At 43.9% G+C, this 288358-nt stretch overlaps 2 protein-coding genes across 3 annotated transcripts in view; one reads left to right on the top strand and one right to left on the bottom strand.

The window, feature by feature from the left end:
- The window catches only part of RADIL (Rap associating with DIL domain), a 427719-nt gene extending 293196 nt beyond the window's left edge, over window positions 1-134523 (top strand). For both annotated transcript variants that reach the window (XM_069209977.1, XM_069209976.1), the window contains 9 exons: window positions 30142-30254; window positions 46193-46421; window positions 74818-74990; window positions 77202-77352; window positions 87247-87437; window positions 101504-101957; window positions 102564-102703; window positions 114595-114734; window positions 132428-134523. In XM_069209977.1, the coding sequence (XP_069066078.1) occupies window positions 30142-30254; window positions 46193-46421; window positions 74818-74990; window positions 77202-77352; window positions 87247-87437; window positions 101504-101957; window positions 102564-102703; window positions 114595-114734; window positions 132428-132530 (1694 nt within the window). In that variant the 3' untranslated portion in view covers window positions 132531-134523. The remainder of the gene's footprint in view (window positions 1-30141; window positions 30255-46192; window positions 46422-74817; window positions 74991-77201; window positions 77353-87246; window positions 87438-101503; window positions 101958-102563; window positions 102704-114594; window positions 114735-132427) is intronic.
- Window positions 134524-148227: 13704 nt separating this feature from the next.
- AP5Z1 (adaptor related protein complex 5 subunit zeta 1) lies at window positions 148228-269855 on the bottom strand. Its single transcript, XM_069209975.1, has 17 exons — window positions 269657-269855; window positions 250066-250203; window positions 235147-235333; window positions 234848-234992; window positions 231995-232107; window positions 231651-231819; window positions 231206-231346; window positions 230961-230998; window positions 230693-230855; window positions 228263-228441; window positions 203429-203571; window positions 201489-201632; window positions 199397-199508; window positions 185228-185325; window positions 160488-160620; window positions 150003-150217; window positions 148228-149230 (listed from the first exon to the last, which is right to left on the bottom strand). The coding sequence occupies exons 1-17, from the start codon at window positions 269695-269697 to the stop codon at window positions 148960-148962; spliced, it is 2430 nt and encodes an 809-aa protein (XP_069066076.1). The 5' UTR covers window positions 269698-269855; the 3' UTR covers window positions 148228-148959.
- Window positions 269856-288358: the final 18503 nt, after the last annotated feature.

Here is a 288358-nt window from a genome sequence, read left to right as displayed (position 1 = left end):
CACAATAGAGTCTCCCACAGGGGAATGTGCAAGGTGGCTCCAGCAGGAGAGTTGCCACTTGCAAACAGTGACTTGCTTTATCCCCCCCAACCACCTTCCTGATCACACATCACCTGTTGGTAGGAGGATACACTACTTACTTTGTCACTGGGAGGAAATCCCTAGCCATAATCCAAAACAGCTTTTGTCTCGAACCACATGCAGCTCCTCGCAACAAGCTTCCCAACACACACACTCAGCAGAGAACACCTTTCCTTCCTTAAGAAAGATGTGCCGGCCCTCATAGCAAAGGGCGTTACAGAGAGGGTGCTTCCCACAACAGCAAAAGAATGCCTTCTACTCTCTACTACTTCTTCATCCCCAAGAAGGTTTCCTCTCTCAGGCTCATCCTTGATCTGAGACCACTTGGTCCTGTCAGAACATTTTCACATGACTACTCTGCAAGATGTCATCCCTCAACTTCAAGAGGGTGGTTTCATGATGGTGCTCAATCCTAAGGACACCTATTTCTGCATCCCTATCCACCCTGCCCGCTGACGGTACCTTCACTTTGTTGTAAGTAGACAAAACTACCAGCTCAAAGTATTTCCTTTCACGATCATCACAGTCCCAGGGGTGTTAATGAAGCCCCGGGGAATGGTGACTGCACATTTTTAAATGTTGGGTATTCACGTATTCCCTTACATCGATGATTGGCTGATCAAGATAATGACTGAACTCTAGCGCCTAGTGCACATTGAAACAGTGGTGTCCCTGCTTTTCAGCCTAGGGATCATCACAAATGCCATCATGTCCCATTTGCAGCCCCTTCAAATCTAACTCTTTCCAAGGTCTGCATTAGACTTAGTCGCAGTGAACATTTACCACATCAACGGAAAGTCACAGCCTTTCAAGCACCATCATGCACCTGCTAGAAATGATGGCCTCCTCCATCTCTATTGTTCAGTATGCAAGGCTTCCCCTGTGCCCCCTTCGGGAATGCATCGTGGTTCAGTGGTCTCAAAGTGACCATTACCACAGATGCCTCTTTCACAGGCTAGGGGACACACCTCACCAACATGACTCTACAGGGAATAGGGCTCATCTCAACAACAGGGTTGCCACAACAAGTACTTGGAACTCGTAGGCATTCACGGAGCTCTGAAAGATTTCTTACATTCATTGGTCCTCATCAAGACAGGTGACATGACCACCATGTATTACGTGCACAAGCAGGGTGGCACACACTCCACTCTGCTCTCTCACCTAGCCCCTGGGATTTGGCATTGTTCCACAACATTCACCTCATGTCGGAGTATCTCCTGGGTGCAGATGACTTTGTGGACCTGCTCAGCAGGATACATCAGCAAGTCCACAAGAATGAACTTCACTCCCACATCCCTCATACATACTTCCAGCACCCCACATATAGACCTGTTTGCCACCCTAAAAAATACAAAATGCCCAAGCTTTGACACTAGGTAACCACGCCCATGCCCACAATCCATGGTCAATGTATTATGGATGAACTGACCAGGGATACTTGCCTACACTTTTTCACCTCCCCTCCTGCTTTCCTTCTTGGTGGGGCAACTCAGCGACTTCTGTAGCCTCATTCTGTTGGCACCATCCTGGGCTAGACATACCTGATACTCCCACACCCTCCCAGTGATGTATGTCAGCCCTCATGATGGGCTCCTCTTTGAGGTCAGAGATATTCTCATGCAGAGGAAGTGTTAGGTGAGGCCTCCAAATCCTGGACAGCTCAACCTTGCGATTTGGCACTTGAGGTTCTAGAATTCAGTCACCTGAACCTTTTGCAGGAATTTATGTTCACTCAAAGGAAGCCCACAGCATGAGACTGTTGTGAGGCAAAATAAAAATGGTTGGTTCAATACTTCATTTCCAAGGGCCTGAACATCTAACACACTGTTCAGGATATCATTGCCTACCTTTTGCACTTGCAGAAAGCAGGCCTTGCTTACACCTTTACGTACCTATGCTTAGCCGCAGCCTCAGCCTACATGCAGAATAGGGAATACTACTCCCTCATCAGAATTATAGTTATTAAGGTTATCATGGAGGGTCTCAAGAGGGTAATACCCTCTACATGGCCTCATGCTCCCATGTAGAATCTCAGTTTCGTCCTCAGCGGGTTCATTGGATCACTGTTTGAACCTATGCATTCCCGTTGCTTCAGTTCCTCTCCTGGAAAGTGGCCTTCATGGTGATCATTGCATTGCTTGGAAATATTAGCGAACTGCAGGCACTCACCCTACAAGAGCCCTTTATCAAGTTCCACAGGTTTGTTGTGAGAGCCAAACCTAAGTTCCTCCCTTATGTGTTATCACCCTTACACCTTAACCAGACCATGGAGATCCCAGTCTTCTTCCCACAACCAGAGTTCACTGCGTAGAGAGTACTCCACACATTAGATGTCAAAAGAGATCTTATGTACTATATCAACAGTACTAGTTTTGGATCTCCTTTTCAGAGTCTCTTGGAGGACATCCCATCTCCAAGCCTGGCATAGCTAGGTGGATAGTCAAATGTATTTAAACCTCCTGTCATAAAGTGAATAGGGTTCTACCTGTTCAGCCATGTGTGCACTCTATCCACAACAAAAGTGCAACCATGGCTTTCCTAAGAAACATCTCACTAGCAAATATAGGTAAGGCAGCCACCTAGTCAACTTTACACACCTTTACCAAGCACTTCTGTGTGGACATCTTAGCCTTCAACAGGCCATGGTGGGGCAGACCATGTTAAGAACCTTGTTTCAGATATCTGCATCATCCACACGTTGGCCACCTCCAACTTCTAGATAGCACTGCTTTACAGTCTATTCCAGAGGTTCCCAACCTTTTGACTTCTGTGGACCTCCACTTTATCATTACTGGAACCTGGGGACCCCCACTGAATCATTATTGGAATCCGGGGACCCCCCATTGAGTCATTATTGAAAGCTGGGAATGTAATCTATTACTATTATTTACTTTTCTAAGCAGTCGCGGACCCCCTGAAGAAACTGTGCGGACCCCCAGGGGTCCCCGGACCACAGGTTGGGAACCAGTTGTCTAGTCCAAGCATGAGTATCTACAGCCACACATGCCATAATCAGAAAATTCTTCTTAACCTGTAAGCATCTGTTTGAAACGTGTAGTGCTTTAGATTTACACTTGCCTTCTCTGCTCCACGGATGTCTGTATATTTTGCTGATCTCTTATTCTATAAATTTCACTGCATATTGCACTTCACGCACCTTAACTATTTGTTCACTCACCTTACATACTCTCACCCTCTCTATGAAAAACAATCTAACGTGGAGTTGGTTCCCATGTACACCAAGAGAAGAAGTCACACCATGTATTGTGACTCGAGGCTTCTTCAATCAAAAACAACTTGCAAATGTCCGAACACAACACAAGATGGTAGGAGTATGCTGAGCATATTAATATACTACAGTACACGCTACAAACAGATGCTTATAGGGTAAGTAAAATTTTCTTTTCTGTAGCCCCACCTTTTTGTGGTTATTCACACAAGTCGCACTGCGGGTTCTTGACCACTTGTTATACCCTCTCCTTTGTTCATGGTTACGTTTCTTAGAAGTCACATCCCTACAAACCTGCTCTTATAACAGTCCTTCATAAGTTATTCAATCTTAGTGCAAATTACACGTGTAATTAAGCTGCTTTGGTTTCCTACATGCTTATGTTATATATTTCTTTCTTTATTTCTTGACTCATAGTACCTTAATAGGGTTGTATATTACTATATGGAGGTCGACATCATCATCATCCAATAAAAATATCAAATACGCTACTTTGTCAAGATATAAGGGTATACTTACAATTCTTACCTACACGTCCATGTACCTAGAATTACGTTGCCATATAGTGGTTAGTTCAGCGTAGTGTATGTCATATTTTTGTCATGTGATATAGAGTTTGTAGGCGTCTGTTGATGGGTAAATCTTTCTGTCGGGTGTTAGTCATACTTGTTCTTTGGAAAACCTTTGTGATTCAGCCCACCTAGTGTGGCGCACTGCTTTCCTTTTGTCATATGTGATCGGTTTTGAAAAATAAGCTATTAGAAGGATAAATAGATAGCACCTTGTCTGAGCCAAGGGTGTTATTCTGACAGGACCCATCCTTGGAGAGGGGACAAAGACACGTGGAGCCCAGGATTGTGTTGATACCACTTGACTTCTCCCCTTCCTCCCTCCGTGTCCAGGGCTATCTGCTGCCAAAGAGATACGATAGTGAGAGTGAGAGGCAGAGGAGACATTCTTCCCCACTGCATTTCATTGGGAGAGGTTTCTCACAAGCTAAAAATATGTAAACCCTTCATAAATTCAAGAACTCTGGCAGCACGGGGATTAATGTCAAATACAGATGTTTATTATGCACAAGCTCGTCTCTGTCAGATAAGGTGATTTAAAGGGATACTGCGATGAGAACCAATATCTTCCATGGGCCTGAAAATCTTTGGATGATAACCTAGTGGTACTCTGGTCCCTATTGATATTCTCATGCTTGCCCCTGGACATCATATATTTTGTGTTTTAAGTGGGTACTTAAAAACACTGCATTAAAGAAGTGAAATAAAATCCTTAAGATATTCAATGATTAGTTCTAGTATCAGCAGCCACTCAAACCTTTTCTTTATCTTTGATATATTGGACCTGATAGTAAGTGGTGGAGATCCCCCTCTGCAAGGATAAGTGATTTACGCCTGCCTGGAATCCATCGTGAATTCCTCCTGATGTGAGGAAGTACATTTGTTCATACCATTACATTTTCAACTCAGTTTATCTTTGTAAATACTTCACTTATGCTCTACCACACACTGGCCCCAATTAACTAATCCTCGGGTTGCAAACAACTTTTTTGCACTGCAACTAGTTTGAAACGAGGGGCTTATTTTGTTCTGAGACAGATGTACTAATTTGTTACAACGGGAAATTCATTTTCTGTAGGATTCGCAAAAACATCCTTCATGCACATTATTCAGGTAAAATTCCTTTTGTAAATCTTTCTGAAAAGGTTGATGATATGCTGCTGGCGGCCTGGAGGGATAGCAGTCCTTCATCATTGCATTTGAATGTGCAAAATGGCAAACTTTCAGCCCCTGCCGCCCTGCCCCTTAAAGGGACAGAGGCTACCGTCTGAACACAATAGTTGCCATGACACAAATGACATTGTGAGAGCAAGTAGAACCTGGACATTTGTATTCTTTGCCTAGTCCCCACAGCCCAGATGCAAAATGTGGACGCTGCCCCTTTCGCTAGATTTGTACACTTTGCGAATAGATCTCTCCCCCCCCACCCCAATCAGGAGTCAATCAATGGTTCACCATTGATGCATCCCATTGTGAATTGCTCCGAAGGGGGAAATCTACTCCACAGATCCTTTTCCTAATGATTCGTTGATTCGCAATGTGTACATTGCAAGTTACAAAGTAATTTGGGGCCTTCCGGCACAGTTTCTTTGTTCCCCACGAGCCACCATGCAAGGAAGAGGGGTTTACGAACAAAACCTGATACCTGTGGCCTTGGTGTCAGTTCAACTGCTGTCCTCGTATCCTGTAACACTAAGGATCCAATTACAGCTCAGAAGGTAATCACTTTTTGGATGCATACTTCCATTACAAGCCAGGCTCAAATGCAGAAACCGGTTGCTGTTTGCTCTCCCCACTTTTCGGGAGGTAAAACCTGTCTAAAATTGAGAGGGTAAAATTGGCAAAATTTCACCTTACAACTGGGGCAAACGTGACCCACCAAATCGGCTGCAAATTGCGCAGCTGCTAATTATCACACTTTGCTCAACTGATAATTAGCAGTCCTATTTTGAGCTGCATTTTTCACCAAAGTTGTACTTGTTATGAAATTCATCTGAACATTTCTTACTTCGTGCACACACACATTAATGCTTGGTTCAGCCCCTGCACACTGCTAGTGACACCCCCAGGCCGCCTGCACATGATCCTACACTCTTGCAGCTGACTGCTCAACATAAGACCCGGTACCATATTGCAGAGTGCCTGGGGATGCACCAGTTCTATGCGCCTCCAGGGCACTTTGGTATTACAGAAGGGGCTCCAAACGCTTGTGCGGCCCCATCTGTAATACTGGTAGCGCTGAGGCACAAGTAGCCCCAGTGCTATCTCAAGAGAGCATTTTTTCATTTGCAAGGGGGCGTGACCTCTGCACCTGCGCCACATTATGGACGTGGGCACAGAGCCCAAAAAAGTCAGGAGGTGCACTGAAAGTACGCCACTAAGAGGTGGCGCACTGTCAGTGTGTCCCCTGATGGTCACTCTCTAAAGGGGGAAAGGCAGTCCCATGGACCCCCCCAAACATCCCTCTTCAAAGGGCAGGCAGTCTCCATAGTGAACCACTAGGCTGCATTAAAATAGCTTATTGTGTTCCACTTGATAGCGCTCCCCCAGGGCAGCACGAGTTTGTGACTGCCCTACTGGGCAGCACATTCTCTGTAGTAGAGCCCACGTTTCCTGTTTGTACGCGGCGCACCTATTTAAATGCGCGCCATGAGGCAAACAGGAAAAGTGCGTCCTACGTGTGATATGGGCGTTGGTTTCTCATCACCCTCTAGTATGTTCTTATTGGGACAGTGCGCCTGCAGTAGGGAGACTGTTGTCTGAGGGCTACAATGTATTGGCCCACATTCCTATTGAAAATAATGTGTGAAGCTATTTCAACAATAAGATTGTATGCCTTCTTCTGTCCCAAGGGAGGGTATTTAGATGCATTTTGCTCGGGCACCTAGCCTTTAGGGAGGAAGTGGTTGTCTAAGACCAATTCATCAATGTTTAGGTGAGGAAACCATCACATCTACATCCTGATGTACGCATGCAGTCCTAAAAAGCTTATTTATCTCGTCTGTTTTGATACAGGTGTGTTTCTAATACCTGTGAATTATCTTGAATAATATACATTTCTGTTGGAGGGTGAAGACGGTCTTGTAGTAGTCCTTCACTAGGCCCTGGGAATCTTTGCATAGATGTATGACGTTCAGATAGCCCAAGTCAGAGTGCATGTACACAGCAGCAGGAAGCCCTCTGTCAGTGCATTACTGTAGAATGACAGTGTTGCAAGCATATCTGTCTGTGGTGTATTTTGGAATGTGATACCGGAAACCACGCTCTTTATGGAAACACAACTTTTGTCAGGGACCACGGCTCTGTGTTTTCTTTCATGTACTGGTGGCTTGGAACCAAGATCCCACCAGCAAAGGGTATTCTTTTTGTTTTCTTTTGAAACTAGCACAGGCTCACTAGCCAGGTCATTTGTTTATGTTGGTCGACAACACGTGAAGACCCAGCATTCAGCAACAACTGTGTGCCAAGGAAATCAGGGGACACGCTGGTTATTTGGGTTTATTCAGAGGGTGGTTGCCACAACAGTGTGTGTAATAATGTATTATTTTGCAACCAGACCCTTTTATCTTTACACATTTCCTCCAGCTTTCTGATCCCATCCATCATAACCTGTAAACATTGCCTTCTCTAGAATTCAGGTTCTGCCACCCGAGCAGTGAGGCTAATCTATAGATCCACCATTACAGCAGTAGTGTTCTGCAGAGGGGCATTATAAACAGTCTGGACTTGTGAACAGCTTGTAATAAACTTAAAGTAGTTGTTTCTGTGTATTCCAGTGACTTTAAAAACCACAAGTACTGGACCACCCACGGTACACCTGCGTGACTAAAAGTAACTCAAGACAGCACAGCCTTGGATTACTTTTTTTTTTTTACAAAGCAACTCAATAACCATTTGTGTTGCTTTGTAAATACCACAAAGAATCTGCCTCAAAAAAGTGACTCAAACCCAACACAAAATCATAAAACACCTGGCCCCAAGTAATTTTCCTTTTTTTGTGTGTAATGCAGCAAATCGAGAGCACTTTCAGGCAATGTCTCCTGCACCTTCCTATTACATAGTCAGTATGGGACAGTGGGCACCCTGTTATTGGACTCTAACAACATCCTTTAGGCTCCTGTAGTTTTGATAGAAAGGTGCGGTTATTGGAAGTACCACTTCGATTCATGTGCATGTCATGCCAGGTTACCAGCAGTAAAACGGCTGATGGTAATAGAGTGAAAAGAACTGATAAAACATATGTACAGCATCCTGCATGCTTATCCCCATTAATTGTACTATCATTCTAAATACTGCAGTAGAGATGTAGGGTAATGGTGTAACTGAATCACTGTGGTATCCCAGCGTTCTGGATAATGCGCTTAAACTGTTACAATTCTACACAACTCAGTAGAATAATAGACTTTAAAATGTTTCTACACAGGCATAAATGAAACCAACATTTGATAAGATCTCTTTTTCAATGCTCATGCCTTATTGTAACAGATAATCTGAATGTGACTGATCATTTCTATTTGCTTCTCTCCTATTATTGCAGAAAGCTTGATAAAAGAAAGGGAAGGGCGGGATTGTCTTGTAGAATTTCTGGGGTCCACTGTAACATACCTGTATGTTCAGGAATTTAATTATAATCAAAATTGCTCAAGTCGTTAAAATGCTCGGACTACTTACCAGTAATCTTCATTACTCCGATTCTTCCTTCCTCGTCCCCTTCCGAACGCATGGAGTGAAGTGTCCTCTTCACTCCTCACGTCACGTTTTAGAAGCTACTTCTTTCCTTTCTATGAAAATGAGAAGGACCTGTGTATATAGCCCCTCCTCTCCCCTGGAACTACCTGTATATCAATTCCAAGCACCACCAGAACAGCTGATGAAAGAACAAGGAGGGAGGGAGGGACGTACGGAAGGGGACAAGGAGGGAAGAATCGGAGTAATGAAGATTATCGGTAAGTATTCCAAGCATTCCATCCTCATCGTCGTTCCTTGTCCCCTTCCAAACGCATGGAGGAATGCCCAAGCGAGACCACTTTCATCAGCCACACGAAAGAATCGAAAGAAAACACAATCATTGCAGTGCAAATTTTTAATGAGGCATAAAAAAAAATAATAGAGGAACACCACGGGTTACATGCCTGGAAACCCGAAGAGTCCAACCATAAGGAGCCAACCCAGGAGGAGGAAGCAGCTGCGACCAAAACCTCTGAGCCAAAAGACAATTCGGAACCCTGAGCAACGTGCAATCTGTAATGGTTATGAAAGTGGAAGGAGAAGACCAGGTAGCAGCATTACAAATATCCCAGAGCGAAACACCAGACCATTCAACCCAGGAAGCAGCCATCCTGCGAGTGGAATGAGCCTTTACTCCACCAGGAACGTCCCTGCCCAGGGCCTGGTAAGTGGAAATGATAACAGACTTAATCCAATGGGACAGGGTGGAAGAAGAAGGGCGGCCGCCCTTCCGTACAGGCCCAAAACTGACAAAACGGTTGTCAGGGAGACGAAACTCAGAAGACCTAGAGAGATAGATCTTCAATGCACGGACAACATCCAGAAGGGACAAGGAAGGGTCAGAGTCCAAAGCCGCCTTAGGGAGGACAGGTAGAACAATATCCTTGTCCCGGTGAAAAGAAGAGTTCACCTTAGGGAGGAACTTGGGATCCAAGGAAAGGATGACCCAGTCCTCAAAAATGCATAGGGACTGAGGGCAACAAACCAAGGGCCACATGTACGAAGATCCGGTTTTTCGACTTATGAACTGCGAGTCTTAACGACTTGCAATTTGCGAGTCGCAAAACCGAATGTACAACAGTGTCGATGACACTGTCTGCGATTCGCAATGGGGTTGCAAATGACCTACCTCATGAATATTCATGAGGCAGGTCGCAATTTGCGACCCCATTGGGAATGTGGCACTCACAGGGATGATGCCTGCTGGTGTCAGCAGACCACCATGTCTGTGACTGCTTTTAAATAAAGCAGTATCTTTTTTAAAAAATGCAGCCTGTTTTCCTTAATGGAAAGCGGAATGCATTTCGAAAGAAAAAAATGAAATGTTTTCTTTTAGTTTTTTCAGAGCAGGCAGTGGTCCGTGGGACAACTGCCTGCTCTGAAAAAAAAATTCTGCATGCATTCACAAAGGTGAATGGGTTAGCACCAATTTGAAATTGGTGCTAGCTGCGATTGTTTTGCGACCGCATTCACGATCACAAAACAATCATACATACCATTTAGATTCGGTATTAGGAAGGGACGCCCTTGACACGCCCCTTCCTAATACTGAATCGCAAAGATACCGAATCGCAGTTTGGGCTTTGTACATCCTAACAAGCATTTTTCTAGTCTCAAACGGGCCGATTCTGCAAATTGGCCCCATTGCAACTAAAAAAATGCTTCGTACATTTGGCCCCAAGTTATTAAGCTCCCCCAAATGCCAGGCAGTAGTAATGGCCACCATAAAAAAAAAACACTTAAAAGTCAGGAACTTAAGGGAAACAGATTCCAATGGTTCATACAGTGGGGGCTTCAGATGTGAAAGGTTGGATTAACATATAGTAGTTAAAATTACTTTCCGTTAAAAAAAACATAGCAATTCACTTAAAAAACCAAAGGTTACAGGGACATTATAGTTAGGGTCACATTTTAAACATACATAACCATAGAAAGTCAGCAGTTAGAGTTATTTCACTCCTGCCCTAAGGTAACTATAACTCACGCCCTCGCCATGCACTACTAATTACCCCAGATATTCCATCACTCATGACATATACTATAACATCATTGATAACATGAATGGAATATTTGCATTAAAACTATTGAGGAGGAAATGGTGGGGGCACGAGTTATCTTTACTTAAGGGCACAAGTTATGGTTACTTGAAATAACTCCAACTATATCTGCTGAATTTCTATGTTTTTTTACGTTTAAAATCTGAGTCTAACTATATTTTCGCTGTAACCCTTGGTTTTTTAATTGCCTGTTGACATTAGTCAAGCCGGGGCGAGAAAAAGGGGGGAAGAAGGAGCCCAAAACATGTTTTCCCCATGCAGTTTCCCATGGGGAATTTAGACAAGACTATAGCCTGAAACACTGAACGGAATTACACCAAATTTGGCAGAAAGCTAGGCCCTGAAAGGGTGCTTTTGTGATTTGGTGTAAATCTGTTCAGTGGCTGTGGAGTTATTAAAGAAAAAAGATTTATGTATATCTTAGGACGTAGATCCACCACGGGTTATCCATGGATCCACGAGCCAAAAGCAAGGTCCTTATTGGCTGGCCACAACCTGAGATCAAAGTTGCGGCTGCCATTTTGTTTATTAAAACTGGGTCCGGGGGGGGAAATACATTTGAAAACTGATATAAAGGATCAGGAAAAAGGTATCCTGACGCCATAGGACTGATGAAGGAGTCTTTTAGGGACCCTTCATGGGAAAGAAATTGCTCCCAATTTTGTTTTTGTGGGGACATGCGAGGATCCAATCATCCATTTCTGACCGCAAAAATGGTTTGTAAATATGGCCCTAAACGTCTGAAAAGCTCCCTGAAGTTCACTAGTGACAAAAGAGATGCACGTGTACCAGGACTCAAACCCAGCAGCTACAGAATACAAATAACTAATTCACCCCTGTCCATAAACCAGAATAGCATCACAGTGGCCAATTTGGACATACAGAGAGCGATACGACCCAGGAAATAGAAAGGCAAAGTCACATGTGTTCAGACAACATTGTTCTCTAGAACCAAGGCCTCTTATATTGAAGGGATCAAATACACCAAGCAACATGGATAGCTCTTGCTCAGGTTATCATGTCTGTCGGAGTAAAGGTTCACAGCTGCTTTTTTATGCCTTCTTGGTATCTGTCCAACCGTGATTCCACCTCATTTGCATCATCCACATATAGACCACCTATATTTCCAGGACAGTACTCTTGCGTTAATGCTGTACCTGTTAGAAATTTTCAAGAAGGTCAAATTTAATGTGTTTGCTTGTCTTTGGAGTGCCTTGTGACCTAATCAGAGGCTTAAAGAGACAAATCGATAGTGGCCAATAGGATTCAAGCACATTTTTGGAAAAATGTCAGCCATGGATGACATATTCACACAGGCTGGATTGTCATAATATCCACATAAGATACATTTGCGTAAATCATTAAATAGGAATTGTTTACATATTGAATGATTTATGGAAAATCTGGCAACATATATGACCCAGAATATCGATGCGCATGTCTTGTTCTTTTGAAGTGATTTACAATCGATTTGTCATAAGGTGTGAATCGTTATACTGCTAGCCCACTATAGGATAATCTTATGTTTTCAGTTCCTATTACAGAACCAAGATTCTCGCACTACAAAACTGCTCCATTGGAGCAAATGGTCTTTTTCAAGTCCCTACATCCAAGACTCATTCATCACAGTTGCACACACTGATTTAGCAGCCCCGCATCACCAGCTGCTCCTGCATTTAAAAATACACACATTGCATACAAACTGGAACCAGAAGGCATTTCAAGCAGATGCCAGCAGAATGCTTGTCCCTCGTGAAATAAATATTTATAGTGTTTTATAATTCTGTTTATGCATTACACTTGGGCATTGGCTTGTGCTTTATCTTATCTTCATGTCTAATGCTACTCCATAAGATTATTTCTTACTACATTAGATTGCAGAGAGTCCAGTGATCCATATGTGTATTATTGTTCCATATCCAATTTAAGGAACACACTATTGCCAGGCACAGCCTAATTTTCCTTGTTAGCCAGACAGTGTGTGCTGGAGAACTTTTGTTCTATATCTCATAAGTGTCTGAAATAAAAGATTCTTAACTTGACAGAATTACTTATACATGTATCATATTGGTGTCTCACAATAGCCTAATACCATAACTTTAAACATGCTCACATTTTTTGTATGGCCGAGACAATAAGGTAAAACCTTGTAGGTTGTATGAAAATCACAAACTAATGCTGTTTTTTTCTAGGTCTCGGCTATAGAGAGCTTTAGCTGACTGAAGGCACACCTATAGTTTCCAGTACATAACATATTTTTTAAATTGGGCTTTGGAACAGCCCTTGATCATGATTGGTTGGCCTTGTTGTCTGTCTTCATACTCTGTTCTTGATTCGATGGCTTTCCTCCCTACTCTTGCGTTTCTACTGCCAAGGAGTTATTCAAGTTCACAATGTTCTGATTGGATGAGTTGTATTCTTCCACTGCTGATTTGGGCACATTCTTGTTTTCTTTTGTATTCAGCACTCAAAATGACTGTGTGGGTTTCCTTGCTCACTGGGTGTGATCATGGAAAAGGAAAACGAAAAGGTGATTTGGATGGAAGCAGTGACAGGGATGTGAAAGGGCCATGGCAGATTTGTGGTGGCAAGTGTATGTATTACTTGATATTACTTGATATCTGTTAGAAAGCCTTGTCCTTGGTTGCGAAAAAAAGGTTAAGGAGACCAGGGCTATGTATGGAGGAAACTGGGACATATACTTTCTGTACTTCAGAGAATAATATACTTTTCAGACCGGTACACTTTCCAGAATGACATGTTCCAGAGCAGCTGACTTTCCAGAACAATGCACATTCCAGAACAAAATACTTTCACAACAATGCATTTCCAAAACATTATCCATTCTAGAATATTGAGCGTGGTGTAAGTCAAGAAGGAAGATTGGTGATGTTTTAATGAGGGTGAGATCAGAGGGTCTGCTGAAATGGTAGTAGAAAACTATTAGACGAGTTGTGGAAGCAGAGTGAAGAACTTAGGCTCTGCAGTTCATTCAAAAATGAATATTTATTCATATCTGATTATGTGGGAGAACTTGAAGGTATGTTTCAAATTTGTCGTAGCAATCTAAGTGAGAAATGTGCTTGGCCTGAAGTTTGAATGTTCGATGCAGTCTGGTGCCTTCTCTAAGTTTACTTTGCATCTCATAGAATTGTTTTCTAATCCCCACATTTCCAATTCACCAAAATTGGGTGATCCTGTGCTTAGCATTAGTATTAATTCTATTTCAGGACCGGAGGCTCCGATTATGCTATCTCTCTCTTTACTGTCCTAAAATAGCAGCCAATCATATAACAGATAAAAAACTACACATCCCATGATGCTTAGTATAATATCACATGGCCCAATGACCTCTGTCCATAAATACTATGACCCCAGATGTCACTTCCTCTTTAGCAGATAAGTACCATTTAGTTTTTACTATGCATGCTTTTCTTATGTGTTAATTGTTAATGTGTGTTTTCCTTATGGTGTTGTACTAGCGATGCAAATACGTTCGCTCAAGTTCTATTTTTACGCTTGACGTGCTGCAGAGATTTTCAGCTCCGTGCTGAATTTACATGCCCTTTTTTGTGGAGCGGGAGCAAGCTACACGCTGTGCGTGTAGTCTTTTCTTTATGTTTTTCATTCGTGTCTTCGCGTGCTGTGCACAAGCCGATCTCTTCAGGTTTATTGTTCTGGGAGATCGGCTCGTGTGACTGCTCGCGCTGCTGAAGAGGCCCGATTTGTGTGTCCCCCATTGGCTCCCTGACGCCCAGTTGGTGCTTTTAAAGACTTGGGCTGTAAAATATATGAGGCTTTGCCTAGAGTGCTAGACAGGCTGCTCCCCTCCACTCTTTATTGGGCTCTTCTTGCCTGTTAGGGGATTTTTGCACTCCCCATATCCATATTAATATTTAATATTAATATTATACAATCTTTTCATAATTCACATCAACACTATGGCTCAATGGAGTGAACATGAAGCAGGGTACTACCCTGAAGAGATTGGTAAACAGCTTGAGGTTAACCTAGTTGAAGCCCTTGATACTAGGGTTCAACAATCTGTTAATGATGCCCTAGTGAGAGCCTTGGGACCTTTTTCGAGTCAGCTTTTTGATTACACCCACTCCCAGGGTTGGCTTCAAGGGCAACAACCGCAACCTGAAGGGGCAAAATCAAAGTACAAGTCTAAATCAAAATATTTAGAAGGAACTGATGCGGCTTCTGGAGATTTACATGCTGACATTTTTGAAAAGCTGCATAAAAAATGAGTTGCTGAACATAACTATAGCTCTAAAAAGGATCCTCTTCTGATAAAGATTCCTCTTCTAATGACTCTGATGACTCGGATGCTCCGTGTCCCAGTAAAAAGCCTAAGAATAAGGCATCTCCTCTTCGAGTTCTGGATTTCGACCCTACTGAGATTGTGCACCCCAGAGCTTCCAATTGGGTCCCGTCCGCAGAAGTGGCACAATATGTCCAATCCAATATTAGATGGAGTTTTGATAAGGAGGCACGGTCACGACTTCGGGCGGAGTGTCCTAGACTGGATTTTGACAGGAAGGTATCCGACACCCTTGAAATTGACCCCACTATGGTCACGTTCATGAAAAAATTTGCAAAAGATCCTAAGAAGGGTTTGGATTGGTCTTGGCGTCTCTGCCAAGATAAGCTTCTTGACTTAACTGGTGCATTGATGAAGATTCTTGATATGGCTTTTCTTGCCAAAGAGTCAGAAACTCCTGTGGACACGGATGTGCTGATTGGTTGGGCCCAGAGAGCCATCTATCAACTGGGCAATGCTAATTGTGCAATTTCTTTGGAACGCAGGAAATCCATGCTCATGCGAATTGACCCTAAACTAACTGATTTAGCCTCTTCTGAGGCAAGTCCTCTGCGGATGGTCTTCTTTTTGGATCCTCTTTTATTAAAGAGCTGGCCAAGTTTTGTTCTACCTTTTCTTCCCTTGACAAGGTGCAAATATCCCTTAAAAAGGTGTTCAAACAAGGCCTTTTTGTCAGGTCCGGTCGTTATGGAGGATGCATGCCCGGCCGAGGAGCTGTCACAAGTCCTCAGAACTACTATCCCAGAGGGAGAGGAGGTTGGTATGGAGACTAATCTGACTCTACCTTCTACCTCACTTGCAACAGAGGAGGTCGCTCCAGGTTTCACAGAGGATCTCGTAGGGGACAACAAGGAGCAATCCAAGAAGCTGGTTACTTAGGTAAGCATTATACCGTACTCTCAAGTGCTTCTTGGGGGCAGAGTGGGATTGTTTCTAGAAAAATGGAAAAAGATTTCTGGGGATCCTTGGATTCTTCAGACAGTTTGGGGTTTTCATTTAGAGTTTGTCAGTACTCCGAAGCAACTAGCCCCGCTGCTTCAAATGTCTTTTTCCCTCGCAGATCAGACCTTTATAGACATAGAAGTTCAAGTCTTGTTGGACAATGGGGCAGTACGTTTTTTATCTCCTCACCCATCCGGGTTTCTCAGTCCCATCTTTGTGGTAGACAAAAAAGGCGGGGTCATTGTCTAGTATTGAATCTAAGGATTTCAACTATTGGACCTTGTACAGGCATTTCAAAATGGAAAGGGACTGGATGGTCCGCCTGGACCTAAGGATGCTTATCTTTCGATTCTCAGAAGACGGACTGCTGCATCTTGTTAAGGATGGACAATATCTCAGCAGTGAGGTATGTCAACAAGTTGGGGGGAACGAGGTCCAGGATCCTGGCATTGAGATTGCCAAGAATTTATGGCATTACTGTCTCAATCATCGCCTGATTATCCACCCAGAATATCTCCCGGGAGATCAGAACACAATAGCTTATTGGAATTCCAGGTTTCTGACAGATTCCAGCGACTGGAGACTGTATCCAGTGATTTTCTTTCAGATAATCAGAGAGTGGGGCCCCTGCGAAGTGGATCTCTTTGCATCTCCCCTCAACTCTCAGATTCTCAAATTCTTCAGCTGGCCTTCAGATCCTCTGGCACTGGCGACAGATGCTTTTCTTCAGGATTGGTCTCAGTGTCGGGGTATGCTTTTCCTCCTTTTTTGATGATTTCCAGGGTCCTGTCTCCGGTACAGAGACAGAAAGCAGAGATTATATTGGTGACTCCATTTTGGAGGGCTCAACCTTGGTTCCCAATTGCTCTGCAGTTAGCTTGTGCTTACCCGCTTCGCATTCCTCCTTGTCAGGATCTTCTCTTGAATCCGGAGGGCCTTCAACATCCATTGATCATATCAGAGAAACTGACATTGATGGCTTGGATGGTTTCAGGTCGAGATGGAATTCCCTAGGCCTTTCACAACAAGCTGCTGATTTCATCAAGCAGGCTTGGGCCTCAGGCACTTATAAAAGATATTCCTCAGCATGACGCAGATGGAATAGTTGGTGTGAGGGAAGGGGTATTGATCCCGTAGAGTCAGATGTTGAGCTGATTGTAAATTTTCTAGAGGAACTGGCAGGTTCAGGTTTGGCTTATAGAACTATTAATAATTTCAGATCAGCCATCTCAGCTGGCCATGTTCATATTGATGTTAAACCTGTAGGTGAACACCCTCTAGTCTGTATATTGTTGAGGGGTATCCGTTTATCAAATCCTCCTCAAGCCAGATATTCTGTTTTGTGGGATGTGAACATTATATTGAGATTTTTAGATTCTTGGCCTGCCAATAGGTACCTGTCTCGTAAACAGATTTCAGCAAATTTGACCATGTTATTATGTCTGATTTCATGTAAGAGGGTATCGGATGTCAAGGCTTTGGACTTGGCTGGTAGGGTGTATTCCCCTGAAGGTGTTTTTTTTTTACTATTACCAGAAGGACAAAAACTAATTGCAGGTCGATAACTTATCCATTGTTTCCGGATAAGTCAAAACTATGTGTAGTTCAATGTTTGAAGGACTATGAGGTGGTTACAGACAAATTTAGACTGGATGCTAATGGTCAGTTACTAATTTCTTTACAAAAACCTTTCAAACCAGTTACGTCAGCCACTTTATCAAGATGGATTAGATGGTTAATGAATGAAGCAGGTATAGATACCAATCAATTTGGAGCTCATTCTGTTAGTGGGGCTATGGCTTCCAAGACGTATGCTTTAGGATCTTGTTTGGAGGACATTATGAAGGCAGCTGATTGGTCTTCTGAGTCTACTTTTCGTAAATTTTATCATAAACCTGTGGTAGATGTTGCTACAGTGGTAATTGGACAGCTTTAAATGAGCATAATTGGAGCCTCCGGTCCTGAAATAGAATAATAAAAATTCTAGCTAACGCATCAAGAATTTTCAATTCTATTAAGGACACGGAGGCGAGGATTATCTCTCCCATCAAAAAAGTATTATGCCTTTATTCAAATATATTCATATTACATTGATTATGTATTGATATTCTATTTTTCCCACCCTTGTTATATATTAGATGGTTTACAGCAATATTGATTGTTTTAGTTAGCAAGATATTACCTTCCATTGTCTTATATTTCTTGGGTCTGATCAGAAGACTACCTGAATTTCTTCGTTTTGCGTGTTGATGAAGACATTTTTATTCAGATTTTTTTCCCTGAAGGTTGCTGCAAGATTTGGCTCCTGTGGAGCTCTGTTGGTGTTCCAAGTCTAGTTTTGAGGATCGATGGAACAACGCTTATGCAAGAAGTTTTGTTTCAGAAGTTTGAGGATTATCTGACTTTGACAAAGAAAGAGGAAGTGACATCTGGGGTCATAGTATTTATGAACAGAGGTCGTGGGAGGTGATTGGGCCATGTGATATTATACTAAGCATCATGGGATGTTTAGTTTTTTGTTTATCTGTTATATGATTGGCTGCTATTTTTGGACAGTAAAGAGAGAGATAGCAGAATCCTCACCTCCGTGTCCTTAATAGAATTGAAAATTCTTGACGCCTAAGCTAGACATTTTTTTATTGTGATTCATGTGATGTTCCCACTTTTGTTGATAACAAACTGGCTGAATCGGTACAACTGGAAATGCAGTAATCCCTCACTCCTTAAAAACTTCCAATGACAAGTTTCTTTAGGTAAAACCAATCAGGAAACTTCTGTGGAAAATGGCCAGAATGTGGAAAGGTATTGCAGACTGATATATTTCATTAGTGATGCTGTAGCCCTAAGGATCTGTCTCATAATGGTGAATGAATACCACACTTGGAAATTAGCACACGGTATTGACATTTTTAGTGTCAAGAGTCACATCATTAGTTGAGTGACTCTTATTCAGAGGTCCTAAAAGTTTCTGTGACTTAGTGCAATTAACTACTTAATAGCAGTGCCTCGAAGCAGACAGAACTCAAGCGTTGTTGCACCCGATGTTTTTACAGAGTTACCGTCCAATTCAGTACGGAAGCTCAAATAGGTCTTTTTTGTTTGTAGCTTGGGAGCTGTAAGTCTTCTCATTCAAACACTCATTTGCTCCAATTACATTTGTAATGAAAAGAACTAAAGCTTTCTGATGTTCAGTGAATTTTCACTAAAGCAGCTACTTTAAGGCATCATTTGTAAACAACATTGCATTGTCAAACTCAAGCTAGTATGCACTGCTTTCAGTGCAGTTCATAGATGGGAATATGCACGGGCATGCAATGTCAGTGCGGATCTTTAATTAATCTTATTTTTAGTCTCTCCATCCTTTTGGACGTAATGGGCTTCCGTAGTTTGACATATGATGACAGTGGATTGAATCACAGTTGGCCCTTTACAAGTGTAGTCTTTTACTGATTGCACTCCCTCCCCAACGTGCCTGTTTTCTTGTATTTACTCACTTTATTTGGATTCTACATTGTAACTAACTAGGTAATGGGAGACAAACCTTACCCTTCTCCATCCCCAACAAGAAGGTGCACAATAGCTAATGAATGAATGAATGAAGTCATTGTAAAGCGCAGCTGTGACCTCCATATGGTGTATCCTGATGCTACTTTTGTGATGTATCTCATTCTCATCCTTCTGCTCCTTAGATTGCAATATATGTCTCATTGTGAACTTTTCAAACAAAATCGGCACTTTTCTTATGTAGTTTCAGCCATTTCTGTTTTCTGTCTGCCAGGACTACCCAAGTAAACTGGAATATGAGCAAGGCTCCACCTGAAACTAATATCTGCCCTGAAAAACGGCTCTGCTTGTGAATTGTCCCTCCAAGAACGTAAACAAAATACTCCAAAAGATGCATTTTAGAACACAGTGTTTCAGATATGTCAGTGTAGAGGCCGTACGTTTGTAGTCGGGACGGAAGAGAAACTCATGAGATATTTAAACGCTTCCAGTACACTGGAGTATTTCTCCAGAGGAGTAACTCGTGTACGTAATTATAAGGAATAGTTCTCTGCTCCCCCAGGTCTTTTTCTAGGAGGGGCTGATAATCTCTCAAGTCACCCAGCCCTGGAATAAGTCCCCCTGTTTTCTGCCCCGAAGCACATATGGCTGGTTCCGACCAGACCCTAAACCTGCAGCAGGAGGCAGTAACATAGCCAGTGTTTCATGGCCCCAGTGCAGGGAAGGGAATGTGCCACCTAGCTGCTGTTTGAATTATGAAATACAGCAGTAGGGTTAAATGAGCCCCTCAGGCCTCTGGACCCCGGTGCCACTGTACCTGCTGCATCAAAAGAAGCTACACCTTTGGAGAGAAACCTTGCTCATCTTGGCAGATAAATAAGTAAGGTCGTGGGCTGGTTCCTTGTTTTTCAGAATTTCTGTTAGAGGGTATCTACAGTAAAATGGTTTCCAATATAAAAACAAAGTACCCTTTAAGCCATGATGGTTTAGCCCTTTCCTCGATTCAGCCTGCCAAGAACATATGGAAATAAAGTTTCCACCCAACTCCCAAAATAGAATTTCTTACAATTGCTTTTCTCTGTTTGATGGTCTTTTTTAAATTGGCCCCCATAATGTTGAATAGTTAGGAGGAGGCCTCCTGTTAGGGCAATGATGTTTTTTAAACAGATAAATACCAAGTCGTGTCTGGTTTGAAATATTGAAGATTTGATGGAAGAAGTGTGGAACTTGTCTCTTTCCAGCAGTTCGGCAAAAAGACGTAGGTCTGAAAAACGACAGAGAAATTTACAGAATAAAAAACGCATGTATGAAATAGTCTCTGGGGTACAGAAATTGCTCACACCCAAAAATGCGAACACTAGTTGCTAGGGCAACAGTGAATTATTCCTGGTTTTGGAAACCTTGACGTTTTTTGACAAGGCTTCTTTTCCTTCCCCAAACAAAAAAGGCTATACATTTCTGGATTTCTGAGGATGACTAATTTTAAATGTATGACGAATCCACACAGTGCTCTAACTTTGGAAGGCATGAGGGATGGAGCGCACAGTGGGCTGTCCAACTGTTCTCACACTTTTTTCAACGTTCCTGAGGTCTAGGAAGCTTATTAAGGGCCCCAAGCAAAGCCTACAGACCGGCACACATATTGTTTGCTTCAAATGTAGATATCTCTTCGATAAACTTGTGTAGTTTAATAAGGCGAGGAACTGGGTGAAAGGTACAGATTTATCCTCCAGTAAAACCACAACTGCATGTCGAAATGGTGGGTAAAAGCCGCCTCGAGATACAGCCAAAGAATGCTTTGGCTGTATCTCCCGCGATCAGTTGTTGCCACCGCAAACTTTTCTAGACTGTGAACGAACCTGCAAGTCCACTTTTTGGGACCAACCACTTAAATTCTGTACCGATGTGAAAACCAGAAGAATCCCATTCTTTGCAAGGTCTGTTGCTCACGTGACAGAGAATGGATGCACCGTCCTGCAAAGGGATGTCTGGGTCTATGACAAACCCTCTTTCTTCTATTTTAGAGGGCGCCATCGAGGGGTGCATTGACGGTGCACCACATCTTTAAGACACACAACTAGTGGGCCTCTTGACCGTCTCTTTGCTTTGGTGTCTGTATCTGTAGACAAAGGCAACGTGTTTCCCTCAGTATTATGGAGCCACACTTCAGTGGTAATGAGGGAATGTCTCCATAAGGTAGTGGCAGTCCAGTATGTGTGCCTGCACTGTCTGTATTACGTCTAAGACCCCTTTTGTAATACAGCAGAGTTCTAAGGGCACAGAAAATGGGCACGCGGGTCACTGTGTGATAGTTACAGATTTTGCAGACTTTTTTTCTGAATTCATGTAATAAGAAATGTAGGAAGGCATTTATCGGAATGTTGAGTGTGAGAAATGAGAGTAATCTGCCGACTTTTGGAACTAGAAAACTAGGTTTGATTCTCAGAGTCAGCTCAACACCCTGTGATTCTGGGGAAATCACTTAATCTCCCAGTGCCTATAAAAAATGAATGTGTTGTTGTGTAATGTAACTGGTGTTCGTGTAAACCGCTCCAATACCTTCAGGCCAAGTTCATGCTATATTAAACTGCAGATAAATAAATGCATTTGAGAACCGCTAGAGCAGGGATACTCAAAGTAGGGCCCGCGGGCCTCATGCGGCCCCTCTGACCTTTACATGCGGCCCCTGGAGCAACCGGAGCACTGGGCAGCTGTTTGCTCGACTCCGCACTAACAAAAATATTAAATACACACACAATCATTTATTTCAAACGTAATTGGTGTTAAAGATAGGAAGTAACTAGGGACTCCTGCACTTAACTTTAGAAACGCCTTCATTTTTAAAGACATCTTGCAGCATAAGTGTAAAACTAAGACAGTCTCTTCAAAATTAATTAAGTGTATTTATTTAACATGCAGAACCTTTTCGCCTTAGTACAATTCAGTTTATCAGTGCATTGAGATGTATTCATTTTAAAATGATAGTTTTCAAACATAAATTTAGAAACATTAATTATTTCCTTTACCCTGAGAACACTACCAATAGTAAATTAAAGAGGCAAGTCACTTGGTATGTGCACTTTATGGGTGGCCTGGGTTCCTATCATACATAAACAACATTATAGTTTATTAAATCAAACATAGAAGCAGGTTTTGTGCAGCACACACCATGAATCATGTATTTCGAGGTCATCTTAAATGTGATAATGCAGAAAAAGGCGGGAAAGTGACACTAAACAATTGCCTAGGATAACAAATTTTTCAAAAGTGGGTACGCCGGGATTAATTCCAGGTTTTCTGGTTTCCCATTGTTTATTTCACCCACTAGATGCATATCCTTTGCTACCCCTACACCTACCTTGCCACCAATCCCCCTAGTCACACCACCTGACCTCCACCACCCTGGCATCAATGCGGCCCCCAGGCACGTCACAGACCAAACTTTTTGGCCCCAGGGAAAATGTTTGCGGGTACCCATGCGCTAGAGGGTCGGAATGTGTGTTTATAATGGTCACTAGAAGTTATTTCAAACTTCATGTTGTTTTTTTAGGCCTGGCCATCTGCCTAGACCTTTTGATTGTAGTAAACATATATTTGTAATTAATATACTTTTATAGGTGATTTTAGGATGCTCCCTTCCTCCATTGAATTGCGCTCCCTTCCTCCATTGAATTGTGTCATTCACATTTTTCTTTCGCCAGCAATGGCATGGGGAAATAGGTGGTGATCTAAGCAACAACTCTTATGACAAAATTGAGAATATGGCATTGTGGCTACCCATAACTGCTAAAGACAAGCAAATATAATGCTGTCTACCTTCTTTTCTATGATGCCTTACAGGGACAGTGGACTTACCCCTTGTTATAATATGGCTGAAACAGTCAATACTCCCCCCACTATTCCTTGGGCTACCTTGACCCTCTAATTTATACTCTGTTCATGAAGCCTGTTATAGAGTTGAAAGAATCCGAAGATCTAAAAGAAGAAATTCTTATCCTTTTAATAAAATAATCTTATTTGGGATTTTTTATCAGATGAAACATCAGGCCAACCACATTATTACAGGTGCTGGCAAAAGTGTTGGGAGTTGGGAGAAGTGATGGTGAGGCTCATTTGCTGTGTATTTTTTGTAATTACAAACGTTCCTGTCTCTCCCAGTGCAGTCTGGACCTAGACTTGAATGTGGCAGACAAGCTGATTCATTTATTTTTTATTTTTTTTATATTGCTCCAGACCTCGTCGGCAAAGGAAAATGTGTCTTTAATTAGTTCTTGGGACTTTCAACATTGTTTGACACCCCGGACCAACATCTTTTAGTTAAGAGGTTGCCTATTGTGACAAAGACCATGGCTCACACGATGGAATGGTTGCATTTCTTTATACCCATTCAGTATCAGTGCATTAAATAAGGAACATTTATGTCTTAAAGAGAATTTCACTCTGTGGTGCAGCTCCTCAGACCTCTCCTTTTACTGTTAACTTCACTAAAATAACTAGTGCTGTAGATGATTGGCAGCTTAACAGTAACTTAACTAAGAATATTTTTTTGGGTCAGACATACAGGTCCTCTCTGAAGCATCTAGCTTCTGCTCAGTTACCAGGGCTGTCACTAAGAGCCAGATTTATCATCACGGCCCTTTGCGATTCGGAAATAGCGATTTTTAAGAAATCGCTATTTCCGACTCGCAAAGTGGCATGTATCACATTTGCGATTCGGTAATAGCGATTTCTTAAAAATCGCAAATGCTACTACCCAATCGCAAATTGCGATACCCGCCCCATTTTTTGCATTTCCAAAAATGCAATTTCTGAACCAGAAATCGCAATTTTGGAAATGCAAAACCCGAGGGTGCTGGGGGGCTAAGGCCCCCTTTGATGCACCCCAAAAAAAGGGCATGTGTGCCTTACATGTACAATTTAAAAATGCATTTTAAATGCATTTTTAAATTTTGCACATGGTTACCACCAAGCTCAACTTGGTGGTAATTAGCGATTCCTAAATGCCAAAATCTCATTTAGGAATTGCTTCATACATGTGCTAAGAAATCAAAAATAAGGAATCCTTATTTGCGATTTCTAATTTAGAGAGTCGCAATCTGCGACTCTCTAAACAGGGTCGCAATTTTAAGGAATCGCTATTTTAGCGATTCCTTAAAATTGCGTTCAGAATGTATTTCATACATTCTGAACTGGCATTTTGCATTCGCAAACGGGCATTCGCACCATTTGCGAATGCAAAATGCTTTCATACATCTGGCCCTAACTCTTTCCAGCAAGGTAAATAATCTTGGCGTTCCGGACACAGGCAGGGTCTTGTCCTCCCTTGTTAGGGCTTTCTTCATAACCTGCCTTTACCTCCGTCAATAAATGGTGGCTGCTGCTTAAGAACAGTAATACAGTATTAGTCTTAGTACTAACATATTGTGCAGAGATTACAATAAAGCACCTTCTGCAGATCTTCCATCTACCCTTACTTATGCAGTTCAAATTGCAGAGCATTATCTAATTTGCCATTCCAGTGTTCAAAAGAAAGAGGATACTATGGCCACCATTACAAGCGGCACCTAACCTTTAGTGGGTTCATTGGAATTAAAAGCCTTTGCTCTTCAGGCAAACTTTGGCTTTATTTGACCGTGGCAAAACATGCAGAAATCTGTTCAGAAACAATATTTCACTTGCAATTCCTGTTATTTGACCTCCCACAGATTCTACGGGTAATGGCAACTCGGGGTCTGGGAAATACGGAGGATTTTAACTGGCCACTTGTAATTTAGGCCTGTGTATTCAGCCAAAACCCGATGCACTAGCTTCCTTGATAAAGATTTTCTGCGAGCATATAATTTCATCCACAGTTTTGCTATCACTTATTCTTCCAGTACTATATGCTAATGTTGTCCCTTCCCTGGCCTCATGAGTTCGAGTTAAATTCCAAAATATATCTGTTTCTCAGGTGCTGCAGCTAGGGCCTGAAATCGTTTTCCTTGCAAGCTGATGATGGCAACTCAATAGGTAGCTTAAACAAATCTTCAAACGCCTGCATGTTTGCGACCCTTGCTACATACTTTTTCTTTTGATGCCCGTGCTGCTTCCTGTAGTTCAGTACCAGCAACTGGTAGGTGACGACACCTTTAGACCCTTCGCTACTAGACCTGTATAAGGAGTAATAGTGACAACCCACACGACTAATGGAATTATGTCGCAATTAAGGACCAAACTGTGCAACATGGTTGACTAAGTTCTGCGGCAAAAAAGGCAAATCATGCATCCCATTTGGTGACAGTATTGTTTCGCTTTTTTGTCATTTTTTAAATATAATGTTACTAAAGAGATCCTAAATGCAAAGTGTTCGTAAGAAAGGGAAGTACACACATTCACAGGACCCTATCCTATTAGTTTCTCACTTGTCTAATATATACAATACTCCACTCACCAGGAAGAAGCCGAAGTGTGCACACTTTTTGTGATAAAAGATGTGTCTCTTTTATTCTGCATATCTCTGTTATGTTTTAGAACTTGTCTTCAGTTTTAGGGTTACTCCTGTCCCCCACACTATCGGTCTCTAGAAGCACCTTTTCCACCAAGAACCTTCTTTTCAGAATAGGGCTGCATGTTACTTTCAGTGATGGGTAATAAGTGCAGTACAAATGACACTGTACAATGCACAAATTGTGTAAGGGTCTTGCTAGAAGACACTGCAGGACTGAAGACATTAGACCTTAAGAAGTATCATGTTTAGAATTTTTATATATTCTAAGTACCTTCTTGAAGTAGAAGTCTGTGGGGCAACATTAATTTGCATTAATAATAAAGCAAAACATTTGCTGACAAAAATAAATCATTGCTAACAACCTTTTTGAATTACATTTAAACATTCAAGTCTTGATTCATATTGCAGATGAAAGTACTTCCCTAGTTCATCAGTTATGGTCATTATTTCAGTTTGGGAAATTGTTTCCCCTCTTCAGTCCTAATTTAAACACAGCAATTACTGACTGGATGTTGACTAGTTAACCTTTAGAAAGCGCCTGTGACTGTTTGGCACCACATGCGCTTCGTTTTTTAAAGTTTTGATCTGTTTGAGGTAGGAATAAAAGCTTTCAATTTAAACTACAAATTGTGCAACAGATGGTAGAATGTGTGGCTAGGTCAGTAAATCTATAATGACACAGAAAAGGCCCCAGGCCTCCAATCACATAATACCAATGGCCCTCTTCATAGATAACAAACACTATCTCCCATTTAGAGTTATCAAGTCTAATCAACACCTCCTTAATGAGATGAGATGCTGAGTAGAAGCAATGTTGTTGAGCTTTTATGGTTGAAATAGGTCACATAGTATGTAACCTTCCAAATGTTTGAAGCTTGCTGTATCCGTGACACATATCCATCATTGAGGAGTGTACAAAATTGAGCTGTGTACCCAGGTTTTTTTCAGAAAAAAACAGCGGAGTCAGGAGGATATAAAGTAATATGGCCAATATTACACAGACTGGTCAAACGGGGAGGCCGATGATTAGACATTATCTTTACTCTTTCAATTACGACATCTTAACCGTTAGACAGCAGAAGTGTTTTGGTGCAACATTATCTAAATTGATTTAAAGGGATTTTTTTAGATCGTGAAGGTGGTCTCATTAAGAACTGCACCCAGTCAACAATTGAGAGCTAAGCACTGATGGGTTGTAATCTTTTGACCATTGGTTGTTTATAGAGAATCCTAGTTGTATGGACTCTAGAAGCAAAGGCAAAGTTTACTTGATAATCCACTTGGTCAAATGTAGAGGTGGATCACGCCTAGAACATACCTGAGTGAAATCTGAAGAACTTGGTTCTCACCCTACCATACTTACCATACTTGTGTAAGTGTAGTGTTGTCAAAGACTCCCTGTCATCTAAGGTCTCAACCGTTTTGTATTAAGCGTAATTTAAAGTGGCATTCGAGTAGTCTTCTTTGCTTCTTGGGAACCATCTGTTAAGACAAGAATAGCATATAACTTACCAGTCACCTTCTGTCATCTCCTTGAGATGCGAAACCTTTGCTGCAGTAAAACTAGTAAAATATATGTTGCCTATTTTTAATTATGAAATATATATGGTTATATTTAGTATCTTTTGATTTTACCTGATGTTTTTGTATCCCTCAACCCTTTGCCATACTGAAGAAATAGGTACCACCGTGAGGACAGTGCTAGAGGGGCATGTAACAAGGTATTGCACAGCTCCTGGCTGTGAAACCTCCAGCCCCCTTGTTTATTTTCTCTTTCAGGAGATTGCAACCGTTCACTTACCCTATGTATCCCTGAGTGGAGGTCATCCACTTGCAGGGTGCAAATTGATAAGGTCAACCCAAAGCCAACCAGCTTTTCTGACTTGCCTTTTGGGGTGGACAAACCCTGATTTGCATATTATTGGCACATATCTGCAATTACATAGATAATCTAAAAATGAAGGAATGGAATGCAATCAGAGTAACATGGCCCACTGTTTCCGAGCTGTGCGGCCTGCACTTTATACATTACCTGGAAAATTACAGGTGGAATGACTGTTTCTTAAAAGTGCAGTGTCATAAAAACAGACGCACCTCTGTGTCCCTCATGATATGGCCACAGTACTGTACGTGAACCAGCAGAATTACTTCTCCCATCACTGAATGTAGAATAGCGGACAAGAAAAGTGGGCAAAAGGAAAACAGAGCACCAGTCTATAATTGGTTGCACAGGCTTACAAGCAACACAAATAACAATAAGCATTTGCAATGCAATGGGTCTCGCATTTGCTCGACTTAGAGCTATTAGCGTTGTAAAGTCCTAACCGGTCTTTTATTGCCACATAAAATGAAAATGAAAAGTAATACAGTTTTACATAAGTGACCCGATTAAAAACCCCATGCCTTGAGCATGAAGGGGCACACAAAATGAAACAGAAGTTCGCTTGCAATCAAACGCATTGGCAAATGTATAACTAGATCGCGCTGAGTAGGAAATAAGAAGAAAGAGTAGTTCAGAAACCAAGCTGAAAACGTGGAGCCTCGTATGTTTTCAGTAGTGGGCCGGTGAGCTCCAGTAGGTCTAAACACCGGAAAAGGCATGACGTATGCATACCTTTTACAAATAAAATCAAGCGATTTTTAAAGGGCAAGCCCACAAACCAACTAAACTGATGGGCGTTGTTAAAAGCCCACAGCAGGCTAGAGCGCTGTGCGCTCAACCCTAAAGAAAAGACTGGTACCTGCTGTGTATCATTTCACGTGCTATATAAGCTGCTGATGGGGAAGAACTGATTATTTGAAGCTCAGTTCCAAAAGGTCAGCCATATTTTTCGGTAGCCAGAATTTATGTCAATTCATTTATTTTTAATGCACACCACCTCAAGGAGGAGGCACCCAAGCTTGCTGTAAAATATAACCTTACTGCCTTCTATAAGTGAAAATATGCTTTAAAGTAGATCATATCAAAATGTAGTTACTACCAGTGCTATCGTTCCTGTTAATAGTTCGTCAACCCTAAAATATGCACTAACAAGCTCTTTTGAAAGGAGCAGTATTCAGTATTCAGTTCTTGCACTCCATTCGTTGGGGGTCACACCACGTGTATCTGGTGTACACACCAAGTGGAATATTTAGTATTATTTCACACAACGTGACGCAGCCATAGAGCATGCTGTGCTGTGTGAAAAGGGAGAGAGTAGAAATGTTCTACATTTACAAAGATATGGAGCATTTATGCTCTCTCCTTGTACTGGCTCCCTTTGTGCTCTCTAGCGCCAACACAGGCTCTCTTGCACCATAGTGCAAGGAGCGTTTGTTACGTGCAGGAAGGATTGTTTTTTAATGGAGGAAGGGATATCTTCCAGCTCAAAACAATCCATAACAAATGTTTCTCCTCATTACACTATCTTCTGGGAGTTGTATCCCTCTGACGCAAGTCCAGATTTACAACGTTTTGTCAATCTGGCATTGCATTAAATCCATGGATAAATGGATGGGAACACCAATAGAACGCCTCCCAGCTTGGAATGTAACATAATGCAACACAAGCTGCTGCATGGCATTACATTGCTTTACAAAGCCACACCAGAAGCACAAATCACCCCTTGCGTGGCTGTGTAAATCTTAATGACGCCTTTGTATTGTCCTTGCCTCACCCTCTGCAATGGAAGGACAAAGCAAAGGCTCAGTAGATCTGGAGTATTGTATACAGAGCTGTCAAGTTTTCGAGGTCCATACATGATTAACTCATCCATTTTTGCATTCTGGGATTTGTATTCCTGATTTTATTATGAAATACTAAGAACTACAAATCCCAGAATGCAGACAATAAAAAACTGCACAAGTTAAGCTACTCATGCATGAACCTGGTAAAGAGCAGATACCACACATATCCCAAGGCCCTTCCTCAACATTTCACACATATGTGCTCAACTTCTATCTGTTAAGATGTACCACATTTGAGCAATAATGTAAATATCTGATGCATGTCCCTTAATAAAAGTTTTAATTACTGCTTGTGATACATGCTGCAATCTATAAAGCCCTCACCTATTATTGTTTCAGCTAAGGTGTTGGATAGCATTTTCAAACACTATCACACATCTCAATGTTCAGTGAGAAGTTTAAATTGGCCAAGAGTTCAGTCTGGCGTTTTGCATCTTTTAGTTTTATGTTCTTCACTAATTTTAGCTCTGATTTTCTGTCCCATCCAGGATCTAAGGAATCTATTTTTTCATCTACAATCACAGCTAGTGAGGAAGCCATGACTGTTTTAGAAGAAGTCATAATGTACACGTTTCAGCAGTGTGTGTATTACATCTCTAAGGTAGGTGGGTGCTAGCTTTATCCTTCTATCGCCTGCTTCTCAATACCTTATCAAACGAGTTGACCACAGCTGTGTTAATACATATTATATAGCAAATTTGGTGTAAGACCCAAACAAGCGATTCTACAACACACCCCTAACATGCACATAAGTGTTGCTTAAGTAGATAAATAGGAAGGAGTGCTGTTCTTAGTCTTTAGGCACTGAGGGCAGGTATTATAGAATACAATGGGGCAGAGTACAGTGGAGTGGAATGGAATGGAGTGGAGTGGTTGTCAAAGACGAGGTGATGGTTGATGGCAGAACGGTATTAATAAAACAGTTTGTGGCTCTCTTAGCTGCCATTTTGAAGCATAGGTCTGGGACTCTTTAGGAGAGCAGATCGTACTTGTATGACTAGCAGGTCAGCGGAGTCTATGCCCTGCTAACTGATGTAAATGCCTTCAATGATCTTGACTCTGTTGCGCCTCATGTTCCAGACCAAAAATCCATCTGACAATTGCAAGAAGGTTTGAGAGATGGGCAGTTTGCATGGGCCATACCTAACAGAAATTTCAAGTGTGTGTTATGATGATATACCGTAGTCATGCACAATCGCAAATATGCAGTTTTTCTTTCACTGATTTTGAGTAATGAAGAGTAGTTTGCCACTCATGGTAACCATGCCACCTTTGGCATAATAGGCCTTCAAGTACTATGAATTTAAGTCCTAAGTCCCACTGGTATACTACCAGGTTATGTCTTTGTTATCCACAGCTGTTGCATACTTTATGCCTTACTGGAATTCCAGGGGAGTGGGAGTACTTGTTTCACAGGCAGCTTTGTGTCCTTGATGGGAAATTTCTCACTGCCCTGGTTGGCTACAATATCATATTATATATTTTACACTGTGATGACTCGTTCTCAGTCTCATGCATATGAATTCTAAGCCACAAGTATGAATGTGAGTTCTGTGATGGTTTGTACAACATTGCACCACAGAGGTATCAATGATAGAGAAACTAAGCACTTAATAGCCCTTTATGGGGAGATGTAAGCAGTCCAAGAACTGACTTATAAGACTTTCGCTCATCATTCTAAGAAGTCCAGAAGAGTGAAGTATAAACAAGGCTGCCCCTCCCCATCTCCTAGCGCAGGACAGAAGATTAAACATGAGTGCATAGCATTGATCACTCCTGGGGTGGTAACTCTTTGTTAACATTTGGTGTTATATCTCAAAACTCTTAAGAGTGGGTAGTTTATCATCATTTTACTGTCCTAATAGGCCATAGGGTAAACATATCTGTTTTCTGAAATTGCTCTGCCATGGCTGGATATTATAGTTCTTTTAATTTACTTCATTATGTGGTACTGTAAGTGGTGTCCTAACCCATAACTTATCCCTGGAATAAGCCTTGTCTTCACGTCCTGCTGTCGCTACTCCAAGCAAACCGAGACCCTTATTGGAACCTTTGGCACGTTTGAATAGTGCACTAGTACGCATAGCCCTGGGATACCAGTGGTAAGTGACAGTATTTCCCATGAGTCCTTGCTCGTAACCACTGTCTGTACCAGGGCCTTTAAAAAATGCATGGCAAGAGGACAGAGTGGCGCAGCAGGAATGTGAACAGTGAAGTTTTTACACAATTATTTTTACTTGTCTGTACCCGACACCTCGATTTTTCTTTCCCAAAACCTCCACCTTCCCTAAAGAAATTATACCGAAATCATTGCTACATTCAAAAAAGTAGTATAAAGATTAGGCTTCTGATAAGGAAGATTTACAGCTGAAGGAACTTCATAGTAATAAAAAACAGATCTGTGTCGCAAACAAAAGCACGTTATTGGACGAAGATTAGAATCCACTAAATTAGACTAAGGAAAAGTTCCAAACTGTAAACTCACTAATCTGGAATACCTAAATGTAAGCATTCAGAATGAGCAAGGCACCTGCAATAATTTGGTGACATTCTTTTATCAAAATAATACTTAAGACCAGTGAGGCATTAACCAGTTCTGATGAAGGAGTAGTCCCAACATTTGGGGAGGCTACCACTGATTTCTGCTGAGTTTTAACATTTTGAGTCTCTCACTCCGTTGGCAACCCTGGACTTGTTTCTCTCAGTGAAATCAGAATCCCTGGAGGATCCCTGCCTTGTTAAGTTGTTACACATATGTGCAAGTTCTTTGTTACCAATTCTGACAAATGTGTGCAATACCTCTCTAAGATCGACTTCAGTTTTATAGAAGCAATCTGTCATCAGCACATCCTGAAAAAAACCAACAGCCGAATCTGCCATTCTTGCAAATTTCCAACCTGTATCCTTACTGACAGAACCAATTAAGATGTTGGAGAAACTTTTGAATGGCATTCCTTCCATATTCTTTCAATCCGATAATATATTGGAGGTCACTTAGTTTCGTTTCAGAGCTAGGCATAGCACTGGGTCAGCCTTGATGTCAGCGATGGACAAGATAAGGTAGATATTGGATAAAGAGGGTGACATAGCCCTCACACTGTTAGATCTTATGATTGCCTTTGTTTCCATCTCTCACATGATCCTACTTGATAGGTTCTCAAAAATAGGTGTCTGGGGGCTGTCCCTACTTTGGACTAGTGCTTATCTCCAAGGCAACGTGTATTGTCAAATTGGGTGTTGCCTGATCACTTCATCAGGGCTGCGGAAAGCATATACCAAAAATATAATCTGTTTTATATCGATGCAGTGCTCCATCATTTTGTGATCCTTCCACTGAAACAAATGTGAATCCAATATTTTTTTATGAAAGTGTTTTTAAAAGGTACTTTGAATTGTATGCATATTTCCCGGTATTAAAACACCAGCTGTCGCAAATGTTGTCTAGTGCAAAATCATATGGTAGGCAACATCATGCATAAAAAAGTGTGAGAACTTGTAACCCATGTGATTCAAATGAGCATTAGTAATGAATTCCTGTTAAAAGCTGAAATTTAAAAACAGGATGAAGTTTATTGGTGAACCATTGAAGTATGTGCATCTATGTAGAAATGCAGGGACTGGGGTAACCTCTAATTCTTAGTAATTTTTTTCATTTGTGTTAAGATCAAGCAATATTTTTGTATCAAAGTCTCACCTGCCAGAATAACATATTGGAACATAAGGTAACTTTGACCTTCCAGGAAGCCTTTTCAAATCAAAACTATATATGCTGGTGCTAATTCACAGTACCTTTTAACAAAAAGTTCAAGAAAATATGTTTGGGTTCTCCTGCATTTTGGTGGAAGAGTTGCATAATGACGGAACACTGCATTAATATTAGTCTGAACTATATTATCTGTAAATGCTTTCCCAAGCCATGAAAAAGTCAAAGGATAACACCTAATTCTCTTGTAGAGGATTTCCATTTATAGTCAAAGCACTGAATAGTCCCGCCACCGTGCGGGGACGGTGGAGCACTTTTTCATGTTACATCTTCGTATATGCAGTTGTTCGCCTTTCTTCAGGCAGGCCTGCAGAGTCACTTAAGAAAGAAACATTCTATGCAGCCTATAGGAAGAGGCTACAATGGCCCAATTGTTCATCTTGAAATGTAAAAAGGGGTCAGGAGATTACATATGTATATAATTTCATGATGTGCTTTGTAAAACAGCATAAAAGTTTTTCACAAACCCCTTTTTTAAAGGAGTAGAGAGATGAAGCAAGGCAGGTCAGTGTAGCCCAATAGGCTGCCTTTGTATAAGTTAAAATAGAGGCTGTGCCTTTAAGAACCTAGAGACCACCAGTATCCCATCATGCTGAGCAGGTACAGTTGCTTCAGTTCTTTTTTCCGGCTCCTGCTGACAGGACCTTGGAGCACTGAACTTGACCAAAATTTGGCTTTTTCCCTCAAAATTCTCTACTGAATTTGGGTGACAACTATTTTACTCGAAGTCCTTGGTCTTTACCAAGCTTTTTCTGACAGACCTTAGAGGTTTTTACACTGAAAATGCCTTCTCTTTGATAAATGTCCATCCTGTGGGAGGAAAAAGGCGAAGACAGATCCTCACGAGGTGTGCATTCTATGTCTCCCTGACACCCATATTCCTGCTTCACGTCAACATTGCAGGACCTTTTCAAGAGGCATCTTGAAGGACAGAGAGAAAATTCGCCTCCATGGAACAGAAGAATGGAGAAGGCTACAGGTGCAAAGCAGGGACTTCTAGCAGGGCTCTTTTATCTGTTTCTGGTGCGTGTTCCAAACCAGAAAACGGCAGAGAAACTACATAGGTCCATGTAGAGGGGTAGGACATCGATATCAAGGAGAGGTACAGCCCTCTACCGACAAGCCGGTCGAGACATAGAGAATGGTCGACTTTGAGGAGCTTCACAACCTCCTCAAGACTACAGGAAGCAAGAAAGAAGAGGCTGCACATATATACTTCACCAGAATTGGAGTATTTGAGAACATACCCCCTTCATGTGCTGCTCCTGTCTCTTCTTTGCTTGTGCCGTCTTCTGCTCCTCCGCCATCTCAATCGCTGCCTCTGCCACCGCCTCCTCCTCCTTCAACCCCAGTAGTGCCACAGGGGTCCACAACTCGTTCCAGATCACAGACTTCAACCCACCACACCGTACATCACCGGTGGATGGAATCACCACCATTCAGGAGGTCTTGGTGAGAGGAGCTGCAAAACTTAACATACCAATGTTGACTCCAACATCGTTGACTTCAGAATGTTTGAGACCCTACAACATAAGTCTGCGTTGAGGCCGTTAGTACCAGGCCTATTAGAAAAGGCTCAAGACTTATTCTTAACACCAGCCTCTGTCAAGCCAGCATCATACAGGCTTCAAAAAAAATACCTCCCTCTGGAACAGGATCCTGCTTTTATACGAACAGACCCATCACCAGACTCAGACATGGTAGTGGCAGCCAAAAAACATCATGCCACTACTCCCTCTTCCATGGTCCCTCCTGATAAAGAAAGTCAGAGGATTGACTCAGTGGGTCGAATAGTGCTGCATCCCTTCTAGGCAGATATGACAGTGCTTTATGGGACATTTTAGAGACCATCGCCCACAAAACAAGCAAGAAGATTTCCAAGAAATTCTCATTGAGGATTACTTGTCTCCAACCAAATTATCAGTGCCGCAGCTGAAATAACAAAGTGTGCATGGGTTATCTCAGGTTCACCAGTCCTCCGCCATCCATCTCTCTGAAGCCGTCCAGCTTTCAACTCCAGCTGTTACAGTTGGAAGTTAACATTCTGTACAGCAACAAGCGGTGGAACATGTTCCTCACCACCGAGAGACAGGAATTTATTCCAGGTACTTCCTAGTGAAAAAAAAAGACAGGAACGAATTCAGACCCATTCTCAACCTCAAATCAGCCAACAGGTGGATTCGGCGAGAAAAGTTCCAGATGCTGACTTCCTATCAAATTTACACCTAATTACACCAAAGGGATTGGCTCTGTTCCATCGACCTTCAAGATGCATACTTTAATATTCTGATGCCAGAAAGTATTGCAAGTTCTTGAGGTTTGTAGTGGGACAAGACCACTACCAGCACTACCAGTACAGAGTCCTTCCATTTGGTCTGAAGTCAGCACCCAGGACATTCTCAAAGTGCATGGCAGTGGTGGCTGCCCATCTGAGGAAGCACAAAATGTTTGTCGACCCCTACCTGGGCAACTGGCTGATCAAGACATCAACGTCTCAAGAAGTTCAGCTTCACTACAACTGGACTTTCAGTCTCCTCCAAAGACTAGGCATCCGGGTCAACCTCAGCAAGTCAACTTCTGCCCCAGTTCAAACCTTACACCACCTGGGAGCTACTATTGATACAACACAGGAAAGAGTGTTTCCTTCAGAGGAAAGACGTTTATCGATCCTTCGGAAATTTCACTCTCTCATGACACCTTGCCTTCTGACAGTGAGAACAATATCCGCTCTCCTCGGCTCGAATGCATCTTGCATCTTCATTGCACCAAATGCTGGTGTCCACATGCGACCTCTGCAGGAATGTCTTGAGGACCAGTGGGACCAACTGACAGGCAACTGGGAAGACCAACTGAAAGGTTTTACCTCCCATTAGTCTTCCTTCATCTCCCTGGGGGCTTAACCTTATGCAGGATCCATTTGAGCCTATTCACAAAGCCTCCTTGCAACATCTCTCTTGAAAGACAGCTTTCCTTGTAGCAATAACATCAGATCACAGGGTTAACGAGCTCCAAGCGCTTTGTTCTCACAGACCATACACAGTCTTCCATTTTAGCAAAGTGGTTATGAAAACTCACCCGAAATTTCTTCCTAAGGTTATTTCGGACTTTCACATTAACCAGGCCATATATTTTCCACTTTTCTTTCAGAGCCCCTCTACTCTAGTGGAAAGATCTCTCCATTCCCTTGATGTAAGGAGATTTCTGAAATTCTACCTAGACAGAACACATGACATCCGCAGGTCGAACCAACTGTTTGTTAACTATGGTCCAGTCTGTACGGGCTTGGCCACTTCTAAACAGTCAGTCTCCCGATGGACTAGTTTCCTGCATCCTATTGTGCTGTCTAAAAGTGAACAAGACACTATCAGCAAAACCAAAAGCACACTCCACTCGGGGTAAAGCGGCTACACCTGCTTTATTGAGAAATATCCCTATCCCAGATATTTGTAAAGCAGCAACCTGGAGCTCTGTACATACATTTACCAAGAATTACTGCCTGGATTCTTATGCCAGAGCAGAGGCTCAAGTAGGGCGAGCATTCCTTAGGAATCTGTTTGCTTGAAATTACACACTCTGTCCTCTCCACCGCCTCAAGTGAGGATGGGCTTGCTACTCTATTCAGTGCTTATGACTATAAATGGAAATCCCTTACGAGAGAGGGAATAGTTTCTTACCTGTAACTCCAGTTCTCTCGTAGGGGAATTTCCATTATGTCATAAGCAACCCTCCCTTCTCCCCGGTGGATTGGACTGACGTACCAGTATACTTGTATTTCATCTCCTCAAAAAGAACTGAAGCAACTGTCACCTGCTCAGCAGGATGGGATACTGGTGGTGTCTAGGTTCTTAAAGGCGCAGCCTCTATTTTAACTCATATAATGGCAGCCTATGGGGCTACGCTGCACTGCCTTACTTCATCTCTCTACTCTACCACAAAAAGGGTTTGTGAAAGACATTTATGCTGTTTTACAAAAAACATCATGAAATTATATACATGAATAATCTCTGAGCCACAACAATTGGGCCATTTTAGCCTCTTCCTATACGCTACATAATATGTTTCTTTCTTAAGTGGCTCTGCAGGCCTTCCCGAAGAAAGGCGAGCAACTGCATTTAAGAAGATGTACTGTGAAAATGTGCTTCGGGGTCCCCGCACGTGGGTGGGACTATTCTGTGCTTAGGAGTATAATGGAAATTCCGCTGCGAGAGAACTGGAGTTATAGGTAAGAAACTATTATTTGTCAAAATACGGTTTCTTCAGGTGCAACTGTACCGACCAGAAACATAGAAGAACTAAATCAAGGACTATTGAGAGGCATATTATTTATAGAATGGTGTGCTAGCAACATGTTCGAACAACATTACAAAAACTTTATTTTCAACCTGGTGAGCATGGGAGTGTCTGCTCTTTCTGCCTGCTGAGCACCATAGAAATTGTTACCTGAGTGGATATTTACTCATATTATATGGTTACATGCACACATTGGAGGTGTGAGCGGACTCTCCCCATACGAGCTCACTTTCATACTCCTAGCGTTATACTGTGGGAGGCTAGAATGTATGCCCTCAAAAATCTAGAAGAAACATGTAACCACTGTACAGATCTGCATTCTGTTGCTAGTGTTAGACTAGAATTAGGGAAAATGTATTAACATTTTGTACCGGATTTGCATCACAAAAGTGATGCCAGTGCATAGCGTTGTGTTGGGATTTATTCTCCAATGCAAATCATGACCTGAGTTTGAAAGTTGCCTAAGTATAATGAATATAGTGCATGAGCTACTTTGCTTCAAGGGAGTAATCCTTGGGTGATAGACGGGCAATCACATTCAGCCACCCACTAGTTTTGATGCAAATCCCTGTGTATCGACCTTTGTAAATATGTTTGTACTGAAAAATTATGGCCCTCATTAACTGGGATTTGGCATAGGGCAGCGTAGTAAGTAACCTTGCTGCCCTGCCCTGGGGCATCTTCCTGCACAAAAACAATCCTGAGAGACCTTATCCTCTTTCTGTGTGTGCGCCACAATGCAGCACACATGGAAAGAGGAAAAACCGAGGAGAAATAAAGTTATTTCTCATCGATATGCCTCACCTTGGGAGGCATAAGGTTTTCCATTTTTCATGGTTTTGTAAATCTGGAGAAGCGTCAAAATCCATGGGTGTTGCAAGGGAACACCCACTGCAACCCCATGGAACGCCTCCTGAGTGCAGAGTAAGGCAACACAACGATTTGTGCTGCCTTGTCTGACTCCATATCTATGAGCCAATTCAAAGCCACGTAAAGAGGCTTTGCGTGGCCTCATAGGTATGATTTATAGTATGGGCCATGGGAGCGTCACAAAAAGTGACGCTCGGGGGGCGCAAGGGGCTAATCAATATGCCCCTATGTCTCTTCGACGTAGGTGCAAAAATGCAAAAAATGCAACGAGTTTATTAAGTCTCCAGGCTTTTCCAACTCTGGATGTGTGCCACACTTGTACAGCAAACATACAGAGTAAGAAAAGTGTTAAACTTAAGTCAGTGCATAGTATTTTGTACTGGAAGCGTACCCTTACAATGCAATTACAATACTGATGCTTGACCGAAAGCCTTCACCCTTGTATAATGGTCGAAGGTTGTGTGCAGTTGCTATGTCAGCCTAAAGTGTGCCAGTGCCAGGGGCGCGAATAACTTTTTGGTTTCAGCACCAGTGTTTAATTCGAGCTCTAGATTGCAGGTGGGGCCCACCATCACTCATTTTTGGGGACCAGCGCTTATTTTTACTCAACTAACTTTGATCCAGAGCTAGACACATAAAAATGCAAGAGGGAGAAAGAAGGAGGAAGGTGAAGACTGACAAAGGGAGAAACAGGGAAGAAGCTCAAAAGTGAGTAAGCGAGAGTCTGGTGTAAGATGGCATGAGGTCGAATCACGACTACTTATGCAACCTAGGTATTCGGTATCCCACCTTAGATAGCGGGCTTCTGGGACAACTTTGGACACAAATTAATTTACATATTAACCACTGTGCAGCATGGCGTTGAACCAAAAGTTAGTAAATGTCCCCTTCATTCCCAGTGTTAGGCTACAGGGCCGGCTTTAATGCTGGTGGTGCCCAATGCAGCAGTCTTTTTTGGCGCCCCCACCTCATGACCACACCCTTCAATTCCCTCTCTACCACTAGGCAAAAGTGCCCCTCCTCTCCCCATAGCCTCTCTCTCACATGCATTTGTTTTAAAGCGCTTGTAAAGAATGGCTTTACCAAGCCACTCAGCTATCCACATAAAACCTAGTTCGTTCTTTGCAGCAGGCATATTAACCCTCTTTGCTACTTTATGGCGAGTCAAAACTCCCACTGGACAAAACGCCAATCTCTCTCCCTAGGAAGAACATTAATCACAAGAGTTATCATGCCATTCTAATTGCTTCGTGAAGGATGGAGGCACACGCAACTTTTCAGCAGGTGCTTTAAAATCGCAAGTTTCGTAAGTTATTGCTAAACACAGCGCACCAACTGAGGTTAACACCCCAAACCAGGTTAGCACCCGGTGCAGCCGCACCGGTCGCACCGCCTTAAAGCCGGCCAGCGCTGGCTACATTACACCGCATAGTTATGCTGATGGCAGTGTAGTCTGTGGAAAAACTCTCGCCAGACCCCCCCAGGCCCCGAGACGAGTCAATTCCATGCGGTGCCCAGGGTTTCACTGAGGGGACCGCCACGGGGAGGCTGGAAGTTCTGCGGTGGTTTTGGGGATTGTCAGGAATTTACTGCACAGTAAACTGCTGTCATCATAAATAATGAAACTATTCATGGCAAATGGCTGCGCACTTCCGGCTGAGGGGCGTCTAGGACACGTTGGCGCAGGTTAAACGTTTTTCCTCTCTAAACAGGCCGGATCGAGCGGTTCAACAGAGCTGGCAGTGTGCTTAAAGGAGAGTGGGCCTGTGTCTGCTGCAGGGTGTGGACATCTTTGGCCATTAAACGGGCGCACTCGTTTTCCACATACTTCTGTTCAAATCACAGACATCTACTGTGAAGTGTTCTTTCGCTAGAAAGAGCCTTTCAGTTTCCACGTCAGACCTGGCCCCTTGGCCCTTTATATTTGTTCCTTCTCTTTCTATAGGTGCTTCCTCATATCTCAGGCTCGTGCTATCAGGTGAGAGATTTCTCATTGGCTGGAATATCCCGCTCCACTAGTTTTGCACCTCGCCTTTTTTTCTGCAGTGTTTTTATATCCCGATCTTGGCCCAAGAGTATTAGAGCACTTTACATTAGCACCAGATGACATTACGCAAAGCCAGGTTCATTTTTTTATAGGTACAGAGAGATTAAATATTATGACAACGATCAGAGACGTTGAGACGTAGTCGGACTTCAACCTGGGCCCCGATTTACTAAGCTTTTGCGTTGTCCTTGCATTGCAGAAGATGACACAAGGCAGACGTAAGAAAGATTAATAAAACCAAGCAAGGGGAGATTTGCATCGCCTTGCGCGACTTTGTTAAATAATATAATGCACGCAGTACCTTGCACTGAATTGCATTACATTTCGTAGGGTATGGGGTTTTATAGGTGGAGAATGGCCTTGCATCCACCCATGGAATTTGTCATTTTTATAGGTGATGCATACTGCATCGCCCATATCAAGAGAAAATTGACGTTTAAGATTGTATTTGTGCAGGAAGGTATCCTCTTCTGCACAAAAACAATCCTGTACACAATGCAGGTATACTTGCACACAATTGCAAGGGTCCCTGTGTTGGGCGGCATTAAGTGCAGCAGTGCAGGGAAAAGAGCTGAAGAGCGTCATATATTAGTATGATATCTGAGCTGTTCTGCTCTCTCGTTTCATACAACACAGCACAGCAACTGTGTTGCTGCCTTTGCTGCATGAACTTTTAGTAAATATGCCTGCTGGTTCCCTAGTCCCAAAGTAGGCTGCTCTGGCCAGTAGGCTATGGGACATATTTATAAGCCCCTTGCGCCACTTAGCATCATTTTTTTTACGCTAAAGTGGCCCAATGAGGCCAAAATCCTCGTGCCATATTTACAAAGTGGTGCAATGCATGCATTTCACCACTTTGTAACCTTTTGCGCTATATCATGCTTGCGCCAGGCATAATGTATGCAAAGGGGGTGTTCTCCCATTAGGAGGGCCGAAAAAATGGCGCAAGGAAATCTAACAGAATTTCTTGGGTCATTATTTACAGCACTTTTAACACCTGCTCAGAGCGTTATTTATAATGGGCCCCTATGTACGCTGCAGGAGCAGCGCCAATATTTTGGCACTACTATTGCAGAGTACATCATTAGGGTCAATAAAAATTATGCCATCACCCCCTACCCTACCCTGCACCACGGTGCGCCATATCTTTGATACGGCGCACACATGCTGGCGGTAGTGGGGCGCTAGGAAAGTGGTGCTGCACTACGTGCTGCGCCACTTTACTTAAATATGCCCCTATATCTCCTCCATACTGCGATGCAACAGGGCCAATTCTTTACACTATTCTGTATGTACCAATCTGCCACAGTATAAGACTAGTTGCAGGGATTTGCACAAATCCCGCCTCATCATTCTTCACGAGGCATAGTTCCTTATCATCCTTAAGAATAGCAAGATGGAATGCGAGCGAGGGAGTTTAAACTGCATCATTCATAGAAAGAGGAAATGGCCAGTTAGGATTGTTTTAGTGCATTAAGGTATGCCTTTCAGCACAAATACAATCCGCTTGTAATGCAGACATTCTTGCACCACGGTGCAACGGTACATGCATTGTCTCTAGGCAGCCTCATGTGCGCCGATGCAGGTGGAACGCTGAAGAGCCTCATATCTCCTGTTGCTCACTGCGCTGTGTTGTATGAACGTTTAATAAATATCCCCCTAGGTGAGCAAAACCATTGTGAATTAGACCTCATGTTTCCAACCCCCTGCTTTCCTTCTACATGCCAGTGTTTTCAGCTATCTCAGACTTTTTGCATAAGTAGAAGCAAACGAAAACTGCAGTTTATAAAGCACATGAGGTTAGACAAAGGCCAGCATTGGAAACAGCTCATCTCCAAAAAGACACGTTTTGCATAGACTGCTGGAGTCTGTGAAGTTGTCACACAACTTAAACCTTTAGCCAGGCCTTACATTTATACCCAGTAACACTTCTGGGGCTGGTAGGCTCATACGTCTAGTAGGAAAGACAAAATAAAAACTCCTAAACTGTAGTTACTAAAATAGCTGAACTTGATGGCACTTTATAACCTGGCTTATTGGAAACCAGGATTATCAGCAACAGGCCGGGAACTCCGCACACGGGGAGACATGTGTCATGTGTCTTACTTGGCTTTTGCCTTGCCACTTCTTTTCTAGGGAAGTGACCTCTTCTGTCTTTCAGTCTAGGCCGGTCTATTTCTGGACCCTATTCCTGGACTACTGTTATGTAGTTGGAGAACATTGCTGTGTTCTACTATATTTGCGTTTGTGGTTTGTGGTAAACTTAGCTGAAAAAATACAACTTTAGGCTGGACAATATAAGCAGGCAGTAAAAAGTATAATGTAATGCAGTGTATTCACCAACTGTGCTGTGGTTATGAAAACTTTGTGACCGCATAGCCTTATTTTAAATCGGAAATTCTAAGCAGCAGCAGATGCTCCATCAGGCGTAACGCAAATACACCATTGATGTGGTCGAACTAAGTCCTGTGTGGAGCTGAGGAGCAGAAGGAAATGGTTACGAATGAAGAGTTGCAATTTATGGTATTGTACAACACGGAAAATACAGGATTAAAAGGCCTGTACTGTTCTTTGATGAAACCATGTGTACCGTGGTTGAGAGGACTTCTGGTTACAAGACACCACACAGAGACAATTGGACGAGGCAGATTGAGTTTTGGAGAATTCTATGTGTGCGAAACAGGCACCATTTCATGTGCCATATTGTGCTTGTTGGAATTGTGCAGACACAGGATAGCAGATACTAACTCTTGTATGAATGAGAGTGATGTAGGAAGTTATCATGAGCTTCTCCAAACTTAAGTAGGTGTTGTTCTAGGACAAGACGATACGAGACCACCTATAGCGCCATCATCATAATGACGTTGCCTCTACCTGTAGTAAAATTTGCTTAATGTCAGTTTGATTGCTGGAAAAATGCTTGCACTTAGCTTTGAGGGTACAGACTGTGCAAGGTCCATGTGAAACCTTAGGTTAAGGCTTTCCAATTCCAAATCCAGTTAATCTAAAAATGATGGAAATTGGTTTTCAGTGTAAACTAATTAAATGGTTTGCTGAACTCCAACATAGTTCTTGCTAAAAGAAGCTATTTTGAGAGCTTTATGTTCATTCATTGTGAAAGGAGCTAATCGTCGCTGTCACCTAGTTGGGGCGGTTAAGGCACAGATGGATCCTATATGCCATATGTGACTTAGAAGCCACTGGTGTACCTTGTATTGTTTGAAAGTGCGAAGTCGCTACGATCTGGACTCCACTGATCTGACCACCATGTTTCTGACACCCAGAAACGTGATGATCTGCATACTTAAAGCAATTTGGGAACAATGCTTAGATTGAAGCTCACAAACATTTATTTGGTGTTTATGATAGTGACAATTTTGCTTAATTTTGGTTTCCAGTTTTCAAAGAAATTAGATGTGTTTTGGCATTTGTCAACAAAGTTTATGATGCTTCAGCAATTATTTTGTATTTTTGGCTTTGCCAATCACAATGTTTCAACAGCTCATGTTATATTTCTCAAGAGGTAGTGGGCCACGTTCAACATACATCTGTAATGGAACACGAGAGGAATGTAAACTGAAAAGCCACTTTGAAATAGATAACTAGCTACAATCCAATTGCGCGGTGATTTGCGTAGACACAGGCCACTATTTCAATGGCCTGATTTCATAACGGTTTTTCTGTCAAAACAGAGCTTGTTTTTTAACAGCACCACTAACGAAGACATGATGTATCATATTGCCATGCTGCAATCACTAATCTCCTTTTCTGAAGCATAATGCTTGCATACCTCTCTTACTCAAAAACTGTACTGCTAACAATTTCTCACATCACACCTGTGTCTCATCTTGTATCTCCAAAAGATTTGGCTTGACGGACCCCTGCAAATTAATTCATTCACCCAGGTTTAAATAATGAACTACACCCCTCTTGGCGCAATTCATTTTTCAGATATGTTTAATGTTTTTCACAGTTCTAGAGTTACTCCATAATTGTGGACATAAATTATGATTTAATGCAGTGGTTCTTAACCTTCTGACTTCTGTGGACCCCCACTTAATGTGGAACCCACGGGTCCCTACTGAATCATTACTGGAATCCGGGGGCCCTGACTGAGTCATTATTGGAAGCCGGGAACACCACACTAAGCATGTTCGATGATTTCAACTTCAAAGCTATTCACAAAAAATAAAGAAACAAACAACCATTAAACAAATACACAAATGATTACAAATGTTATTTAATTACAAACAAATATATAAGGAAGCAAAATATTTTAATATTTTAATGAGAAGGTTGGAGCTTTTTCTTTCTATTGGATGCACTTACACTGCTCCCACAAATCAGTCTAAGGATACTAACTTAATTTTTGGACTCCAAATTTAAATGTCTTCACATATACAGAACGTTTGAAAATTGTCAGTTTTACATTTGCTTCTTTATTTATACACATTTCATTAATCTGTAACTATTATTTGATTTTCTAAGCAGTTGCGACTCTCTTAATAGGCTTCACGGGCCGCCAGCGGTTCACAGACCACAGGTTAAGAACCACTGATATAATGGGGGTACACCTGCAATTCCTTACACAGTCTCCACTGTCTCTTGGTATGTTAGTCATGTGATTCATTGAAATACCTTTGAGAAACTTGAAAGAAATATTAAAGTTTGCGTAAGAATTCAACGTGACACAAATACATGAGGTATTCATATAACTTGTGCGAGTCTAAACCTGGACTGGCCGAATGTGTTAGGTGAAAAAACACAGGGACGCTGGGCGCGGCGGCGTACTACTTTAAGGGTTGTGATGCCAGAGAGCTACATAGCCCACATAGCCTTAAAAGCAGCACAAAAACAACAATCCACCATCGTCCCATAGGCGCATGCATGCTTTTCCTCTTCTGAGTGAAAATGTTCCTTGGTACTGTGCCAGCCCAAGAAGTACTGGAATATTGGATGAGTGTGATTTAAAACTGCCTGTAAAATCGAGTGTTTTTTGTCAATATATTTGAAAAAATGTAGTTTAAACCAAATTGTTTGTCCCCATTTAAAAAAAATATTTGTAACTGAGATACTCCATTCTCCAAACTACCCTGTGACGGGTTTGTCTCATTTGCAATACTCTTTCGCTGATTCCAATATGGAAACATTTTTGAGGCACATCTTTTACATCTTGCGCCAGCTTTGGGCAGGTATCGAACATGATTTCCATAAGTGTGGTTTGGTAGCTCTCCATCTTTAAAGGTGATGCTGAGTGAAAAATAAATCTGCAACTGTGGAAAGCTCTTACGCTTATTGCACTAAGAGCTTTCGGGAAAAAGAATAGGGGAAAATATGTATGAATGCTTCTTCTAACGGTTAAAAATGGGTCGTATGTCAGGAATTGTAAAGTGCTGGGTAGGTACATCAATACTACGTCTTCCTGGTGGTGAAAATATTTTGAGTGTCTCCTTCGGCTGGCTCTATATACATATATATTTATAGATAGATAGATAGATAGATAGATATAGATATATATGATATTTTTTATATGATATGGGTCAGTAATGAACTCTGTGTTGTCTTTCAGGCCTTGTATGTGTCGTTGCCGGCTTTCCTCGAGGGCAGCCCATTGCCGAGCGAGGCCTGGAGGTTATCTGCTCAGGTGCCTGATGAAGTTCGGCGAGTCGTGCTGATTTATCAAGCCACGCTGGACCTTCTCCACCAGTATGAAGTCCACCCTGAGATCACCTCACAGATGTTTGCTTATCTCTTCTTCTTTTCCAACACCTTACTCTTCAACCAGCTGATGGAAAAGGGTGAGTCGTTCTGTGCCGATCAGGACTCAACAAGCCTTCATCAGCTTAGCTCTATAAACAAGATTTATCAATTATCCAAACGTCCTTCTGATGATTTTGCATAACTTCTCCATTAAAGAAAACTTCACAATCCATGCAGTGAGCTATTTGAACTTGTGCTGAACACAATCTGTATGCAAATAAGATATTTAGGGGGTCATTCTGACCCCGGCCGGCGGCGGAAGCCGCCGGCCTGGCTGGAACCGCCAGAATACCACTGCGCGGTCAAAAGACCGCCGCGGGTATTCTGGGTTTCCCGCTGGGCTGGCGGGCGACCGCCAGAAGGCCGCCCGCCAGCCCAGCGGGAAACACCCTTCCATGAGGATGCCGGCTCCGAATGGAGCCGGCGGAGTGGAAGGGGTGCGACGGGTGCAGTTGCACCCGTCGCGATTTTCAGTGTCTGCATGGACACTGAAAATCTTGGTGGGGCCCTGTTACGGTGGCCCCTGCAGTGCCCATGCCGTAGGCATGGGAACTGCAGGGGCCCCCAGGGGCCCCACAACACCCCATACCGCCATCCTGTGCCTGGCGGCCAAAACCACCAGGAACAGGATGGCGGTATGGGGGTCGGAATCCCCATGGCGGCGCAGCAAGCTGCGCCGCCATGGAGGATTCCCCAGGGCAGCGGAAAACCGGCGGTACACCGCCGGTTTTCCGTTTCTGACCGCGGCTGTACCGCCGCGGTCAGAATGCCCAAGGGAGCACCGCCAGCCTGTTGGCAGTGCTCCCGTGGTCGTTGGCCCTGGCGGATTTTACCGCCAGGGTCAGAATGACCCCCTTAATGTAGTTCTTCTTTTAAAATAATTAAGAACTCTCTTGCATAGGCATACTTTTAGGACTCAAGCATTTGGTGATCCTTGACCTATTGGTGAGTAAGGCTTCAGGCACAGGGTATGCACAAGTGTCTCATACAACATATATAAGAGGTGGAAGAAGTAGATGAATCCAAGACTCCTAGATTACACAAAAACCTACTGCAAGCTGGTTGAATATGTCCATTATGGAAGCTCTGCATAGCTGTTCCATGCAATTGTTGGGACACAAAAGTCTCTCACATGGTCATGGGCATGAACCCATGCCCTGAGTGCCCCAATTGTAATGATGTCTGGATCCCTGGTGCTGAATGTTGTTGTCCTGGGCAAACACAGATCATGCGTGTGCTCCATGACATAGGCCTGTGTCCCGGATTGCAGTTTGCTTTGACAGTTAGGGATGCCAAAGTGGTGGTGAAAGGCTGCTGCCTTTGCCAGGAGTTAAGCAGCACAAGCACAGTGGTGGAAGAATTCTGCATAGTGATCACTAGAAGTGTGTCATTGGAGTGAGGCCTACAGGCCCACTCATTTAAGGTTCCACTGCTGCGTGCATAACTCCCGGTTGGCCTGTATCAAATGGATATGTGGTGCTGCACAGTGCATGTTTGTGTTTTAAACACTTGTTGGTTTTATGTGTGCCTGATAATGATGCACTACCTGAAAGATGCAGTGTTGTACTATGCATGTCTGTTACATGCATGTGGTGCATGTATGTGTGCTTGTAAATGGCACAATACATGGAAGATGTAGTGTTGTGCAGTGGTTACAGGTTCTATGCATGTGCTGGGTGTAGGAGTGCCTCTGAACGGTACAATACATGGAATATTCTGGGTTCAATTTTGGGATACCCGGGGCTAACTAAAGGAGCATGAAGAGGTAGAAGAATTCCCCCAGACAAATGTGTTGCTTGCTGTACTCCTGTGAGCTGGGTGGGACACACTTATAGAACTTATAGAACATAGAGCCAGTCTCTATAGTAAATTTGAAATGCTGCTCTTTGATTCAGAGAGAGGTCACTGGAAAGGACCCTCAACACATCTCAGGAAGGAGATGGTGATAATAAAGGAAGCTTAAAGGGTACGCCTGATGCCCTGAGGTAAAGTTTTGATACACGTTTTACTGTGGCTGACATCCAGGTGTGAACCTCCAGTCACTCTCAGGGCCTGTGTTGTGGGACTATAACATTTGGAGACACCCCTGCTGTGAGAGACTGCTTTCTGGAGGAAGGGCAAGGCAGAGGAGAGGGCACTTTAAAAGGAAGCAGACCTCCAACATAAATTTGTGTGTAGCCATAATGAAAATTAAATTACTTCTATACTGATTGAACCGTAGCCGGTATGCAGAGTAAGGACGTTGGCCCTCATATATCATATGGGGGCACCCTTGAGAAAGGCAAGTAGTATGGAATCATCATCAAGAGGAAAATGCTGTCCTGGTAACCTGTGCGGACCAAATCCCAGACTGAGGCTGTCCACCAGGAGCATCATATTAACCAATGGGAAGGATCCAAGGAAACTTACTGGCATTGGAGGAGCATTGAGGACACTAGGGCTTCCCCTGCAGGACTGAGTGTGAAGAACTCAAGGACACTCGACTGCTGCCCCTGCAGGGCCACGTGTGTGGTATTTACACGAGACAGCCGCTGCAGCTTCAGCATCTGCAAAGGGGTGTGATTGGAGACTCCAGTCGTAAGGTCCTGCTGGAGCAGGTAAGACCAGAGGGCCCAGAGTGAACTTGCCTGCCATATAGCACTTCAGCCCTGCAGAATATTTGACTTTAAGATTAAATCTGTTTATATTGGTTTGCAACAAGTATGAGCCAACAATATAATTCACCATCACCTATATCCATAGGTTGGTGAGCTAGAACAAGAAGAGCACGTAAGCATATAGAAGAGGGTAGGGAGGAGGCAGTGGAAAGGGGGAGATAGAAACGTACGTTTTAACAGGGGAGGTACACTCGACTATTCTGAATATAAACAAGATACAGTGTAATCAGGGTATTGTGTATGAGGTCCTTAGGTGGCTGTCACTCCTCCAGGCCCATCCTGCTCCATTCAAGGTAAATGGAGTGCTCGTAGATAGTTTGGGCAGGTGAATTATCTAAATTCCTGAGTAAGGAAGCGTTGACATGGCTCCCATGTTCTGTCAAATTGGGGCAGTTTATTTTCCACCTCTGCCATTACTTTCTCCATGCCCAATAGACCCCAGAGTTTATGTTGCCAGTCTAGTTTGGTTGGTATAGTTTCAGTTCCCCATTTAGCCAGTGTGACTTGTGTCGCTGAGTGCAGGACAAGGGAGATGGCTCAGCCCCACAGCGAGCGTAGTGGGTGCATTAGGGCATTGGAAGACCTAGCAGTACGTACCTGGGGTATGTCAGTATCAATCATCTCCCTAACGTCTGTATTACAGCTGACCAATATTGTTGCAGTTTGGGACACTGCCAAAGGATATGAGTCAGTGTTCCCAGGTGTCCGCATTGCATCCAGCAACCACTCTCTTTGTCTGATTTCCATTTAGCTAATCGTGCAGGGGTGTAGTCCCAGTATATACGAGTTTCAATAACATTTCTTTAGCTTTGGGCACAGTAGGTGGATGTATGTGCTTGGTGTACAATATCTGCTCACTCTTCTGATGTGAACGGACGCTCACACTCCGGTTCCCATCGCCGTTTTGCTGAGGATTTGACATTAGGTGTTGAAGCATTGAGAAAGGCATAAATATCAGAGAGGAGACCCTTGTCCTTAGAGTGGGTGAGGAGCCACCTCCCGAAGAGTGTAAGTGCCGGCTAGCATGTGGTGTAATGTATGATTGTGTGACCTAATGACTAAATGCAAGGTATTGTTAGTGAGTGCTAGATGGGATGGCGTACTCTGACTGGATGTGCACAAAGTCTAAAAGGCCTGCCTGGTCGAATAGGTCTTCCACTCTCTTACTGTTGGCGTTCTGCCACAGTGAAAATGAAGTACCCTGTAGGGTCGACGGAAAATCATGATTTCCGATAATCGATGTTTGTGGTGAGAAAAGGGTGGAAAGGTTCTTCATCAATTGTACATTATCCAATGTACCCGCCGTGGCTTGAACAAGCAGGGAGACATAGACTCCCACGGGCCGGTGCTGTTTAATTAGCCTGGGTATCTATATTGATCCTGGTTATTGCTTGATCTATAAGGCACCAGTGCTTCTCAGTTTGGGTTCTAGACCACTCCACCACGTATCATAGTTGCGCTGCCTGGTATTAATGTGTTAGATGGGGGATTCCCTGGCCACTTTTCACTATAGACCAATAGGCCTGCTTCCGTGCTATACGTGGCCTCTTAGCCTCCCATATGAAGTCCTCAATTAAGTGTTGCAATTTCTCAAGTACTTGGGGGAGAGGTTTGAGCGGCAGTATCTGCATCACGTAAAGTATTTTAGGCAACAGGGTCATTTTTACCACTTCCAATCTTCACAGCCAAGACAAGGAGCCTCCCGCCCAGGATTGCAAGTCTGTTCTAGCTGTGGAATGGAGTGTGGAATAGTTACAGTCTGCTGTACCCCTAACGTAGAATTAATTTACAAACCTAAGTAGGGGACTCCTTAAGTAGCCTCCCATATGAGTTCCTCAATTAAATGTTGCAATTTCTCAATACTTGCGGGGAAGTTGGAGCAGCAGTGTCTGCATCACATAAAGTATTTTAGGCAACAGGGTCATTTTTACCACGGCCAATCTTCCCAGCTAAGACAAGGAGCATCCCGCCCGGAATGCAAGTCTATTTTTAACTGTGGAGTGGAGCGCAGCATCGTTGCGGGCTGCTGTACTCCCTAACGTAGAATGAATTTGCAAGCCTAAGTAGGGAACTCCTTGAGTAGCCCATGGGAAGGGGTGCTTGAGGCAGAGGTAGTCTGTCTGTGGTATATTAAGGATAGCACCTGTGACTTTTGGTAATTGACCTTAAAGCCTGAGTCTTTTCCAAACATCTCTAGTTCTAACAGCAGTGGAGGAAGGGATGCGAAGGGGTGTGTAACTGCTATCATTACATCATTGGCATACATAGCCAATTTATGTTACCCGCTGCCCATGGTGATGCCCACTATTTGGGGATTACTACGTATGCGTTCTGCTAGTGGCTCCATATGCAGAGCAAAGAGAAGAGGGGAACAGCCCTGTCTGGTGCCGCATTTTATGTTAAAAGGTTGAGACAGTGCCCCATTCACCCTAACCTGGGCCCCAGGGTTAGTATAGCTGCATCATACCCAGTGCCAAAACCAGGAACCAAGACCAATTTTGGCTGGTACGAATTGGAGAAAGGGCCAGTGTACGTGGTCAAACGTCTTCCCTGCGTCCACCGAAAGTAGTAATGCCGGTGTTTAGGCACGAGGGGTTTTGTCTATATGGTGACATAGGTGCTAGATGTTGTCACTGCAGCCTCTTTCCAAAATGAAGCCGGCCTGGTCAGAGTTGATCAATCCCTGTATGTACGGGGCAAGACAGGCTGCTAATATACTAGTGAAAATTTCGGCGTCCACATTCAGTAAAGATATGGGACAACAGGAAGCTCAATGCACTGGGTCTTTCCTCCGCTTTGGAATCACTGTAATAATAGTATCTTTCATTATGTCAGTGAAGGTTCCGGTGAAGCTAAAGGGATTATAGAGGCAAGTCAATAAAAAAGCTAGTAATGAATCAAATGTCTTATAACATTCAGATGTTTAGATGTCTTGGCCCGGGGCTTTGCCGGACTGTAAACGACCAATAGCCTCAAGCACTTCGTCAGGATGAATATCCCTGTCTAGGTGAGAGGCCTCATAAGGGGGAAAAGGTTCCTGGAGTACTGAAGCCAGGTATGCCCCGGCGTCCGCCGGTGTCAGTAGTTTAGCTGTATACAGTTTGGAATAAAAATGTTCAAACTCCAGTGCAGTTGGTGAGTCCTGATAGACTCTTTTTCCCTGTGGCCCTTCAAGTTTTGGCTGTCCTATGTTTGTGTGCATGGGCTTGGAATTTGTGTGCTAAAATACGCTCGCCTTGTTGCCTCCTGCATAGAACTTGTGTTTAGTATGCAGCAGTGTGTATTCTGCTTTATCTATATCTTGGGCCTTAAGCTCTTTGAGGGCTGCCATGAGCTGGCGCCACACCCGTTGTGAGCCTGATTGTTTATGGGCCTCTACAGGTTCCTTCACTCGACCCTCCAGTTGGAGCCTCTTGTCTTTTCTTTCTCTGTTGTACCTAGCTGCAGTTACTATAAAGGTGCCTCGTACAACAGTTTTTAGTGTTTCTCAGAGTAAGGCAATGGGAGCGGTCGGTGTATCATTAGTTGCAAGAAAGTTATTTATTATGTTTCTGATTTCAGCCGTGGTTGAGTCATATGTTAGCAATTTGGAGTTAAGATGCCAAATGCCCGTCCGAGGTGAATTGTGAGGAGTGCGTATTGTTAAGTGTGGGGGAGTGATCAGATAGGGCAGCGGCTCCTATCTCCATGTCTGTGGTTGCAGTGGTAAGGCGAGGAGAGGTGAGGAAGAGATCTTTTCTGGTATTTGATTGATGTTCTGCTGAGTAAAATGTGTAGTCCCTGACCGGGGTGGCATAGTTGCCAGACATCAACAAGGCCTATTTCCTTTAGCCACTGAAGGCCAGCTGCAGTAAATGTCCCTGTTTGTCCCATTCTCAGAACTGATCTGTCCATCAGAGTGTCTGGCATTAGATTAAAATCCCCTCCATCAATGTCAGGGGAAGCCAGGGCCTGACCCAGAACATCTATCTTAATGGTTTTTGGGTGCATAAATGGTGGCAAATGAAAAAGTGTGAGTATGTGTGGAAATGTGGAGTGACAGTAGCCTGCCTGCTGTCTCTGCCTGTGTTCAAAGGACTCAGCCTGGAAAGTGTGTAGCTAACAGAATTGCCACCCCTGCACGTTTCTGTTGGCCTGATGAAAAGTATTGGCGGCCAAACCAGTAAGAGCGCAGACAATGCCAGTCCTTCATAAGGCAGTGGGTCTCCTGGACAAGACAGATATCACATTTGGATTCCCTGAGCATGGAGAGGAGCTCTATGCTCTTCACCGGGGCATTAAGGCCTCAAGGTTAAGGCTTAGTGTTTTAACCAAAGGATTGGGTTAAATGTCAAGCTAGGCCTACTTAAAGAGCAGCTCAGATGTAGATCAGCAAGCTGGTCCTGCCACCTGTCAGTCTAGTCTGATCACATTAATGATAATCCATGCAACTGGGATGGAATTGTCGAGCTAGGGCAATGAGAAAATAAGAACAAACATCACAACTGAGGCAGTCCCTCTCCCAGTGACCAATTGATCCACTTTGATGGGGTCCATGGCGTGAAGATATCTCCACGGCCAGGTGTCTTGAAAGGCTAGAGCTCCGCCGCCTGCGGTTCAGAAGAACTCAGGATGGCAATGGTCCAGCCATGGCCGCTAAAATGTTGATTGTGGATCTTCCTCTACAGAGCAAGTACTTGGTTTTCAGAGGAGCATTGCTATGGCCAGAGTCAGTCATTTTCAGGCTCAGATGCACTCTCTTGCCATTGAAGTTGGCTCAACAGTGTCATTCGTTCCTTGTGACTTTCAGCATCAGTAGGTTTGGCCTTTAACTTTTTCACTGAGTGTGGCTGCCTTTGCGAATGGATGGGAGATGTAGGCAATCCGCGCGGTTTAGGCAGGTGAGGACTTTCTTCTAAGGATGTCTTGAAGCCCAGAATAGAGTGCGCCTCCTCGGGTGTATCTGACTCCTTTCTCCCACAAGAATGCCGTGGCCAGTCGCAGTGTTCTACATCTCTGCAACGTAAGTGAGGATAAGTCCTGGAATAGTCACATCTTTTCACCTTCAAAGGTGAAAGTAGGCTGATCATGTACCACCGCAATGATGATCTCCTTCTGCTTGTAGGCATGGAGGCATGTCAAAATATCCTGTGTAGTGATGGGGGCCTTGGCAGGCCTGCCTGCTCTGTGTGTACGTTCCAGTGAATATCCTTATCCTTCAGTTTTGGTGCTACCTGGCGGAACAGCCTTACCACACAGTCCTGTAGTTTCTCAGAGTCTGCCTGCAATAGGACTCCTTTGATGTGAATGTTAGAGTGTCTTGATCTAGTTTCAAGATTCTCCAAACAATACTGTAAGTCTTTTCTATCTCTTAATTCTTGCAACTCCCATTGATATTCGTTAAGTTCCTCTTCACAAGAGTTACTTGACAGCTCCACGGAGTCCAGCATCTGCCCCATGTCCCCAAATTCCTTTTTAAGATCTTTGACATCTGCTGCAATGTTCTTAAGAGCAGCAATATCATCTTTCGGGATCCCAGACGGTCTTTCCAGTAATGTGCAGGTTACCGATTCCTCAGCATCCAAGGTTTTGCAATCTTGGCAGCTCCCTGCGAGGGCATACCAGGTGGGGTATCCGGGCACTGTTCAGGCTTTTTACAGGGTGGCTTGCTTAGCATTTCTTTTAAGGTTGTCTTTTTTTTAGAGTGGTGCTATCTCATAGTGTTGGTGAGGGCTGCCCAGTTCTGCAGGTTCCAGGTCTCTGGTAAGCAAGTTGTTACTCGCTTATGAGACTTTTATACAGAGAAATGCACCATACGACTAGATGGCTCGGCAAGCAAGCAGATGTAGCAACTGGCCTGGCAGTGTCTCAGGGGCCCCTGGTATTACAGAGATCTTCTAAGCTCTAATGTAGTGCCACTTGTTGCCTTCTATGCTTTCATGCCGCAGGCGTCACCTGTATTGAGCTTATTGGCAAGAGTCTCGCAGGTGCTTCTTATAAGTCTGTGTACGGCTGGGTAGCAGCCTGCCCAGCCTGTGGGCCCACACAGGTACTTCACCACTGATCGTGCAAGCTTGTAGTGAAATGTCACATGAGGGTGAAGCGCTGATTACTATCAGGGCCTCAGGACTTCAGTATCTAATGTGAAGCCATCCCCTGTCCATATGGTCCCAATCTGCGTGCTCTGTACCTCAAGTGTTCCCCTGGCGGGCGAGTAAGCTATGTCTCTGGCCAAATCACTGCAGGAAGAGGGTAGTCTAAGCCCCGATAGGCCCCGCCAAAGGTCTTAGGTCTCGACTCCTTGCACAGAGCCCAGCCCATGCATCAATACCATTCGTAGACCTCTCCTTCAAGAGCTGGTAATTCCGCACTCTGTCTTACTGGTAGCTCCCCCTGGGCCTGGCAGCGCATAGCAGGAAGGGCGGCATACCAATCGCTATCAGGGTCACTCCTAAACCATTTGCAGGGCAGGGTCCATTTTTGGCATGTGAGACGGTAGCTCTGGAGTGGCCTGCTCTTGGCCGCTTCGGTCATGTTCTGTCGGGGAGAGAAAGACGGCACTGCTGTGACGAGGAGGCACTCCGAATCCACTGGGGGCTTGCCTTGGCCATGGCAAGGCGGCTGATGCTATATTACAGCCAGCATGTGGTGGAGCTCCATGAGGACACATCTACACGGGCTCCATCTTGGCCACGCATCCCCTCCCCAACTTTTGGCTTTGATTGGAGTTGGAGTGGGACTCCTGCGACTGTGACTACTAGTGGGGCTTAAACTGAATGTCACATATTATGAATGGGGAGAAAACCACTACTGCTAGCCAGAAGGGAGTGAAACTCAGGAACTGCCTATTGAAACACTAGATGTCTGATCTTAGGGCACTAGGTGCATTTTTTGAATGTCGTATTTTTCTTTGTGTTGGTATATAAATACTCCTTTTTACATAAGAGCAAGTTTTTGATAGGACACTCATGTACTGCTGCTGCTGAACGTATTTTGAATTTTGCACCTGTTCACTCCCGTGTGTCTATCTCCCATACCCGAGAGGCCTTGAACGTCTTAACTTGCACTGTCACGGAGAGTCAAGTGCTAAAGGGTTACATGGCCCAATTGCTCAGAATCCATAGTAGGTCGGGCCCTGGGACATCCTGAGAAAAAAGGCCTCAACCCCCACTGTTGAGCCCAGAAGCTCCTGTCTGCCCGTGGCCCTCTGACTGGGGTTCTAACAGTAGGTTCCCCAGCTGACTGTGGACACAACTCTTCAATTGGGTGTGTTCCATGCAAATTTGGTTCGGTCCTCTTCCATCCGTGCTGAAACATCAATTTGCTATTATAACATTAGTGGTACAGGACGATACACAGCGCCAAATAACATTAGTGGTACAGGACGATACACAGCGCCAAAAATGAATACAAGCATTCACTTTTTGGGCAGTATAAAGCACCAGTGCAGAGGAAAGGCAATTTAGCGACCTGCAAAGATAATGGCGGATGAAAGAGCAGGCTGCTTACCCTGTTTTCCTGACACACTCGACCAGAGCTGGATTACTTGTAATTCATCTTTGCTGTGGTTTTTCCATCTGGTGTATAAGTTAGCACCTATTGGAACAGTAAGAGCCATATGTTTATCTTTTTTTATAAATCGTTATATAGTGACGATTTTCCATTTCTATTTCATTAAATAGCAATGATACCTAAAGCGATTTGTCTAATAAGAGTATGAACTGTTTTAAAAATTAGAACTACTTTATTTTAAACTCATCTTGCCTCGGAGCATTGACGCTTTGAGATGTAATACACTAAGCAACATAGTCTTTTTTTAAAGATTAAAAATTCACCTTGTCAGTGGTCACTGAATTGGTGACAACGAATTATTTTATTTCTTACAGAATTCACAGACTGTGGCAGCAGATCAACCAACCCTTCTCATTATGTGGCTGTAGATGATTTGTAGTCATTATTAAGCTGTATAAATTAGCTTATTCTCCCTAACTATGAGTGTTTATCATTACACCACATCCTCTGTGCAGTACAGTGTTACACATTAGTCTGGGCAGTGGAAGAAGGGTGGTAAGCCAAAGACATACACACCTCACCAGAGAAGACCCACTGATAATTTGCTGAAAGTCTTGTTGAGGTCTTCCAAGTAGGTTCTGCGTCTAGTGAATGGCAGATGTCGCTGATTGAAAGCATAGTCACTGTTATCAGTGTTCCTACTAAATTGTAATATTTTTTTAATGATTTGTATGTATAGCCAGTTCGACTTCAACTCCATAGCGTCTTATATGAGCTTGGACCTGGATCAAGTAGAGGTAGCAAGGTGGAGTGTTTCAAATATGACCTCGATGAACCAAGTAACCTTAAATTATTTTTTAATTTCTTTATTGACATTTACTTGTAGATTGTCTCACATGTACAAAGGTACAATCCTGGATACGTGTATATACATAATGTGATAACAAAGGCTTTGCAATCTTCCAGCGATTATAACAGTTAAGAAGCATGACATACGTTAACATTTGGAATGTCGAGATACATTGAGGGGGGTGAGTTCAGTGCCATATCTGTGGGAATATGCTGTATCCAGATATCTTAAGGATGAGCCAATATACATATTATTCAACATAACAATTTAACATTGCAATAATATTAATTATGTTCCCAAGTGTGATCAATAACTCTCTGGGTGGTATGACTTTATAGGACGTTCCGTGCCTACATGGGGTTAGGGGATCAGGGAACTCCATCCGATAGCCAGCGGCACCTGCTAGTGGAGCACCCCATAGGGGGGAACGGGGCAAGTGGGTGGAAAGGGGAAAGTGGGGGGAAGGTCCGAGCGCCCATCTTTTCGCGTAACATGTGGGCGGAGGTTACATTCCTCCCTGGGGCTTCATGACTGAATTACCTATTGTGTGAGGAAGAGAATGATCTCCTATGATTGTATTGAACTGTTTAAGGACATATGTGTCCAACATTGTAACTACATCACCAGCTCCCCAGGACCTACGGTCATGCATCGTGGCATCTGCTTCTGCTAGGGCCCACTTATGAGTTACTCAAAGTCAAAACTCAATCGTGAGTGGTGAGGTGCTTTCCAGTTCATAGCGATCAGTCATTTGTAGAAGACAGTCACCAGGTCTACTGATTTCAGTCAGTGTTTGTTGTGTTTAGTTCATTTTGTGATCCCCAGCAAACACATGAGCGGATTTAAAGGCAACTGGACATCGATGACCGCTGATATCAGCTCCAATACCTGAGTCCAGATACAAAGCAATGGAGGGTACTCCTAGGCAATGTGGATGAATGTGGCGTCCACATGGTCACATCTTGAGCATGCAGCGAATGTTCCTGGAAACATTTTATGTAAGCGGTGCGGTGTAAGATAGATTTGATGTATATAATTGAATTGTGTGAACTTCAAGTGTGCGTTACGTGCAACTCATTTTACCTGTTCTAGAGCCATGATCCTTTGTTTAGGGGTTAGTTTTGGCCCAGGCAATCATCCCATTTAGGTTTGCTTGGGGTTAATAAAACTTGCAGTGTTGCACAGAGAACTGATACAGCTCGTCGGCCAACCCCATGCGTCTGGAAGCATTGCAGACCTAATTACACAAGCGGTTCGGTTGTTCCTGGGGGGCACAAGTCTGCAGTCGTTGCCTTGACAACAGTGTGGGAAAGGAAGAGGCCCACCCTAATGTCATAGAGTTCCGGCAGAATCAGAATAAAAAGTCACCTGATTGGGTAATTCCAGCAACACTCCACAGGGTGGGATCATGGACCCACAGCAGTCTCTTCATGGCCGGTAGGCTCCCTAGGGGTAGTTGGGTGTTCGTCTGGGTTGAATATACCAATTCCACGTGAGCTTGGCCATACGCATGAGTTTACCCATTCCCCTACTTGGTTTATCTGAGGAGAATAGCCATTCCAAGAGATCCACATCCCACAGGTCAACCTGGACCAAACCATCATTGTCAATTGTTTTATCTCCAGCTAGCCAGCACATGGGCCATTGCAACTGTGCTGCTGCGAAGTACAGCTCCAGATCCAGGACCCCAAGAACTCCCTCAAGGGAAGGGCATTGAAGAACTGGTAATGAGACCCACTTTCATGCCAGTCCCCACACCACTTCAGATTCTAGATTTTGAAGAATTCTGAAAAAATATTTGGCCGGTATCATTGGTAGAGCGACAAATAAATATAAGAGTCTTGGGAGGGCCATGATTTTAGCCACTGATGCTCTGCCCATAGGCAAAAGGGGCAATCGTAACCAGAAATGCATAGATTGGAAGAATTGAGGTTAAGGCTTTGTCCGTATGATAAATATTTTTACCCCAAGATATCAAAAAGTCTCGAGACACCAGGGGAGACTACCTTTGTCTAATGAATCCCGGCACGCCCTTGTTCTACCTGACGGAGTGGGAATATACACGATGAGTCCACCTTGAGTCTGGCTAATTTCCCAAACCGAGCAAGAAGGGCATAAAGGGCTGACATTCCAGAGATATGAACCCACAAGTATATGAGGACCTTGTCTGCATACAAAGACACAATATGGCAGTCCAATCCCACCTTAATGCCCAAATCCGGGCCCCTGTTGCAAAGCATGGCTGCCAATGGCTCTATGGAGAGGGCAAATACTACTGGGGATAAGGAGCAGCCTTGGCGAGTTCTCAGTTCTATGGGAAAGGAACGTGAAATCTGATGTCCAGTGCAGACTCGTGGTGCAGTGTATAGGAGCTTAACCCAACCTAAGAATTTGGAGCACATTCCAAATGCCCACAGCACACTTAGTAAATAGGACAAGCCTAATGTGTGGAACGCTTTCTCAAAGTGCAGAGAAACTGCCATCGGAAGGCCATTCAAAACTGCATATAGGAGGCCAACTATCAGTGTTACAGAAGAAGTAGTCTGATCTTGTGTGTACCTGATGTCCTGGTGCATAGTACAAATATTGCCTCTCCCCTGAGTGTCCCAGGCACCATACATTATGTAAATCAGATATCCTAGACTATTGCGGGAAGTGTTTCGTTATGTGTATGCCTGCTGTACCCGGTAGTGGGGGCAATGAACGATCTAAGTCAGTATTATGTATACAAATAAAATCACCTCCCATAGCCCGGGACTTTCAGGGCAAGTAACACAGTTGGTGAAAGGGTATCTAAGAAAGCACCTTGAGTGTTATTGGGTGCATAGAGGAATATTAAATAAAAGGGGCGTCCCATCTACGATGCCCTCCAATATTACATACCTTCCTTCTGTGTCGACTAAGACCCTGGATTTCACAAAGGGGAACTCTAAGGCAAACTAAATAAGGACTCCCCGAGCATAGGCCGAGTACCCTGTTCCATACACAAGCCCACTCTATTTTCTATTTACTTTGTCCAGCGCCCCTGTAGTGATATGGGTCTCCTGTAGATAAGCAAAATAAACATGATGTCGAAGAAAGGCATAGATCTTGTGTGTCCGTGCAGGGGTAGCTATACCATGGATATTTCACGTTTGCACATTAAAAGTAGTGGCCATGTGTTCAATTTATGCACTCTTGGGCTCCTGTATGCCCCACATCCCCACCACCCCACCCATCCCCCGCAACCTCTACCATACATCCAATCATCCAGACAATAAAAAAGAAATATTACACAATTGTAAAAAAAACAACACCCTATCCCTGGCCTGAGCGCCCAATGGCACCATGCCACAACCCCTCAAACAAATCAACTGGCATTCAACAACTGCCTGAAGTATAGTCATGTTATTGCTGCACAGTTTGGTGAGGGCAAGTTAAATGTAGTCTGGAAGCAGTCACGATGTGAGCTCTAGACGGATGGCATGGCATTGCCTCCGGATCTCTCTATTTAATGCGACTTACCTCTATCTGAGACAGTGGACTCCAGAGGATCCTTACCCCCTCGCAGCCCTCTCACCTCCTGTTAAGGGGGGGCACCCTTCCAGGGCGTATGTTGAGAGCGGGGTGACCATTGGGACCAGATGGGTACTGGTGGTGGAGAAAAGTGAACCACTGGAACCTGATCTGGATTCTGATAACTGCTCGGTGTGCAGTAGTGTGAAGGAGTTTGTGTTGTGAAGGGAGGCTTTTGAGACCTCCCTAGCTTGTTCAGCTGCCACCTGGGCCTTGGCCATGAGAGATCTCTTTTTACGTCACCTTGTTTTGGGTGTCATCCAGTTTTCAGTCTCCGAGGTCTCTGCCGGTACACCTGCTAGGTTCTTAGCATGAAGCCAGGTCTATACATCCTCCAGTGAGTGGAAGACATGCACCAGTTCCCCATCAGTTACTCACAGCTTTTCTGGGAACAGTAGGGCGTATTTCAGATTCAATTTGTGAAGATGTTGTTTGACTTTGACATAACAATTCCTTTGACGGTAAACCACCATTGTGCAGTTGGGATACTCTGTAATTGTTGCATTTTCATGTTGCCATGGACCTTTGGTGTGAAACCGCTGTAGGAGTAAGCCCCGGTCTCAGTAGTTAAGCAGACAAGCTATTATTGGACGCAGTGGAGTGCCTGGCAAGGGAGGCCAACACCTCGAAGCAATGGAAAGGAATTTCGGTACCTTGTCTTCCAGGACTATTTTTGATAGGCAATTATCAAGAAATAGTTCCACGCTGGGGCCTTCGACACTCTCTGAAGCTCAAAGGAAAATGTTGTTACGTCTGGAGCGTCCCTCTGCGACCCCCGCCGTGCGATGAAGAATAGCAACTTAGTCTTCCACTTGTTTAGGTCGGTCTTGTAAGTTCTGCACTATTGGTCTTACTGTGGTGAGAGTAGATTCTGTTTTCTCCACTTGGTCAACCAGTTTACAGTAGTCAGCTTGTAGTATATTCACAACTAAGGAAACTGTGTCAATTCGGGTCTCTAGAGAAGTTTTAGTGTACGTGATAGCTTGGAGGACCTTGTCAAATTGAGCGGAGTGCACCTGAAGAGTCACTTTGAGGTGTTGGAGGCTGTCGAGAGTCTTGTTAGCAGGTGTGGAGGGCGTTGGTGCCTCACTCACACCAGCAGTCAATGACTTTTTGATTTGGGGCTTCTCCATCATTTTAGGTGAGCACAGGTAGGCTGAGGGAGACGTGATAGGTACTGGGGTGAGCAAAGCTCCAGTGGTGGTGAGGATCAGGCTGCGTAATGTCGATGCAATCTCGTCTTACTTTGTGTATGATGTAGAGGTCAGTGCAAACAATGCGGGCCAGGGAGCATAGTCATCACATGAGAATAATGTGGACTGTGTGATATTAGCAAAATAAGGATGGATTGCGTCAGGTTATTCAGTACCACCGACACCTGGCACTGAATTAGCTATACGTAGAAATCAGCCCGTGTAGCACAGGAGGCATCAAAGGCCCAGTGAGCTACACTTTCCTCCTCTCAAGCAGCAGATCAAGCCTCTGATCCTCAACAGGAAGGTAGAAATACCCCCAAGGCTTTGTTTAATTAGCCAGATGTCGCTATCCGTCTGTAACATTATAAGTGGTAGTGGGGGCCAAATGGTGGATGCAATAGATTGCTTTTTTAGAAGGGCCTATCTCATAGCCTAATGGGGCCTGCTATTGTGAATATGGAGGGGAGAAAGGAAAAAGGAAGTCCCTCAGTGCGGAGCGTTTCTACCTGGAATTTCATGCGCCCAACATGCGCCTGCTGGGCTAACCGTTTTCCGATTTGTGGGGGCAGGTGCCACTCTGTGTGCCGCACAGGCCCTTGGGTGTCAAATCAGAGCTGTTGTGTTTTAAGTTTTTAGTGTCCCCATGCTTCCAGGTCCTCTTTCACTGACTGCGCGGCCCGGAGTCCCAGCGGTGGTTCCTGCCTCACGCCCGCACAGTGGATGGGAGAAACCAGGGATGACAGCCACTGCCTGCTAGCTCAGGAACGTCCCAGTGCACATGCAGAGGCCTTAAGGTGAGCACCGTGGGGCTGGGAGGGAGTTACGGGCACCTGCGCAGGACAAGCCTTCATGGCTTTTTGGGGCTGCCACGCTGTGTCCACAGTCTGTGTGAAGCCTTGACGGAAAGCTTAGAACCATACCTTGAGACCGACGCGGCCTAGTTGCTCGGTCGCCTTCCTTAGCTTCGGTCCACAGTGATCCGCCATTATCACGCTTCCACAGCTCTTTCGGTGTTTTAGCCCCACCGCATCTAGTACGGGCCAGAAATAAGCATTAATGGGCTGGATGCCACTAATTATAGCAGGATATTTGCTGGGGTCACACGAAGCATTGTTGTTAAGCATCTGGTGCAGCCGCCATCTTGGCCATGCCCCAACCAAGTAACCTTATTCACAAGCACATAACCAGATCACCGCTCCCTCATAAAATAGGCTACGGTTTGATGCAAAGACTAAAAGCAAATCAGCCAGAAACTAATTTGAGATGGTTACAATTACTAAGATTTTGGTATGTAACTAACTTGGCAGGGTGGTTAATTCCAGGTACCTTGCATACTCTGCGGAAAATATGCTTCTAACAGCTACGAAATTGTCACTTTCAGGAACCAGCTAAAAATGCTGGCCCTTGGATCAGAAAGGAATGGCCTTCTTTATTACATAATCCCAAAGTCTTGCACCTTACCAAGATGTCTACCTATGTGTCCTTCCACTGGGAGCTGGACTGCTGCATGCAGTCCCTGGATGTGTCTGCTCTGTGGAAGACTGATCGAATATGTTAACTTCTACCATGTTAAGACCTAATTTTATCAGGTTACTGAATTGCTTTGTCAGGGCCTGTAATCAGAGAGGCGTGCAAGAATAAGTCAGTGCATTAATAATACATAGCCCTGCTATTTTTACCACAGGCCAAGAGGTTCGGAAGAAAAGAGAAAGCGAGGCTGATTTCAATCTGCATTGAAGCAAGGCCCAATGGAACGGGGACAGGGGGTAGTGCACCAATAATTCACTTACAAGTCCTTACTTTAATTGCATCTATCTTCGCTCCTCATTGCGAGTGGCCCGCTGTCCTCAGACCCCTGTGCAGATCCCAGTTACAAGCTATACCTTGTTAAATTTTGGCAAGCTATATGTCCTGGAATATAACAATTGTTATATTTTGCCTGGCTATACGTACGGGAATTTAACAAGGAAAAAATCTCTGTAATTTCCTATAAAGGTGCAGATTTTGGTGTAGTAAGCACTAGAATCTACATGTTCTTCCTCATCGTCTACTAATAGGTGCTGTTTACCGTATCCAATTAATTCCATCTGTGACACATTTCAGTAAATATCCACCAGGCCACTCATAATGCCTTAAAGTATGCAGGCTTGTTTTATTTTAAATGTAGATAAGTTATGTGTTCTTATTAAGTGGAACATCCACCTCGGTATCTAATGTTGACCGGTGACTACAAAACTACATTCCATGACTGACCTCCTCGATTGCCTGAATGGAAGACACCTGTCTGCCGCTGCGGTGGCCACCCTAACACCACGTTGCATCAGCTGGTATGGGTGGTGAGTCACTTCACTAGGTCTCATCCTGTAGCTGTGGTTCTAACCCAATAGAACATCATTGTCTCTCACCTCCTCCAACAGAGAACAAGGTGTCACTCCAATAAGTTTGATGGGAACTGTCAAACTCTAAATAATGCCTTCAGTTTTTTAATATAACCCTTGACCTCCAACAGGAGTTGCTGAAGTGCTTTCAACATTGTTTTACATCATTGGGCTTTCAGATGTTAGGCATAGTCTGGAACCCTGATCTTATAGCCTTGCAGTCACCTGCCGAGCTTATTTGAGATCCTTATATAGTTTACACTAAGTTAGTATAGCTGTCAGAAAACATGGGCTCCACCAAATTACAGGAGGATTTCCTTGAGCCTTAGCATTTGTAGGCAAAACAACTGAAAGCTTGTCATGGGTTATATGTCAGAATATTATTTGCCAACTTATCGACTGACATGAATATTGTGTCCAAAATATTGTTTACAAAAGTATCCTCCCTTTTGGGTGTAGAGTTTACATTATTATCTCAGATGGGGTGGTATTTTGTAAACAATATTTAGGACACACATTCAGACTATATTCTGACAACAATATTCTGGTAGCAGACGTTGTCATGCTAGACCTGTCCCAGTAACGTGATCTCTCTTCTGATGAATACTTCTAACTGCAGGCTCCACACCTTTAGAATATTGCCCAATGCTAGTGTAGATCTAAATAGTTTGTCAGCAACACCAGTAGGTACTGACATATGGCCCTTTAAGTGGCAGAGAGCTGAGCTGCATAAAAGCGCCACTCCTAAATGCTGATGTCGGTTCCCTTCTTTCTGCCCTTTTCGATGCCGATCTAAAGCCCACTCCCGACGTTTTTGATTTTCCGATGACTCCAAAAATTATTCAGACAGTGCACAACGGAAGGCGTCTTCCCTCAAATCAACAGGATTGAAACTGTTCAGCAACTGCACAAAACAGATGTTGTCCAGAGAGTTTGTTTACTCCGACAGGGACAATACTCTTCCCAACTCATTCTCTTCTGTTCCAGAGGTCTCTAAGCCACTTTCATTTACCCCCTCCGGTACACGGATCAGTGAGCAAGAGGCAGGATACGGTATTTCCTCCGTGGCTGGCAATTTTTCATGTCAGCCCAATAGGTTTTGCAAATTGTCGAAAAAGATTATACTCCGACTTCCATTTGCCCTCGCTTCTGTTTATACTCACACCAAAGTCATTTTCAGTAGATCATGCCTCTGTTTGCAAACAGTCAAGCCCCAGCTGGGCAAAAACTGCAATTGAGCAGTTGCAATACTCTGACAGGTGTGAGGGATGCTTTTTGTGTTTACCTGCGGTTCACAGTGGGGTCAAAACACTTCCAATTTTCCATGTTGCCCTTTGGCTTATGTCAATCCCTTGGTGTTCACAAAAGTGATGTTGGTGGGGGGGACTCATCTTCGGAGGTCATGCATGCATATGTTCATGTACCTAAATGACAGGCTGCTAAATGAGGGCTTGCCACAGTCACATATACACTATCCCCAAACGAGAGGCTGGGCTCTTGATCTCCTTGTGGTTTTTCCATCAGTGAACTGACGTGCCAGTTAAGACCTGCACAGTGGTTTCTCTTCAAAAGGGCTATCCTGGACACAGTTGCATTCAACACCATTCCACCACTGTAGCACGTCGGGGCAATGAAGCAAATAATCCTGACAATCTGGGATCAGTCCTGGGTCTCATTGAAGATGATTGTGAGGGTTTTTTGGTCTCCTGGATATATGTACTCTCCTCATCTTATTTGACAGATGGCAAATGCTGACTCTGCAATGGTAACTAAGGTATCAATGGGCCCAGCATCTAGGTTTCCTGTCCAACGCTGTCCAGACTTCACAAGAGACAGTACAGGACTGCATGTGGTGGCAGGAAATCACCATCCTGACTTGCACCAAGCCACTTTATCTGCCACACCAGAGTTCATGAATTTAATGAACACATCACTGCTGGTTTCAGGGGTAATCAGTGGGAGAAAGAACTAAAAAGCCTCTGGTGTGTAGTGGTTAGATCCAGGCCCACATTAACCTTTTGGAGCATGCCCTGGTTAGATCTTTGGGGGTTCATTGAGACCAAGAAAGACAAGGCGGCGCAAAAGAGGACTCTGTCAAGATGGATAGTCCACTACCGTAAAATCTCTAGTGCTTTGGCTGGTCCCCCAGACAGCATGCAGATTCATTCCACTTCGGCCAAGGCCACCAGAAAGGCGTTCCATTTTACCCATTCTGTCCTATAACACCTAATCTGAGACCCCTCCTGAGACCCTGCACCTTTTAGAGGAACTGCTGTGGTATGTATTCTAAAGATGATGCATATACAGTTAGTAGCACCTATTACAAGAAGAAGTTACTTACCTTTGGTAACACTCTTTCTGGGCTATACTCTAACTGCAGACTTCTCACTACCCTCCCACATCCCCATTCTTTCAAGTGGACTCCTGAAAATCATTATAAGTTTCCAATTTATATTTTTGCCCGCTGTCATCTGCAGTTTGTTTAAAGTGTTCTGCGTCTGAAGGTGCAGAAGTAGAAGGATTAAGAAACTGATGTCAGTGTGCAGAAGTGGTGCGTATATATGGCACCATTCTTTTACTTTTCGTGCAATGTGAAGTCACCACAGAGCCATACATGCCTTCAACCTTCACACGAGGTCATCACTGAAAAAAGCTCTGGATCCAGTCTGGCACTTGGGAGTATTCTAAAATTGAGAAATCTGTGTTTACTGCACCTAAATTGCACGTCCAACAAGGAAATTCAACATAAACCAAAGCCAGACTGGTATCACTGTATGTGCAGTAGCTATGGATATGCCTGTCTAGTCATGGGAGCTGACCCATGAGAGGTGTAAGTAAAGATCACCACCAGCAAATTATGCAGTGAGGAATGGGGTGGGGTATAAATGTAGCATTGTCCTCCAGAATATGCCAGTGCCTCCTGATCTCCTGCATATTCTTGTGGCTGCGCCGGTTAGAGCATGCGAGATACATTCTCACTCTAGTGACTAAGGGCCATATGTATGAACACATTTTCCCATAGACATACAAAGGGTAAAAACCTTTGATACATCTGGCCCTATGTTTCTGGGCAGGGTGAGATATCAGTCCTTGAACCACGCTCGCAAACTGAGTAGTAAGTTTGTGTAAACTTTTCACTTCACCAATCTCTCTGGTTTTCCTTTAAAAAATATCCTGCATATGTTACAGTATGCTTTCTTTCACCAGATGCTTCTCCGGGTGCACTTTACTGCTGGGCTTGCAACTTATGAGTTCATTCTTTCGACAACTTATTCTGTTTCTTCCCTTTCTCACAGTTAATTTTTTATGATATTTGCTCTTGATAGATGCGTCCAAAGGGAATTTCCAGTCATCCTGGAATCACTGCCCCAGCGTACAGTAAGGTATTTAGGGATTTATGTGACCAACAAACTTGCGGACATTTTTAAGCTTAATTATACTGCAGTTGCGTTAGTTAAAATGTAAATTTTGCCCCTGCTATTATTCCTTTTTATCAACTTACCTTTGATAGGGCCTAGTGCATATTTTAGAGAACTTGCAAAGGTTTTTCGAAATGTTTATGTCGGAGTAAAAAACCCAAGGTAAAGATACAAATCTTAGAATTAGGGGTAGAAGAAGGTGGTCTGACTATGCCTCATATTAAGACCTACTATCAGGCTGCCCTCTTGGACAACCTCACTCAGCTCGCTGTATCAGTGTCCGGGTTTGATTGCTTTTTCTTGAATCTCATGGCTAAGGAGAGTGAGGTTCAACTCCCAGTGTTTTTGAAGGCGGCTAAATTGCCCAAAAACTCAAGGTATAAGTCCTTAGGGGACTTGGCACAATGTCTACAAGCCCTTTAAAAGCAATGGGAGATCCCCCCATGCCATCCTGGCACTCGATTAAAAGAGGCACGATTGTGGGCATTGACATCCTGGCATCCCATTCTATGACAGTAGGAAGAGAAGGGTTTTAGAGAACTGGGCGATTTTTCTTGTAGGCTCAATCTTAATATTGTGGGTATAGTACTACAGAGCTGCAGCTAAGTTTTAGACTAATAAAATGCTTTAAAAAAAATAACTGTAGGGAATTCGACGACTGAAACGCGCTTGCCGGTTGACATGTTTTTTGAGAATAAGCTTTTAGAGCTACGTAATTGGTATAGATTTCCCAGAAGAGATATAACCCAAACAGTAGTGCCGGCATTCTTAAAGAAAGTCAAGAGAATGACAACATTAGTAAGATGGGGTATACGTTGTTAGAGGGGCAAACTATAAAAGGATGGCATTTCTTGCAAGATGGCTGGTGTATTATACTCCATTGAGGATTAATAGAATGTATCCATCAAATCCAAATCAGTGTTTCTGCTGGAACGCAATGGATCGCAGCCACTTGAGTCATATCTTTTTCTGCTGCCCACGACTGCAGGTTTTCTATATGATGTGGTTGCTGAGATTCGTAGGGTAACCCGTGTTTTTATGTTACCTGAGGTTACATTGACCTTATTTGGCTCCTCCTCTGCAGTATACAAGGTCATTAGGTTTTCCTAATGGTTTATCTCATTTGCGACTGCAGTGGCCCGTTCTTTGATCTTGCAACTGTGGAAATCAGCAAATGTTCTTACTATTGACATATGGAGAGGAAAGACAGGAGAAGAACTAAAATCTTTGAAGAGGTTTATGCTAAAAGAGTGGGGGCAATCTCTAGGTTTTTTTAAATACGTGGGGGTTATGGGAGCCATAAGAGACAGTTTTATAATCATTAAGTGATGGGATGCTATTGTCGATCTGTTTTGCAGCGGTACCGTAGGCATATCGTCACTTTTTGTGGGTGGTGGTATTCCTGATATGCCTTAAATAATAGTACATACATGCAGACACCGTAGAGTAACGGAGAAGTATATGGTTTTCATACGGTCAATATGCTTTGAATATCTCTGTTATGCATATGTGCACTTTATTTCAAATGTTGATGGAATGTTGTGGAAAATGTGGATGTGGAAGCTTTCAAAATGTTTGCTGATTTTTTCACTTATCTGTGGGGGGTGTTGTGGGGTGATTTTATTAAGATATGCACTTTAACCATGGCTAGGTTTTAGAGTAATGGATTTGAGCGAAACTGTCTTGCTTGCTTTATTTTAATTTTACACTTTATATGAACTAAGCTGCTCGTTTTATTATTGGAGTTTTTTTAAAGTGTGTTTTACCCTGTCAATAAAAAAAGAAATTAAAAAAAAGATATTTGCTCTTGATAAATATCCCTCCGTCAATTCTCTTTCTCTTCCTTGCTTTGTGTCATGCTTTTGACCTCAACTTGGTCAGTGAAACAAGCCAGGTGAGTGAGAGGAATCAGAGGTCCAGGTGTACGAATGTTTATGTGGCACAAAGGTTTGCTACATCGCACAGTGTTGTGTTAAATGCACCTTCAATCAACTATAGCACGCAAAAGGATTTTGTGCCAAATGTAGATGGCAAGCGCCGCACTGTAGCAGCATTGCGTTGGGTAGAGCAATACACCTGATAATCTTTTTAAAGAGGCTGTGACAAATGCGAACATACCAGACATCCCTTGATTGGTTGATTGATTGATTGCATAACTTATAAAGCACATAGATACCAACAAGGTTTCCCAGTGCTAACCAGAATTACAGATAGCAGTGTACAAGCACCTTCAAGAACAGGGATTTATAAACCCGCATGTTGGAACAGCCAAGTTTTCAGCAATTTCCGGAATGCTAAAATAGAATTACATTCTTTCAAGGTTCGGTGGAGATCATTCCATAGTTTAGGTCCCAGAAAACTGAAGGACCGGCCTCCTTTAAGGACTTTCCTTACTCTAGGGATGACAGCTAAGTTCTGATGGCTTCACCTTAAAGTATGCCTCAGCAAATAATTGGTCACTAAAGATCTCAAATAAACAGGTGTAGTATGATAAAAGCATTTATGCATAGAGCAAAGAGCCTTAAAATGCACCCGACTTTCAATGGGCAGCTAATTGAGAGATTTTAACAGGCTGGTGCAGCTGGTGAACTGTTGAGGATGAAGCAACAGGCATGCAGCAGCATTCTGTACAATTTTAAGGCGTTTGAGTAAGGCTTTAGTCACTCCTAGATATAAAATATTCCCATGGTCCAGCCTCGATGTAACTAAGGCTTGTACTACGGTGCGCTGAGCTGCAAAAGGGATACAACAGAGGATTTTCTTAAGCCATTTCAATCGGCCAAAACAGGTGGCTGCCATCTTGGTGATCTGTTGCTTCATAGTCAGCTCTTGATCCAACAAAACTGCCACATTTTTTACAAAAGGGACAGGATGAGGAGTAGCGCCCATAAAATCAGGCCAGAAATGTGGGCCCCATGATATGGAAGAATTTCCCACTAATAGAACCTTTGTCTTATCTCCATTTAACTTCAAGGAGTTAGCACTCATCCAACTGGCACTTTCAGGAGTCAGGAGGGTAAGGCAGTAGCAGTCTGGTTGTCCTTCTATGACAAAGATACTAAAATTTGAGTATTGTACGCATATGAAAAAAGAGTAAGCCAAAGCTCTCAACAATATCAGCAAGTAGTCTCACACAAAGATTGAAAAGTACAGGGCTCGATATAGAACCCTGAGGCACACCTGATGTTAGAATGTGAAGTTTTTGACCTACATTGATTAGCATACACTTGAAAGGAGCAGCTCTCCAGGAAAGATTTAATACACACTAGTGCCTTGCCTTGCATACCAAATTCCTCAAGTCTCCTGAGAGACTATTATGATTAACGGTGTTGAATGCTGCACTCAGGTCTAATAAAGGAAGTGCAGCTGCCCCACCTTCATCCAATTTGTGTTTCAGGTATTCTGTAACCCCCAGAAGCGCTGATTCAGTGCTATGACCGGCAGGAAAGCCCGACTGAGAGGAATGGAGCCCTTGGATTCCACTGCTGAGCCAGAATCACTAAAGTCATGAAGAATAGGGTAATCTGGCTTTGGTAGAATCCTAGCACCAAATTAAACCAAGGGAACACAATGAACAGGAGAATTATATTTCCAAAGCAACATGTTACTTCTATATATTGCTCGTTGTTGTATTATAGGTTTATTAGGACCATTGGCAAGGCATTGAGGTACTTTGAGGATGGGTAGCACTCTACTCTGTGGTTCTATATTAAGCAATGTTATTTAAATTGTTTTTTTTAAAGCAGTTGCATCCAGTTTCTAGTCTATGGGAAATGTAGATAGATGTTCATTGTTATTGATGCAAATGCCTTAGTATTTATCGATTTACATTTCTAATTATGGTGCTGATTTCGAGTATGGCGGATGGGGTTACTCCATCACAGACATGACAGATATCCCGATCACCACACTATGATTCCATTATATCCTATGGAAATTGGAATATGGCGGAAGAGGTATCTGTCACATTTGTGATGGAGGAACCCGTCCGCCAAACTCTAAATCAGGCCCTATGTTTCAGATTAAAAGGAATGTATGAAAAGTGTATTAGTCTATCGTGTGGTTGTCCTAGTACACTGTATATTATTGTATTGCAGAAGTGTTGTTAGCTAATACAATCAGACGTATTTTGGTCCATGCTTATTTAGGTCAGCAAACCTCATGGGAAGATCTCTGTCAGATCTAGTTTGAAAAGTCAAGGATTATAGGACAGGAGGCATTAACTGACATTGGTTTAGTTAGTACAGGTATGAAATAAGCCTGTTATGTAAATCATGTGTATTTAGGGGATGGCTCGCATGCTGTGTCTTGCCAAGGAGTACAAGTAAAAGATTACATTTTAGCTGATGTTTCTTATTTGTAATCACAATGTTGTATAATAGTACTGAAAGTTGATGGAATTACATTGGTGCTGTTCGTGCTCCCGCAGATGTGTTTCATAAAAGCAGGACTTTGTCCTTGTTTCCAAATGTAATTGGGTATTCTAACATGTCAGTGATGTGTTGCCTGTGTTGTTGTTTATCAGGTTAATTTTAAAGATATGATGGAAGAGTATTCGATCCATGTAGTTAGTGGAATAGTTTCAGCATCCTTCTAACCTCCAGGCAATCAACAATAGCCCATATTTTTTTCTAGGAGTGGATTCCATAATTGGGCAGGTTTCACAGGGAAGGCTATACCACCTACAGTTTTCTTCTTATGTGTCAAGTACCCAGTTCACAAAAGACCTCACTCGCCAACCTTTGCATGGCGGCACAATGGTAAACCTTATTCACCCTCCTGCAGATGCGGAACTTAACGAGGGGCTCATTGTAGCATCAGTACAACGCTTAGTAGATACACCACTGCACAATATTAGACCATAAACCTAGATCTTCGCTCTATATTTCAACACTGCATTGCCTGATTTGAAGTAAATTTAGGCTCCTATATGATCAGATAGCCTGATCTAATTTTGTGTAGTCGGATGATGGCCGGTGGTCAGCAGGAAGTAATCTGTTTAAATGAATGAAAGATCAAACTTTCTATGTAAAAGACCTTGGGGCATATTTATTTTTACTTCATGTAGCAAGGCCCAGCAAGGAAACTTGCTGTGCTGCGTTGCGTGAAAGGGAGAGAGCAGAAATGCTCCATATTTACGAAGAGACCAGGCATTTCTGCGCTCTCCTTGAGCTGGTACACTTTGTGCCGCCTAGCGCCAATGCAGGCACCCTTCCACTGTGGTCAAGAGTGCCTGCATTATGGTCAGTATTGCTTTGGAGCAGGAAGGGTACCTTCCTGCACGAAACCAATTCAAAGAGGCATATTCTTCTTTCGATATGTGCTGCAGAATGCAGTACACATTTGAAAGAGGAAGTAACAAGAAGAAATAAAGATATTTCTCTTCTGTGTGCCTCTGTTAGATAGGCTTATCATTTTGCCACAAACCCAGGTTTACAAGTCTTTGTAAATCTGAGTTTGGCTCAAAATACATTGGTGGATCCATGGGAACACACTTGCTTCCACCCCTGTAATGCCTAACTGATGGAAAGTAACACAAGGCAGAGGTATGCGCTGCATTGCATTACTTACTAATACTAAGACTGTGCAAACTATGCTAGGTGGTTTTGCATGGCTTAATAAATGCTAAAATGATTTTGTGTCTGGGCTGCGCTACAAAAGCGAAGCAACCCCACTTAAAATCATAGTAAATCTGGGCCCTTGAATGAAGCATCTGTTTGGAAATAAAGTGGTACACATTTCAATAACTTACCTTTAAGTAGTATTCTGTTCCTTCTTCATCTCAAAGCAGCACTATGAGGAACAAAAGGATCCAGGCCTTGGAGGGTTCTCCAAAGAAGCCTAGGTAAAGACATAGATTATAACACATTCAAAAATATTTCACTCACACAAGGCGTTGTATGGATTACAAGGAAATATACACGATACTGATAGACTTTGGCAGAAATCATTTTTGTGTCAGATATTATATTGTGCTCAAAATCAGCAGTGATGGATCCAGTCGGTGCAGAGGACAAGGTAGCAGGTTCTGAGCTAGGTCTACAGCTGTAATTAAACCTCAGCTCTTTGCACAGGTGGATGGTGGAATTTCCTCGTTCACAGAACCATTAGAGAGCCCATTCCTCCTTCCCATATGATTCCAAAGCATCCATTACAGAGAAGTTGAAGCAGGACTGCAAACCCCCAGTCTAAAAACACTCAGGCTTGGCATAGTCCTACTTTTCTTTTGACTCATTTCGAATCTCGCTGTGGTGCACTGTGAATTTTGGCCAATGCTGGTTTAACTCTCCAGTCTTGGTCCATGAGTGATATGAATAATGAACTCCCCATCATGCTGACCCTAGGCCCCTAACTGGAGGCAAGCCCTATAGGCTTGGTTACAAATACATTTTCCTTTGGATTCATTGATGATCGTTTATTAAGGGCATTGCGAGTGATGATCCTCTGTTAAGCACATTGTGATGAAACCCAGGTTGCTCAGTACATGTAAACTCGACGTTTCCTTAGGAGTTAGAGTGCATTATTTTCAGTTGTTTGTTCCTTTCTCTGAAGCCTCTACTCTTTCCTCGGAAATCTTGTTCTAGACTTTACTTTTATGCAGAGGAAGTGAGGGAGTGCAAGAAACACCCCAGAGAATTATTGCATCTCTGGAATGTTGTGTTAACCATTGTCAAGAGCTGTCCCTGCAGTATCTCCTATTAAAACAAGATCATCACTGTACATTTTTTGCATTTTATTTCAGCGCTGGAGAGATGATGTTGGCTCAAGCTTTTGAACATATGTTTTCCAGAGCTCCCAGCTTTACTCTGTGTTACTGGGAACTCGTTTAGCTTAAGAAGAAGCTTGGCAGAAAGACAATAACTGCAATTCTGTCTTTCCTCTGCACAGGGCCTACATTGGGTTGCTTTCGGTGGTCAAAAGGTGTGAAGATCCGGGCCTGCTTGCGGCTGCTTTTGGAATGGATCCGCAATGTGGGCTTTGGCCACTTGGCTGAGCAGTTCTTCAGCAAACTTCATAACGCTGCACATTTGTTGGCCACGCCGAGTGCTCAGCTGTCACAGGTATATGGAGGAGGTTCCACAGTTAGATGATCGGTAATATGAAGATTTGTCCGGCTCCGTCAGTCAGCTCTAGCTCAGCCTGGCTCAATATTGCCGCTTCGTTCACAACATGCCTGATATAAATTATTTTGGCCTTACTTATGAGCGCCCCTGCAGAGTATGGGATATGTGCATCCAATGAAATCGGATTCCTCCAGACTGTTAATGCACTGGGTGCAAACATTACCCCCAATTATGTGTTTTGTCCTTCAAAATGGGGCGTTGCAGACAGATTTTTGTGACTTTGCATCAAAATGTATGTATTTATATCTTTAACAGGCTTTTTCCCGTGGTACATTTCAGTAGGGTTCAGCTGCAGAAATGTGCCCGGAGGACATTGAAGGGGTGCAGAATTTATCGAAGGTTAACTGTCCACAATTTATAATTCCTATCCCTGCATTCATAGAAGGGTTTCCCCAGGGATCCAGATTATCCGTCCCACTTGTAATCACGTTTACGGCCCAAATTCACAAAGGAGTTTTCCAGATTTACAAATGTTTTATGCCAATAAATAGAAGTAAACTACACGTGCGTGTACCGAGCAGTGTATTTCTGACAGTTCACGCACTGGTATTATCAGTAAACAAATAACTTGTAAACCACTTGTGTGTATAAATTGTGCCCTTGTGAGTTTTTCTCACTTTTCATTTGTAGCCGATTCCAGGCAGTAGGCTGAGAATATCGAATCTGGATTATCGCAGATCACAATATAGACATCAATTACAATTGTCAAAACTTTGACTGCTTTACTAAAGCTGGCCCTCATTTGTTTGTAATGGATTTTTTTAGGACCCAATTGATAGTTGTTTTCCCCTAGTAAAAGTGACTTACTCCTGGAAATACGGGGGTAAATCACACCTTAATTTTGGGAGTAAGATACAACTATTCGTAAAAAGATAATTGGATCCTTCAAGGGAAACAGACGATGGGCAACCACCCTTTACCACATCTGGAAAGTATTTTGAAACTGCAGTATTTACACTTTACCCTTTGGGCCATGGTAAATTCTTCGTTAAAATGACTGTTAATAAAATAGCTTTTAAAGTACAACATGTTAATTATGCTTGTCCTCGGAGTGTAGTGCGTTGGGAAGAACAAAGTGCCCGCGTTGGGAAGAACAAAGTGCCCGCTTCCCCCTGGAGTGCTGTCATTTAATCTTGACATCTGGCCGCTCAGTGCACGACCATGACGCAAGTAAATGGAAATGTCACCACATGCCCTGTGTGTAGCACCGATGGAAGAGATTGTAGCTGCTAGCACGCACACGTTGGCTGCTTATGGCCCATCTTTTTACCCTTTTTGGGAAGTACATTAGTAATGCATGTTTTTGTTGGTGGGATTTTATGAGGATTTGTTAGTTGTTCTATGTCTTGCCAGTAAGGTGACCAGATTTCGAGGAGCAAAAACCAGGGCAGGTCAGACATAAAAGAAGGTCTAAAAACTTTACTGTCACTTTCATGCCCGACCTGTCCCGATTTTTTGCGTAGCTTTGTAAATGCCTATACGTGTGTGTGTGTGTGTGTGTATATGTATGTATGTATATATATATATATATATATATATATATATATATATATTTTTTTTTTTTTTTTTCACAAAACGACTATATGTAATAATAAAATTAGCTATGGCTTGACCTCCCACACCCTGCGCCCCCAACCGGCCCCCACACCCTCTCTCTCCTCCCCAGTCTGTCTCTGTGCTGGGAGCAGACAGGGGACTGTGTTGCCTGACAGAAACAGATAAATTGCTTAAATTATATCAGACTATTTAGGCGCCTGTGAAAGGAGACCATAGCTTCCATAGATGATCCGACCTATATCCCAAAAACCAGGACTTTTATTTAAAATTAAGAGTCGGGACACCAGGACAGTTCTCTGAAAACCGGAACTGTCCGGGGAAATCCGGGAAGTCTGGTAACCCTGCTTGCATGGGACAATAAATCTGTCACATGTGCCGTGTGTGTCAAACCTGCGCGGTTTGTTAATCCATCAGGTACAGTTACAAGAGGTATTGTAAGAGGATACTGCAGATATGTACAGTAATGCCGATTTTGCAGATTTTCAGTATTACCTCATGATTGTAAATAATAACCCAGATTAACTCATTGTTTGCTGAATAACTGTACACCTTATTTTAATTTCATTTTCGGTATCTGACCTGCTTTTTCAGATGACATGGCAGACCCTGAAGGCTGAGTTCCCAGCGTTGAGCCTTTCACAGCTGCACAGCATCCTGACACACTACCAAATGGCAACAAGCATCGGGCCAGTCTCTGCCTGGCAGCCCACCGAGGAGGACAGCTCACAAGCCTTCAAGACAGGTGACTTCCTGGTTCACTTCCAAATTGTGTTTTTTTTTGTTTGTTTATGTTTTCAGTTTATTTTAATGCATATTTTTATTGATTTTCAAGTTTTAGCAACGCTATACGGGTGGGAGATCGCACCCAGATGCAAAAAGCCAACAAACTGAAAATACTGGAGGTTCAAACTCATGTCGGTAACCGTCAAATACAAAATGTCGGACTATTACATAGTGAAGACGAATGTCAACTGTGACACATTGGCACATAGAACAGAAATAGAGCATATCCATACAGTTTCACAATAACCCCAACAGGTCCACATAACGAGATACAATAGAGTCAATTATTGTGGTAACGTCCATGAGGGGAATCAGCATCCTCAGACCAAGCCTCAAAACCCCTGTGGGGCACTATGCGTCTGAAATACCACCACCCACATCATCATCTCAGGAGAATATAGCATGGCGGGTATTTTGTACAACTGCATCCACCAACGCCACCGCAGAGTGGCGCACATCCAGTATGATGTGCCCCTAGCAGTGAACCCCACAATCCCCTGTGGGTTTGAGATTCCCATGAAGGATGGGGGAGCCTAAGCCCCCTGGGAGACCGGCATGTAGATGTATGTGTGTCTTGAAGTCACTCGCCGCAGGTACCGTGCGCGCTGGTGCCTGCAGGGATCAAGGAGGCTGTGTGTCATTTTTAGCGTCGAGGTCCCTAATGGATACGTCCCATATCACCCTTCCTGTAGCCCCGCACCTCCAGGTATGTAAATGAGGCATGATGTCTAGTTCAGTTGTCGCCCACTTCAAGAGGATGGCAAGCCAACCCATTATGCTATGGGGGTGTACACGGCTTCCAGGACATTGCTGTGTTGCCTAGGAAAAGAACAAAGTCCTGGTCTATGAATCTGTGCAGGTATTTGTGCCCTTTAGCTTTAGGATGGAGGCCCAGTAGACAAGACTCAGGACTCGCTGGTATGGTATTGTCAATTCGGTGTAATGTAAGGCCTGCAAACTCTTCCCAGGCCTGTTGTATAACCGGTCAGCCCCATACCATGTGCAATAAATCTGCATCAGGCGCCCCTTACCTGGGACATGCAGACGCCACCCCATGGAGCATTCTGTGTATCTGCCTCAGTTAGAGGTAAGTCTGGTGTAAGTACTTAAATTGTGTAGAATGGAAACCGTGGGTTACGCAATTCCTCCTTCACATGCTGCACAATTCTAGTCCATTATTTGTTTGTGAGTTCCACCGCAGGTTCGCATCCCATCGGGCCCTAGACTTCGAAGCTGGTGTTTTGATAGTGTGTTGTAAGTGCAGTGTATAAGGCCGTGACTGATTTGCGCAGGTCACATGAGGGAGCATTGCATGGATCAGGGGTGATGTACTGGGTTCCGCATTGTCATGTTCCCATTGTGTAGTCAGGGTTCAGCATTATATGTGAGGAACTGTCCTACAGGCATCCCATACATATCTCTGACACCCTGGAAGGACCTCATCTCTCTATGCATATAAGTCTTTCACCGTTTCTGTCCCAGCATGCATGCACTGGAGAACAATCATACTGCTGGGCAACAGCTTGAAAGGATGCAGGCACCACCTCTAGTTTACCTCCCTGTACATACTTATGCCATCATAGGCAGGCTATTTTCATTTCATGAGTTACGGGTAACAGAGGTTCTCGAGCAGCAGTTAACCACTTATATATGTTCCCCATTTTGCAAACATAGAGCCTCAGCTCTCTCTTCACATGGGGCAGAGCTGAGCCATTGCAATGGCCTACCAAATAGTGTTAATACCAAACCTCTACTTAGATATCAGCATATCTGCAGGCTTCAGGTCAGCCATTCTTTAGGCATCATTCTTCTTATCCCAGTACCATAAACATACATAGATATCAGTTTTACGCTAAGCGATTATTGATGTCAGAGATCCTCAGTTGCTACATCAAGTCTCTATAGTGATACCTGCAGCTGTGCTGGATCCCTATCAGGCGCCCTACCTAGTCCAAAGTAGTTTGTCAATTACACAGTTGCTGGCCAGCCCCTCCCTTTGGCAGATCATCCTGAAAGAGCTGGTTCAAAACGTGCTTCCAGAGGGATACAATTGCAGCCTTTCGTAGTTACTCATAAGACTTCCACTCTGGAGAGTTCCTAAACAAATACGCTTCTCTTGTAAGTGGCATTTGAGTCCATCTGTTACCTGAGACTCCATGGTGCTTATTTCCTAGATATAAGTGTCAAGACATCACTACACCAGAGAGTCTCACTCTTTCCAAAATTAACTTCTAAAAAATAGTGGAAAATAGACTAAAGAGAATAATAAATCAGTGGCTATTCATACGCAGCACATAGTCCTTTGGGAAACCTTTAATCGTCTGTCATAGGTCATTGTATTTCTATAGCGCCTACTACCCCTGACTAGACGTCAAACCGCTTTTTAGCGAATAGCAGACTACTCCAGAACCCAAAAGGATTAGTGGTGAAATAGTATAGAGAAATATAAGTATAGTATAGTATTAGTATAGGGAGGTATGAGTTCATTTGAGCGGAGGACACGTGAGTCTGTTAGTTGTCTGAATAGAATGATAGAGGGATAAAAGAGGGAAGAATCCAGAAAGTGTTAACTGGGAGATCATATTAGAAAGATGAGGTTTGGGTTGAGTAACGGAGAGATGGAGGAGAGAGGAGTCTGTAGAAAGGGGTTAGGAAGATCCTAGTAGTAAAGTGAGGTTTGGGATGAGTCAAAGGAGAGATACGTGAGGGAGGATTTAGTAGAGTTGTTTGAGAGATCATAGTTGTAAACCGAGGTTTGGGGTGAGGCGGGAGTGGTAGAGGAGGGAAAAGTCTTGGAGAAGTTAGTTTGGAGATCATAGTAGTAGAATGATTCATAGAGGTATAGGTTGAGACAGAGTAATGCATTAGAGAGAGTGTTTTTCTTTAATTTTTAACCTCTTTTTTCTCTTGTACAATAGGACTAAAGTAATAAATATACATAGAGTTTACATAGAAAAGGAACATGTGTAAGGGAGATAATATATTACGATTTAATGTTGTATCATATGAACAAGGACTTTCAAGTGTTGCAGTATTTTAAGTTAATTTATGTGTGTACTTTTATAACATTATGTTTATCTTCCCTCAATATTTCAATAGTGAAACATTTGTAGATAAATAGTTAAGATATTTACTTATTGTCATAGATGAACAAAATGGAGACTCTTAAGCATCTAATCAAACAACTTGTAAAGAAACTATGAAATGACCTATGACATGTTAATGGTAGAAGAGAGAGAGAGAGAGAGAGAGAGAGTGAATATATATATATATATTTTAATTACCTACTGGTGGTTGCCAGTAGGTAGTTATAGTTAGGACCATGTTTCCATAAAAAAAGCATTTTTGACTTGCATATATCTTTGGCACCGTTTGAGGAATCTTCACAAAAGTTTCCCAAAAAGGTGTGCTGGTGATTCTTGTTGCGCGTGGGATGTTTCTGGGTCATCCGCCAAATGAAGGCAGGTAAAAAGAGAGGGTCAAACAAATGCATTTCCCCTCTTAATTCCTATAGGGTTTAGCACTGTTATGGGTCCATCCATGAGCACTTGTTAAAAACGAATAGTTCTAGATCAATATCTGTTCTTGCCGGAACTACACAGTATGGGGCATATTTATGAGAGGCTTGCTAAAAGTGATGCAGCGGTGGGGCAAACCTCTCAACCATATCTATGAGGCCATGCAAAGCCACTTTGTGAGGCTTTGAATGGCCTCATAGATACGGAGTAAGTCAAGGCAGTGCAAATCTCTGCTTTGCCAAGGAAGCATTCAACGGGTGTTGCGGTGGGTTTTCCCAGGCAACACTCATGGATTTTGATGCATCCCCAGATTTACAAGACCTTGTAAACCTGGGGATGCGCCAGAACCTTACGGCACCCCATTGGAAGGGCATTGAGGAGAAATATCTTTATTTCTCCTCGTGTTTTCCTCTCTCTATGTGTGCTACATTCTCCATGCAGCGCAGGCACCCTTGCATCATGGTGCAAGAGTGTCTGTGTTAGCGCTAGGCAGCCCATTGCGCACCAGCGCAGGAGGAAAGGACAGGAATGCTATGTATGCCATAGGTACGGCGCATTCCTGCCCTTTCCTTCGGTTGCAGAGCAGCGCAGCATATGTCTAGCCTTTGTAGGATTAGGAGTTTTCCCATTACTGTGGTTAAGTCTGTAATCATGGTTTCTTCAAAGGTAGTCAGATGAGGGATATGATAGTAGGTTTATTTTGCTATTTACCAGCACCATGGTTCTTCAGGCCATGATGCCAGCTGGTGTGTAGTGAAACGTAGGACACTTAGCTCGATGATTTATTGTTATTCTAACGTGTCATAAAGGCTTGACCCAACACAAGCAATAAAATGAAGCACAAGAATATTGTGCTCAACCCTAGCTTATTGCTTTTTGCTTTGGACATTAAATGACTGACCGCCAATTAGGGGGTGAAACTACTGGTTTTGTTCATTCATAACATTTGGAAAACAACTCTGGTTAAAAATGAAACCATGTCAACATCTGTCATTCCACGAGCTAAGAATTCTTTGGATTGCATAGGTCCCTTTTTCCATGCAGAAGGTTTTGCAAAGGTAGTGACTTGCAAGAACAATTGGCTCAATTGTTTTTCGTGGCAGAAACAGAATATGTTCGTAGGCCAGCTGTTCTTTCCACGGGTAAGCAGTGAAAAAAATGGGAAGTAAATAATATTGAATGTTAATGTTTACTTTTTGATATTGCTTTTGATACAATTTCCATAGTTCAAACGGGGGAAGAGGGTCCTGTTCCGGGTGCCCTTATGCATTGGACGTTGTGTCCATGATGTTCATATTCACATATTGTGCCACTCACAACTTTTGTTTACCTGTTTAATGTGCCTATTTCGGTTGCTCAGCTGTTGTAACTTAAAAATCATAAATATAGATGTTAAAAAAACTTTCATATTTCATAAGAATTAAAATTTTACAATTGTGGGGAAAGTCACCACATGCAGCACTGCCTTATAAATAGTGCATCAGTTCACTGGAGTGTTACACTCTTGCTTGGGCCAATAGGAACAGCGTCACACAGAGAAGAAATTCAAGTTAATATCCACTCTGCTTAAGGGCACTCACATGGATAGCCTCTCAAAAATGTCTTATTTAATATTATTATGGAACAATCTTCTTTAGCATACCTTATTACTGCTCCATATTTCAGTATTCCGTATCAAAACAAATTGGTCTTTTTCAGTCTTTATTGAATTAATGTCACTCTCGTGTGTCTCAGTCACTTCCTCGAGAGTGATAAGCAATGAAGTTGAAAACAAGCAATTTACTGCTCATGAATAACACTCTATAAATAATATCTTTTTAGATCCTTCTATCACACATTCAGTATGGTAAGCTATGGACACGGATAGGTAGTGTATGTTTCGATACTCCAACAAATAAAATCTTTGTTGTTAAAGAATAGCTCTCACTCACAATTTGGGGTATGCTTCATCATTGGGCTGTACATCCAAGCGTTCTTTCTGTCAGGATGTACTCAAACACATTAGTGGAAGCTCTTAGTTTGTTGTTTGTATTGGCTGGGGAAAAAACTAAATAATGTGTTGTGTTTTTAATTATTTTCAAAACAAGATTGAAATCATACAGTTGGATGGAATGGGGGGAAATTATCATCCCACCATCAAGTCGACATGTTTCAGCCTTCATAACCACCCACAGGGTCACAAGATTTTTATTGGGACTTGCGATCCCTGGTAGTTTACATGTGGCTTTTGGTTATCTTTGAGTTATATTCAACAGATATAGCACCTACAAGATGAAGGCAAAACAGACACAAAGGCTTGCAAGATACTTGTTTTTTTTATCTGGAAATACTGATATTCCTCACTTTTGGGAACTACCGGCGTACTAGGGAATTGGGAGAGAACATATCCCTGCAGTCACACAGTCATTAAGGGACCAATGTCACTAGTATGTGTATGAATGAATGATAGACTTATAAAGCGCAATGCTTATGCCAACAAGGGCAATCCGGTATTATGCAAGCAAAGTTCCCACAAGTCAGTAAATAGAATTAATTAAGCTGTTTTAAATAGTCAAGTTTTTATTTTATTCCGAAAGCTAGATTCCAATGAGATGGAACGTAAAATTAGTAGAAGCTCATTCCATATTTTGGCTGACAGAAAGGCAAAAGGACAACCTCATTTCATGGCCGTTGGACCCTTAGAATCCTCAGTATCTCAGGCATCTCTTAGGGCAATTAAGAGTAAATCTATCAGTGAGCTATTTTGGGTTGCCTTTCTTGTAGAAAAGCTTTAAATGTCATGATCAGAATTTTGAAATAAATTCTTCCTGTACTGAAGGCCAATGAAACAATTTGAGATGTGATGATAATGCTTGCTGGCATGAAATCTTTAAAATGAGCCTAGCTGCTACGTGTTGTACGATTTGAAGCCAACAAACAAGGTACTGGGGTAAAGACCTAGATATATGGAGTTTACATGATCAAGCCTGGCAGTAATGAGAGCGTGACCAATGGTCTTGTGTGCATTGAAATTGGCCAGGGCGATATTGAAGATTTTATTTAATGAGCATAGGGGAGACAAAACAGGTTGGAGCAACTGCTAAAATCTGGGATTTGAACGAAAGATTGGAATCAAATTTAACTCAATTGGAAGGAGCTCGTATAACACCCAGCTCACTCTGCAACCAGACATTGGACCAGCTTGATTGCAAACCTTCGAAAATGGGTATTTCTGATTTTTCCGAATTGAGTTTAAGGCATCTGTTTTTCATCTAGTCACCAACCTTTATAAGACATGCTTTAAAAGACTCTATTATTGATTCAGGAGATTTTTCAAAAGAAAACATGTGTTGGCAGGATAAGGGTCCACGCATGAGAACGGCTGGATAATTGCATGAAGAGCAATATAGACGTTTAATAAAGTATCACTCAATGAAGAACCGTGAAGGGCCCCATATTTAAGAGATTTTGTAGATGAAGAAGATGGCAAAAGGGAAACTGTTAGACCTGGCAGCCCTAGGGTGGTCACCCCTCAACGTTTTGCCAACGTTCTCCACTCTTCTGACCTCATTCTTGTTGGCTTTATGACACTGTGCTCTTTACCACTGCTACCCAGTGCCAAAGTGCTTGTGCTCTCTCCCTTGATTTCGTAGTAACATTGCCTTAACCCCAGTTGGTATATCTAATTGATTTGTAAGTCCCTAGTTACCTGCACTACATGTGCCCAGGGCATGTAAATTAAATGCTACTTGTGGGCCTGTAGCACTGATTGTGCCACCCTCTTAAGTAGCTCAGGCCTGCCATTGCAGAGTCTGTGTGTGCAGTTCAGTAGTACATTGCCATGTCGACCTGGCAAAATAACCCTTCTGCCAGGCCCAAACTTTCTCTTTTTACATATATATAAGTCACCCCTAAGGTAGGCCCTGGACAACCCTGGAGACAAAGTGCAATGAATTTAAAAGGCAAGACATGTAGGCCCGTATTTATACTCCGTTTGCGCCGAATTAGCATCGTTTTTTTCGACGCAAATTCGGCGCAAAACTAACGCCATATTTATACTTTGGCGTTAGACGCGTCTAGCGCCAAAGTATTGGCAAATAGCGTCATTTTTTTGCGTGAACGCCTTCCTTGCGTTAATGAGATGCAAGGAAGGCGTTCCCGTCTAAAAAAATGACGGCCACGCAAATGCGTCGTATTTATACTCCCGGGCAAAAATCACGCCCGGGAGTGGGCGGGTCAAAAAACCCCGCATTTGCGCCACTATTTAACGCCTGGGTCAGGGTAGGCGTTAAGGGGCCTGTGGGCTCAAAAAGAGCCCACAGGTGCCCTCCCCTGCCCCCAGGGACCCCCCCTGCCACCCCTGCCCACCCCAGGAGGACACCCAAGGATGGAGGGACCCACCCCAGGGACATTCCGGTAAGTTCAGGTAAGTATTATTTTTTATATTTTTTTACTTTTTTTTGGGTGGCATAGGGGGGCCTTATTTGTGCCCCCCTACATGCCACTATGCCCAATGACCATGCCCAGGGGACACAAGTCCCCTGGGCATGGCCATTGGGCAAAGGGGCATGACTCCTGTCTTTACTAAGACAGGAGTCATGAAATGGCGTCTGGGCGTCGTAAAAAAATGGCGCAAATCGGGTTGAGGCGATTTTTTTGCCTCAACCTGACTTGCCCCATTTTAAGACGCCCTAACGTCATTTTTTCCCAACGCCGGCGCTGCCTGGTCTACGTGGTTTTTTTCCACGCAAACCAGGCAGCGCCGGTCTGCTTGCGCCGGCTAACGCCATTCCATAAATACGGCGCCCGCATGGCGCTTCAGAATGGCGTTAGACGGCGCTAAATTTTTTGACGCTAAACTGCGTTAGCGCAGTTTAGCGTCAAAAAGTATAAATATGGGCCGTAGTTTTAAATGTTCTGTATCTTGGAAGTGAAAAACTGCCAAAGTCGCTTTTTACTACAGAAAAGCCTATCTCTCCTATAGAATAGATAACATTGGGATATCTTATTACATGTTATAAGTGTAATTCACAATCTGGAAGAGATAAGTTGGTCAAGTTTGGCGTATCTAGACTCACACTTTAAAATCACAACTTATGGTGAATTTGGATTTTAAACTAGTCCTGAAAATGCCACTTTTATAAAGTTGGCAATTTCTTACTTTAGCCATTTGGTGCCTGCTTCCTGTCTCCAATACATGTCTGGGGTGGGGTGATACCTGTGCTTGTGCAGTCTTTCTAGACAGCACACACCAAAGGAGATTATGTGTGACTGATGGGGCATCCCCAGCCTGATGAGCCATCTGGGGCAGGATGTGGGGAGGGGCTGACACACCTGAATAGGCAGTGTCCGGTCTCCACACAAAGGACTGCAGATTCCCCAGTAATCAGTCTGGAGCCAGGGCAGGAAGAGCGGACCTTTGTGCACTTCAATGGATTTTCTTTGAAGTCTCCCCCACTTCAAAGGCACAACTGGGTATAAGTACTGGACCTCTGACACCACCAAAGCAGTTCATTTCTGAGCCTGTGTATACTCTCCCAGGAAGAAGGACTGCTATGCTGCTACAAGGACTGCCACTCTGCTGAGCTGCTACTCAGCTGGACTCCTGCTTTGCTGTGCTGACCTGCTGCCCTCTTGCTTGTGAGTGAGTAGGACTGCACCTCCATCTCCACCCAGAACCCAGAGTGATTCCAAGGGCCAGCTGACTCGCTTCCTGTTTTCTGAAGCCTCAGGGATGTAAAAGACTTCAACTCACATTGCTACAGCACCTAGGTTTGCTGGCTGCAAGTCTTGCCTGCCAAATGATCCCAACCCAGTCATGAGCCCTTGGAAGTGGGTATAAAGTGCAGCGTCAGCCAGAACCCATGCATTTAAATCAGTAGTTAGCACCTGGATCTGTGTGAAGTGATAAGTTGTGCACTGTTTTCTGCTATTAGCAGGTGTCATATACTACTAGTCACTAATTTGCCGATTTTAAGCAAAGGGGAAAAATTAGCACAATCAGAAGTAGAAATATATACATGTGTATGATCAGTATACATGGTATAAATTAATTTTATGTATGTGTACGGTATGTATTTGTCAGTGCGGTATGCATGTAACGCACTACCCTAGAACTAAGTCTCCGCTATTCAAATATTACACTTACATTAAAATGAAATAAATTGTGTGAAGCTCCATTTGTTTGTGAAAGTTTTGCATTCATATAGTAACAAATCGAACTTCTCATAAGTTTACTTTTTATATTTGGTATTTCAGTGGAGAATCAGTATGAGTGCAAAACTTCCACAGTTTGATCGATCCAATTTAAAGTGCTGCCTGTAGAACTGTAGTGACACGTTGTTTTTTTCACCCAGACGATATCCTGGAATCTTTTGACAACCACCCCCCTATAATCTTGCCAAGTGGAGGATTTAAAGTTGACCTGGAGGTGGATTCTCTGGATGACAACATCTACAGGCACCTGTTGTACATACGTCACTTCCTGTGGAGTCATCGAACTAAAAGCCCAGTGATGAAGGAGCTTGCCGAAAGGAACCGCACGCAGGTATATTACACTTTCTTGAGTTAGCAGCTTTTTGCTGAAAACCTATATACAATCAATCAGTACAATCAATCATGTAATCGTTCATATGAAATAAAGGGATTGGGAAGAATAAAGGAAAATAATATGAAAGGGGGCTCTTTGACGACTTCAGGGCACAGGACATTGTGTGAGGGTTTTCCTTCTGGTGCCGTTCCTTTGGCATGACTTTTGTGTCAGGTCAGTTTCCACTGCTGTATCATCGTCACATTTGATATGCGTTTTTCTGCTGCACCCTGGTTTTGATTTTACACACTATTGCTAAAGGAAATCTGATCATTGTTGCCACCAATGAAAATGTGTCACTCAAAAGAATCATTGCGGATGTCACTTCACAGAGTCCTTTATGCCTCAGCCGGGGTATCGGGGCTTTTATCAGCAAGGCAGCATTTCGCGGGAAAACAAGAAAAGAGGGCTACGATTTTTAAATATACGTCTGTTACAGCAGCATGAGGGATCATGATATATTTTGGAACTTTATGGATGTTTTTATGAGTACAAAGTGAAACCAACGATATATTTATCTGAACAGTACTTACTGATTTTTATGGAGGATTTATAAATGTATAATGGGATTGATTCCACTGCGGCAGCACAAGTGGCAGCAAATAGGCAAACATGACGAAGCTCGCGTTCTCTGTGAAGTCATCTGTTATGCTGGTAGAAAAACTCTGCGTCATTGACAGCGACCCTTCTGCAGTTTTAAGTTGTACATGGCCACAAATTCTCTTTTCCTCGCTCTGCTGATCAGCGGAGCAGTGGTATAGGGGTCGTGATGCACATCCGGGCCTCACCTCCCTCAGTCCCACCTTACCTATCTGTACCTTCAAAATACAACCATAGCTTCCTGCCACCCACTCACCACCTACCGTGTCTACATATTTAAAGTTAAAAGAACTGGCAATCTGCCACTCTCTCCGGTACAATCCCTCACCCAGATAAAGAAAAAATCTGTTGTCCTTTCATACTCCCCAGCACCCTTCATCACACCCTCCCTGCGCCCTGCTCAGTATTAAAACAACTGCGGTTCGTGACATTGTGCCGCTCTCCGCAGCACCCCTTTTTCCACCCCTTCCAGTCATACCAGAGGCCCCTTGCTATGGCAACGTGTTGGTGCGAGCCAGTGCCCACTTCAGTCCCCTGTCGGTCACAATTCTGCATAGAGCTCAGGGCCGTGGGAGGAACCAATGGATGGAGGTGAGAGTGTCACCCCTATTCCCCCTCCTTTGGGCCTTTGGAGACCCAAGAGTGGTGGGACAAGGTTTGCAACACGACGAATCATCAGCCACTATTACACTGCCTACGGTCAGTGCCTGGTGACCGCGGGAGGTCAAGTGGGAGGTGGCTGAAACACTACAGACCCTTGAGCCCTGAGATGGCACCTACTAGTCGGACTCGGAGAAGGAAAATCCACTGAAGCACCTGCGGGGCACTGCAAAAGTTTTATTGTTTGCCTACTGACTAGCTGAGCAGTGTGTGTGCTCACTTTTGTAAATGCAGTGTATGCCATTCGGCCTTGGTTGTGCGCTGCTAGCAGAGGTCAAAAAGAAGTTATGCCCATGCTGCTGGGAGCTTTCTGAAGGCAAGACAGTCACAGTAATCACTGTCTTCAGCCTGGCAAAGGCATACAATGGCTATTACTAAAAGAACAAAGGGGCATATTTACAATCCCCTTGCGCCGCCCTAGCGTAATTTTGTTAACGGTAAAGTGGCATTAAGGCGGACTTTCTCCCGCGCCGTATTTGCAAAGTGGTGCAATATATCTAATGCACCACTTTGTACACCCTTGCGCCACATTATGCCTGTGTCAGGAATAATGTATGACAGCGTATTTCCAACGCAGGGAGGCCCGAAGAAAATGGTGCAGTCAAATTTACATTTCACTGCGCCATTTTTTCCGTCATCTTTAACGTCTGCTCAGAGCAAGAAAAATGGCGCATCGGGACCGATGCACCACTTTCTTTTAAATCTAGCTCATAGACTTACTTAGGACAGAGCGATGGAACTGGGGAAATTAATTATTTGAGCATTGAGTTCTCATTTTATGCAAACAAAAAAAAAGCGCAGGTAACTTAAAAAAATCTTCAGGGGCACTATTGCACAATTCTTCCTTAAAGAAATCCATATGTAGGAATAGTTATCCTTCTGAGACCTATAGAAACCGTCCAGATTCTCAGAAAACAAGCTGTTTCTCCCCAGTGCAAGATACTGAGATGGGTAACTCAAGTAATTGTTATAGACAGTAATGTAGTAGAGATGGGTGAGCCAACAAATTAACAGGGAGAGCCGAGGCAAGGGTCTTTCTTGGCTCTTAGAGCTTATATTTGCTCCAAGACCCCTGGCATGAGCAGAGCCCTGGAAACATTTGGGATAGACATTTTGCAACAAATATTATGTGAAAATATGATAAAGTGACATCAAAATTCAAAAAAGTGTATTTCTTTAACATCCGTTTCACCTAAGTACATTATATTGTCACAGCATTGATAAGCTTTGAGAGATATATTAAAAGTGATAGTTTTTAAACATGAACTTAGAAACATTCATGATCTTGCACCGCCCCAGCCGTATGTCAATACCATTAGTGAAGAGGCAAGTCCGTTGTCATGTTCACCCTATGTGTGGGCTACGTTCTGATTTGACAAGGAGCAACATACAGTCCATTAAGTAAAACACAAGTGAGAATTTTTGAACAGCACACATCTCACATATTTCAAGGTAGTGCCATATGCATTAATGACAACAATAGGAGGAACAATAAAATAATTGCCTTGTACCATACATTTTGATCAAGTTGCCAAGACGGGATTGATTCCAGCACACTGTGTAACTCAGCCACTAGACTGGTATACCATTCTCACTCTGTTTCACATCAACGTTTAATGCTTTGGCTTTCATTATTGATGCAAGACATTAGAGCATTGGTAGCAGGCAGAAGCTACATGAAAGCTCAGCTCGTAATGGGCTCGAAGCTCAAGAGGGCCTCGAGCTGATCAGAGCCTGTCATCTGGCTTGATCTTTCAGTGGCTCACCCACCTCAACACTTTACTCTGGTTATTCTGTGTTTGTAATAAGCTTAGATGTTGCTGCTAAAGTGACACCTTTTGTATGTATGGATATCTTAGCTTGCACTGCTGCTGACTGTATTGTACCTGTGCTGTGTGTGAGGGGAGCTTACTCTGCTGCCACATGCTGCACATTTTGTGTGTTTACACACATGCTTGGGCTGTCCATGTTCTGTGCATGTGAGGGAAGCTTGCATTATTTCTGGGCAGATTGGTATGTGTTCTACTGGTGTGAGGGAAGTGCATTTGTGGTGCTGCACCTGTTTTGTGTGTGGAAATCTTGCTATGTGAGAGTCAAGCATGCACATATTCATGTGCTGTTCCGTACACTTGTACCAAATCTGAAATGCAACTTATTTGTTGTATCTAAAGGAGGCATTAAATTGTGCTTCTCGGTGCCATGGTTATTCCATGTCTTTGAAGGAAGCGTGTAGTGGCCCGCAGTAGCACACTTGCTCCATGTCTTTGAAGGAAGCTTATACTGCCTGGCACCTTAGTACCAACCTCGTTCCATGTGTTTGAAGAATGCTTGCACTCGTCCTACAGTGCCATACTTGTTCTGTGCCTCTGGATGAAGCTTGCACTGGCCCTGCAGTACCACGTGTTTCAGAGTTTTGAAGGGTGTGTTAATTAGTGCTTCCTTATGCCACTTCCACGTTTTGAAGGCGGCTTGCAGTTGCGCTCTAGTACAACACTTGTACCATGTTTTTAAAGGAAGCATTCACTGACTGGCCCTACAGTGCCAAACTTGTTTAATGTCTTTGTCACTAGCCCTGCAGTACCACACTTCTTCCATGTCTTTCAAGAAAGATTGTGATACTCTTGACGAGTGCTGTGGATCTTATGCGTTTAAGCCAAGGACCTGCTGCACTCCTGCTCCCTGTGCTTTATCTATTTTTGTGTGATTTAGTACTAACCAAAAGGCTTTTGTCATTGTCTCGCCAGCCTGAGGTGTAATGATATATAATCTTGCTTATAGAAAATGTCTCTTAGGTAAGCCTACCTAAGTCATTCACCAGAGTGCCATTCACATATTGATTCAGCCCTTCAGAACCGCTTACAAACAATTGGACTGTGCATCTGCCTTCTTCAACCATTGACTTTGTTGCCAGTGTTTGGCTCTGCCTAATAGACCACTGCTGGTCTTTAGGATGTCAGGTACTCTGAGTAACAGTATTTTGCCTGATTACTCTGTGCTACTCTGCATCTGCAGGAGTCCGACCTTGGGAAATATTTCCTTTTTTTATCCCCAGTAGCTCACCTGCAACTTCAGAGTAGTGCTAATTGAGTCATGAGAGTACCAGCAGCTTCATTGCCATTGCTACCGGACCCCAACTTTGTTATGCTGAGCCCTAGCATCACTGATAACAAGCTTTAAAACCATGGCACCACCTTGAAACGGTATTCTGCATTCTCTTATAATTTTTGATAGATGGCAAACCAGTTAAAAGATGTACTTTTTATTGTTTTTATTGAAGCACATGCCCTCCACAATCAGTTGGTTTATTTTTGATATTGCTTTTCTTTAGTTCTTTTGTATTTATTGTAGCATATGGTTACACTCCTAAGAAAAATAGTCGTGGCTCCCTCCACGGTGAAGGGGCAGGGTGGCACATGGCAGGATGGGAGACAACAAAATAAAGAAGGAAAAAATAATGTAAAAAATAAATAAACGTGCCTGACTCCTGAATCCCCGCCCCAGTGCCAGTCTTCAGACTGCTTTGGTGGCACAGGCTCTCAACCTGCCCTGCGGCCAATCCTAACGCTTCTCTCATGCTGCTGGCAGCATGAGAGAAGCGATAGGATTGGCCGGAGTGCCCTGACTTGGCACTCCCAGGCAGACTGGGAGCCAGATCATGCTCTGTCCAACCCTTAAACAAAGTGCTGGTTTGGAGAGAGCTCATTACGCATGTGCGTTTGGCCGTCCTGGTATGGCCGGCCAAACACACATGCGCATTGAGAGGAGTGCACACCACTCCCCCTTCATGCTCGTCATCCCCATGGCCCCACCCCTTTAAAAATAAAACGATAATAAACATTGTTTATTATTGTTTTATTTTTAAGGTTTTGCTACTGCAGCTGCTGGCCGGGGGTGATGCTTCTCCGCCATAGTGGAGGAGCCGCCACTGAAGAGAATCACTACTTTGTATTTTTTTTAGAAGGCAAGCAGGAGATTTTTTCTGGAAACACTCTTACCCACAAAAGTCCACAATGATCACACTCACATAGTTTGTATTGCTGGTCAAAGTATGGCTATAGTTTGATTTGCTAAGCTCAGTAGACATTCAGGCTTCAGTGTAGCTTACCCGAACTGCTTTGAATTGCACTACTAGACAGATGCACCAGATGGTCAGCCTGTGCCTTCTTTGTCACCATCCAACACAACATTGCTCCATCCTGGAGAGCAATGTACCTGTGTATAAGTAGTTTGTGGCAGTGCACAATAGCTACTTTTTTGTGAATTCATTTTGAGGGGTGTGCCTGTGTAAATGCTAGATTAATATTCTCATTTGTGAGTGCAGGGTAAGTGGTCGACAGGTTGAAAGTTGTGCCTGTGTGAGTGCAGACTGAGGCATATGCCTGTGTGAGCATAGCGTGATGGTTGTGACTATGTGGGGGAAGCACTGTGGGTGTGGGGTCTCTGCATGTTATGTCTTTGTGTGCATATACTTTACAAGGGCCAAACCTATTGGCTTTGGTATTATCTTTTAGGGTTATGGCTTTGACTTGGAGAGATGCAGTGCAGAGTGGAAATACAATAAAGTTTGTATGAGAACAGTAGTGAATTTTGATATGGCAGATGCATACGTTGAGGTTGAGGAGTGTCAGGGGCATCCAACAGACTATGGTGGTCATTCCGACCTAGGCGGGCGGCGGTTGCCGCCCACCCGTCGGAAGCCGCCTGAATACCGCCCCGCGGTCAATAGACCGCGAGGGGTATTCTGACTTTCCCGCTGGGCCGGTGGGCGATCTGATTCAGATCGCCCGCCGGCCCAGCGGGAAAGCGCCTTCCACAAGGAAGCCGGCTCGGAATCGAGCCTGCGGAGTGGAAGGCGTGCGACGGGTGCAGCAGCACCCGTCGCGCTTTTCAGTGTCTGCATCGCAGACACTGAAAAGCCTAGTTGGGCCCTGTTAGGGGGCCCCTGCCGTGCCCATGCCATGGGCATGGGCACGGCAGGGGCCCCCAGGGGCCCCGCGACCCCCCCTACCGCCATCCTGTTCATGGCGGCTTTCCCGCCATGAACAGGATGGCGGTAGGGGGGGTCAGAATCCCCTCGGCGGCGCAGCGAGCTGCGCCGCCTTGGAGGATTCTAAGGGGCAGTGGAAAACCGGCGGGAGACCGCCGGTTTTCCCGTTCTGACCGCGGCCAAAGCGCCGCGGTCAGAATGACCAAGGGAGCACCGCCGGCCTGTCGGCGGTGCTCCCGCCCCCGTTGGCCCTGGCGGTAGAGAACCGCCAGGGTCAGAATGAGGGCCTATGTCACCCTAGTTAGGGGGCACAATTACTTTGCTTGCAGCAGGGCCCATGGCAACCTAGCTAGTTACTGGGGGAGGTGGCAGATCAGCGTTTTTCATTCCTGAGACATCAGAGAAAAACAAACTTCGGCCTATATTAATATTTTTTTGCGCAACATTTGCAGCACTTTTTGACGCAAAAGCAGTGCAAACTTACAAAATACAATTATATTTTGTAAGTTTGCGCTGCTTTTGCGTCAAAAAATGATGCAAATGCGGTGCAAAAAAAGTATAAATATGGGCCTTCGTGTTTTCTGATCTCTAATGTCAGAACAGTCTTTGAATCCGGTATTAGCCATAGTAGCTTCCAGTGCAGATTGTTAAGAAGTTGATTAACCCCATTTTGTGCTGCAAGCTGGACCCGAAGACTTCTCTGGAGGTTTTACCCTTGCCAGCACATCTGCAAACATATAATAAAATGACTGGAGTATCGAGGCAGATGACGTTATTATAAACATTAGCAATTGCAAAGCCCGTCGTCTGTCATTTCTTTGGACTCTGCTCAATGTTGGAATATTTGCTCATTTCCACAGTTTTTGAATGCAGTTTAAGTTATGAAGTATGTTTCTTCTCAGTAAGTTGCTCTTAGCAGACATTTCGTCTAAGTAGCATTTCACAAGGAGGCCTGTTCATGCAGAAAGGTTTTATATGAGGAAAGTCAAGACAGGTTTGTTAACCTAGATCTATGTATTAGTAGCAGATCCACTGGACTTATGTTGGAGGGGAGGACCTAATTATGCGGCACAATTGAATAAATTATGTGGCAAGAAAAGGGAAATTATCTGCACACTTTGGTATTTTTGTTTATGATAGAGCAGCAAGGCATCATTAAGGGAAAGGAGGACTGACCATTCTTCCTATAATCATAATAATAATACCACCCGTTTTCCTTCCACAGTTTTCGGCAGGTAAAACCTCGTGGAATTTGTTTGGGTAAAATATTATATGTTTCGGATTTTACAGTTCTGAACAGGGGTTGTATGCAGTACTATCATGTTATCCCGCATTCCGTGGTGTGGCTCTCCAAATGGAGACGTCATACTTTAACATGCAAATATTGCATTTGGTGATATGTCATTTTAACAGTGAATGACACTTGGTCCAAAATAATGGGCCTTTTGTAGTGAGGACCTGAATCATTTCCTGTTTCTGAGGACAAAGTGTACATCTGTCTGGAGCACTGAATGGATATGAATAATCTCTCTCTGTGCTTTGGTATATTTTTTTTTTTTACAGTTTTATATAGCTATGCTATTAACCCGCATGCATGTGTGACATGGGTCTTGAATAATAAAGTCTTTTTCTTCTCTGGAGGAATGTTTTCCTGATATTGTAAATCCTTGTGAAGAAAGCTCCAGGAGGAAGGCGCATTATATGAAAGGTACTTAGGCCCATATTTGTACTTTTTTTACACAAAAGCGGCGCAAAATACAATTGTATTTTGTAAGTTAGCGTGTTTTTTGCATCAAAAAGCGGCGCAAATGCGGTGCTAAAAATGTATAAATATAGGTTTAGTCTCAGCAGAACGCAGTTTCGATCTTTTGGATTCATACCGACAGACTCTTTTGCTTCTGCTATTTTTGGTTTGACCAGGATTCTTTAGGGAAGGATGAAGGTAGCCTGCATGTTGGCGTTTCATGGCTTAGAAAGTGAGACCTGCAAGCCTGAGCGTGATTCCTGCCTCCAGGAGTAGCTAATAACGTTCTCTGAAAATTGGGGTCATCTAATCATAATTGTGGTACAGAAACATGCTTTCTTGGAGACGTTAATGTTGATCGTGAAACCACGGGGTTTAAAGTTCTGGACAAGTTTGGAAGAAATCCCATTCACGAGGAGTTCGATACGCCACTTTCACTCAAAGTGCCAGTGAAATACTCCAGAAATGAGGGGAAATCTTTGGCTGATGGAGATATTGGGGTCTCACGTTGCATAAAACACTTTGCGACCTCTTCGAGTGTAGCTTGTTTCGTAGAAAACCGGGAGACAACGGGGTAGCAACTTAATTGCACAACTGCAAGCACCATGACTTAGTTCAACTTTGCCTACGAGGAACCACTGAAGATGTCTGTGCAGATGACGGTGGGATCCACGTGTTTACCTGCAGTATAAAATCAGTAATTGTACCTAGGACAGACTGATGTTTTCCAGCTTCTTATCCGGTGCATAATGCCTGTACTGAACAGGAAAACAAAAAAAATGACATCCCCCTCCTTTCAGGGACATTAATTTTTTGTTTCTTGTTTAAAGACAAGGGCTATCCTGCTCTGTTTTGGTGCTCGAATTTGACAGTTGAATTGATTGCTGGAGGTTGGTAAGTTGCATACACGTCGCTCCACATTGGAAGTCACACCCTCTGATAGTTCATTCACCATGGCATGCACGTACCATTATTTTTCGTATGTAATGTGGTTCCCTTCCACCGCTGCTGTCACTATAGCAGCCATTTGCAACTGGTGTGAAGTAGTCACAGTATTCTTTCTTCAAGCTGACCCTTTCATGTGCATGGCTCGTGACCAGGTGAACCTGTTCTGGGCAATATTTGGACCATACCATATTCCTGTGGCCTTTCACTTTATCTAGATTGGGTTTTTACCCTTTTACGAACACTGTTCACTTTCCAGTTTATATTGTGTTCTTTGTGTTTCTGCCAGTGCCTGTTCGTTTTCTCTTTAAAATACGTTATTGTGATCTCCACATTCTTGAGCTTTTTACGTTCTACAATGAAAACACCTGACGCTTGACAACGCGACAAACCTGTCGCGTTGTCAAGTCTTAAGTGTTTTCTTTCTGCCTGCGGTCTATTGGGGTAAAAGGAACTTACGACTGTTTACATTTTTTACCAAATCTATTTTTTGGTATTTTACTGATAATCACCCATTTTTTTATTATTTGATATAGCGAGTACACCGACGTGTGTTCTCATACCGTGAAATATTGGCTGCTACATTTGTTTTTATTTATTGAGATTGGTTTGTGCTTCCTTTCCCAAGTCATGGTTTCCTTAATGTGATATGCATCTTTATTTGTTTTTTGCAATAACCCAAATTTTGCGTTTTCATTTTGCACCTTCCTACAGGCTAACTCGACTGTTAATTTTGGGACTTTTTAGGGGGTTTGTTGTTTAATTAAACTACACTAAAAGTCATATTAACGTTTTATTCATAGGCTTTGATTAAAAATCTTTTAATATTCAGTAGACCTTCTCCTGATTTTGTTCTTGGCAACATTTATGTATGGAGTCTGCTACAGTGCAATTCCTTGCACCTTGATTATTCCTTAAGTGTTTCTGTCAGTCCATACCCAGTTTGCATTAGCAGTTGAATCCCACACGCCTGATGCTGGAAGTGCTTCGCATCTATATGCACAACTGTTTTAAGCGATCCTGGATCTTTAGGCCCATATTTATTGGCTTTTGCCGCAGGGCTGCGCTGCAAGTCGCTGTGCTGTGCTTCCCTTCGTCAAAGGTAAAGGGCAGGAATGCACCTTATCTATGGCATATGGTGCATTCTTCTCCTTTCCCACTGCCCTGGCACGGTTTTGGCAACCTAGCGCCAAGGCAGGCACACTTGCACCATGATAAAAGGGTGACTGCGTTTTAGGCAGGATTGTTTTTGGGTGTGGAAGGCACACCTTCCTGCACAAAAACAATCCTGGGATGCTTTTGTCCTCCTTCTATGTAAGCTGCAGAATGCAGCACACATAGAAAGTGAAAAAACAACCAGAAATATACATATTTCTCCTTATTACGCCTCCCCTGGGGAGGCGTGAGTTTTTGCCACATCCCCAGGTTTACAAGATCCTGTAAACCCAGGAATGCATCTAAATCCACAGAATGCCTCCCTAACACAGAGTAAGGCAACACAGCGATTTGCACTGCCTTACCTTACTCCATATCTAAGAGGCCATTCAAAGCCACGGAAAGTGGCCTTGCGTGGCCTCATACATATGATTTCAAGGTTTCCACTGCTGTTGCGTCACAAAAAGGTGATGCAACGGCGGCACAAAGGGATCGAAAATATGCCCCGTAAAGTCCAAGTAACAGAATAGATGATCGTAATACACCCCTTTTTTTAAACTTCACTTGTTTAGCGTCAAAAAATGTTCTCCTGCCCAGTTAAGGCTGGAGGAGCACAGTGAAGATTTACAACATAAATGAAAAAATAAAATGCAAAGTGCAAGGGATTTCCTTATCTAGCCGGTAATAGGAGTTATTAACCCACTTAAAATAGATTATGAGATCTGCAATGACCAGTGGATCAGGACTATTTCATCGGATACTTGGATGAAGTCCAGATTACCTAATGATTTACCTAGAAATCATGATTACAAGTACTTTTGCAACGCTTCACACCCAGTAGGTTACCCCAAGGCCATGCTCTCTGTAGGGGAGTGGAAGAGATTTGCCTGGCCTGAAATCCGCTAGGCTATGGGCCCCATAGGCCACAAAACAGAAAGTAAGATTTAGTGGTGGTGGGAGTAGCAGAGGCGTTTCCCCTTTTACGAAGTGATTTTACTCTAACCCCAGCATCAACAAAATGACGATTTTCCCCCTCAAAAATGTATTTCTTCATAGTGCCATTTGTCCATTAAGCTTAGCAATACTATGCGCTGAGACCCCATCACAGACACTGCCCTTGTCACAAGGATACTCTGCCTGCTGAGGAAGTTTAACACGCCTCTGCTTACTGATGGCTAATCCCGCAAAATAAACACACCACACCAGAAACAAGGGATGCTGGTGACTCAGAGGCCCTCGAGGGATGAGCCTGACCTGGAAGCAGATGCGAGGGGATGAACACTTGAGTAATCTCATCACAGAAAGAGCCTCAGCCTTTTACTCCAGAGGGCACGGCGAGTTCACCAATCTCCTCATCAGTGTTGAGGGGAAGCGGAAGCCCACGGTGCGATGCTAGTGCTTGACGTGTGGGCGCTGCACCTCCTCTTCATGCCACTTTCTGAGGATTCTCCGTGTACTCGCATCACATTGGTCGGAATCTTAACCCCCCACCCCCAATCAGAAGTGGATTTGATACACGTTGATCATGGTAATTAATAACATACTTTGGCTACAAGTAACAGGCTTTACAATCAACGCACCTCAAGTTAGCTGCAGAGTTGCTTCTTTCCCAATTCCGCACAGTGCATCTTCCTGGGGTACAGTCTGTCTGCAACTCCTCGAAGAGGTGGAGGCACGTCCCCAGTGGGTATCACATCAGTTTTAACAATGCGTGTTAAAATTGTACACTATTTGTAACTGTGAACATGTAAAACATCTACCTCATTGTAATGCATACACAAACACAAAATAATGTTTTTATTTGATATGTCGTTAAATATAAGCCGTCTAAAAAGCTTGCTGGGATTGGGCAGGACAGGGCAGCAAACACTTTAATAGAGGTCTGCACTTGAGTGTCTCTTCATCATACTTTCACCAGATTGCAGAGCACATACCCAGTGCGCCCAAAATATATGCACTGCTCCCCTAATGCAGATTAGTGGCCAGGTGCCAGATGTAGCAAAGGGTTTGCGCCTCGCAAACGGCGAAAATCGCCGTTTGCGAGGCGCAAAAGCCTCTTTGCCATTCAGAAATGCATATTGCGAGTCGGTACCGACTCGCAATATGCATTTCAGAATCGCAAATTTGGAAGGGGTGTTCCCTTCCTATTTGCGAGTCTGAGTGGTATGCAATACCATCCACTTCAAGTGGATGGTAACCCACTCTCAAATTGGAAGGGGTCCCCATGGGACCCCTTCCACTTTGTGAATGGACCCAAAAATATTTTTTCAGGGCAGGGAGTGGTCCAAGGGACCACTCCCTGCCCTGAAAAAATACCGAAACTAAAGGTTTCGGTTTTTTTTTTTAAGTGCAGCTCGTTTTCCTTTAAGGAAAACGGGCTACACTTAAAAAAAAAAAAACTGCTTTATTTAAAGCAGTCACGAACATGGAGGTCTGCTGACGACAGCAGGCCTCCATGTTTGCGAGTGCCTATACTCGCTATGGGGCCGCAATTTGCGACCCACCTCATGAATATTGATGCAGTGGGTCATTGCGACCCCATAGCGAGTCGCAGTCGGTGTCTGAGAGACCGTACTGCATTGCAAATTGCGACTTGCAATTTGCGAGTCGGATGGACTCGCAAATTGCAAGTCACAATTTGCAATATTGCTACATCTGGCCCCAGATGTAGCAACTTCCGCATTTGCGATTCGGAAATTGCGAGTCTGTGCGACTCGCAATTTCCGAATCGCAAATGCAGATGCAGAACGTTGTCTCAGACACCGTCTGCGACTCACCATGGGGTCGCAAAGACCCACCTCATTAATATTTATGAGGTGGGTCGCATTTTGCGACCCCATAGCGAGTCCCTGCACTCACAGGGATGGTGGCCTGCTGGAGACAACAGACCTCCATGTCTGTGACTGCTTTTTTAATAAAGCAGTTTTTAAAATTTATTTTGCAGCCTGTATTCCTTAAAGGAAAACGAGTTGTAAAATAAAAAAAATAACGAAATCATTTGGTTTCGTTTTTTCAGAGTAGGCAGTGGTGCTCTGAAAAATCATTTTGGCCAACATTCACAAAGGGGAAGGGGTCCACAGGGGACCCCTTCCCTTTTGCGAATGAGTTACCACCAGTGTGACACTGGTGGTAACTGCGAATTGCAATGCGAGTCACAAATAGGAAGGGAACACCCCTTCCTATTTGCGAGTCGCATTCACAATTTGTGAGTCGGTACCAACTCGCAAATTGTGAATGTGCATCGCAGAAGGCTGTTTGCATGGCGCAAACTGCGATTTTCGCAGTTTGCACCATGCAAACAGCTTACTACATCTGGCCCTTGATCCCTATTAGTTTCGCAAAAGAGAGTCACAGACTTCTGACAGTCTTGCGATGGCTCTTGATACACAATGAGGCTGTCATTCACAACAGATACTTCTTGTGTTCAACTCTTAACATTTAGATCCAGGTCTGTCTGTTGTGTCTCAGTGACGCCTAGTGATAAAGCAATGTCACATAGGTGGTTGTACCATAATAGTAAGGTTTGGCAAAGACACGAGGGCTCCAGTAAAATGCAGACATGCGGTCCAAAGATAAACCTATCTCTTCCAATGCAGTGAATCAAACGTTTAACCTTAAGGTTAGCTCACGTGGCTGGTCTATGCTTACCTTTAATGTTTTGTAAGTGAGTTGTAGCTTTCACAAAACAAGTACTTTACTAGATGCCTTGTTTATTTGTAGATAGTGTTAAAAAACACTTAGGTCCTTGTGCAAATCTCTTGAGCAAGCTTCCATTGTTTTCAGCAATCAGTGTTTGACAAAGTGGCCCTGAATTTCATCCAAAGTGCTCTAGGGCTCTTGAAAATAATAATTGCCATCAGCAGAGTTGTTAAATCCACGTTTACTGCCTTACAATCATCAATTTATTTTCTGTGCTTCCCTTTGATGTTACAGAATGAAACTCCCACCTCTCAAGTCCTCCTAGAAGTGACCTCCGAAAATCGGATCTCCCCTTTGCCTCGTCAAAGCCCATCCCTCCAGTCAGATTGTAGGCAGCCGGGAAACCGTGGAGAGTCAGAGGCTGATGGTACCGCTTCCCTAACATCCAGTGCAAATGGACCACCCCGGGAGTATTATTCGACAGAGGAGCGGCTCAAGGAAAAACTAAGGCAGCTACAACTGCAGAACTCCCTGGGCAAGAACAACTTCCCTAAAACAAGCATGCAACCGCTGGACCCTTCCTGCTTGCTGACCCCTCCCAATACACCATCAAACATGGACCTTGAGTGCAGCGACTCTGCACAGAACAATGAGAGCGGCAAAGCTGGGCCGGATTTTAGAAGAGAGACCCTTAATGGCACCAAAATGAAAACCACAGAAACCAATACAGAGATCAGGGCCACAGAAGGTATGACAATTCAAACACTCACACCATTTATTGACTCACTCCACAGTGAAAGCATGTACATCGATAGAAGCAGATGGGTTAATGCAAAAATGAAACGCTTTCCTACTAGAGCACGGGTTACTGCTATCAGTGAGAGGTCTGACTTCTCATATTTATTTATTAAAGTGGGACTAAAGCCCTGTTCCTAGTCATGTCTCCAGTCAGCCCATAGACTGTCTGCTGTCAAACGGAGAAGGAACTTTTATTTCCCGTGTCGTGCATTTTCCTTTGTGTCATTGGTGTTGACGTTATCCTGAGGGATGGTGAGGTTGTATTTGTAAAGAAATATCTGAAATACTTTATTGTTTCTTTATGCCTCAAGGTCAGGGACCAAAGTTTTAGAAGCTTCTCAGGATGATATTTTGAGGGTGCTGTATGAATGGGGGCTGTCACTCTCTGGACCATTGGAGTAAAAACAGTTTACTGCAGGAGACATTTTGATAGCTTAGCATTATGTATTTATCAGATGTTGGTACAATCATAAACCCTGGAGAAGGGAGGAAATATTTAAAGTATAAGTTTGTAATACATTCCTTCTTTCTTTGAACGCCTGGTTTGCACCATCAGGGAGCTCGCCAATTCCCTTCGATTACCCCACCCCGGCTTCTTCCAGCCTTAGCTCAGACACAGAGGACTTCTGTTACGTTTTTGTTGTGGAGTTGGAAAAGGGGCCCATCGGACTCGGCATGGGACTTATTGATGGTTTGGTAAGTAGATTTGATAACCACACACACTGTTGTTTACTAAATACCGGTTCTGAAAGATTTGTTATGCTTAGTGATTAGCAGTTTTAGGTTATATCACACAAAAGCAATTAAGATCAGTAAAATGCCCACATTGTTTGATACCGCTTTGCTCATAGCAGGGCTTTTGTTATGTCTCAAAGGGTGGATTGCAAAAGATGGAATATATGCTACATGCAATGAATATATGCTACATGCAAGGAACAGTGGAGTCCTAAATACAAAACAACGACAAACATGTAGATAATGATTGACAGATCTAGGCCACATGCAGCTCTTATGCCAGAGCCATCAGGAGGTTTCACAGCAAAGCTTTCATCAAGGGTTACATTATAGTCTGCTGTGAAAAGAGTGTGCTGCTTTCCTAGTAGAAGTAGTCTGTCAGTGTCTACAATTGTATTCCCTCTAGAGGTAGCCCCCTGTGTCCTTTCTATAAAGATACTTTAAACAAGCTTTGACAGAACCACTAGGTCTACCTTTTAATGTCTGTATGGGAACTTGCCTATTAATGGAGAGAAAGGCAACATATATTGTTATGTCAGCATTGTATTCCTATAGATTTTAAAATATGTTTTTGAGGTAAAGTATATATAAATGTACGTTCAAGTTGGGGTAAGTTTGTTAATTTACAGTGGAAAGAGGAAGATATGGAAAATATGTTCACACACTTTAGTAATACGTGGACAGCAGTAACACATGCTTATTACTCACACAATGGGAAAGTTACACTGGTGTCAACTCCTGTTGCTTGGCCCTTCGAAGACACTCCTCAAAAGACTGCAAAACGGGGTATCCAGTTTGGAGTTTGCTTGTCCATACAAAGATTACATTTCTCCTGCTCTCTTTTCTTTCACTGGTTTCTATTGGAATACAGAATACTATTCAAGTCAGTTTCCATCTCCCTGGACAGGCTCCACCTTTCCTAGCAGATAGATTTTGATCTCATTCCCCAACCCCAATCCTTACGTCCTAGGGGCAGAAATGTATTTTTGATGCCCAAAGTCAAGACTTCTACCTTGGCACTGAGAGCTTTTTCTGTGGTCTGTGCCAAAGAATGAAACCTTTCGCATTTTACGGCGCTCAGGGCACAATAGTCCCACACCTCGTTCAGGAAACAACTTACACCTTGGCTGTATAAAGTGGCCTTTAAGCTTCTCCAGGCGGTTTTATTTATCCACATTCCTTCTTGTCATGTGTGCAGACAATTTTTCCCAAGGATGTGTTATCAGTTTCACCGCCATGAGCTCTGCTGTGCATTGTGCTTTTTAAATAACATATCACATAACAATATATACAAAAATAAGCCATGTTCAAAAGGCACGGTTATATTACAAATATTCAGAATATTGAAAAGTGTGCTGTGAGAGCAGGTGTTTTGGTGGTATATGTGCTCATAGGTAGGGGTTTGTTTTGAAAGAATGATTGGTAAACAAAACCAGGGTGGTTGGCATTAGTGATAGAGAGAATGCGTGGCACAAGCAATTAAGAACATCAGTTTGTTTTGTCTATTTTATGTGTATACATCTGCGCATATACACAGTTACACACCATTTTTCGTGGCCATATGATCCCTTTTTTGGACAGCGTCTTGGTTTGGATTAGATCAAACTTTAATATATACATGTAAGTTTTACATGTCAATGTGACTTACTTTATTGAGGCCATCAGGAATAAAAAGCAAACGCCACTAACATCTTAGAAAGTAAATTATGAAAAAGTCACACTCCACCAGAGCTGAGCGGGTGTAGATGATCAGTGACAATCAGTGCCTGAGGAGGGCTGACTTACTGTCCCTTTCTATGTGTGTGTTTCCTAGAACTGCAAATTCTGCTAGCCAGACCAAAGAAAGGATGCATCTACCTCTGCTCTGACATGGACACTCTCATTGTGTCCCCAGAGGCCATAACTGCTAAGTTTCAAATTTGGCTATCAAACAAAACGGGATCATAAACAGCTAAAGCTCATCTGAATGTCGCTAACTTCTGTATATCCATGGAGAATGTGGCTTAAAGAAAGTGTTTACCGAGGAAGGAATTCATGCTCATCTGCCCTGGGGTACTCTTCCAGGATCCACACTCCTTACAAGAACAGCATACAGATCCCTACCAAAAAGGACTCCAAAAGTAAGGTCCTTCATCACTCCATGATCAAACTGTAATTTCCCTGAAAGTAGGACTAGATAATGAAGGATCGTAGTTCCGCCTTTCAGTTTGGGTGCCATGTGCGTAAACAGAGGAGTGATTCTAGAGGAGAACAAGGAGAAGGGGAGTGTCCCGCATTGTGCTCTACGGTTCTCATTTTCAGTGATTGCACGATGCAGCAATATCGCACTTGTTAAATACTGATACCGCCGGCGGCGGAATTTACCAGGTGGGATATTACAGCATCATTCCGAGTGCCAGAATGGGGCATAATGTGGCATCACCAAATTACTGCATGTTTTCGACTTTCAATCCAGATTTCGTCAAGTTTTTCCAGACTATACTTGTCCAGGTAAAACTGAAGGTGTATGGTACTTTTCTAAAACTCAGAAGGCGTTCGATTTGTGGGATACATAAAATGAGACCCTTTGTGTTGCACAATATCAAATAACATTTACAAGAGATAATGTATTTTTTTGCCTTAGTGATCCCCAAAGTGGTGTGGTGCTGTATCATATTTTCCGGAGAACCGCTGACTTTGCAAATGGTTATTATTTAAATTCACTGTATGTAAATGTATCTCATGTGGATAACGCAAAATCTTAGGCATGGCAGGAACCCATGAGAACTAATGTTTGACAGCACAATTTACATGTTGGTCACAGACACGGACTGTAGCCTATTATCGGGAATACTACACATGCAAAATAAGGCCGGGTTCTTTAGTTAAGAGTCAACGCCAGTAAGATACATTATTATGGCTTCTTGCACATAATACATTTGGTAAGGCCTAGAGCTTTACACAGCGTGTCAATATTGTTTCACAAATGAGGAAACTAAAAAAAGAAATAGAAGTAAAAGTACAAAAAATATACCTTCATGGTGAGTCCATTAGTTGTAGACCCGGATTTATACTTTTTGGTGCAAAACTGCAATAACGAGGTTTTGCACTAAAAAGTTTAGCACCGGCTTGCACCACTTCTGTGAAGCAGCCGAGCACCATATTTAAGGAATGGTGCAAGGCGGTGCAAAGGGTAGGCTAATGTTGAAAAAATGACGTTAGTTTGGTGGGGACAGCGGTATCGAAGAAGGGGGTTTTGCCACAAAAAATGATGTAAGGCAGGTTAGAATAAAAAAAAAAAATACACTAACCTGCCTAGAGTCATTTTCTGATGCAAAACCATCCATACCACATGACTACTGTCTTATGAAAGACAGAAGTCATGCCCACCCACCCCCAATGGATAGCACAGCAGATCAGGGTCCCCCGGGCATGGCCGTTGCACTCAGTGCCACTTAGGGGGGCCCATTTCAGGGCCCCCAATGGCACTTAAAAAAAAAAAAAATAACTTACCTATACTTACCTGGGATGGGGTCCCCCATCCTCCGCTGTCCCTCTGGTGTGGGTGAGAGTGCCCCAGGGCAGGCACCTGTGGGCTTAATCCATGGTGTTCCACCATGGAAATAGGCCCACAGGCCCCCTAACGCCTCCCCTGACCCAGGCGGTAAAAATTGGTGCAAAGCAAGCTTTGTGCCATTTTTTTTACCCCTCCTCCTCCCCATGCATGATTTTTGAACGGGAGGATAAATAAGGTGCTAGCGCCTTAGAGTCATTTTTTGCCCGTGAATGCCTACCTTGTATCTCATTGATGCAAGGTAATTTTCTGCAGGCAAAAAATTACTTTAACTCCAATATTTTGGTGCTAGACATGCCTAGCGCCAACATATAAATATGGAGTTAAGTTTGCTCTGGATTTGCGTAAAATAAATGACACAAATCTGGTGCAAACAGAGTATAAATATGCCCCTTAGTTCTTTGCCTCTTTCCAATTTGCTGAATGTAACCTACAGCTACCTTTCAAGGTCTTATTATTGGGAGGCGCCAACTAGGGATTTCTGGAGGGTGAGTAGGGGGCAGGAGTGGGTATCGGAAGGTATAAGGGACCAAGAAATTAAATAAAGGATGGGTCATACATGGTATCAATCGTGTGCTGCCAAAAGTTGACATCATGTTGATCCATCTTTTTAGCGTCCGCACTTAAGAGAAAGCCTAAGGAATAGAGCGTAGGATTCACATTATAGATAATGTGTCTTGATTTCTATGTAAACAAGGAAGAGCCTTTGTCATAGTCAGCTAAATTTGTAATGGAAGCCACAAGAAAGTTCATATGGACCCTCAAAACCAACTCTTCAGTACGCTAGGAGGAGTCGGTCGGAGCTCCCGTCAAGCTCCACGCCTGAGCGAGAAGTGAGGGAGCAGTGTATGGTGGCAGGACGGGCTGTGGAATCCCTGCCCACCTTCGTTTGGGGATAGTGGCTTGGTAACGTGGCGGCCACTGACTGTAGTGTGGCACCGAGTGGCAAAGCTTCACAATGCCGTGCAGAGGACTCGCTTTGCGGTGCCCGCGAGTACAGCTGCTGGAGCCTGCAGGTGTGCTGGAACGTGCGACTCGCACCACGTTCGTCGCCAGGAGTCCCTTGCTCCTACAGCTGTTTGAAGGACACTGGGCACATCAAACCTCCTCCCCACCCCCTCCCCACCTCTCCCCCCAGGTCACCGAGGAGCCAGCACATGGAGAAGTCGGTCTAAGAGGACGCGTGCTCCTCTCGGCTGATACAGCGACATTGGTAGCAGACACAAGGCTCCCCTTCAGCTACTGGGGGAACGGAGAACGTGGCAGGTCTTCTTTCTGTGCTGAAGGGTCACTGATGGAGGGAGAGAAACGAGGAGCGGACAGAATACAGTGCAGCCTGCAGAAACATAGATAAGTATACAGTGACAGTTTGAAAGGCTGGGGAAGTGTGGCAGGATGGGGGACTGGAGTTGAATTTCTGTTCAATGTGGAGGGCATGCTGGAAATGTCAAACTAGCTTTCGCCTGTATGATCTTAAGACTCTAAACTTAAGGCTAAATCGTCAGCAATGTGCGGGAGCTATAGGGTCTCGCCAATTTGACTGATTCCGTTTAAACTATGTCTTGATCTTCTATAAGGGTGCGTAGGTAGCGCATACTTCAGTGGATGTGACTAGTGGCCCCTCCGTACCCCTTAGCCCGCTCCCCCCCTCCTGATCTGTTTGCACTCCCCCGCTTTCAGGTTCTGCGGTTAATAAAGAATTTCCTTTACAATTGTCTTGTCATAATTCTGTTGTCCCTCACAATGAAACGTGCAACGCTGGGTCTAAGTCACGGCCAATTGGCAAGTTTCTGAAAGGATCTAAATCCGAGACCATGTCCTTAGCCTCTGGGAGGTTCAGGCTAAGCTCCAGCCAGCATGACTCTGCTGACCCCTTAAGCCCAGCTCCTCAGATGCAGGATCTCTCTTTATTTTCTTCAGGTCCTACTGCTATCTCAGGGCTTAATATCAGGGAGCCTGCTCACCTGCCGGCTGAGTGTCCGTCATCCTTAATGGAGTCATCTTCTAAAGTACTTTCTCAATCTTCCTCTACCCACCCGGGAGGCGTTGTTATTGACTCTTCATCGGAATCAACTTATCCAGCGCCACCAGGCAACCTTACCTCTGACCATCTCGCAACTCACCGCCAACCCAACACGGATCAACCAAAGAAGCCTGCTTATCCTTTGTTCTCAACTTCCACCAGTAGCTTTAAAGCTATACCTATGTTAGGCACGAAGGGGGCAAAAGAAGGAGGGGGGAGAGGGGAACGTTTTTCAGCGAAGAAATCTGCTAAGTATTGGCAAACCTTTCATTTTGGCTCCAAGTCCTTCGCAGGAAGGGCCATGCGCCGAAGTTCCCGATGCATCCGGAACCAACATCAATACAATCACTCTGTCACACCCTCCCGGTTCTTCTCCCAATCTTTTAATTTCAGCCCATATGGCAAGCGGGACAAAAGGTTCGTCAACAGTGGAGGAGTTGATGAGACAGATATTGATAGAGCTCTGAGCTATAAAACTCTCGCAGGAGGAGACCCGCAGGGAGACGAAAGATCAGCTTTCACAACTGAATACACACTTAACCCACCTCTCCTCTTGAGTCTCGCAGATGGAGCAGCGGATCTCCGACCTGGAAGATGTTGAGAATCGTACTGAATCAACAACATCTCGGAATCAATCTGAACTGGAGGATCTCCAGTTAAAGCTGAACGAAGCAGAGAACAGGTCTAGACGTTCAAATCTCAGATTTGTGGGGGTGCCAGAGGGGATTGAAGCAGCCTCATCGGTGATCAACGTCATCTCGGACCTTATCAATAAAGTCGTTCTCCCGGATAGAGATAGAGCTGGAGGGGACCTTTCCATCATGAGGGACCATAGAGTGCCCTTTACCCGCTCTGTTAACTCTAAATATCCACGTACTATTTTGGTGCACTTCAGAGACTTCCGAATCAAGGAGCAAATTCTTTCTCAAGCCAGAACAATGACGGAGTTTAAGTCCGATGACAAGTTCACTTTTCGAGTTTTTTCAGATATGTCGGCCGCGGCTGCGCACCGGCGGCGCATGTTTGTTGGTCTTATAGACAGTTTCAAAAGGCTGGGGGTACCGGCAGGCATCGTACAACTTGCTAAACTAAAAGTCTTACATAAAGGCCAGGCAAAAGTCTTTCAGAACGTTCATGATGCAACTAACTTTCTGGAATTCCTAAAAAATCAAGGAGGGGCTAATGGATAGGGGAGGGGGCGGGCAAGGGGGGGTAGAGCGGTGGCTATAATTCTGAATTATTTCGTAGCGATAAATCTCAGGTAGCAGGGGGTAGTTTGTAAAACTATCTATGTTCGATTTATCATCGGCTGCAACACTCCTACTATGTACATGAGTACTCCTTTTGGCATTAACACTGTCACTATAAATTTAAACCTGTCTGGTCGGTAGGGATATCAGCCAGTGGAGTTTCTGTTGACTACTGTTTTGGGAAGCGCCGCCGCACTGCTCTCTTAGCTCCTAGTCTCTGGGGTGCCATGATATTGCACTCCCAAATTGGGTTAAGGGGGGAGGTTTAAGGGTCGGGCACTGGATGGCGGGTTCCTGGCACTTGGTGGGGAACAAGGGGAGAAAAAACAAAAATTGGGTACATGTATGTCCTCAGGCATGTGGTAGGTAATTTAGGTAAGGGTCTGACAGCCAATCTATATTCTGGTCTTTCCCATGTCAACGGTCTCTTAGATAATGGTTAGCGACAAGAGGGCCTTGACGAAATTTCTTTCATGGAATATCAATGGATTACGGGTGAAAGGGAGGAGGCGGAAAATGTTTGAGTTTCTAAAAAAGGACAAATGAGGAAGTGATCATTTTACAGGAGACCCATTTAAAGCAGTCTGAGTGGAATGATTGTCTTAGAGGTCAGAGCTGGGTGGGCTTCAACGCATGTACTAATCAGCCTTGTGCCGTGAAAGGGGTGGCGATTCTCATAAAGAAATCTGTAAGGGTTAACGTGGCAAATATTACAAGAGACCCCAAGGGGAGGTGGTTGATCATTGTGGTGGAGCTGCTTGGCACCTGCCTTACGATAGTAGGGTATTATGGGCCTAATGTTGACGACCCTGCACCTTTTCAGGAATTGTATAGTCATTTATTAGTAGCAAAACACCCGATTATAGTAGGTGCAGATTTTAATGTTTTATTGGATCCAGTGTCAGATAAGTCCACCTCAAGACCGTCTGTAAATTATTCTAAAACTCGTTCCTGTATAAAACAGGCAATGGCAGACCTGGGTTTGAGCGATATTTGGCATCAGAAGGGTGGAGGTGGCTTAAAGTTCACGTTTAATAATAAAAAGTATGGCCATCGCTCCAGGATAGATTTCTTTCTAATACAGAATAACTTAAGGGATGCGGTGAGATATGTTGGCCATGCCCGGCCCATTTATCAGACCATTCTGCAGTAAAATTGCATGTCTCCCTCAACGGTCAACCATTCACCCCTACGTGGACATTCAATCGAGCCCTTGTTTTTGGATGAGTTGTTGGTTGAGGGCTTGAGAAGGGACACTAAAGAATTCTTCGAGATTAATTATGGCTCAACCACCTTGCAGACTTTGTGCGACGTTTATAAAGCATTTATTAGAGGGAGGCTTCTCAGTTTGGCTACCTTTAAATGTAGAGAGGAAAAGAACCAGCTAAAGCAACTTGAATCACAGGTAGCCTCTCTGCAGGAGGCGGCTTTTAATACTCTCCCAGGCGAGGAAAGTCAGCTAGTCACTCTGGAGGCCCAATTAGACATAGCTAAAACAGATATGCATCTATTTCTCGAGAGGAAAGATAGAAGGAGTTGGGATAGTAGCCGGTACGCACATTACGAGTATGGGGACGTCTGTGGTCGGCTTTTGGGCTGGAAAACTAAATCAGACCGCTCTAATAACTATATTGCGTCCATTAAATCAGAGTCCACCGGAGTCTTAAGTACAGCAGCATCCGAGATAGAGGAGGCCTTCGTAGCGTTCTTTCAGGACCTCTACACAGATTATCTTCTTTTGTCAGAAATAGCTGGCAGAGGATATCTGGAGGGGTTTCATGTCCCCCAGTTAACGGAAGTGGATCAGTTACAATTGGTGAGGAAGATAGATCCCGGAGAGGTAAAGGCAGCCATACATCATTTAAAAAAGGGGAAGGCCTCTGGTCTGGATGGTCTGCCAAATGAGCTATACTCCGCACTGTGTGAGGAGTTAGTGCCAATACTAGTGGAGGTGTTTAATTTTCTCTTACAAGAAGGTGCGGATATGCCGAAGTCGTGGGATGAGGCTGTGATTTGCCTTCTCTTAAAGCCCGGGAAAGATCCGGCAATATGTAGTTCATATAGGCTGATATCCTTGTTGAATTCAGACTATAAACTCTATACTCATGTCTTAGCTACAAGGCTCCAGGAGTCAATTAGTAGGTTGATCCATGTGGACCAGAAAGGGTTCACAGGGGCAGACATCAACATGAGTTAACTCATGATTTACTAGCTGCAGTGGACCTGGCGACTCTAGGTAGAGTTCCTCTGACGGTCCTCACTTTCGATGCTGCTAAAGCTTTTGATCGGGTGAACTGGCGTTTTTTACAACTGGTTCTGGAGAAATATAATTTCGATCCAAAATTCATTAGAGTGATTCATGCTATTTATAAAGCCTCAGTTGCTAGCATCCTGGTTAACGACAAAATATCCTCGAGTTTGAAAATCGAGAGCGGTACGCGTCGGGGATGTCCGCTGTCGCCCCTTCTTTTTGACTTAAATATTGAGCCCTTGGCAGCTATAATTAGGGCCAACAATCAGATTCCTTCCTTCCAATGCAAGGTTGGGCAAGGAAGGTTGCTCTATATGCCGACGATCTTATGATCTACACAGGTGATTTGACCCAGGTTTTTCCGAGAATTATACAACGTTTAGAGGATTTTGGGAGGGTATCGGGTTACTCTGTAAATACGGGGAAAACAATGGAACACCACCTACAATAGTCCTCTTGTTAAACAACAAATTAGGTATTTGGGGATTCTAGTTACCCCCGGTCTCGAAGAACTAGCTAAGATCAATTTTGATTAGGCCTGTATGGAAACCCGCACTCTGCTTAAAACATGGGCGGGCCTGCCTCTGTCATTGATCGGGAGAGTCAACATACTTAAATGATTATCCTCCCAAAGTTTACGTTTCTGTTTGATACAATTCCTTTGGAATTTAAGAAGTCTTGGTTTAGGAAGATACAGGCTGACTTAACCTTGTTTGTGTGGTCATCTCGGGGGTCAGAATTGCTTTGCAGAAGCTATGTAGGAACAAACGAAAAAGGGGTTATTGGAGCTCCAGATTTTTTTTAAAGTATTATTTAGCTTTTCATCTGAAGCATGTGCGGATATTGCTACCCAACAGTTCGGAGTATACAGGTTCCTGGGGTGCAATGATCCAGGAACTGTTAGAGGCCGGTAGGCATTTCCTGTACAAGTTTGGTCATCCTAAATATTTCAAAAAGATCCACCTGAAGATCCTTAAAGTGGCAGCCAGAGTGTGGTGGCTGGTCTGACAGGCATTAGAAATTAGGTAATATAGTTCCCTGGCTCCGGTTTGGAACTCACCTGGCACCCGCAAATTTTTCACTGACAAATTGGCGTTCCCATTGAAGGGGGTGGAACGGTGGGGACAAATCTTGGGACACTCGAGGCTGGTGTCTTGGGGCAGGCTCCAAGAACTCACTGAGTGTAAGATCTCGAAGTTCAAGTATTACCAGCTAGCTAGTTGGGCTGCTGCCCTTCAAGATGAGGGGGAGATGAGGAACGTATGGGAGGGAAAACTAGTCCAGGTTTCAGTTCATAAAGACATTTCTGTTTGGTACCAGGCGCCACTTGACACCTCAGAGGCAAGTTCGTCTTTAGCTGAGAAGAAATGGGGAGCGGCTCTACCAGCTATCGATGTGGCTAAGTTTTGGGAAGTTTCTTGCGCTACGCTTTGGTCGCCCACCAGTTCGGTCGCGTTGAAGAAAAAACATTTGTTTACATTGCATAGGGCCTATTGGTCTGCCCAGAAGTTGTCAGCGTTGGGGAAGTCAGAGAGAAACTGTCCACGTTGTGGGGAAGCTAACGCAGATGATATCCAGATGTTTTGGAGTTGTGCGAGCCCAAGTGGGTTCTGGGCTAGCATAGAAAGGTTACTTAAACAAATTGTAGGTGTAGAGTTAGAGGTAACTCTCTCGCTAGTGATTTTTGCGGTGGCACCTGGTATAACCTGGGACCTAAAGCTCCCCAGAGCCTACAGGCATGTGATCTTTATACCGATCTATTGGCTAGAAGGCAAATATGTTTTAGGTGGATTTAGTCTTTACCCCCATTAGTATCTGATTGGTTGGCATCGGTGAACTACTTATGCGGGTTGGAGGGCAGTGCACCACTTAGTAAAAGAGATGATTGCTGGGCTATATGGGAACATTTTCCGCAAAGTGGTTGCTTTCCCCCGTTACAGTCCGATGATTATTGGCTCTCTGGTTCCAGGAGGTCAACACCATAAGCACGGTTGCTCCATAGGCATGTACCGACAGGCTGGTTTGGACATCCACCGTGACCGTGAAAGGTGAAGACTAAATGTGTCCCTCTGTATTGAGGGGCACAGGATGACCCTCGTTTTGAAAGGTGGGCTTTATAGGGACACAAAAAAAAAAAGGAAAAAAAAGAAAGTTCTTATTATAAATCTTTGATTAAAAGATGATAACACTTATATATTGAATGATTGTACTTATACATCTCTGCCAAGCCAGAAATGTCCTAGTGAGGTCCTGCCTATAAGTATGATCAACGTTTTGAGAAAATACTGTCTGGGCATTTCCCTTGTTAATAAATTATGTCAAATGTGCAAAATGAAAGTTACAAAAATCTTAGCCAGTGTGTTCCTTAGATTTGCACTTACATCACAGTTTCCCACCTAAATGTGCAGGACAGTCAATCTTGGCATTTCAGGAATATGTTTACTGCAGAGGGGAGCAATTTTAAAACAATAAAGACATCCTCTCCCAGTGTGTTGATGGTAAAATTTAATTTTGTCTTCTCTCATGCGGAAGGAGTCTCAAGAACCGCTTTCTACAGTAGGGACCTTACCTCACTGTACAACCCACCAGTCCCGATGTAATGCATTTTTGGCACTTCTGTCCTTGTTAACAACGGTTTATGCATTTTGCAAATCATTTAAGGACATTGAAATGTGTCATCCTTTGCCTTAATAGTAGACTTATACTTGATTCCAGATGTGCATGCAGTTAAGCAAGCATTTTACTGCTTTTGTGCTTTGTGGTGGTCTTTTACAGCACACTACCCTGAACACTCCTGGCATCTACATCAGAACATTGATCGCAGATAGCCCAGCAGCCTCAGATGGGCGACTCTCCGTTGGAGACCGAATCCTTGCTGTGAATGGGACCAGTCTGATTGGATCTGATTACAAGAGGTAACATGGCTGTTTGATACACTGGGGATACATTTGATTTATATGTGCACTGCAGTGGCTATGCCCCTTTCACACTCCATTGTTGTTGCCACATTTTTTAGTGTTGGTAGAAAGTGTTGAAGTTCTGGGCAATGTCATCCAATCATTGGACAATACAGAATGTAAACACATTTTTCTACTGACCTTAAGTGACCTGGCAGCACTACAACCTGTTCATTCTAGCACATAGCCATCCTATGACATTAAACACAGTATGATAGTGTAACTCAACCCCTCACATTACATTACCTACCTACCAGGGCAACTCATTTTGTACATGGAGCAATGCAACAGTCCTAATTGCAGATCTTTATTTACAAAATTACAATCCATAGATATTTAATGAAAGGATTTAGCCATCTCCACTAGACCGGAAACGTCCCAGTGAGGTTATGCCTGTAATTAGGATAAACCTTTTTAATAAAATACCGCCTTGGTTTTTCCTTTGTTAATGATGTCAAATGATCAAGTCAATATGCATAAATTACAAGTAAAAAAAGTCTAAGGCACTGATATTTCCATAATATTTAGTGTAATTATCCTCACACATGCACCAATTCAAAATAATTTGTCATCTAAATTTAGGATCACTCTTTTAGATAGAAAATGTATTGATAGGCCAAAAATAGTGCTATCATGAAGGATGTCAATCAGAACAAAATACAAATGCCTTCACAATGTAATCCATAAAATATATTGCTCATTTTTCATTGACCTCCATATCAACCAAAGCACCTGGCCCATTAGCCAGGGAAAACTCACCACCCAGTTAACACATGCATGATCTAACCCATCACAGAGTTGTGACTATAACAGGCAGTCTAGGCTCGACAGAACTGAAAACCGAAATCTTGACTGTCTGCTCAGTGGAATTCAGACACTAACAAAATATCACAGTAGGATCTTCTGCTTCCTCTCCAGGAACAGTAAAAACAATATGCAATTGGGGGGGGCAAGATTGCAGAGAGGTAAGACATCTGTGTGGTTCTTCCATGCTGGCTTCCACGCCAGCATACCTCTGTCATCTGTTTGTGCTTGTCACATGGAGGCCTTATGGTCCAACATAAACAGTGCGGTACAAGGGAGAGTGATCAGCATGGCAGATGTCCCTGGAACTCTACTTTGGGCTACAAAGGCCTTGGCCATCAACATGAGCTGTAGCCTTAAGGTGGTGTCCACTGTGCAATCAACGCTAGAGAGATAGGAGCTCGATGTCTTGAAGACCTGGAGAGCCCTTGACATGAGGTTTGATTCCAGCTTGGCTGCTGTGGTGCTGTCGGTGAACAATAAAAGGTACGAAAGACCAGCATCAGCTTTGAAGCAATCCAGTGGTAGGCAGGTGACCCCTGGGAGATGCTTCAGGTGTTGGCGTCCATTAACTGGATTATCAATAAAAGGGGTCTTACCAGGAGCACTAGATAACTCCCAGTGTCTAGACTGCGTGTCCCTCAAGATGGCCGTTCCTACGGGATACACTGAGGTGCTGAGAACGGAGAAGATGCTCCTATCTGCCACAGTGGGTGCAGCGCTGAGAGGGCATGCCCTCCTAAATAAAGTGCAACATGCACAAATGTTTGTTGTAGAGGCTCCTGGGCCAGCAGTGTTTTAGACAATTTTCCGTAGCAGAGGCCTTTAGACCTAAGACTGAATAGAAGCTCCCAATAGCATTGTGGGAGACTGCCTGAATGTGACACAGAGGCAGACAAAATTGGACCTCTGTCCACACTGAAACAAAGCTGGACGCGATACCTTGGTGTGAGGGGCCATGAGCAGTCCATTGGCCTGAGTGAAGCTGGCCAATGTAGTTGTCAGGGCCCGAGAGAATATTAGAACTAAAGAAAGTTTAGCCTAGCACAGCCTCAATTCTAAGACACATAGTGAGAGTCTTATAACCTCCATGTGGAATGAGTGCCTACCCTCAGTAATGAGTGACGGCTTGACTCCAGAGCAGGGCGTCCTTCAACACTCAGACATGCCTGACCGTGCAAAAGCAGTAGTGACCATTGCATCAGTGTCATCGACCTCCCTTCAGCAGATGTGTGAAGAATTTGTGGAGATCATCAAGGCAATGCCTGAGTGGTCAAACAAAAGCAAACATTTAAGCGGTTCAATGACAGATTCCTGGTGTGGTTGCCTTACTCGCTTGTCCTCATTCCAGTGGTGAGCACTAACCACGTCCTGTAGCAGTGGAAAATGGTCCTCGGAGAAAGCAGATATACAAAGGAGTGGAAACAACCATATTCCCCCATTTCCAGCCTATCATTCTCAAGTGCTGAAGTAAGTGATGGCGCTATGACAAAGCCTTTTATAGAGACATTTTTTGAGGCATTAGATGGAGTCCTGCTCTTTGAAGAAAGAGCTGAACATGAACATCAGAAAGTCAAAAAAGATGTAAACGTCCACCTAAAAGGTGTATCTTCCTTGGTAAAAATCTAAGAAAATCCACACAGAAGATTTAGAGTTCTTGAAACAGGCTAACATTGTCTTGAAAGAAGAAAACATCATTTGGCAGGGACATGAGTAAGATTTGAAGAACTTCTCTCAGTTCAATAATGTTGGTATATTAGGATTGCCCTGAGGAGCTAAACAAAACGACAGAGGGAGGTTGTTAAGCTTACTGTTCCAGTCAGGTGAGAGAAAAGACACTGAACTCACCATAACCCATCGAACTTTGGCACCTGTGCCTTAGTCCAATAGACATCACCACTTTCAACAGAAAGAAAGATAATGGCAGCAGCGTGAAAAAAAGTGGGCATCACCTGTGATGGCTACACCATCCTCATACTCAAAGATGTGTCCGCCATCACCTCACAGAAAAGCATTCTAATTAGGAGCGACTAAAATCCAGAGAGAGAAAGCGATAAATAAGGAAAGGTCTCATTAAAACAGAATGGGGGGTGAAGTAGATTGCAGCAGACCTAGAAAAAGAGAGGAAGGGGGGAGTCATTTTTCAGCTTCGCGGAACAGACCACTCATTGCAGAGGAGAAATGCTGAGCTGCCAGGCAGTCCCGGTATAGCAGCGAATGGCGCCTGTGACCCAGTTGGGGCTGTCTGTACTTCCTGTATGTCCACGTTATGGATGATAGGGGTGTAGGGGAAATGGTTAGTGGATGCTTACTTTGCAGATTTGGGGTCTCTCAAAAAAGGCTTACCATTCACTTGAGACAGGAGGATGTTAAATGGATTTTCTTCAAGTTCTGGGGTGTTTTCTGTTGGGAACTTGGTCAGGGGCTATCACCATGTTCCAGGGATATGAGTCTCCTGTGTGTCTAAACACTATGGGCCTCATTTACGAGGAAGTGGTGGGCGCTGCGCCAAAATTGACAGCACCCCACTGCGTCACTTTTGAAATGCAGGGTTGCGCCGTATTTACAAAAATACAATGCACCCCTGTGCCTCCCCTAGCCATGAAAGATTGTTTATGTTTGGGGAGGTGTCCCTTCCTGCACATCAACAATCAATAATGGCGATTTGCTAGTTCAATGTGTGCTGCATTCTGCAGCACACTTAGAAGTAGCAAATCATCATTATTTAATGATTGTTTGTTTGCAGGAAGGGACACCTTCCCGCACATAAACAATCTTTCATGGCTTTTTCTCTTTCTATGTGTGCTGCAGAATACGGAACACATAGAAAAAGCAAAAACGAGGAGAAATAAAAGTGTTTCTTCTCCTAGCACCATGCTAACTCCACCTGTGGGGTGGCATTAGTTTTTGGCACTTCCTCAGGTTTACAATTTCTCGTAAATCTGGGGTAGTGTCAAAATGCAATGGGTGTTTCAGTGAATCTCCCACTGCAACACTCATTGCACACCCATCCATGCTAAGTGATGCGTGTGAAGGGGCTGTATTTACAAGGCGGCGTTAAGCCACGAAAGTGTTGTAAATATGGCTCAAGGGCCTCGTTAATGAAGCCCTATGTGTTAGAACTGGGGTTTCTGATTGTCAGAGAATCCACCCTGTACAACCAGGAACCACCACTTCTAGTCAGGGTAAGCTAGATACACACTTAGAGATAACTTGTGCGCACCCTCTGGCAGTTTGGCACAGAGCAGGCAGGGTTATCTAAAGAGGCAATGTGTAAAGTATTTGTGCAAAACACACAGAGGAGTAGCACAATGAAAACACAACAAAAGTACTCCACACAGCGTAAGAAAAATAGATTAAATTTTTATGAGTAAAACAAGACAAGCGGACAAGAATCCAATAAGTTGAATTATACATTTGTGAAGAATAAACCAAAATTAATGCTTAGAATTCAGTAAAAAACAGAGCTGTTTTTTGCAAAGCGCCTAGCTGTGGATTTTGGCCTCTAGCTCACCCGGCACCTAGGGAAACCTAGCAAAACTTGCACAGTTTTGAAAACTAGACACCTAGGGGAATCCAAGATGGGGTGACTTGAGGGGCTCTGACCAGGTTCTGTTACCCAGAATCCTTTGCAAACCTCAAAATTTGGCCAAAAAAACACCTTTTCCTCTCATTTCGGTGATAGAAAGTTCTGGAATCAGAGAGGAGCCACAAATTTCCTTCCACCCAGCGTTCCCCCCCCCAGGTCTCCCGATAAAAATGGTACCTCACTTTTGTGGGTAGGCCTACTGCCTGCGAAAGGAAATGCCCCAAAACACTATCTGGATACATCAAAATGATCAAATACAAAACTACCTGTTTTTGCGGGGGCACCTGCGTTTTTGGTCCTGGGCTCAACATCCATCCAGGGAAACCTACCAAACCCAGACATTTCTGAAAACTAGACACCTGAGGGAGTCCAGGGAGGTGTGACTTGCGTGGATCCCCAATGTTTTCTTATCCAGAAGCCTCAGCAAACCTCGAATTTAGCTACAAAATCACATTTCTCCCACATTTCTGTGTGGAATCACCACACTGGGACAAATTTCATACCACCCAACGTTCCCCTCAGTCTCCCTGTAAAAATGATACCTCATTTGTGTAGGAGGGCCAAGTGCTTGTGAAAGGGAAGAGCCAAAAACATGTTGATATTGAAGGGGAACCAAAGGGGGGTCCAAAAGGGCAGTTTGCAAAAAAACATTATTAGGCTGACAAGTGCAGCAGCATTCTTATTGGTATAGATGAGACAATGCTGGGTGGTAGGAAGTTTGTGGATTCCTGCAGATTCCGGAAGGTTGAATCTAAAAAAACACGGGAAAATGTGTGATTTCCAGCAAAGTTGTAGGTTTGCAGGGCATTGTGGGTACGAAAATGGTGCGGGTGCATGTGAAACACACCACCCTGGAATCATCCAGATGTTTTGTTTTCCGATGTGTCTAGGTCTTGTAGATTTTTCTACATGGCAGCGTCCCAAAGTCCATAAAGTGCAGCCCTCACCATTCGAAATGGGACGATTTTGAGAGTTAGCCAAGCTCTCATGGCCCAAATGTAAAACCAGAACCCAAAATAATCAAATATCTTCTTGCTTGCTGTGGGATAAGATGTTTTAGAGTGCGGGGCAGAGCTGAAAGACTGTTTTATATATATATCTTTTTTTAAATTCCCTGGCATCTAGTAGACTTTCTGCCCCCCCCACAGGGGTGTGGATCGGGGGTGGACAGAACAAACTTGGCCCCATTTATGTGGGGTATGGGTATGGCCATACCCCCACCCTCTTATTTTGGAAAAAAAAACTTCCCTGGTCTCTGGTGAGCTTTCTTCCCCCTTCCAAAAATAGGCCAATCAGCCCCCAAGGGGCCAACAGTAATGTGCCCCCATGGGGAGTGACCCTTACCCAAGGGGCTGCCTCCCTAAAGAAAACACACACATACACACACACCAATCCTTGGTGCCTAAGTGATTTCTCCCTCCGGGGGCAGATCGGCCTAATAGAAATACGCCGATCTACCCCCAAGGGGAGCAGAAATGACCAAAAATAAATACCACCACCCCCCCACCCTTGCCTAAGGGGTCGTTCCCCTTGCGTGAAATTGGTGGGGGAAAAAAAATCCCCGGTGCCTAGTGGTTTCTGCCCTTGGGGGCAGATTGGCCTAACAAAAATTAGCCGGTCTGGCCCTAAGGGGGGCAGAAATGGTCCAAATACAATTTGCCCCCCAGGGGAGAGACCCTTGCCTAAGGGCTCGCTCTCCTTGCATGAAATTGGCGCAAAAACAAATCCCCGGTGCCTAGTGGTTGCTGCCCCCCTTGGGGACAGATTAGCCTATCAAAAATCGGCCGATCTGCCGAAATGGTATAAATAAAATTTTCCTCCCAGGGGAGCGACTCACTTCCCCTTCCATCCCGCCTTGGGGGGGTGGGAGGGAAGCCCACAAAGGGAGAGCTAGCGCTCCCTCTGAGCTCAGTGCCGAGGACGTTATGGTTACGTCCTCGGTACATGAGCACTGTGCCGTTGGACGTAGCCATTACTTCCACGGCACAGAAGGGGTTAAAGGACATAGAGAAAGCAATTGACATTGTTAACCAATTCAGATTTTTTTAATAGACCCAAACTTCAGCCAGTCAAGAGAGAAGACCCTGAAACACTCTTCCCCAACAGAGGCACCATACCTCAGATTTCACGCACGAGTATAATAAATATATATATATCAATGAGGTATAAAAGTGGTGCTCCTAAACTTTGAATGTCTTTTAACGTACTTAGATGGTACTGCTTGTTTTCTAAATACCGTGAGGCTCCCACTATGACGATGTGGAAGATTCGAACATGTGAATCTACGAAAACTATCTATACTGGAGAACCACAGTGTACAAGTCAGTAACTTGTTTTTTCTCATCTGCACAATCGGATAGATGCATCATCGTCGAGCCACGCAGATACCTTGCGATGAAGGGGGTGGGTTAACTGGGAGCCGGCTCGATATAGGTGATGCGTCGGTTGCAACCTGTGCAGCTACGAGGATGCATCGACGATCGAGTACTGTTGGGCGTTGAGGCTGAAGCATCTTCTTTGAGCCACTGAGCTGGAGTGATGCATCAGCACCTAGCTGTGTAAAGTCCGAGATGCGTCAGAATCCGAGGACAATGCATCACGTCATCTGCAATGCAGTGCCCACAGCACTGGATGCGTTAGCGCCAAAGGGAGAATGCACCAGTTCCAATCAGCGCAGTGACATAAATGCATTGATTTTTTTTATAGGTACAGCACAGAAACTAACTTCCAAGGGCCCAGGACTGGATTGGCACTACTTGGCAGAGCAGGACTTACAGCAGACCGAGCGCAGGTGCTGGTTACAGGCAGTCTTTGATGTCCCTGGTACTGCAGGAGCACAGAGGGCAAGCCAACCAGCCCTTGGAGTCACTCTGGGTTCAAATTTAGAAGTGTTCAATCCTTCCTCAGTAGGGCAGAGATCCACAGGGTAACAACAGAGCAGAAAGCAGTCCTTCCTGGGAAAGCAGTCCAGCAGAGTGACATTCCTGGTAGCACAACAATCACTATTCCTGGCAGTTTTTCACAGGTCCAGTAGTGTACTGATTTGATAGGGTCAGAGACTAAGTTCTTATACCCAAATGTGTCTTTGAATTGGTGGCGACTTCAAACAAGGGTCTTTGAAGTGCACAGAGGTTTTTTCGTCCTAGCGTTGGCTCCAGACTATCAGTAGGGGGTAATCAGCCCTTTGTGTGGGGACATGCACTCCATATTCAGGTGCAAATGCTAGCTCCACCTCTACTCTTCCTGCCCAGGAAGGCCTATCAGAATGCAGATGAATGCTCAGTTACACCTAACATTCTCATGTTTGTGGCTGTCTAGAGAAAGTGCACAAAATGTAGCTGTTTCACAACCCTGACTGTATTGAGGACAGGCTGCAGGCACACAGAGCTATAAGAGCAGAGAAATGCCTACTTTCTACAAGTGGCATTTCTAAAATAGTAATGTTAAATCCGACTTTACCGGTAAAGAGGGTTTATCATTACAATTGCAATGATATGAAACATGATGCAGCTATTCCTTTCTGATCAGGAATTGCAGCTTTAAAGTGTATTAAGGAATTACCCAATGCTGGCCTATGAGAGGAGTAGGCCTCACAATAGAGAAAGACGAATTTCTGAGTTTTTCACTACCAGGGCATATAAAGCTTAAAAGTTCATGTCCCTGCATTTAGTTACATAGCACCCTGCCCTATGAACTAACTAGGACCTACCTTAGGGGAGACTTATATGTAATAGAAAGGGGAGTTTAAGGCTTGGCAAGAGGTTTTAAATACCAAGTAGAGGCAGCAGTAAACTGCACACACAGGCCCTGCAATAGTAGGCCTGAGACAGGTTTTGAAAGACAACTTTAGTGGGTGGCACAATCAGTGCACTAGTAGCATTTAATTTACACGCCCTGGGTATATGGTATACCACTTTACAAGGGACTTACATGTAAATTAAATATGCCAGTTATGGATACCCCAAAGTTACCATATTTAGGGGAGAAGCACATACACTTGAGCATTGGTTGGTAGTGGTAAAGTGATCAAAGTCCTAAAGTCAACAGAAATATACAGCAAAAGTATGAAGCAAGCTAGCAAAAAGATTGGGGGAAGACTACCCTTAGGCTGACAGGTCAAACACTATGGGACCCCTATCTGAGCCTTGATGTGGAGAGGCTGCCCTACATCATATATACATGAGCTACCCATTGATAGGAAATTGACGTATTCCCCTCAACATATGGGTTAAATGGCCAAAATAAGTAGCTATTAGCACTTAGGCACCTGAGAGGGTGTGTCTGTTTCCTCGAGACTTGTGCCGTGGCCCGAGACACCTGGTGGGCTAGGTCAAGGAGCATTCCCTATATGAATGTTCGCTTTGGTGGAATCTAAAACGAAGTGTGTTGGTATATTGCTTGCCCACATGCTGGGTTATAACTTAAAGAGTCTGTCAGAGGCAAGGAGAAAAAAGGTAGCTACTGGTAAGCAGACTACTTAGGGGAGATTTATTTCACGGACATTAGGATACCCACCAAACCAGGGTCAAGAATCCTTCCTGAGGTGGACAATCCATAAATTAAGATACCTTGTTTACTTAACCCTCGCCCTTCCCCAGTGCCCAAGATATTCCAAAGCTTATAGACGAGAGGCAGTGTGCTCCTAGGCTATGTATCTCAGACACTGACATGAATAGATTCACAGGCCCAGCAGTTTCTAAGATAACAGTAACTTCCATCCCCCTCATGGCTCATGAATATTGAACTGCACGAGTAACAGGTCTTATATCGTCTCCTCACCACCACCTTATCTTTCTTCTCCTTCTGATATCTTCTTGACTGTGGAGCTCATTGTGCAGCATTTTGCCCTGAGACCATAGTTTACAAACTTTATGGTGATGGGATTTGCTTAGCCGACCCTGCCCATAGATGTACGCCCAACCTCTATTCTAATGCCCACCCCATCATTCTGCAACACCGTTTATAGGCCACGATTAGTGAAACACATGTAACACTGGGCTCATTTGTGTTTATGACCAGAGGATGCTCTCATACTCAATAAGATGCTTATTGGCTTGAAATTCTGAAACAGGGAATTGGGGGTGTCCCTTTCGGAGACTCATTGGGACATTGAGTTCTGCAACATCTTGCTTTATTGGCATTATACTCTGAGCGGTCTCCATGAAGTATGCAGGAACTGTTTGGTTTTGTGCTGAGTGGGTTGTGGTCAGATGCCTCTCTGTCACACATTCCCTTTGGAAGGAAGTGCTAGGAGCACATAGAAAAGATTTTAAGTCTCCAAGACAATACAAATCCACCCCAACCCCACCATGTACTACTTGGATGGCTAACCCAAAGTTCTCCAATATAGATCTTTCATAAATTCTCATGCTTGAATCATTCCCCGTCGTCAAGGTGGGAGTCCCACAGTACAATTAGAAAGGTAGTGTAATATTAAACATAGCTTGGGAAGGCCATAAGGCCTTCACTTTAATAAAATATCTCTGTCAATTAAAAGAGGCCAAACCTCAACCAATCAGGTTGCAGCACCCTCTAGAACACTCCCCTCGAGGCTTCTGTCTCTCCGATTTTCTCCTTCACGTGTGAGGGAGCCTTCCCTGAGCCCTGCTCAGTTCAACCTACCAATGAGTGTTTTGAGAGAATATATATAGGTCTAATATCACCAACTACCATATGCTGAACAAATCTTTTTTTTGTTTTTTTTTCAATTTTAAACATTGCAGCAACATAGATATCAAACAGAATGCAGGAAGCAGTCAAGGGGGCAACACCCCATTTCAAGATGAGCAAGCACAAACCAATCACAAGAGCATGCCATTTGATGACAAACACTCACCCACACCCCGCCCAGAGATCCCACTGAAAGGCGAGCCCTTATTTGTGGCCTTGATTGTTTTCAATGTTCCGTGCAGACCCAGGGGATAAAAGCCTGTCTCCTAGCTCTCGCCACACAACAATATTCTCCTCTGCTTTTTCCTATCTACTACTAAGCTTCATTTGGGCCTCTTCTGCTAACGACCATTCAGCTACATGTGTGCCAATGGACTATTTCCGGAGCACTTTGTCTCATCTAGGTGATGGCCACCCTGTGTCTGGCAAGAACCAGTACCAGCTGTAAGAATTTATAGGCTATCTTGTGACCTTTAGGCCTACAAAAGTCTCTCAACAAACATCGTTGTGGGATCACCAACACCTGTATCCAGGTTATCCCCAGGAGGTCACCCACCACCCGGTCCCAGGAGTCATGTGCTGCTCTACAGCTCCAGGCCAGGTGAAGAAAAAGAGCCCACATCTGTGGCAACTATCGGAGTAGGGTTGTGATATCTGATGAGTTATGGGGGTAAGGTAAGTGTGCTGCAGGAACTTATAATGTACCAGTTTAAAGCGGGGATTGCACTACGCTATGAGGATGAGTGTGCAGGCAAGTGTCCAATCTGCATCCCCCAAGGACGTGCCCAGGTCCCCCTCCCATGCCACCAATCCTGCAGCTGGCCGCCCACAGTGTCAGCTCTAAGGGCTTTATACAACAAGGAATCCGCTGAACAAATCTAACTCTGCAATGTCAGAACTGGCTTAAAAGGTATTTTCAGACCATTTGGAACCTGAGGGAAAAAGTGGCTACACTCTGAGGACCAGCACAAGGACTGCATATCTCATAAGGTGAAGCACTGTAAGAACTGCTGTACTTTTTCCACAAAAACAGAGAGAAGAGATTATTACAGTGGCTTCAAAAGCATAAAGCCAAGGAGGATGCTGTTTCTGGGGAAGACAGTAAGGACTTGTCCTCATCTACGAAGAGGGTTCAGAAAGGGAAGAGGCCAGAAGTTTGTTCACCTCATGAACCCCCCAAAAAGTTAAAAAAAAAGACTTGCCACGTGTCTTCTAAAGAAAAAACAATTCTCTCAGAAGCATAGAAGATAGGCTGTTTTCTCAGAGAAACCAATAAAATCAAGATCAGAGCCCCCACACCATCCCCTAAGTTTCTTATAAAGTTAAGAAACTGTTGTTGGGACCGTCGATGGAGAAATCATCTACGAGCGCACCACCGACAAAAACGTTGTCTTCTACACTGTCGCCGACGGTGATGGCATCGACCATGACGACGGTGATCATGGTAAGTTCACCGTTAATGACAACAACATTGACAACGACACGGTCGACGGTGCCCATCCCCTCGATGATTAACTTGGTCTCTGCCTCGTTGGAGGCAATACTGTCAAAGGTCAAACCAATACTATCTACAGTGCCGTTCAGGCCATCCGCAACGGCATCAACGACATCGTCAGTGAGAGAAAAAAACAGGGGAATTAGAGAAAACAGAAACTTTGAAGCCAAAGCATACATCTCCAAGCAAAATACCATTTATACCACCCAGTCATATCCAGGATGAGTCTGATGATGATGGTCCTTTTGGAGCAGCACATAGTCCATCAGAGCTGCATGTGAAGTTTCAGCAGGTTGATGATGAAGAAGAAGAAGAGGAATATTATGGTGAGGTGTCTTAACCTCCTCAAAAAGAGGGACTGCATTATACAGAGTTGTTCCAGCCATATCTGCAACAACAATACCAGGTGTTTGTGGTACGCATCCCAAAGGCATTAGTATCAGACTTACAAAGGATGCTTACAGACTACTACAAGAGATTTCCAACTAAATCTGCCTCACATAAGCAGGTTAGGGTGCCTTCTCAAACTCCAAAAGTGCAGCCTTCCACTCTGCAAATGCCACATAATATTTCAGCAAACGTTTCCAGATATAGGCAACAATCCAAAGGTATACCAGTGGAGGATAACATGTCCTCAGGTAAGACAGAGAGGAAAGGGAACTTAGAGATTTCCATACTGAGTGGGATGATTATCTAATTCAAACTCCACCATCTCCAATACCACCACCTACAGAGTTTTTATAATCTCCTAGAGAGTGGGAAGGAGGTTTGACCTTCCAGTATCTACAAATCAATATGACTTGTTTGTACGGCTTCAAAGAAAACTCTTGTAAAACCATTGGAGCTATCCCTATTGTGGATTACATATGGGAGGAAGGCGCTAAAACAATGAAAAATCCGGCAACAGTATCAGCGGAGATGCCACACCTAGACAAAAAGTAAAAGGCCGCAGAAAATTCTCCTGCTTGCTTGATTGAACACCAGAAACCTGACTGGTCACCCAAGCAGCTCAGCGCCATTCAAAAAATCCATCAGCACCACCTGATAGAGAGGGAAGGCATCTGGACAACATTTGAAAACACTTCTCTATGTCGGCGTTGACAATACAAGTGGCAAATTAATTGGTAGTGCTTGCACGATATGACCGACAGATGTGGTCAGACTTAGCACCATATATAGATCGTTTTCCAGATGATGTCAGAGCAGAACCTAGAGAGAGCCTACAAGAGGGAGAACACGCCTCCTCAGAGATCACTGCACAGTGGGCTTTGCATTCACAGGTTTTAAACAGCTAGCAGAAGCAGCTGTTTTATGGAGGCAGAAGTAGTTGAAGACCACTTCTTTTAGGCTAGCGGTGCACAACAACACCCTAGTCCTCCCATATGATGGTGAAGCTCTCTTCATTAAGCACATCGACGAGGCCCTGCAATTGATAAAAACAGATACAAAGTCTTTGGGTACTCTGCAATACAGAAAAAATCATTTTTGTTGAGCAAAAGGAAGAGGACAATTTTCTTATTGAGGAAGTTGCCAACCATAGTGTTATCCAACATACCAATTGGGATCGCAGCAGTTTCGACCGCAATACCAACAGTGACAACCACCTCCAGCAGCCTACACGAGGCAAACCCGAAGGCAAAAACTGGGTCCACAGGGCTAGAACACAGGTGGGCAACAGTGACAGACGACCGGCTCTGGCTATAGCTCTACCTCCCCCAGCATGCTTCAGAGGGAAAGTATCCAACCACCTGTCCGAATGGAAGAGAATAACAACAGACTAATGGGTGTTAGAGCTAAATACATTTGGTCACACAATGGAATTCATTCAAAAACCACCCTGCATCTTCTAAGATTGGAAGTCCAGGCCATGCTCAGGAAAGGGGTCATAGATCAAGTCGCTGGAAACCAGAAGGGAAGAGGTTTCTATTACTGTTTCATTTTGGTCAGGAAGAAGTCAGGGGAATGGAGAACCATCTTGGATTTGAGAACTTTGACCAAATATCTCAGGAAACAAACTTTTTGCATGGTCACAGTTCAAGGCATCCTGCAACTTCTAAACCAGGGACATTGCATGAAAACAGTTAGGGGTATATCTACAAGCCCTGTTCCCCACCAGTACGTCACTTTTATTTTTTATTTTTTTATGCACGGGTGGTGCAGAGTGCAGACCCATATGTACAAAGCAACACAAAGTCACTTTGTGTGCCTTTGCATGACCTTGTAGATATGGCATAAGGCAAGGCAGTGCAAGTTGCAGTGTTGCCTTACTCTGCATCAGTGGGTGTTCTTTGATGCAGTCCCAGACGTACAAGGCTATGTAAGCCTGGGAACGCATCAAAACCATACACCTCCTTAGAGGAGGCGTAACAAGGAGAAATATCTCTATTTTTTAAACATTTTTCATCAATGGGGTATGCCAAATCTAGATCCATTTGCAACCTCCTAAAATCGGAGATTTTACACAAGCTGGCATCCAGAACCAGGGATGTGGGGTAATGCATTTTCAATCGCAAGGTCAGGAATATGCCAACACTCTTCCTACAATTCCTTGCCTTGCAAGGATTCTCAGAAAGATGAAGGAGGAGCCCTGCAGGATAATTCTTATAGCTCTGAGGTGTCCAAGACAACACACGTTCTCAGAGTTACGTGTATCAGAGAGACAGCACAATCAGCTGCAACCACTTCGATCTCTACTGACGGTGAACCAAGGCCAAGTACTTCATCCAGACCTGACATCTCTGCACTTGTCATCTTGACTCCTGAATGCAATGAATTTGTGCATTCCAGGAGATTGCAGAAATATTCTTGCAAAGGCCAGAGGCGTAATGAAAAGTTGAGGGGGGTCTCCTGCAAAGTACAGAGGCACTCAGCTCTCAGGCCAGGATACTTTGCTGATGGCCTCTACAGCATAGGGCCCACCCAAACCACAGGGTTTGCTGAGGCCTTTGTAACACCACATATCCTATAGTCTTAAAAACAATTGGTTTTTTCGCATCTGGTGCGAACAGTTAAGCTTGCACCCTATCTCAATTTGTCCCTACTTGTCACATCTGGTGCAGTCAGCTCTCACTGGTGCCTCCATTAGGGTGCACTTAGCGGCCAAATCTATCTTCAGAAGATCACTAACATCACCATAATTATGGTCTAGCAAGCTAATAAGCAATTTCTGAAAGGGCTGTTTATGGTTTACTCGCCAATGAAATATCCTCCTCCGCTCTGGCAATTGAATACAGTACTCTGACAATTAATGAGGAGCCTATTTGAATCAATGCTCAAAGCGGACATTAAGGGCCTGATTTAGGTATTAACGGACTGGCTACTCCGTTACAACGGTGATAGTTATCCAGTCTGCCGAAATCGAAATCCCATTCCTTTCAGAAAGGATTGTCAACGTTTTCTTGTATCTGTGTTACTTAGAATGGTCTTGTGTCTGTGCTTTAAAAAAAGTTTTTTTTTTTTTTTTTAAGTAAATAGGCAAAATGTGGCCAATATAACCTTTGTATATGGTGTGAATAACACTTCATTTAGTTTTTTTTTTTTTTAATTAGCTTTTCTCAAGAAAAGTATTATATAGACATATATATGTATATATATTTATATATTTAATTAAGAAGTGCTCTGGGATCCTGCATGCAAGCGGGACAATAATGTAGATCCCCTGGAAGACAATAGAGGCATTTCCATGGGTTGAGACTGGAACTGGTAAGATTGTGAAGAGGGAGGCAGTAATAGAGGGAGATTGGATGTTCATAGAGATTAGAACATTTGGTATGTTGATAGGTCTATTAAAGACAAAGAAGTGTCTCAAGGCCAATAATGTCTGATAAAGACCTTCTGCGCCAACATTCCAATGTTTGCCTTTCTGTTTCTCCCATTTTTAATTAAGAGCATTCTACCCCCAATGGGAGCAATGTTCTAAAAGCGTTATAGTTCTTACATCTTAATCTATACTAGTTGTTAAAGGCTTTTTCCCTGCTTATAACTCGGGTTCAGGGCATTTAACAAGTAGTATATCCCACAGCAGCAGGCTATAATGCTATAGTGGAATATTGAATGTGAGAGCTGCAGTAAAGACATTGAAGTAGCTGAGGGCCAATAAGTGGCTTTCATGGACCTTCTGCCCTACATTCCAAAGATTGATTTTCTGTTTCTTCCATTTTAATTTGGAATAGAGTGGGTATAATGCTCTAATACAATTAAAACATGTCTGCCTCAGGCTAACCAATAGTTAAAGGCATTCTCCCTTGTTATAAAAACTCACAAGTGCACCTGTGTAATGACTGCAACAGGGCCTCTAAGAAACAGCAGCAGGATGTAATACCGAACTCCAACACTGGCATGTTGAGTGCTCCTTTGAAGACAATGAAGTGGCTCAGGCTAATAATGGGTATTATAAGCTTTCTGCTCCAACATTCCAATATTTGTTTTTCTTTTTATCCTATTTTAATTTAGAACATTCTACCCTCAGTGGAAGGAATGTTCTAATAGCCTTATATCCTTTCTGTCTTGGGCTGTACCAGTTCTCCCTCGATATAGGCCAAAGCTGCACTCTGGTTCAGGGCCTTTAACAACCCATATAGCCCTTGGCAGTGAGCTACACGTCTATAATAGAACGTTATTGCTGAATCGGAGTGGTAGCTGAGATGAACGTCAGGTGATGCCTCATTCGAAATTGCCTTAGTCTCAGAAGGATTCTGACGTCCTAAAAGTAAGTTAGAGTAAGCAGCACTACGGTGAATTTAAATGTAGTTCTATTCTACCAGACAACAGTAAATACAAGATTTCCTAACATTAACCCTTACATAACAGGCCAAAACATGTGATTACGAAGCTAGGTATTGGTCACCAGTGTTCACAAGTCCTACACTTAGGCCCTGATTACAAGTTCCTCTAGGGGATTTGCAGTATTTATCATATCTGGTAAAAGACAACAATGCTGTTTACCCTAAATGTGGGGCATAATCTGCAGATTTTGGTTCTTTAACACGAGAATATGCATATCCTGGTATTTACTAGGCTGGTATGTTTTGGTAGGTTTTATCTGAAAATATTTACCTAAGAAAAATTGCAGGGACATTCACAGATCAGAATTCTCAGAGGCATTTCTCATCACCACCTCAGACACTTCCTCATTTACAATGATTTGGAGTAGGGCAGCACAGCAAACCACCTTGCTGCGCTGCCCTGTCGCCATTTCCACAGCCTAGCGCCAACGCAGGCACCCTTGCAACATAGTGCAAGCGTGCCTTTGTTGTCAGCAGGATTGTTTTTGTGCATGAAGGGGCACCTTCCTGCACACCAACAATCCATAGAGGCATTTCCTCTTTCAATATCACCTACAGAATGCAGCACACATGAAAAGCTGAAAAAACATGGAGGAATTAAAATTATTCTCCTCGTTACACCGATCTTGGGGAGGCATAAGGATTTGGCGATCCCCAGGTTTACAGGCTCTCATATATCTTGGGATGTGTCAAAATGCGTTGGTGTTGCGTGAGAAAACCCACCACAACACCCATGGAACGCCTGCCTGGCGCAGAGGAAGGCAACACAGTGACTTGTGCTGCCTTGCCTTACTCCTATTTATGAGGCCATTCAAAGCCACGCTAGGTAGCTTTGCATGGCCTCATCGATATGATTTTGTAGTCTGCGCCACCAGAGCATCACAAAAAGTGGCATGGGGCTCATAAATATGCCCCCAGGATATATTTATTTTTACAGATTGTGCGCATATGTACAGACATTAGCAAAAAAAAAAAATATATATATATATAAAAGCGTATTCATAAAATGCTTTATGTAAATGTGACTACTTTTTCTTAGGAGCTGGGTGAATGCCCTTTGTTGTTTGTCTGTTAACCAGCTATACTCCATGCTAGTAAGTTTTCTTATAATGTGCCTGGTGCCTGGCTTTCAAAAAGAACAATGTCCACGTGAAATTGCAACAAGAGGAACCAGTTCGCAAGGACACTGCTGTTCTTTTGCCAGGCATCATAATGAAACCACTGTTCCATGTGACCAGACTCATAAATTCTGCATTGTGTGCCCCCTCATCTCCGTGTTACTAATTGTTCTGCTCCTGGTTCCTTTCAGCGCAGTGGACCTGATCCGTTCCGGCGGAAAGAAGCTGCGCTTTCTGGTCGCCAAGTCTGAGGTGGACGTTGCTGAAAAGGTCAGCGCTGGATCTTCCAGCTAGTTCTCGCCATGAAGGGTTGTTTTTTGGACACTTTAGAAACCAAGCAATTTATCAGTCTACCTATCAAAATGGAACAGACATATTTCAAAATGCATCATGTTAAACTGTCCATTTGGCCACTTACTGAAGAACAACAATTGATTGCCAGTATTGAAAGATGAGGGCGATCACTCAAACCACGGAGCACACTCTTAGGGGCAGATTTACTGAAAAGTGGCGCAACACAGTGCTGCGCCAAAATTGACAGAGCCACGCTGCATCGCTTTAGAAACGCAGGGATGCGCTGTATTTAACTGAATACAGTGCACCCCTGTGTTACCCCTTGCGCTGGCGCTACATTTAGCTGCCAGCACCAACGCAGACATCCTTGCACCATTGTGCAAGGATTTCTGCGTTGAGGGGTTTGATTGTTTATGTGTGGGAAGGTGTCTCTTCCCGCACATAAACAATCCCTAATGGCTCTTTGGCACTTCTGTGTGTGCTGCACAATGCAGCACACGCATAAGTGCCAAAGCATCATTTTCAAATGATTGTTTATGTGCAGGAAAGGACACTTTCCCGCACATAAACATTCATTTCTGGCATTTTGCTTTTTCTATGCGTGCTGTAGAATGCAGCACACATAGCAAAAGCAAAAAACGAGGAGGAATAAAAGTATTCCTCCTCATTGCACCCTGCTAACACCACCCCTGGGGGTGATGTTAGATTTTGGCGCTGCCTCAGGTTTATGATCATTCATAAATCTGAGGCAGTGTCAAAATGCAATCGGTGTTGCTGTTCCACGCCCACTGCAACACCCATTGCACGCCCCTTCCACGCACAGTGCTGCTTGGGAAGGGGCCGTCTTTACAGGGTGGCGTTAAGCCACAAAAAGTGGCTTAACGCCACCTTGTAAATATGGCGCTGTGCTTAGCCACACAGAAGCGTCACAAAAAGTGACGCTTGGGCCGTATAAATACAGCCCTAAAAGTCATAACCTGAGATTGTGGTGGGTTAATGTATTATACCACGGGTTACAATATTGGACCATAGCATCATTTTTTTCACAGGGCCTCTCCCTTAAAGAGTGTACGCATCTTAGAGCCAGCATTATCCATTGTGTGTTTACGTTCACATTCAATAAGGAGGACTCAATTCACAAAGTATTTTCTACAAGGAGGTGCGTCTTACACTAGGCTTAGGTGTGACTTGTCCATGGGCTTCTGGGAGCAAGAGAAACTTACTCAAGCTTACCCAAATAAGCATGTTTTACAAATGGAAAGTACTCACAAAAAATGCTTTGTGACACAGGCCTAAGTAGTCAAGTGCAACTCGTAAGAGTAAGACAGAGCTACTCATGGAAAACGCTTTGTGAATTAGGCTCGGAGTTAGTAACTATCAGGACACCGGAAAGTTTGTCAGTATTACTGGATTTTAGTACACTCTTCTTTGTGGAGTAATCAACCAAGGATGACTGATTTTGGTCCACTGTGGTTCCCTTAGACGCCCCAGTGTTTTAAGTGTGAGACTCGCGTACCACGTGGACACCAGTCCGATGCTGCTGAACGAAGGACTCCAGAAATTGTTGTTCCCTGCTGACAGGTGTACGAATTCACACCCCTTCGGTCGTAATGCAGAACTGCGTAACGAAACCTTTTTAACCGTCGGGGTCAAAAAACATCATTATTAGTTTCAAGGCTCGAGTTATAAACATGAGAACGTCTTTTCCGCACAACCTCCCTGGACTAAACGAACCCAACTGTGAGACCGACCCATTTGTGACATTCCACGCTGAGCCGAGGAGGCCTGGAAACACGGGAGGACAGATACCCACACAGCACAGCAGCAGCAGCAGTATTTGCTTGACTTGTACTCGAATGGATTGAATGATCACCAAAGCTACTAACATGAACAAAGTGTTCTGAGTTAATAAAAAAGTTTAAACGATACTGTTCATGAAAATTAACCTGTACATAACGTAGTTTGCAAAAATAAAGGCCTGTTGCTATTTACACTGAACGAGTGAAAACGTCGTAGAAAAGAAAATATTACAGAATGTTGTTGCTAAAACCCAACCAATGCATTGGCTTACAAAATAACGAGAATTTGACATTTTGTTTAGGATGTGTGTTTTTCTTTAAGAAGAAAAAAAGGCTTCAAGCAGACCACGAGGGTTGGATTTATTTGATTGAGTGTTTCCTAATTGAGCACTGCATTCACGTTGCATAGACGTGTTTCCTCGTTGTTAACACCACTTTTAAAACACACAAGAATGTGCAAGAATATGAAAAAACACGTCACCCATAGTCACTCCCTTTGTTTTTGTTCCACTTAATTTTTCTATAGCTTATTATGGAGATTTTTGAGACCTTATCGCGATACGAATAAGAGTAGTGAAAGGTCAATTACTCCGACACAAGCACTATCTATCTTCCTGGAACTTACATTCTAGCTCTGTTCTAAGCATCTGCAGCCAATAATCAGATTTCTTTTAGCGCTAACATCCAAACAATACTATCACATTAGGAACACATTCTCAGGGTAGGTCAGAGCCCGGGCCTAATGCAGGATCGGATTCAGACCGGCGTAAAATTTGCATTAATCAAGGGTTTGTCAGATATGCAGATCCCTCCAAGTATTACAGGGAGAATTAGCGATGTTAAAAACAGTTTGCAAAGGCAGAAAACGTGTGGTTTTACTCTTCCGTTAAGAGAAACAACAGTTTATTCGCAATTCCAACACGCAAAACTCGGAATCAGGTTAAAGAGTGCGGCGACATGCCATGCGCAAACTGTTGTCCCCTGGCGGTTTACGCTCTCATTACTTCAGGTCAAAATGGGGGCAGAGTCCTGTGCCGGGGCTAATTTAGACTATGGAGGTGGTGCCATTCCATAATTAATATCACCACAAACGACCCGTTCCCTGCCCATCCTCGAAATGTCACTTGCGCCAGCCTTACCCGCAAGAAGGTGGAGTTAAGATTCAGTACTACGGGATACTCCCTGAGGTGACAATTGCCAGTAACTGATTTAAAAGCAGCCTCGAGCACCAGCTTTTGAGAGGCAAATATAGTTTAAGATATAGAATAGAGCAGTGCTATTAAAAGTTCAAGAACAGCAGACGACCAGTACCATACCAGTCCATAGCAATGAATCACCCATCACAAACTAAACGGACATGGAATAACTGAAGATATCTGCCACATGCCGCCCGCCAAAGGCGGTATTAGTTTAGGCCACCATTGCAGGTCCTGACTAGCTTCATACTGTGGCCACTTCATACCATTTCACATAGTTAATATCATCCCAAATCTGATTGTCAACGTCCCTCCACCATTTCTCCCCCTTAACCTATGCCTTCTTTGGAGCATACACTCTAAACAGTATCTCAGAACGGACAACCCTGTGCAGTAACCAGCTGGTTGGCTATGAGTATATGAGCAACCATGAAGGGACCAGTAGAGGCTGTTCAAAGATGCCAGCTTACTGAAAACCATAAACTGCATGCCTGTCTCTCCCACTTCTCCATCCAACACTCTAGGCGCTGCATCCCAAGATATGATACCCGCACCTCACTGGTCATCAGGCATGACATGGGAACTCTTCCTTCACAGGATCAAAACAAAGACAACACTTCCATGCACACACCCATCTCAGAGTAGCGTGCTACACATGTAGGCAAGCGCTTCAGCACCCCACAGAGGTACTAAGGCCCATATTTATACTTTTTTAGCACAGCATTTACGTCATTTTGTGATGCAAAAGCGGCACAAACTTACAAAATGCAATTGCATCTTGTAAGTTTGTGCTGCTTTTGCATCAAAAAGCGGCGCAAATGCGGCACAGAAAAAGTATAAGTACGGGCCTAAGTGCTATATAAATGCTGCAATATTATACAATATAAGGAATAAAATGATGAGAACATTCATCCCTCCATAACTGCCTCTCTTGTTCTGTAAAGACAGTGTTTCATGGAAAGGCTACAGGACCTTGCATCCTGTTGGTCACCGGTACTTCTCTCTCACGGCCTATGCACGGTCATGTGCCTTTGTGAATTGGCTACACAACATAAGGGAGTAAAATGGGACTATCCAGGCAACATCAATATACAGTTAGTAAAAATAAAAATGATTGTGTCCTCTGCAGTTTTACTAACAAGAGGTTTGATGTTTTGAGGCGGATCCATAAAGGCATGCAAAAGCACATAAAAGAGTACTTGTGTAGAACTACTTCCTGCACTCATAAAGGGTTTTGTGAACTGTTCACTATACTGTATGTTGTTATAGAAGCGGAACGTATGCATTAGAAATAAGGCTGTTTTCCACTGAGGCGGTTTCCAGTCTGATACCAATGCAAAGGGACAATCCTAAAAATTTTTTAAAAAAAATAATGAAAATCTACTCCCATCATCCTACCTTTGGAGTACCTTTTATGGAACATACATGAGGAACTGGAAAACAATTATTTCGAGAAGTAGTCTCACTTGGCAATGTTCCTCATGCAGATTTTCTGCTAGGTAGAAAGTCTACATCAGAAACATACAATTGCTCATTGGATATATTATTTTCCCAAAGCTCATCAAATTTAGAGTTGTTCCCTAACATTTAACACTCTGAAGCAAACATTTCCACGGGAAACCCCTATGACTGTTTTAGGGTTCTGTCTACATATGGGGGTAATCCATGCCCTTTTGATGGTCTTTCTACACGACGTTTGTGATGTTGACGCATGGTGAAACATTTGCTTTGCTCATGATTTTTTCTTTATCGTAAGTGCATTTTATGATACTAACATTTCACAAATCCAGAGTCTGTGAATCATGAGGTGGAAATTAGAATCAAAACTCAACATAAGCTTGGAAACACAATGGCTCTGATTTAAGAGGGCCTAGCGCCCTACTTTCGCCAGATTAGCATCATTTTTTAATGATGCTAATCTGGCCCAACAAGGCCAAATTCAATGCGTCATATTTACAAAGTGGCGCAATGCATGCAGTGAGCCACTTTGTAACCCCTTGCACCACATTATGCCTGCACATTATTCACCAGGCATAATGTATGCAAGGAGGCAGTTTCCCCGTTAGGGGGACCGCAAAAATGGTGCAGCGGAATCTAAGAGATTCCACTGCGCCATTTTAGCAGCTATTTGTAAAGCCTGCACAGAGCAGGCATTAAAAGGGGCATATCTTTGTTTTCAATGGGCCGCTATGCAGTTTGCAGGATTAGCGCCAGAATTTTGGCTCTAATCCTGCACAGTACCTCAAAAGTGTCAAAAATTGCTGTTAAACCTGCCTTGCGCCATGGTGCGCCGTATATTAAATACGGCGCACACATGGTGGAGGTGGGGGGGGGGGCTCTAAGGGGCACAAGAAAAGTGGCGCTGCACTGGATGCAACCCCCCTTTTCTTAAATTCGGCCCAAAGTTTGTGCATCAAACCCTTCACTAGTGATTTGTTGTAAATGTGGTACAATAGACAAAGCTAAACTGTCTCAGTGCCCGTTCTCATGGAGCCCTGCCACATGGCCACTGTGCTTTTGTATTAATTGAGCCAGTCTTGAATGACTTCCCCATTTGTCACATCTTTCAGTTGTTGGCTTCACATTCTGCATCGGCTGCTTTCCACGGTGCACCTGGCAGTGTGAGGAGCAATAGCAGACAGAGAAAGTGGTTTCCCTACACAGAAATATGGGGGAGCTGACTGCTCTCGATTTGGCACTTCAGATTGTTTGAGCTGAACAGTTTCTTATCTAAAAGACGACTATTGCTGCATCTTGTGATGTGCAGAATAGAGGCATTCATCACAACTGCGGAGCATACAACACACCTTTATAGTATGGAAGCCACTGGTATTGGATGTACCTTTGGCAGAAAATAGAGCAGACCAGTAGAAACCTGGGCAGCAGCTGAAAATCTTGGCTTGCCTTTTGGTACAACAGAAACTGGCCCCGATAGCTCAGATATCCTTTGTTTAGTGTCCACTTGTTGCGCTTCCTTTTATTCTTTAGCAGCAAACAGGAAGCTGTTGAGAAGACAATGGTGTAAAGTTATCCCTAGTCATAATGTCCATGAGCCACTTCCACAACCCCTGGTGTTTTGGTAAATTGACATCTGTATCCCAACTCTTCCAGGGCTAGGAAAACCTATGTAGAAGGATATACCTTTGTAAGGCGCCTAGTGCTTCTCGCGACATCACTTTCGTCCTTGATACACCTGATCTCGTAATGAAGACGGTGGGCTCTCGGGTATGTCTCTCTGACTTGATTATACGCCCCTGGTGTGAGCCATCGTGTACCATCAGTATTCCATCCCCCAGTGACTGCCACATCAAGAGTGTGCAAAAAAAAAAAGGTTTTGCAAATGGCAGTAATAACATTAACTGCTGGGTCTTTAAACGATTCAGGGAGATGTGAGCAGAAGAAAGAGGACAAAAAAGGACATAAATTGTTTATTGCAGTTTTCAAAATTCCATTTCAAGACTACTCACTGATGTCACCTGTCACATAAATTGGCACTTTTCCCCTTACTTAAGCAGACACGTTATGGTATTAATCTAATTTCCACACACCCCTCATTACCTTTTCATATGCTGGGGTGACTTGTACCTTTTGCAATGCCATTCGATTCCCACCAAAGTGGAGAAAAACATTTTGTGTTTCAATTTCGCATCTCGCCACCAAACTCCCATACTGAAGCGCTAACATTATTTCAGCTGCGCCACAAAGTGCTCAGCACAAGTTACAGGCGCAAGCGTAACTACACTCTTCTGTGTGCAATTTTTTTTTTTTTAAACCATAAGTGGGACTATCATTTTCAAGTAAATTACCAGACCACTAGTGGAGATGAATATAGAAGCAGTGGGATATTCTAATAATATTCCAGAGTTGCTCAAAAGCACACGTGACACGTCGTTAAGGCTCCTTTTAGAATTAACCATACCGAGGCACATTACTTGTCACCAATCACATCGGAACAGAAGGTCGGCAACTGTAAGAAATGGCACATGCCTTTGATCAATAGCACGAGTTTCATGTTTAAGGTGGTCCTGGCGGCAGCGTGCATTGGAACCAAGCCCAATGCTGTGCAGACTTTTTCACATCCCCTGGAAGTGGATGGCACATGTAATTATTCTGCCATTCCTTCTTGTCACAGGTGTATTCTTCTTAGGTGGTTGTTCCCTTAACAGAAGCTAGAATGTTCTTGTTGGCTGTCGTTTTCTTGTTTCCACCACCCTTCCCACCTGCGTCTTCCATCTCAGCCACACAACAACAGCTGCCATTGTCTCCTCCAGATGTCTTCCTATAACCCAACCACTGGCAAAAAAAAAAACCACATCACCGAATCCCTGTTAGAAGCTTCTATTTCTAATGGAATGTGGCAATTTTCTGAATCACAGCCATCCATCACCAGGAGATTATCATATATTACCCCGGTAGGCGCAAGACTGCAAATCACAGCGGTTAAAAACAGAAATGGTCATTTACTTTGCATGATAGATCTGGTCTGCATAGTGGCATAGAGTGTACAGGCATAGAGTAAAGTGTACAGTTCAGTGATGCAGAGTATATTAGAGTGGCATACAGTAATTGGCGTAAAGTGCATGGGATAAAGTTGAGTGGTACAGAGTAAAGTTCCTTGGTGTAGTGTACTGGCATACAGTGCAGCGTCGTAGAGTGCAGTGTTGCAGAGTGGCATAGAGCACAGTGGCTTTGTGCAGAGTAGACTGGTGTGGCCTAGACTGGAATGGTGTAGACTGCAGTAGCAAACCGTGTGGTGGTGTAGAGTGGCAGAGAGTGCATTGGCATTAAGTACAGTGGTACATGGTAGAGTAGAGAGACATAGGATAAAGTGCCACTGTATGTAGTGAAATAGAGTTGCATGGTGTAGAGTGCAGTGGCGTGGAGTGGTGTAAAGTGGAGGGGTGCAGAGTAGCATGCAGTGGTGTGGAGTGGTGCCAAGTACTGTGGACTATTCATAGTGTGGTAGCACACTGCCATTACAGACAACACATTTTCAATTGAAATAACTATTACGTTTGCAGACATACAGTTTTACTAATAAAACTATACAGTGCACTGACAAAAGTTCGTGGAAATTGCACCACCTAGTTTAATAATTAGTTTTGATCATATTTAAGTATTTGTTTCCAACACACTGCAGAAATAACAATGTGCTTCATTTGTGCGTTTATAATCCTGATAAATTCTGAAATACTTGCACAGTTCATTTTAATATTGTGTGCTAGACAAAAACTCCTTTAAACACCAAATATCCAGCACGATTGTCAAATAAATCCTCTCACTTGGACGTCAGAAAAAGAAAGGTAAACAAGCGCCCTTGGAAGACAGCTCATGACAATTGACCTTGGTCTTTGAGTGCACAACAAATGTGCAAAGAACAAGATATAAAGGCCTGTTAACAGAAAGCAAGTTTTTGGTAGGATTCATTAAACACTATTTCAGAAGAGGGAGGGACGAACTGAACCTGGAGAGCCTGAAGCAAAAAAAAACAGCAAATGGAAAGCCAGAAAATGTTAGTTACAAACCACAAAGCAAGTGGTATTAGAGTGGAACGCATTTCCAGGTCAACTTTCTGAAAGTCCCCAAGATGTCTTTAACAAACCAGACAGCTGCTCTGCCTGGTAGGCTGCGACCTAAAAAGGGGAACATCAACACAGTTGTCATAGATGATGGATACAGACTATGTAACACTAAGTAGTGTAGTTCAGCTCCGTCATGACTCTATTCTATTTCAAAAGCAACAGAGTAGTGGCGCACATCAGCGACATTACTTGAGCGCTGATGTCAGTTAATTTCTTTCCAAGAGCTCCACTCCCCTTTTCAGGAGTTGTATGAGATTTTCTAATAGAATTCCACTGTGCCAGGGAATACTGTTCCCACCTAAAACTACAGGGTTCAGAACAGGCACTGACGGTCATAAACAGATGTCGGTGATGGAACAGAACAAGGCGCACTTCTGTTTTTTGGGCTGAGGGCACGGCTCCCAATTTGTGTGAGAAATGTGCCCTCATGCACACAAAGGCTATCCAGGACTGTGATGCTAAGATGTACAGTTCTGAACATCAAAAGAGGCCACGCAAGTCCTGTTACAGCTCTAAGGGTGTGACCTGTTCTCAGTCTCAAGGCCATCCAGTGAGTCGAAGTCCAAACTGAAACAATCTAAGGTGCTGCAAGGGTATCAAGGTGCCACTTCATCTCTCTCCCAATCTGTGATTGATGAGATTATCCCAATGTGCCCTAGTACTCAAGACCATCTGAGACATTGCAGCAAGTTGCAGTTTTTAGAAAGGCCATGGTTCTATACCTTTGGCTCCCTCTGCAGGGGCCTTCCGGTGGGTTACCACCTGCAGATCTGTCCTTAGCGCCACCTAAGACCTGACTCCAATGCAAACTTCCATTCTGGTTCTAAGACCGGTGCAGGTCAGACTTGGCCTCAAAAAGTTCAAGGTCCAAAGCCACTTCCGGCGCTCCCACTATTTCCCCGTGTCCAAAGAAAGATGGAGGCCTTTTTTTTTAATTATTTTTGCCCTCTGAATGCCTCCTTGTAGTACGACAAATTCAAAATGCTCACACTACACAGGTTCTGTGTCCTGGATCCTGGTGACTGGATGGTTGTGTTGGATCTGCAGGATACTGAATCTTGTGTGTCCTTCCTTTAGTCCCACAAATGTTACCTGCGGTACAAGGTTGGCCAAGAGCATTCTCAGTTTGCTGTGCTGCTCTTCGGAGTTACTAGTGCCGCTTTAGTGTTCATGAAAGTGATGATGGTGGTCACCGTCCACCTTCGGAGGTTGGGGATATCAGTTTTCTCCTTCCTTGATGACTGGCTGTTGTAGGTGGACTCGCCACAGTCCACTATAGTCCACCTCCAGACAACAGCGAACCCCTTAACATCATTGGCAAGCCAAAGTAACACCTGACACCTCTTTAGAGGTTTCCCTTTACATGAGCTTTAAAACTGCAGTTTAGCACCTTTCCTCCACTGCAACAAGTCAAGGACATTCGAGCTGTCATCCCAATGTTTCAGCTTCGGTCCTGCATTTGGCTGAGAGCAGCCCTAAGGCTTCTTGACCTATTGGCCTCATGCATCCTGGTTTTCCACTTTGTCAGGTGGCACTTGCAGATTCTGCAGTGGGATCTAACGTGTGTGTGTGTACCCTGCCCCTAGGAAATCTGTCAAATGTCATCCAGGTTTCTTCGGACAGTTTATATCTGCAGTGGTGGCTTCTCGACTGCAACCTGAGCAGCAGCAGACCCCTCTACCTTCCCCAACCAGATTGACAGTGGTGACAGATGGATTACTGCAAGTTGGGGAGGTCATCTGTGAGAGGTGAAGATCAGAGAACGTTGTTCTCTGGTGCAGCAATGCCTCAATGTCTATTAATTGGAGTTGCAGGTCTTCTGCCTGGTATTGATGGCCTTTCTACCGCCTACCAAGGGGAGGCTGGTACAGGGTCTCACGGACACCATCATCATGTGCTGCAACAAACAGGGTAGAGTGGGGACATGGGTCCTGTGCCAGGAGGCGTTACGCTTGTGGAGGTGGTTGGAACATCAGGACTTCTCCCAGATTCTGAACCACCTAGCGGAATCATTGAACATTAGGGCAAACAAGCTCAGCCAGCGGTACTGGGCAGATTATTAATGGTTGCTCACCACAAGGTGGTACAGGCAGTCTTTACCAACAATGGGGAGAACCCTAGTTTGATCTTGTCACCACCACCGAGACTATGCAGTGTCCAAACATTTAACCGCTGGAGTTTCCTCCAAGGTCTTCCCAAAGAGATTCATTTTGACTAGAGTGGGACACAGGACTCATTTATGCCTTCATGCCTTTGCCTTGTCTATCCTGAGTTCTGAAGTCAGAAGATCGGGAACAGCCAGGCCCAAAACTTCCTAGTAGTCCCAGATTTGTCCAGTAGAGTATAGTACCTGAGTTTCCAAGCGTATGCATTTGTCCTCCAATTAGGCAGCAACATTGGGAACAATCTGTCACGGCAGCAGGACAAGGTTCTCCACCCCAACCATTGCAATCTACACCTCCATGCGTGGAGATTGTGCAGCAACGGTTTTACGTATAAAGTGGATGCCATACTGGCTACCAGAAGTTCTCCCAGAAAGTCTATTTACGCTGAGATAAATACGTGGCCTGGGGTGGAGACTACAAACAGACACTGTACAAACAAAGATGTCAAATGTTTTATTTAGTTTTGTCTTTTGCCCAGCAACACCCTGTAGTGGGCACTATTAATGGTATTTTTTCTGCACTTACGGTTGTTCTGCGTTTTTTTGGACCAACCGTCCTTGTTGAAATCGTGTTGTGGTGTACTTTCTTAAAGGTTTAACACCCAAATTCCCTCCTAAATTGTGTGCAATGCCACAGTGGGACCTTAATTTGGTACTTGTGGTTCCCATTTGTACTCCCTTTGAGCCAATATACAGCCCTCCATTGAGCCTTTTGACACTAAAGAGTGTTTTCGTCGTCACAGTCAATTTAGCTGTTTGCGTTAATGAGCTCCAGGCTTTACTATTATTATTATTATTCAACTGCTCTACACCATCTTTCTTCCAGACAAACAGGTGCCTAGGACTAGAGCGCCTTTCTTGCCAAAAGTCACAGCTTTTTTTCCCACATTGGGCAAACTAACATCCTCCACATGTTCTTTGCCCCAAAGGAGCTTTAAAATTTACATCAATCACACCAAAGACCTCTGGGTGAACAATCAAGCTTTTTTTGGGGCACTTGGGGATAGAAAAAAGGTCAAGTTTAGTGATCTTTCGCATTAAGTTCTGCTATGCACTGTCCAAGAAACAGCCCCCGGAAGGACAATGGGCTCTTTCAGCCAGTCATTTCTGTAGTCCAGCCTGCTGCTTATAAGGGCATGGCGCTTTCCTGGTGTTACTCGGTAGCAACTTGAAGATGAAATTGAGCATCAGGGTGTGAAAACAGGACAATGCAACGAGCTAACTTAGGCAGACATCTCCAATTTGTTATCAATCAGAATTCTGATGTTTCTAGCTGCATGCTGAGCATGGGAGCAGGTCAGAGATCAACCACTAGTTGGAGCCGACACAAGGTGTCCTTCCCGAAAAATCACCTCTTGGGTCTTTTCTGGGTTCAGCTTGATGCATTTGGAATTCATCCTGGTGGCTAATTCAGTCATTCATGCTGTGAACTTATTTCTGGTAGTGGGTATTTTGTCTGAGGGAGATAATATCAGTTGTGTGTCATTTGCATAGGCGAGAAAGTTGATGTTGTGGTCAGGATGACATGCCAACAGGGTCATGCATATGAGGAACTTCAGAACTGAGTTCTTGTGCTTCTAAAGATATGACGTTTGGGTTCTTCCAGTGAGTAACATGCAGAATCACTGGAGGGCGCATCCTTGAATGCCTGTGTTATGGATGTCTGATCAGAATGGAATGGGAGACTGTGTTGAAGACTGCAGAAAGGTTTAAAAGGATGAAAGCTGCAGTTTTCCCTCTTTTGTGTATCATCCTGCTGTCATTTGATGCTGTGATAAGGGTGGTCTGAGTGCTGTAGTTTAGTCTGAAGCCTGATTTTGTGGAGTCAGGGAGCTGGTTGTTGGAAATGCGGTCATAGAGACGTCTGTTAATGGATTTGTCCAGGACCTTGGCTGGGTTTTTAAGAATGGATTATCTGTCAGTAGTTGGCGAGTTTGGTTGGGTCGCCTGAGGATTTCTTCTGGAGGGCATTGACTGATGTGTGCGTCCAGGATTCCAGGAAGGTGACTGTGTTGCTGGAGATGTTGAGGATGGTGGTGAAGGCCTGGCCGATGTGGGTTAATCTTTTGTCAAAGTTGTGGTGGGGGCAAGGGGTCTACAGGGCCCGGAGCGTATGGTCCTCCTGGGTGTTGTGGTTTCCTCTGTGGCGATAGTGTCCCATGAGGTTATTTTCTTCTCTTCGTCCATCCGGAGGCTTCTAGCAAGGTTCAAAGGGTCTTAGTTGCAGAACATTGCCTGTATATGGTTGTGATCTTTCTGCAGAAGAAATCCAAGAGGTTGTTCCACAGTTCTTGAGTTTGGGTGATGTTGCCAGCGGCTGGTTTGAGTATGGTGAGTCCTTCACAATAATGAAGATTTCTTTGCTGCTGCTGGACTGGTATTGATGGGTTCAGTTAGAGCCTTCCTCTTTATTTCCCAGATTCTAGATGGTCTATATGCGCAGCAGGCTCTTATGCAAGGCGGAAGTCCAATCTACCTCTGCTAATATGCTTCTGGGTTGGTGCGCTGGGCCCATCTGAAAGGTTCCTCTGAGGTTATGATACTGATTGTGAAACTGATTGGTGTAGTCAGTCCAGGTGACAGGAGGGGGTGTGTTGGCTGTGATGTTGTTGAAGGATATGAGGATGGGGTCCAAGATGAATCCCACAGCGTGGGTGGATCTGAGTTGCACTGGATTAGCCCTGGGATTCCAAGGCTGAGTTGAGGTCTGTACAGTCTTCTAGGTGGAAATTTATGTTTCCTAGGAGAATGTATGAGCTGGAGTTGATAAGTAATGGGATGACAAAGTCAGTGATGTTGCTGGTTAAGTTGGAAAGGGGTCTTGAGGACCGGTAGACAAGGGTTCCACCAAAGGTGAAGTTGGCCGTAATTTGCAGTTTAAAGTTGTGGTATTCCAAGTAGTCAGCTCCGAATTCTGCGGAGGAGGTGCAGCTGAAGGTTTCCTTGAAAAAGAAGGGGTCACGTCCTCCTGTTCAGCATTGGCAGTGTTTCTGGGTGATCCTTTATCCAGCGGGCATATCTGCAGTGATGTCTGGTGTTGACGCTGCAGTCAGCCATGTTTTACTCAAGAACACAATGTCCAGGTTGTTGTTGTCCAGAAGGTCCCAGATCTCTGTGGCAGGTGGATGAGCAAGCAGGTGTTAAGCAGCATGCATGATATTGTCATATGGGGAGCGGGTGAGTACCTGTTGCAAGGTGCTTAAGTGGACGAGTGTTAGGCGTTGCTGATGTGTTCTTAGTAGGTGTTTAAGCATAGGGCGGGGTGATGCAGGTGAAGTGGTAGAAGGTTCTGGTGAAGGCTCCCTCTGTGTTGTGCAATGGGGCAGCAGAGCATTGAGCAGTGGCCGGGGTTGAGGGCGTGTAGGAATGCAGCGGGGTAGTGGTCTGTCGGAGGACTAGGGTTTCTGGTGCTGGGCACGGCCGAGGTACCAATGGGCGCAGACAGGTTTGCCTTTGGCACACCAGCAGCATGTCTGCCATTAAGTAGTTTCTGGGTGGACTGCAGGGACGGTGTATAGAGCTGGGTTGGCTGGAGGTAGAAAGGAAACACCAAGTGGTGCAAAGAGCAATGGGAGGGGGAGCAGAGAGGGCGGGAAGGGAGTATAGGAAGGGGCACAGCAGATAAACGGGAAAACAACGGCACAAGCAGCAAAAGCAGGCAAAACAGGCACAAGAACGGGCAAAAGTAGACAAAACATGCACAAAAGTGAATGAAAAACATGCATAAATAGACAAAACAGGCACAAAAACGGGGTTAGAGTGAATGAGAGGTATAGAACAGAGGAGGTATGTGAAGGGCATAGCAGAGGAGAGTGTGACTAAGTCACATGGGGAGAGAGAAGAGGCAAGGCAGGTGCCACAGGGGCCATGACTAGTCAGAGGACTGGTCGCATGCAAGTCCAGGCAGGCTGGGCCTGTGCACCTGGTTAGAGCATCCACCAGAAAGAACATTACCAAACATAAGTAACTTCTTATTAAGGTTGATTGTAGTTTATTCACAAGTGACTTTTCAAAGAAGCACTTATGTTTAACCAAAGCCCTGGTAAATCCTTAGCCATATTAAAACAATAACATCGTACGTTACTCAGAATAATGTATGTGAAGCAAAAACATAGAAATCAGAGCATTGGTCTCACAGGGTCGTAATGTCCACCTTTATAATAGTGCGTTTTCAAAATATCAATAGTAACAAGTGAGATATAAATAAACAAAATCGAGACTATTTCAGCCAAGCTACATCAGTGCTAAGAGAGGAGAAACCCAGGCTTAACTTGGTCAAGGGCTTATTAAAGAAAATTAACATCTGATCATGTTAAGAACCTGTGGCTAATCTGACTTTGAAACACAGACCCACACACTTACAGGTTCGAAGCTCTGCCGGTTTTCTTCACATCACTACTACATTGTGAATAAGCAGAAGGGCACAGGGAAGCACACAGCCTAATCATCACATTCATAAGCTTCATGCAGGAAATGCTGCTACAGGAAAAAATCAATACCTTAGTGTGTTATAACGAAAAGATTAGGTGCGAGGTGTGCTATTATAGGATGAAAGTCACATACGCAGAAATGTATTGATTATGTCTAAACGTGAAAGCAAAAAGGAGCTGTCCTAATCCCAGTTCTCGGTAGAAGGGCTCGAGGGAGCAGCCATTTTAAGGACTTCCAAGGCAGTGGGCTGCACTGCTGTAAGGGGCAAAGTAAACCAGAGGCAACCTGTATCAGTTTCATCCGGGCCTCTAAAGGTGATGAAACATCATCCACGCCAAGCAGCACTGTGCACATTCAGACATGGATATCAGCATCACTAGTGTATGCCGGTGGTGAGCATGAGAGCTGCAACGCATAAAACATCTCTCAGTGGTCTACCTGACCAAACGACTCAACAAACATCTCAAATTATTAAAGCCTGCACTGAAGCCCGTAACACAGAAATGTAAAACATTAAACTGATAATTTAGTCTTTTGGTCTTTAATAACCTTGATAGTATCCTCAATGCATCAACTGCACACAAATGAACAAACAACCTGGGTTTCCGCGATAACAGCAATCCGAATACTGCTCGTTATTTAGTACATAATTACAAAATAAAGTTGATCAACAAATTTTGTTATACAAAATATTGGTCTTTGTTTAATTAAGAAACAATGTTGACAACATGAAGTTAGCGTGGACTGGTGGTTTGGCTAGTGAAGAAGTACTAGTTGAGTTAATCTCTCCGAGCTGAAAAAAAAAAACCTGGTTGAATATCTACTTAGTACTTGTGCAGCCCCAGACATCTGCAGTTGTTGAACAGCATACTTCACAACGGCAGATACTCTCTGGTTACAAGAACAAAACAAGTACTGAACCAAAAGGTTCACCACAAAGGCCAAGCCCCCAAGGGAGTATTGAAAGTTGCGCACCCTTGGTATAAATGTATAAAAATCACCATTAGTAGAAAATCAATACTGACATGATCAAGGTTTTCATCACACCAGTAGCACACACATCATAGTACTAAAAAATAACTGTGCTCATAATTGTTTCTCTTTACAAATAAAGTGCTCTCTGGTGTTTAGGGCCATCCTTCGTCTGGCGAGGAATTTTCTGGTTCCTTGTCCAAATTAGGCAAAACCAATGTCTTCAATTTAGATCTGACCAAAATACCGTCTTGAAATTGGTGCACTGTATATAGCAGTCCACTTTCATCCTGGAACATAGTTGGCTTCTCGCTGTAGGAGCCGGCTGGATGTCCTCATGGCAAGCGGCAGGGAGACACTGGTATCTTGATGAAACCGTGGACTAGCGACCTCTGCAGAAGGCGTTAGAACAAACTGCGCAACACTGGGCACTCTCAACAAGTTCATTAGCTCTGTGGCACGGATACAGATCTCTTCGCTGTCCTCCTCACCGTACAGGGAGATCATGGCTTTACTCTGGACACAAGATCTCATCTTAGATAGATACAGTGAAACCCTGTAGAGACAAACCTGCTTTGAGAATTTTCACTAAAGCACACATTCAAATACACATACTATTTGGATTGGGACCTACGTTTGCTTTGGCTGAAACATTATTACGTGCTAAATGTCATATTGGCTGTTACTGTGCCATTCTTTGGGCTCATAATCAGGGATCAGGAGAACTACTAGACTCCCTCCAAATCTCTGTTCAAATGGGAGGCATATAAACAATTGTGAGTCTTGCTGCTTGTGTAATAGGAAAGGAGCATAACCTATTTGTGCAAGTCGTTTTTACAGAAAGAATATTGGCCGGTTACTCCCTTCCAAAAGAGTAGAGAAAATATATTTTGTCTGTTTAAGTAATTGCAGACAAAAAAAACATTTTTCCATGTTTCGCTAGTGCAAGTTTGGTGTAAGGACATTTTGCTCTAATGTTTATGACAGAACCACAACTATTGGTGCACATGGATTTCCCATGTTTTCTGGACTAGCAAATAGTGTTTTTTTTTGTTTTTTTTTTTTTGCTGCCAGAGGACGGAAGCATGGCACAATAAAGGTTTAACAATAGTAATGTCTGGGGGACAAGAAACTGATTAAAGCACTTCACACAAAAAAATACGTGCATGTGTAAACATTCTAAGAAATGCAAGCACTAAAGAGGCATGCCATTCATATCAACATCTGCCCTTCCAAATGCTTTGCTTTACACTGATGGTTGAAGTCTGTACCACCCTGTTCCCCTTCAGCTACGGGTACTCAGTTTAAAGTGCTCATGGAGAACGTACCTGGGAATCAGGTCCTGACTGCGGGATGCCAGCTTTGTCAGTGTCGTCATCAGAACTGTGATAACCCGAGGGGAGGATTTGGGAACACTGGCAGACGCACGCAGCTGCGTGATTTCAAACAGCAGAGCCTCTAGCACTTCAAAAAACTTGTTGATTTGCTCCACTGTGCACCTTTTGTCATAGGAAACAGACATGTATTCTCCGATACACCACACCTGGAACAAGACATCAGATAGAAAATCAAATATGAGCTTGGAGGAGCAGGGCTGCCTCGATTTATACTATGGACAATCCAAACTTCCTGCGGTCGCGCCTTTGAGTTATTTGAAATTTCCAAACATGATTTGAAATGAATGTCTTAAAGAAGGAACATCAGTCTCAAAGGATGACTTCTGCTTTCGAGGGTCATGTGGGATAGATAGATTTGTATTCGAGTTAAAACCTTGAACAAATGGTTCAAGAAATAATTTAAGATCTCATGTCTCAACAGCAGCTCGTAGCATATTTTCACCATCACTCCTATAAAGGCTGAAGCATACTTGTATTTGAGAAGCCCCGATCTCGTGGCTTCACTCCTAAAATTATAATTTTGTTCACGTTCACTCCCAACACTTACAATAAATAAATCCCAGTGTCGTTCTGCTTGTATCTTTCTTTGAGCAGCATGTCACCTCCACAGTGGGAGAAATCATATTTGTCTGGGAAGCTCAAGCGGGCTAGCTGGGGTCCAGTTCCCGTCAGATGCACACACCGGATGTCCACTCACTCGAGTGACGCTTGACCTCTAGGTTTACAGGTCCTAGCCAATGAACACGCGGCACTCCTGTTCCACTAACCAGCATATGCCCATCAGCCCTGGTTGTCTGTAATCAAGGCCCGCATGTAAATCTGCACTGAAACAAGTCTCGGGAAGCTTTTCAGAGCAGTTTCAATTCTGCTCCATGGAGAGCGGCCTCAGCAGGGAGAGGCAAGGAAGGGGACAGGCTGGCGGGAGCGGGAAGGCAGGGTGATTATTCTCTAAAGAGAGAGTGGTGTGTGTTGGACAGCAAGTGACCACGTTTTTGTTTTCTTTTTTAATGAGTGGTGGGACGATAAATGCAATAAATTCTACCCAACACTACGTGTAGTCACCACGGAACTCGCAATGAGGTTGGTGAGTAGAGAGCGACGCTTTAAGTGGGGAGTGCTGAAGGGAATGCCCAGAGGGTGGCGGAAGAAAGTGGCATGACGAGAAGAAAGTTTTTGATTTTACCTTTTGGAATTAAGCGGAGGTTTTAAGTGAAAGAGAGAGGGGGAGAATGCTAGTGCACCGGGTACAGAACCAAGTGAGATTTACTTTGGACTACCTCACTACGAACACCACAGAAGAGCGGACTCAGGCAAAACAATGAGTAATCTTCCTATTGTGCCCCATAATCCTTGCTCTAGTAGAGTCAAGTAACAGCTGTGCTCACATTACCCAGCCTAGCTGTTGATACTGTTTCATAGAGGCTCAGCACCATCTCACCTTTACGAAAATAATCCCAGTCAAATGCATGACCAGGAACACGGTTAATATAGCGACGTCTATGGTAATGTAGAAACTAGGGAGAGTCGAACAAACTAAGGAGAGCCGTACTGTGTTTAGGAAAACAACTCAAAGTGCACCCTACCGATAAAATTAGGTTAACAAAAAAAATGTAAACCAAACTTAGAATGTGAGGTGTTGCTCAGTAGGATCTGGACCTCACATCCAGAATTTGCATGTCCATACTTTCTGTTGTAACTCAGAAATCAGTCTAACTCCTAAGAGCATGTTAAACAATATGTGCATTTGTTCAATAAGCAAAAGGTTTCACAAATGTAAGCACAAACACTTTAAATGCGCTGTGGAGAAGTGAGACCAAGGGTAGATCATAGGTCACCCTTAGGACCTCAAGATACTAGAGAGAGTGTGATGTCTTACGCAAATCAGTACTGATCCTGTTCCTCATGGCAATAATTATAAGGGGATTCCCTGAATATAATGCACGTAGCTCAGACAGGGAAATAACCAAAGTAGGAAAAAACTACTACAAAAGCTACTAAGATAGCCATGAAGATACCATCATCTTCACGTACCAATACTGTGGTCTGAGATGATACTAACTATATGTGACTGACCAATAGTGTATTTATAATAGGCTACTCAGTTTAGGTACTCAAATAACAGAATCCTATTACATGATTGATACAAGCTTATTTTACAAATATAAATATTTTATTATTCCATGATGATACAATCATAAAAAATATATACATTAAATCAAAAACAATTTAACAGAAAATGCATACAAAGCACCTAAGTCAAACATACCACATAAACATTAGACAATTCAAATAAAAAAACGTGTCTTATTAACAAGTGAACCAACGTATTAAAGAGCTAATGCAAGTAATATGATTAAGACAATTTAAAGTAATAGGAATATACAAATATAAATTGTTCTAATATATTAGTCTTGATAATCTTAAACATAGCCAAAACAGGCCAATATGGGCATGATTCTGTCTCAATGATACCATAGGGACCGAAGGCCTACGCGCGTTTCGGTGTTGTGTAATATAGAAGACAACCTTCCTCAGGGCCGTTCCCCGTGGTAATAATGTGTGATACTCAAATCTTGGTAGCCAAATCTTCTGGTCAGATCAATTATAAATTTATGATGTTCTTTTTGATAATGTAGTCCAAGAATCTAATGAGAGAATTGATTTATATGAACATTGGGTATAAAATTCTCGTGCTAGTTGTCTGGTGGTCACCTCTGTGAACATGACATATATATCTCTACCGGCAGTGGCGTATTGTCTTGTCAAAAAGGCGTGCCCAAAGAAAGTAAAGTGAATTGTATATAGTGTTGTTAATGGAAAAATGCATAAGTCATAAGGTATAAGATATACACAAATATAAACTGAAATTACCTAATCGGAGAACATGAGAATAGTTCATGTAATGTTAGTTACTGCTATGCATGCCAAATACCATTAGAGGTTGCAATAGTTAGTGTATCCTCAGTGGTAAGTGTCTTATATTAATCTGTATACCTTAGTCCCCTTCTAATGAAAACATGCAGCTAGGTACATGCAGAATAGTGGGAAAATGGTAGATTTTAATACAGACAGACCTTGTTTGGAGAGTCTTGTCTAGCGTTTTTATAGGCTATTGATTCTTCTGACCATAACTGCTTCGCTGCAGAACATAATAGTACCTATTATGATACAGGAGAATAGACTGAATAAGAACCTAGAAACACTTGTTAGGTAAAAGAAATAGTGATGATAGATGGAAAATTTGATCAATATATATTATTACTATTAATAATATGGTCTACGAATCACCTCGATATAGGCTGATGTCAGTTTCTGAATTCGGGTGCAAGTGAGCCCCTGTGTATAAATATAAATCCTCAGAATCTTGCCGATGGACTGAATGGATTCGGAAAGTGAAAACCTGGATACATTAATTTGGGCTCTTATAGATATCAATAGATAAAGACAGACAAGAAGAAAAGACCAAAATAGTTAGACCCTTATGTGGTTATAGCTCATGTAGAGCTAAGTGACAGTAATAGAATGATGATAATACAAATATACTGAAACGAGCGCTACGGACTCAAGTAAAAAGATACCGGTCTCGGCGTTTGATCTTCCCGCGTTCGCTGACGAAGTCAGCTGCCGCCGATAAAGAACGTTTTTACGCGGCCGTGCAGAGATGTTATCTCTGTTGCTAGGCCGCACAGAAGAGAAAGTATAGGCAGGCTACTATGGCGGCCATATTGGGGTTGTGTCGGGAGTATTTGAGCAGAGCAAAACGGGTAGTAACTATCCTCTGTTCAATACCTCTTACACCCCAATTTTAATATTTAAGCAGGTAGTTTTGAAAAACAGCCTGTAAATGTTACACAGAAGAATCCAAAATATCGATGTTAAGTAAAATATTATCGTAGACGAAACGTAAATTACATATATAGTAGTATATGTTACAGGAACTGGCCATGAGAGAGTAATTCAAGGAGCCAGAGGCATTGTAGGCTCTACTAGATCTATTAGGTATACTCTAAGTAGTAGTAGGATAGAAGCTAAGGACTGACAGACTCACTTCCAAATACAAATCTCCTTCTTTTAGCATAAAACTAGTTATGCTAAAAATGGTACCGTGATAAAAGTAAAGGTGGGAGTAAAGATTATAATAGAAGATAAATTTATATGATGGCATTTTCCCATGGAGTATATTCATTCAATCCCTTTTCGCAGCTATTTAATGTAAATATCCAAAAGACTTCTCTCTTTTTCCGAATTATATGATCTTCTCTCTGTCCAGAATTCTTAATCTTTTCTAGGACAGTCCAAGAGAGATCCTCAATTTTATGTCCATGTTGTATCCAATGGGTGACCAGTGGAGCATTTTCTTTACTGTTTCGAATGTTGGAAATATGCTCCAATATTCGAATTTTCACTTCTCCTCCAGTTTCACCTACATAGAGGAGAGGACAGGGACATCTAATTACATAGATACAGTTGACTGTTTTACAGTTGGTCATATCTGATAATTGGAAGTTGGTACCATTCCATGAAAATATATTGCCCACAATAGCTCTCGGGCAGGCTTTGCAGTTACCACATTTATGGTTACCTGTAATAGGTCGATTGCCATATATCGACTTTTGACAAAAGGTCTCGTTCTTCGGTAGAATAGCTCGAACTAGTTTATTCGCGATGTTTTGATTTCTCCTAAAGGACAGGAGGGGGCGCTCTAATGGTGCTTTACTAGAGTCACTGTTTAAAATGTGCCAATTGGTGAATATTATTTTCCTGACTTTGTCATTAAGATTGGAATGTTGAATAACACAGGTTATGGGAGAAATAGATTTTTTATTCTGTTTCTCAAACATACTTGCTCTGTTATAGTATTTGGCTCTTTTGTATGAATCTCTAATCAATTTTTTGGGGTATCCTCGTAGCAGAAATTTCTGTTGTAGGATGTTGGCATGGTGTTCATAGTCTCCCATATTGGAGCAATTTCTGCGAACCCGTAGGAATTGGCTAAAGGGTATCCCTTGTTTCTGACTGGTAGGATGAAAGCTGTCATAGTGTAATAAAGTATTCCTCGCTGTAGGTTTTGTAAACAACGACATCTCAAGTTTATAGTTAGCATGACCAATCCAAATGTCTAGGAATTCAACTTTATCTCTGCTGGTGTGAATAGTAAACTTGAGGTTGGGATCACATACGTTGATCCACTGACTGAATTCTGTTAGAGCGTCCTCTTCACCTGTCCAAATGAAAAAAATATCATCTATGAATCGTGACCAACAATGAACACTTTCATAAAATGGTGCCATCTCGTTGTAAATATGGGTTTCTTCAAATGAGCCAACATAGATGTTGGCCACACTTGGGGCGCAGGCAGCGCCCATACTGACCCCTTTCTTTTGCTGGTAAGTTTGGCCATCGAATTCAAAAAAGTTTTCTTGAAGGACAATATTGAGGCACTGTAAAATGAAGGAAGAATGTTCCGTATTACCTTCTTTTTCGAAGAGGCGTGCAACAGCTAGCCACGCTTCTTTCTGTGGGATGTTAGTATACAGTGCTTCAATGTCCATGGTTACTAGTAGTTGGGTGATCGAATTGAATGGAAGACCTTCTAGTTTGGCAATAATGTGGCTGGTATCGCGAATGAATGCTGGTAATAGTGCTACTCGTGGGTTTAAAAATTTCTCAACGTATTTAGATAGAGGTTCTGTCAGTGCTCCTACCGTGGAGACAATAGGTCTCATAGGGGGGTCGGTCTTATTTTTATGTATTTTAGGGACCCCATAGAACACAGGGGTCCTGGTTTTTACTGGATTAAGATATGAGAACTCTTGTTGACAAATGATCCCATTCTCTAAAGCTGCAGTGCTTATGTTAATTATCTCTCTCTTAACTCGTTCTTGCCAGTTTTTACCTGTCTTCTGGTAGTAGTCTGGTTGATTTAACTTGATTAAAATTTTGGATTTATAGACTTCAGTTTCCATCAGGACTATACCTCCTCCCTTATCGCATGGTTTGACTGTAATAAGTTTATCTTTTTGCAGTCTTTGTAAGGCTTGATGTTCTCCTTGGTTTAAGTTGAAGTATGGCTTAGGAACAAATTTCAACAGTGATTGGATCTTATTCACTACTATATTCTCGAAAATTTGAATTTCAAGTCCCACCATGTCAAGGTGGGGAGCGAAAGTGGAAGCAGGTTTTAATCCAGATAGATTTCATGCAACAGCCAACTCCGAACCCCACAGAAGGGGACAGAGGATCCAAGCTATACTTCACACATGAGGCGAAGGCTGAAACTGGTCTAGGGTTACTTGCTGATTGGATTAGAAGAGATTTTACTGTCATTGTTATCACTTGTGTTGATCCAACGGGCTCAATTAAAATGAGTCAAGGCTACAACTACCCAAATGCACAGATATGTTAAATGGAATCCAAGAGTGGGTGCTTGGACTCAGTGCATGGACTGCAGCCTGGATGGTACACGGCCTGCACAGGAGACATGCTCCTGATGGACTGAGCAGAGGTTTATCCTTAAATCAGCTCTCCTACCCAAAGAAAGCGGGTTGTGGGTAGAACTACCTAAAAGCACATCACGTGGGTAACTAGCCCAAATCTGGGACCCCTTTAACATTCTTTGGTAACCATAATCAGGATCTACACAGATATGCCACTCATGAGTCTGGGAACATCGGTTTGTTTGGTATAACCAAAGAAGCCTGTCCACAACAGAGCAACATGGTGGCAGCTACAAGCAAAAAAGGAGAACTCCATCAAAATAAAGCAAAAAACAAGAGTAACTTGTGGTGGGTTGGACCAGCAACCGTGCCACATGTGAGACCCAATGCCAGGCAGAGAGAGCAACACAAGTGAGACACAGTTTTATTGAATCCAAAGGAAAAGGGCAACCCAATGGCCTGTTGTGGGATAGGGTATCTAACAGAGTCAAGATGAAAGGCCAACTAGGGCAATTACAATACCATTAATAATCAAATTAGTATTTTGTTATGTCCCAAAAGGTGACACTCAGATTCAATAATAAGGTCCGACTTAACTAGACAAAGTATCAAAATATACAGGAGCTTTTCCTGCAGGAAAACATGCACACACGATCAATATAAATTCACTTGAAAAGAATCCAGCTGTATTAAGCATATCATATTTGTTAGATACTGGCATCGAAGAATCTCTGAAAACAAGTGTTTAGTGCAATATAAAATGTAACATCTCTATAACCCTGTCAAAAAGCCACACCCTGCTTGGAATTTAAATGGTCTAGCTTTTCTGGCACACATTTCCTTTGAATGTCTAATGGCATTAAACTAGTGTCATGGAGGATAGTCTTTCTTATAGGAGACACTGGCAATCAGAGGATTAGTTAGTTACAATTGTTCTCTACTGAGGAACCCAATTGAATATTTCACAGGGAGAACGTGTTGTGATTCTCCCTTCACTTGTGCCAAAGACCTTTTGCATTGCCATGTTAACAGGACAGGAGTTCAATATTGTGATAATTTTCCAACACCTACAGATGGGATGCTTGGAGAAAAGCAAGTGTGACTTCTTCAGCGGTGGATTCCCAGTAATGTACAGGGAAGGCTATTTATGATGATCTGCATGTTACAAACACTGCATGTTACAAATATATCGGGGGTAATTGGATGATAAAACAGGACTACACTAATCCTTTACATCAGTGATTCTTAACCTTCTAACTTCTGAGGACCCCCACTTAATCATTACTGGAATCCTGCGATCCCCTCTGAATCATTATTGGCATCGGAGGGCCCTCGCTGGCTCATTAGGGGAAGCCAGGGACCCTTTGCCTAATAATTTCAATTATCTAAAATGCAAAACCATACATAAAAAGTTAATTCATCAAACAAATCCACAAATTATGATTTTTTTTTAAATTCACAAGCATAAACAGAAAAAAAATCTACATTTTAATAGGAAGGTTGGAGTGTTTCTAAATTCAACAAAGACCACTTATCGTCCATACTATGCTCTGTTTGATGCACTTGCACTGCGCTCCCAAGAATCAATCTAAAGGTTCTACTTAATGTTTAACCTCCAATTTCAAATTCCTTCACAATTACAGAATGTTTGAAATTCTCAGTTGTATATTACATACGCCTTTATTCACATACACTTTATTAATCTGTCAATATTATTTAATTCTCTAAGCATTCACGAACCACTGAGCTGGAAAGATCCCCGGACCAAAGGCAAAGAACCACTGCTGTACAGCGTTTACGTGAAAGTCTCAGGGCCTTGTAAACTAATATTATGAACTGTAATAACAGCTAACAGAGGGTGCAAGATTTCCATATCATTCTACAAACACAGTAACAAAAATAACAGACATGCAGTAAGAAGGGAAGCTCCCATTCTGATGTTTAGTAGTAAGGATCAATGCGAGTGCCCGGCCCAGCATAGAGTTAATGTGGAAAGAAGCATGTTTTATTAAAAACAACTTGCCTTTCAGATATGGGTCTAAATAAGCCATTGTTCACTCAGTGGTACTGCACAGCAACTCACTCTTCCAGTCTCTCACAACGGAGAATCACTGGGAAGAAGGGTGTAAAGAGAACTAAGGTGCAGAAACAAAGACGCTTTGCTTCGGGAGAATGTGAAGAGCTGATATACAATAGCAAATCTGAGGCCTATTGGAGTTATATAGGAATAATACATGGCACATATCTGTGAGGGAGAGTGCTAATTACTCAACCAGTACCCTAAGAGGAAAGCTGACACTAATACATATTATTACTGGTAGGGAAGATGTGTGATAAAAGATGCTTTGAACTTTTCCAGTGTTCACCTTGTTTTAAATTATGGCTGCACAACAACAGCAGCAGCAACTACTACAACTAATAATAATTGAACATTATGATAGATAAAAGTGTATTCGCTGGCTGTATAAAATAAATAACCGACCATTAGAGACACAAACCATTGTATGTGTCTATTGCTTTTAGAAACAACGGTAAGAGTCCATTCGACTACAAATAAAAAATAACCCTGCAGCTAACAGTAACTCTAACAGGGGTTCTGTAACACTCTAAATTCAGATCAGCCTAACCCATTATAGTGAGCAGTGAGAGGCACCTGTCTGTTGTCTTTTTCTCCGAGTATTGGGGGGGAGGGTAAGCAAACACCCTTGAGGCTAAGGAAATATATCTGGGTGCACCCCACATGTGGGTGGGTATGTGACAAGGGTACATATTAAAAGTATGAGTATTGAAACTGACTGACGGTGGGGTCTAAGATTGTACCGGGTACCATGTTAAGATTTCTCACCGCTGCTCCCGAGTCGGCGTTCTTGGCTGCAGCTTGAGATAATTTTATATAGCCTTTCACCGGACAGGATTTTCCAAAGCTTTCCCCCATCAGGTTTCCACAATACCTCCCTTTTACTGATGAAGAGACTAGGCACCGTCTGCTAAGCCCAAATTAAAGAAGCATTATTTGAGAACTGCAGGAATGTGGCCAAAAGAAGATCTGTTAAGTCCATGATGAAGACTGCCTGCATTATGTGTATCCCCCACCAAGCAGGAGGACTGTGAAACCTATAATACTTTTACGACAAAAAAAACTAAAAGACTGCCATGGAAGGGCTAATTTCTTTCCAAAGGTGGGTGGCTATCTGTTTGCTGCTGGGGAACCAACCCACTGGTTCTTGGTCACTTTATCATCTGAAAGGATGATTTTGGGACCATTTCACTCCAATTCAATCCGGTTAAATTAACACATCTGAAGAAAGACCTCCAAATGAATGAAATGTCCTTAAAAAAAAATATTACCATTTTGAGACCCTCTACTTCAAGTCACTTGAACAGAGAAGTTTACATCTCATGGAGGGGAGAAATTAATGAATATAAACTTGTCAAAATATGAACAGGGTCTGTCACAGAGTAGGTCTTCAGACATTCAGATGCCAGGAGCCATGAGGTAGACTCGTTTCCCCATAGCAGAACCAGTTGAGACTCTTCCATTAGAAACCTGGTGGTTGCCCCATCGCTAAATGAGGGGAGGGGCCGCATGGGGCATCCGCTGCTTTACAGCATGGGGTTCACGTATGCCAAACTCTCAGCCTGCATACATATTTCGCTACAGGGAGCAAGCAAAATGAAGACCCAACATTGACTCCTCATGAACTGGAAGATTCTCCACATCTGTACAGTCTCCTTGAAGTAGACTTAGGCCTGATTACGATCTTGGCAGATGGGATATCTTGAATGCCATACTATAAGATCCATTATATCCTAAGGAACTTGTAAAACGGCGGGCGGGGATATCTGTCGCATTTGATACGGAGTATCTCATCCGCCAAGGTTGTAATCTGGCCCTGAAAGGCTCTTACCAAAGAAAATAGATGATTGTATATACAACCAACGACAAATCCCAGCTCACACTGGATGCACAAGTCCTTACCACATGGGTGAAGAAGGTCTCTTTGTTCTGGATGTTGGTGGCTGTCCCAGAAAACTCTAGCAGCTCTTTGGACTGCTCCACTACCAGAGAGGGGTGTATCCTGCACAGTTTGAGTAGGTACGAGCTCATTACTCTGTAAGAAGATACAGGAACCAGATTTACAAATATTCAGTCATTTCCATACACATCACAGGATCAGAAAAGAGGAAATCAAGGGCAGTAATTAAATATTATTCTTTATCAAAACACAGTTTTTTGTGCTAATAAATCTCACCTGCTGAGTTTTATGTTATGGGGTAGAACAGTGTTAGCATCAGAGCATTAAGTATCAAAACAAATTCAAAACACACACAGTCACAACATGGATTAACAAATATTTCACTAGCCAGATTTGAAATATTTCCCCCAAGCTATGAACACAAAATTGTGACAGCTTCCATGATGCGTTTAAACACTAAACGGTCTCTGAGATTCCTTCGAAGGCTACTGATGTTTAAGCTTTGGGTAAGTTATATATAAAAAATGTCAAACAGCCGGTCCACTTTAAAGCTAGCATTTCCATCTTGCATTTGAGCTATGATCTTTAACGCTCTCTTGTCCAATGCTGCTATGGGTACTGCACTGCAGCGAGCCACTAGTAGGTTACAGCGGAAACTGAAAAGCTGCGTATGCCATACAAAGATGATGGTTTTCCAGGAAAAAAATGATTTTTTACTGCAGGACACGTAGCTACAGACAGCTCCACCATAGACTACTTTCCTTAAGTGGAGGGTGGGACGGGTATAGTCCAAGTATACTGTAAAATATATCAGGGCATGTAACACTGTTGCCCACCTACTTCAGAAGCATCTGTCTGAATATGGCCTTCGAGGAAAATGGAGAAAAGATATTCTCATCCAACAAGTAGTTGTGCTTCTGCTTTTTGGACTTTCTTGTAGGTGCCGACATTACAGGGTCCAAAGGGGCACCACCATTTAACCCGCCTTTTGATTCTTTGGCCACCCTGCTACCCAATTGCAAGATCATATTTTGCATGTACACTAATGAAAGACTAATACCACTTAGACACTTAGAGAACGTACATTTCTGCAGTCAACATCTGTAATTGGACGTCCACTAACTTCATAAAACTTAACCCCACAAAATCAGAATTCCTGTTCACCAAGTCTAGGGTTTTTTTTTGTGGGGCACCACAAATAGGCTCTTCACAAGCGACTTTTATAAGAAACCTCTATCAGAAATGTCAGCAGCTTAAATGACACAAGTGTTCACTTAGATGTGCAAGACTGAGCTTTCACCATGTTAGTTTTATCTGTGGTGCTCTGCCATGCCTTGAACTAATTTCAGCAGTCTGAAGTTCAAGAATGGCATTAAATCCTTGCATTTCCAGGAATCAGCTCATCATCTTCACATTCAGCTTCACTAACACTTCTCAAAAAGCCTGCAGCACCAAGACACCTTATAGTGTAAAAGCATGAATAAGGCGTGCTAGCAGCCGCATATTCATTAGATTATTTGAGGATGAAGGCAGGGCTCTGTGACATATTTGGTCCAGATTTCTAAAGTATGATTACCAAGAATCTGCTACATAAGATAGCTGTGCAATAGTAGGTTTGAAAATTCCTACTTCATAGAGACATGAAATGAGGATGGTGTTTGATAGTGTGGCAAAGAGAAATGAAACGGCCAATAAAGTGGCAGCCACCCTGCGGCTGCATCCACCATCATCCTTAACGGGTTCTGGAATGAGACCAAAGAAAACTCCTTGATGCATAGTTAACAGAAACCAGAGTGCGCTCGTTCCAGGAAGTTATTCTCCTGATGAATGGCCAAAAGCAAGGATCGGAGTGCTGCCTTTCCACCAAATAAAATAGCAGCATTAGCGCTCGACCACTGGGGGCACCATGCTAGAAAGGCCTCTATAAAAAACCTTAGTAGCAAGGTGACGTGCAGTTTCTGTATGTCACACTGTAGACAGTGAGTCTACCTTTCAGACTACTCTCAAACCTGCATCGTTTCATATCGCCCAATATCACGAGGTAAACTCCCAGAAAAGACTATTGCCACTTTTTCGTATGTGCACAGTGGATGACAAAACTGTTGTATCACATCTTTCAGTAAACAGTCCTACCTTATGTAGGCAAAGCCAGGGGCTCAATGATTCCATGCAATGAAACGACTAGTCAGTGCTTATGACTTCAATTAACTTTTCCTTGAAGGACAACTAGGATTAAAAGTAAGTAAAGTTTCCTTTCTGAGTTGAGAAATCTACTTTTGTATGGTAACTAAAAGCATATTGACCAATTTTTAGTATCCATTGTCCAAGCTAGATAAGCCCAATTACATTTTTCCAAGAAAACAAGAATCTAATTCCACTGGGATGGAAGGATTTAGATAACAATGATATCTGACTTGCATGGTAAATGCAGAGATCACTTTTGGTTAAAAGGCAGTATGCGTTCTGATGAATACCTTGTTCTTATGGAAAAATGTTTAAAGGTGATGGGACTACTATGTCGAAGTCTCACAGACTCTAAGGGTGAACGTGATAGACCACAAAAAAATCAGTTTTCCTGGTTCAGATGTTGTAAAAAGACTAACAATAGAATCAAATGGTAAACCCATTTGATTTCAAATGACCATGTTCAACTCCCAATGATAAGGTGGTTTCCAGCTTGGAGGGAAAAAACCTTTTCATTCTCTCAGAGCTCCTTAACAATGGGAGTTCTGCACAAACGTTTTCTGAAGGACTTCTATGGTAAATCGTAATGTCTGCCAGGCATACCTTCAGTGAAGTGAATTGCAAACATGATTTACCCAAGTAAGCTGGTGTGGAGAGACTGCTTTTTCTTGCTACCACATAAGATAAAATCTTCTAGTTCCACCAGATGTAGAACCTTTTCCACTTTGACAAATATCAGATTTTAGCCAAAGGTCCCTTAGCCACTTCTAGAATAACCATATTGTCCTGTGGCAGATTCAAATACATTACGTAGGAGCTAGCCTTCCAAGTTCAACGATGGAAGTTGAGGTACGAGATTCTGCCATGGACTTGCATTGAAGGTCCAATCAGCACAGTAAGCTCCAGAGCAGTTGTGCCAGCATTTTAGAGGAGATCTGTAAACCACGTCTAGCATGGCCACTCTAGTCCTATCAAGATCATCCTGGCTCTGGGATGAGTCACATTTTTTAGCATCCCCCTGAGAACTCTGCCCGACCAGCTGGATTCTTTTTTTGTCCCCTCTGGTATGATCTGAAGGTGACCTTAGAGATTTTCTTTTTCAGGGTAAACCATTCTAAGTTCCTGGACCATGATGTGATAAAAGATCTCTTTTTGACAAATATTCTGTGAATCAGAAGGCAATTAGAAGCTCTTCAGCCTGTCATTGAGGCAGCTGTTACACTAGTCTGTTTATGGATGCTCAGCTGGAACGGTACACCTCTCAACAGATTCTCACCATGGAAAGATTGTAATGCTGCTGGTGTACGAGTGAGGCAGTCCTCTCAACTGCCAGAGTACTGTTCCCATTGATCATCCAGGCATTTCTACAGCAGTCTCTTGTGGACACTTTCATTTGGTACAATCATTATTCAAGATGCTGAGAGCCCAGCAGAGATGATTGATAAGTAGATTTTTCAAGATCGCTGTACAGAAGCTAGGTAGATGATAAGCCCCACCACTGAAAGATACACTTGTTTTCGAGCGACAAAGACTCTCCCGGGTAATTAGTGGTCTGGACCTGTGCTGATGTTGACTAGGATTAGCTGATGCAAAAGCCAAGGAGATAAATTAGAGAGATTGTTGTTTTGAAGTCTACTAGAACTTTAGTGGAAGCCTTGTGGGCCTTGCGCTTAGATATGGACACATAAAAACCTTTTTCTTAGATATGCAGCCACATACACAATACATTTAAAGAACATTTGTGGAGCTGATTTTAGGTACTACAAATATCCTCTCCAACTAAATGATATAAGAATGGTTCTGAGGTATGGGGATGTGGAAGTATGCATGCTATAGGAAGAGCACACACATCTACTCATCTTGATGTTCAGAATGATTCTGGTCGAAGGCTAACATTAAATGTACCCTTTTCATCCACTTGCTCACAAGTCTTAAAATCAAAAGGTGGAACAAAAACTTGTTTGAATCTTTTCTTTTAAACTAGAAATTAACTGGAATAAGTTCCTTTCGCTTTCTTAGGAAAGCAGAGCTTTCAAAGCTTTCTTTTCTAGACAGTTGTTAAGTTTTGCTGTCAGTGTCTCCATATGTACTGCACTACCTTTTTGGTGGAATTTAAGGATTGGGTGATTCGAACATCAAGGCTTAACCATTTTGAATAACATTCAGCAGTCACCTGTCTGTTATGATTTGTTGATTTTTTTTGCAAATGATTCACAAAGCTTCCAAAATCAGAAAGGCAAATAGTAGAGGGTAAAGTTAGAAGTAATTCTTCCAGTCCAGCCAGGGTACTTTCTGTCACGGCAGATGGTTACTTGCCTCTTCTTCCTCTTGCAGCGTTGCAATGGTGTTTATATTGGGATTGTTGTTGTTATCAGTCATAGAGTGCTATCCTCTCCTGCTGGTAGCAGTCTCCAAAGAGTTGTCACACTACCACAATTTCTACTTTTTCATTAGGTCTACTGCTTAAGGTTGTCTCATTCTGCGCCTCACACTGTGTATATATATGCATGCACCATGGTAGTGACAATAAATGTGGCCCAATAACAAGTTATTTAGAGCAATTTCACTAATAAACATACACTTATTATGACAGTGCAAAAGTTACATTCTAGTTTATTACTACCGTAGAGCACACTTGACATTCAAAAACACTGTTTACTACCTCAAAGATTGTGGGTTGCAATGACTGCACAGAGAATCAAATCTTCTAATATTAGTTAAATATATTAATTTAAAACAAGCAGACAAGAACATTTTTATTGCACAAAACATATGCAGATATACAGAGCCTAATATGCTATTTATTACCACTGTTAAGTGTGTGAGGGGCCTTAACTCCCAAATGATGAAGCTTCGAGTGGGCTACGATGCCCCAACCTTTCCCTCAAAATAAAAATGTTAATAAGAGGCATAGTGTCACTCAAAGTGATATTTATGTAATGTAATATTTATGTAATGTTGTTTTATCATGTGAAATAGATATAAACAAAGCTAGCTACCCAAAACTAGGATACAAGGGTTTAATCCAAGCACCAATATAAAATGATACTGAATACGCTTCGAACTACAACAGAGTTGTTTTCGTCTGTCACATTTGTAACATGAGACATTAAATTAGAGACAGGTAGTTAAACTGAACTTTGGTAATCGTAAGGAATTCGCATATAGCACTCTGGTAATACAATTCTCAATGTGTCTTTATCAATACACACTGGGCTTTTGTAATTTTACAGCTCAGTAAGGATGGCACTGTGCCAAATCCTATGCGTAAAGATTTTACTGTACGAAAGGCAAAAGACTGTCGCTTCATAGCTCGGCGTGGATGACACTCTTATGCTTAAAAACGTTCCTAGAAAAACAGACATTTGAGGTGAGCAAATCTAGAGTGTCGTTGGTGTCGCAGGGTGCTCCTTACTGGAGCTGCACTCCACCTAAACTTGGGAACTACCCAGAGTTCTTTTTTCTGTTTTGCATAATGTGTCTCACTCTAACCATGAAAGGGTATGGGGGTATATATATATATATATATATATATATATATATATATATATATATATATATATATATATATATCTATCTATATCCTGCTTGCAGGTAGGTCGCTCCTGCTCCCCTTTCCGCGCCACCTCCTTTCCCGTTCCCTCTTTGCTTTTTCACCGCCCCTGCTGCCCTCCCGCCTCCCCCCTCCTTCTCACCGTTCTCCTCTTTGCTTTTTCCCCGCCGCTGCGTCCCCTCCCGCCTCCCCTTTCCTTCTTACCATTTTCCTCTTTACTTTTTCCCCGCCGCTGAGTCCCCTGCGGCCCCTCCCGCCTCCCCCTCCTTCTCACCGTTCTCCTCTTTGTCTTTTCCCGCCGCTGCGTCCTCTGCGGCCCCTCCCTCCTCCCCCCTCCTTCTCACCGTTCTCCTCTTTGACTTTTCCCGCTGCTGCGTCCCCTGTGGCCCCACCCCCCAGCACTCTCATTGGACAGGCCCTCCCAGCTGTCACTCCCACCCTCCCCTCCTCTTATGGCACCCGCGGGCGCGCCAAACGCAAGCCCGTCTGCACCCGTCCGTGCCCAGCGCCAGAACCCCTGGCCCGCTCAGACACACCTACTCCCCCCTCACCCTCCACTCTCTCAACCCAGGCCCCCGTCCCACATGCACCACATCTAGCCCCACACACTCATGGCCCCTTCACCTGCTACACCTGCCACTTCTCCTGCTCGTCATCCCTCACACCACACACCAACCATAGCGACCCCACCTTCAACAAATACAACACCCCCAACACAAGACTCACCAACCCTGCCCCCACCAACCAAACCTGCAGCACACCAGCCCACAACCAGAACACACCCCGCAACAACACCCTCACGCACCACACCAACACCACCCACCACAACCACCTGAACTGCCTGCTCCTCAACAAACAGCTCCCTTCACAAACATGCCACAGAACTCTGGGACCTCATCACTTCACACTCACCTGACATCGCCTTCCTCACGGAAACCTGGACCAACCCCTCCTCAGAACCCAACATACCATAGCCACCCCCAAGGGATACAAACTCCAACACAAAGACCGCCTCAACAGGCCAGGCGGGGGCATCGCCATCATACACAGAGACACCAAAGTCACCACCAGCTCCCAAGACACTATCGGCAACACTGAACACATGCACTTCCTCATCCACATCAACAACTACTTCACCCTCAGAGGTACACTAATCTACAGACCACCCGGACCACGCCCGCCTTCTGTGACACCATCGCCGACAGCATCAGCCAGTACGCCCTCACCTCCACAGACTACATCATCCTCGGTGATTTCAACTTTCACTTAGAAAACCCACACGACCACAACACTACCTCCCTCATAGACAACCTCAACAACCTGGGACTCAAACAACTGGTCACTGCACCCACCCACTCAGCAGGACACGCTGGACGCAATCTTCACCTCAAACCAACACATAGCCTACACCCACACCACCGAACTCCTCTGGACTGACCACCGCTGCGTCCACTTCTCCTTCACCAAACCCCCCACACACTACCATCAACACACCACACCCTACCGCATGTGGGACAAGATCCCCACAGAACGACTAAACTCCCAACTGGTCCACAACCACCCCCCCAACACCAACGATCCCAACGCAGGAGCACACAACCTCTCCAAATGGATCACTACCTGCGCAGACACACTAGCACTCCTCGGAAAACATATCACCACCCGCAACATCAAGAATGCCCCATGGTTCACCCCTGAACTCCAAGACTCCAAGCGCAAATGCCGCCAAGCTGAGAAAATATGGAGACTAGAACCCTCCTCAACCAAATTCCCCACACTCAAAAGCACCATTTGCACCCATCACCAACTCATACGCACCGCCAAAAGAGATCACTACAAGACACGCCTTGACAACAACTCCCAAAACAGCAAAGAACTCTTCACCATCATCAATGAACTTGCCAAACCCAAAGCCAGCAACATAGACACCACACACACACAGTCCCTATGTGACGCCCTTTCCAACCACTTCCTCCCAAAAATCCTGGACATCCACAACAGCTTCATATCACACACACCCACCACACATACCCCTCACTCACCCAACTCAACCCCCACCCAAGACCCCCCCACCACACTATCCACATGGACCCCTACCACACACGAAGAAACCGAAAAAAACATGAACTCCATCCACTCCGGTTCCCCCTCCGACCCCTGTCCACACTGCATCTACAACAAAGCTAGCCCTACCATCGCCCCCATACTCTATAACATAATCAACTCCTCTTTCGACTCCACCACCTACCCAGATCCATGGAAGCACGCGGAAATCACCGCTCTCCTAAAAAAAAAACATGCCGACCCGGAGATCCTCTCCAACTACCGCCCCATCTCCCTCCTCCCTTTCCCCGCTAAGATTGCAGAGAAATTAGTCAACACCCGCCTATCCCACTTCCTCGAAGCAACCAACACCCTTGACCCCTCACAATCTGGGTTCCACAAGAACCGCAGCACAGAAACTGCCCTCATCACATGCACGGACGACATCAGGACCAAAGTCGACAAAGGCGAGACCGTCGCACTCATCCTCCTAGACCTCTCTGCAGCTTTTGACACCGTCTGCCACCACACATTCCGCACACGCCTCCACAACATAGGAATCCGCCACAAATCTTAGACTGGGTCACCTCATTCCTCACCGACCGAACCCAGAGAGTCCGCCTTCCACCCTTCCACTCCAACACTACCAAGATCACCTGCGGAGTCCCCCAAGGGTCCTCCCTCTGCCCCACACTCTTGAACATCTACATGATCCCCCTAGCCAACATTCTTCGAGCACACGGAATCACTATTCTCTCCTATGCAGATGACACCCAACTCATCCTCTCCCTCACCCGCAACCCCACCACCGTCAAAACCAACCTACACGCCGCTCTCCTAGACACCGACAACTGGATGACCACTAACCACCTCAAGCTCAACTCAAACAAAACCGAAATCATCATCTTCGGCCCCAACAAAACCACATGGGATGACTCCTGGTGGCCCACCGCCCTAGTTCGTGCACCAACGCCCGCAACCCACGCACGCAACCTCGGCATCATCCTCGAACCCTCCCTCTCCATGACACAGCAAATCAATGCTCTAACCTCCTCCTGCTTCCACACACTCCGCACTCTAAAAAAAATCCTTCAAATGGATCCCCCCAGAAACCAGAAAGACAGTCACCCACGCACTCATCAGCAGCAGACTGGACTACGGCAACACCCTCTACGCCGGCACCACACTCAAACTCAAACTCCAAAGAATCCAGAACACAGCCGCGCGCCTCGTCCTTGACCTCCCCTGCCACGAACTAATCTCACCACACCTCAAATCCCTTCACTGGCACCCCACAGACAAGAGAATCACATTCAAGATCCTCATCCACGCACACAAATCCCTCCACAACACCGGCCCAACCTACCTCAATGAAAGAGTAAACTTACACACTCCGACACGCAACCACCGATCAGCCGACCTCGCCCTAGCCACAGTCCCCCGCATCCAGCACACCACCACAGGAGGCAGGTCTTTCTGCTACCTCGCCCCCAAAACCTGGAACTCCCTCCCCACCGGCCTTCGCAAAACCAAAGACCTACTGGTCTTCAGAAAGAACCTCAAGGCTTGGCTGTTCGACCAGTGACCCTCCCTGCCCCCCCTAGGTCCCCCCCCCGCGCCTTGAGAATCTCACAGGTGAGTAGTGCGCTCTACAAATTTCTTTGATTGATTGATTTTATATATATATATATATATATATACATATATATATATATATATATATATATATATAAAATCAATCACTGTAAAAAAAAAAAAATCAAAGGTTACAGGGACGTTATAGTTAGGTTCTGAATTTACACGCACAAAACCATACAAATTCAGCTATTATAGTTAAAGTTAGTTATTTCAAATAACTATAGTTCAGGCCCTAAGCTAGTTACAACTCGCGTCCCCACAAAGCAAAGTTATGTCACCAATAATTTTATTGCAAATGTTGCAGTGATGATATCAATGACGCCATGGAGATGTCATGAATGATGTAATATGTGAGGTCATTAGCAGTGCATGGCTGGGGCACCAGTTATAGTTCTTTTTTTTGTTGTTTTTTTTTTTTTAAGAACAAAACGTTATGTTGGCACTGAAATTCACCTTACTGTAACGTCATTTTAAACTTTGTTTTTTTCAATGAAAAAATATATACATATATATGTGATTAGGGCCAGTCTGTGGCCGAAACGCATCATGGCAGAATAGCACTAAATAAATGGTGGTGTAGAAAAAGTAGTCTGCACCTGTTTTTTGGTGGTGAGGGACAGGAGAAATTATTTTTTTATATATATTTTAAACCTGATCTCAGAACAAAAGTTGGAAACTGCTACACGATAAATCGGCAGTGATGTTCTATGTGATGATATAGCGTGCAGCCTGCTCCAATGCTAGTCATGCTGTGTGTGTTCTGTGTGTGTGACAAAGTGCACTCCTGCTGCAAGTGCTGTGCATGTGTATGTCTTAACGGTACCAGCACTGCTACAGTGCTGGGAGTGAGGCAGATTACAGTGATGCAACCTATGATGCACCTTACCAGTGTGTAATAGTGAATGTTGATAAAACCGCTATTTAGAAGTCAAAATAATTGGCTTTGCCAGTGCTTCCTTCTCCTTTTGGTAGCCTTTATGCACCATTCTGCCACACTGTGGTTTAATCTGGAACAACATGCAGCGTCACTGTTGCGAGTGTTTGTCACCACCATATACTGGGAACTCCAGAAGTATTGCCTATTGGCGACTGTGGGTATGATGCATGACAGTCTATAAAATACGCCAAACTAGTGTTCCTGCAGCTCGAGATGTTCACATGTTATCAAGACATCAGAGGAACAGGGGAGTCTAGAAAGATTATTTAACAAGCATTGGCAATAACAACTGGTCTTGCCTGTGCAGCCCTATTGTCTTTGTAAATGAACGAGGCAGACGGTAAGAGCAGCGAGGTCGCTAGGGGCCCAAGGTGCAGCACTGACAGGGGAGACTGCAGTATGGGAACCAAGCCAATTGAAAGGGCTATCAGATGACGTTTTAAGCAAAAGGGGATCCCATTTATACAGGCAAGTTAGACGTTCACGAGGAGTCACACTGAGTGGGGCCACAATGCGAAGAAAAATAAGAGTGAAAAAAAAAAAAGGTGTCTGAACAGCACTCCATAAATAATTACACAAAAAATCGTGACTCAGTGGAAGTGGGCATGCAGCGACATGAAAGAGGTCGGAGGGTCGGGTAAGCACAGACGGGGGCAGAAGTGATACAGATATGTACTATGTATCACAGTACTCTGAACGGCTGCAGTGCCTCATGTGCTTGTTCCACAGAATTTTGGCTTAACCGCACTATGAAAAAAAAAAAAAAAAACGCAAACAGCGACATATTGGGGGGGGGGGGGGGGGAGTAGGCAGCAACATGGGAGGAGGTAGGAGGGGCAGGTAAGCATAGGCGAGGCTGAAAAAGTACAGCTATGGGCATAATGTAAAGACTCTCACTGAGCTGAGATAGGATGGTGGTGAACACGTAACGCAACATAAATAAACATGAGAGGCTGATATGTGTGAGCCAAACAGCAAAACAGTCTAGCGGTCCTCGTGTTTTTAAGAATAAGTAAACAAATGTGGTACAGAGTCCTTGGTAAGCTCCTACCTAGATGGTGCAAATATCGGCATCAAGTAAAGACTCTCACTGGGTTAAATAGAATAACAGTGAGTACCGGATGCAACCCACGATAACCAAGTACGATACCTGTAAGCCAAAAGTTCAAACAGTGGTGCGCGTCTGAAGCACAGGAGCAGGATGCAGTCACCACCTTGTGTATTTATGCGATCCATTACAGATCAACAAAGGACCTCCTAAGGACTGAGAAGTGTCCCCCTGGTTTGGCCATTTTAGAATGGTAAATAGAGTTCGAGCAATCGAAACAGAACTAATAATAACTCTAAGCCCTACTGGGAGAATCAATGTGAAAACAAATGATTAGAACCCTGTGAAAGAGCACTTTAGCATTCTGTATAATCTGTAGGAATACTATGTCGAAATACACCGCTGCATAGCGGAACATGAGAGGAAAGCATGTAAACTCGCAAGATTCGGCCAACTTGTACTGAAGTGAGCACACTGTGAAGGGCTGGGCCGAAATGTAAATACAATTATCAAGCAGAGCAGAGACGGTAAAAGGGGCATTGTAGTGGGGAATCAACCAATCAGCATGCACAAAAAAAATTAAATAATTTTGCATTGCGGAACAGTCGACTGCTATGTTATTTCAACTTGCAACCACCATGAAACGTGGAAACCTTCAAAACTTTTAAGGTCGTAAGTTTAAAAAGGCAGTGTAAACAATGTTAAAAAGCTAATGTGTCGGAGGGCAGCACAGTACAATTTACTTAAAATTCCTGATTTCACACAGCTTTGTCATGTACATTTGAGAAAAATGCAATAATAAGCTGCTCTGATGCCCCCAAAATGCTTGGTGCAACCAGTCCGGTCAGAATTCCACTTCAAGAATAGCAATATTCTGGCCACAGACATGGAAGAGGACATCATGTAAGAAAAAGGACTACATGTTAGAACTTGAATAGGACACTATTACGTCAATGCAGTAGCAGCACAAGAACAAAAAACTTCAGACTAACAGGTGAATAGTGTGAAAGAAACACACACCCTCCAGCCAAGACATAACCGACAACAAGAGTCAAGGGACGATGCCAAGGGGCCGAACTCAACTAGGAAAAGGGCAACTGCTGCCACAAAACTGTGCTAGGAAATGGTGGGGAAGAGAAAGAGCCCTGCTAAACAACAAATAACAAGACATAAACTCAACCAGTAAAAACAGCCAAGGTCACGCAACCAAGGTCAAAAAGAGGCCTCCCTCCCTGTGTGAAGACTGCTACATAAATCGAAACCCAGTAACAGAGCCAGGCTTGGCTAATACTGAAACCCCACCAGGGTAACTGCAAGAAATACATCCTCAAAAGGGTGTTAAACAATAATGAAATATACTACCATGCGGTGTGAATGAGCTGTCATACAGCAGGAGCACCGGTAGGTACAGACAACAGTTCAGCTATATGAGTTATGATAAATGCAAGAGGAGCTGCTCCCATCCATTACAGGTCTCAAAGGAGTGAATCTGGGTTTACTGTGGTAGATAGCTGTGAGGTAGATGAGGGTAGATTGGAGCAGAGTGGGCTGAGGTAGACTGGAATGGGATAAATTGGGGCAGAGGGGATTGGGGTATATTACAGTGAGATGGGGTGTTGTAGGGCACATTTAAGTGGAGTGGGGTACTTGGAGTGTGGTAGACTGGTTGGATTATAGTACAGGAGATTGGAAAAGAGTGGTCTACATTGGGGTACATTGGAGTGGGGTATACTGGGATAGACTGGAGTGGAGTAGATTGAAGTGGCTTACAATAGAGTGGCATAATGTAGGTTGGAGTGGAGAAGAGAGGGGAATATAGTAGAGTGGAGTAGATCCAAGTGAAGTAGATTGTAGTGAGTATACTGCACTAGACTGGAGTGTGCTAGACTGGGGTGGAGTGGGTTAGATTTTAGTGGTGTGAGGTACATTTTTAGTGGGACTGAGTGGGGTAGACTGGGATTGAATGCAGCGTGGTGAAGGGGAGTGGAGTGGGCTAAATTGCAGTGGACTACAGTGGGGTAGATTGGACTAGAGCAGGTTCCAGAATGGGGTGACATGGTGGCATTGTGGGCAAAAAAATGATGTACTGGGATGCTGCCGGAGTGATTTACAGAGGCTGAGATTAATTCAAGCCATTCCATCCATCACTGTGTTGTTTTTGCATCCGGGCCAACAGCAAGCGATTGACAGGATACACACCCGAAAGGTAAACAATATATATTATAGGGGCAGCAAATACACTGTCGGGAGGGGAGACCTAAAAGTGAGGCGCGGGTAGCCCATCAAGACGTAGGAAGCACATATGTACACTCCTAAATTCCATACATGCTTTTGTGCCCCTGTGGCAAACAGCATCCCAGAGTCCCTAAAAAAAAAAAACACATAAAAAATTAAAAGGGAACAGTGTATGTATACCCTAATCCCCTAGCTTTAGTACAGCAGTCCACCTGGGACCTTGACAGAGCTTAAAGGTTTTTTTTTTGTTTTTTTTTCTAAGATGTCAGCAAAATGCGCAGCTTGATCTGTGGATTACACAGAGATTATTTTACAAAAAGAGAAAATTGATTTCCCGCATTTTTCAGTTAGTTTGCCCCTGGGTTGGCCAGGTCCTGGGGGCATTATGGCATAAAAATAGGATGGGGACACAGTAGGGGGCTGGCCCAGTGTGTGGTGGACACTTATGGTGTTACACCTTATATAGTGGGTCCAGGCAAATCTTATTATATAGTTTACAGTGTCTAGATAGCCAGGACTCTCTAGTGGTAGCTGTGGTGAGCAGCCAAGACTTATCTAAGAGGCATGAGAAGACCTTGCAATACCACAACAGTCATACAGTCACTAATCACACCTGAAAGAAACCACACAGTGTTGCAAAAATAAAGGTACTTCATTACAGAAACACTAGATTAGATTACTATCGGTATACCCCCTTGGGAGGTAAGTACACACAAAATATACACAAGTAAGTAAATAGCAAGAGCCCTATGGGGGAGTGGGGGTAAACCATGTACTAAAACAATGGAATGTAAGGACAGGTTCTCCACCAGAGTGAACGGAGGAGGTAGCCAAGGGCTGGGGGAGAGTGGAACCCCAGCGCCAAAAAAGGGTGTGTGTGCCAAGGCGTATCCTTTCATGCAATTTATGAAGTGCAGGAGATAACCCTACTCTTTAGTCATAACCCAGGAAAAATATACCTGTTGCTGTGCTCGTAAAGAAAAATGGGAGGAGGAAAACTGAGCAGGGATGGACATTTATTGGGGGAAGCAACACAAAAGGGAGAGAGTTAGAAAACATGCAATCTCAAAGTGCTGAAAGAAAACAGAAAAAGTAGTTCCCTGAATGTTAGCAGTGGAAGGATACAAATCATACAATGTAAAGGATGGCAAAGAAGATATGCTCAAGGATGGTGGACAAAAACAAACAGAAAAGCCATCAAGAAAAAAAAGGAAGCAAACAATGATAAGCTACATAATGAGAAATACATCATAATAATAAAAGGACACATAGGGGGTTATTCTAACTTTGGAGGAGGTGTTAATCCGTCCCAAAAGTGATGGAAAAGTGACGGATTTACCACCAGCCGTATTACGAGTCCATTATGGAACTCGTAATATGGCTGGTGGTATATCCGTCACTTTACCGTCACTTTTGGGACGGATTAACACTCCTCCAAAGTTAGAATAACCCCCAAAGAGTACATTACGAAGACTATAAAACGGACTGGAAATGGATAAGGACATAAGCAAATGGCCATAATAAATAGCTTGAGAATAATCTCCTTTCAAATTGGAGTAATGTGAAGAATCAATTTTATACATTTTTACTGAAAACATATACATTTGATTTTTTATTTATTTTTACTTTCAAACCTTCACTATGAGGTACATTGCAGGACAGATTGCTCACAAAACACCTGAACATTGTATGTTCCTTGAAATTTTCATTTGTTTAATATCACCCAAAATGTTCCTGCTTGGATCAGACTTCACAAGTACTAAGACTGAGGCTAGACTAGTATAACTAGAACATTTAAAACCATGACTAATGTTCAAGTTTAGCAAGACTCTTTGGATAAACAAGTAGAACAAACCTCAATTTACAGTAAAATTATGTGAGCTTACAGAGCAACCATAAAGTGAGAGGCCACAGGTGGGGGTGATAGAGGCGGCACAATGCCTATTACAACAGCAACGCTGGTGGAAAGCTTTACTAGGAACTGAAAACCCACTGGGATTAATGAACACAATTTCACTGCTTTTAAACATTTCCATTGTAAATTTTACGTATTAATAAAATGAAGATAAAGATTTGCAAAGAATATTAGGCTGTGTATTAAAAATAGTGAGAAAATCAAGAGATGTGCTAAAGCATGGAAGGGAAGATGATGCAGACAATCAAAGCAAAGAGGATAAATTAAAAACAGTAATCTGGAAGAGATTTTTATAAAGAAAATATGTTGATGGGAGACTTTAATTACGATTCATCTATTATTTGTATTTAACATGGTTTCTAGGAAAAACAAAACAAAATTAAATGGTTGGTGAATTTTAGAAACATTCCTGTAAACTCCTGATGAACAGATGAATATAATCTTGAAACGTACACCAATAAAAATAATATGTCATTTCAATGTTTAAAGGAAAAATTGCATTTTGCTGGTGGCATTAGTTAATAAAGAAGGCAGAACTTTATTTAGCACTAGGTTCCCCATGATAATATTTTCCAGAGGACAATTTTTTTAGTGCATCAATAGGTTTTACAAAGTTAAATGTTGCCTACCCTGTAAGCATATGTTTGTGACGTGTAATGCTGTAGACTCATATGCTCTGCACACTCCTGCCATCTAGTGTTGGGCTTGGACATGTGCAACTTGTTTTTCTTCAAAGAAGAGTTTTTAATCACAAGGACTCCTTTTATAACTGATTATCTGCATGGTCATCGGTTCAATTATTAGATTGTTTTCAGCAGTGAGGTGATAGTGGTGCAGCATTGAAAAGAAGAAGATGGCCATGGGAAAGAGACAACAAGAAAAGTGAAATCTGCAACATCCAAAGGCTTCCGGGAAAGAGGGTGGGCACAAGTGAATCTACGAAACCACATCTCACAAACAGATGCTAAAAGGATAAGTAATATATTGTGTTTGTAGTGTAGCTTTAGATAGACATGGTCTGCACAGACTGTAAAGCAGTTCCCGTAAGCGGTGGCTAGCCAGAGGATGTTACAAAATACTGAAAAAGCATAAGTACGATATACCTGGCCAAATTATACTTTTTGAAGTGAAAAGACACCCACACATTAGTGCTTTGTGAATGTGTGCGGAGTGGACCAAGTAGCTGCTTTACATAAGTCACCTATGGGGATGTTGACAAAGAAGGGCATGGAGACTCCCTTTTTGCAGGAATATTGGGGCCTAGGTGGTGCAGGCAATTTTTATTTGGCTTTAGCTTAGCAAGTTTGAATGCACTTGACACGCCATCTGGCTATGCCAGATTTAGAGAGAGCACTGCCTTTACTTGGTTTAGTTAAGGTGACAAAGAGTTCTTGAGTTTTGTGAAACAGCTTTGTCCCGGCAAGGTAATACATGAGGGCCTGCTTGAGAGTGAGTGAAGAACCCTCCCTGCTACGGAGTCTAGCTGTATGAAGAATACTGTAAGTTCAATGGTCTGATTAAGGAGGAAGGGAGATACCACCTTAGATAGGAACTTTGGGTTAGTTCTAAGTGCAACAAAATTTCAGAGTAACTGGAAGAAAGGTTTTTTACGGTAAGAGCTTGAAACTTGCTTACACGCCTTAAAGATGTAATGACAAGGAGGAAGGTAACCTTCCCAAGAGGAACTGAAGGGAGCAGGTATGCAGGGGCTCAAAAGGCCCATAAACTTAGAGAGGATGATGTAGAGCTTCCACACGGGCCAGGGATACCCTGGGTTGAATAAATCGCTTCAGTCCTTCCACGAAGGCTTTTATGACAGGAACGCTGAATAAAAAAGCATGGTCCCTGTTTTGTAAAGAAGCTGAAACTGCAGCGAAGTGGAGATGGATATAAGTGTAGGCAAGGTCTTATGTTTGCAGAAGTAGGTAACAGATTATGAGCCAGATTTAGATCTTGGCGGAGGGGTCACTCTGTTGCAACAGTGACAGATATCCCACCGCTGAAGTCTAAATACCATAGAAAACAATGGTATTTAGATTTCAGCAGACCAGATATGTTATCGTTGTGACAGAGTAACCCCTCCGCTGAGACCTAAATCAAGCCCTATGTCTTTGACCATTGGTGTCAGGGGATCAGTGTGCGCAGGAAGGCAGTAGTGGTCACACATTCTCCATTTTATGGAGTAACAGGCCTTGGAGGTAGGCCTACAGGCTTTTTTAAAGATGGACATGCATTCTGGCGGCAGTTTGAGGTAACCAAACTCTAGGACTTGAAGAACCAGTTGCAAGATTGAGCTGCCTAGGTTTGGGACCCCCATCTGTGCCTTGGTTCTGCTTTAGAAGGTCAAGCTGGACAGGAAGTTTCTCTGGATGAACTACAGATAAGTTGGGAAGGGTGGTGAATCAGAGTTGTCTGGTCTAGGTGAGCCACCAAGATAAGATTGAGGGTGGTTTGCAAAGCTTCTGAACCAAGTACAGAAGGGGTGGGAGCTGCGGAAAAACATAGGCAAATATCCCTGACCAGTTAATCCAGAGTGCACTGCCCATGAAATGTGAGTGCACTGCCCATGAAAAGGCAAAGCTTTTCTGTGGTTGCGAGGAGGCCTGCGTCTGATAATCCCCAATGAGGAAAGTTTGGAGAAGGGCTTGAGGGTGGAGTTCCCACTCGTGGACTTGTTGGTGCATCCTACTGAGCAGGTCTGCATAGTCGTTGTTCACTCCTGGAAGGTACTCCATTAGTAGGCTTTTGGCTAGCTCTGACAGCTGCTGTAAATGGGTGCCCCTTGTTTCTGGAGGTAAAACATGGCCATCATGTTGTCTGTCTTGATAAGGGGTACCTTGCATTTAACCTGGCAGAAAAAGGCCTTGAGTGCTAGCAGAATTGCTAGCAACATTAAGTAATTTATGAGGAAGAACGGTTGATGAGGTGGCCATGTGCTCTGAACTATCATGCCTTGCAGATGTACCCTCCACCCAGCCTGTTAAGGGATGCATCTGTTGTGATCATCATCTGCAGAACTGGGTCTTGAAAGGGCCAGGCCTGCAACAGATTGTTGCTGTTCCACCATTGCAGAGTGTGATGGGTGCTGACCCACACTAACACTAGATCTTCCTACTGAGCCTTTGCTTGTCACCATTATGTTGCCAGGATACTTGTAGCAGATGCAAATGTAACCTTCATGGGGGTAATAGCAGACGTGGCCTATGTGAGGGTGAAGGAGGTGGAGGGCGTCGAGGAGGAGGAGAGATGGGGGATAGAGAGGTAATGAGCTGCGCTCCCTCTCTTGGCGTTTCTCCGGCCTAAGAGGAGGTAAGCGCTCTAATGCAAGCACTTCCTTGAAAGTCAATTTTCTCTTTCTGGAAAGAGTGTCCAGCACCTTGGGAAATGGCTTGGCAGAGATCCTCACAGTATACGGACCGCTGAAGAGTCTCTTCTGCCAGGCATCAAGTTATTCCTGGAAATGGTGGAGAATGGGCTTCTCTAAATCCTCGGATCCCTCCTACTCACAGTGTGTGCTTGGTAGGGATGAACTGGAGAAGCTGGTCGCTTCAGGGGCTTGCCTCCAGCTCCTTCTCAGTGTTTCATTCCCCGAAAATGTGGGAGTGTCAATGTCGCGCTGGTGCTCCAATTTGCTCAAAGCGAGTCGCCGATCCTGCCAAAACCTTAAGGCCTTTTTGAGCGAAACACCATACAGGCACAACAGGCAGCCTTATCATGCTCCAGCAAAAGGCAGAGGTTTCAGACCTGGTTGGGGCTAGTAGAAGGATATTTGGAGTGACACTGTGGGCAGTTTTAAAAAGGAGTCCTTTCCATCACCGAATCCTTATTCTTGGAGAGAAGTCTGATGAGTAACAAGGCCCCACGAAGGGCAAGAGCTACGAGATGGGCATTGAGTGTAAAACCAATCACCAAGCCCGATAGAGGTTCTGATAAGAGGAAATTGAAGCAAATGAAGATTGTTGGTGCTGACAGGATAGACTGTAGGTGTTAGTGGATGAGCACGACAAGGCTCAACCCGGAATCTGATTGGCAACACGTCTGAACTTGAGGGTGGAAAGAAAACAAACTAACAATGGAGCTGATGCCCATGCACATTACCAGTCACAAGAGTCACTATTCTGTTACTCGAAACACCTCTTCGAAGAATATAGGAAGAATATGAGAATATGTTGCACACATCCAAATCAAACACCAGATAGCAGCAGTATTCAGAGCATGTGTGTCTACAGCTCTACATGCCATGAACATTATGTTATTTTAATAATATTAAGTAAATGTATTATAGGTTATTCATTATATAGAGCTGTTGAAAAAAGGGAATGTTAAAATTGTGCAGTGTGATTTTAGGAATGCAAATGAATAGATTACTTCTGACATAATACAGATGATATGTAAATGATATCAATAAAGAAGTGAAAGTTGATTTTAAACCAATGATTTAAAAAAAAAAATATCTCCCCTAGTGGCGGTCGGCACTAGGTAGTGGTAGTTAGGACCACGTTTCCATAGAATTTTTTTTTTTTTTACTTGCCTATATCTTTGGTGCTGTTGGACGAATCTTCACAATATTTTCCAAAAAAGGTGCCCCGGTGATTCTTGTTGCACACAGAAAGTTTCAGGGTGAGGGGGGCGGTCAAAAAAGTTGTGTTTTTTATGTTAATTACCTAAGAACCTTTAGACACAACTACAGCCCGACCTGCTAGACGGAAATACACCAAATTTGGCAGAAAGCTAGCTTTTGGTACACAGCATGTGCTTTCGCTTATTTGGTGTAAATCTTTCCAGTACTTTTGAAGATATTCATGGGAAATGTTTTTTATATATATCTCTGGCCACAGCGTCTTCACGATTATTTCGCAAATATTTTGAGAAAATGTGCGAATTTTCACGAATGCGCATGTGAAAACAAGCGTTGTGTTTGGCTGCCCGCAACCTGACTAGAAAGTTGGAGCTGCCGTTTTATTTCAGGAGACATGGTCCCCAGGGGTGAAAATCCTAATTAGAAGTGGCATAAGGAGTCAAGGTGAAGGTACCTGGATCCCAGGAGTGTGATATAGGTGTGTTTCAGGGGCAAATTATGGGTTTCAAATAATTTGGCATCACCATGACAGTTTTGTATTTTCGTGAATTATTTGCTAAATATTCATGATCATGAAAAAAAAATTGAAATAAAAACAATACTCATTCATACACTAATCCATTCACTCATACATGCACTCAGACTCATGCGCCCACTCAGACTCACACACCCACTTTCAGACCCACTCAGGCATCCACTATCAGATCCACTGACAGAGACAGGCCCTGTGGCCAACCTGCACTGCGCACGGCCAAAGGCTGTGCGGGGTTAGGTGGTTACAAGGGCATGACTGCAAGGCCTGGCTCCAGGCCAGGCCTTACAACCAACCCCCATCATACACAGCCTTTGGCCGTGCACGGCGGGGTTGGAATAACGCATAGTAATCAAAATTACTTTCTGTTAAAAAAAAATATAGAAATTCACTGAAAAAAAACAAAGGTTGCAGGGAAGTTGTAGTTCGGTTCTGAATTTACTCATACAAAACTTAAGAAATTCAGCAATTAGAGTTTTTTTAAGTGACTATAACTCGCGACTTCGCCATGCACAGCCAATTACTCCACATATGGTATCATTGATAAGATCTTGTATGGCGTTTTTTATATAATCACTGCAACATTTGCAATAAAATTATTGATAGGCCTGTGTGGGCAGAGACCCGATGCAGGCCTGGGTTCTATGGCTGTTGCGAGAGAATAGATGCGGCTGCACAGAGGAGGACTCCCATTTCTAAGAGCCAGAGTTGGTGCAACAGTTTCCCCGGCACCGCTGTACCTGCCAAGGGTGATGGTATTGGTGTCACGTGTGGCTTCCCCATTACTTAGGCAATGCACTCCTGGAAGAAGACAGCTCATGGACTCGGTGCACATAACACATGTGGCACAAGTCAGGAAGGCCAGAAGAAGGGGTACTGCACTCTACGCCTCAGGGCGCTCGGCACACTCAATCAGAATAGCGCATGATGGTGCATATCACAGGTGCTGTCTTGAAGAAGCACTTAACGTGCTGGTGTTCAGAAGAGTGCACAGTACTCAACACACGCTGAGAAACAGCAGAGTGCTCCTCTTGCGCTAGTCGTGGAGCAATGAAAAATGGAGCGCTCACCATGCACTAGTTGTGAGGAAGGCAGGAAACAGTGCTCCCCACGCACTGGAGTCCTTGGGGAACACTTGAGGGGCACAAAGGCGACATGCAAGCTAGCACAAGAATCCTTCTTGTAGTGTGGCATACTTTCCGGTAGCCTAACAGGCAGGCGGGCCAGCACACAACAAAGTAAGTAGTACAAATGTTGGTTCCTCCTGACAATACCAGAGTGCCCTGGTGGAGTAGGGTCAGGGACCAGCTGGCAGCAGGGCAACAAACCAAAAAGCAATCCAGTCAGTCTTTTAGGCCACCCAACCGAGTTGGCAGCAGGGCAAAAACAGAAGAGCAGTCCAGATGAGTCATTTGTGCAGCTCAACAGTCCTTCTTACAGATGTTCAGTCCCAAAAGTGGTCTAAAAATTATGGGGTCAGAGCCCCTGTACATATTCTTCAAAATGTCTTTGAAGAAAGGGGTTACTTCAAAGGATCCCTTTCAAGTGACACACAACAGTCTTTCAACCCAGCCCTGGTCCACACATCTGCATGGGGCAAATCAGCCTATTGTGAGGGGGAAGGACACAGCCTATTGACATGTAAGGTGTGAACGACCCACCCTCTCCCCAGCCCAGGATGACTATCAGTATGAAGATGGTAGCAGATGCCTATTCTGTCACACCCAGCCCCTTCTGTGTTGTGGCTGTCTGGAAAGTATGCCCCAAATATAGCTGTCACTCTGCCCTGGACGTGGATTGGAGTCAGGATGCAAAACACTAGAATTATAAGCACAGAGATATGTAAGCTTTCTAAAAGTAAAGCTAAACAAGTGCCGACAAAGGACTTATTAAGTGAAAACATATTAGATTAAAATTAATTGGAGAATGTTCAAAACATTACATCAAAAACATTATAGTAGTCAACAATAAATGCATCAGTCACACAAATAAATTGAGGAGGCAGTTGTATAAACACAGTAAATCATATATTTGAAAGAGTAAGAAAATATCCAAATCCAATTACAAATGGGTACACAAACTAAAACCTTCAAACAAACATGGACAAGGCAAAAGTCTTATAATCAAATCACAGAGGCATAAGCCAGCAGTCCATGTGGGAGTAACAGATTTAAGAAGCTCATATACAAAAAATTCCCCGTCAGGGAATATTCCACTATTCATGATGAGCTAATAATGAGATGGGTTGTGTGTAATTATGTTTTGGTCCAAGTTGCAGATGTCAGTAGGACCATCCTCAGGACTCAGTTTGAGGGAAGATCAATGGACCCCTGAGCACCTCAATAATCGAAAGAATCAAATTGCTTGGATAGGGCATGATTCCTTTGGCTACATCTTTTAAGTGGCTACAAGTGCCTACTTTCTAAAAGTGGCATTTATAAAATACTAATGTAAAGTCCAACTACACCAGTAAGCAGGATTTATCACTATCATTCCAAATATACCAAACATGCCCAAATGACTCCTCACAGATCAGAAATTACTACTTAGACATACATAAGGGAATTCCCAAGGCAAACCTATAAGAGCAGCAGCACTCATAATAGTGAAAAACAGAATAGGCTGTTTGTCTCTAATAGGACATGTAAAATTTATAAGTCCAGGTCCTATTTTTTTAGTTACACAGCACCCTGCTCTTAGGGCTATCTAGGGTCTACCTTAGGGGGTGACGTAGGTATAGTAAAAGGGGAGTTTAGGCCTTGGCAAGTAGTATGAATTGACAAGTCAATGTGACAGTAAGCTGCGAACGTAGGCACTGCAATAGCAGGCCTGAGACAAGTTTGAAAGGCTACTTCTGTGGATGGCACAATCAGTGCCGCAGGCCCAGTAGCAGCAAATAATTTTTCAGGCCCTCAGTATATGGGACACCACTTTACAAGGGACTTACAGGTAAATTAAGTAATCCAAACAGGTGTAAGCCAATCATACCAAGTTTTAGGGGAGAGACCACATGCACTTTAGCACTGATTAGCTGTAATAAAGTGCTCCAAGTCCTAAAGCCAACACAAGGAGGGTCAAAAAAATAGGAGGAGAAAGGCAAAAAGCTTTGGGATAACCCTGCAGAAAGGGCCATTCCCAGCAACTGTATTATGAATAAAGATCTGCTGTGGGCTAGCTAAGAAGCAGCAATCAGAAGGCTTGTGTGCTCATTCCACTAGAACAAAGACTGCTACAACTGCTCTGTTGTGCAGTGTGCTAGGTGTGGACATTTACCAAGCAGGTATGTGGTTGTCCCGCCACACGTTCACAAACCATTACTGCCTGGAAAGCCGGGCCTGATGGTATGAGCCCTTAGACCAGGAAATCCTGCAGGACATGTTGGGCGGAGTCATCCACAGACCCTAATTCCCTGAGAGGGCGGGGTTACTGATTTGGTATCCACTCACAAGGTGAGCAGTCTGCAGGTGGAAGTCCCTATCAGAAGAATAAGTTACTTACCTTCAGTAATGCCTTTTCTGGTAGACCGTATCGGACCACAAATTCCTCACTGACCCACCCTCTTTACATCCTTCAGAATGGACTCATCTAGTCCATATTGATAAGATGCCAATTTGGAGCACTGCACTGATACTTAAAGTTTCCACATCCAATGACATAGACAAAGAACAGAAAGGAACTGTTGTTAGCACGTGGATGTGCAGCAGATTTAGTGGCCCTGATATCACATCTAGGGCAGGACAGTCATAATGCAGAGCCACACAACACCACCTACTGATGCCCAAAGAGTTGCTATGAAAATCCACCAAATCCAGTCTGGCACCCGATGGAATTGACAAAGTAAGGAACCTACAGTTAGATGGAGTCTACCACAAAAGGCGTAACCAAAGGAAAGTAACCTATTCTTCTGTCTGTGGAATCTGGTAAAGAGCCAATAGGACTAATGTATATATAAGTAAATGTTTGGGTGTCACTTTGTTCTGGGTGACCTGGTTAGTAGAACAAAGCAAACTGATAGGACAAGTGCTAAACACGAAGCAATATTGAAATGTATACATTTATCAACCTGTGATGAACTTACCTATGAACATCCATTTTAAACTTGGGCACGTCATACAACATGGAACTCCGCTTCAAAAGCACCAAGGTAAGCTGGTTTATTAAGGGGCCATCGGCAAACTGAAACAAAAAGGAACATTGTCATCCTCCACAAATTCAAGCTCCAGACTCTTTGACATGCATTGCTAACACTGACTACTGAAACTATGGGAGTCAACAAGTTAAAAGAAGAAGAATTGCACTTATTCTCTGCGCTTGATATAATGTTGAGTCCTGACAAAGCATGCTTGCACTACAGACTATGTCATATAGTACTTCAAACATACCCAATGTCTAAATTGTCACATTGAGACACTTACTCAAATCAATTGCATGGGTGGGGTCGCACAAGAAAAAAAAGTGGCAGGAGATTGTGTTGGAAGTAGAATCTTAGAGCCAGGAAGATTATTATTTTCATATAGCTCGTGTGAGAATATTATTTAATGTTTTCCATGTAGTTCTGGTGTACAAAGTGAATCTACATCTTTTAGTCACACTTTCTTGCTCCTTTATTAGTTACAATGTGTTATAAATAATTGTTTCTTAAAAAATAAAAAAGGTAAAGGTCATCGTTTAAAAAAAAATGTTTAACTGAAATTATGTGTTAAAAACGGATGGATGTGAAACCAATGGAAATTTAAAACTGAGGGGGTTGTGGGGACACGGCATGCTCTAAAACTTAACCTGAACACTTTTACCTTCTCTGGTTTATTAATATACCCTCCACCTGGTTTCCCCACCCAATTTATTCGAACTTTCCTGACATTGCAGCTGAACATAGTATACTACGCGCCAACTTGAACCTCCACTTAGAGAACACCAATTGTAAAATATCCAGAATTTGTTTGGGGGGATCCAGTAGCAATTCAACTAACCCAGAAGGTCAAAGCCCCTACCCATCTACTTGATCCAATATTTACCAACCTGCAAGGAATTAATTATCAAGGACTCTTGGCATACTGTGCATAATCCTGCCATCTAGTGTTGGGCTCGGAGGTTACAAGTTGTTTTTCTTCTAAGAAGTCTTTTCGAGTCACGGGACCGAGTGACTCCTCCCTTTCGGCTCCACTGCGCATGGGCGTCGACTCCATCTTAGATTGTTTTCCCGCATCGGGTGACGTAGGAGTTGTGAGTATACTAGAGGTGCCCAGGCAATGGAGTAGTAATGTATGTATCTAATGTCTATTAAAATAATATTTATTTACATATTTACAATTGTTATGCAACTAAAAACGGCTACAGGCTACCGGGGAGGTGGGAGGGTGCATGTGAATCTGCAGCTTCTCATGCCACGAACAGATGTACACTGGGTAAGTGACATTTTCCATTCGGTGGCATGTGTAGCAGCAGATACACATGCTGTGCATAGACTACTAAGCAGTTATCTCCCGAAAAAGCGGTAGTTTAGCCTGTAGGAGTTGGAGTTGTCTGAAATAATGTTCTTAATACAGCCTGTCCTACTGTGGCCTGTTGTGTTGCTAACACGTCTACACAGTGATGCTTAGTAAATGTATGTGGAGTACAGCAGGTGGCTGCCTTACAAATTTCTGTCATTGGTATATTCCCAAGAAAAGCCATTGTGGCGCCTTTCTTTCTAGTGGAATGTGCTCTTGGTGTAATAGGTAATTCTCTTTTTGCTTTAATGTAGCAATGTTGAATACATTTAACAATCCATCTGGCAATGCCTTGTTTGGATATAGGGTTACCTGCATGAGGTTTTTGGAAATCTACAAACAATTGTTTTGTTTTACAAAATTGTTTCGTTCTGTCAATGTAATACATTAGTGCACTTTTTAGGTCTAATGTATGCAAGGCCCTTTCAACTACTGAGTCTGGTTGTGGAATGAAGACTAGAAGTTCCACAGTTTGGTTTAGATGGAATGGTGATATGACCTTTGGTAAGAATTTCGTATTTGTACAGAGAACCACTTTATGTTTATGTATTTGTATAAAGGGTTCTGGAATGGTAAATGCTTGTATTTCACACACTCTTCTAAGTGATGTGATAGCTATTAGAAAGGCTACTTTCCAAGTCAGGTATTGAATTTGACAAGAATGCATGGGTTCAAATGGTGGGCCCATGAGTCCTGTCAATACAATATTAAGGTTCCACGAAGGTACTGGTGGTGTCCTTTGGGTATGATTCTTTTTAGTCCCTCCATAAATGCTTTGATGACTGGGATTCTAAAAAGTGATGTTGTATGTGTAATCTGCAGATAGGCAGATATTGCAGTGAGATGGATCTTAATGGAAGAGAATGCTAGATTAGACTTTTGTAAGTGTAATAAATAGCGTACAATGTCCTTTGTGGAGGCATGTAGTGGTTGAATTTGATTAGTGTGGCAGTAGCAAACGAATCGCTTCCATTTGTTTGCGTAACAATGTCTTATTGTAGGTTTTCTGGCTTGTTTAATGACCTCCATACACTTTTGTGTAAGATTTAAATGTCTAAATTCTAAGACTTCAGGAGCCAGATTGCTAGATTGAGCGATGCTGGATTCGGGTGTCTGATCTGTTGTTTGTGTTGTGTTGACAGATCTGGTCTGTTTGGTAGTTTGATGTGGGGTACTACTGATAAGTCCAACAGTGTTGTGTACCACGGTTGGCGAGCCCAGGTTGGTGCTATGAGTATTAGTTTGAGTTTGTTTTGACTTAGTTTGTTGACCAGATAAGGAATGAGTGGGAGTGGGTGAAAAGCGTAAGCAAATATCCCTGACCAACTGATCCATAGTGCATTGCCCTTGGACTGAGGGTGTGGGTACCTAGACGCAAATTTTTGGCATTTTGCTTTTTCTTTTATTGTGAATAGGTCTATGTTTGGTGTTCCCCAGCGGTGGAAGTGATCCTGTAGGATCTGGGGATGTATTTCCCATTCGTGAGTTTGCTGGTGATCTCGACTGAGATTGTCGTCTAACTGAATCTGAATGCCTGGTATGTATTGTGCTATTAGGCGAATGTGGTTGTGAATTGCCCAATGCCAAATCTTTTGTGCTAAGAGACACAGTTGTGATGAGTGTGTGTCCCCTTGTTTGTTGAGATAGTACATTGTTGTCATGTTGTCTGTCTTCACAAGAATGTGTTTGTGGGCTACTAGTGGTTGAAACGCTTTTAATGCTAGAAAAAACGCTAGCAGTTCCAAGTGATTTATGTGAAGTTGTTTTTGTTGATTGTCCCATTGACCCTGTATGCTGTGATTGTTGAGGTGTGCTCCCCACCCCACCATGGAAGCATCTGTTGTAAGCTTGAGGCACTGGGTCTTGGAATGGCCGCTCTTTGTTTAAATTTATAGGATTCCACCATTGAAGCAAGGAGTGTTTTTGGCGGTCTATCAACACTAGATCTTGAAGTTGACCCTTGTGTCCATTGTTTTGCTAGGCATTGTTGTAAGGGCCGCATGTGTAATCTTGCATTTGGGACAATGGCTATGCATGAGGACATCATGCCTAGTAGTTTCATTACAAACCTTACCGTGTAGTGTTGGTTCGGTTGTATGCTTGATCTTCCATTTTGGAACGATTGGACTCTTTGTGGACTTGGAGTGGCAATTGCCCTTTGTGTGTTGAGTGTTGCTCCCAAGTATTGTTGTATTTGGTATGGTTGCAAATGTGATTTCTGGTAATTTATAGAGAACCCCAGTTTGTGTAGAGTTTCTATGACGTATTGCGTGTGAAGAAGACACTGTTGTTGAGTGTTGGTTTTTATTAGCCAGTCGTCCAAATATGGGAATACGTGCATGTGCTGTCTCCTTATGTGAGCGGCTACTACTGCTAGGCATTTTGTGAATACTCTTGGGGCTGTTGTTATTCCGAACGGTAGCACTTTGAATTGATAGTGTATGCCGGGCATTATAAATCTTAAGTATTTTCTCTGAGAAGGATGGATGGGTATGTGGAAATACGCATCCTTGAGATCCAATGTTGTCATGTATTCCTCCTTTTTTAATAAGGGAACTACGTCTTGAAGTGTTACCATGTGGAAGTGGTCTGATTTGATGAAGAGATTCAGTGTTCTGAGATCTAAGATAGGTCTTAAGGTTTTGTCCTTTTTTGGAATCAGGAATTATAGTGAGTAGACGCCTGTTCCTTTTTGATGATTGGGTACGAGCTCTATTGCTTGTTTTTGTAGTAGTGCTTGGACCTCTATTTGTAATAGGTCTAAGTGTTGTTGGGACAGACTGTGCGTTTTGGGTGGCACATCTGGCGGGAATCTTGTGAATTCTATGCAATAACCATGTTGGATAATTGATAGGACCCATGCGTCTGTGGTAATATGTGTCCAGTTTTGGTAGTATGTGGTTAGCCTCCACCCCACTGGTGACAAGTGTTGGGGTGTTGTGACATTGAAGTCACATCTTGGTCTGGCTTGGTTGTTTGGAATTTTCCCCTTCCTCTTGGGAATTGTCCTCTATAGGAACCACGAAACCATCCCCTTTGATATTGTGCCTGATAGGTGGGTCTGGTTTGAGAGGTGGAAGGCTCAGATGTTTGTTGCCGAAAACCTCCTCTGAATTGTGGTTTTCTAAAGGTGCCTCTGACTTGTGGGGAATAGAGCGCGCCCATGGCTTTGACCGTGTCCGTGTCTTTTTAAAAATTTTTTCAATGGCTGTATTGACTTCCGGCCCAAACAACTGTTGTTGATTAAACGGCATATTTAACACCACTTGTTGAATCTCTGGCTTGAATCCAGAACTTCTCAGCCATGCATGCCTGCGAATGGTCACAGTCGTGTTGACAGTCCGTGCTGCCGTGTCTATTGCGGACCTTACCTGGTTATCAGATATGGTCTGCCCCCCTTCCACTACTTGCTGGGCAAGTTTTTGGTGTTCTTTGGGCAAGTGCTGTATGATGTCTTGCATCTCGTCCCAGTGTGCCCTGTCGTAGCGTGCAAGTAGGGCTTGTGAATTTGCTATTCACCATTAATTGGCTGCTTGTGCTGCCACTTACTTGCCCGCAGCGTCAAATTTTCAACTTTCTTTGTCAGGTGGTGGAGCGTCTCCTGACGATTGAGAGTTTGCTCTTTTCCTTGCAGCCCCTACAACCACTGAGTCCGGTGTGAGTTGCTGTGTTATGAACACAGGATCTGTTGGGGTAGGTATGTACTTTTTCTCAACTCTAGGCGTGATGGCTCTTCCCTTTACAGGCTCCTGGAAGACCTGTTGCGCGTGCTTGATCATGCCCGGGAGCAACAGCAGACTCTGATAGGAAGCGTGGGTGGATGCCAGAGTGTTAAAAAGGAAGTCATCCTCCACTGGCTCTGTGTGCATTGCTACGTTGTGGAACGTAGGTGCCCTGGATAGTACCTGCGTATATGCAGTACTGTCTTCTGGTGGTGACGGCTTTGTTGGATAACATTCTGGACTGTTATCCGATACTGGTGGATCATATAAGTCCCATGCATCAGTGTCATCTTGTGTCATCCCAGTATGTGTGGGTGACTGCATTATAGGCGTTCCCACTGGTGACAATTGTGGTGAGTGAGGTGGGGACGGCTGTGGTGAGAACATCGGTTGTGGAGATTTGTCTCTAACCACCTTTGCCTTAGGTTGCATTTCTGTCTCCTGAATGGCAAGTTTCCTTTTTGATTTGAGTGGAGGTAAAGTTTGTATCTTGCCGGTTTCTTTTTGAATGTGTAACCTCCGTTGTGTATGGTCAGGTTCTTCCATACTTAACTCTTGCTCAAATCGATGTCTTTCCTTGAGTTGGCTGGAAAGTCCTTGCTCTTCTGTAAAAGAGCTTCTTTTCGGCTCAGAGGCTGCTTTTTTTGGTACCAAGGTTTCTGTTGTTACAGTCTTTTTCGGTTCCGAGGAGATTTTCCGTGGTTTGGTCGATTCGAACTCCCGGTGTCGAGATCGTTCGGTGCCAGATTCTCGACCGGAGTCAGAAGTCTTCGGCAATTCTTTGGCCTTTTTCAGTGCCGATGTTTGGTCACCTTCCTTTCGGTGGGTTGAGCCATGTCCTGCTGGCGGTGGCGTCCCCATGGCCTTAAATGTTTTGGTGTGACCCTGAGTTTTGGACGGGGCAGGTTTACTCACGGTTCGTTGCACCGTCGAGAGTCGTTCACCTTCAGATTCATCTGAGTCCATCTCTTGGATGGAGATGCATTCCTCTTCTCCGACGTCGAGCTGTTCTTTCGGTTTCGACGCCATTTGTAGTCTTCCTGCGCGTCGATCCCTCAAGGTCTTTTTCGATCGGAACGCTCGGCAAGCTTCGCAAGTATCCTCTCTGTGTTCGGGTGATAAACACAGATTACAGACCCGGTGCTGGTTTGTATAAGGATACTTTGCGTGACACTTAGGACAGAAACGGAAGGGGGTCCGGTCCATTAGTCTGGGACGACAGGTGTGGTTGGGCCGACCAGGCCTCGGTGAAGAGTGGAAGCCCCGATGGGCCGCCGAAGCGGTCTTGATGTCGGTTCACTAACACTAACCCGGTACCGAGCGATAACAATACCGTTGAATTTTCTATACTTTTGCTAACTTTCCCGATCCGAAATACGGAGCGAAGAGGAACACGTCAGAACCCGATGGCGGAAAGAAAACAATCTAAGATGGAGTCGACGCCCATGCGCAATGGAGCCGAAAGGGAGGAGTCACTCGGTCCCGTGACTCGAAAAGACTTCTTAGAAGAAAAACAACTTGTAACACTCCGAGCCCAACACTAGATGGCAGGATAATGCACAGCATGTGTATCTGCAGCTACACATGCCACCGAACATATATATATATATATATAGAGAGAGAGAGATAGATAGATAGATAGATAGATAGATAGATAGATAGATAGATAGATAGATAGATAGATAGATAGATAGATAGATAGATAGAGAATGAGAATATCTAACGGGAAACTGTAAAATACGGTCCTATATTTACATCAAGGGATTCTGGTGACATCATAAACCACAAGGTCCAAGGCAAGTCAATAAAACCCTGAGATGGCTTTAAAGGACTATATTACACGAAGTGCCAGTTATGCTATTTTACATTACATGTTTATTTTGGGGTGGTTAGCTTTAAAAAGCTGCAGTCTGAGTGAAGCCAACAATGGGCACATATTGGTCTTAAAATGCCTAGATTTTGTTTATATTTCCTTAATAAATTGTTAAGGAAGCAATGAGCAATAGTGAGGGTCAGTGGAATAAGGTGATTCTGTGGATGCAGCTTCTACCACATAATTATGAAATCACAATATTTGCCAGGAAATCTGCAGATTTCACCAAAAATGTATTTTGTCTCAAATCGCTGAAAATAATACTCCTACGGAAGGAGAATGATTTGCATTTTCCACCTACTAATTTATATACAGGGAGTGCAGAATTATTAGGCAAGTTGTATTTTTGAGGATTAATTTTATTATTGAACAACAACCATGTTCTCAATGAACCCAAAAAACTCATTAATATCAAAACTGAATATTTTTGGAAGTAGTTTTTAGTTTGTTTTTAGTTTTAGCTATGTTAGGGGGATATCTGTGTGTGCAGGTGACTATCACTGTGCATAATTATTAGGCAACTTAACACAAAAAAATATATACCCATTTCAATTATTTTTCATTGCCAGTGAAACCAATATAACATCTCAACATTCACAAATATACATTTCTGACATTCAAAAACAAAACAAAAACAAATCAGTGACCAATATAGCCACCTTTCTTTGCAAGGACACTCAAAAGCCTGCCATCCATGGATTCTGTCAGTGTTTTGATCTGTTCACCATCAACATTGCGTGCAGCAGCAACCACAGCCTCCCAGACACTGTTCAGAGAGGTGTACTGTTTTCCCTCCTTGTAAATCTCACATTTGATGATGGACCACAGGTTCTCAATGGGGTTCAGATCAGGTGAACAAGGAGGCCATGTCATTAGATTTCCTTCTTTTATACCCTTTCTTGCCAGCCACGCTGTGGAGTACTTGGACGCGTGTGATGGAGCATTGTCCTGCATGAAAATCATGTTTTTCTTGAAGGATGCAGACTTCTTCCTGTACCACTGCTTGAAGAAGGTGTCTTCCAGGAACTGGCAGTAGGACTGGGAGTTGAGCTTGACTCCATCCTCAACCCGAAAAGGCCCCACAAGCTCATCTTTGATGATACCAGCCCAAACCAGTACTCCACCTCCACCTTGCTGGCGTCTGAGTCGGACTGGAGCTCTCTGCCCTTTACCAATCCAGCCACGGGCCCATCCATCTGGCCCATCAAGACTCACTCTCATTTCATCAGTCCATAAAACCTTAGAAAAATCAGTCTTGAGATATTTCTTGGCCCAGTCTTGACGTTTCAGCTTGTGTGTCTTGTTCAGTGGTGGTCGTCTTTCAGCTTTTCTTACCTTGGCCATGTCTCTGAGTATTGCACACCTTGTGCTTTTGGGCACTCCAGTGATGTTGCAGCTCTGAAATATGGCCAAACTGGTGGCAAGTGGCATCGTGGCAGCTGCACGCTTGACTTTTCTCAGTTCATGGGCAGTTATTTTGCGCCTTGGTTTTTCCACACGCTTCTTGCGACCCTGTTGACTATTTTGAATGAAACGCTTGATTGTTCGATGATCACGCTTCAGAAGCTTTGCAATTTTAAGAGTGCTGCATCCCTCTGCAAGATCTCTCACTATTTTTGACTTTTCTGAGCCTGTCAAGTCCTTCTTTTGACCCATTTTGCCAAAGGAAAGGAAGTTGCCTAATAATTATGCACACCTGATATAGGGTGTTGATGTCATTAGACCACACCCCTTCTCATTACAGAGATGCACATCACCTAATATGCTTAATTGGTAGTAGGCTTTAGAGCCTATACAGCTTGGAGTAAGACAACATGCATAAAGAGGATGATGTGGTCAAAATACTCATTTGCCTAATAATTCTGCACTCCCTGTAATTTTACAGCATAAGTTAGCCCTCCAGACCGCACAATCATTGAAGCCCTGGTAATATTAAAGTTTTACAGAGTGTTTTGGGGCCGTTTATGACCAAATTCATATTTCAGTGGCAATTGTGGAATATTTTCAATATTTCAAGGTTCCCAGCTGTAAAAGCACCAGAGTATGTATATGTATAAATAGCTAGAGATAGAGCACGCTCAAGAGGAAGATAGAACAAAGCTGATCATAAAATCCTAGGGTGACTAGGGCCGATAAGATAAGTGTCACCGATGAAAAGTCCGACCCTGTGCATAGCAGCAGCATTTGTGAGGCAGAAAAACGTAAACATAATGGATTAAAATGATACCGAGCTCCATTTGCTTTTGAAAATCACAGTGTCAACATTAACAAACTGTGAATCGCAAGGAAAATTGGGGAGGCAAAGAGGTGTAACCTTCTTTCTTGCGATTTGCAGGAGGCTTGTACCTGATTTGCAACTACTTTGTGAGGGCCAGCTTCTACTTTCTAAAGACATCTGTGAGCACAGGGGCCAGTGGCTATCAGTCCCACCACGTTACTTCTTTGGCCATTGCAGTAGAAGCCCCTGTTTGGGTGTGGGCTGAAATAGTGGCACATTGCAAAGCAGAGATGAATGGAGATGTGGCTTGCAGCACCCAATCTTCGCATTTCCAGCCGATCACTGAATATAAATGGGGCAGGGGGTTCTGTGAATTCTTGAAACAAGCCTCTCTAGGTGGTGCAGGGTGATAACACCGTTTCTGTGCATAGAACTAGCCAGGTCGCTCAGCACACACTGTGCAAAGACACCACCAAATGAACCTTGCAAGTAATACATCCGGTCCAAGATTATAAATGGACATATATGCATCACCTTCGTTGCACTGCAGATCACAGGATATTGTGCCTCTGGGGTCAATCACGTGCAATAATCACTGCAAACATCAAGCCCATTCTCCAACTAACTGATAATACTGCACATCACAGACCATGATCCTGAAAGGAACAGCTCCAATGCTTAGGATGCAGCTCTGCCTGCCAAATATATATGAAATCTGAGCAGACACTGCACGAAGGAAGAGGAGGTTCAGGAAAAGGGTCACACACCAGACTACAAACACCATGAATGCATATCAAAATTCAGACTAAAAATGGCACCAACTTCTTACACCACCTCACAACCAAGAAAAAAAGCCTTATGCCATAACCATGGAGACTACAAACCACAGCCCTGCTATGTTACTATAGCCCTAGAAGGTGAGGTGCTTCCTGCGTTAATGAATTAATGCTGCCACTTCAGATACCAGCATTCTTCCCAAGTATGCAGATATCCTAACAAGGTTTAACACCCCCCTGCCACCACAGGTTCATTTTAACAGGTATTTTTTTTTCACCCTTTTATTGTTAAGCACCTAATAGAGCCATAAGCCACGAATTGGAAATCAAGTCTAGTGGGATTGGAAGAGGAGTAAACCAGAAGAGCTTCTATTAGCTCTCAGCTCCCCAGCAGCCGACGTAGACTTCCACTCGGATCATCCGGCAGAAGTTGTCGGCAACTGGCTCAAGGCTGCCTTGGACAGGGCAGCACCTATGAGGGTCAAGCACCCAAACAAGAGGAAAGAGCCAGTCCCATGGTCCTCCAATGAGCTCAGGCAGCACTGTCACAGGCAGGAGAGGAAGGGACATGATAATTTAGACACTAATGAGAAGGATAAGCATAGAACCTTACCAGCCACATGTAAGTTGGTGATTTTGGAGGCTAAATCCACTTATTATACATCAGAAATTAGGCTAGTCAAGAATTCCACTAATGAGCTTTTTAAAGTAGTCAAGAGCTTATCCAATCCCCCAGTAAGCTACAGATCAATGCCTCCCAAGCCTTCTTTAATATCCTGGCAACATCTTTCAGGGATAAAATTCTCAACATGTACTCGGAATTTAATTATGTTGCGATACGTGAGGAGTTACATATTCCTCGGATATATCTTCAGCAGCCTCCTTTCTCTTGACTTTCCCACCAATCACAGCATTCAATGTCAAGGTAATTTTGATGAGTGTTAAATCAGGCTCTCCCACTGACCCGTGTCCTCCTAAAATTCTACAGCTGGTCCCTGACTCCAATAGCTGACTTCTTGGAAAAAACTTTAATCACATCCTGTTATCTGGGGTCTTCCCCTAGAGTTGGAAGGAAGCCATTATCATCCCACTTCCTAAAAAGCCCAGTATAGATCACAGTGAGTTGAACTATTGTCCAATCTCCCTACGTCCTACCCATGTGAAAAGTCTTGCTAAACATCAAAACAAAGAGTTAGTTAAGTTCATTACCGATCATGGCCTTCTGGTCACCTCCCAAAATGCTTTAGAAGTGGCCACAGTACAGAGTCAGCACTCCTCGTTGTCACCAACCTGATGAGAATGTAGGTGGATCAGGGCAGGACTATTGTCCAAGACCTGCTGGACTGGTCAGCATCATTTGATACTGTTTCGCCCACTAGAGCTGCTTCATTCTTTTTAAGTGGGGAGCTGTCAGACTGTAAACTGCAGTCAGTTTAGGGCCAGGGCCTTCAGTCTACCATGTGGGGTGCCGCTGGGCTTCTCACTCAGCCCCACAGTTTTTAACTTGTGCATCTCTCCCCCTGGCAACCTTAGTGAGATCCTTTGGATTCCAGGTGTTATCATATGCCAACGACACATATTACTGTGTCCCTCACTGACAACCTACTTGAGGTGTCCAAGAAATGTAAACTCTGCATGACTGATGGTCATATCTGGATGAAGAATAACTTCCTAAACTTCCTTAAGCTTAATGCTGACAAGACCAAAGTTATGGTCTTTGGTGTCCAGCACTTCATCAGGTCAGAGCTATGGTGGCTGGAGTCCTTTGGGCCCCTTCCTAATCCTGTGGAGTCAGTCAAGAACCTTGCAGTTCTACTTGACACCTCTGTTAACCTCTATCTGTGGGTAAATAGAAGCACAAACAGCTGCCTGTTCATTATTCAAACCCTCAGGAAGATCTTCCCTTTTATTCCTGAGGAAACTCGAAAAACCAGTGGCTATCGCGTTGATCTCCTCGTGGTTAGAGTACTGTAAAGCTCTGTAGCTTAACATCAACAGTTACTCCCGAAACAAACTCCAGATGTTGCAAAATGTGGCCATGCGTCTCATTCTCAAAATTCCAAAATGTCTTTCAGTGAGGGAAGCAGGTGTTCAAGGCTCTTAGCACAGTCCACCTATTGCTACCTGGCAAGGGCTCACTGGCAATCAGGACTCCATTTCATCTGTAAAGACCAACCAGGGACTTAAGATCAGCTTCAAGCAGGAAAGCTATAGTTCCTAAATTTCAAAAGGCGAGATGAGGCGCATCTTCATTTTCTGTTGCAGTTGCTACATTATGGAAGAGGCTGCCAAGCTACATTGCCGAGATAGACGACTCCATCTCTTTTCGATAACACTTAAAAACATGGCTCTTTTCTTCTTAGGTTAGACCTCCGTGGTTTCTCAGAGAACAGGAGATCATCTTGTCTTCTCTTTTTTTCGAGCTGGGTTTTTGTCTTTCTTTTTACTCTTCTGAGCCGGATTTGTTCTGAGGGGGTTTTGGAATACTGGGACACAGCACCTTGATACCTTCGGGTTTAGAGTGCTTTATAATTATTTTTTTTCATTTCAATATCATAGGAGGACAGGGGGAAGCAACTACAGCTCTATATCTGCCACCTATACAGCTGTTACAGCCGTTAGTTGATCTACAGCTCTTCCCTTTTGTTTCATAAAGTGCCTCAAATAGTGTCTCAAATTCTAATGTGTCCAATAGGGAGGGGTAGAGAGTGCACCAGGGAAGGAAGGAGTGAAGGAAAACTAAGTTGTAAATAAAGGACTCTACTCAAACCTTCCTAGGTGTTCCTGATCACCACATCAGGCTGTTCAACACCCACTCTATTGCAGAGCCTCAACAAATTGATTAAGACATCTATCTGATTGTTGATTAAGTTCACTCCATCTTCCTTCCCCACCATACCAGCTAGCTACGGCTGTCAAACTACAACTCTTTATTTGCTAATGATTGCCCATCTCATATAGCTTTAACACAAAGGCTGCTTGCAAGTAAGATAAATAGAATATCTAAAACTTACACTTTAGGTATTGATGACCCATCTGCAGTGTGTCTATTTCTTGCAGTCGCAGCTACATTCATTATTCGTTATCCTCCACCTGAGTGGGATTCTTTATCATTACCACCATTTTCCCTTCAAACTCGGTTTTGCCTTCTACTGCTGTGAATATAGGGGTACACATCACTCCGTTGAACAGGCTCATCATCATCCTGGATGCAGTTCTCTTCATGTGGGGTGCCCATATGCCCTCAAACCCCTTTTGCAGCTATGCAAAATGCCAGGCAGGGAACTACAGTGTGTGCAGCAGTGTAAATGATGTATTGTTTCTTTAAGAAGACGGGCAAGAAGAGTTGGGTTGACTATAAAATGCGGGTCTCATACCTCTCCACCCAACAGATGCCATTAGTTAAATGATTAAACTCTAATCCTGCTTGAGGCTGATGAATTGGAAAGGCCTGCTGAATTTGCACCATAATTGTCTCAAATGACACAAGAACCTTGCGAGCTCCAAGAACCTAGCAACATTATGCAACTGAATTCGTCAACTCTGTTGCACCTCTCATCGATCTGATGGAGACATGGCTAATTGTCCCACATCAAGCAATATTGTGGAGTGATTCCAAATCCTGAGCCATGTTATCACTTCCCTCAAACAGAAGTCAGCTATCTTTGTTGTTTGCACCAAGTCATGCCCTTTTCAAGTTCCAGGGTCCCCCGATTCTGGTCTCTATTCCCAGACCTATAGGGATTCTCCTCTGTTAGTGAGAGCATGAGTGGCACACGAGGTGCAGCCCAGTTCAGAAAACTCACACAGAGGCATCCTCCACAAGGCCCAGTTGCCTCCCTTAAACATGTTTTCTCAACAGCTACATATCCATTTAAAGGCTATTTAGGCGTTTAAAAAAATAAAAATAAAAAAGAGAAAATCTCACACTTTATTTTACATCTGCAGGTTTATGTATAATCCTTTACAAATGAACATCTAAAAGCGTTTCAAGCTCCCAGATGAGATTTTCGCCAACGCAAGTACGTGGCATTGGACTTTTTACTCAGACGGCCTCGAGTTTATGGCAGAAGAAGGAAATAGACTTGTAGCACTTTCGAAGAGTAAGGCATGATAAACATAGTTTGGAGATTCTAAGGTCCATTGTTTCCAAAAAAAAGTATTCTTACCTTTACTACCTCCTTCAGAAAATGCTGCAGCAAGATGGGGATGATCTGCATACACTGCACGACTCGTGGGCAGTCGGACATGTCCACTAGGCACTGATGCAGCAAACTGAGTCTAACAAGAGAACAACATCAATAAGACATTCAACAAAGCAAATCCAAAAAGATGGAAATCTTTAAGCTAAACAATTGTCTGCCACAATAACTTAAGAAGAAACATAACTTTAGTGTTCTATTTTCCAGGCATTGGTATATTATTTCAATACAGATATATCCAAACACGTTGGAGAGAGTGACGGCCAACAAGCCATACTAGAAGATGGAATGCCCTGATGGTCCAACTAGCCTGTGCTCACCAATGGCTAGTGAGTGCTTACACTCAAGGTTGCCTCGGACAGATACTGGAAGCATGGCCCAGTAACAGTGCTACAGGAAAAGGCAAGAGACAGAGTTCGAGCTGAGGAGAGTGAACAGGTTGGTACTGTTCCAGTTGATGCAGAAACCAGCATTCCCCTGCTTCAGGAAGAGACTGCTGTCAAGGTCATTCGGATACAGCAGTAACCAGAGACTGGGGGAGGGAGGTATATTGGGAGTCATAGAAGCATTTCACATCACTTCGGACTCTCAACCCTGTTCTACTATTGTTAGTACATAGTACAAAGAGCATGAACTAGAACATATTTGATCCCAGCCTCTTTATATCCTAACATTAATATTCTTTCCCAGATGCCTGGCGGTGGAGGGCTATATGTCATGATGCCGTGAGTCAAAGGAAACACATTTGCTTCATTAAAACAGAAAGGTCCTCAGAAATCTTCTGAGAAATTTACACTTCTGTTCTTGTGCAACCTTAGCAGTATTACAGGGCAGCAATGTATAGCACACATGGTCTGTTAAGAGAGCATAACGCATTTTAAACAAAACATCTCAGCTTCTAAACCAGAGATCCACCTTCAGTGATATATTTGCAAAAGGCACCCTCATCCTATTCGCAACTTTTCGCATTTCACCATTCTTGTTTTGGAGACCCGAAAATGAAATAAGATCCTAGGATTGCTATTTCCCAACAGTAAATATTCACTGGCTTCGAATATTCCCATCACTTCGTATGGATTTACATTCAGCTACAACACATTAAAAATACATTTTAAAATCTTCAGAGTGTCTACATTTCAAAGTGGAAGTTCGCCAACTCTTACAAGTTTATGATGGAAAAGATATTAAACACTGAGCACCATCATGGAGGGCACTTAGGACTACACATTTTGCTACAGCTTTCAGTATCACAATGTAAGATATCTTTCGCTTTAGTGAATGCCATTTTTGAGGAGTACATGTTATGAGAAGAAAGGAAATAATGTTTTTTACCTTTTTGTTAGATTATTTAACCAACCATAGTGCACTGTACAGACCAGTATAAAGTATCAGGCAAGCTAAACCCATTTGCACTTATGCAAGAGGCAGTTGTTTGACCTTTGGTGCTAAGGAATCTCGAAATGAAAGGAGAAACCTTGGTAAAGGGCTCCAAGCAACAAGCATTTTAGGTGTTGAAAAATGTGCAAGTGTTCATCTCTTTTACTGCTCTTCAATCAGACTGGCTTGCCTAGGAAACATTTAAGCCAGCTTATTCTGAACTGCTGATGCATAAACTTCATCTGCAGTATTGGGTAGGTTCACTCAGACAACAGACCCTTGGAAACCATAGCAATGTGACCGCCAGCTGAATAATCCAAATGGGGTCTAAACCAAGGTTTACCTTAAAAAATGCTATTATAATAAAAAAACAGTGTTTAAATTACTACCCACCCTTCATCCTAACGTTTTGTAATAGTAGGGGTACTGAAAAGAAAATGGAAAGGTGGAGACCACACAGGGACGGAAAGGAAAGACTAAGTAGAGGTGTGAGAAGAGTGGATAAGCTTTGACACCCTCATCTGCTCTCAATTATATTTTTAAAACCAAAAGAGTGCTGCTTATAAATGTACATAACTAGGGATTGCCACTCGGTTATCACAGCACAGAAGTAAGGTGCTAGAAATGTGCTTTTAAGGTCAATATCTTGTTATAAAAAGTCAAAATTGGATAGTTGTATTACCCCTCAATGACGTCTCCATTCCAGGTCTCACAACGCAGCAAGTACTGAAACAGGCTTTTGTATGACGGGTGGCCAAACGCTTCCATGGAATTGGCGGGGGGCACGGAGGAGGCTCCCATGAACTTTTCAGTTGCAGGAGAAGACCTAGAAATTTTAACACAGACTCATCAGAAAAACTGGAAAAGCCAACAGTTCCAAATCTATTTCAAATAAAATGTAACCTGGTCACTTTCAAAGCATTCTTTTTAAAGAGCGCTGCAAAGCAATGACAGAACACATACGATGCTCGCAGAGTCAGTTGTGAGATAACTGACTGGTCACCATCTGATTAAACTTTTGGAGGCACGCCTCAAATAAGCCTTGCAATGCCAATGTACATAAAAGAATGGATAAAAGGCACAAAAAACTGTTGAGCATGCTAAATGAAGTAATACGACTCATGGAGGTATGCTATTTATGCAACAAAATCATCTTTCTTTTAGGAGGTCATTAGGATTATAGAATTAATTTACTGTGCTCATTTGGCCAAATCTGTAGTCTCCACCGAAGTGTAGAAAGAGGGTACTTAGGAAGCAAAAAGGATGTAATTAACCTCCTGCATTTTACCATTGATGTACTATATTGATTTAAACACAATGTTATGTGTCAAGTAAAGCACAAACTCAAGATTCTATGGTTTAGCATACCAAGATATACCTGAAATTACATAGCCCATACACCAAGTCCCAACAGTAGGTAAGCCTAACCTCATATGACGAATGGCACACACACAACACTATCATTTATTAGATAAAAGATTGGTCAACTTTCAGTAACCGTGGCTGTAAACTTAAGACGCGATTGTGATTCAGTTAATGTGCAAAGCCTTCAGCAGCAACTCAAAGAAAACATTTCCTGTTCGAGTTCATCAGACTCATTGCTTGGGAGGAATGTTTTTGTTCATAAATAATAAAAGAGAAATGTGTGTGTTGAACAATAAACAATGGAAAGATGTAAACGTATAAACGAATGAACGTATTTAAAGCACAAACAGATTTAAATGGCTGCCCTGCTTAGAGGCATACCAAGGATGATGTAAGACAAGGCTTCAATGCGCATTTTTTAAATCTTGCACACAAAATAGATCTGGTTGTTTGTTAACATGATCACAGTTGGTGCAGTTACCTGTGTGTGAGTGCATCGGCCTCAACAGCAGCCTTGCTAGTTTTCTAACAAAAGCCTGCTTGAATTTAGTGCATCATCACCACTCACAAAATGAAAATATAACCATAAGGTTGGACTCATCTACTGCTACGTCTTGGCATTACAGGCTTGCAGTACAGTCGAAAGGATCTAGAGGATGAGATCACTGGGGCACTTCACTGCACATTCCTTATTGCCCACCACTTTCCAATGCACACAAGCGTGCATTTGTCTTGCTTTTGTCTGGCTAGTTTTTGTTCTGATGACTCAGTCTGCTTCGTGTCTTTGGCCTGCCACCTTGACACCTTTGCCTTATCCACTACTTATTATCTTATTTGTTTGTCCTCTGCCAAAGAAGGATATCAGTGAAATCCTCTGTGAAGGAGAAAGATACCAACTAAGAACCAGTTTATCAGAACAGTATTCTAAACAAGATGGCGGGCAAGACGTACTTGGGGAAACTAAAAGCTGAACATACCAAGACAGAGCTACAATGTCACATAGCTTGGTCTGGATGGGATAAGCTCACTGGGTTCTCAGATCTGGAGTAGTCTCCCAGACAAATGCATGTTTGGGAGTCTTTTCCACTTCTCACTCAAAACCTATGACTCACCTACTTTAACGCAAACTCTTGCCACTGATAACTCAATGGGCAGGGTAGCATGTAAAATAACTTCCGCTGTCCAGCACACAGAGGTTATGAAGTGATCTGCTTATGAATTCTTTACAGAAGACAAATGAAACAAAAAATACATTACCGTAGCTGTATGTCGAGGGCCGCAGTCAAACATGGTAAATCCAGCAACAAGTGAAGAATTTCAATTGCTGTTTCTGGACAAATTAGCGCAGGAAAAAGCTCCTTAAATTCAGAGACTAGTGGTGGGCTATTCCATGCCAGGAACTGGAGAGAGAAAACAAATGGATTAAAATCTGGTGCGTTCCTTGCAATAAGATTTCTCTTTTTAGTAGAGATTACAAGTACTGAAAAAGGAGGTTACACTGATGAATAACCTTCGAGTTTCTATTTTCAAAACCTCCGAAAGGGGACGTTCTCTAGTCATCAGCAACTTTCACTTCTTTCAAATTGGCTTGAGAATGAGACTGCATTCAAATTTCTGAAACCCCTCTAAGAGAACCATCTACATCCTGTGTGGGTGTTCGCGGGGGTGGGGAGGGGGGGAGCTTCCTCAGGTGGTCCGGGACTGCTTAGAAAATTAAATACTGTTAACAGATGAATAAAGTGTATATCAATAAAGTGCCTGAATGAAAAACGTACTGTAATGTCAAGGAATTTGAAATTGGACGCTAAAAATTAAATTTGCATCCACAGATTGATTCATGGGAGCAATGCAGGCGCATCAAAGAGGATACAGTTTGCACGATGTGTGGCTTCAGTTTAATTTAGAAAAGCTCCAACCTTCGTATTATTATATTTTTAAATATTTATTTGCAAATTAAATAAAATGTGTTATCATTTCTGTATAATTTTGATGGAATGTTTGTTTCTGTATTTTTTTTAGTATTGCTTTACAGTTCAAATCTTCGACAATGTTTAGGCCGGGGTCCCCGGCTTCCTATAATGGGTCAGTGCTGGGTCCCCAGATTCCAATAATGATACAGTGTGCGGAGGGGGTTAGAGGAGTTTTGCCCGGGTTCCAGTAAAGATCAAGTGGGGAGTGCACAGAGGCCAAGAGGTTAAGAACTACTGATCTTCATCATTCAGTCACTTACTATGTAAAGGGCTGACAACTTGTCAGCATTTGAAGATGGAAACAAAACTGTGTTCTTCCTCGTATGCCCCTTGGGTTCCAAATGCTTCAACCTTCAGTTAACGTTGGTTCTAGCAACGTTCTGGTTGCCCGAAACCTTATAATGGACAACTGATAAGGATGCGCCAGTTCAGTGCTATTGGCCAATCCTACTTTGGCTATGCAGATATTAGATAGTCTATAGTTTTAGAATCATTTTCTCATAATAATGCCAGTCACAGATACTTTTCCTTTAAAGCACCAAGTTTACTGTTAAAAAGGAAGCAGCGTTTCTTATTTTGATACTCACTCGGTCAAAGCAGTATGCATTTGCATCTGAACTGATGTTTATTAACATTACTCTTCAAAATAGACACGTCTAGGAGGTCCGCCTCTGCGCTTACCTGCCATTTCTTTCTGGATAAAATACGAACCTGCCTGCATTTTCACTGGCAAAGAGACCCACACAAACATCTAACTATCTTAAAGCACTGAAAGAGTGGATGATGTTAGCACTTCAAGGGTGGACAAGAAAGTTGGCTCTAAACCAATGACTGCAAAAAAGAGGAATGCTGTTTAGAACTCTAATCGCCTTTTATAGGAAAAGAAAAAAAAAAAAAAACACACTTGACAAAAAATATGCTCTCATTTTCGGAAGATAATTGCAACCTATATTGCAAGAGGCTGTGGTAGATGCAGGCGAAGACCGGGTGAAGCTGGTGGCAGTGTAGGCAGAGTGTGTGTTTATTGCCCACTGTGAGGTAAGTGCAAAGTTCTTGCTTACAATCCCCTTACTCACACGTAAGACCGACTCTTCTGAAGAGTGAGAAGCTGCCTTTTGAAGGCATTTACTCTTTAATAAATATAGTGCTTCACCTTCTGGCTCCAGATTGTAGAACTGTACTGTGAAAATTCCAAGTTGTTACTTTCTGCAAGATAGGCCACTTTACAAGGAGATGGCGGGCAAATGTAGTTGATGGTTCTGAGACAATAAAAAGCCACAGAACTCTGAAATGTACATGCAACTTCTAATACAACTTGAATCCTGAATCTGTGACATATACGTATACCAACCCATACATTCTTTTTATTCATCTTTGGGGATTCCTGCTTCCTTGTTACCAGATATCCAATTACTCATCCACCTACACATTGCACTATTTAGTATTACTCAGGCGTTTGTAACCAGTTTCTAAATGCTTTTATAGGGTAGCCCTCTGCAAATACATGGTTTGAACTGACGAATCCGTGATGCACAACTGTCTTTCAGAACTTAAATTAATTTTGAATCCCAAAATAACTCGATCCATCTTCAGAAATCCACATAGCCACATTCTACCTGAAGGAGCAGGGAAGAACGGGACCTCATTATGTGAGTGCACATGCAGTTCTTGGACTGTGCCACATAACAATAATTTCCTTAATTTTCTGAAGTAATGAAAATAAATGTTAGCGGGCCTCATCATGCTTTTGGATGAAAATAAAATTCCTAAGTCTACATATCAATTTTCACTCGGGGCATCCCACACAAAAATCTACCTCAATGGCTGCCAGAGCGGAATGGGTCATCACTTCCAAAGTGAGGGCCAATTGATAAAATGGATAAAGAAAAGGATTTATCATGATTTCCTCTCTACCATGGACACATATGTCTCTCAGGAAGTTCAAGGACTTGTCTCTCTTTTATAGCCTGACATGTTCATGACCGTGTAGGATCTTAGCTCTTCTACCCTTTCAGTGTCCTCAGGAGTCTGCTAGTCATCCTGGAAACTCAAAAGCCTAGTTTCTTTAATGGCATCTAAACATCTAGAAACAGAATTTGATCATTCTACTCAGTACGAGGAATATGTTCTGGTAAACAATAAAAAGGCAAACAATTAAGTTTTTGTCATTTGACTTTATAGTCCAACATAGTTGAGTACTGCTTTTCCTTTACTACGGGGCAGAACCTGGTGTAGTGTCTTTCCCAGCCTGGAACCCGCTGAATAACAAGGAGCTGTAAATCACATGTATTTATTCCTCTGCATGCATCTGTGGACTCCAGCATTGTAAACCAAACGCTCATATTCTAACAATTACATCACACAGTGACGTCACAGTGATATGGAGTCCTCGGGCGTCAAAAACAGTCCGTTCTAAATCATGCAAGACACTGCATCTCCTACTCCGTTATGTGAAAAACGTGATTTTTTTTTTAGAAAATCGCGAGACAGATACAAATATCTACATATATAAAGAAACAAGTACAACTATCTCTCTTCAATTAATCTTGTTGATTTGATCTGTGGACCCAATCTGGTTAATGGAGCTGTAGGTGATCATCTTCAATGTAGGAGATTGTCAATGACAGTAACAGATCAGCAACAGTCATTGAGTTTTCAGAATCAGTCTTTCTTTCACCATCTCAATTTGAAGATCAATGACACACAGGCTTGAACTTACAAGAGCCTCTGGTAGGGGACTTCCCAGGTCATTGGGCTGACACCATGTGTCCTTTAGTAAATACTACTTGAAAAGGTTCAGCATCATAAGGCGCATCAGATTTTCTTTTCCGTAACTGTCGAGCGATCACTAATTCTCCTTTTTGTAATATGAGATCTTTCACATATTATCTCTTATCTCCATACATTTTAATTTTCTTTTTTCTCATACAAATTTGGGTTTTATTATTACTTCTTTCTGTGGTCCTCTGTTGTATCTTGGCTGCCACTGCTCTCCCAAACATAAAAGTCGCAGGACTTCCACCTGTGGCAAATGGGATGTTGAACGATAAGCTCGTAGATTTGAGGTCAGTATTGTTTTTAGACAGAGATTCTCAAGAGGTGCACGCTGCACTGCTTTCTACAGAATACTCATAAACCACTCAACAAGTCCATTGGCCTGTGGCCATAAAACGTGAGATCCGTTGATGCTTTATGTTTAGATACTTCAGAAATTCTTTGCTGTTGAACGGTGGACCATTGTTAGACTTCACATTGGGTGGTAAGCACCAGGTTGCATAGATGTTATCAAGTTTTTCAATTACACGCTCACATGTAGGGGGGGATGAGAGATCTTCAACAAAGGAAAACGTGAATATTCATCTACGACCATCATTAAGTGATGTCCATTTTCAAAGGAACCAAAGAAATCAATGGTGATTCTTTCCTAAACATGTTTATGGAGTTCAGAGTGTGTTGAGTAACTATATTTGACAGATAATTGCATATGTGACAGGCTTTGAGTTCCTTTTCAAATCTTTCATCTAGGTATAGAAACCAAACTCTGCCTCGTAGAGCACTCTTTGTAGAAACAATATCAATGGCCTTTGTGAGCTACTTTGATCACCTTTTGTTATAGACTCTTTGGAATCAAGATCCTCATAGTATAACGCCTTCCTGAGTTATGGACAATTTGTCTTTGACATTCTTGGACTTTTGATATTCACCATCATCACTGAGAGGTTGAACGTGTATGTTCCACGACTGATGCGTAATTATGTTTTAACATTAGCAGATTACTATCATGACTCATAGCAGTGACGATCTGGGCTAATAATTAAGCAGCTGGTGTACTTGACTTGACAATGAAATTGATGTAGACCTCAGCCTTTTCTTTTTATAGAGTACCTTGACCTTGAATAGGCACTCTTAAAAAGTAGTCAGCAGGATTCTGATGCTTTCCAGGTCGATGCACAGCTATATAATCGTATACTTGCAATCATAGTCCCCATCATTCAATTCGAGGAGGCATCTTGGCTTTTAAATTGCTGAAGATAATCAGCAAAGCTTGATGATCAGTCACCAGCGTAAAAGGCTTTCAGTGTAGGAATACATGGAAATGTTCACAAGCCCATACTACTGTTAAACTTTCCTTTTCAGGCTGTGAGTAAGAACATTCTGTTTGAGACACACTTCTACTACCATGGACCACAATATGTCACCTTGCATTTAGGCATCCACTATGCTGTGCTAGTATAGTGGCTAACCCAACAGGGCTATGGCAACCACAATCTCGATGTGTAGGTTTCAATCGAAGTACATCATTTCTGTAGCATTTTCAAAAGCATGTTTGATCCTTTTGAAACTCTCTTCACATTCTCTTGATCACTTAAAAGAAACACTTTTCTTTGTTAACTCTCATAAGGGAGCACTGTCAGTGGCAAAGTTCTTCAGGTATTGTTAGCAGTGGCTGGCCATTCCAAGAAAAGGACGTACCATTAAAACATCTTGTGGGGGTTCAGCATTAAGTCAAGGCTTGGAGTTTTTGTAGGATCAGGTGTCTTGCTGCCATCAGAGAGAAGATATGACCAATGAATTTCAGTTTCGTCTTATTGAACTCACACTTGTCTGCGTTTAAAGTTAAACTTTCATCATTGACTATTTGACACACTTGTGTGAGGGCTCTAACATGCTTCTTCTGTGTTGCTCCAAAGACCAGTATGCCATTGCTATAGGTAAATGCATTCACAACAGGTTGTATGTTGCATCCTATGACGTCCTGAAAAGGTTCTGCGGCTGATGACACACCAAAACTAAATCTCTTGTATCTAAACAAACCAACACGTGGAGGTTGTAACAGATCTGCAGCTTCCTTCTATTTCTAACTGAGGATAACCTTTATTCAAATTAAGTCGATAGAAGATCTTGGCACCATTTAATTGCCTGATCATGTCAGCAATGTGTGGCTCTGGATGACGCTCTTGTTCAATTCCTTTGTTTGCGAGGTGCATTTCAATGCATATATGCAAAGCTCAATCATGGTCCTTTTCAGGCACTACTACTATGGGAGCAACCCATTGCGCTGGACCAGTGGAACATTCAATAATGTGATGCTTGAGGAATGATTTAAGTTCTTTATCAACAGATCAGGTAATTGGAAAGTAACACACCTATGTCTCTGAACAACAGAACGGACATCCTCATTAATATGCAGCTTTACTTTCCTACTCTTTAACTTTCATAAACAATAAACCAATGAAGGGAATTGACTTACTATCTTGTGATGAGCATTCATGTTGTAATTTACTGAAATCGGTGACCTGTCAGCAGCCGTGTTGAAACTGAGCAAGCAGACGCTTGCCACTGTGCCCTGAAGCACCTCGATCAGTGTTCGTACCTTTTTTTTTCCTTGTTTGACTGTAGCCATACATGAACCTTTACTATTCATGGGTGTTGATGAAGCCCAAGTGTACACTTTGGTCTTTGATGGAGTAAGCTGCTGTAATGGAGATAGTTCATTACAGTTTTCTTCAGGCATTATATTGATCAAAGCACCACTATTAATAATGAAAGGTATTGAACATCCATTTATTTCCAATGTAATCTTTGGACAGTGTATGCATGGTTTCATTATTTTGACATGTCAATTTTTCATTGAACAACTTTTTTCCTGGCAGGCAACCAGTCCAACATGTGAACGTTTTTCTGAAATAAACATTGACATGGGACAATCACTTTCTTCACTTTCACTTATTATTTAGGCTGAAGAACTGTTTAACGATGATTCCGATGACAATAAACTTTGCTTATTATCTATTTGCCTCAACTGATGTTGCCACTTTGCCTTGTGGACGTGAATCAAACATTGCTTCTGGAATAATCCAGTGGCCATTTTGTCATTGTGACGCACTTACTTTTTCCTTCGCTCTGCACATCGCCACAAAATGGTTCTCTTTAAAACAGCCTTTGCATATCTGACCAATAGCAGGACACTTTTCCTCATGCAGAAACGCAAATCCGCACCTGAAGCACAACTTCTTTTTGTGTGTAGACATAATTTTGTGTCTTTCAGTCTTTTGTTTTGAATTACTTTTCACACTCATGACTGACGCCCTGGGCACCTTCGGTCTCCATGTCAGCAGATTGTCTCTCAGTAGGTTGCTCTTCTCTGGCAGCCATCAGCATTCGCTCCATACTGAGAGTGTCTCTCAGCATTCGTCTGAATGACTGACAAGCACCCATCGATCACTCTAAGCCTCACTGCTTCTTAATTAATAAATTCATTGAACTTGCAGTGTTTGAGGAGTGTGTTGAATCTTTCCAATAATTCATCAAATGTTTTGTCAACTCTGGCGTTCTTGACTGAAAACATATTGTTCATAGTCAATGTATGGTACTAGATTAAACTAGAGGTTCAAAGCATTTGTGAATTAGACTGTATGTAACTTCATCAGTTTTTGGCATTTTCTTTATGACATCTTTCATACCATCACCAGCAAGATTTTTGAGATATTTGATAGACAGGCTTCACAAAGGCTGGAGTTGTGCTTTGACTCCACATAGTCAACCGTTGACTCAGCACTTCAACAAAGGCACACATGGCATGCACAAGCAGTTTGCTTCGACCAAGGCAAGTTCTCCAGGACAGCACTTTCTTCTTCAGGTTACTTACCCCCTTTCTCATCACCAGTTGTAGTGTCTTCCCCAGCCTGGTATCTGCTGAATACCAAAATCACACACAGAGCTGTAAATCACAAGCCTTTATTTCTCTGTGTGTATCTGTGGACTCCAACATTCTAAACCAAACACTCATATATATTGTATTCTAACAATTATATCACACAGTGATACGGAGTCATCAGGGAGTCAGAAAGGTTCCGCTCTAAATCATGCAAGACACTACAACTGGTGTATTAATAGTCTCTGATAAATTAGCTTTCAGCCCAAACTGAACACCTCAATAGTGTTAATGCAGTTCGGTAATGCACTTGTTATGAGCATCCACAACTTTCAAGGCTATGCTAGTCTGACATTTACTCATCAAATAATGACTTCACTCATTTTCGACAGACAGAATGTGATTTTATATGTAGTTAATCTATATTCCTTCATTTCCAATAAAATTTTCATCTCAGAGGATTCACTCTGCTACCTAACACATGCTTCATTTGTCTTGAACCAGCTGAGGAAATCTTGCATAATCTGGATGTTTCTCAAGCTCTCTCAAGATTAACTAAGGCATCTGGATCATCAGCAAAAAGAAAATGTATCCAAAGCTAATAGCCGCTAGATGCATTTTTTCATACCTTTCACAACAATAAGAGTTATCCAAGTTCTTTTCTTTCAAAATGTAGCTTTTAAATTTACTGATTGTTCGGCTAGGAACCTGGACTATAAATATTCTCATTACAAATAACATAATAATTGTTTTCAACCCTAACGCCACCACTAAGGCTGTACCTTATAGAAGTGAGAAAATAGTGGTAATTTATTTGATAATCACAAATGCAGGTCACTTTTACACATAAGTCCTGAGATCATAACTTCTTTATTTATGGGAAAAACCAATCCCGTAGAAGTGTTTGTCATACAATTTGTGAAAACATGTGATGGCATTCAATTTCTTCAATGGCAGCGTGTTTCCATAGCTGGTAGAATAGTGGAACAAGTTGGATAGAGGTGTGCTGAGAAAAGATAATGAAGGTTACGAAGATATGTCGAGTTGGTCGAAGTGGGGTGTGGAGAGTTGCCATTTTTCTTGGTACATGATGTGATAGACATATGGGTGTGGTTCGATTTGGTATGAGCTAGATAGGTGAAATGGCAGAATGAATGAGCTGATGTATGAGGTTAACTGTCAATCAAGAACAACGGTGGCTATGCTGAGTGTTCACACATCCCAAAACCAAAACAAATGGGGTAATAGTAGTTCATGCAATAAGTTAATGAGTCCATAGAGCAAAGAAGAGTCCTTGGACTGGTGCTTATACTGTAACAGCACCCAGTCACCTAGGGTGCAAAATTCTATTCAGTAAAACAGTCCGGACTACTTATGAAGAAGGTACCAAAGCACCCACTATGAAATGTTCCAAAACTCCTTGATAATTAAATGCACGCAGTCCCAGAATCAAGTTGCTAACATTCATCTGTTTATCATACCAATCTTCTGTTATAATACTTAACGCTTTCTTCATAGAAGCGGCCGACATGAGTTTAGTTCACAGGACTTTTATTAAGTCTTACAATGCTACAGTTCCCAATACAAGACATTTGAAAAGCTTCAATAAATCCTTGAGATCATGGACCAGGGTAAGGTAAGTGTATACCATGTGGGTAATAAAGTCAGCAAATCCAGCCCAGCCCTCGCACAGGCCTCGCCGGAAGGCAGAGTGGGGACCAAACCTCCATTTGCCAGCTGTTGCCTGATCAGCCATTCTCTCCTTCTTCCCCTATACCTTTGCCCTGGAATCTTGACTAAGTTTAGCTACTGGGCTGCGAGAAGCCTGGTATCCAGGGAAAGGTTACTTCTTTTCTAACTCGGAGGGGGGTGGGAATAGGTTGTAGGAAGGAGGAAGATTTGGATCCAAGAGGGGTCTGCCAGCTCATTTACACTTCACTTGCCAGTTGTCACCGTACCACATTAGGGTGCTGGAAGCGAGCGTGTGCGAGTGCGTGTAGGCGAGTGTGGCGGACACCCGTGGCACTGCGTAGCTGTGTGGAGTATGTGTGGGAGTGAGTGTCTGGACTGGATTTCACTGTGCTGCACATTGTTGTGCACTTTATTTACTAGCGTGGTTGACACGGACGTTTACAGGTGCAGCCTAGGCTGCGGAGCTATTTCAAAAGTGCTATAGTCTCTGTATATTGCTGCTAAGGAAAATGGGATGCATCCTACAACTGTTTTATATTCAACTGAGGTGATCTTTGGGGTGGGTCTCATGCTGCCAATGCAATAGTACCGCATGTGGGTGAGGGGAGGGAAAGGAATACGTTATTTACCCCGTAAGCATCTGTTTGTGGCATGTTGTGCATTAGATTCACATGCTTTGCATACTTCTGCCATGTACTGTTGGGTCCAGATGTGGGCAAGTTGTTTTCCTACGAAGAGGCTGTTGAAGTCACAGAGTAAAGGGACCCCTCCTCTTTGTGATAGTGCACATTATTAGATTGTTTTCCAGCAGCCAGGTGATGATGGAGTGTGTGTAGAGTATCGAGAAAAGATGTAGATTGCAAATAAAGTACTACAACAGCCACGTGTTTCTGGGGAGGAGGGCGGGCACGTGTGAATCTACAGCACTACATTCCACAAACAGATGCTTACAGGGTAAGAAACATAATCCATTCAGTGGCACGTGTCCTGTAGATGCACATGCTCTGCATACACTGTTAAAGCAGTGCCCTCCAGAAAGCGGTAGCTAACCTGTGGGTGTTGCAGTTGTTTGAAAAAAAAAAAGAGTACGAAATCCTGCCGGTCCAACAGTTCACTGTTGTCGTGCTAGTACATCCACTCAATAGTATTTAGTGACAAGTGTGTGGCTTTGACCAAGAGGCTGCCTTACAAATTTTAGCAATTGGTATATTTCCCAAAAATCCCATAGATACACCTACTTTATGAGTTGAGTGTGCTCTAGGAGGTGGGGGTAAAGTTCTTTTAGCTTTAGCATAACAAGTCTGGATACATTTAATTATCTTTCTTGAGATACCTGCTTTAGATAAAGCCTTCCCTGTGTACGGAGGTGAGAAGGCAATAAAGAGTTGTTTGGTTTGGGAAACGTTTTAGTTCTATCAACATAATGCATTAATGCCCTTTTAAAATCTAAAGTGTGTAGAGCTCTTTCTGCAACTGTTCAGGTTGTGGGAAGAAAACTGGTACGTCAACCGTTTGATTTAGGTGAAAAGTAGAGACAACCTTTGGAAGAAATTTAGGATTGGTACGTAGGACTACCCTATCTTTATGAATTTGGAAGAAGGGTTCCTCCAAGGTTAATGCCTGAACGTCACTCACACATCTTAGTGAAGTGATTGCTACTGGAAATGCTACCTTCCATGAAAGAAACTGAATTAGACAGTTATGTAATGGGTCAAATGGTGGTCCCATTAGTCAAGTAAGTACAATATTAAGGTTCCATATTGGTGCTAGAGGCACTCTAGGTGGAATTTTTCTTATAAACCCTTCCATAAATGCTTTAATCACAGGTATCCTGAACAGTGATAAGTGTTGTCTATTTTGTAGATATGCAGCTATTGCTGCAAGGTGTAGTCGTATTGATGTGTACGCTTACCCACAAGTGTGTAAATGAAGCAAATAGCAAACAATATTTTGAATAGTTGCATTAAAAGGGTCAGTGTGTTTATTTTGACAATAGAAAACAAATCTTTTCCATTTGGCAGCATAGCATGATCTAGTGGTAGACTTATGTGCTTCTTTAAGAATCTTAATGCATTCTGGAGGTACGTTCAGATATCCAAACTCAATGACTTCAGGAGCCAAATCACAAGATTGAGATCTTTGGGACATGGGTGCCTAATTTCTACATGGTTGTGAGTGAGAAGATCTGGAAGTAAGGGAAGCTTCTTGTGAAGGACTACTGACAGCTCCAGTAGGGTTGTGAACCATGGTTGATGTGCCCAAACGGGAGCTAATAGAATGGATGTTGGAGAGGTCTGCCTGAGCTTCCTCACCACAAATGGAAGAAGAGGGAGATGTGGAAAAGCGTAGGCTAATATCTCGGACCAGTTCATACATAGAGCATTGCCCTTGGATCATGGGAGTCTGGAGGAAAAATCTGGGCATGTTGCATCGTCTGCGGTTGCGAACAGGTCTATTTGTGGAAATCCCCTCTGTTGGAAGTATGGTTGAAGGACTCAAGGGTGGAGTTCCCATTTGTGGACCTGTTGCAGCATACTGCTGAGCAGGTCGGCAAAGTCGTTGTCCATCCCTGGAAGGTGTTTCACTAACAAGTGAATCTGAAGTCGAACTGCCCAACGCCAGATTGTCTGAGATGGGTGTGACAACTATACAGAGTGTGTCCTCCTGCCCCCATTTCTGTAAATAAATCATTGCTGTTGTGCTGTCCCTCCGGACGAAGCCAACTTTGCCTTGACGGTGAACCAGTAAAGCTTTCAATGCTGGATGAATAGCTTGAAGTTCCAAGTAGTTGATGTGTAGGGCTTTGTGTTTGGAGTCTCAATGTCCTTGTATTGACAGGTTGTGCAAAAAGACTTTGGCGGTCATTCCAACCCTGGCGGTCGGTGATAAAGCGGCGGCCAACCCGCCAACAGGCAGGCGGTCAAAAAAATGGAATTCTGACCCTGGCGGGAACCGCCAACACAGGCCGCCACTTTAACACTCCGACCGCCACGGCGGGACAGACAAACAGCGCGGCGGTCACCGCCAACAGGCAGGCGGCCGACAATGTACCGCCCACAGTATCACAACTCACCAATCCGCCACCTTTTCCGGGGCGGGAGCCCCGCCGATAAAAACACGGCGGAAACAGACAACGAACGGGAAAACGCTCACCTCTATACACTCCACGAGGACGGAGGACAGCATGGAACCCGAATTTAACATCCTACCAGCTCTTGTCTACCTGCTCATCTACCACGAGTACGAACTCCGGCGCAGAAGACAACGGTGAGTACTGCACCTACGACACAGGGGAGGGGGGAGGACGAAAGGTTACGGGCACACACATACGCCCCCCCCCAACTATCAACATACCAATGCAGAGCAACAACTGAGTGACACCCCCCAAACCCCCCTGAAAAATGCAAAGACACATTAAAATTTAAAATTAAATTTATGTATGAATTAGGTTCATTGAAGTCATGGAAAATTATCGTCATGAAATATCAAAGCAAAAATCATGAACAGTGCGAAAGCTATGTACATAGTCAATAAGTCCTGCTGAGTGTGTCAAATATCCACAGTCCGTGGGCCAATGTCTACCAAACACATGGGCAAAGCCAACACAGGAGACCTGAGTCCGTTGGAGAGAACACTGCTGGGGCATCAGATGACAAAACTACAGGCACCTCAGGGGGAAGGGAAGGGAGGGCACCTCAGCCACAGGAGTCCACGACGCCAGAACCACGAAGGGGCCACCATGCCCACTGTCCCATCCTGGGGAGTGCAAAGCCACAGTCGATCAGGTGGATTACAGACTCCACTGGTCATGGAGGAGGCAGGGTGCCCAGAGTGCAGCGTGAACACTAGCTCGACACAGAACCGGCACTGTCAATGGGCCAGCGGAGCGCTGCTTGAGACGGCGGGGCCCAGCGGAGCGGTGCTTGACAGGAAGGGCCCAGCGGAGCGGTGCTTGACAGGAAGGGCCCAGCGGAGCGGTGCTTGACAGGAAGGGCCCAGCGGAGCGGTGCTTGAGACGGCGGGGCCCAGCGGAGCGGTGCTTGACAGGAAGGGCCCAGCGGAGCGGTGCTTGACAGGAAGGGCCCAGCGGAGCGGTGCTTGACAGGAAGGGCCCAGCGGAGCGGTGCTTGACAGGAAGGGCCCAGCGGAGCAGTGCTTGAGACGGCGGGGCCCAGCGGAGCGGTGCCTTTCTTCACAGCGGGGCCCTGTTCAGCGGTGCCTTTCTTCACGGCGGGGCCCTGTTCAGCGGTGCCTTTCTTCACGGCGGGGCCCTGTTCAGCGGTGCCTGTCTTCACGGCGGGGCCCTGTTCAGCGGTGCCTGTCTTCACGGCGGGCCCTGTTCAGCGGTGCCTGTCTTCACGGCGGGGCCCTGTTCAGCGGTGCCTGTCTTCACGGCGGGGCCCTGTTCAGCGGTGCCTGTCTTCACGGCGGGGCCCTGTTCAGCGGTGCCTGTCTTCACGGCGGGGCCCTGTTCAGCGGTGCCTGTCTTCACGGCGGGGCCCTGTTCAGCGGTGCCTGTCTTCACGGCGGGGCCCTGTTCAGCGGTGCCTGTCTTCACGGCGGGGACCTGTTCAGCGGTGCCTTTCTTGTCTATCAAGGGAGCCAGACCTGGCCAGGACTCCCTGCTTAGTCGCCCTCCGACCGTGCAGTTGCTGGACCCTCCTGTGACGGAGTCCTGGGCCCGTGGGTGTCCTCCGTCACACCCGGGGTGGGGCTTGTGGGGCAACCCTGGTCCGCGCCCCTGCTGGCTGACTTCTCCGCCCTGCTGCCCTTGCCCTCCTTCGATGAGGCTCTCTGGCCCTTGCCTGCCCTTCATGTTGTGGCAGGTGACGGGCCACGACTTTGCTCCTTGGGGGCAGCCGTGTCAGCCTTCTCACAGCGGGCCTTGGTTTTACGGGTTCTCTTTCCAGGGGGGGGTCTGGCTGTTCCTTTGCTGCTGGCCGATGTATCTGTGCTGGGAAAGGGTGGACTCTAAAACCCGTGCACAATGGTCAGACTTGATGCAGGGCTGGTGGTGGCTGAGGTACTCTTCGGACTCTTACCAGATGGAGGGGGTGGGTCAGGTGGTGCAAAGAGGTCAAGTTTGGAGAGGAAAAGTTTTTTAGGAGCAATGGGAAGGGTAGGTGCAGTGGGTATGGGAGTGGAGGGAGAGGATGTGGTTGTAGGAGAGTCAGGTGTGCTGTCTATGGGTGCAGGTGCTTGTGACGTAGGCTGTCGTGTGGTGGTTGGCTGTTGTGTGGGTGGCTGCCTATGTTTGTGTGTTTTGGAAGAGGAGGTGACAGACACAGTGGGAGAGGACACAGGGGACGTGTAAATGGCAGTGGGTGTGGTGACTGCACGTGTGCGGACTGTACTGGAGGGTGTGGTGGTGATGGAAGTACTGGCTGATGGTGGTGTGCATGCAGGTGTGAGTGGAGACGTCACAGGGAGGGGGGAGGGAGACGAGGAGGAGGGGGACACAGAGGTGGTAGTGACTGTTGCCATGGCTGCATCTGGATGTTGCTTGGGTGAATGCTTGTGGGATCTGTGGTGCTTATGTCTGGATGAGCTGCCCTTGGGTGTTGAGGTGTGTGCAGGCTGGTCTGATGGTGTGGATGGGATAGGCTGAGGAACAGGAGACTGGGAGACGGTGGAGGCAGTTAGAAGAGGGAGGCTGGAAACAGGGACAATGGCTGCCGTCAGTGCTGAGGCCAGAGCATTGAACGATCGTTGATGGGCAGCCAGACCCGAATGAATGCCCTCCAGGTATGCATTGCTCCGATGCACCTCCCTCTCTACCCCCTGGATGGCATTCAAAAGGGTAGACTGCCCAACAATGATGGTCTGTAGGAGGTCAATGACCTCCTCACTGAGGGCAGCAGGGGTAACTGGGGCAGGGCCTGAGGTGTCTGGGGCGAAGGAGATGCCCGCCTTCTTGGGCGAGCGGGCACGGAGCGAAGGCTGAGGGGCTGCTGGGAGGGCGGAGCTGGTGCGCTGGGTGGCGGCTATACCTGTTGAGGCGGGGGGCACGGATGTTGCCGCCACCGCTAGGGAGCTCCCTTCCGAGGACGTGTCAGTGTCGCTGGTGTCACCACGGGTCCCCGTTGTGGAGCTCCCCTCGCCCTCCGTATCACTGGTGACCTCGGTGTCTGTAGCATGGCCCACCGGGGCCTTGTGAGTTGCAGCTCCCTCGTGCTCCGATGTCAATTCTCCTCCGCCTGATGATGCTAATGCACACATGCACAAGAAGATAAAGAAAAAGGGTGGGGGGAGAAATAAAGACAGGTTGAGTGCATGCATTGTCAACACCGTTGTCGGAGAGGACAGACACAGGAGCCTCCAGCACTACGCCGCGCTATCGGGGTAGACTACTCAGTACTTGTGACTAGGCCTACAGGTCTATGGACAACAAATGCACACATGGGTGATGCTGGACCATGGATTGCTGTACTTGGCACCCTACAGAGGTGGGGGGTGGGGGCACAGGGCCATGCCTAAAGGAGGGGACTACACTACAGAAAGCGCCCTGGCCTAAAGTCACCCACAGCCCTCCTCCCCCACCCAGGCACCTCCACTGCGCGTAAAGATAGCAGAATGTGCTGGTACTCACCCCCTTGTGTCTGCTGTGATGTCCTCACGCGCCCATCCAAATCGGGGTAGGCCACCGCCAGGATCCGGGACATCAGGGGGGTCAAGGTACGACTGGCACCCCTCCTACGTTGGGAGGCCATCCCCAGCAGTGACTCGGCGGTCTTCCTGGTCCCGCGGCGGATGTCCTCCCACCTCTTTCGGCAGTGGGTGCCCCGTCTGTTGTGGATCCCCAGGTTCTGGACTTCCTTGGCGATGGCACGCCAAATGTCGACTTTCTGATGGGCGCTGACCTATTTGACATGTACAGGGTGGGAAAGGAAATTTCAACATTTTTCTGCAGGTTAGATGTGATTGCCCCTCCCTCCCCAACCCTGCCATGTGGCACATGCTCTCATCTGTCGTGCCTTGCACTCCTCATTCGCGCTCCCCACCCCACCATTTTACATCCACCATACACAACCCAGGCATAGCCCATTCCACGTGCACCCAGTGTACTTACCTGTTGGTCTGGAGGACCGTAGAGTAGCGCATACTGGGGCAGGACCCCATCCACAAGTTTCTCCAACTCTTCTGAAGTGAAGGCAGGGGCCCTTTCCCCAGTCGCAGCAGCCATTGTCTCTTCCAGACCGAGGTCACAGCAGCACTTGCAGTATAGGTCCTCTCCTGTGGATGATCAGGTCTCGAGTGATTAAGCAGATAGAAAATGGCGGTCACGCCCGCGGCGGTGCGTACCGCGACCGCCGGCGCACATCGTCATTGGCTCCTGAGACCCATAGGGTGCAATGTTAACCAATGCGCCTTCGCACTGCGGTCTTCGACCGCCTACCGCCACGGTGTGCCACGCCAGCGCGTTGACCTCACATCCCACTGTCACACTTCTCAGGTCAGGCAGCCGCCATTACAAGGGCCCACATGGCTTAATTGCTACTGCGTCACACAGGCTTAGGCCTTGCATTGCCACTCATACAAGCCTTTCAATGCATAGCGATTCGTGGACTGTGCAAGCTGGGTGAACGTACCTGTGGGTTGCTTGACTCTGTGCTCCATGTTGTCCTTCCTAGGCACCGTCCGCTGGGACTTGCGAGGAGAAGGATGAATCCTCCCGTGTACCGACCGCTGGTGGACCTGTCGACAATGGAAGAACGACATATTATACTTCGATACCGACTTGACCGAGCCACTATACATGAACTGTGTGCCCAGCTGGAGCCAGACCTGATGTCCCCCATCCGCCAACCCACAGGGATTCCCCTCTGGTGCAGGTTCTGTCAGTACTCCATTTTTTGGCAAGTGGGTCTTTTCAGACAACATTGGCCATGTCATCAGGGATGTCTCAGCCTATGTTTTCGAAGGTTTTGTCCAGAGTGTTGTCTGCCCTGATGAAATACATGCGGAGATACATTGTTTTCCCTGAGGAGGGTGATTTTGCCACTGTGAAGGGTGATTTCTATGCCCTTGGACATATCCCCAACATCATTGGTGCCATTGATGGGACCCATATGGCTTTAGTACCCCCAAAAGACAATGAGCAGGTGTACAGAAATAGAAAAAATTACCATTCTATGAATGTCCAGGTGGTGTGTTTGGCTGACCAGTACATCTCCCATGTAAATGCCAAGTTCCCTGGGTCAGTGCATGACACGTATGTCATGCGAAATAGCAGCATCCCTTATGTGATGGAACAGCTACAGAGACACCGTGTGTGGCTAATAGGTGACTCTGGTTACCCCAACCTGCCTTGGCTATTGACCCCAGTGAGGAATCCCCGGACCAGGGCAGAGGAATGGTACAATGAGGCCCATGGGCGAACTAGGAGGATTATAGAACGGACCTTCGGGGTCCTGAAGGCCAGGTTTAGGTGCCTGCATATGACAGGTGGATCCCTAATGTACTCACCAAAGAAGGTGTGTCATATCATCGTGGCCTGCTGTATGCTTCACAATCTTGCATTGCGACGCCAGGTGCCTTTCCTGCAGGAGGATGGTCCAGATGGTGGTGTTGTAGCAGCTGTGGAGCCTGTGGAGAGTGAAGAGGAGGAAGACGACGGGGACGACACGGACAACAGGGACACAGTTATACAACAGTATTTTCAGTAGCACACAGATAAGAATCACCCACGCCATTTTACATTTACTTCTGGCCTCCTGCATCTCTACTTTCTGTGTTTCCCCCCAGTTCCTTTTAACTGATTTTTGACTTTCCCTTCCCTTTTCAGAGCTGTATGACCCACAGCGTGACTTCTGCTTTGTTTGCCCATGGACTAATGCTTATTGACATTGGTATGTTGTCATCACAATGTAACTGAACATTATTGCACCGTTATGTGTAATACATTTGTAAAGAATACAAGCAGACTCCTGAAATTTGAAGTGCAATTGGTGATTTATTTTAAGTGCTGCATATAGGTCCATGATAGTAAAACGGTGATGGGTGGGGGTGGAGTAATGTCCATGGCAGAGTCCAGTTCTCAGTAGCACAGGTGCATTGTCCATATGCCTGTGGAAGGATGGAGCAGGGGCAGTTCAGGGTTGGACAGGGTGACAATGTGGGACAGTGGGATGACATCAGGGGGTATCTTATGCTGGCGGAGGTCTTGGCATCCTACTCTGTCTTCTTGTGTGATCTCAGGTTCCGCTTGCGGGGTGGTTGATCTTAAGCAGGAGGTGGGGTTCTGGTGGCCTGTCGTTGTGTGGGGGCCTCCTGTCCACTAGCGCCGGCGGAGGTGGTAGGCTGTTCGTCGTCCGGGCTAGTGACAGGGGCCCTTTGGGGTGCCACATGGTCCCGCAATGTGGTGACTATCTGGTTGAGGGCCAGGACGATGGTCCCCATTGCGGTACCGATGTTCCTGAGTTCGTCTCTGAACCCCATGTACCGTTCCTCCTGCTGTGCCTGGATCTCCTGGAACCTGGCCAGTACCGTCGCCATCATCTCCTGGGAGTGGTGGTATGCTCCCATGATGGTGGTGAGGGCCTCTTGGAGAGTGGGTTCCCTGGGCCGGTCAACCCCCTCTCGCACAGCAGCCCTCCCAGTTCCCCTGTTTCCCCGGGCCTCTGTCCCCTGGACGGTGTGCCCACTACCACTGCCCCCAGGTCCCTGTTGTTGTTGGGGTGGTGGGTCAGCCTGGGTGCCCTGTAGTGGCGGACACACCGATGATTGACGCGTCCTGGAGACAGAGACATGGGCCCGCTGGGTGGGAGCTGTGCTGGTATTCCCAGAGGGGGTTGGGTCTGCTGTGGCCTGTGCCTGTGTGTGGGGAACCGACTGTCCAGAGGTCCCCGATGGTCCGGGCTGGTCATCAGGTTCCAGGTCGACAGAGCTGCTGTCATCACTGGGGGCCTGTTCTGGGGGCGGGATGGACAAATCTGGACCCTCCTGGCCGGTGTGTTGGCGTTCGGGCCCTGCAGGGGTAAAAGAGTATGGTTATTGCTTCTGTGTGTGCCATGGCGTGCGATTTGTGGGTGCCCTTGTCCCCCAGTGCTGGCATTCCCTTGTGGGAGGAGTTGTGAGGGTGGTTTGTGGGGGGGGATGGGTATGTGCAGTGGTCATGCTTAGGTGATGGGTGTCCATGGTTTGTGTTGGCATTCAGGGATTGGTGTTGTGTTGGGTGGGCTGTGCTGGTGAGACATTGGCAGGGAGGATGTGTGCTGGGGGGTTTGGGGTGAGGGTGGGGGCTGGCATGCTGGTGGTTGGGGGGGGTGAAGTAGTTGGGATTAGACTTACCAAAGTCCATTCCTCTGCCTACTCCAGCGAGGCCCTCAGGATGCAGGATGTTCAAGACCTCTTGCTCCCATGCTGTGAATTCGGGTGGAGTGGGTGGGGGTCCGCCGCCAGTCATCTGCACAGCGATGTTGTGTCTTGACACCATCGACCGCACCTTCCCCCGTAGGTCGTTCCAGCGCTTTCGGATGTCTTCCCGGTTTCTGGGATGCTGTCCCACAGCGTTGACCCTGTCGACGATCCTTTGCCATAGCTCCGCCTTCCTGGCTATTGTGGTGTGCTGCACCTGTGTGCCGAATAGCTGGGGCTCTACCCTAATTATTTCCTCCACCATGACCCTGAGTTCTTGGTCCGAGAACCTGGGGTGTCTTTGGGGTGCCATGGGGTGGTGTGAGGTGGTGTTTGTGGTGATGAGTGTGGTGTGTGTGGTGGTGTGTGGTGTTTTGTGCGTGGATGTAGTGTGGGTGATGATGTTGTGTTCCTCTGTGTGTTGGGGTTTTCGATAGCTGTGCTCTCTCTCTCTCTCTCTCTCTCTCGCCTTCTCTCCGAATTTCTAGTAGTGGGGGTTTGTGGGTGATGTGGGTGTGTGTTTTATAGTTGATTGGATGTGTGGGAGTGGTGTTTGTATGTGTATCAGGTGTGTGTTTTTCAAATTGTCCAATGTGGCTGTGTTTTGGAGCTGGGTGTGTATTTTGACCGCGGCGGTGTGTAACGCCAATGGAATACCGCGGTTAAATGACCGCCGCGTGGATTCGTGGGTCGTAATGGCATGGGCGTGTTTGTGTTGGCGTGACGGTGGAGGTTTGGTCATCTCCAGTTTATCGCTGACCGCTGATGAGGCGGCCTTCCGTGGATGTCGGGTTTTTGGCGGTTTGACAGTTGTGGGTCAGAATGACCGTGGCGGTTTACCGCGGCCGCGGCGGTAGAATGGCGGTCTTCTGACCGGCGGTAAGAGCCTTTTACCGCTGAGGTCAGAATGACCCCCTTTGTGTGTTACACCATTGCAGAGAAGGATGTATGCGCCTGTATACCAACACTAGATCTTGGAGTTGAACCTGTGATTAAGTCCATTGACCCTTCCGGGCACTGTTGCAGTGGCCCATACATGTAGTCTTGCATGTGGTACTATTGTAATGCAAGAAGCCATCATCCCTAGAATTCTCTGAATTGTTCTCACAGTTATCTGTTGATTGGGGTGTAACTGCTGCAAGAGCATTACTATATTTCAAGTCCTGAGTGTGTCTGGGTAGGCCAATCCCAAATGTGTGTTGAGAACAGCCTCTAGATATGGTTGTATCTGAGGTAGTTGAAGATTGGATTTCTGTATGTTGATGGTAAAACCTAGCTGCTGAAGATGTTGTTTGATTGTGCTGAATGCATAAAGGGAGTGAACTGGACTTGATTAGCTAATCGTCCAGATATGGAAAGACATGAATGCCATGTCTGCGCAGATGTGCTGCAACTACCACCAGGCATTTCGTGAATACAAGAGGTGCAGTGGTTAGTCCAAAAGGGAGAATTTTGAATTGATACTGTCTTCCAGCCCACAGAAAATCTCTCAGATTTGTAATACAGGGAAGTATTGGGATGCAGAAATATGCATCCTTTAAATCCAGTGCGGACATGAAGTGTCCTTGTTGTAAAAGAGGTATTACATCTTGGAGAGTTACCCACATAGAAATGTTCTGAAAGGATGTAGTGATTTAACGGTCTGCGATCCAGCACTGATCACAGTGATCTGTCCTTTTCGGGAATAAGGAAGTACAATGAATAGACTCCTGTTCCTCTATGATGAATTGGAACTATTTCTATTGCCTCTTTTTGAAGCAGAGCTTGCACTTTATGATTTAGTAATTGTAGATGTTCTACTGAGAGTTTGTGGTTGCGAGGTGGTATGTTGGGGGGGGGGGGGGTTCTAACCTCCAGGCACTAATCATGTTGGATAATATTTAACTCCCATTGATCTGTTGTTATGTTTAGCTATTTGGGGGAAAACTGGTGTAAATGTCCCCCTACAGGTGTTGAAGGATTGTGGGGAATGAGAAGAGAGTCACTGTTTTGATGTGGAGGGGGTAGCACGAGTGGAGGCACCTTTCCCTCGTCCCTTTAAATTGTTGCCCCTATATGTGCCTCTATAGTATCCTCTTGAAGGGGATGTTTGATGTTGTTGCCTAAAAAAGTAGATGGTTCTGACATGGATTGTTTATTGCCCTGCTCATAGCTGGGCCTTCAAAAGGAACCACAATTAGTGGGAGTTTAAAGTGCCCACATAGATTTGGCTACCTCTTTCTTTCTTCATCTTTTCCAGAGTTTGGTCTACTTCAGGGCCAAAAAGGTGTTGTTTATCAAAAGGAGCATTTAACAATGTTTGTTGCACCTCAGGTTTAAAGCTTAATATGTGTAGCCAGGCATGTCTAAGGAGTAAAACACTAGCGTTTATCCCCCAGCAACTGTGTCTGCTGCATCTGGAGCACATTTAATGGAATTATTTGACATCAATTTTATTTCTTGTACAAGTTGGTGACCTTTCTTTTTATATTCCTCTGGAAGATGTTGAATGAGATCTTCAGTCTCATCCCAGTGTGCTCTGTCCTATATAGCCAACAACCTTTGGGTGTTAGCAAGCCTCCAGTGATTAGCTACTTTTAACCCCACCCTTTTATCTGATGCATCAATTAACGTTGATTCTTTACCAGGTTGAGGTGTGCTTCTGCAGTGGTTTGTGAGTTTGCTCGCTTGCGAGCGTTTGATACCACTAGGGAATCTGGTGGAATGTGACCTTTAATATATGCAGGATCAGAGGAAGCTGCCTTATATTTTTTGTCAATCATGGGTGTAATTACTCTGACATGGACTGGATCTTTAAAAATATCGTCTGCATGACGTGTCACTCCCTTCAACATTCGGCAGCTCGAGTGGTGGAGGAAAGGGTCTTGAATAAAATATGTTCTTCTATGGGATCCTTATGTAATGGGACCTGGTGATATGCAGCCACCCTACCCACCAACTCATTAAAAGATTTTGGGTCATCTGGTGGAGAAGGCTTAGCCGGATATACATCCTGGTCAGTGTCACCTGGTGGGTCAACATCATAGGTATCCCAAGGATCTACTGGCTATTGTGTATGAATATTATCATCATCATCATCATCATCATCATCCTCATCATCCCCCTGCTCCTTCATATAAGGTTGCGGAGAACCTTGTGGAGTTGTCTCAACTATATCCCCTATAGTTGAACAGTGGTGTGCTGAAGTGCGTGGAGGAGAGGGTAGTGTAGGAGGAGAAATAGGTCTGGAGGCAATGTACTCTCTTTTCTTTTTGTGAGGTGGTGGTAAAGTAATGTCCTCCACTCGACTGAAGACGGACGTTTAGTTTACATGAACATCTGCTTCATAGATTTAGCGATGATCTGACCCACATTCAGCTGACTATGAAGCCTTTTGCTTTGGATTAAGTTTCTGCACTATAGTCTGTAGTCCAGGCTCTGGTTCAGAAGCAGTTTGTTTCGATGGTGGAGCCGAAATTTTCAGTACCAAAGTAGGTTTCTGTTTCAGTGCCAATATGGTCGATACCAAAGAGCCAGATGGTTGGAGTCGGTCCCAAAACAATTCAGGTCTGGTGAGTGGCAGGAGTTTTCAGATTAGCTTTCGGTGTCAAGCCCGAGGGCAAGACATACTTAGCGATTGTTCAGTGCCTACCATGGCCAGCCGTAGTGATAGCTCAGAAGCCGTACATTCGGTCTGTGGAGATTGTCTTTTGATGTGCAGGGTAGGGGCTTTTGTACTCACTGCGCGCTGTGCCGGTGGAATGTTCATGGTGTGCATGCTCATCTCTGCTTCTGAGTCCGACTCCGAGTCTGGTTTGGAAAAGGCCTCTTCCTCAGCTGCTGAAGCCTCATGCAGCTCTTCCTGCAGCTTGATGTCTTGGAGACCAAAGACGTCTGGTGTCTCCTCTAATTCCTTATGCTGCATTTCTTTCCTGTGCACTTGACGATACCTCAGCGTTTTCTTCGATCAAAATGACCGACAGGCCTCACAACGCTCCTCGTCATGGTCCGGAATAAGGCAGAGGTTACAAACCTACAAACCAAATAAAGTTCTGCGTGCGGGTATTTAGCATGGCAACGGGGAAAAAAACGGAAAGGAGTGCCCGTTCCATCAGCAGCGCACTGTCTGTACCAACAGATATGAAAAAAGATGACGAAGCCTCAACGGGCTAGGGTCAAAGGTTGGGATCGAAATTGTCAAACCGACAAAGAAGAGTTTTCTTCTGTTCTTGATGTACGTTGGTAGAACGCAAACAAAAACAATACCAACAAGTACGGAAACGTACAATGTTCCGAGGGAAGCCTGAAACGATTTCGAACCGGAGCACCAAATAACACGTCCAAACAAGATGGCGTAAAGAAAACAATCTAACTATGGAGTTGGTACCCATGCGCACTCTCACCGAGAGGAGGGGTCACTTTACCTCGTGACTCCAACAGCTTCTTCGAAAAAAAAAAAACTTGCACACATCCTGACCCAACACTAGATGGCAGAGGTATGGAGAGCATGTGTATCTACAGCCACACATGCCACCAAATGTTTTATTTTTCTCATTGTACATACTGCTGAGTTCGTTAACACTGTTGGGCCTTGTACTATTAGTGATATTTCTGAATGTGAGTTATGCCCAGATTTACATGATGTTCATGTTGTCTTAATTCATGCATGTGTTGAATACAAACTTTATTTACATACACCTCGCATGAAGCCTCATTTGTGACACCCAGTGTACTTACTGTGTGGTAGTGCTGTGCCAATGCTTTACACATTGCCTCCCTGATAAGCCTGACTGCTCTGTGCCAAGCTACCTAAGGATGAGCACAGGTTGTACAGTGAGTGTAATCACCCACCCCTAATGGGAGTGGTAGGTTCTGCCTGGCTAGGGCCTCGCCTCAGCCAACCACACTATATAAATATTTAGGCACCAGAATCTATACTATCAGTTAAGTTTGTTTTGCAATAGAAATTATCACAAGTTTGAAAGGTTGACAGTGCATGAAGGTATCATACAAGATGATTTGATAAATCTTTGACATGGGCTGGGAGTCAAAGGGTACTTGAGGCTGGGCACCTACAGGCTAACCTATGGGATCAGGCAGTGTGGCTACAGAAGGTTAGTTGCTCAAAATTGGGGAAGAAAGACACCTTTTCTTTCTTTTTAACATGTTTCTCTTGTCTTTCCAAAAATGTAGACCAAGCTAATTTTATAAAATGTAGTCATGCCCGGTTATCACAGTAGGAAAACATATACAGTTTCCATAGTGCCATAATGTCTTACATGTCTGGTTTTAAATCATAAAAACTGGAGAAAACCTCTATTATAGTAGTGAAACAAAGACTCAGCATAAACGTGAGGGACACCATCACTGGAAGGAACAGTTATTTCTTGTTTTTTTCTCACATGCACAAACAGGACTGATTTAATTTAAACACTATACCTTGAAGAGGTTTGGGAAGAACTTCTGAAAAACCCATACATTCTGTGTGAAGAATGTGGCATTGACTTTGCAGAACTGAATAAATTCGAAGGCTAAAACTGGATGGTGGAAGAGTTCAGCTGGGACCTTTGTAAATAAGGTTCGGTACACAGATTCAGAGTCAACTGCTGCAGTTTCACCTGTGAAGATATAAAATTTCCAGATGTGATTTTTGGGAAGCCTTATGTAACTGACAGAAGTCACCCTCTCAAAAGAGTGACCAACCTATAATTTGAAGCGTGGGGAAAAACAAAACGTTCTGAAAACCAGGCATACCTCCTTTGAAACGCACAGTCTCATGCTGCATAGGAGTTCCCAAAAGATCAATCTAAAGTTAATAAAAGCAGTCCAAATGTGTTAAGATATGGCATGTTATCCTCAAGCAACAGATTTAAAGTGCCATTTAGTAGATGGCAATGTACTGTCAATCTGCCCATGTGGCAGAGGAAATATTTCTTTTTCACCGGCAAAGAACATTCTGTCCATTTTACGGTTCTCCACCTGAAAATTGGCCGGCCTTAGTACTTTCCCCCTTCACAGTTTCCCCAAAGCACATCTAAGGCACAGCGAGAGTTGCCTTGGAGCAAAAATATATGCTAAGGTAACTCAACCGTGTTGTTGTGGTATTATAGAATTGTAACAAATGGGGTTAATGGACTCATAGCAACCAAGTGGGGGCATAGCTCTAGTACTTGCACAATAAATGACCCAAGACGCTGTGTATTTACTTTGAAGAATACAAAAAAAGTGATTAAATGAAAGCCTGAATTAATCTCAGCCACTGGTAATTACTCGTGCAGCATCCCAGTGCCTCATTTTCACCCCTCCAGGCCATCTCAGATTAGACCAAGCCATATGCAAACCAGCCTTGCTCCTAATCCAATAGGAAACATTCACACCGAACTGCCAAGCCAGGTCCAGTCTGAACTGGAAGACAAGCAACCCAAAACAAGTTTCACTCCAAGTGGGTCAAAATCTGTATGAGTCTTCATATGTTCCCATCTAAAGGGAGCATGGACTGGCTGTTTGGGCTGGACTGTTACTATTGGATCAGGACCAAGACTGATTTGCATAAGGTGGGTCTCTGACAAAAACTGGATAGCGGATGAAAAACGATGGTCTGGAATGCAGCCCGAGAGATTGCTATTGGCTAAGATTAATACAAGCACGCCTTCCATCCCCTTGTGCTAGGAGCAAACTTCTGCAAAAATAACATCAGTGACATTTTAGGGCTTGGTGTGCAGCATCACAATGGATCACGAGGAGGTATTGCATAGAAGTGGTGGCCACCTCTTAATCAGAACCTTAAATAATGGTGCCACCCACATTTGGTCACAGTGAGTACACTATGATGATACTTTTGCACGGTCAGAAATTTAGTCGAAACTCATAGTCCACTTAACAGCTTTGAATGATTCTTTTGGTACCATTGTCCGTCTGTACCTTGTAATCAGGGTCTTAAGTCATAAAACTGAAAAAAAACATGCAATAAGACATTGAACAAACCCTGCTAGAGAAAACAGCACATAAGCTCTGGATACCTTGAATAACTCCTACAGACTAAAGGAGAAGTTTAAAGAAGAAACAAAATTAAGTTTACTAGTACAAATATTCCTTCAGTATTCTAGCCCAATCATAGTGCAATGCTAGCCCAAAGAGCAACCAAAGAACCCTTCTCTTCACAAGAACCCCAGGTACACTGCACCCCTGCCCAGTGAGGCCCACCCTGACAGTGTCTTACTAAGGATCTATGGGTAACCCTCAATTGAATCTCTTGTTGTTTTACTTTTCAACAAATGTAGTTCTTCAAAATGTATCCCAATTGCTTGTGTGTAGAGTATGCAATCCCTTACTAGATGCAGGGTCATCCAGAATGCAATCCACAGCACAGGTCTTACGAATGTATAACCCAGCACAATTCTTTTTTAATTCCATATAATGTGGGGTTTATATTTGTTCTCATCTTTCCTTAAAACATTTCCTTTAGTGGACTGAAGCTTCTTCTGCCCTCCCCAGATTCTTCCACAGTCATGGTTTCCCAAAATCCAAGGTGCAGCAGGAAACAGTGTCATATAATGGATCCACCCTTTCTACTCTTACACGAAGAGTGCCACCTATGGCACATTCCTACAAATACAGCTAGACATGAAGATTAATCCTGCCTATTGATAAAACTTCAAAAGCTATTTTATAACCATCTGCCCATTTTACCCCCTGCTTAAAACACAATCATATTATTCTCAACGGTTGCAAAACGTTGAGTAGAGCTCTAGTCTGCTGCAGATCAATGCATAGTTTGCTACAAAGAAAAAGGCATGCATCATGGCAATTTTTAGCCAGGCAGTTTCAAGTGTTTTGTAGAATATTCAAAAGGCACACCGTAAAACTTACTATGAGTCAGGAAAAACTGGGCAAGCAGCAGCAGCACCCGGGTTTGAGTAGGATCCATGCAGATTCTCCCGTGCACAATCTTCAAAAATGGGAATGCTCGATAGACATAGGAGGAATCCTGTCTGCATACAATATCCATGATGGTAATCGCTTCAATGAGACACTGCATAGACAACACAATATTCCAATCAATTCATTACAGTAAACCAGGCAGCAGCACGACTCTCCAACCATACCACAAATGGAATCAATAGGAACAAACACTTACAGCTTTCTGCAGATCAGCGTCCACCCGCTTGAGCGCCTCTATTAAAGAAACATTTTAAATTACATATATTACAACCTTAGGTTAAGATTTATTTATTTAAAATCTTCCTTAGACTCTATTTTGTTCACCAGATAAATCTTAATCGAAATAGTGGAAACGCTGAAGAACAGTCTCTCCACAACCCTTCCCTACACTTTTTCCCTGTTAGCACCACACTACATAGAAAAAGAATTCTTTCTACTCACTTCTGTTACTCTGCTCAATGAGTCGCTGGCAGTATTCATAGGCCTTCTCACGCAGTCGTTCTTTTGGGGGCAACAGGCGACTTGAGGTGGATGTGGCCGACACCATGGACATGACAGAGCCTTCCAAGTCAGATTTATCATCTGAAGTAAGTTAACAGTGGAGATAAATGATGGAAATGGTTTGATTATGGTTCAAACAAAAAGCAAAGTCAATGTTCTGTTTATGCTATTAACATGAATAACATCAGTGCAAACACTATAGAGAACAAGGCTTGCCATATACTCTTGTTGTGCTCTTTGGCCACTAGAGTACAATTTCACAACCGTTGAGTATCAGCTGCCAGAATTGATACACCTACAGAGTGATCTGGAGAACTGGTGGTAGGGGAAAATTAGAAAGTAGAGTTCCTTCTCCTTACTTCAGCATCGTGAAACTGTTCTATACCTGATTCAATACGACTCGCCCCACCGCTTCCATAGCACAGTAACCACTTCCGGAGCATGGAGAAGCTGTGCATGTTGAGCCACTGATCCTCTGTGTAATGATGACCAACTGAAAGCACTGTGAAGAAGTCTGCAGCAATGGCACCGTCCACTTCCATGATGGGGCTGGGCTGAGCAAGGAAACAAATCTTGTTATAACTACAAGCTACTTCATAATTCTCTGCCAGCATAAATACTGTACACCAAAGGCTAATTTAATAAGGAAAGAATCAAAAAGTGGCAACAGCTAAGTTTATGTTATAAATATAGTTTAAAGTAAGTTTTCAATATGTTTTTTTTACCAACCTGTTTATTTCTAGGACTTAAAAAAAATCCTCCAGATGACTGGGCCATGCCCTGATGAACACTTGCGTACCTCAGCCAATCAACCATCTTTTTGTTGATAAGATTAGCTTGGTCTAAAAGAGAACAATAATGACTGAGTTCGCAATCAGGGCTGTAATTGTGTCACAAGAATGTGTACTTAACAAGAAATGCATACATGGAATCACCATGAAATGTAACTTAGTGGGAGACCTAAATATTACAAGTATTACAGAGACTGGACTATTACAGGTTTGAAATTCATAATGGACTTTAAATCTCATCCTTCTCAGGTCGATAAAATAAGCACACTGTGTTTGCAGTAATTATAAAATCTATTAGTTTTCAAAAGCATAGAGAAAACGTATTTTCAGTGAGTTACCAACATATATCGTTAACCAAATCCCATGTTATTAGCTTAGCCCTACACTTTTCAACATCCACATTACCCCTCTCATTAACATCATTGAGGCTAACAGGTTCAGAATCATCTCTTTTACTGCCAACACTCAGCTCATCCTCTCCCTCAAAGAAGATACCTCAAACACCAAAAAACCTTCACCAGCTGCATATCTGAGCTTGCAAACTGGATCAAAACCAGCTGCTTAAAACACAACACCAAACAAATGGATGTGCTCATATTTGGAAAAGACGTCTCTCTCGACCCTCAGCCTGGTAGTCCCCAGAGCTAGGGACCACAGCAAGCCTGTTCAATGTAGCCAGGAACCTGCGGATAATAATTCACTATCAAATCTCAATGTTAAATCAATTCAGCACAGTTGTAGCCACCTGTTTCTATATGCTCAAGCTCCTAGAGAAATTCTTCAGATGACTTCCTTTGGATACCAGAAGATCAGTCGTTCAAGCCCACATCACCAGCTGTCTGGAATATAGCAACACCCTGTAACTCGGCAGCATCTCTCAAGAGAGTTGAAGTCATACAGAATGCAGCAGCTAGACTCACTCTCAAGCTACCTCTCAGCACACACATGTACAAACACCTCAAGGGCTTTCGCTGGCTCCCCAGCCCAGCCACAACCCGGGCCTTCACTTTTTCCAGCCAGGGCACCAAAGCCCGAGACTACCCTCTCCTTCAGCATCAGAGCTCCATCTTAGAATTCTGCAAGAAACTGAAAACTCGACACATGAACTGGTCCTACTTTAGAACTGTTATTCTGAACAAAGAAGAACATATTTGTGTTTCAAAATATCATTTTAGCATAGTCTAATCAAAGGCTAATTATCTTTTCTTGGGATGTGGATGCACAAGCCAGTTAGAACGACGGTGCGATGGACTTGGAGCAAAATTACTTCATATTTGTGGTAGGCAGCCCTTCAGAAAATATCAGGGCAGTCTCATTTTAAGGATAACATTTTTTAAGTTCTGAACAAATCAGTGAGTAAATTGATTATAACACCTTTAGATGTAGTTGCTCCAATTAGGGAAGTTAGACTTACACAGAGTAGACCTTTTGCATCTTCATTCTCAGACACCTAACATCAAGTGAAAAAAAACTTATAAGCAACTAGAAAGATTGTAGCACAATGATTATGCTCCATGAAATAAAAGTGAAATCTGAAGGAGCTTCCCCAAACATTAAAAACTGATCTGCGCCTGTGAGATATTGGGTGGTTGGGTGGCTGGGGTATGAGCCCTGATCAAGCAGCAACCACAATTCCTGTCAGGGTAAGGCACACGCACACCCCGAATTAACCTGTGCTCAACCTCTGGTAGCTTGGCACAGAGCAGGCAGGCTTAACTTAGGAAGCAATGTGTAAAGTATTTGTGCAGTAATTATAAGAAATAACCCCCTGGGGAATTATCATGCTATCCACCACTCAATTCTCTTCTCATACATTCATTCACTCAAATGATCAATCTTAATAAAGGAATATCAAAATTTCATATTTATTATAGAATCCCATACACAATAAAAAACATTAAGAACAGACAATCATAGAAAAGCCAACAGGCCCCAGAGGGAACCTCTGTACAATCTTAACGAAATTGGGAGACAAAACACAAGACAACATCCCTGGTCTATTGTCTTTTTGCTGTCCCAAATCAGGTATACAGTGGCCAATTGATTCATGCAACCAATATCTCATCCATTCTTGGCCAGTTGCAACCAATATCTCATCTGTTTTTGGCCGGTTCCAATGAGTCCAGCAATTTCAACTTGCGACAACGTGTTTTGATGGTTTTTCACAGTCCTTTTTACCACCTTCCTCAGGACAATTTAATATTCTCCCAATTCATTTTCATTCTATATCTATATAAGAATAAAATAACCAAATAAAAATACACAAATTCCAATCAAACACTCCATTACTTAAGAAGCCCTAAACTCCGTCACCCATATCATCCCAATTCCACCCGGGCTTTGATTAAACCACAACAAAGTTACCCCTTTAGAATATCACCCTTATTCCTTGATGAAAACATCACATAAGAACACCCAGTGCGAGTAATCAATCCAGCCAGCCAGCCAGCTCACGCAGGGTGTTCTTATGTGATGTTTTAATAAAGGAATAAGGGTGATATTCAAAAGGGGCAATCCTACATCTCTTTCAGACCCACTGGGAATTATAAGTCTGAAAGAAAACGTTTCATACATAAGACATAGGGATTTCTAGATAGTGATTTGGATAAAATCGCTATTTGGAAAGCACTACTCCTAATCTTAGTACATCTGACCCATAATAAAAAATTAAAAAATAACACTTTCAGGGACATCTGTGTGAAATGTAATATGTTAAATACTTAATTTTATCGAGGAAGAAGATTCAACCCAGGCTTTACCTCCACAGTCAATTAATTATAATACATGTTACCTTCATTCACGCTTGATGGATTCACAGTGGTGGCCTTTGACAGAACTGGAAGCAAGTATCGTAGACTCTGACCCTCAGGCTGCCGGGCTTCCACTAACTTCACCACACGGTTTCCAACAACAAGTGCTGCATTATTTTTGACTCCCTTAAAAATAATGTAAAAAGGGAAATAATAATCAGTCGATTAGTGTCAAACACAAATTCACAAAGACTTTGTGCTCAGATTCCATGCCAAGCAAACATTGTGTTGCTAATGCAGCAAAAATAGCAGGTCTTTCTAACAATTCCTCACTGATTACCTTAGCAAGCAAAACTGATGCCACTAAGCTAAGGAGCTTGGTGTCAATGACTGGATCGCAGGACATGCTCACAAGGTCACAGGGCGACATCTCCCTTAGGGTGGCTGCACACAGCACCTGGATCTGCTCAGGGGACTTCGGCAAACACAGCGTTGCCTGCAAATACTCCACAAATTCTCTTTCCAAACTGCAGGGGAGAAATTAAAAAGCAAGACATTATGTGTAGAGGTAGACCAACATTTGAATTTTTCAAAGACACAAACATGAGAGAGAAACTTTAATTTTGATGTGTCATCTACAGTGAATTAGGTCAAAATACTTTCTTTCAAAAACTATAAGTTAACTATGCTTCTGTGAAAGCAGTAGTTCTAGCAGTGACATTTGCAGATGGTCATCCTGACTTTGTCAAGTAGTCTGGACATTCTGCACCTCCAATTCCACAAAAGGATTTTGACAACTTAGAGCAGGCTAACCAATTTCCTGGAAATAGAAGAAACCAAAACTGAAAACCATTAAAGCAGCTTGTTAATATGCTGTCTTACTTGTGCTATACTTCACTAGGACTCGAAGAGAAGGAGAGGAACATGGGGAAGTGTTGGAAATTTGCCCGTTCTGCAGGGTCACCCCAGATGTTTGCCTCCTGTAGCAGGACTTTGCACACTTTAATCCTGATAATCAGTGGTTAAGAGCTTGTGCACTCTCTCTCTCTCTCAACATGTTGGGACTGGCATACCATAATTGGCATACTTAATTTACTTCTATGTCCCTAGTACACGGTAACAAATGGACCCAGAGCCTATAATGCGAGTCGTAGGCCTACAGCACTCATTGTGCCACCCACTACAGTAGTATTGTACCTCTCCCCAGGCTGATCTCAGCATCAGGGACTCCATCCCCCATGGCTTGGCCTAATAATTTTTTTTTTGTGGGGGTGGGCAGGTGGGCTGAGGGGCCCCATCCCCAGGACAATCTTGGCCCTGCGGACCCCATCCCCCGGGCCCTGCAATGTGACCTTGGTGCCCCCCAGGGTACCCAGTGACATTGTTGGGGACAATGAGGGGGGGCTGAAGGCCCCCACGGTCCCAGTTGGCTCCCCACCTCCTGTGGAAGCCAGCCTTGCTGTCACAGAGAGGGAGCTACTAATGCAGCTCCCTCTCTGTGAGAGCAATGTTTCCTCTGTCTCCCTGCCTGCATCTCCAAGGGTCTGAGTGGGTGTGTGAGTGTTAGAAAGATTGAAAGAGTGAGAGGGAGAATCATAAAGAGTTTTTAGGCTTTGAAGGATGATATACAGGGAGTGCAGAATTATTAGGCAAATTAGTATTTTGACCACATCATCCTCTTTATGCATGTTGTCTTACTCCAAGCTGTATAGGCTCGAAAGCCTACTACCAATTAAGCATATTAGGTGATGTGCATCTCTGTAATGAGAAGGGGTGTGGTCTAATGACATCAACACCCTATATCAGGTGTGCATAATTATTAGGCAACTTCCTTTCCTTTGGCAAAATGGGTCAAAAGAAGGACTTGACAGGCTCAGAAAAGTCAAAAATAGTGAGATATCTTGCAGAGGGATGCAGCACTCTTAAAATTGCAAAGCTTCTGAAGCGTGATCATCGAACAATCAAGCGTTTCATTCAAAATAGTCAACAGGGTCGCAAGAAGCGTGTGGAAAAACCAAGGCGCAAAATAACTGCCCATGAACTGAGAAAAGTCAAGCGTGCAGCTGCCACGATGCCACTTGCCACCAGTTTGGCCATATTTCAGAGCTGCAACATCACTGGAGTGCCCAAAAGCACAAGGTGTGCAATACTCAGAGACATGGCCAAGGTAAGAAAGGCTGAAAGACGACCACCACTGAACAAGACACACAAGCTGAAACGTCAAGACTGGGCCAAGAAATATCTCAAGACTGATTTTCTAAGGTTTTATGGACTGATGAAATGAGAGTGAGTCTTGATGGGCCAGATGGATGGGCCTGTGGCTGGATTGGTAAAGAGCAGAGAGCTCCAGTCCGACTCAGACGCCAGCAAGGTGGAGGTGGAGTACTGGTTTGGGCTGGTATCATCAAAGATGAGCTTGTGGGGCCTTTTCGGGTTGAGGATGGAGTCAAGCTCAACTCCCAGTCCTACTGCCAGTTCCTGGAAGACACCTTCTTCAAGCAGTGGTACAGGAAGAAGTCTGCATCCTTCAAGAAAAACATGATTTTCATGCAGGACAATGCTCCATCACACGCGTCCAAGTACTCCACAGCGTGGCTGGCAAGAAAGGGTATAAAAGAAGGAAATCTAATGACATGGCCTCCTTGTTCACCTGATCTGAACCCCATTGAGAACCTGTGGTCCATCATCAAATGTGAGATTTACAAGGAGGGAAAACAGTACACCTCTCTGAACAGTGTCTGGGAGGCTGTGGTTGCTGCTGCACGCAATGTTGATGGTGAACAGATCAAAACACTGACAGAATCCATGGATGGCAGGCTTTTGAGTGTCCTTGCAAAGAAAGGTGGCTATATTGGTCACTGATTTGTTTTTGTTTTGTTTTTGAATGTCAGACATGTATATTTGTGAATGTTGAGATGTTATATTGGTTTCACTGGTAATAATAAATAATTGAAATGGGTATATATTTGTTTTTTGTTAAGTTGCCTAATAATTATGCACAGTAATAGTCACCTGCACACACAGATATCCCCCTAACATAGCTAAAACTAAAAACAAACTAAAAACTACTTCCAAAAATATTCAGCTTTGATATTAATGAGTTTTTTGGGTTCATTGAGAACATGGTTGTTGTTCAATAATAAAATGAATCCTCAAAAATACAACTTGCCTAATAATTCTGCACTCCCTGTACGTAGAATGATATTTCTGGACAAATTAAAAAGAAAAAATTGATTTCTTAATAATAATTTTTTAAAAAGGGCGACATCACCTTTCAGTATAAGCCTTGAACTTTTGAAGTTTAAAATAAATTAAAGGAGTGAAATGAGCACGGACACGCCTGGACTAGAACCCTCAACTTTCAGTGCGAGGGTCTGAAACATTAGCCATTAGGCCAACTTTCCCCCCCCATTTTTTGCCCTTTTTAGGCTATCTGGAACCATGTCGGTGGGGGGGTGGAGTCTCAAGGCCCTTCCCTGTGGTCCCAGCCAGATCCCCAGTGGTCCTAGCCGGCTCCTGCCTCCATCGGGAGTCGGCATTGCTCCAGCAAGCAAGGAGCTGCTTTTATTAGCAGCTCCCTGCTTGCTGGAGCAACGTTTGAATCTGTCTTCCCTGCCTGCATATTTGCATGCAAGGAAGACAGATGAAAACTCTGCTTTCTGACAGCGGGACCCGTTTGACAAATCCCACTGTCAGAAAGCGGACAGCTCTCACCAAGGAAAAGCAAACAAGGTCTGCTTTCTGAGAGCAGGAGCTGTCAAATATCTCCTGCTGCTAGAAAGCAGTGTTTTGATCGGTTTCCCTGCACAAAAATATGCGAGCAGGTAAACAGATGAAAACATTGGTCTCCCAAGCAGGGATCTGCTACTTAAAGCAGCTCCCTGCAGGATGAGGGTAGCTAGCTAGGACCGACAGGGCCCTGAGGCTCCCCCAGCAGTCCTGGAACTCACTCTCTCTCCTTCATCCCATAGTGGGATGGGAAACAGAGAGAGAGATAGTCACTGCAATGGTCTCTTCATGCAATGACTACAGTAAGAAGTCACATCTGACATAATGGTTAGGGTCACAGACCCTCAAACTAAAAGGTGTGTCTGTGGTCATTTCCCTACTTTAATTTATTTTAAACTTTAAAAGTTTAAGGTTCATACTGAAAGGTGATCTCACTCTTGTTAATTGACGAATAAATTTTTCTTTTCAATTCGTCCAGAAATCTCTCATTCTGGGTCTATCATTCACCAAAGCCTAAAAAAACCCTCTCTCTCCCTTCTCTCTCAATTTCTCTTTTTAAATCTTTCTCCCACTCACAGACCATCACGCACCCACTCACAGCCTCACACCCCCACTCATAGACCCACTCAAGGACACTCATGCACCCACTCACAGGCCCACTCAGGCTCTCACACACCCACTGAAACCCTCACGCACCCACTCACAGACCCACACAGGAACTGAAGCACCCACTCTCACACTCAAACAGACACTCTCACAGCCACTCTCACCCCCAGATACACCCTCTCACACCAAGAGAGACAGGCCATGGCCAACTCCCACCATACATGGCCAAAGGGCTGTGTGCAGCATGGGGTTGGGTGGTTAGGGGGTTTGGCAGCAGGGACTGGCGAAAGGCCAGGCCCTGCAGCCAACCGCCGCCTCACACAGTCAAAGGCCATGCGCGGCGGTGGCTGTATTAATGTATAGTAATGAAAATTACTTTGTTAGAAAAAAAATTCACTGGAAAAAAAAACAAAGGTTACAGTGGCGTTATAATTAGGAAATAGGATGAAAAAACAGAAATTCACTTAAAAAAAAAAAAAAAAACACCGGTTACTTGGAAGTTATAATTAGACTCACATTTAAGCATACTAAACCACAAAAATTCACCTGTAATAGTTAGAGCTATCTCACATAACTGTAAATTGTGCCTAAGGTAACTTGCCCTTGCCATGCTAATTACCCCACAAATTATGGCACTCATGACTTCTTTGATAACATCATTGATAATATCAAAGCAATATTTGCAGTAACTGTGCATGCGGGGCACGAGTTCTAGTTACCTTAGGGCACGAGCTACAGTTACTTGAGTTAGCAAACTATAACAAGTCAATTTCTAAGGTTTGGTTCCCTTAAAATGTGAGCCTAACTAGAGCATCCACGTAATAACCTTCGGTATTTTAACATATATATATATAGCATTTTTTGACTTGCCTAGATCTTTGGCATCGTTTGACAAATCTTCACAAAAGTTTCACAAAAAAAGTGTGCCGGTGATTCTTGTAGCGCATGAAAAGTTTCGGGGTGACCTGTCATGCTGGGGCCAAGAAAAAGGGTGGGGTAAAAAAAAAAAGTGTATTTCTATATTAATTTCCATAGGAGTTTTGAAACGACTGCAGCCTGAACCACTGGATGGAAACACCAAATTTGGCGGAGAGCTAGCTTTTGGTCCGTAGATGACGCCTTTTCTTATTTGGTGCAAATCCATTCAGTACTTTTTGAGCTTAAAAGGAAAAACAAATTTGTATATTTGGTCGGAGTCTAAGCAGAGATCTCATGGTGAGATCTGATTGCCTGTCAGCACTTCAGCCAGAAAGTGATGGCAGTCATCTTGGGACCAATATACATGATAGAACCCCAGTGAAACGCACTGTACTGAATGGCAGGTTTTGAGGTTGACAAAAAGTAGAAAGTATAAAAGGGTGGTAAATGTTAATTACAATATAACTCAATTCCTGATGGTACCATACTAATTTTAGGAATTGTGGTATGTTCTGAGGTGATTTCACCCTGCTAGGATCTCATGAATCATGTTTGAGAGAAGATTGTTTTCTTATGATTTTCCCATAGAGGTGATGAAGGTGCTCCAGAATCTAAAATTACGGCATATCTTCTGTAAATTCACACTATTTTTTTCAGCCAAATGAGAATGAAGTCAGACATTCCCACTAAAACATTTACTTCCAACAAGAGCAGGAGGTTAGTTAATTATCTTGTGTTCTACTGCAGCCTTCCAGAGTGTTCAAAGGAACAACAAGAACGTTAACAGTCTTACTTATGACAATAGTGTGGCACACCTGAAGCCATCTTGATTGAATCAAACTATAAACATAAAACATTTAATTCTGAAAGGAACAAAATGAGGGGGTTCATTTTGTCATAGCAATGATGGTTCGTGCTGTAAGGGAAACAGCCTCTACAATAAAGGATGAACCACGCACGCCAGTACCATGCTGGCTTAGCCACGCATGCAAAATTACCATACATGCCATTAAAACGAATTTTGTTGCAAGAATGAATTGTAAAGGTATATTCATTGTAAGGGTTTTACAGGTAATTAATTATATAAGTCATTTTTAGGGTGGATATGGGTTTTTGCGTGGTAAGTGTTTTTTTTAGGGTAGGTGTGGATTTTTGGGTGGCAAGAGAATTTAGTGTTTAGGCTGGGTATGGGTTTTTAGGAGTCAATGGTAATTTTAGGGGTTAAGGCAGGTATGGGTTTTTGGGTGGCAAGGGTCATTTTAGGGTTTAGGAAGCTATCACCATGCACTGCTAATTACCCCAGATATTACAGCACTCATGACATCTTTTAAAAACCACTGATAAATGTACTGCAACATTTGCAGTAAAATTATTACTGGGATAAGTGTGCATTGCGGGGTGACTTATAGTTACCTTAGGGCACGGCTTCTAGTTACTTGAAATAATTAACAGTAATAGCAGAATTTCTATGGTTTTGTACCTTTAAAATGCGAGCCTGACTATAATGGCTCTGGAACCTTTGTTTTTTTAAGTGAATTTCTATGTTTTTTAAAATTCTATTTCCTAATTATAACTCCCCTCTAACCTTTGTTTTTTTCCAGTGAATAATATGTGTATGTATATATATATATATATATATATATACACACACACATACACACACTAATACTATTATATATTTGCGCCCTTGCACCCAATTTTCTCTTTCACCTAAAACCTTGTACATGTGCAATTGCATGGCATGGTTTTGGCAACATGTGTAAAGAGTATTAAATACACATAATGCACAAGTGTTTTTATCTGAGCTTCTTTTCAGTGATGAGGGCCACTGCATCACCCAAAATGATAGTTTTCAACTACAGGTGATTACAGAAGTATAAGCACTATTGAAAACATGCAAAACCAGCTATTGCATTTGGATACCAAAAAGGTAACACAAGTCTATTTGAGCGAGAAACCACATAACTAGTTACTCTAATCTACTTTTCAGTGTATTCCCATGACAGCAATAGCTCTGCCGTAAGGACCTCTTGGACCTGAGTTGGTTACCCTTGTTTATAACTTCATTTTATGTTATTCAGTGTAGCTAAGCTGCTTTTAACAATGATATTTACACACATATTTTGCATGATAGTCTTCTTGAAATCTGGGATACAAGTTTCTTGTTTAGTGAGCCTTTGCTGGCTGGCCATTTCTGTTCAATGCTAGGAACACTGTATATGATATCCTAGTTCTTATTTTGCCCATTCAGGAGACAGCTTCTAACCTCTAGACATGGCACTGCGTCAGAATTGTGTTGCCAACAACGAATGGCTTTATTATATAAACTGTGCAATGACCCCGAAAGGGCAGAGGGCTTTCTGGTCGCGACCATCCTGGGACAAACGCTGTGTTTGACATGAAGCTCTACTGGCACTAATCTACCATCTTCCTGAGAGGACTGCCATTTACACCACAGGCTGACTCCTGACACTGTTTTCAGGTATTAGGCTGGGTCTAACCCTTTGGACCCAGCCAGGCACACGGGTACACCCGCTATGTTTTCAGCATAGTCTTAGGGTTAGGTAGGAACAGCTAGAACGTCTAGAACCACATTCACCACGGTTAGAGAATTTATCTTCTTTATCATGTTTATAATGCTGATTACTTGGCTTCGTTTCATCTGCCTAATTATCGCAGCTCACTCTTTATATGCCAGGTTGTGATTGTTTCAATAAATGTATTGAAAACGTATCTTGCATCTCCTTTGCATCTCGCCTGGGTATGCATGAGTAATACCACGAAAAGGTAAGATTTGTTTCCACATCTCCCTGAAGAGTCAGAGTGTCATGTTTAGCTTGTGTAATCACCTTCCTCCCCGGTTGGTTTAGGGGTTCAGGTGAGGCACTGTGAGCTAGCTAGGAATTGGGCCAACAGCTCCTAATGCTGGAGATGGAGTTAGTCCCCCACTTTCTGAAGTTCTGTGGTCCTAACTCACAGTCCTATTATCATAGTAGGAAATGCATAACATGGAACTCATTTGGGGTCAACTTGGGTCGCAACTGGACTCCTAACTTCCACCTTAATAACCCTTCACAGGCACTGCGACCCCTAAGAGGTTATTAAAGCAAAGTAAGGAATAAAAGAAAAAAAGTGTTTTTGTTGCACCTTCTTAAACCGCAGCAAAGGGGGACGTTTGGCTACTAGAAATAAACACAGCACAGCAGAAAAACTCACACTGCAATGAAGCAAAATGGTGCCACCATCTATGAAAGGGGGGGTGATTTTCAGGAGCTCTTGTGAAGGTGGTGTGATCAAACCAAAAGTAACATTTGCAACATAATTAATTGTTTCTAGTTGAGAGGTCCTGACAAAAAAGGAGTCTAAATGTCTCTCATTCTCAAACGCATTGTCAGGTGACAGGTTAATAAGGCAGAGGCAAGGAAAAAGGAAGAGTTAATAAAGGACCAGGAGAAGCAGAGAGACTAGAAGAGAAGAAGACACACCAGACAAACAGGTAAGAAATAACAGAGACAGGCAAAACAGAGGCTAGAGAGGCAGAGAGAAAAAGACAGGTGACAGATATGCCAGGTGGAAAAATAAGAAAGACACAGCTAAGAGAGAAAGAAATAGAGGGACAGACAGGTTTGACAGAGGTGACAAAGAAACTCTCTAGAAAGGGAAAGCAAAGAGGGTAAATAGGTGAAAAAGTGACATCAGAGAGAAAGGGATGATAGATGAGACAGACTAGACAAAGCTCAAAAAGAGCTGGAGAGTAAGGACAGGAGTAAGAGTAGAGAGAGAATGGCATGAGAGACCTCAGAGGAAGAGAAAGCAATAGGGATAGGTCAATGAGTGAGAGAGGATATTGAGGCAAACAAGATTAACAGAAGAGCTGAAATTTGAAGAAATTAACAAGGACTACGGGGTTGTCAGGGTTCGCGGTTGCCCTTTGCAATCCCTGGTAAAGCTTTTGCAATTCCTTGGCCTCTAAAGTGGCAAAATCAGTGCCAAGAATACAGGGTCAAATGCACTAAAGGGGAGTCAGGACTCCACTTCATTTTCTACTCATTTTATTACATTAAATAAGAATTAATCCATTATTCACTATTAGTGTCATAAAGAAATGGAGCAGCAAGAGCTTGAACAAAACATTCACTGACGGCTGAAGTAAGTTAAATGGTTTTAAATATATGTTGTGTCCATGTGTGAGGCTGAGACTGTGTTTGTGAGATAAAACATTTGAATGTGTGGGCATGTTTGTTTGTAAGAGTGAATGCAAGTGAAAGAGACTGAGTGACTGCCACTGCATGAGAATGAGTGAAACTGAGTGTCATTCAGTGAGTTTGAAAAGAGTGAGTGTGAATAAATGAGTGAGAGGATTACTGAAAGAGAGGGTGATTGAGAAAGAATAGAAGCGAGTGAGAAGACGGTGTAAGGAGGTGTTAATGGGAATGTATGCGAGTGAGAATGAATGAGTGAGTGACAGTAAGCGTAGCCGAAATTAAATGCTTCAGATTGAATAAGTGAGAAAGAATGAATGGAAGTAAAACTGACCGCAAGTGAGAGAGTGCACAGAAGTGAGAAGTGAAAGTGAATGTGAGGGAGAGTGCATGCAAACGAATGAGAATAAGTGAGACTGAGTAAGAAAGAATGAGTGAGTGCAAGTGAGTGTGAATGGGAGTGAGTGAATGAATGTAAAGGAGTATGCAAGAGAATATGGTGCTATGCTTGTAGTTGGCCCTGACATACTGAAGGTAATTCTTAGTTTATAAAGTCAGGCATGGCAGAAGGCTTGCGCTAGCATACTAGAAAAAATGTGTAGCATGTCAAAATACTGGCACTGACACACTTTAGTAAAACTTGACATAAGGGGACATCCATAGAAAAATACTGATGCTGCATACTGGATGAAATTCTTGGAATCAGGGATAACTGTGGCAAAAGGCCTGCAGTAGTTTCTCACTTATGTGAGGACAACCACGCATTCCAGGGGGAGGGCAACCAGGGCAAAATTATAACCCTAACAGACAAAAACTGATTTTTGCCATAAGGGCCACCCACAGTATATGGACAGCGAAATTGGTAAAAGTGTAGCACTGGCATATTGTAATACGTTTTAGTCTAAGGAGCCTAAGGCACCCATGGCATATGTGGGGAGGGCCAATATGCTGGCCCTGGTATAATGAAGGTATTTTTTTTTTTTTTACATATGGTAGCACCCTTAGCACATTCTGGGGAAAAAAATTGAGTCAACTCAGGGACTGGTTTCATTGACATTTGTTAGAAATGGGGGGTTTCTCGTAGTCAGAGTATGAACTCTGTACAAGCAGAACTACCACTCTAGTCATAGTAAGTCAGATACACACTTTAAATGAACCTGTGCTCACCCTAGGGTAGCCTGGCACAGAGAAGGCAGGCTTAGCTTAAGAGCCATGTGTAAATATTTATGGAAAGCACGCACACACACAGTAACACAATGAATACACTACAAAAGACTCCACACTGGTTTTGGAAAAATAGAGAATATTTATCTGAACAGACTATGACCACAACGATAAAAACCCAATAAATACTTTGCGAGTTAGGACTGTTAAGCATGTAAGAAAACACAGTGCCTAAGCAGCATGTAAAATGATTAACCGATTGGTAGGTATAGGAGTCGAGGGACTAAGCAACTCAAAATCTATTCACTAAATAATAAGGATCATTTCCACATCTTGCGGGTGTTAAAAATAGGGTCCCAAAAGATATCTGATAGAAGGTCCCTTGGGCCGGGACATGAAGGAAACTCAGCTGCCCGCAAGCGTGCAAGACGGCTAAAGAGGAAGCCGCAGGTCTGATTCACATTACCTTTGTTCCCTCAAGTGCAGCTCGGGATAAGCTGGACTGTCGGGCGTAGGCAGGACAAGCTCAGAGATCCAAATGGTACAACACAGAGGCAGCATTCTTCCTGGAGGCCAGGCCCTTCCCTCAGGATTGCGGCGCAAGGTTAACGTTGCCAGTGGAACTCCGCATTGCCACAGCAACATGGTGAGGCCACGTTAGAAGGGCTTCCCTCGGAACTGTGGTGTCCGCTCAAGGTCAGAGGTGCAATTGTCACAAGCAGGTCCATCGCGGCCAGCTCAGTCAGGGCACCACAAAGGTAGGGGCGAACAGAGAGACAAATACAGCTGTATTTGCCTCTACGATCTTGCTAGGAGGGCTGACATGGCAAGCCCAATCTGTGCCAATGAAGTGTTTCAGGTCCCTGAGACTTTCTCGAAGAGGGAGCAAGCTAACAAGCCCTTGAAGAACACTTTAGGCAAAGGCACAATTCAGCTATCCTTCAGCACAGGCAGAGAGCAGTAGGCTGTCGGGCAACAGAAGATCAAGGCTAGCCCTCCAGGTTATCACTCCAAAGATGAGCCCTTTAAGCAGCACAGCAGTCCTTCTGGCAATGTGCAAATGTAGATCTAGCAGTAACACTTTGAAAAGTGGCTGATTTTAGTGAGTCAGTTACCCAGTACTTAAACCAAAATGTGCCTTTGATGTGGACGTGACTTCAAAGAAGGGTTTTTGACGTGCACAGAGATCTTTTCTTCATAGTCCTGGCTCCAGAAAACCAATAGGGGGTAATCCGTTCCCTATTCATGTGTGTCAGCTCCCCTCCACCTGTCCTGCTCAGGAAGGCCCATCAAAATGCAGATGAACGCAGACGAGTGCTCAGGCACACCTAACCTTCCTGTGATTGTGGCTGTCTAGAGGGAATGCACAAAATGTAGCTGTTACCTACCCTAGATGTGCATTGAAGACAGGCTGTAAGGCACACAGAGCAGTAACAGCAGAGAAATGCCCACTTTCTAAAAGTTGCATTTCTGAAATAGTAATGTTATATCCGACTTTACCATTAAAGACGATGCACCATTACCATTCCGATGATATGGAACATGATGTAATGACTGCTTCCTTCTAAGAAATTACAGCTTAAAAGTATATTAAGGAATTTCCACTGCTGGCCTACAATAGAAGTAGACCTCACAGTAGTGACAAGTGACTTTGGGAGTTTTTCACTATCAGGATACGTAAAACTTAAAAGTACATGTCCTGCCTTTTACTCAATTGGCGCCCTGGCCTGTGGGCAACCTAGGGCCTACCGTAGGAGTGACTTATATTTAATAAAAGGGAAGTTTAAGACTTGGCAAGAGGTTTAAAATGCCAAGTGGAAGGGGCAGTAAAACTGCACACACAGGCTCTGCAATGGCAGGCCTGAGACATGTTTAAAGGGCTACTTAAGTGGGTGGCACAACCATTGCTGCAGGCCCACTAGCAGCACTTCATTTACAGGCCCTGGGTATTGGTATACCATTTTACAGTGGACGTATAAGTAAATTAAATATGCAAATTGTGGCTACGCCAATGTTACCACGTTTAGGGGAGAAGCAAAGCACTTTAGCACTGGTCAGCAGTGGTAAAGTGCTTTTAGTTCTAAGGCCAACAAAATGGTACAGCAAAAACAGGAGGTGAAAGGCAAAAAGTCTGGGGGAAGACCATCCTAAGGCTGTCAGGCCTAACAGTCTTGCACACTATGAAAGCACTTGAATATTTGATATGTGTCCTTTCAGAGCATATGCTTTTTTAGCAAATCTATGTCATAATTCTGCTTTTAAAAACGAATACCCTATTATTTTTCAAAATTTCCCCGAAAGCCCCTTATAAGAGGACAGGCCCAGCCGCTTTCAAAGATTACCAGCCATCCATTAAGAACCGAAAGTAGACAGAGAACTGTTTACTTACTGTAGCTCTCACTGTGACCAGGATATTACAATTACATTTTGTAAAATAAATAATTTTAGCAGTGAAATACATGCTGTTCTATTTAAATAAATAAAAAATAACTGAAAATCAAACCATTTTTGAACAAGCTGTTGCTTTGTTTCATTATTGTTAATTCATGAAAATGTTGGCGAATAAAAACTTCACCTCTGTGCTTTGCATGCGTGACGTGTTGTGTAAATAATCATGAACCAAAATACACTGACAATAAGGAACAGTTAGTTCATATTCATTATTTTGTGTATATAAATTATTACATGTAAAATTAAAATACTATTGCCTTTTTTTTAAATATTCTTTTTCCTCTTTCCCTGTGTTTTATTAATGCATATCATGTTGTGTTATACAGTAGCAGAATTAATAAATTATGGCTCTTTGTGGTATAAATAATTTAGGCTCCCTGTACTGTTCAATGTCCTGTGCACTATATTCTCTTCAGACAAACACATAATTTTTCAAATACAAACAGAAAAGAGTAAGATTCCCTTGACATATCATACCAGCATCCTAAGGTTCGTATGGCATTACTTCCTATGAAGATCCAGAGACAAGGGTCATGATGATGTTACTTCCTTTGATGTTATTAATGTCAAAGTGTGTGCAATATCACCTCTGCTACCCCTGGTATATCAATGAATCGGCGCCCAGGCCGCATTACAGCTCTGTCTAGCAAAAGCTGCTCGAACTTAACAGCTGACCTGCCACCAAAAAATTAGAACAAGAAATCAAAAGATCAGAAAATAGGAATGTGGTGGACTGGTACATCCGAATCCACAGATTTTCTGCTCTCTCCAAATGTAAATTTTCTACCCTCAAAGACCACCATGGAGCGCGACGTGTGGGAAAACAAATGGATGGGCCTCAGTCGTCCCCATAACTTCTGAACTCTTGGTCAATACCACTCTTTGCCAGTTGTGTTTTGTATAGTTTGGTGTTTTGGCTGAGATGAGGTGTGAGAGGGCAAAGGGAGCAAAGAAGTATGCGTCATACACCACCTGCAATACACTTGGTCTTCAAATAACAAATTTCCAAGACACAAACAGAAATGCAATGCCTACTCTTTTGCTAAAAAGGCATATGATTTCCCAATAAAGTGAACAAAGCAGGAATAGAATAAGGAATAGAGTAGAAAGTGGTTAATGATATTTTACTTCTGGTCTTCAGTCTAGACATGGAAATTAAAAGCTCTAGTCAATGTCTTATTTGTAAAGTACCGTAGGTATATACGCCCATTTTTAGTATAATTATGCATCTCGCACACAACAAAAACGGAATTTGTTCTTGGCCTTTCATTGGTGTTATGTGCACCCAGCTGAACGGTATACAGTGTATCGCCCTTAGAAGAATTAAAGTTTGAATTAATCATGGGCATTACAAATAGGGATTTTCATTAGGTATATATTTGACTGAGCTATCTTACAAGGATTGGAACTTGTGACCTAGAGTTCGATACTGTACCTAAGCAGCAAAAGCACAAAACCTCTGAAGCCCATGGATGGGGATCAAATGTGATAACTGCTTATCAGACCTGCAGTAATTACATTAATCAACTGAGTTGGTTAAGGTACTCAGGGGAGACTTGCTAAGTAAACACATATCTGGAGCAGATGCCTTAACCTGATCTACTTGACCATAGCTGGAGCATGTGTCTTAGCCTGGCAGTAAACTGGCCTGCCTTACAAGCTGATACACTTTGTTAGCAAATACATTAGTTAAAATAGCTCTCAAGCTAACGTTTTGTGGAAATCTGTGGACAACTAAGTCACAGGTTCAACTCTGGGGCTAAATGGGATTTTCATCAGCATAACGTTGATAAAAGCAGTACCGATACATTAGGGAATAATAAAACTAATATTTTAGTGTGCTACAAGACTGCAAGACATTGATAAGAAGCACTGTGTAAAATCAAACACTCATTTTACTGCCATACCAAGCTACTCAGACCACTGATAAACTAAGCATTAAGCTAAATCTCTAGTGCCAAAAACCTATAAACAATTATTCATTCGATTACCAGATCTGCACAAAAGGAGCTCAGGTTGAGAACAGGCTATGATGAGATAATAACGGTAATAACCCGCTAAGTGAATACATTCAATGTTGCCACCTGAATCAGAGGAGTATTTTGAGAGACAGGCTGACCTAAAGCAGAAGCACTGAGGCTTTGACAATACTGGCCACAAGACTCGGGGACTGAATCACTTAAGCTTACCTCCTCCCATATTTAGTTGCTGATATAATGAGGTAGAGTCTCCGAAGGCAGTCGACAGTCTCACTCCCCAGATCCTGGTTCTGAAGAAACCCAGTAATGCGTAGACCGAACTTCTGCAGCTCTCCATCCGGGATCTCCCTTCAAAGACAAGCAGATTGACATAGAGTAATGTGTCAAGTGGTAGAGGGCATCGAAAGGAACCGAAAAGACAACCAACACCACTTCTGCTCTGGTTGCATTCAAGATGTGTGTGTGAGTCTCTCTCTCTTATTTATATATATATATATATATATATATATATATATATATATATATATATATATATATATATATACATATATATATACATACACACACACACACACACACACAAAATACGTCACACTGCTGATTTGAGAAATTCATTGTAGCTGTTGAAACACAATTACATGCAAGGAAATGGACAACAAAGTGACACTATATTAAACTGTACTAGATATTTTACACACATAATGTGGCAATAATGCTGCTGAACAAGGAAGGGAAAAAAATACAGCAAGAATGCCCCTCATTTTTGTTTTCAAGTCAGACACAAATAGCCATGTACAGGAGGTTCTGCGCAGTCCTTGAAGGGCATTCAAACAGAATCCACACAACTGAACATGTGGCAGTATCAACCACATCAATACAAGGATCAGACTCCGTGGCTTTTTGAGTAAAAGGCAGGACATAGGTGGACTGGGTACAGAGGAAGGGAGATCATACAGTTGCTCCTCCAGAGTTATCAAATATCATCACCAAAATACTTTACTCAGTATTTTTCAACCATAAAAGTACACAGACGTCATAAATAATGCACCAAATAAAAATACAAATGCATAGAAGAACTAAAAACACCACATCACATTAACAGTAGCACAACAAGCCTACATCATCAGATGGGACTTAAAGTCAGCAAATACACATCTCATCATACTAAAATTATACCTTAAAAGGTTTTTACATGCAATATCTCATTAAAAGAACCATTAAAAAAAACAAAAGGCTAAAACTAGTGCTCAGGCAATATTAGCAACCTAAAAGACAAGGACCACGATCTAATGGATCGACTCCACAAAAGATACTTAGAAACTGTGCAGACAATCATCTGCATGGACTCAGTACACAGAAGTTGTAAGGCATCCTGGTGCTGTCTGCGACCAAGTTGTTTGCATAAAGTGATAATCCATGCCTTCCAGGGCCAAGCACATGGGGAACAGAAAACAAAATAAGTGAAGCAAAGATTCCCCCACTTGCTTACAAGTCAGACATACGGTGCTCATAGAATTGCAGGGATTCCCTTGGCTTGCAAGGACAATAATGGTAGCGTGCCATAAAGAAATTTAAGATATAGCATCCTTGCAGCTAAGGATGTAATGTAGTCTAAAAATGGCTCAAAGACCACCTCAGACTTAAAATCTAAAAAGTTACCAACCAAGAATCCTTGTATGGTGCTCCTAGATTCAACATCATGAAACTGCACCCAATATGCATGTTTAAGGGTGGCCCTCAAGATATACTTTGTAGTGGTGGAGGTGGGGGAGGGAGACCACAGTTCACCTAAACCTTTTTGGGATAAAAGATTTTTGACCTTGCATATCTACTTGATTTTACCAGTTATCATGCGAAACCACATCCTGAAAACATTTTTATAGTTCACAAGGTCCGCCAAATACTTCAACCTTCACCAAAATAATAACAGCTTTAGTTGAGTCTTGTGGGTCATGGCTTTCACGCCCAGGTCATGCCAGAGAGGTATTATTCGGGTACTTTTTGGAGGTTAGTTAGTGCTCTTAAAAATGTATTATCTGCCACCCCAATGGAGTCAGATCAACATTGCCCTCAGTCTCATAAAGGGCACTACCTTCAGCCTTGGCTCTACTGACCTGTAGAACAGGAGATATGTACATAGATAGTGATGACCTATAAAATCTTAGAAGAGCAGCAGAATGCCAAGAAAGGTTCAAGCTGCTCCTCTCAACCCGAGGTGAGCAGGACATAGAGTTGCTTAACTTAATACCAAAATAAGTAAATTGGGAGACCTTGTCCAATGGACTGCCCCCCAAAAGTATTAAGCCCCCGAAGGTCTTGTGGGGTCTGATTACCATAAACTTTGTTTTGGCGTGATTGATCACCAGACCTCGCTCAGAGCAAAAGGCTGCAATCTTGGCCACTTAAAGTTGGAGCCCACTAGGAGTCTTTGAAAAATATGATCAGCAAACAGTAGGAGAGGCATCTTGCAACCAGCCAGTTGTGGAGCATCATTTTCAATACCCTCCAAGAAGGAGGCTACACCGTTAAGATACAAAGAAAAAAGGGTCAGTGCAAGAACATACCCTTGGCAAACTCCTTTTAATATAGGGTTTTACTTGTTGTGCTCTCCACGCTGACCCCACCTAACTAGAGCGTATGTATCGTCATGAAGGTGAACCAAAACGTCCAGAAGATGAAGGGGAACCACACTCTTTTTGAGGACCTCCCACAGCTTTCATGTGGGACAAAATCAAACACGGATTTCAGGTCTACAAAGACCAGGAAAAGATGTGCTTTTGATAGAACAGACTTCCAGTAAATTATGAAAAACCTAAAAATTGTACTGACCCCTTTTCGAAACACCGTGTGAGGGGTTGAATGTAGTGTTTGTGATGACACTGATAAAATACAGTTAATGTCATAATTGTTTTATCCTAATGGGATGCCGTACTCGGTGTCACCTCAAGTACGTAGACAGTAACAGCTGCACATTCTGAAATGTTTACAGAATGGCACTCAAGAAGATACAGGGAAAGTCCCCCCCGACACTTTCCTACAAGTGTGTTGGAGATTAAATAAATCGTGAGAAGTCACATCCTTGTGTGTGGAGTCATCTTTACAGAGAGGGCCTTGTGGTCCTCAATCCACCCTTTCAATTTCCCATAGATTTGCCTTGCAAAGACCTTATGGGCAACATCAATAAGGTGGATCAGTCTGTAATTTAGGGGCAAGTCCCTCACGCCCTTTTGAAAACTCAGGATAATATCTGCAGCCTTCCTGCTGGATGGAATACTAGTCCCCCTAGAATAAGGTTAGTTAACATATTCAAATACATTGCCCAGCCTTCTATGTCTGCAAGAAAAAGATCACCTGCTGATAAAGATCAGAGAAATAAGCATACCATGCTCCCAGGGAAACAAAATCTGCCAGCAGCATAGTAGGGCGTTGGTACAACTGGCCACCAGCTTCCAGAATTTCCTGGTAACTTTCTCCTTGGCAGCTTCATATATGTTTTCCCATTTAAGGGACTCCCAATCCCCACGGACTCCTAGTTGGGCCTGTTTGTACTACTTCCTTTTTTATGGATCAGGGGAATTACCACACAAAGAGAGCTTGTCGGAACTCCTTTTTCTTACAGGCTTTATTATTAATCCATGCACACCCCAACAGAGGAGGAGTATGAGTTGAGCGACCTCAGTGCGTAAAACATTCCAAGATTTTTAAAAAGGGTCTCATTACTATATCATAATATTCAGATCCTAGAACTGGTTCATCTGAGCATAGTTCAGGTTTTCTAATTCTGAGACAGTAAGCCTTAATCCCTGGTCCATCTGAGTTCTAATGCCCAGATTTGAAACCACCTTATTTCATTTAATTCTTCTCTTGTGATTTGAAGGGACCAAATTAGTACTAAAGGAAACCGGAAAATCCATCCTGGAATCAAACAAATCTTTTAGAGAGCAGTGAAGTGCATTGTGGTCACTGTCACACCTACCAATAATGTTCAAATAATCTAAATTGGCACAAAGTTGCAAGGATATTAGCACATTATTGATTCTAGTAGTGTGACCAGGGCGATTAAAAGTATGGGTTGCATGGATATTCAACACTGTACAGCCGCTGCATGCCCTCAAGCCACAGGATAAGGTAAATGTCAAGAGCTGGAAAGCACTGCTCGTCCTGGGCTTCACTGGGTTAACATTCAACAGTGCGGTTCCCCGTTCCTCAACTTCCTCGCTTACGCAAGAATCAGTACACAAATCAAACAGCTCAAAAGTTGGGTTAAAATACACAGCAATAATAATGTTATCTTGCAAATCATGAGCAGCCCTATGTGAGTCAAGATCAACAATAATTTGTGTTGGTCCTCAAGCTCCTGAAACCCAATTGTAAACTTTATATAAGGAATATAACTGATATACCTAAAATATCATACAAAATTAAAGGCAGTAAAGAGATTTTAAGACTAAGTGCCACTTTGACCCAAATAAGGAGGCCACCTGAAGGGCAGCCCCTTCCAGCAGGCCGAGCGGGACATGGAAGGCTATGTAACCAGATCTATGCAGTGGTTCCAAGGACCAAATATCCTGCAGAAGACAGATATTGAATTGGTTGATAAAAGTGCCCCAGGACATACCCCCAAACTTAGCCTTGATCCCCGCTATATTACAGGATAGAAGATGAAAATTAGTCTGAGGTTCAGTTATCAAATATCTACTAAAAGGGTTCTGCTATATTAGAAGAACATATCACCCTTGATGGGAACTTAAGCAATAATGTCTGGACGAGAGAGATGGGGAGACAGACAAACACTGAAATAAGTAATCTCAGATAATTAAGAAAACAATTAAGAAAGCAAAAAGTGCCCCTCTCCTAAGAAGCTAGTAAAGAAGGCATCTAAATGATTCCTTACAGGACTTCAAGAGCCATGAGCAAGGTCCCTGCAATGGATATTCGTGCTGTTAAAGTAATATTTACTGCACCTCTGTTTTCTCACTCTAACAAGTGTGTGATTGGATTTGATTTCAATAACTTTGCTCGTAAACAGGATTCTTAAAATCTGTATTAGTGACTCCAGCTACTTCAAAGACCACTTTGATCCAAAGATGTCCCAATATGAAGACAGTGAGAAATTACCACAGGGGTTGGACCACATTACAGAGTTCTTCGCCCACATGCAAGACTTTCCCAAACTGAAGAAAAATTAGAGTTGATGGATATTTCCTACTCAGAAAATCTGCTAAACATACCCCTTTTGGTATCATAACCAGGACAAATGAGATTATGCAGCAACAGAGACCAAATCATGTAGCTGGCTAATTAAATATGTCAGGAATGGAGAAGAGGGTTATGCTTTCTTCCTTCTATATTTTTTTTTTATAGCAGCCATGTTTTAGTGAAAATAAGAAACTACCATTCTCATCAGAATTGGGAATGAGAAACTTCAACATCCAATCAGGTAACAGCAGTCCTAAAAAAGCCTTCCGTCATTTCAAAGCTCATTCTTTCTACGCTGCTCACAGACAGAGATAAGTTAATTTTCATTCTTGCTCCCAGTTTCACAATTGGTTCTGCTTACTGTTTATAATGACTCACTTGTGATTCAGTGACGCCCCAGGCGTGTCCCTTTCGCGGCAGTCTGTTGTATTTGGAGGACTTGCAGAGTGGTCCTCCTCCCAGCAGGTGCTGCTGCAACCAGAGTGGTTCATCTCTGAGCTCCGTGGCAGGCATATTTCACAATCTTAAGTGAAATTCACAGTGCACACATTGCTGTAACTGCCAGAGTCTTGCCCTGGCCTGGAGACATATGTCCTGAACAATCGGGGTCTGTATTGTGTTGCAGATTGCTGGCCGACGCCCCGAGGAGTCTTTATCTGCTGTTGTGTGACGCCTTCATTTTGGTCTGTATTATTAGCCCTCTGAAACTTGGTGGGGACATGCCCCAGGCCTACCCCAATGAACTGAAGCGGTGTGTGTCCCTGGGGCTTAGAACCAATAGTCTGTGCTGCTTCACCCATCCAAAAATCAATACTGGACTTCCAGTATTTTAACTGGCCCTACTGAGCCTATTATATTTATAACATTTTACCATACATCATGCAGATATCCCAGGGACCTCAAGGGGATGGGGACCCCGCTCTCTTTCCTCCCATGAGATGACAAATTTTACGAGGCAGTAGATGCCTCCATTTGCAGGGCTTTGAAGGGGGTATGGCCCCCAAGGAAAGGCGCCTTGTGAGGCAAATAGCGTAGGAGTGCACTCAACTCCACAGGTCAGATATGATGCCCTTGAGGCCACCTGATCCCTCCCCTTCTCCACAAGCTGCCCATGATGCAGAGAAATTGTCCTGCAAAAGATCACGGGAGTCAGGGATGGACCATGATGCTTTTACTCACCTGAAGCAGGCCTTCTTGGCCCAGATACCCATGATTCCGCCCCACATGCTCTCAGACCCTCTAGCAGCCCCGTCATAACCCAGTTCACCAGGCAACCCTGATGGGGACAATTCCCAAGGGGATTCGGATGACGACGCCGGGCTCTCCTGGTCCTGGCGCCACTCTCCTGTCCTAGTCCTGGATACGAGTAAGCCATCCTCCACAGATGTGGATATGTTGGACCTGGACCATTTTATTTACACCCAGGTCATCCGACTGGGCCCCTGCAGACAAGGTGACCAAGTATGTGGTGGACGCTTAAGTAAACCTTTAGAAAAAGAGTCCTGCAGTTGTCTTGAGGCGGAGTGCCCCATCTGTCCTTGGAGGGAAAGGTTGCCCCGTACGCCGGAGATTGCCCCTAGGATGGTCACCTTTATGGTGACATTTATGAAAGACCCTACGAAGGGAATTGATAGATCCCGGATGTCCTGCCAGGGAAAGTTGGAGGATGCTATTGGTCCCTTCACCCAGATTTTAGATATGGTGGAGGAGGACAAGGTCTCAGGGTCCAGGATCTCCCAAAAGGTCCTCTCTGGCTGCTCACAGTGGGGGGGGGTTATCTTTTTAGGCAACATGACCTGCGCGCTCTCCAAGAAGCACTGCTGTTCATTGCTCAATAAGGTGGACCCAAAGCTGAGGGGCTTGGCAGAGGAGGCGGGGGCAGTGGCCCAAGGGGGCCTCTTTGGTGACCCCTTCATTCAAGAATCAGGAAAATTCATGGCGACCTTCACTTTGTGGGATAAGGCCCAGCCATCCATGAAACTAATTTTCACCCCTTCTGGATTTCTACAGGGGAGGCTGTGGTAGAGGGCGGGGGGGGGTGCTCGGCCGGCTGCCCCAGCTCCCAATACCCTGCCAGGGAACAAGGCTTCTAACGCGGCAACTGACAAAACTACTTTCATTTTGCAACCTTCTACCTCACCCGGCGTCAGGGGTTCCATGGCAAATGTGGATTCAAAGGACAAGCTTCTCACGTCTACTCCAATGGTGTGCATTCGCCCTTCTTCCCAACTAAAAGTCGGACGCCACCTGGCTAATTTTTTCTTTTACCAGGATTGGTTGTCCATGACCTCGGAAGCTTAGGTCCTGCAGATAGTCCAGGGGCTCCAAGTCAAATTTTACAGCTTTCCCCAGCAGGAATCCAGCCCATTACCTATGCAGTTTTCCCTACGAAGATGCCATGCTTATAGACACAGGGGTCAACGTCCTCTTGGAAGGCAGGTATTGACCCCAAGGTGTTTGGAGGCATTTAGCAAGGGGTGTGATGGCTTCAAAGGTGTTCTGCCTGGGAGTCCATTTGGAGGACACCATGAATGCGGCAGATTGGGCCTCAGATTCCACCCTCAAGAGATTCTACTTTAAGCCAGTGGTGGATGTGGCTCATTTGGTGGTGAGCAAGCTTTAAACTAGTATAATCCTCGCCTCCGATCCAGACACAGAATGAAAAATGTCATAGCTGTCATAACGTAAAGTTTCAATTCTATTAAGGGTGTGGAGGCAAGGATTATTCCACCCAGGACCCTCCCTGTGACTAGTAAGTATGTATTTTGAAAAATCTAGCAGAAATGGTTATGGCAATGATAGAAGGGGATGCAGATGGTTATATGCTCATGCTGAGTATGTGATTTTAACTTAAACAATTATTTAGGACAAGTTACAGAGAGTGTTTCTATTTCCTAGGATCTGACAGTTCTAAACAAAATGGTTTAAGATCGTGCAATGACATACCTCAAGCAAGTATTCAAACACTTAAATTATCAAGCAATACAAATACGATTACACGCCTAGGGTAATAAGAAAGATAAATTCATGGCGGGATAAAGTCAGATCTTTACTGCACCTACTGATCCTTAAGCAATAAGGAAAGACTAATACTACATCAGGGTGCAAAACACGACACCCATTTACACTGAGCACCACATGCAGACCAATGCAACAATAGGGTACAACATACAAACCCCTTTTCTGTTTAGGGGTACATAACCACTTCACACCACACTCGTGCCAAAACACTAGGCATCTTCGGAAAATAACAATGATTGTCTTTCAGCCCTCGAAATGGGTCTCTTTCAACTCTCACTCATCGCCATACACAGAGCATCTTTGTAATGAGTATCTTAACCCGAGCTCATCCCCCGACAAGGCGTCTTGTGACCATAACAATGGGAGTCTTGCATCTGCACACTTTATAAAAGCACTCATGCAAAACTCACAACGCAACAGTAGGACTCTTGCATACTACAATTAGGAAAATACTTCCTCTCTATTACTCCACCCTCACAGATATATTCCAGCAAAAGCCCTTTAGCAAATCATTTCACCAAAAATTGACTACTATGTCATAGCACCATACTTTGAAATTCAGTATAGCATTAAGTAAAATACACTTGACAGCAAACAAAGAAAACAGCATTAAAAATTATTCTCCGGATGGTCAAGTCTTCCACCCCGGTGAGCGACTTCTCACCCAAACTCTTGCCAACAATACAGTCCTCTTCTCTGGTGAGCGACATCTCACCCGAACATCCAACACTACACAGCACTGACATTAAACTCAATGAAAGTCCGAATATTTCTTTAACTGGACATCACTTTGTATAAAAGCACCTCACGACAATTGCTTTATGGGTGCTGTTAGAAATGGCGTCTCCAGTTGGCTGTTGGTTTGCACCATGTCCAAGTAGGGACCCTAACTCTGGTCAGGATAAGGGAGATATCCACTCAGATAACCCCTGCTCACCCCCTTTGTAGCTTGGCACGAGCAGTCAGGCTTTTCTCAGAAGCAATGTGCAAAGGATCTGCACTTAAACACACAGTAACACAGTTAATACACTACAAAAGGACACCACACCAGTTTTAGAAAAACAGCCAATATTTATATTTATAAAACAAGACCAAATACGATAAAAATCTAACATATACCCAAGGGTAGGTCGATCCCCCTGCCGCTGCAGCTCCTCCAGCTCCTCCAGGTTCCTGAGACCCACCTCGCAGTAAGTACCCCCCACCTCCCAGCCCCTCGCCCTACCCCGCGCTACTCACCCTCTCTCCTGCTCCTGCTTCTTTTCTCCTTTTCTTCTTCTCTGTTCTTCCTCCTCGCTCCTCTTCTGTAATCTTCTTCTGTACTCTTCTTTTCCCCGTCTTCTCTCTTCTTCTGTGTGCTTCTCTGCCTCTCCTGTCACCTCTCTTCTTCTTCACCTTCTTCTGTGGTCTTCTGCCTGTCTTCTGCCTTCTGTTCTTCGTCTTCCGTATCTTCATCTGTGATCTTCTGCTCTTCTTTGATCTTCTGCTCTTCTGGTCTCCTGTTCTTCTGTTCTTCCGGTCTTCTGTTCTTCTGTTCTTCTGTTCTTCCGGTCTTCTGTTCGTCTGTTCTTCTGTTCTTCCGTCTTCTGTTCTTCAGTCTTCTGTTCTTCAGTCTTCTGTTCTTCAGTCTTCTGTTCTTCAGCTCTTCTGCCTCCTCCGTCTTCTTCTCCCCGCGCCTGCCCTCCTGCTCCTGCCTCATCCCCCTCCCTCACTCGCCTCCCCCTCTCTATCACCCCTATCTACCCCGTTCACTATCTACCTCCCTCACTCCTCCTATCTACCTATCTCTCTATCTATCTCACTATCTAACTCCCTCACTCTCCACCTCCTCCTATCTACCTATCTCTCTATCTCTCTATCTATCTATTTCTCTATCTATTTTCTCTATCTCTCCCCCCCTTCCCGCCACCCCCTCTATTACCTATCTTCCTATCCTCTCACTCTACCTCTCACCCTCACCCACCTCTACAACCCCCCTCCCCTATCTTCACAACCCTACTCCTATCTCTCTCCCTAATCTCCTAAACCTCCTAACACTCACCCCCCTCCACCCTTAAACCCCCCTCCCCCAGCTCTTCTCACTCTACCTGTCCCCCCTCCCTCTCGCTTTACCGCCGCGACTTCCTGCACGCCTCCCAGCTCCCATTCGCCCCCAGCTGACCCCTCCCCCCCTCCTACCTCATATGGCGACCGCTGCGCAGGCACGCCACTGGCGCGCCAGAGGCAAGCCCGTCTGCACCCGTCTGCGCCTGGCCCGCGCCCAGCGCCACGACCCCTGGACCCCAGCTCTCCCAAGCCCCGCTGATCCGCTACGACTCCACCACCCTCCACGCCCTCAACCCAGGGCGCACCAACTCCTGCTTCCAAGCTCACCCCAAACGCACCCATGGACCCTTCGCCTGCAACTCCTGCAAACGCATCTTCCACCATGCAACTACCACGACCACAAGCCCACGCGCCATCAACCACCTCAAGTGCATCCTGGTCAACGCTCGTTCCGTCCACAAGCATGCCGTTGAACTCTGGGACCTCCTGGACTCCACAGCACCGGACGTCGCCTTCATCACGGAGACCTGGATGAACGCCTCCTCTGCTCCAGACATCGCCACCGCCATCCCCGAAGGCTACAAGATCTCCAGAAAAGACCGCACCAACCAAGTAGGAGGAGGTATCGCCATTGTCTTCAAAGACTCCATCAGCGTCACCACCTCCACCGAAGACACCCCTCTCGCCGCTGAACACCTGCACTTTCAGATTCGCACCGACCCCAGGACCACCCTCAGAGGATCCCTCGTCTACCGTCCTCCCGGACCACGCGCCCCTTTCAGCGACGCCATCGCCGACTTCATCTCCCCGCACGCCCTCGCCTCGCCGGACTACATCCTCCTAGGCGACCTCAACTTCCATCTGGAACAAAACAACGACCCCAACACCACCACCCTGCTCGACAACCTCGCCAACCTCGGCCTCAAGCAACTGGTGAACACCGCCACCCACATCGCCGGACACACGCTTGACCCTATCTTCTCCGCCAGCAAACACGTCTTCTTCAGCCACACCTCCGCTCTACACTGGACCGACCACAGCTGTGTACATTTCACATTCCGACGCGAGACCCGCCACCTCCGCACTCAACCCATCCCTCGTCGACAGTGGAACAAAATCCCCGAAGAGCAACTCTTCTCCGCACTCGCCGCCAACCAACCCACCCTCACCACCGTCCCCAACGACGCAGCCCTCAGCCTCACGAACTGGATCTCCAACTGCGCAGACAACCTTGCTCCCCTCAAACGCACGCATCGACAGGCCAACACCAAAAAAACCTCTCTGGTTCTCTGACACCCTCAAAGAATCGAAGAAAACTTGTTGCGCCCTCGAGAAGGCCTGGCGCAAGGACCACACCGCTGACAACATGACCGCCATCAAGAACGTTACCCGCGAACACCACCACCTGATCCGCCCTGCCAAAAGGAACTTTTTTACCGACAGACTGGACAAAAACAGCCACAACAGCAGAGAACTTTTTAGCATTGTCAAGGAGTTCTCCAACCCCAACGCCAACGCCGTCACGCCCTCACAAGATCTGTGCAACTCCCTCGCCACCTTCTTCCATCGCAAGATCAGCGACCTCCACGACAGCTTCGGACACCAGACCCAACCAAGCATCACCGAACCCACACCTCCGACCATCACCCTCAACGACTGGACCCACATCAACACCGAAGAAACCAAAACCACCATGAACTCGATCCACTCCGGCGCTCCATCGGACCCCTGCCCTCACTTCATCTTCAATAAAGCCGACGACATCATCGCCCCGCACCTCCAGGCCGTCATCAACTCCTCTTTTTCTTCTGCTACCTTCCCCGAATGCTGGAAACACGCCGAAGTCAACGCACTACTAAAGAAACCTACGGCTGACCCGAGCGACCTGAAAAACTTCCGCCCCATCTCGCTCCTCCCCTTCCCCACCAAGGTAATAGAGAAGACCGTCAACAAACAGCTGACCACCTTCCTAGAAGACAACAACCTGCTCGACCCTTCACAAACCGGATTCCGAACCAACCACAGCACTGAAACCGCCCTCATCTCAGTCACAGACGACATCAGAACCCTGATGGACAACGGTGAAACAGTCGCCCTCATCCTCCTTGACCTCTCGGCTGCCTTCGACACCGTCTATCACCGCACCCTAATCACCCGCCTCCGCTCCACCGGGATCCAAGGCCAGGCCCTGGACTGGATCGCCTCCTTCCTCTCAAACCGCTCCCAAAGAGTCTACCTCCCTCCGTTTCACTCAGACCCCACCGAGATCATCTGCGGCGTACCTCAAGGGTCATCGCTCAGCCCGACACTCTTCAATGTCTACATGAGCCCCCTCGCCAACATCGTACGCAAGCACGACATCATCATCACCTCCTACGCCGACGACACCCAACTTATACTCTCCCTCACCAAGGACCCCGCCAGCGCCAAGACCAACCTACAAGAGGGCATGAAGGACGTCGCAGATTGGATGAGGCTCAGCCGCCTAAAGCTGAACTCTGACAAAACGGAAGTCCTCATCCTCGGCAACACCCCGTCTGCTTGGGACGACTCCTGGTGGCCCACGGCCCTCGGCACCGCACCGACCCCCGCAGACCACGCCCGCAACCTCGGCTTCATCTTGGACCCTCTTCTCACCATGACCAAGCAAGTCAACGCCGTGTCCTCCGCCTGCTTCCTCACCCTCCGCATGCTCCGCAAGATCTTCCGCTGGATCCCCGCCGACACTAGAAAAACCGTGACCCACGCCCTCGTCACGAGCCGCCTGGACTACGGCAACACCCTCTATGCTGGGACCACCGCCAAGCTCCAAAAACGCCTGCAACGTATTCAAAACGCCTCGGCCCGCCTCATCCTCGACGTACCCCGCAACAGCCACATCTCTGCACACCTGAGACACCTGCATTGGCTCCCAGTCAGCAAAAGGATCACCTTCCGACTTCTCACCCACGCACACAAAGCCCTCCACAACAAGGGACCGGATTACCTCAACCGTCGCCTCAGCTTCTACGCCCCCACCCGTCTCCTCCGTTCCTCGGGCCTCACGCTCGCTGCCGTCCCTCGCATCCGCCGCTCCACTGCGGGTGGGAGGTCCTTCTCCTTCCTGGCAGCCAAGACCTGGAACTCCCTCCCCACCAGCCTCAGGACCACCCAGGACCACTCCGCATTCCAGAGACTCCTAACAACCTGGCTTTTCGAGCAGCAGTAACGCCCCCCGCCCTTTTCCCCTAGCGCCTTGAGACCCACACGGATGAGTAGCGCGCTTTATAAATGTTAATGATTTGATTTGATATAGTAAGAAATATATGCATTCTGCAAGATGTACTCAAAAATACAGGTCCTTGAAGTCGATAGATCCACCAGGGGCTATCACAGCATCATGATCAACAAAACCAACAGTTCAGGACGGCTGCAGCGTCGGGAAGACCTGCAAACAGAACCTTTGGAATTGCAGGGCGTCGTGATCCTCGAGATGAGCTCCAGAGAGCGGCGTCGCTGGCGTGGCGGTGTCGGTTCTGGAGTCAGTGCGTCAGGCCCTTGAAGTCACACGCGTTGCAGATCGAATTCCAGGCTGATGAAGTCAGGAACGCTGGCGTGGATGGCACTGCAGCTGCGGTGCGAAGCAGGACAATGCGACGTGCGGCGCTGAAAGGTCACTGTCCAGGCAGCGGCTTGGTTACGGTCTTCTAGCAGAGTCAGTGAGACCAGGGCTGTGGTGTGAAGCGGGGCAGTACGACGTGAGGTGTCACCAGGTCACAATGCAGGCAGCAGCGGCGTCATTGCTGAAGCACTGTCGTCGGTAGGCCCAAGCCGGCGGTGTGGGATGGTGCTTCATGACCCTCACGAGCGGTGTCCACGGGCCGCGGTGCAGGCAGGGATGCCTGGTAACGACACTGGAGTTGATGGTGCTGGTGGACCAGGGCTGCGGTGAGGGACAGGACGGTGCTTCGTGTACTGCACAAGCGGTGTCCACAGGCCACAGTGCAGGCAGAGTCAGGGATGCCCAGGCTATGGTGTGAGCAAGGCAATGTTGGAGTGCGGGGCCCACAGGTCGCGGTGCGAGCAGTGGCTCAGTGAAATCGTCCGATCGCGGCCTCGGTGAGACCAGGGTCGCAGTGCGAAGCATGGCAGTGCGGCTCTGTGCGGTGTCGGCAGGACACAGTGCAGGCCGGCGGTGTCATTGGCTGCGTCGCAGTGGTTTCTCCTCTTGAACAGCACAAAACACACAGTTCCCAGTACTGCAGGTCGAGGAAACTGAAGTCTTTGGTGTCCCTGAGACTTCCAAAAGGAGGCAATCTCTACTCCAAGCCCTTGGAGAACTTTCTCAAGCAGGACACACAGCAAAGTTCACCCTTTGCACTCTTTTCAGGCAGAAACAGCAACTGCAGGCCAGTCCAGCAAAGCAACAGTACTCCTCCTCCAGCTCTTCAGCTCTTCTCCTGGGCAGATGTTCCTCTTGATTCCAGAAAGATTCTAAAAGTCTGGGGTTTTGGGTCCAATACTTATAACCCTTCCTGCCTTTGAATTGGCAAACTTCAAAGGAAAGTCTCAAGTGTTTGCAAGATCCTTCCTTGTCAAGGCCAGGCACCAGACACACACCAGAGGGTTGGAGACTGCATTGTGTGAGGATAGGCAAAGTCCTTTCAGGTGTAAGTGACCACTCCTCCATCTCATCAAGCTCAGATGGTTGATAAGGTTATGCAGGCTACACCCCAGCCCCCTTTGTGTCACTCTCTAGAGAGTGGTGCAACGAGCCCAACTGTCAATCTGACCCAGACAGGGAATCCACAAACAGGCAGAGTCACAGAAAGGTTTAAGCAAGAAAAAAAAGACTACTTTCTAAAAGGGGCATTTTCAAACACACAATTTAAAAACAACCCTTACCAAAAGATGTATTTTAAATTGTGAGTTCAGATACCCTAAACTCCACATTTCTATCTGCTCTCAAACGGAATCCACACTTTAATAATATTTATTCGCAGCCCCGTGTTAACTGATGAGAGATAGGCATTGCACAGTGAAAACCAAATTTAGAAGTATTTCACTCTTAGGACATGTAACACACATAAGTACATGTCCCGCCTTAAACCTACACCGCACCCTGTCCATTGGGCTACCTTAGGGGTGCCCTACATGTAGTAAAAGAGAAGGTTTAGGCCTGGTAAGTGGGTACAATTACCAGGTCGAATTGGCATTTTAAAACTGCACACAGACACTGCAGTGGCAGGTCTGAGCCACGTTTACAGGGCTACTAATGTGGGTTGCACACCTACAGCTGCAGGCCCACTAGCAGCATTTGATTTACAGGCCCTGGGTGCCTCTAATGCACTTTACTAGGGACTTACCAGTAAATCAAATATGCCAATCATGGATAAAGCAATCAACAGTACAATTTCCATAGGGAGCATTTGCACTTTAGCACTGATTAGCAGTGGTAAAGTGCACAGAGACAACAAACCAGCAAAAACAGAGTCCAGTACACCAAAAAAACAGGAGGTCAGAAGGCAAAAAGACATGAGGAAACACGCCAAAAAGCTGCCAGGTCTAACATGTTCTGAGGTTGCAAAAATTACTGTTCGTTTTGTTGAAAAACTGACCTCTTAACTCAGTAAGCACACACCTCTTCCAAGGCTTTGTATGTCAGACAACTGAAGCTGTCTTTATAGGACGACACATGCGCTACTCATGTTGCCTTTGTGCTTATGTGAGTACTGAACATCCAGTAGCAACATACACAGTCCCAGAGTAGCGGGACTCGTCATCACTGGAGCACCACTTACCATAACAGCACACACAGCTTCAGAATCACGGGACACGTAGTTGTTAAAGGAGCAGCACTACCAATAACAGGCCTCCTTTCTTGAATTAAAATAGGACAATCAGGGCTTACTTCCACGGATGTAGTGTAGCATGGTATTTCTTGCCCTCACTACAAGGGTTTGCGCCTGCGCGCAGACCCTGAGAAACTGCTCCATACGTGATAGAACTCTCCTGGTCTCTGTGCCAGGATTGCCTTCCACGAGCCCTCATGCTCCTTAAACAATGGTAAGGCACTTGCGCAACAGTCGCTGCTTGGTTCACTATCCATGAACCCTCACAGATTCTTTTGATGACAGTACATCCCTTGCGCTTCAGACATCATATCGCTTTCACGCACTACAGTAGTTGGTTTGTCATCCGCGACCCCTCACGGTTATTTTTGATGGCAGTACGGCTCTTGCGCTTCAAAGTGCAGCTGCCTCACTACAAAACAAAAACAAAAAATACCCTGCTCCCAAAACGGTACAAAAATCAAAAATTCTCATACAACAGTCCCCAAAATCTCTCACTGTTTGTTGCCAAACTTCTTCAAATTGAAATCTGCACTGCCCACGGGCGTCTTGAATGTTCCAGGGCCTTCTCGTTCACATCAGGTTCTAACCACGCTTCCAAAGGAACCCGTATATATCAAGTACTTTTAATCGGCGAACCTTTTAGTGCAACAGTGAACATACAGAGATCGGCAGTGACATTTCTTAGGCCTACCGTCTTTGATTAAATTGTCTGTGGACTGTCTGCTATAATAGACACTGGTGCGGCACAGAACGTTGTTTTGCTTATCTGTAGCTCTCTTTGTTTTATCAGTTTATAAGTTAGGTTTGCTTAATCTTCCAACTACAGCCGCTTCTCGCTTTCCTCAAACGTAGGTTCGTTTTCCAGTCGTTACCAGTGTTGTAAATAAGGATGGCTCTCTAGTAAGCAGGAAGTCAGGTAGCCAGTTAAAAGATGTAGATTTATTGAGATGAAGTTTCTTAAGTAACAAGTTACAAGTAAATAGGTAAATTAGTCAAATGCCCCACCAGGAGCAGCGTCCTACTGCTCAGCCCACTTTCTCCAACTACCACTCTCTACACTAAAGCACCCTTTAACATTCCATTTCATCACACACACTGGCTGAGTGGCAGGTACTGATTAACCATAGCGGGGATGTATTATAACAACACATATCTCTACCCACCTTAGACTAGAACTGTTCTTTCCTTTCTGAACGCAGCTGCATAATTTGCATTGGAACAATGCTACTGTTGATCTAGGAGGCATCTTGATGTGTGCCAAGTGAGTAGGGGTCTTCTGTTGTTTAATGGCTTCATGATCGCACTAGCACTAGTGTCGGTTCATACCAAGATAACAGCCAAATTGATTCTAATGAAACCCAAACTGACTGGAAAACAGACAACCGTATCATACAAGTTCCACTAGCTATCTGGCCCACATGCATTATTGGGTAAAATAAAGTTTCCATTGCCTAAATTGATCCGATCCAGGGTCCTTGAACAGGGACACCAACCTCAATTCACGCCCATTAGCTGACATACAAGCATGGGTTCTGCAACTGGAAGTACCCAGAATCTTGAGAACCTGGAAGTAATCTAGGAGGAAACCGTAGTTAACACTGGCCATCAATCTGCCACATGTCATGCTTTGGAGAATAATCACATTCCTATGAACTGCACAACAAATATATCTGATAAGAATCCTACTGATTGCACTCCTAGATTACTACAACATGATTTACACAAATCTTCCTAAAACAAGTTTAAGAATCAGCCTACCCAGTTGTACCTTGACCAGGGAAAACAGCATCATATTAAACTAGCCATGAAACAACTCCACTGGGTCTCGTTGCAGGCAAAAATTAAGTGTAAAACTCTATGCATTATTCACAAGTCTTGCTGTGATAGGGAACTTGGACGTATTCTGAATAGAAAATCCCATGACAAAGATTCCAGGAATCTCTTCTCAACTGCAGCTCATCTCTCCAAGCAACGATCCTTCAAATGGTTACAACACTGTGTGAATCAGAGTTCAAGGATCAACATTCTGGAACAGTCTTGGCCCTTAATTAAGGACAGAATCAAACTACATTCTTTTAGGAAACTTCTCAAAACCAAAGTATTTAAAAGATCATTCTTCCGTGAGACTGTCCAGGGAAGCATGTAAAGCACGGCATATACTGAACCCTACTCACACATAGCTGCATACATTAATTCACACTCTCAACTGTTTTACTAATTTAATTGTGCGCTCTGGACAAAACACAAACAGAAGTACTGTATAAGACATATTGGGGCATTCACTTTTACATTCTGTTAAAATAAACAATATTATTGTGTAGTTAAGTGCTTATATATAATGAAGTTACAATGAACAACAGTTTGTATATGGATCCGTTGAGGTTTCAGGTAAAAGGACCTTTAGAGCTTTGACTAAAGTTGTAGGTGAGGGACAAAAAAAATGCTTCAAATCCGCTACTTTTGGACACACTTGATACTGGAGGAGTCCCCGTCCACCTTGAGATTTGTCTTCGAACAAGAAATGCATCCGCAAACCTAGAGGGAAGCTTGGCCTCTCAAATCCCTCACCTGAAGGATAACTGGAACAGTCATTAGGGTGTAACAACTATGCATTGTATTGTATTGTATTTGCATTTATGTAGCACCTATAACCGCTGACGAGTCTTTGAAGTCTTTGAAGAGCTTTATGCTGCTCAACACCCAAGATTAATGGTTACTACAGTGTTACTGTTGTGGCTAATTGTCACTGTAGGTTATCGGGATTAGTTTTGGGGGCTCAAGCAAACTATTCCAGTTTCTTTGTGGCAGAATAGACTTTGTGGTTCATGGACATGGTTGATGGTGTTAAAAAGGAAGCTAGCTAGATTAGCTATTTTTATGTTGTAACTGTCTGACTTTCAAAAACAGAGAGGTTATGATCTTTAAAATTAATAATAGCCCCACTGCAGAAATACATTAATAGATATTTAAAAAACAGACACGTGCCTAAAAGTAGGTTATGCCCTGAACAGGCTTGCAGAGAATGGAAAGAAAATCGCCATGTGAAATACAAAAAAGTGAGGCAATCAGAATTTTTAAGTAAAGGTCAGTGTTTCATACACGGTTTGCAATATAAAGGATGCTCCTGAAAGGACATACAATTTAAGGATGCAAGGCTGTAGAAAGAAACAGCATTATTTGCATTGGAGATAGTGCTAGATGAGGCACTTTTGACAGACAATGGAATTAGGTAAAGTCTATCTGCTACTAGGCTATCACTAGACCACCACTCTTGGAAATTCAGGTGACCAGCTCAATCGCTGAAAGAGTAAAGTGATTGCTGAGGTTCATATGGGGAAATTCTGAGATCTTAAGCTTGTGTACCGAAGAAGCACTAACCTCAGTATCTTATATGGACAAACAATGAAAAGGAAATACTGCAACTGTAGATTCTGTCGTAACGTGGGGAGGATGTAGTCGCTAAACAGCATCTGTCACCTCCCAATAATGTCACCCTAAAGCAGACTCAATCCTTCTGGTCTAGAGAAGGAGAGTCACTCACCAGAGATGATGTTACTCCCTAAAGCTCAGCCACTTTAACAGAAGGCTCAGTCACCAGCTAAACGCCTTCTCCAGACGTCCAGCGCTATCCAACAGTCGACATTACCATTCTGGTGAAAAACAAGGACTACTTGGTAAGGATGAAGAATCGGGGCTGTTACCTGGCTTGCCTGAGAAAGCTCTCTGCTGCCGCCGTAAACATGACAGCGACACCTTTCGTAAAAGTTCCACATCAAGGCGACCGATGCCCTATTTCTAGTCTCAGCATCTGCACTTCCCGTTGCACAGCGTAGAGTTGAAAATACTCGTGACTACTACTGGGGACACCTGTTTTTTTACAGCAGCTGGATGGCTGACACTGACTACAGAAAAATAGAGAGGGGACTAAGAAGGGTCAGGCAGTTGCGAAGCGCGGATCTGGCGGCCATCTTGAAATGGAGAAATATAGTATCAGATCACAGAAAGTCCCAAAGACAAAAGAAGTAATGCAATATTATTTCGGTCACGGACCAAAATAAAGAGACATGTTAAGAAATCCAGTTTCACAGTTTAGGATCTGGCCTCTATTCCTAAAAAGATTCGCTATTTTTTGTGCATAGGGTGTTGCTACAAATATGGATTTATACAATATTTATAAGACCCCAGTAAACGTTGTATACTATTTACACAAAAATCCCACTCCTCAATTGAATATATTAGGTAGTTCTGAGCAGCAAATCAAGACTATGGAGCAATTGAAGTTGGCTACTCATGTGCAGTGTTTTCACAAAAGATTTGCTGGCAGCGATCAGAGACGTTTATCATGTGCGGAGCCTGCATCCTCAACGTCACCGTAGAGTTGTTTTAAATTGAGTAGAAGAGGTTTTTTGTGCTCGGAGGCTGTTCTTTCCTATTACGGTGACTAATAAATACAAACATAGTTGCCAAGGTATCAGTTTTATCACGTCTTGCATTTTCACATTTGAATGCCTTAAGGGCAGTGCTGGAATTGAAGAAAAAAACATACTCCAGGAACCCATAAGTTGGGGGTCAAGGTGTGCAGAGGAAAGGAGGCAGAACCAAGATGGGTTGAGTTTGAAAAACAGATTCTAACAGTGAATTTATATATTTATTTTAAAAAATCTGCAAGGAAATTGGCAACATGGACAAATGTGATAGTGGATCTGTTCTAGCTTATCTAATTGGTCACAAAGAGGCTGCATTTTTAAACATCTTCTAGCGTTAAGACACCAGTTGCAAAGATCTTTCTATTATAGCACAGATGTCTATTTACAGGCATCAAGGAGCTGCACGCAAGTCCTGGTTTTAAATCCTTGTTGTGTTTCTTTGATCAATATGTTTTTATTCTAATACTTCAAAGAAGGGTTCTTTTGAGAAGCTATAAAGCCTTGTTAGTACAGACAGCTCCAATCATTGCGTTATGCTTTATTTCCAGCCTTTGAGTTTCCCCCGGCCATTAACTACAATGTCTACAATTATGGACGATATATGATTCCTACACCTTATTCCCTCATTCTCTTATGGAACATTTCTTGTACATTGCTTTACACACTTGTATGGCGTATTGTGTCTCTGTGTCATGTAAAGTGTTCCGGCACACTACACTGTGATCAGTGGCACTATAAAGCTAAATAAAATATAAATTAGTAGGTGCCATCTAAATCGTTAGTTGTGTAATTACTCTTACACATAGATATAGCATGCATTCTTGCAGTGCAGGCACATCTCTTAAACTGGGTGGGGTGGCTGAACAAAGTGAAAAGCCTGCCCCAAGTCATAGTTTCTCTAAAGTACTTTTGAAGTGACAAGTTGTGTTCCTGTGTTTCTTTCCATGGTGCACCAACATGGTGTAGATGTTAGACTCGCTCTCAGTTAAGATGATACTTCAACAATAGAACATCTGATGGCCTTTTAATTAAGAATTGTGTTTGTACTCTGCTGGAAGTCAAAAGAAGAAAGCCCCCCTCATCACAGCCAAGTTGCTGCTCCAAAATAATGGTCAACAAGCGGGTGCTGCTGAACTGTGTCCTGGTATCGAAAAATTACACCAGGGCAAATTCAGCATATTTCACTGAGTCTGCCAGATCCGGCCCAGAAATAGCTGCTGGAACTGGGATCCAGTGCGACCCCCCTACTTTCTGGCAGTGCTTATGTGTGGCACTTTATCACATGTACAAAAAGCCATTTATTATGGGATAACTTACAGAAATTAATCAATTGTGTATAATATTCTAGAAATTGCCTCGGAATAGCCATGTATCTTCTGGAGCATTTTCATCCTTCGCATAAATCAATGCTCATTGAGGCCGACGGAACTTTGGATCCTATGACAGGGTGTGGTAGAACCATGCAACTCAAATGTAATACAAACCAATTAAGTTAAACTGTATGACCCATTAAGCCATACAAGGAAATCTCCAGTCAGGAATAAAGTTAGGGGATTTATTACAAACTCAAGCTGAAAGTCATGTAGACAACTCTCAAGACAAAATTATAAAGATACAGAATCGCCAAGGGTTGCCCAACTCAACAAAATAAATTTAAGGCAAACTAACATTAATAAAACTAAGCATTCAATGAGGAAAGTAGAAAACATTAACAAAATTAGTTGTGATATAGAAATCACATGTTGCTCAGGCTTAGAAAGCATAGGTCAGTTTCAATGCATCAAAGTTATAGTTTATAGCTGGGCAAAGGGAATCCCTTCCATAGCCAAATTAAGGATTAACATGTGTGAGGCGAAAAACATGCAGATAAAAGACAAAAAGGAGAAAAATAATTTGGAAAAAGGTAATCTCGGGCAACAAAGAACTAACTAAGGTGGGCAAAAGTTAGGTAAAAAGGGAAAGTGTCAGCATGCCAGAATCTCGATCACGAGTCTTCTACAAGTGTTAGGGAGAAAATCCATATTATTTTGAAAGAGCATCATCCGATAGTAATTGATAACACCACTCCAAGTTGCAACACCCACATCCTTTCCTATCCTTTCTGTCATGGGAACCTCATTCATCCATGTAGCTCCACACAGGATTGAAACATTTGTATAATTTGTTAGTCCATTGCTCAGGATGTTCCAAACTCAAGGACATTGTTACACTTTCTTTCTGTGTCTAAGCAGTAGGGCTGATTACCAAAGCTAGTCTTCTCATAGGGATGAAGTCTGAAAGAAAGCTCATGTTATAAAAATGAATCAGCATTTCCTGCACAGTCATGACATACAAGACTAACAGGCCTCACTGAAGCTAATGCATGTGAATTAAAGCAATACATTTAATTTGTTTTATTAAACACATTTTTAGTGTGCAAACATATACATTCAAGATTAATAATGCTTAAATAATATGCATGTTACATTCACTTTAAATTGAAAAACTCTGCTAATGCATTTCAATTGATATAACACAGAACTGCATTTCTCTATTTTTGCACACATATTTAAATCATTAATCTTTAGAAATGTAATATTGTTTCAATACATTATGTTAGTCTAAGGTCCTAATTATAACATGATATCAATTAAATCTTGGAAACATTTGATTTATAAGCAATACCACCAGTGTTTCTAACACTAGTCTAAACAAATGCACAGTTAGGATGATTTCTAGTGGCATCTTTCTACATCCAAACTATTCCTACTTTGGTTAACATAATGCACAAAAGAACATTGGAATGTTTGGAGCTCCATTGGATACAATGGAGTGCTCTGGGGTTCTAATGGCTGGTAGAAGCCCGAGCCTTGGAATTCCAATGTTCTTTGTTCACAGCAATAGATGTGAACCAAGGCCTCACAGAGCCCGCGGGGATTTCAATTCCATTGGGCTCCATGAAGCCTTTGTTTTAATTATTAGAACATGCTACCTTCTAGTAGGGATTGGTCTAATGGCCTTACAGCCCTTCGTAACAGGGCTATTACAGCAATTAAAGCAGCACTTCCTTGTTAAAGGCCCTAGCCTTCGGCTTTGGCCTTTAACGCTGGAGCAGGCCTTTAATGGCCAGTATAGCCCGCTACGGCTATTTAGTGTCACATATGGATGACTTCTGTGACATGAGGGACATCATAAAATTATCAACATATCAGTCTTCCCTTTGATGGTGAATCTGGCCATCACAAAAGACTCCAACTCACATTTTAATGAGACAGCTCAAAATTTCAGAGGCTTATTCAGATAAGGCCTTCTGTAGTCCTCTAACCGCTTAAGGTTACACTAATATATACTTCTCCTAATCTCCATTTCAATCTCCTCCCTTCCCTGTCTATTCCTTGCTCTCTTTTCTTTCAGCCTTTTGATCATTTTATACAGACCAAACGCAACCAGGGCCCACAAAGCTATTATCAACATGGATCTCAAAATGGTTCCCAAATTCCTCCTCCCAAATTTCCAAAACACTTTCCAATGGCTGAAAAAACATTACCAATGGCTTCATAAGCACTTTTTGCTATTAACTCTTTCTGGGCCTTTTTCAGGTCAGTCATGTTTGCAGTGTATTTTCTTATCTCTTTACGGTTGTCAGGTATGTAACTGCAACATTGTTGCACATGTAACATTTTGCAAACTCTGCCTTCTTTTGTGAGGCATATGTGTAACACAAGGTAGGTGATTTTGCAAAACCATTTATCTCATAGCAACCATTTCTGTGTCCATTAACAAAATGGCACCTGCGGTGTCAGTAGATAACTTATCTACTATTGTTGACAACTTTCTAATCTTGATGTCATTCAAGATCACACCAACTGATGGAATTATTGCACCAAAATGGCACCTACAATTTCTGAAGCATTAGCTCCTCTTTTGTCTGTGGAGTTTGATGTCTCACCCCAGAATGAATCATTAACATGGTTCACATGTTGCACCTTTGGAAAAACTACTTCCAGGTACCATACCGGCCTTTCAGCAGCTTGTAATAGGTGTTTTTTTCCACACATAATATCAACAGCTGAAATGGCGGGATCCTGTCCATTTAGCGTGAAGGTCCAAACACTATTAAACAAAAACACGTTTACATCAATTAGTTCCTACAAAAAGTGTGCCAGTCTTTGATCTACGTCTATATACACCTAATTTCCCTATATGTTACCAATCTAAGGCCAGGAATCCTTGATTTCCAGCCACTAAATGTGTTGCATCCTTTTCCCAATTTTATAAAACTATTCCCTTTCCTATTTTAGATTTCATAGCTATTCTCCTGTCCTCAACTTGTCCAATAAACTCCTTTTCTACTGGGCTAAGAATGTAGGTCAAAATGTTATTATGAGCATAAACTGTTCCAAATGTGAACGTCGGTTCAAAGAAAACTCCCACTGTGTCAATGTTTTTCATCTTTGCAATATTGCACAAATGCTTCATGATGGGGAAAATTGAAAACACTAGGTCTTAATTTGAATAGAAGTATTGATAATAATCCTGTTGATATAACAAAGTAAATAAAAAACTTCAAGAAATTCCATAGGTTGGGGTGAACTATAACATGTGTTTCCTTCCCTTACTGATGAAGGCAACTGTGTACAAATGTAGTTATCTCTAGCTTCCATGGTGTCTACGTACTCATAAATAAGTCTACAATACGCATCTGCAGATAGATCACCTCTAGAACCATCAATGTGTAAATAGTTCTAATTTTTATGCAGGGGATTCTGATTTGCAATGGAATATGCTAATTTCAGGGCACTTGTGGGTGTAACTTTCTCTGAATCATTTGCTATGGGTAAACTCAATCCAATGAGCATTAATGTAATCATATTTTGTCACTAATACTAAACCTATGCATATGTATTTGCAGTGACTACCTCTATTTCTATTCAACTCCATGATTCCAGACCAAAAATCCAAATTCAAAAATCAAAAACAAAAAACAAAAATGCAAAGTGGCTTTAGGATACCACTGTCTTTTTTAAGTCCCTTTATTTGTGAGCAAAGCAATAATCAAATATAGGTCCTCATTATGACATTGGCGATAAATCCTGCTTGCCACCGCAGTAACGGCCGCCAACATACTGTCACGGAGGCGAACATCTGTTCGCCATATTATCACACACTAAACCGACAGAATACTGCCACAAACACATATCCGCCAGACCAAAGGTAAGTGGTAAAGTGTCAGTAGGAACACCCATACAGTCACGCCAACAAAACACCCGCCACAATATGAAGAATCACCAAGGCGGACATTCAACGGAGGTAAACCATTGGGGTATACACTGGCAGGGTCAGAATGGCCACCCAAATACAATACAACACAACATTGGCCAATACCAAAAACACACACCTGACACTAATACACTTACCCACAGCACTATAAAACACACACCCACATTACCCACAACCCTTTATGAACATGACAAATAGCCATGCGATAGACATGCAAATCACAGACACAACACCCATCCATCCGTCACGCACCCCAAACCCCACCATATTATTCAATACCCTCTGCACAACACACACAATGACACCCATGTCCCCACAAAGGCACCCCTGTTTCACAGATGAGGAGTTGCGGGTCATGGTGGAGGAAATAGTCTGGGTAGAGCCACAGCTGTTTTTAGCACAGGTACAGCAAATATCCATTGCAAGGAATCTGGATCTATGGCGGAGAATTGTGGATCGGGTGAACACCGCGGGACAGCACCCAAGAACAATGGACGACATCAGGAAGAGGTGGAACGACCTACAGGGGAAGGTACATTCCATGGCAGCAAGGCACCAGCTCACTATCCAGAGGACTGGCAGTGGACCCTCACCTTCTCCCACACAGATGACAGCATAGGAGGAGCAAGTCTTGGCAATACTGCATCCTGAGGGACTCACTGGAGTAGCCGGAGGACTGGACACTGGTGGGTCAATATTTACCACCTATTACCCCCCCCATACCTGCCTGCCATCTCACCTCCTCACCCTGACTCCCATCACTCTACTCCATCCCACACAGTGCACCTACACATTTGACTAACCCCATTGCCAAGCCCTGCATGCCAAAACAACTGCATGTACACCCCTCCCAGCCCTGCATGTACACCCACCACCAATGCATGCACAGCATGGAGAACTAATAATCACACAATACATCACCATAGATCAACAAAGGTGGCAGGGCAACAGCAAAGATATTTTAGAAGCTAGGGATGTAGAATATGTCACAGACATAAAGCATAATACAACACTTACAACCCGCAGGTGTCCCAGCCAATCCCAGCGGCAAGGAGGTGCCACGGCTATCCAGTCCCCCAATAGAAGATGCCCCCAGTGATGACAGTAACTCTGGACATCTGGATTAGGATGAACTTCCTGGCCCATCAGGAACCACTGGTCAGTCGGCCACCAAGCCCACTCCCAGTCCACCACAGAGCCTCCCCCCTCAGTATCCAACACCACAGCATCCACCCAACATCCCCACACCTCTGTCCCCAGGGCATGTCAATCAGCAGTGTGCCCACCTGTACAGGGACCACAGTTCACACCTCACAGCCAAGACAATCAGGGTCCTGGGGTCAGTGGCAGTGGGAACACCATTTAGGGGACACAGGCATAGGGGGACAGGGACACTGGGAGGACAGCTGTGCGCCAGGGGGAGGACAGGCCCAGGGAACCGGCTGTCCTGGAGACACTCACTAATGTCCTGGGGGCTTACCAACAATCCCAGGACAAGATGGGCCAGATTCTTGACATCATGCAAGAGAACCAGCGGCTGCAGGAGGTACACCATCAGGAGATCAGGAAAGATTTGCAGGCCCTCAATACCACCATGGTCTCCATAGCAGGGGTGCTGGCTGATATGGCCAATATAATGAGGGAATATACAGCCAACCAGCGGGCCACTTCCACTAGCCAGTCAACTGAACATCCCACCACATCTGCTGTAGCTAGTGGGCAGGAGGCCCTGCCACAGGACCCACAGGCCACCCGCACCCCACCCCTGCAGAAGGTAAACCACCACGCAGACGTTCCCTGCGACCCAGACAGATGCCAGAAACACTTGCTAAGACCAAGACACTGCCAGGAAATGAGACCCTCCTGAATGTCCCCCTTGTGTCCCACTCTTTCGCCTTGTCCACTTTGAACTGCCTTTGCTCCTCTTACTATGGCCCTTTGGACACTGGACCTGTGCTACAAACAGACTGGACCTATACCGTGGACTTACCTCTACCATCACCCCATTCCATTGCACTATTCCGACCATATATATTTCACTACAATAAACACCCTTGAACACAACTTGAGTGATAGTGGCTTTATGTGATGTAAATGTGCAATTATGGTAACAGTTATATATTGTGCAATTGACCTGAAATCTGTGATAGCATATAAATAATGACAGCTGTCTGTAGTCATCACATCAGTACACAGTTGTTATAAATCCAACATCTGCAAAATACGAAGGCATAGGTGACAGTCAATTGAGATGCAAAGGAAGTGACTGCCATCCTGCTACAGCCACAACGAAAAGATAAAACAATCAGAGGAATGGTCAGTTCCACTGTCTCAACTGTGTGTCATTGGAAGTACTGCCGTATAACTGATGTTCTGTTGTCCACATTCTCATCCTCTGCCTCCTCATCCTTACTGTCCTCAGGGTCCACTTCTGCCACAGGGGCAATTCCAATCTTCTCCTCCTGCAGATAAGGCACATGTCGTCTGAGGGCCAGGTTGTTCAACATGCAGCATGCTACAACTATCTGGCAAACCTTCTCAGGGGAGTAGCAGAGGGATCCACCTGTCAGATGGAGGCATTTATACAGGTTCTCAGCCCCTGTCCTGGCATTCCTCACAGGGGTCAGGAGTCACAACAGGTTTGGGTAGCCAGAGTCACCTGCAAGAATTGAGGGACAAACATTAGCCTAACACAAAGGTATGGGGGATGAATCCTGAAGGCATACACTTACATACATTGGGTGGGGACTCTGGCTCACCTATTAGCCACACCCTGAGCCTCTGTAGTTGTGCCATCACATTTAGGATGCTGCTATTCCTCAGGACGAAGGCATCATGCACCAACCCAGGATACTTGGCAGTGACGTGGGAGATGTACTGGTCCACCAGGCACACCATTTGCACATTGAGTGAGTGGAAACTCTTCCTATTCCTGAACACCTGTTCATTGTGCCGGGTGGGGGACAAATGCAATATGTGTGCCGTCAGTCGCCCCAATAATATTAGGAATATGTCCCATTGCTTAGAATCTAGCCTTCACAGTGGCCAAATATTCCACTTGGGGGAAAGCAATGTTGGTGCACATGTGTTTGACCAAGGCCGACAAAATCCTTTCCAGCACGATTAAGAACATTAGCTGTGACCTTCATGCTGCCAAGCCCACTGTCACTTGGAAAGAACCAGTTGCCAGGAAATGAAGCACTGATAGAACTTGCACAAGAGGGGGGATCCCAGTGGTATGACAAATAACTGATATCAGATCAGGCTACAATTGAGTACACAGCTCTGTGATTGTGGCCCTGTCCAGTCTATATGTCAGTATAATGTGCCTGTCCTCCAGTGTAGCCAAGTCCACAAAAGGGCTGTACATGGGGTCTTGTCTCCTCTTCCTATTTCTCCGCAGTGGTAGGTATCTAAGGGACACAAGAGTGAGTAGGCTGTCAAAAACTGAACAATGTAACCACCACCTCAGTGTACAGAGTGCATGTATGTAACCGGACAATGTGAATGGCAATGTATGTGCAATTTACAGCGGTGACGTAGTTTCCAGTTTCTGAATGGTGTCCACCACCATAAAATGGCGACCGCCTGTCCTGCAAGTATGGACAGGTGGAAGTGATGTAACTCAGCCGGCGCTGAGCGTCATGGCGGAAGGCGGTCTTGCACCAGTGTGCTATTCCTCATTGACTGTAATGGGACTCTGTGGAGTACAGTGTCCAATGGGGATCACCGGCGGCGGTAACTGTGTACACCGCCGCGGATGTGACCGCCATTTTCTGTCTAAAACCTCACTTGATTCCTGACTTTCCACAGGACAACACCTCCACTGCATGTGCTGCTGTGACCTGTGTCTGGATCCTGCCATGGCCCGTGTGACAGGGGAAAGGGCCCCTGCCTTCACTTCGGTGGAGTTAGAGCGCCTGGTGGATGGGGTCCTACCCCTGTACAGACAGCAGTATGGGCTTCCAGACCAACAGGTGGATACACCAGGGGCACGATGCATGCAACAAGATTGCATGGAGATGTGTGTGCTAGCAGTCTGTCTTTTGGGTGGGCGTATGTCTGGTGGTAGCGTACATGCAGTGCTCCGGGTGATGTGCGTGCCAATGGAGATGGTATTTGTGGGCCATATGTGTGACAGGCTGGATTGTATGGTTAATGGTGTCCTCCTGTCTGTATTACCTCTGCAGGTCAGCGCCCATCAGAAGAAGGGATTGTGGCGTGCCATCGCCAAGGACGTGCGGACTCTGGAGGTCTATAGCAGGCAGAGCACCCACTGTAGGAAAAGGTGGGAGGACCTGAGACGCTGGGCATGGAAGACCGTTGAGGCCTAGCTGGGGATGGCCTCCCAACGAGGGCAGGGTGCCCATCGGAACCTGACCCCCCTGATAGACAGCATAGAAGCGGTGGCCTACCCAGAGCTGGATGGGCGCTTGAGGGCAGCACAACAGCCACAAAGGGTGGGGGAGTACAGTGAGCGTGACAACCATTTTTGTTGGGTGGCATGGGATCATGGTAGTGGGTTTCAGTTAGTGAGTGCCCCTTAATGCCAGCTCAGCCATTGCTGCGTGATCCAGCTCAAGGTAAATGGGTGTATAGCAAAATCTAGTAACCCAGATAGGTTGCATTCCATGTCAGACAGGGCTTAGTGGGTCCCAGGAGAGGAGCATTTGGCTGTGGTTGGCTCTCATTCTGCTGTGGTACCTAGCCAATGGAATGCCAGTGCGATGCATATTGTGCAATCCTAATCCCTGTGTGTGATGGTAATGTGTATGCCAACTGTGGTGTTGGTGCTGTAATTGACCCAGTGCTCCCTTTCTCTCTCTCTCCCCCCCTATTTTCTGCTGTCATCCTGTCCATGTGTGCATTAGCATCATCTGGCGGAGGAGCAGGGGCACCGACGTCTGATAGAGCTGCATCCCACAGCACCCAGGAGGCAGAGTCTGCCGACGCCGAGGGGACCAGTGGGACGGAGGGCGAGGGGAGCACCACGGCGGAGACAGGAGGTGACAACACAGACTCTGATTCCTTCTCTGATGGAAGCTCCCTGGTGGTGGCAGACCCATCTGGAACCACCCCAGCTACAGGTACAGCCGCCAACCCCTGTACCAGCACTGCCCTCCCAGTAGCCCCCAACTGAGGTGGCCGTGCCCGCTCACCCAGGAGGTTGGGCATCTCCTTCGCCCCAGGCACCTCAGGCCCTGCCCCAGTCAGCCCTGCTGCCCTCAGTGAGGAGGCTATTGACCTCCTGAGATCCATCTCTGTAGGGCAGTCAACCATTGTGAATGCCATCCAGGGGCTGCATCCCAGATGCAGCAGTGCAGTCCATACCTGGTGGGCATCCACGGTGGGTTGGCGGCCCTACAGAGATAATTTCAGGCTCTCGCCTCCTCTCTGATGGCAGCCAGTGTCCCTGTTCCTACCATCCCCCCTCAAACTACCACTTTCCAGTTCCATTCCTCTCAACCCCAACCCATCCCAGGCACAGATACAGACAAGCATACACACAAAACATCAGACAAGAGTAGCACAGTCAAACACAGGCAGCACACTTCAGGCCACAAGCACTCACACAAACAACGGACAGTTGAAGACACAACGACATCCACTGCCTCCACTGTCTCCCCCTCCTCCTCCTCCTCCCCCCTCACAGTCACATCCACACTCACCCCTGCATACACTGCAGCAACAGCCATCACCACATCAAGAAGTACACACACCTCACTTGCAGACACCTCCACAACATCCATCCACACATCCCCTTTGTCCTCTCCCACCCTGTCTGCCCCCCCAAATGACACAAACGCACACACTCAGACACCCAACAGCCATCCACCTCACACAGGCTCACTGTCCATGCACCTGCACCCAAGTCCAGCAGACATACACCTCTGGCAACCACTCCCTCAACCTCCACTCCCATCCCTCCTCCCACATCCCAACCCAATACCCCTAAGAAGTTTTTCCTTGCACATCTTGACCTCTTCCCTCCCCCTCCCCACCCGTCCGTCCTGCCCGTAAGAGCAGGGCCCCAACGACCAAGCACAGCACCTCAGTCAAACAGCCTGCCATTGCTCACATCAAATCAACAGCTGCTGGTACAAAGGGGCACCAGAGTATGATGGCTGCCACTCCTACTGAGAGCACACCTCCAGCTCAGAAAGGGAGGACTAGGGTGGTGAAAAGCAAGGGACAGGAGACCGGGACAGTGGAGGCAATTCCTAGTTCTGGAGGCAGGGACACAAGTGACATGTCAAAGGCCAAGGGGACCCGTCACAAGAGGGGACACATGGATCCCCTTCCACCACCAGAGATTGCCAAGGATCCCAATCCACCAGCAAAGAAAGGGAAGGTTCCCACTCCACCAGCAAACAAGGGGAAGGCTCCCACTCCACCAACACAGAAAGGGAGGGTTCCCACTCCACCAGCACAGAAAGGGAAGCGACCCACTCCACCAGCAAAGAAAGAGAAGGTTCCCACTCCACCAACACAGAAAGGGAAGGTACCCACTCCACCAGCAAAGAAAGGGAAGGTTCCCACTCCACCACCAATGAAATGCAAGAGGCCCACTCCACCCGCAGAGGGCAAGGAGCCCCCAGCTCCAGCAGAGGGAAAGGAGCCCCCAGCTCCAGCAGAGGGCAAGGAGCCCCCACCTATAGCAGAGGGCAGGGAGCCCCCACCTCCAGCACAGGCACAGAAGCCCTCACCTCCAGCACAGGCACAGCAGACTTTACCTACAGCAGTGGCACAGCAGCCCTCACCTCCAGCACAGGCGCAGCAGCCCTCACCTCCGGCACAGGCACAGCAGCCCTCACCTCTGGCACAGGCACAGCAGCCCTCACCTCCGGCACGGGGCATATAGGCCACCCTCCAGGGACTGTTGTACAAGGAGCCCCCTCCAGAACCAGTGGGCAAGTTCCCCACTTCAGAGATGGTAGCCTTACACTCCCCACCAAAGACAATTGGGCATGGAGCCCTCTCCAAAACCAGTGGGCAAGTTTCCCACTTCAGCTGAGGTGGGTCCCCCACCCTCCCTCCCCCTGAGGTGCCTGCCCATATCCAACATGATGCCTCTGAACAGTAGATTCGGATTGTGTCAGGAGTTAAGTTGGGCCTTGGACTGTGGCCATTGGCCCATTCTGGACATTGACACCTGCATTTGGATTAAAATTGACAATATGGTGGCTGTTGGCATCAAATTACAGTGTTAGTTGATTCTCATTGTGGTCCTTGTTTTATTTTAACATGGGTCCTGTGAAATTGGTTCAACTCTGCAGCTGTTTCTGTGTATGGTGTGTGTGTGAATGGTTTATGTTGTGCGTGTGTGTGTGTCACTCTCCTTTTCCTCCCTCCCTCCCTTGTGTGCTAGGTGGCTGTACTCACTGTTGTCGTTTTCGTCGGTGTTGGTGTTCCAGGAGGGCCATGGAGTAGAAGAGCATCGGGAAGACTTGAAGTTCCAGTTCAACGGCAGCGGCGGAGTCCTCTATGTACCTGTTGGTGAGTCTTTTGTTTTCTGTGATATTTTTCCGCCGGGCTTTTGAAGGCGTTGCTACCGCCCTGGAAATCCTATGGGTTTGCTATGTCATAATATGGCGGGTGGGAGCTTGGCTTCCGCCTGGTTATTGATGGCTACCGCCGTGGTCAGTGGTGTTAACGCCATGCGGTTGGTGTTGTACATTGGCTGTCTATGGGAGGTATCACCACCATGGTCATAATTTGGCAGTATTTACCACCAGCCTGTTGGCGGTATTACCACCACTTTATCACTCACTGCCAATGTAATAATGACCACCATAGTCTCTTAAAAATTGCAAATCAGTCACAAAGTTAATTGATCTTCTAGGAAGTTCATCAAGAGTTTTCTTTACTTGCAAAGGTTCAAAAAGCTTTTACTAAAAGTTAAAATGTCTCTAATAAAGGCACAGCTGGTAATCACTAATAATCACTTCCAAAATGCAATGTCTTTGTTCATTAAGCGGCAATGAGATTTCAAGGTTAAGCTCCACCACAATTTCAAACTCAAGAATATAGAAATGGATTCAAACTGTTAAAGCAAAAGGTTGCAAATTCCTTCTCCCAGTCATTGGCAGCAAAATATGTTCATTCAGGTGCTGAGGATCTGCAACTTGGTATTCTCTTTTTCTTTGATCTTCTGTTTACTTGACCCTCAGCATCACTGCCACTCTGACTCTACTCCTCAGTCTGCTCAGCAATAGTCAGTGGCACTTGTACAGCTGGCATTGAGTGTTTTGTAGGCAAATTGTCTCTGGATACAGCTCTTTTATCTACCACAACTGGTCTTTCATCAACATCCGAACTAGCATAAGTCAACTGATTCTGTCTCAGCCCTTCTGTCCCATCCACTGTTGTTGACTCACTCAGGACCCCCATCAGACCGAGTCTGTGCTGTAGCAGCCATTTGTCCAGTCCCAACAGCTTGGCTAACCGGATCCCTCTCACTCACCGTAACCAACTCATCTGCAAGAGGTGCTGTATCATCAAGGGGACCTGGAACTTTGTGAGTGTGGGTCGCTTGGACTTTACAGCTGTAGTGGTTACTAAAACCACCTTGTGAGGGCCTTTCCGATTCGGTTACAAGGACATTTTTGTCATGTGACTCTTGATCATGACCCAGGCGCCTGGACATAGGTCATGGCAAAGTGCTGTTGCGGCTGTGCTGTGTCTTCCCCAACCTGATGAGACAAAGAATGAACCACATCAGCCAGTCCTCAGCAATAATCCAGCACCAAGTAATCTGCAATGGTCACAAGCGCATTTGCAGGCACTGCTGGAATTCTCATGGCTCTCCCCATGATAATCTCATGAGGGGGCAACCCAGCCTTTCTGTCGGGTGTACTACGCATACTCATCAAGACAAGAGGCAATGCGTCTGGCCATTTCAAAGTGGTGGATGCACATACTTTTGCCAGTCTGAACTTCAGGGTTCCATTTATCTGTTTTACAAGTCCTGAAGCCTCAGGTCTGTAGCTGCAATGCAATCTTTGTTCAACCTGTAATGTTGCACACAACAATGTAAGAATCTCAATATTGAAATGAGTTACTTGATCTGACTATAGAGAAGTCAGAAAGCTGAAACGTGGTATCAACTCTCTAAGTAACAGCTTTGCTACTGTGAAACTATCATTTTTCCTGGTTGGGAAAGCTTCAACCCAACGACTAAGATGTATCTCAGTACATTGCACACAGGTAACTCTATAAAGTCAAGCTGCATTCTGTTGAATGGTTCTCCTGATCTACCAATATGACTCAGTGTGACAACTGTGTGTTTCCCTACATTCATCTGTTGGCATGTGACACATCTGAGGCCTATGGCTTCTGCAATCATTTTTGTTTGTCTGAATGTTTTGATAATTGCATCTCTATCTATATGTGCTTGTCCATGGTAATGACTATCCATAGGGGACAACAAGCAATTTGACAGTACTGCTCTTCCAGCGCTTGAGACCCTATAAACATCCTCATCTCTTTTGACACATCATGCTCTAACCCAGCTCTGCTGTTCTTTTCCTGTCACTTCTTCCTGCAATCTCTTAACTTCTTCCCAAGTATCAACACCAGTTAACAGGAATTTTTGACTTGCCTCATCACTTGTTTCATTGCTCCATTGCCTATTAAAGGAAGTGCAAATAAAGGCGCAATATCTCGCCACTTCATCACCAGATGTATTTCCTAAGGTTACATAGTCAGTAGATTTTCTATGCGCTACACATTTCACAATATAATTTTTTACAGACATCTGTAATGCATTGAACAAATTGTAAATCTTATCACCGTTCTCAATAGGGGATCCAGAGGAGATCATAAAACCTCTCTGGGACCACAACTGTCAGAAATCATGAACGACACCGAAACCATACTGACTATCAGTGAAGATCGTCACTTTAAGCTGTTCAGAAACACAGCAGGCTCTGGTAAGAGCGACCAATTTGGCTACTTGGGCAGAAAAGACTCCTTTAAGCCAGGAGGCTTCTCTCAAACCTGGGACAGTGCAAACTGCATAAACAGCTCTCAGTGCGCCATCTTTATCTCTTAAACAGGAGCCATCAACAAACATGACATAGTTATTTTCATCTAAGGGGACATCTTGAATGTCAGGTCTTGGCTTGGTGCACAATTCAGTCACATTGAGACAGTCATGCTCAAGCTTAAGATTTGGTTGAGAATAGATGGTGACTCAGTATACCCTTGAGTAGTTCGGCACCATGCAAAAACACGACTGCCAAATTTGAACGTGAAGAGGAATTCGCTTTCCTCATGAAGGGGAATAGAGTAAAAGGCTTGGCAAAGGTCAATTACAGAAAACCATTCTGCTTCACAGGCAATTTGGAATAAAATCACTGCAGGATTCGGTACCACCAGACAACATGGAACGACAATCTTGTTCACTTTTCTATTGAACTATGTAGTACTTTTCATTGGGCTTCTGCAATCCTAGAATGGGAGAGTTACATGGACTTCCCAAAATCTGTTTCAGGATACCTAGTTCAATTAGACTGTTAATTAGGGATGTAATTCTAGCAATTGTCTCTGGTGTAATATTACACAGGGTGTTTTTGGATACACTACATTTGGCTACACTCTTATTTTAATGGGCTCAACTCCTTTAATGTGTCTTATCTCCTTTCCTGAAAAATTCCAAACCTCAGGTATCACTGTGTCTTTTAAATCTTCGGGCAAATCATTACTCGTCAGCATTGGGTCCAACGTGACACTCAAGAACTGCTTCACAATTTACAGGGTAAATCTTCTTCATTTGTTCGGATTTCAATTCTACGGGTGTGCAACTAATAGACTAGACTAGCTTACACAATAGGTCATGTCCAAGTAAACTTACAGGACTTGAATCGCAAACCACAAATTGGTGCTCATCTTCAAATGAACCTATTTTTACAGGAACATGTTCCATTACAAGGTTAGTTAACTACATTTGCGACTTCTACAACCTGAGTTATTTTTCCTGAAAGGAGTAAATTTGGCAGTTCTGTTGTTCTGCCTTTGGAACGTGTTGCTCCAGTGTCAACAAGAATGATACATCATGTCCTATAACATTGCCATTTACACAGGGACCACGTTGATCTACTTCTAAGGATGAGCTAACATGCAGTCCTCATCATTCAAGCTGTCTGCTTGAAGAACTTCTGAAAATTCCTCATAGCTCAGGTCCATCAAGGGAATCTGATTCACATTTGTGTTTGCAATCTATTTCAGATTCTGTTGGGGAACAACCATTTGCTGTTGAGCCATTAGGGCTTGTGGTACCTGCATCTGCTGTCCTGGGGAAACATTCACATTTTGTACTCGGGCCTTTGAACTCTCTGGATTTGAACCTGATTATTGCCTTGTGCATGAGCAACTCCAACATACTGCACTTGATTATTCACATTATTTTAGGGACACTCCCTCAGCCAATGCCCAAACTTTCTACAAGCATGACACAGATTAGTTCTCTTCAACGCCTGAACATCAGCAACGCCTCCACTTTAATCTACATCAACACCACGTCTTCTACCTCTGGGCTGAACAGCATTTGCCACTTGCTGTGTCACACCTTGCATTCCACCAGATTTCACCATTGTCTGTGGGATCTAATTAACTTTTTGTGCAGTCTTCAATTGCATCACCATTATCTTCTCCTTCAATTTCCTCTGGTTCAATTCCAATTCATTGCTGCAGTATTTTGTATACCGCAGGATCTCATAAATCGGTTTGTTGTGCCATCAAATTAGGTGCTGCTGATTCATCTCACTAATGTCTGGCGTCAACCCTTGCAAAAACCTGAACACAAAATGACCCATATCTTTAGGTTCTATTGTTACTGTACCACTATGCTGTTTGAAAGCTTACAGCAGTCTTTCATAATGTGCACGAATCCACTCCCTGAGCTGTCCTGTCAATTTTCTGCCAATCAATATCTTTCAGAGACACTTTGTTTCTCAAAAACTCAATTACCTTATATTTTTTCATCACATCTTCAGATGGTGCAGCCATAACAGGATCCATTTGCATTCATCCACAAATCAATTGGAACCCCAATGTCAAACAACATATTCAAATCCTGCCACAGGTATTTTGAAAGTTTCACAAATTTCTCTGTCTGCTTGTACCACTCAACTGGCTTCTCTCTCAATCTCAAGTAATCATTTGTGAATGACAAAATATTACTCCTTCTCCAGGGTACATGAACATAACCTCCACCTGGTATTTCTCTCATGGGCATTATTTTTACATTGTCCTCGGCTTGATTTGCTCCTGCCAGAGGCATTTGGCTTTGATTTCTTCTGATCTTGTTTATTCACCCATCTGTCTTCCAACTTATCTACAGCTTCCTATTTCTGAATGTATGTAATTAATTACTTGATATGCATTTTCATTCCAGGAGACCTCATGTTAGCTATGTCTTTTGTGCCAAGAAGGGGTTTTGACTTCTCTAAATCCACATCATATTTCTCTGCTACTTCCTCTAATCTCTCATAAACCTGTCCTGTACGTTGTGTAATCTCTTTACATATGAACAGCAGTTCATCTTCTGTGTAAGTTTCCAATTGAGCTGTGTCCAAAAGAGCCTAAAACCATTTCAGTCAATTTTAATTTTAATCTGGACACATTCACAGATCTGTCTCTCTCAGGGGTCTCTTCTGTTCTCGGATTGCAATTTGTTACACCTGCTGCACCTTGTGGACTCAAATTATTTAAGCA

Source organism: Pleurodeles waltl, chromosome 10, assembly GCF_031143425.1.
Source record: "Pleurodeles waltl isolate 20211129_DDA chromosome 10, aPleWal1.hap1.20221129, whole genome shotgun sequence".
Taxonomy (NCBI): Eukaryota; Metazoa; Chordata; class Amphibia; order Caudata; family Salamandridae; genus Pleurodeles; species Pleurodeles waltl.
The sequence above is the reverse complement of the archived record's forward strand: the minus strand, read 5'-3'. Positions and strand labels throughout refer to the sequence as shown.

What these genes read in the sequence shown, in the direction of transcription:
- AP5Z1 (XM_069209975.1), bottom strand. Translation starts at nt 269,697, where the DNA reads ATGTTTACGGCGGCAGCAGAGAGCTTTCTCAGGCAAGCCAG. An exon ending in TAAGTCCTAGAAATAAACAG is followed by an intron (nt 231,820 to 231,994) that starts GTTGGTAAAAAA and finishes TTCCTTGCTCAG; the next exon opens with CCCAGCCCCATCATGGAAGT. An exon ending in ACGCTGATCTGCAGAAAGCT is followed by an intron (nt 230,856 to 230,960) that starts GTAAGTGTTTGT and finishes TTGTCTATGCAG; the next exon opens with TGTCTCATTGAAGCGATTAC.